A 288,358-nucleotide genomic window follows, 5' to 3' on the forward strand; every position below is an offset into this window, starting at 1 on the left:
ACTTTTCAAATAAATATTCATTTTAACAATGAAATAAATATTTAAATATACAATTTAAAATTTGAAATTATTAATTTTATTTGAACATTATTTCCTACCGGGTGTTATTCTAGAGCCCTCTCTCTACTGTTTTCATTGGAAGTGTGTTGTAGTACCTTTGAGGGGCCATGTGGGCAATTGTGGTGTTGGACTTACTCCAAGACTGGGTTGGAGTACATTTACTCCTGTTTAGGGTCCTTTTTAGGTCTCGCTCTCGAGACCTATTGTCGCCGAGATAGCTCTCAAGGGAGACAGACCGGGGCACGCGCAGCGATTGGGGTCGGGGTCTGTGGACGCGCTTCTGAGACGCGCTTACGATGACGCACACGCACACACACAGACACACGCGCGCGCACACACCCCGCCGCTGCCGACCCCCGTCACCGCATCCGCGGCTGCCTAACGCGCGCGCACACACCTCGCCACCGCCGCCGCCCCCACCTGTTAGAGACCAGTGTTTCTGTTGTAGCTCCCTGCAGCCTGTGGCGCGGAGCCACCGAGCGAAGCCATCCAGCCCAGCCACATCAGAGAGGCCCTCCGGTGCTACAGCCACAGGGCTGGCCCGCTTTCCCCATTCACGGTGCGTAATAACAGAGAGATGGAGAAAAGTTATACAACCAAAAACATTCTCGGGGTCGTCTTGGGACACTTTACATCGACTGACAGAAAAACAACATTTCGCAAAAGTGAAATTATCACCCTTGCCCTTCACTCCTCCGGTTCCCTGCCCTACGAGACGCCGAGTCCCATAACCCAGATGACCTTACACTCAGACCCAAGTATCTGTCCCCGCCACATGGGGGCTTTCCCCTGTCCCACGGGTAAAGATTAGGTCCGTCACGGGCGTCCACACCTTCCCGTTCCCTGGGAACCTGTAGACTCACCGTCCTGGTCCGTAAGAGTGCTCGTCCCGCTGCATCGCCGGCTCTACACACTGACGCTCTGAGCCTGGAGCGCGCATAGGGTAGGCGTGAGTACGTTGCTGCAGCTAGTTATTGCGAAGTGTAATTAATACACAGCATTAAAGTACAATTGAATGAATGCATTCACGTACTGTATCAATTATACAGATTGTTTTCTACTTTTTTCAACATTCGAACGCTTTATTTCACAGAACTGCAGAACGAGTTAAATTAGATTTGTGGAATGAAATATATTTTAGGCGAGAATGTGACCGTACAATTGAGTTACTTCCTGGACTCAAGCAGTGACATCTAGATTAGAGTGATGCAAAGCTGTTCACTGTAACATCGGAAGCAAGCAAGCCACTGCTTATGGTTGCAGTAACAGTCACGCTCTTCCCAATTGCGTTTACCTGTGCGTGTTCTTTAATTGAATGAATATTATTAAAGACTGAATAGAAGCTGTGCATCAGCATTAACTCTGAGCAGGCAAAATGGCCGTTTGGATTGTTAACTGATGGACTTTGAAAAGATAGGAAATTGTTTAGTGTATTCAACATGGAAGACATGATGGCTAAGGTACCAAGGTAAGTAAGGAGAGAAAAACTAGTGCCCTAGTTATGTAATGGGTTATACAGACAGACCTGATGGGACTTGTTGATTTGTTTGCCGTCCCATTAGATGTATTTGACGATTATTGCACTGTGGATTGTATTGACTGGCTTCACCTCTCCTCACCAGTACAATGGCTGCAGAATACATTCCCTCTCAGCTTATCCTGAAAGTGTGGGGTCACCTGCATTTAGGATTGCTTACCTGCATACCTGCAAAATTAGCTTACCACTCTTAATTAGAGATTAATACTGCAGAACAGACATTTAAATATAAGTAGTTTCCTATATGAGAATACAAGGAGTTTCATCCGGCTTGCTACCCTCTCAAAAAGTACCAAGTTTTTAAACTGTCCAGGCCCAGATGTATCTATATGCTGGTCACAAAAAGCATTCACTTTTACAACCAGTGGTGAATTTTGCGAACTATTCATAAGGTAGGTCACAAATGGCACCTCACGCTAGTTGTTGGCAATCTCAAGGACGGTGGCCTACAAGGGTCAGCAGCCCACTATGTATGTGATTGCTTTGAAATAAAGGTGTTTTATACAACAGCCTAATTTCCTTACAGAATAAAAGGGTTATTAAAAAAAAAGCATATTCTATAAGAGTTAACACTGGTCCTCCGGAAACCTTTTCAACAATTCACAAAGGAGAACGGGTCCAAAGGGACCTCCTTCCCTTTTACTAATATGTTACCATCCAAACTTGGAAGTTAATAAACTTTCAATGTTTTGCACCTGGAATTCTGGTGGAAAACCATTGAGACAGCTGGTTCAAATTTGGTGTTTGGAAGGTACACCCACAACACACCGCTTGTAAATACTGAATCAATATCCAGCGGCAGTCTCAATTTAGGGGTCAGTAAAGCTTTATCAACTTCTTAAATGGGATTGGTACAAGTATCTTCAACCACAAAAACAATTATGTACATCAGGCCCCATGTTCAGTAACATCCACATGTACAGATGCAAGAATTAGCAGCATCTTTGGAATTTAGGCTGAAGAGCAGCAGTTGCATGTTCCAGAAATGGCTGAAGAAATGGATTCAGTGGCCTGTTTTTAGGTCGAGCCTAGCGGCTGCGCACATGCGCTGCACGCTCTGTGTGGCATTCTGTAGTAGAGTATGCTGTGGAAACCTCACCTACTCTCCTCCCATATTTTTCATTGGCTAGTTTCATTGTCCTTGGTAAAAGCTGGCTTCCGATAGATTATGAGGCTTGTTAGTCCCTCCTTGTTACCGCCTTGTTGCTGTTTGTTACCTCCCATGAGGACTGGATCTTTTACTTGTTGTGTTACACAGTCTCTTTCATAAGTCGGTAAGCACTTTTTTCTTTAATGATCTTTCTTATTCCACCCACGACATTTCAGCAGGCCCTCTGGTTTTACTAATGTATATATTTAACTTATAGCGCATCCGCTTTAACTATAGCGGCTGCGCCTAATTATTTATTTATTTAACGTTGACCGCTTACATAATGTATTTATTAAAATTGTAGGCGTTCGCTTTAACTATAGCAGACAGTCTTAATTATTTATTTACCTAACGCTGGCCACTTTCGTAATGTATTTATTAAAATTATAGCGCGTCTGCTTTAACTATAGCGGACACACTTATTTATTTATTTTATTAATAGTGCAGGCCACTTTCGTTAGGGCGGGGCAAGGGGGGGCACAACTTTATACCATTTGCAATGTAATAGGACTCGCATTTACGCGTGTTCAAGCTATTGTCATTTTAAATGACAATGCCGTTTATTTATGTTTTTAAAACCAAAACATAAATAAAAGGCATTGTCATTTACAGTGCCAATAGCTCAAATTCGCGTAAATGCGAGACCTATTGCATTGCAAATGCTTGTTGGCTATAGTAACCTTACAAGTGTAGTTTGTGAATAAGAATGGAATTACACTTTTGTGGGTAGTAGTCTGTGACAGAGAGAGGGGGATGTTTATTTCACATAATCTGTCCCTAAAAACCCACATTGCATAACATATTTAAGTTAATTACATGCAATCATCATCATAAAGTTAAAACAAACAATACATTGATAATTCGTCCAAATACAAAATACCATCTAAAGTAATACTTGTATAAAGATTCTGAAATATGTACAATCGCTCCATTGTGTGCCATAAAAGCGTATTGTCCTATGGGTCAGAAATGTTGTTTTCATTTGCATATCTTTCCCTAAACCTCTGCTTCCTCTTCCATAACCCCAATCTAACCCCTTCGAATGCCCTACAATTTAGTAGTAAATATTTACAGTTTTTGAGCTACTCATCTGGTTTCCTTGCACATTTACTACTAAAATGTATACCTAAATGTATGTGTATGTGTATAGAAATCTCCACATATGTGGCGGAAACCTCAACATGGAAAAGATAGGACAAGAGGATTCCTCTGCATGTAGGATTATAAATAACATTTTGCAGTAAATGAGTAGTTCTAATGTTGTACTACAAAGTTCAGTTTGTGACTAGGCCCCATGGGGGGCAATGATGGTTATGTGCCCAACCCGTAATAATGGGTCTAATCCAACTGCATGGATCCATAATCTTCAGAAAGGTAATTAATAACTATCACCGACAGACATAAGTGATTGATTATCTTGCATTTGAAGCCAGATTTCAAGTAATAGGTTCGGTTTGTTATTAATATTCCTAACCTAGGTCTACGTAGCAAAGCAAACTTTTACCTACATTTGTCCTACCTTGCTCTGCATTACGGTTCCAGCAATGACCTTTTGCCCAGTTATATGTTGAATAAATGTCAATTGGGTCCCTTGAAACTAGCCTCATTTATTATGCATAGGGATTCTTAGCATCATATCTTAATCCCCTGCACATGACGTACATAACAAGATTAACATACTCTGTACAAAAGTCATTGCTATCTTCATCCTTGGTTGACAGGGTTACTTTGCATAATTACAATAATTGATGCAGGTTAATTTACATAATCACAATCATAAACATATCGATCTAGGTAGAACCCCAAGGGCTACCCTTTTGATATAAAAGAACCACACCTTCACTAGGTAGTTAGAGGAGACACTTCTACGCTGATACTGACACAGAGGTCCCTGCATGCTGAAGCTTTAAACATGCAGTAGTCTGACATCCCTTGCAGGGTGTCGAACTTGTGACCATCAAGTAATGGGGTTGGCTCTTTCCTAGGGAATCTTGGCTTCACACCCACATACATCCTAGGTACAATTAAGTACACTTAGGTAGGGTCCGCATCGTAGGAGTATGCAAAGATTACTGTTTTATATATGCCTGCATATATTCATTGCTTTAGCACCATGGTGGAAATGTATCTACTGTTACCTCTTTTGGTGCTTGTAATCTCTTATGTTTGCTTCTGTCTACTGATTGTTGCAGCACATATGTTTTATACTAGAATGGAGCTGGTTCAATAAATGCTTATTGAAAAACGTCCCCAACGTTTTTTCTGGGTATCGGTATGAGCCTAAGTGAGCATGATTGACTGAGCAAAAAGTACTGTACTGTTTCCACAATCCCTGAAGGGTTAAGGGTTGTCATGTTCGATGGTTGCCAGAAACTATTCGCTCCTTGGTGAGGTTAGGGGTCTTATGGTGGCTGTTAGAAATGGGATTTCTGGTTGGCTAAGGCTTGCGCCAAAGCCAAGCCGAAACCACCACTCTAGTCAGGGCAAGGGAGTTACACGCCAAAGATAACCACTGCTCACCCCCTTGGTAGCTTGGCACGAGCAGTCAGGCTTATCTCGGAGGCAATGTGTAAAGCGTTTGCGCACGCACACAGCAACACCACCCCAGGCACACCACAAAAGGAACTCCACACAAGGTTATATATAAAAATAGCCTTTGTATTATAATAAACACATTAGATCATACTCACATAATATACACTGTGCCAACTGGCACTAGGCAGTTTCTACAGGGGATTATATACACCTGACAGGGCCAATTGGGCCACTGTCAGAACAATCACAAATTGCCAATTGTAAATGTAGCACAAATAATAAATGTAGAGCACAACCAGTAACTACTGGTAAAAGTTAGGAACACACTATGTAATAATAACCACATTGGGCATAAAACATATTAGGCCTAAAAACCCTTAGCATAACCATATTACGCACAAACCTCATAATCATAAAACACATTTAGAGGTATTAACACAGGTGCGTAAATCATTCTACATGAATCACATTTCCTAGCACCCAAAATCACAGTAGGGCCTGGCACCCTATAAACCTAACAATCCCCCTGGCCAACTGGCCATCTCAAAAAGGGGCTCAAATGCTAAGGAGTGCGTCTCATGTCTGGATTCAACATGTCCCCTAAAATGAAAGACCTAAACGGTGCAGCTGCCCACTACTTGCTGGGCAGCTGGAAGTAGGGAAAATGCGGCCTGGGCTCTCAGTGGCCCTTTAAACAAATGTGCCAAACATTGGAGCCACCTAGGCTCTGAAAAATGGGGAGCGTTGGAGCCACCTAGGCTCTAGAAACAAATAATGCGCACATTGGAGCCCTCTAGGCTCTTGAAACCAAGTATGCAAATGTTGGAGCCAGAGAGGCTCTGGGAACAAACATGCCCCCTGTGGGAGTGTAAAGCAAATGGTGGCCCTGAAGGAAAAGGGCTGGCCCCCAACGTTGGAGCACACTGGCGCTTTAAATAAAACATGCCCACGAGGTTGGAGTGCACTGGCACTTTAAATTAAACATGCCCATGAGGTTGAAGCGGTCCACTGCCATCTGGGGCCGCTCTAAAGGCAAAACTGGCACCGTGCCTTTATCAGGCACCAACATTAGCCCTCACGGAGCCCACCAGCCCTTCTATGCCCACCGGGCTTGCTCTCTGGGGACTCCGCTCCGTCTGCGGCGGTCTCCTCGTCAGACACGGTGGGGGCAGGCACCGGCAATGTGCCTCGAGCCCCCTCCGCCTTCCGCTTAACCCGGTCCCCTCTCCTTGGGACCGGGACTTGTAGGGTGGATCTCGGGCGGCGAGCGGAACTTCCTTCCTTCAAGCGGAAGTCCCGCCCAGCTCCAGGAGTCTGGCCGCCTGATTTTCAGTTTTGCGTGAGGGCCGCGGTTTTGATTTCTCGTTGTCGGTAATATGAGGGGTAGGCTCCCTCGAAAGTAAAAATATACAGCGGGGTGGACACCCGCTTTAATTAAGGTCAAAGTCGCGGGGTGGGTACCCGCGCATAGAAATAAAACGGCAATGCATACGCAGGGTGGGCACCTGCTTAAGTCAATAACCCATTAAGCGGCAATCACACGGGGTGGGCACCCGCATTAGAAATAATTAAATAAGCGGGGTAGGCACCCGTAATAGGTCAAAATGCGGGGGAATCCCTACGCCAGGGATTCCCTCTTGATGAACTGCTCGGCGCTGCAGAGCCCACACGCTCCTTAGATAAGAGGAGCGTTCTATCTAATAAAAGTAATGCGCTCACAGGCGCTTCTCAAAAATGATAGTTAAAGCGCTCCCAGGCTCTTGGTTCAGGGGGCACAAGGATGGGCTCAGGCAGACACCCATCCTGGCTCCTGGAATTCCCCACACCATCCAGCCCCTGTCACTCACAAGCCAGACAGGCAATTCACATCACACTGTACACAGAAATGCCAACTTCTAAAAGTAAAAACCAAAGGAAATGATGGACGGAGTGTTGAACATTGCAAGCACTCACCCCCAGTCAACTGATCTGGGTTTAATCCATCACCGTTCTTTAGCCCACTCTGCCACCCCAGTTCAGACATGGCCATATGCAAATCAGTCTGACCCTGTGCCTCATGGGAACAGTCCAGCCCGAACTGCCAAGCCATGTCTTCCCTGGACCGGAAACAAGCTTCCTAGGACCGGTTTCTGGCATTTCAGCCGTCTTCAGCCAGGCTTGCTTGAATCCAGTGGTAAAGTGAGCAAGGTCTCACGTCTGAGCATACCCTGCCAACTTATGGCGAACAAAGCAAAAACCAAAGGAAATGATGGACGGAGTGTTGAACATTGCAAGCACTCACCCCCAGTCAACTGATCTGGGTTTAATCCATCCCCGTTCTTTAGCCCACTCTGCCACCCCAGTTCAGACATGGCCATATGCAAATCAGTCTGACCCTGTGCCTCTTGGGAACAGTCCAGCCCGAACTGCCAAGCCATGTCTTCCCTGGACCGGAAACAAGCTTCCTAGGACCGGTTTCAGGCATTTCAGCCGTCTTCAGCCAGGCTTGCTTGAATCCAGTGGCAAAGTGAGCAAGGGACTCACGTCTGAGCATACCCTGCCAACTTATGGCGAACAAAGCAAAAACCAAAGGAAATGATGGACGGAGTGTTGAACATTGCAAGCACTCACCCCCAGTCAACTGATCTGGGTTTATTCCATCACCGTTCTTTAGCCCACTCTGCCACCCCAGTTCAGACATGGCCATATGCAAATCAGTCTGACCCTGTGCCTCATGGGAACAGTCCAGCCCGAACTGCCAAGCCATGTCTTCCCTGGACCGGAAACAAGCTTTCCTAGGACTGGTTTCTGGCATTTCAGCCGTCTTCAGCCAGGCTTGCTTGAATCCAGTGGCAAAGTGAGCAAGGGACTCACGTGTGAGCATACCCTGCCAACTTATGGCGAACAAAGCAAAAACCAAAGGAAATGATGGACGGAGTGTTGAACATTGCAAGCACTCACCCCCAGTCAACTGATCTGGGTTTAATCCATCACCGTTCTTTAGCCCACTCTGCCACCCCAGTTCAGACATGGCCATATGCAAATCAGTCTGACCCTGTGCCTCATGGGAACAGTCCAGCCCGAACTGCCAAGCCATGTCTTCCCTGGACCGGAAACAAGCTTCCTAGGACCAGTTTCTGGCATTTCAGCCGTCTTCAGCCAGGCTTGCTTGAATCCAGTGGCAAAGTGAGCAAGGGACTCACGTCTGAGCATACCCTGCCAACTTATGGCGAACAAAGCAAAAACCAAAGGAAATGATGGACGGAGTGTTGAACATTGCAAGCACTCACCCCCAGTCAACTGATCTGGGTTTAATCCATCACCGTTCTTTAGCCCACTCTGCCACCCCAGTTCAGACATGGCCATATGCAAATCAGTCTGACCCTGTGCCTCATGGGAACAGTCCAGCCCGAACTGCCAAGTCATGTCTTCCCTGGACCGGAAACAAGCTTCCTAGGACCGGTTTCTGGCATTTCAGCTGTCTTCAGCTAGGCTTGCTTTCTTGAATCCAGTGGCAAAGTGAGCAAGGGACTCACGTCTGAGCATACCCTGTCAACTTATGGCGAACAAAGCAAAAACCAAAGGAAATGATGGACGGAGTGTTGAACATTGCAAGCACTCACCCCCAGTCAACTGATCTGGGTTTAATCCATCACTGTTCTTTAGCCCACTCTGCCACCCCAGTTCAGACATGGCCATATGCAAAGCAGTCTGACCCTGTGCCTCAAGGGAACAGTCCAGCCCAAACTGCCAAGCCATGTCTTCCCTGGACCGGAAACAAGCTTCCTAGGACCGGTTTCTGGCATTTCAGCTGTCTTCAGTTAGGCTTGCTTGAATCCAGTGGCAAAGTGAGCAAGGGACTCACGTCTGAGCATACCCTGCCAACTTATGGCGAACAAAGCAAAAACCAAAGGAAATGATGGACGGAGTGTTGAATATTGCAAGCACTCACCCCCAGTCAACTGATCTGGGTTTAATCCATCACCGTTCTTTAGCCCACTCTGCCACCCCAGTTCAGACATGGTCATATGCAAATCAGTCTGACCCTGTGCCTCATGGGAACAGTCCAGCCCGAACTGCCAAGCCATGTCTTCCCTGGACCGGAAACAAGCTTCCTAGGACCGGTTTCTTGCATTTCAGCTGTCTTCAGCCAGGCTTGCTTGAATCCAGTAGCAAAGTGAGCAAGGGACTCACGTCTGAGCAGTTCCTTGGTGCACAAAGGGAGTGCCCACTCTTGGGATTAGGTTGCTCCCCTTGCACCATACGCAGTAATGATTTGTTTGGTCATGGTTTTCCACACCCTTCCCGTGGACTCAACTGCTAATTTCAATGTCCGATCTGCCCCCGGGGGTGGAAACCATCACTATGCCACCTGGGTATATTACATGCAGCATGGGAGTGACTCCTAGTAGATTGTCTCTGCCATTACATGTTTCATAAATGGTACATGTCTGGGCCATGTTTTTCAACACCCAGATCGGTTATTTTTTTGGTCCATCTGCCCCGAGTAGAAATGTTGCTATACATTAGGGCTATTTTTATGTATATAAAAGTGGGGTGGTGCTGTTAAGAAATTGGGCCAAGTCAATCACCCCCCAAACTTCAACAATGATTTACCACCAATCTGCCATCCGCAACAGGTCAGATTGATGCCACAGCAGCTTTATATTTCCTGTTTTCAGTTTCTATTTTTGGTAAATTCTGGTAGGGTTTTTTCAGTGTTTTCAATACCTTAAAAAAACAGTGGTTATCAGTGGTTACACATTTTGGCGTCATTAAAAACAACACAAATATTATTGCTTGCTTTCTGCACTGACAGTGCATGTCTATGGACCGTGTACTTACAGGGAAAAAGTGGTACAAATAAGTTTTTATAAATCAAACTTATTATAGTACTCCACACAATACTTCTTTATTGAGTCTTTGATCATGCGTGCTCTCTCTTTCGTTCCCATGAAAACGTTATTCTGTAAAAAGGCCCTCTCAACATTGGCACTTGAGACGGGCAACGCCAACACAGCCAGTACACAATTTGCTAACTCTGGCCATTGACATAGCTTTCCATGCTAATACTGGTGCACCTGTACATTTCGTTTCTCTGGGAACAAGTTCTTCAATATATGCATTGAACTGAGTGCACATGCGCTCAGTTATTGAAGCAGTCAAAAATGAAGAAGTACTTTTCAAAATCTGGAGAAAATTCCCTTTTACGGAAGGGATCTAGAAATTGTACAGAGTACCTCAGTGAGGCTTCATTGACCTTAAATGCCATGGTTGGTGAAGGGACATTTCTATGCATCATTGCAAGCCATTTCTCATGCACTGTAAAATAAAATTTCCTGAATTGCTCCTCAACATTTTTTTGCTGATCAAGTGGCAAGAATTCTAACATGGAACATGTTGCAGTGCCAAAGTCACTGAAAGTGTCGCCCAGTCTACTCTCAAGAAGATGATTCACATTTACAACAATTACACTGAGCACTTGGTAGACAAGGGTGTTTTCAGTCTCTAGTTTTCTTTATATTATATCCACCACAGTAGTCATGTCTCCCGTAAGAATGCAGTAGAGTGTACTTTTTTCACATCACTATCAAAATGCGACCAAAGACCTTTCTTCTCTTTGGCATCATTACTAAGCAAAAATTCTGTAAATGGTCGCCACATGGATAATGTAGCATTCAAGGTCTCTAGGACTGAGAATCACCAGTTAAATGACAGAGTATGGATTACTCTTTCTTTGATGCCACACAAAGCACAAAATGAGACATATTTGCATTTTAGTTTCTGTGCATAACGAAACAGTGCACCAGAATGGACTAAAAGTCAATAGCATTCTTCATTAACTCTGAAGATTGTAAAGATGCTTTCAGCATAATATCTAGCAAGTGGCAAAAATCTCTTACAGGGAAGCACTTCCGCTCAGGTATTGGATTTTGACAGGTTATCACACACCTTATTCATATACATAGCTGAGTTACTGCAAATACAAACAATATCACTCCAATCTTTGTTAAACTTGGTAAGAACTTTTTGCAGCAGCATTCCAAGTGACACTGCGTTCCATATTTTCCAAACGTCTAGCGTCATATTTTCACCACTATCTCAGATGCTTGGTGACAGCACTCTGTTCACATATACCTGTCACTACACATTGCATTGAATGTTTAAAGCCTTAGGTGTTTGGCAGCTCACCTACTATCAATACTGACTAGCTAAAAAAGGGGGCTGATGTATCAAAGGGTTTCACCCATGCTCTTTCTGTGGGTAAGTGTGATGATACATATTGGGAACGATTCTTATGTAACCAGGCATTTTACCTATCAGTGAACGAATCAAAGGCAGGCAAAATATCAAATGTTATGGAGATATTTCCGGATTCTCTACAGTTTATAAAAAAATCAAATAAGACCTAAAACATGCTTCTAAACGCTGCATCTTTAGACTAAAGACCACAAAACTCATAAAAGGCAAAAGGAAGAAACAATATTTAAGTGACATCCCTAAACAACAAAACTCAAGCAAAATAATGTTACCCCAGTCTTTCTTGCTGCTACCTGTATAACGAAGTTACATTGTATTGGCCCCTTCAGGAAGAAATAAAAATGACTCTTTCACTCACCTTTTCCTTTCTTTGAATGGCATTTAGTTTGTAGTTACGAAGGTGTTTTTCAGTGTTTATATGTTTACACTGGAGATGTGTGTCGGATCCTCTTGGAATAGGGCCATACCCTCGCCCCTAGAAACCTTAGAAACCCAACTGTCATTCTGCCAACTGGCAGCAGAAGATGGAATTTAGCCTCAATCTACCCCTTAAGGCAGAAAAACCACTGGATACCAATGACACATTTTTATTAACAAAGAGGGATGGTGGCTCCACTTCCCTTGCATCAGGACATGTTTTCTACTCTTAAAACCCCAAGAGTATTTCTGCACCCCTCTTTCCAATAGCCTCTACATTGAAGCCATCTCTATGTTAAGCAAGAAAAAATGTGGATTCTTTTTGGCATAAGCTTGACATATGGACAGCAGAGATCGGTTTAACCTCTTCCTTTTTTTACTCCCCTGGCTGGCATAAAGACTGGTACCAGGGGCTGAGAGCTGGCATGAAGTACTACCATGAACTAGTTTTCCACCATATTCCGTTTTAAAAATGTTTCCCTGGTGGTCTTTCCCACCCTGTGAGACAGACAGATAGGTGTAAAATACTCCAAGCTCCCCACCCTGGGGATCTGAAAGACCACCAGATATCCAGAGAAATAAATGAATGTGGTAGACAACTAGACTGTCTTGGCATTAGGCCGCACCCTGGGCACCAGACAGTATTTCTGCCCAACAAGTAGTTAGAATCAGGTTTTTTCCCCTTTCGGCCTTCCCATATGTCAAAACTAGGCTCAAAGAATCTTAATATCCGCTCACTTGCTCTGGTGAATGGCTGTACTCTCTAGGCTCTGGGTCAGCGTGAAACCAGGGAACCTAACCAACCACCGGCATTTCTGAAACCTAAAGACCTCGGGAAATCCAGTTAGGTGTGATTGGCATGGATCTCAGTATGTTTTATTACCCAGAATGCCCTGTGAACGTATGCGTCAATAAATACTATTATCTCCATTTTTATGAGACGCGAGACTTAGTCAGTTGCAGACAGTTACCAACGACTTATGAACCTAACACACAGCATGCATATGGACCAAATCTGTAACCATGTGAAGACCTCATTGACACCAAATTGACTGAATGCAGTCCAACTTTGGACCTTTCCTGTTATAAGTGATAAGTCCACTCAGAAAAGTGAAGGTATGCTGAGTGGTAGGACTTTTCTCAATCACCGCACATTCTGGAATGTTCCCTCACAGAAAGGTGAGGAAAATGAGTGATTTTAGTAGAACTGATCATCAATCATGTAGCGCAATTACGTAAAAATCCCAAGATTATGTGGAATTGTGCAAGGAACAGAACCTTGCATTTAGCGCTATTGTATTATCGCAAAATGCACCCTTGTGTGCAAAATGTACCCGACAGTGCATTTTGTGCTAAGAAAATAGCGATGAATGCAACAGAACATGAACAGCAGCAGCAAACAGCCACTCAAGTTCTGTTCCTGTGCTCTTGTGGTAAGAGGTTTTGCCCCAAATTACTCTAAGTTGCGTGAGTGGTTTTTATCACAATAATCAAAATTACTCTCCAAGGTAAATAAAATGTTGCCCAGGCCTATATTTTACCTACAGTTTGATATTTGCAGTGCATTCTGTGCATGAAAACATAGCTGCATTTATGCACGTACCACCACTCGAGACTCCCCAGCTTGGCTAGTTTTCAGAAATGTCTGAGTTGGTAGGTGTCCGTGCATGGCAACTGCACCATAGCCCACATCCTGAAGCTACCTGAGTTAATTTCACAGGAAAGTTTTTGTTTCAAGGTAGCGTTTTGGGGCCTCTTCTGTCACCGATGGTAGGCCCACCTACACAGATGTGGGATACTGTTTTTTATTGGGACAAGTGTGGGAACACAAAATAGAAGAAAGTTTGTTATTTTCAGTTGAAGTTTTCCCCACTTTTGCCTGCCAAATGTAAGGCAGTGTGCACGAAACACCACCTTTTAGGAAACGCCCTGAGAATCACGTGATATTATGGGTAACCCCAAATTCAGAGTTCGACAAATAACCACTATTCCGAAAATTATTATCTCTGTCATATTCAAGAAATGCAAAGGTTTGTGTGTACCTATTTTTCATTGAATAGGTTTTACTATATGAAGTGGTTCATGGGTGATATACAGTAAAATATCATTATAAACTGCAGCTCAGTTGATGGTTCCGGGTGTCATGTATTTTTTGACAACCAATAAACATGATAAATTCCTTTCACAGAGGAATGTGACAGATGTAACTGTATATACATATTCTAGAATGGCCTTGAGGGCAAAAATGTACAGATTGAATGATTATCACATTTCTATTTTTGCTACTTATTTGAATTAGTTTTTTAAATCCAGCAATTAGTGTCTTTGGAGAGCCATGGCAGATGACCCCTTCATAATTTTGCCTACTTTTGGGAAATATAGAGTCGTCTGGGTTCACTCATTGATTTCACACCTGTTTCAAGCTGCAAGCAGGTAGAAACCACAGAAATAGGAAAAATCAACTACCACTTAGAACATTGCTAAAACACTGTGGTAAAATATTTTTGGCCATTCTGCTTGCTCCTGAAAGCTGGAAGATGATGTTCTTAATTCAGTACATCTTTTGTTGATGTCATTCTCAAAACTTACACACAAGTGGATTGATTTAATGTTTGGCAGATGGAATATTCCCTCAAAACTAGGAGGATAAATCATCAGCCTTGTTGCAAGTGTTCTAGGCTATACTGCAGTTATAAAACTGTGGATGGTACATCCGCCACATTTGTGAGAAAGCATTCCGTCTCTTCCAAACTCTAAATTAGACCCATATGTTTTTCCACAGCATAATCTTCCATTGACAAACATAAAAATGCTACATTTTGGATATGTTATCAGTTTTCTCTTACGGAATCAAACGATCCATGGGTACTTTGAGAATCTCCAACGTATGGGAAAAAGGGATACATATTAGGCCGGGATGCCTTTTTTGTGGAAGAAGAAGTCTAGAAATCTTAAACATGAACTGCCTCAATACTTTAAGATGTTATGCTCTCTTAAGGAAAAAAAGAAGAGGAACAAATATAGAATAGAAAGAAAGAAAGAAAGAAAGAAAAACTAAGAAAGAAAGAGAAAGAAAAGAAAAAAGAAAGAAAGAAAGAAAGAAAGAAAGAAAGAAAGAAAGAAAGAAAGAAAGAAAGAAAGAAAGAAAGAAAGAAAGGAAAGAAAGAAAGGAAAGAAAGAAAGAAAAAGAGAAAGATTTGAGAAAGAAATGAAGGTATGGAAGGAAAAAAGAAAAAGAGAATGTGAGGATGAAAGTAAGAAATACAGGAAAGAAGAAAAAGAGATAACAGAGAAAAGGAAAGGAAAGGAAAAGTTAAGGAAAGGAAAGGAGAGCTGAATGGAAGGGTAAGGAGGAGAAGAAAATATGGAATGTGAAGAATGAATCAGGAAAGAAGAGAGCATAGAAATAGAAACTAAATGGAAAAAATGAACAAAGAATGAAAATGAAATAGGCAAGTAAGGAGACAAAAGGAGAAGTAACAAAAACATGAAACAAAGAAAAGAAGAAAAGGAAAATAGGAGCGAAGAATAAAAGGACAAGAAAACAAAAGGAACAATGAGAAGGAAAGAAAAAAGGAGACATCAGGAGATATGGAAAGAACAGAACATATAAAGAATCCTGAAAGAGAAAAAATGAAAAGAGAGGTAATTCAGGTGACATGGTAATAAGTAAGAGAGAGAAAGAAGGTAAGAAGAAGTGTAAAAAGTGTTGTTACACTGACAACGGAGCAAGAAGAAGTAGTTTACTTAAGGTCATTGGCTGAAGATTCAAAGTGATTAGTAAAAGTGGACCTCAATGAATGGAGAAGATGGAGGCTATGACCCAGGGGCATGGATGTATTTGGGAGCATGAAGGGCGAGCCAATGCTTGCAGGTGTTTGTCAGATCATGTTGAGCTTGTGATTTTGCAGTTCCAATCTTTTGCTGAAAGGACTTTTAAGATTGAGGCCAATGTTATATTGTGGGGTACAACATTTCTCACCTAATATATAAACTTTCATCCCAATACATTAGATCTGTTGGAGAACCTTGAGTTTGACATCAGTGGTGGCTAGGTAGTTATGGTTAGCTTAGACATTATATTTTCCTTTGTGTTAAAAATGGGGGTCTCTAGTCGGCAATGGTTTGCACCTTTGTCCAAATAGGGACCCTTCCTTCTAGTCAGGCAGTGGCGTAACACAGGCCCCCGCAGATCCCGCGGTGCGGGGGGGGCCCGAGCTGCAGGAGGCCCCCTCAGCACAGTACTGAGACCTGAGAGCTCTGGATTAAACCCGGAGCGGGAGCCCCCCTGTGTACCTGGCAGGGGGGCCCCTTCAACGTTCGTTACGCCACTGTAGTCAGGATAAGGGGGATACACTACTGAAAGTAACCCTTGCTCACCCACTTGGTAGCTTGGCACGAGCAGTCAGGCTTATCTCAGAGGCAGTGTGTGAAGCATTTGAACATAACCAACAGTAATACAGTGAAAACACTACAAAAGGACACCACACCAGTTTTAGAAAAACAACCAATATTTATCTGTGCAAACAAGACCAAAACGATAAAGGACCCACATGCAGTAATCAAAAGTATGCACTTTGCAAGTATAACTTCGAAATACAGTTCCTTGAAGCCAGTAGCTCTGCCTGTGGCTACCGTGGTGCTGAAAACAACAGAATCCTACAATTCCGGCTGACTGCATTGGTACGGATCGGCGTTAGTGTCAGCAAACTCGTAAACAGTACCTTTGGTTCCGGCTGACCGCATTGGTGCGGGCGCGTGCAGTGCCCTCAAGTCGCGGCACAGGCAACGGCTCATTACGGTTGTCCAGCAGCATCGGTGAGACCAGGGCTGTGGTGCAGAGTGAGGTGGTCCTGGTTGCGGTGCTGACAGGTCAAGGTGCAAGCAGCAATGCCTGTTGATGGGAGCTATCGTCGGTCGGCCCAGACTCCAGGGTGGGACGGGGTGGTGTGTCGTGTGACATAGGAGCGCTGCCCCCAAACAACAGTGTGATCATGGGTGTTGAGGTCAGCAGGCAGCGATGCTGTAGGTGAGACCAGGGCGGCAGAGTGAAGCAAGGTGTTGCAGGGTGCGGTGCCCACAGGTCGCGGTGCAAGCAGTGGCTCAGTGGTAGCAGCAGTCGTCATCGTCGGTGAGACTATGGTTGCGGTATGAAGTGCGGCGGTGCCCTCTGCAGTGCCTTCAGGATACGGAGCCCACAGCAATGTCGGTGATGGTGTTGGCTACTTTTCCCCTCTGTGGCAACTGAAACCCACGGTTCCAGAGGCAGTACCCAGAGGTAATTGAAGTATTTGCTGTCCCTGAGACTCAGTGAACAGGAGACAAGTTTTATTTTAAGCCCTTGGAGATACTCAGCGACAAGTGAAGAAAGTTCAGTCCAGTCCTTTCCCTGCCCAAGGCCGTAGCAGCAACTGCAGGCAAACACAGCAAAGCAACAATGCAGCAAAGGGCAGTACTCCTCCTGGCAGTTCTTCCAGCTCTTCTTCTTGGCAGGTTCCTTGATGTAAGCGAGTTCTAATGTTCTGGGGTCTTGGCTCCGATATTTATACTCAGTTTCTCTTTGTTCTCTTGGGCAGAGAGTTTCTGTGCTCAGTCCAAACCAGTTTGGTCCTCTCTGGCCCAGCTTCCTGGCAGGAGGTGAAGGCAGCAAGGTCCAAGGCAGACCAGACCCATTCAGGTGCAAGGAAATCTCCTCATACTACTCTAAATGCAGCTCAGGTCTATGCAGCCCAGCCCTGACTCATCCAGAAAAGGCAGGACATACCTCGACCCCCACAGTGGCTGTCTGAAGAGAATACACAGCCCCTGTCACTCCAGAGCCAGACTGTCAATCCACAATCCAGCAAAGGGACATGGGCTGGCTAAGCAAGAAAATGTCTACTTTCTAAAAGTGGTATGTTCAAACACAGAACATAAAAATTATATTTACCAAAATTTGCATTTCTACATTCTGAGTTCAGGCATACTAAACTCAATTTTTCTATCTTGTCCCAATTGGAAAGTATACTCGTAAATTGTTACCCAGTACTCCCCATTGTATCCTATGGGACAGATAGCCTTTCAATGGTGACAAACGAAATATACTGTATTTAAATATCAGGATATGTCACATCTGTACATGTCCTACCTTTCAAATACACTGCACCCTCCCCATAGGGGTATCTTGGGCCTACCTTAGGGGTGACTCTCATGTAATAAAAGGGAAGGTTAGGGCTTGGCAAGAGGGTGCACTTGCCAAGTCACCCTCGTGTGTGTGACACAACCAGTGGTGCAGCCACACTAGCAGCCTTTGTATTACAGACCCTGGCACTCTCAGTGCACTTTACTAGGGGCTTACCAGTAAATCAAATAGGCAAATCATGTAAAAACACCAATCCAAAATCTAATATACAATAGGAGGACTTGCACTTTAACACTGAACAGCAGTGAGAAAGTGCGCAGAGACACTAAACCAGCAAAAACAGTGTGAAAACCTGGAGGTCAGAAAGCAAAAAGACAGGGGAAACACGCCAAAAGATGCCAGTTCTAACACTTTGATTAATACATTGAACAATACAAGATGATGGATGCAGCCTTTTCTAATTATAATGAATTTTCTTCCCATTGGGATCCCTTTGAAGAACGATATAGAGATGAATAAGAGGAAAGTTAGCTCCCACCAGCTACTTACATCAGAAGCTCAGTTATTATTGTCCAGTCAGGAATTTAAGTTCTAAGGATAAAGCTTTACTTAACATCTCCCATGTCCTTTTGGATAGATGTGGAGGCAAGTTTTTCTAATACCTTGCTCCTTCCTACTGTAATAATCTACCATATCATATCTGTTCTTGCACAGATCATGATAAAATTAGGAAACTTCATAAGTCTGCTCCAGTTTAACATAGCGTACAGACTTACCTGTGTTTCAAGCAAAGCAGATTCAATTTGGTGTCCACCCAATTCTCCTTTATTCATTGATTTTTTTGTGATCACTGTCTCGTTCTCCTGTTTTGAAAGTTTTCTTCACTATTCTGTTTGTTTCCCAGAGAACCATATTTTTGATTGAATGAGTTATATCTTTCCATTGCTGACATCAAGACCCTGCATTGAAGTCAGTGAGATGATTATGTCTTCCTGACTCTTTCTGCTCCCCCTTTTTTACCACTCACTCACTTTATTAAAAGATTAGCACTCTCAGTGCCCGTGTGCCCGCAATTCCCTTGCATTCTGGCCTCTGTCCCTGTGAGACCGGTTTTAAATATTTTTGAAACTTTTCCAAAATAGGAGCCCATGCATACACACGCACAGTCATGAGAGGCAACTATTGTGCAGTGGGTTTAATTATGCTGTAAGTAAAGCCGTTCCAAGGTGGCTTTAATGCAGGGTAGCCACATGGTGAAAAAAGAAGCATTGACAAACAAGTGAGACCTGTTGGTACTGCTAATGCTTGCTAGATTTACAATCCATCATACAGTGCTCATCATCTGCAAAAAGGGCTTCTGAAATGTTTGCCAGGAGGATGTTTATTTGATGTGTCCTGCCTGTGGTAGATCCCTCCTGCTTAGGTTATCGGACCTTGGTGTTTTGTAGCTATTTTTTGTTTTCTCTGGATAGCAGCATTGGAGGAAATTGGGGTTGCTGGTGTAGACTCGGATATGGGCAAGCCATTTTTGGCTTTAATTAGGATAGGATACTTGGAAGGTCTGCTGGTTAGGTCTCGGCTAGCGAAGGCTGCGCTTGCGCAGTCTCGCTCGCGAGATTTAATGACTTGGAGAAGAGGGGCTTGAACCCGCCTCTCTTCTCTCCTCTTCTCCATTGGCTGGCCTCTTAAATGCTGGTCAGCCATTGGAGAAGAGATTTGTCTCTCCAAACAAGCCCCGTCTCTTTGCGATTCGGGGACGTGTTTTTTTCGAATCTTTCTCTGGGCGTGTTTTGCCCAAGACAGCATGTCGTGCTCACGCTGCCTACACGCGCCAGTCAGCTCTCTGATTGGTTGGCAACTACCAAATAAGCACTGTGATTGGTGGACCTTGTCAACCAATCAGAGAGCCTACTGGCGCGTGCAGGCAGCATGGGGTCCCTAAGGCACTGCGACGCGCATCCCACCTGCTTCCTCCCTACCTCCATGGTCCTCTCCCATCATCCACCCCGGCCTGCACCTCGCCCCTCGTGTCCCCTCCCCCTCTTTCATCTCTCCCCCCTCCCTGGCCTGCCACTCGCCGCTCCTGTCTTTCTATTTCCTCCCATCCTGTCTCCTCCCCTGCTCTACAAACCCCCCACCTCTCCCGGCCCCTCCGGAAGTCTCTCTCCATCATGGCCGCTAAGTCAGACGGCGGCGGTGGCTCGGCGGGGGCAGTGGGGGCCCGGGTCCCGCGGGAGTACCGGCTGCGGGACTGCCTGTGGGTGCTGCTGGCGCTCCATCGCGAGCCCGGACCAGGCGTCGCCTAGCAACAGCTACCGCTGCTGGAAAAGCCATGCTCGAGGGCGGGCGGGGCTGCCTTGTTAAGCTGAGCACATGAGCCCCTCGCCCCCATGCAGCATGGAGCTTCTCTAACATCGGCACTTCTTGCGCTGCATCCCCAACGCTCGCACTCACCCCATCTCCCCCGGGGCTCTCCCGCCGGGCTCCGTGTCTCCCGCCTCTCCGCCCCCTCGCTCCGGATCTGCAGACCGGCTGCAACTTCGGGATCCATGGCCTGCTCGCCCCACCAGTCAGGGAACGGCGGGCACGGCCCTCCTTTTCCTGTGGCCGCTGGTTCCTGTGTCAAGTTGGTGATGATTTGTAAAACAGTTCAGCAGGTTAGTGCACATAAACAAAAATAATGTCATGAGCAATGCCAATAGCTCTAACTTTAACAATGCCGAGACCGTTGCATTGTAAATGCTTGTTCTGGTTGGCAGAGATAGAGCACTGGAAGCTTGGGCCCTACCATTTATATCCTCATAATCACCCATCTCACTCACAAAAGACCTTCGAACAGCCAGTTTGACCCAGAAGCATCCATAATAGAGTTACTAAAACATTAATGCAGTCCTGCTTATTTTGATGGAATTTCCAGTTTGGCCAACCTTTTAATGTAAGACGATCCCCATAACTATAACAGATAGAAAGATATGCTTTAGGCAAGACTTAATTAAGGTTCATGAAACCTTCATGGTAGAGTGGGTGTGGTGTACCTAATGGGCAATTGGCTGTTGTCAAGGCATGACTGAAAGGCTTCTGGTAATGGGAGAGCATATTATTTCTTCCAAAAAGAAAGAAAGTGTTTCCTATAAGGTTTTAACTGTTTCTTTCTGGTGAAGGTTGTATGTAAACACATAATTTCTTCGTTCATGGTTCTAATACGAGCATTATATTATTGAACCAAACATAATGAAGTGAAAAATGTCAGCTAGTAAGGTGGCGGCCATCCTGGGGTGGTGATGAAGTGTATGTGACCTAAGTTATGTCTGACATAGACGTATGACCTGGATCTGGGTTAGTCAGGCATACAAGGTGCCCCTCAAATAATACTCTACTACTACACTCAAAAGGAAAGAACTGTGAAGGTAAAACATGCAGAAATACAAGTCTTCTGTAAAACAGAAATAAAAGGAGCAGGAGTTGTGGGGAAATTAGCAGCCGATATTCCATCATCCATACCACTTGGCATATCAGAAACCCCCATAGATGTACGTCCCAAAATTATGTAAAGAAGACTGAAGCAAGCCAGGACAACAAATGTTAGGCATGTGTTTACAATGAAGACCATGCAGGAAATTGTCAAGAGGCACCTGCAGCATAACTAGCAGTTGTATTATAGGCACATTCTGCCACAAGAAACAACATATTTCACTTTGTCCGATTGGCTTGTACAAAACATCAAATTTTTTTAACAGGTGACCTTGTGTGGCCATTAGTCAATCTACATTTGTTCTCCAACACAACACACAATTTATTAGTTTAAATCATGAATGGACTGGAAGCTTATATCAGTTTTACCATAACCACTCTCTTTTTCTTAGCTTTTTCAATTGATGCTTGCCCCATCAATGCTCACTCAAGATAGAAATCAGAATCCAAAAATATATGAATTTGCAAGGATATTGCAGAAGTGAGCAAAATAGTGCCTGGTAGATCCAAAAATGATTTAATTCCAGCAGCATAGATAGAATAACATAAATAAGGTCGTCAACTGAAGCATAGGCAAAGGCAGATAGTTTGGGTAACTCCCAATCCTGTTTTACAGATGGTTTGAAGCCTCGTCTCTGTTTCTAGGGCAGTCAGTATTTACTCGGCTGGACCCATGGTGACCACAGTCACTTATCACTGATGCTCATGGACCTCAGGTACTTTTGCACTGCAATTGGATAACAATGTTAGGGCCAGATGTGCAATACATTTTACCGGTTGCAATAGGGTCGTTTACAACAAGTATAGTGCATTTCCCTATGTACCAACCCTATTTTGCGGGTCGGTAACCTATTACCTACTCGTAAAATAGGGTTTGCGAGTCACTATTAGTAATGGGCTTGTGAAGGGTGTCCCTTCCTAATATCGAGTCGCGCTGGTATGTATGACTTTTTTGCAACCGGGAATGAGGTCGCAAAACATTTGCATATTACTACAAATTTCAAATTGGCGATAAGCCATTCGCAAATGGGAAGGGGCCTCAGCGACCCCTTCACCTTTGTGAATGGGGCAGCAAAAAATTTTCAAAGCAGCTTAGGGCTTACTGAGTTACTTCCTGAGTCACTCTACTCGTGGAGCGCCTGGGAAAGGGCTCCTCTCAGCCTCTGGTGATAATCCTTTTTAAAATAAATCACTCTTCTAGTCCTCACTATTTTCCTCACATGTAAAGCGCCTGGGAAAGGGCTCTTCTGCTATTTAAAAAATTTTTATTCACATCTTTCGCCGCATTAGCAATTTTAACTGTGTGTGCTTTTAAAATTTTTGTACTCCATCCACTATTGGCGTACCTGCCGGTTGGGCTCGGCGTCCCACCCCGGTCCAGCACGGATTGTTCCGATTGTCTGGAGGGAGGTGCCACCCACCGGAAGTCAGGTTGATCAACTTCTGCCTTAAACCAACCGAGAGGTTAGCACTCCAGCTTACCTCACTATATCTGGACATACCCGGATAGACGCGCAGCGGACGCGCTTAGGGCTTACTGAGTTACTTCCTGAGTCACTCTACTCATGGAGCGCCTGGGAAAGGGCTCCTCTCAGCCTCTGGTGATAATCCTTTTAAAACTAAATCACTCTTCTAGTCCTCACTATTTTCCTCACATGTAAAGCACCTGGGAAAGGGCTCTTCTGCTATTTTAAAAATTTGTATTCACATCTTTCAGACGCACAGCGGATGCATGCAGCGGGCGGGCCACTGGCAAGCCAGTCCGCGCCTGTTCCGCGGCCAGCACCAGCCATGCTGCTGGCGGCCCCTACGAAGTCCTAATTTGTTGGTCAACCTCACAACTGTTGGCTATTAGAGAGAAATGGTGCAACTGCTCTGCCCCATCCCTGTACAACCTCGCTGATCCTTAGCCTCTGTTTCAGTGTGATAACTGTTCTACAATACTTACCTTGGACCCCTACCTCCCCCTTCCCCACAACCCCACCCTCACGCATCCCATTTCCTCAATTGAACCTACAGTCTCACTCCCATCCTCAAAAGCCTGTATCCTTAACTGTAGATCGCTTCCCCGTCACTCTGAGGACATATGGCTCTCCCTCACAACCCATGCCTGGGACATAATGTTTCTGCCTGAAACATGGGTCAGGGACTTCTCCAACCCTGATCTCAAACTGGCATTACCAACAGATTACCGCTTCACAGGAATTAACAGAACTAATAACAAACTAGGGGGTGGGATTGCAGTGATACTCAGACAAGGTTAGGAGATATCCTCTAGTACAATTCCCAATATTAGTCTTTTGGAAGCAATGTACTTCTGCATCTCCTCCACCTCCAATCTGTTGCTGGCTGGAATTCTCATCTATTGACCCCCTAACTGCCCACCACAACAGCTCGTGGATTTCTATGACATTGTGGCGACCTATCACTAAAACACGCGCACTTCACTGTTCTCGGCGATTTTAACCTTCACGTCGATGACATTGGCTGCTCTAAAGCAGGCCAACTTCTAGAAGCTATGAATAGCCTTAATCTTACACAAAGGGTGAAGGGTCCTACTCACCGAGCAGGTCACACTAGATTTACTGTTCACGAACAACTCCAAACTTCTCACCGCTACCCCCTTGCTGCTCCCCTGGTCTGACCATTCACTGATCCCCTTTAGCTTAAACTCCATCCCACCTCCAAGCCAGCCCTCCCCTTCCCGGGCACATTGCAGAAATTGGTGCAAGGTCACCTGTTCCACCCTGGCCTCTGCCCTAGGCAACTCCCTGCCATGGGTTAGCGGGGACCGCGATCATGATATCACCAGCTTCAATGACTGTCTCTCCTCTGCACTTGACAAAGTTGCCTCTATCCAACCATTAGTCTCCTCCAGACTTAAACCATCCACCCCATGGTTCACACCTGCACTACGCGCCGCAAAAATCCAGTGCAAAAAACTGGAGCGAAGTTGGAGACTCACTTATAGTATGAAGGCTAAAGCCACCTATATAGCCGCTATCAAGAACTTCCACAGACTAAAGCGCGCTGAAATGAAAGACTACTATGCTAAGAAGATTAACTCTGCCAGCAACTCATCTAAATCCCTTTTTAAAATTATAAAAGGTTTTTTTAAGCCTGACGCACTGTCCAGTAGGACTCCCCCCAATCAGGAACTCTGCGACGGCCTTTCTGAATTTTTTTACGATAAAATTGTTGACATGTACTCTACTTTCGACCCCTCCTTGCATCTCCCGGAACTTAGCACAGGAACTACCAATGCCCACTCTTTCACCTCCTTTGAACCGATCTCACACGAAGCTGCTCTTCAAAAATGGCTCTCCTGTAAATCTGGTTCGCCGATGGACCTCTGCCCGGCTTCGCTCTTTAGCTTAGTTGCTCCCCTTATTATTTATCCGCTGATTACCATTTGGAACACCTCACTACAGTCTGGAATCTTTCCCTCTGCCTGGTAACAGGCCATGCTAATACCTATTTTTAAAAAACCTGATGCCGACCATTCGGTTTTTAAAAACTACCGCCCCATCTCCCTACTACCAAAACCGGCGAAGGTTCTCGAAAAAACAGTCCAGGAGCAACTTGCCACCTAACTTGAAGCCAACCACCTCCTTCACGACTCTCAGTCTGGCTTCAGACCCAGCTTTAGCATGGAGACTGCACTCTTGGAGGTATTGTAAAATATCCGCAAATGCGTAGACATAGGCGAGGCAGCTATGCTAGTGCTCCTCGACATGTCTGCGGCATTCGATACAGTCTCCCATGACATCTTGGTAGAGAGACTACTCAGCCTTGGGATCCAGGGTCCCCCCTCTATCCTGGTTTAGATCATTCTTAACTAACCGCTCTCAACAAGTCTCCCTGCAACCTTTCGTCTCCAGTGAAAAGCCGCTAAACTGCGGTGTCCCACAGGGCTCTGTACTTAGCCCTCTACTTTTTAACGTTTACCTATCCCACCTAGCTAAATTAGTTGAAGCCTGCGGAGTCCGTGTGATCTCCTACGCTAATGACACCCAATTAGTATTCTCATTCAGGGACCACTCCGAAGCTACCTTCTCTAATTTTTGACGTTGCCTGCACAACATCTCTTCCTGGATGGCCCTCAAGCTTAATTTGGATAAAATGGAGGTGATATTCTTTAAGCGACCTAGCCCTCCCCCTCCTTCCCTTAGGTGGCCTTTAGAACTGTCCCCACCTCCTGAACCTGTGTCATCGGCTAGGAACCTAGGTGTCAGATTCAACTGCGAACTTTCATGTAAAAATCAAATTGACCAAGTATCTGCAGCCTGTTTTGGAAAACTCCACATGATCCGAAATATATTCCCCTTTCTCCCTCAGGACTCATGCCGGACCGTTATTCACGCACTTATCACCTCCCATTTAGACTACACAAATAGTCTGTACGTATGGCCTCCTGCTTACCTGATCAGACGTTTACAGACGGTTCAGAATGTGGCAGCTAGGCTGATATACAATATCCCTTACCGCCACTCGATCTCCCCCTACCTGAAGAAGCTACACTGGCTTCCAGTGGCTAAACGCATCTAATTTAAATCAATGGTCTTAGTCTTTAGAGCACTACGGAATACGGACCTGACCTATCTGAGAGCTCGACTCAGGCCTGCCCAATCTAACTGTGCTCTTAGATCCAACCACCTGTGCCTCCTCATTCCCCCGCTTTCGACGCGCTACAATGGGCGGCAGAGCCTTTGCGGTGATTGCTGCCAAAACCTGGAATAGCCAAGCCCTGGCATTGCGATTGGCTAATTCAGAATCCATCTTCCGCCGAGACCGTAAGACTTGGCTCTTCTCCAGCGGCTAAAACCACTGAGTCTACTCCTTCCTTTGCCTGTCCAAGCGCCGGGACACCCCCGTTGGGGGTAGCTGCGCGCTACATAAGCTCCTAAAATAAATAAATAAATAAAGCAGGCAGTGGTCCAATGGACTACTTCCCACCGTAAAAAAATGAAAAGAAAACTTTTCATTTTCATTTTTGAAATGCATCCCATTTTCCTTTAAGAAAACAGGCTGCATTTCAATAAAAAAACTGCTTTATTTAAAAAGTTGTCACAGACATGGTGGTCTGCTGACCCTAGCAGGCCACCATCCCTGTGAGTGGTGGACATTTCCAATGGGTCACAAATTGCGACCTGTCTCATGTATATTAATGAGGCCGGACCCTTTTGACCCATTTGGGATTCGCAAACAGTGTCTGAAACACTGTTGTACAATAGGTTTTGCGACTGGCAAATTGCTAGTCGCTAAACATCACAATGTGCAAGTCGCAAAACCTGATAGTCGTACATGTGGCCCAAAGTCCCTTTGCACACTTGACTTCCAGAATATAAGATATTCTAGAATCCAGTGCTTACTCAAAGGGAAGGATATGTTTGGAAAAAAGATAAACTATAAAACAGTAATAGCAAACATTATAAAATCAATGAACAATAACAAGTATCACTTCATTTGCACAGAAGAAATGTAAACCGTTGACCAGCATTTCCACACTCCAGATTTATAAAGCTTGTGTGAGAAACAATAGATCTCAAATAACATGCCTCTATGCACAATACAGTAATATAGAAGAAAATATTTGAGTTCGAAGTGGTTCCACTCCGGTCTAATTTCTTATAATATAGCTTTGATTACAGTCTAAATAACATATCAGGCAGAATGTCATGATGTATCAAGTTTGCTAGGACATCTACTCTGTGGTAGTTTATCAGAGATCCTGGTACAGTGAGTAACTGTTTACTCAGCTAACAGGTTGATAAAAATGTCACAAAGCATAGAGATGTTTTAAAAACCCAAACACCTATCATTCAAAAGAAAACAGGGATTCCCACCCACCGAAATTGTTGTTTTAGGGTGTGAAACAACTAGTTCAACGTAAAGGTTACAGGGCCCGATTCACAAGGCCTCCCGCAGTTTCTCATTGCGGAGGTCCCGCCCAAGGGTGGGCCGTGCAGGTAAGAGAAGTGGGGTGGGGGGCATGGTGGGGGGGAGTCGACAGACGATGAGGTAAACCTAAATCAAAAAAGACGAAACCCACTTATTTGGAATTGCCGCATCGCTGATTCGGCGATGCACGAGCGCAAGGTAAGTGTTTTTTTATTTTTTTTATTTAAGTTTACCTCGTCGTCGTCTGTCGACTCCCCCCCACAACCGCTCTTACTTGCACGGGCTGCGCCTGGACCCGCCACAAGTGAGGGCCCCGTAACATGACTGCAGGCCATGGGTGACATAAAACATATAAGTTCCACAACCTTATAAAATGCTGAGGCCATGATTACAGTTGATGTCCCACCGGTGCTCATTTATGGGGACTGCACTTTTTTATATCAACAAACATTGATTCAAAGCAAGACAGAGAAAAACAGAAATGGGGAAAATAGAGGAAGAGTGAAAAAAGACGCAGGGAGTGTCTTGTGGTACGTGGGTGAGAGAAGCATGAGATGGAATCAAGACTACACAGCTTTCTCTCGCTCCTCAGCCTTTGGTAGCACCCAGGGCCAGGACTCGGAACTGAAACGGGCCCTGGCAAACAGCTCTGCAGGCCTTGGGGGAGGAGAACGGGGGGCTTGCGGAAAGCTTTGTGTCCCTGGTAACAACCCCCCCCCAGGGGTCTAAAACCAGCCCACATCCTGGCGGCCCACAGGGGAAATGCCTGGTGCTCACTATGGCCAGTCCGGCCCTGGTAGCACCAGCCATGTACTTCTGAACAAAACTTCAGGCCCTGTACTTATTCTTCTATATACATTTTTTGCCGCCAGCATTGGATGCTCATGCGAATAATGGTAATCATAACTGTGTAAGAAGTAATGTAAGTTTGGGCTAAGTACATTGCATTTCAGTGTAGTACTATTTAATTTAAATTAAAATTAATCTGAGGACTGGTACTTTGTTTAACCAGAGTAGTTTACGCAAATAAATCTGGAAAAAAGCAGCACGGACAACAGCACAGTAACTTGAATCGGTGCCTGGTGAAAGTTAGTAGAATCTGAGTTTTGTTCCTCAAATTGGAAACGTTTATGCTGGGCGGGCGGTGAAGGTTCAATCACGCCATTCTGTTGTGAACAGCAGTATCTAACTGCCAGTTATTTTCAGCTTAGCGATTTGACTGACAGTTTAGCTCTTGTGAAAAAAGGCACACGCTGCCCCTGCCTGATGACTTTTGTGCGAACCCTCATGGGCTCCTCAGAGACAGCCGGGGGATTGTTCCGTTGCTGAAAGACAATTTGTCAGATTACGTAAGCAGCAAATCATGTTGCGAAAATGTGTTTTTGAATTCAAGCCCAAACATTTAACATGTTTGGAATTGTTCCTAAAAATGAGAGTTTACCCTCCAATGTATGTGGAAAATGTGACTGTTCACGAGAAAGCTGAAAGGCGCAGAATGACTATGAGGTTGCAGAGTGTCTCTGACCTTCATTCTCTTACGGTATTTCTCAAAAATGATTACTACTTTGATTAATAACAAACATTTACAATGCAATGGTCTCGGCAATATTATAGGTAGAGCTATTGGTATTGCTCATTATTTTTTTTATCATTTTTTTATCCCTAAATAAATGGCATTGTCATTTCTATTGGCATTAGCTTTTTTTTTGGCATATGTGATACCTATTGCATTAGCAGAGAGAGAGTGAGGTAGTGAGATAGAGAGAGAGAGTGAGGTATTGAAATAGAGAGTGAGGTAGTGAGAGAGAGTGAGGTAGATAGAGAGTGAGGTAGTGAGATAGAGAGTGAGGTAGATAGAGAGTGAGGTAGTGAGATAGAGAGAGTGAGGTAGTGAAAGAGTGAGGTAGTGAGGGAGAGGGATGTTGTGAGGTAGTGATATATAAGCATAGAGTGATGTTGTGATGTAGTGAGATAGAGAGGTAGTGAAAGAGAGAGTGAAAGTGAGTTAGTGAGATAGAAAGAGTGAGGTAGTGAGATAGAGAGTGATTGAGGTAGTAAGTGAGAGAGAGTGAAGTTGTGAGGTTGTGAGCTAGAGAGTGAGGTAGTGCAACCAAAACTGGAATCATGCCTACTTGACAGGCAAAATACACAGGAGGGAAGGGCAATGTCAAGCACAGTGCAAGGTTGTGCACGTCTTAAAGGGATCATGGATGTCTTCGAGGGATTGGTTATTAAGGGGGAAAAGGGACGCCGCGGATGAGGTCCCTGTACATTCAAGAAGTACTGCAACCATGTTTGTGGTTCAGTGCACGCACTACTATATGGGTGAGGCAATACTGCAGATTTGTGAGAAGGGACGGTGCATATTAATGGGGCTGTACATGTGAAGGGGGCACAGTGGATTGCTGTAAGGGGGGTGATAAATATTTAAGGCAATGGGGAATCCATACTGAAAACGACATGCCAAATAGAAGTAGCACAACGCAGAGACCTGCGCCTCCGCGGCCCAAACACTGAACTGGGCAGCCTGTCGCACACCCGAACCTCGTCCTGCAACATTGAGCCCGACATGGTATCCCTGTCCTTGCTCTCTGCCCTCTCTACAACGTAAATCGTGCCCCGGCCGTGCAGCCTACCTGCCCCCCAACCGCCCAGTCTTGGGGTCTAGGCTGTGCATCCCCTCTCTGCAAATCCACCGCCTGTGCACCCTCCCTCACCTCATTAATGTAAGGCGCCGAGCGGCGGCGCTGCATGGGCGGCTCCTCTGGGCCCGGCTGCTGCTCCTTCACTCCGCTCTCCGCAGCGCCGCAGACATAGAGGCGCTCGGCGGGGCCGCCATTTTCTCCCGACTCAAGCCGTCCAGGAAGAGGATGCCACGCGCCGCTACCAACTTCCGGTCCGCAGAAACCGTGCACGCGCATTCGACACCCTGTAGCGTGACTGTAGGGGGCGCTCACAGGACTGCAGCCCCCAACTTGAGGTAAACGGCGAATATTGTGGGACAACTTACCAGTGGCCGTTTAAAAAAATCATAACGCAACAATACCCGTGCCTAAATTAAAAGAAACGATTTTGAATAGTGAAACCGATCGTAGGTAAGTAAAACAATCAAATGGGTCGATGTGTTATGTGCCTAAACTCATCTAAAAATATGTTGGCGAAACACAACCGTAATAATTGTCGTTCCAAGGATTTAAATAAAATACTCGCATTTCTTCAGCCTATCTTTCGTGATCTTCGCGCACATGCGAAGTCTTTGCTAAGTTTCAAGATGGCCGTCGGTGTTGTGTGAAATGGTAAATGTTTCTTGTATCGAACCGACGACCATGTTTGGAATGAAAGTCTTCCAGCATCTTTCCATACTCCACTGCCACATTGCATCTTAGAACAAGCATTAACAAGAAACAAGACACAATCAGAGAGAGACATCTGCCTTTCTCTGAGGCGAAGCAGAAATGCCTCGGAGAAACGCAGCGGCGGTTTCCGAGTCGGGGGCGTGTTTCTTTTTATCTCCTCTTGCCATTGGCTGGAGGAGAGAAAAACACGCCTGAGAAAGGGCGTGGTTAAAAAGTGGAAAGAACAGCACGGAACACGTCCCCGAATCTGAAAAAGACGGAGCCTATTTGGAGGGACGGCTCTCTCCTCCAATGGCTGGCCTCCGTTTAGGAAGCCAGCCAATGGAGGAGAAGCAAAAAGAGAGGCGGGCTAAATAGCCACTCTAAGAAACATTAAATCTCCGGACTTCCGGTTCTGCCTTCGGCAGACCGGACGGTCCCTCGACCTAAAAATGGGACAGAAGTGCTTCAGAGCACAATTTTCATATTGTGCAAATATTCTTTGGATGCGAACCCACCCATCATTTTATTCAATAAAATGTCTCTTATTTGGGATGCATGGCTAGTATAGCTGCTTCACTTATAGGTCCAGTGTGGCCTGTAGCTTTCCTGGCTGCTTTGGCACCACCCGGGCCATGAGACAAGAGGCAATAGTGCCGGAGCACACCTGAATGAAATGCAACAGCACCCTGAGGGTTCTGAAACCTCTGGGAGAGGTGAGATGCAACAGCTGCCACGTCAGTACTCTCGAGGGGGTTGTATGATGTTACAACGCATGCTTTTACTCCGCATGCCATCACCCCGCAGTTTTACACTGCAAAAACTTTTACAACGCAATCCGTTACAACGCAGTCCCCATTCCAATGCAATTACTATTCTAACTTCACAGGGAAGTGACTTTGGGGAATGCGTTCTAACAGTTCACGGTGTAAAGCCCTGAGTTGTAAAAGTTTTTGCAGTATAAAAAATGCGGGTTAATGGTATGCTGAGTAATGCATGCATTGTAACGGTTGTTTCCCCCTCGAGGGTCATCTTGCTCACCCTCTGCAGGCCACAGAGTGAACTGCATCTCCTCACCTTCAGGTACTGACTGTGGACTACCAGTCTGGGCTGCAAATATCCATAACCACTGCCAGGGTGAGACTGGGGCAGAAAATAGGCCCAGGTACTGAAATGAAAGTGGGCAACGTTAGCGAAACAGATAGCTAAAAAAGTGGCCCACATTTGCAAATCAGGCCAGTTATGTTAAAACACACTGTATGAGTATTTTGCAAGGTATGGGAGAATGCATGCATTTGTGTTTGCTGTAGGCAATTATGTTGGTTTAAATATCAGGGAAATCAACAGAAAAAAACGGCCTAACTGGCCATAAGACAGGCCCACAAACTGCTAAAAATGCTCCCCACACACTGATCTGTGAGACCAGCCCATCAGGCGGTCGCCAACCGGAGATCAGCCCGTTTGGACTGCAAAAAAGGGTCCTGGCATGTGCAAAGGTTATTTTGCGAGTCACTGACTCGCAATATAGCGTTTGCAACTCTCGCTATTATGAAGGGGCATCCCTTTCTAATACGAGTCTCAATTCAATGTACTATTGTTTTGGGACCACTTTTGCAGCTGCAAAACACTCACAATCTGCCTTCTACTTTAAGTAGGTAGTAAACCACTGGCAAATGGGAAGGGTCACCAGGGGACTCCTTCCCCTTTGTGAGTCTGTGCGAAAATATTTTTTGAGAGCAGGCAGTGGTCCCAGGGACCACTGCCTGCCCATAAATAATGAAACTGCTAAGTTTAATTTTCCTTTTTTAAATGCATCCCGTTTTCCTTTAAGGGAAACGGGCTGCATTTAAAAAAATATAACTGCTTAATTTAATAAGCAGCAAAACTGCAACAAATGATGGACAGAATGCTGAATGATTCGAACATTCTCCCCCAGTCAAGAGATCTGGGTTAAATCCATCGTTCTTTTGCCCACTACGCCACCCCAGGTTGGACCCAGCCATATGCAAATCAGCCTTGAGCCTGTGCCTCTTGGGAACAGTCCAGACCAGACTGCCAAGCCAGGTCCTCCCTGGACCAGAAACAAGAATCCTGGGACCGGTTTGAGGGTATTTCACCCTTCTTCAGCCAGGCTAGCTTGAATACTGTGGCACAGTGAGGAAGGGACACACATCTGGGCATACCCGTCCCACTTAGGGTGAAAAGTGTAACTGCAACAAATGATGAACGGAATACTGAATGATTCAAACTTTCTCCCCAGTCAAAAGATATGGGTTAAATCCATCAATCTTTTGTCCACTACGCCACCCCAGTTTGGACCCAGCCATATGCCAATCAGTCTTGACCCTGGGACTCATGCGAACAGTCCACACCGAACTGCCAAGCCAAGTCCTCCCTGGACCAGGAACAAGCATCCTGGGACTGGTTTCAGGGTATGTCACCCTTCTTCAGCCAGGCTAGCTTGAATCCAGTGGCACAGTGAGCAAGGGACCCACGCCTGAGAGCGAAAAGTGTAACTGCAACCAATGATGGACAGAATGCTGAATGCTTCAAACATTCTTCCCCAGTCAAGAGATCTGGGTTAAATCCATCGTTCTTTTGTCCACTACGCCACCCCAGTTTGGACCCAGCCATATGCAAACCAGTCTTGACCCTGTGCCTCATGCGAACAGTCCAGACCAGACTGCCAAGCCAGCTCCTCCCTGGACCGGAAACAAGCATCCTGGGACCGGTTTCAAGGTATGTCACCCTTCTTCAGCCAGGCTAGCTTGAATCCAGTGGCACAGTGAGCAAGGGACCCACGTCTGGGCTTACCCGTCCCACTTAGGGCAAAAAGTGTAACTGCAACAAATGATGAAAGGAATGCTGAATGATTCAAACATTCTCCCCAGTCAAGAGATGTGGGTTAAATCCGTTGTTCTTTTGTCCACTACGCCACCCCAGTTTGGACCCAGCCATATGCAAATCAGTCTTGACCCTGGGCCTCATGGGAACAGTCCACACCGAACTGCCAAGCCAGGTCCTCCCTGGACCAGAAACAAGCATCCTAGGACTGGTTTCAGGGTATGTCACCCTTCTTCAGCCTGGCTAGCTTGAAGATGGGGAGAATGTTTGAATCATTCAGCATTCCGTCCATCATTTGTAGCAGCTGCAACCGGTCCCAGGATGCTTGTTTACGGTCCAGGGAGGACCTGGCCTGGCAGGTCGGTCTGGACTGTTCCCATGGGGCACAGGGTCAAGACTGATTTATATATGGCTGGGTCCAAACTGCGATGGGGTAGTGGGCAAAAGAATGATGGATTTAATCCAGATATTTTGACTGGGGGAGAATGTTTGCATTGCCAGCATTCCGTCCATCATTTGTTTGCTGTAACACTTTTCACCCTAAGTGGGATGGGTATGCCCAGACGTAGGTCCCTTGCTCACTGCGCCACTGGATTCAAGCTAGCCTGGCTGAAGAAGGGTGACATACCCTGAAACCGGTCCCAAGATGTTTGTTTCCGGTCCAGGGAGGACCTGGCCTGGCAGTTCGGTCTCGACTGTTCGCATGACGCACAGGGTCAAGACTGATTAGCATATGGCTGGGTCTAAACTGGGTGGTATGGTGAGTAAAAGAACGATGGATTTAACCCAGATCTCTTGACAGGGGGTGAATGTATGATTTATTCAGCATTCTGTCCGTCACTTGTTTGCGTAGCGCTTTTGTTTAAAAAGCAGTCACAGACATGGTGATCTGCTTACCCTAGCAGGCCACCATCCCTGGGAATGCTAGACATTCCCAATGGGGTCGCAAATTGTGCTTGCCTATTGCGAGTCGCAATTCAACGCAATTTGCGACTCGCAATAGTGAATGGTTGCACATCTGGCCCCAAATCCCTTACTACCCTCTCCTCTAATTAGTATCTCTCTTATTTTCACTGTTACTTTCTTCCTCCCCACTGTCTTCAGTTATATCTAAACCTCTATTCTCACGCAATTGTATAATGTGTCCCCTTCCCTCCTCGCCTCCAACTTTCTCCTCTTATATTTTTATCATCCTGTATCTTTCTCTACCATATTTCAATCTTCCCTTCTCTGTCCCTTGATGCCTGTCCTTCCCTCATTTTAGTTTGCTCCATCCTTTCTCTTTCCCTGTGTCTCTTTATCACACCTCACCCATCCTCGCACTGCGTCCACATCTCACCTCTCACCAGCCATCAATGTATAAGTGGGAGTGCTAGGCAGCAATTATAAATGGTCCTTTAGTGTTAAATAAATAGTGTAGCGGGGCACTGTGGCTGCACTGTTTAACCATCCATAATGGGTTGTGAAAACAGCGGCAGGGCGGATCCCAAATGCACATATGGAGAAACCGCAACTGGCTGGGTGGCCGATAGTGAACTGCAATCGCAGCATCTATCTGGAACTGGGCAAACTCCAGCCTGTGATGCTGAATCCTGGATCCTCCTGCTAGCTCTTCTCGAATGGGCATTTTCAAACAGATTCGGGTGTTGCCTTATTACCCACTGCCCTCAAATTACCCACTGTAAATATTGACTTCACCCAAGTTCTGGCTAGTCCCACAGAGTCATATTCTGTGTTAGGCCACTGCCATCTAACTACAGACTGGTAGGACCCTGTTAGGACCCATCCACACTTTGAAATATACATTTATGATCAATTGGCTCCTTTTTATGAACTGAGGGCTAGCTGCCTCTGGCACATTCTGCTTACTGCTACTGCTGATTGAGGGGCTTCTCTTACTAGCACCACAGCATCACCTTTACACATTTGGAAGTCATTTTTTCATGTAGTGCCATGGACTACTCCTGATCAGCGTCATAGGGCCACATGTATCAGGCTATTTTCTGAGACTCGGGCTGTTTGCAAATGCCAAAAAGGCTTTTTCTATGTATCAAACCCTATTTTGTGATTTGGTAATCTGTTAAAGAATGGCAAAATGGGTTAGCTCTATGCTATTTAGAAGACCGTCCCTTCCAAATACAGAATTGCAGCGGTATGTATGAATGTTTTGTGACTGTGAATGCAGTCGCAAAACATTTGCAATATACCAGCAACCTCCAGTTGGTGGTAACCCATTTGCAAATGGGAAGGGGTTAAGGACCCCTTCCCCTTTAGGGATGGTGGCGAAAATGTTTTTTAAGAGCAGGCAGTGGTACCATGGACCTGTTGTTAAAAAATGAAAAGAAAACTTTTCATTTTTCTTTTTTAAACGCAACCCATTTTGCTTTAAGGAAATGAGCTGCATAAAAAAAAACAGATTGCTTAGTTGAAAAGCAATCACGGACATGGTGGTCTGCTGACCCCAGCAGGCTACCATCCCTGTGATTTTAGCAATTCCTAGGGGGTTGCAACTTGCAACCTACCTCATTAATATTCATGAGGTAGGTCAATTTGCCACACCCTAGGAATCGCTAAATAAAACTCTTTGAGTTTAATACATTTGAAATAGCGATTACCGAATTGCGATATTCTGAAAATCACAATTAGGTAATCGCTATTCCAAATGTTGAAACATGTGGCCCATAGTGTATCACCCTTCGGCAGTTCTGGCTTCCACTGCTCTTCCCAGATTTCGATCACCATGCCTACAACACAGTGGCCCAGATTTACAAAGGTGTTGCACAATGCAGCAACCAAAGTTTCTGCGTGACAGGGACAGAGCAGGAGACCACCTTATCTACAGAGAAATGCCTCTCTCCTCTTCTTTCCCTAGCGTTGGCAGAGAATGTAGCTGATGTGTGCCAGGCACACACCTTAGCACCATAGTACTAGGGCACGTGCCTTAGTCTACCATAGGGTTTGTACTGGAAGGGTACCCTTCCACTACAAAATACTATGATTAGACGAGTTTTAAAACTTTTCCTACATTATATGTGTGATTTACAGTGCAGCACATATGTAAAGTCGCAAAATGAAAGAGAAATTAAAACGTTTCTCCTTTTAACGCCTCCTTTCCAGCAGCATGATTTTTTGGTGCAAAACACAAACCTGATCCAAATCCTCTGTAAATCTTGGCACACATTTGTAACTGCATACCTAACAGCAACTGCTATTCGCCTTAGAAACACTCATGGTTCAGCTGATCGCCATCGCATCCTTCCTTGGCAGTGCCAGTGATGCCACTCAGGAAATGGGCAGAGAAGTTAAGCAGATCCAGTCAGACATAGCTGCCTTCAACTCTAGGGTAGACCCTACTGAACACCATAAGACAGTGGTTGAAGAGCAGCTAGATCATGCTTTGGAGCAGGGCCAAGCGGTTTGGAATTTATGCTGTCAGTCAAATGGCTTGTAGGACAGAAGCAATAAAGTAAATGAAAGTCTCCATGGACTCCCAGCAAAATGGATGATGAGAACATACATAGAATACTTGCCATTTTGAGACAGAATGCTGAATAATTTTTGCTCTCAACCACTGGAGTTTTAGAGGGTTCACAGGTTACATTTGCAACACACAGGGAAAACAATAATCCTCACTTAATCATCACATACTGTTCAAAACACCAAGAGGTACAGCAAGTCCTATTAGCAGCCAAGAAACACAGCTACACATGACAGGGATAGCACTTGCATCACCACCTCCATTGACTATTGACAGGACAAGAAAGTCCACCTGAAAGCACATGTTCTACAGCCTCTATTTTTCAAATGCGATATCTATTTCAGTCTCTTACACCTAGCCACAATAGTTGCAATGATGGAATGTGAGCTTGTCAGTTTGTGGTTGGTGCATATGGATTTTTGGTAGAGATTGTTGGAGGGGTGTCCCTTATAGGTTGCTGTTGTGGCCCAGTTGACTCAGGTATGTACATTGAATTTGCAAATTGCTGAGAAATTAGAAGAACTTCAAAATGCCCACAAAATATATACTAATCTAACCTTTTCCAGGCTCATGCTTTATTCATGGGTGTGTTGCACATTTCAGCCCTTTGTGATTCTTCTCACAAGTACCACACTTCTCAACAAACTTTCCACATCCCTATCCATGCCTGGCCACCAGTAGGTTTCCCTTAGTCTCTTTTTGTTGAGAGACATTCCTAAATCAACTTCACTGGCAATATTCAAAAGTGTGGTTCTGATGTCCTAAATAACAATCCCGACTCAAAAGATAATTCAGTCTGTACTTTATTGTTCCACATAGTGATTTCCTTCCTTAGGCCAATCATTACCCATATATTCCATTAACTAGAGAAGCATCCTAAATTAGAGCTTCTTCTCAGTAACACATTTAGCTTCATTCCACATCACACTTGCCACAAACAATCTACATCCTGTTGCTCATCGAGCATGTCTGCACCCTCATAATCCATTACAGGAAGACGTGACAAACAGTCAACATTCTTCCACCTTGTATATACTCTAAGTTAAATTGATATTCCAAAAATTTGACACTGAACCTCACTAATGTAGAGTTGAACTTCTGAGGGATTAAATTTACTATTCCTACTCCAGTCTGCGCAACAGTAGGGAAAGTACTTCATTACAAGCACATAACATATTTTAATAAACCTATTAGTTGACCAGATATATACAACTCTTAATATGAAAATTATATATATAAAATTAAAAACACAATGAAACTATTTACATGCTTACTACAAATTGTAATAATTAATTTGGAATTATTTTAAATTAATTTATTATCCAATTAAGTTCCCACACTTCCACAAACATAGCAACACACTCTTAAAATCTAACTAAAATATAGAAGTATTACATAATTAACATATTTATTGATCAATTACATATTTATTAATAAATGAATAATTAATTGTTAATTATAGCCAAATAACTTTCCACCCCATGGCCCTACAAATTCAACAGGCTGCACCTAGTATATAATGTAAGAAATATGTATTTATTATACAATGTACGTAATTAATAATAAATTAAATAATGAATAATACATTACATCATTAATCAATAATCAATTATTACTTAATTAACTTCCTAACCTATACCCCTACAACCCCAACAACCCGCTCCTAAAATATGACTTAGACAATTTACATAAATAACTATCAATTAAATAATGAATACTAAATAAAAAAATCTTATTAATGCATTATACTTAATTAATTTACCACCCTTTACCCCTACAAAGCTCCCAACCGAGTATGACAGTATGAATTACTATTAACAATTAAATAAAAAATTATAAATAACTTAAAATTACAAACTATACTTAATAATATTGTCACCAATTATACAAAATATTTAGCACGTAAAAATATTTGAACTAGAACACATAGATAATTAAAAAATGATATTTTGGACAACTGTATTATTGAAAACAATATAAAAACACAGATATCCTTGAAAACGATATTAATCACCTAAACAAATCAATGATCTTGTCAACAATATTTCTACATCATGATACTTATGTGTTACAATATTCAAAACTTGATATTTGTGCAGCTTGATATTTATAATTCAATATTGTTTCCTAATACCACAGAGACTTCAGGGCAGAACCATTTTAGCTACCTTGTGTGGTTCAGCAGGAGTCCTCCCTAGGTCCCACCCTTGTTAAGGTCCCCAACCGGCTTCCACGTAGCAGATGTCCTGACTCTGCCTATGTATCTTCTTTGCCCACGCGTATGAAGAAAACCATCACTCAAACCCTAGCCACCAGCCAACTGGACTGCGACAACGCACTGTCCCCAGGAACCGCAGCCAAACTCATGAAGATACTATAAATGATACAGAACTCAGAGGCCAGATTTATCCTCAACATGCCCGAATTAACCAACCTCACCCCACACTTCAAGAACCTCCACCGTCTCCTGTTCCAGAAACAATGCCAATTCAAGATAGTGACAGATGCCTACAAAGCCCTCCATGACCTAGGACCAGCAGACAACAACTGCTGCCTGAATTTCCACTAACTGACCAGAGACCTTCTCTCTGCCACTCTCACCATTGCACAGACACCACACATCCGCCGAAGCCACAGAAAAGGCCACACATTCTCCTGCCTGGCTGCCTAGTACAGGAATGATCTCCCCCTCCATCTCTGGACATCACCCTCACTGGAGGATTTCAGGGAGAGACTCAAGACCTGCCTTTTCAACTGAGTACTGCTACCCAGTGCCTGGATGGGTGATTAGTCACGCTATACAAATATTGATTGATTGACTGAATGATCGATGTAATCTCCATGTTTCACCCCTGGAAAAACTGGTGCAGTCATTCAGCTTTCAGGTGTCTTTTCACAGGTCACAAAAATGGGGGACAACCACAACAAGGATTCATCAGTTTTTATCAACGTTTCTTAAAAAGTGGATCAAGCAATTTTTCTAATCTTTCCTGATACTAAGAGGGACACAGGGCAATTTCTGTCTCACTTTCTTTATCAGGTTTTCTATGAGATAATTGTCATGTTGACCCAGAATCAGTCAATAATGGAATATCCTCTTACCTCATCACAAAATCTTCAACACAATACTTGGTCTTGGTGAAAGCATTTTCAAGGACTCTAACACGTAACAATAGGTTATCCATGCTGTTTGTCAACTTTGAGTCCAGTTCTTTAGTGACAACATTCACCAAAGCTTTCTAAGTGTTCATGTGACAAACTTGCAAAATGGCCTGTAGTATCACATTTAGTGCAATCTTTTACCATGGCAGGACACTGTTTGAAAGAAGCAATATGAAATTTACAGTCACATCTGTAGGAAAGAGTGTTGCTATTTACAACTCTTTTCTTTTCCATGGATTTCTTTAATGAAGCTTTGGATCCTTTGACAATTAAAACACTTTCACTATTGTCATAAGTTGTTTTTTAAGTTCATTGACATATTGTCTTGAATTCTGAATGCTGTTTGAAATATCCAACGTCTCCGCCAAAGTTGGATTTTCACACATAAGCAGCCTCTTTTGAATCTTTTTACTGTAACATCTGGTGACCAATTGATCATTGAACGTTACAAACTCAAATTTAGCAGCAAGTACTCACATGGAGACCACATACATGTCGACAGTTTCCTTAGAATATTGCTCTCTTGAAAACAATTGAGCCTTCTGACAACTAGATGGAGATGTTTATAGAAATGTTTCTCCTGTCTATTACCAACTCCATTTCTTCCTGCTCTTCATAATCAGGTGTATAAGGAGGCAAATGTGCCACAATTACTTGACCCTCCATATCTAGAGCGTGTTCTAATAAACATATATTTCCTTTCTGGTTTGGATTTTAATCCCTCATTGGCCCCAAGAAACGCATTTAAAGCTCTAACCTACTCTTGCCAAGCGATAGGTGATTCTCCTGGTGATAAAAGGAAAGGTGGTGGAGGACTAATGTCCTAAATTTGTAAGGATGAAACAGGATATCAAAACTTTAAAAGTAAAATTACACTTCCAGTAAACGTCACAATACTTTAAAACCTGAAGGTAGTGTACCAATGACGCTGAATATGCACCACATACACATGTAAATTACAATGGAAATGATAGGTATTAGGTAGGAGCATTCAGAGTACACTTAAACAGCACTGTTGCCTAACCCCTACAGTGTGACAGAACTCCAAGATAGGCGCTAAACACTTAATCATGCATGTGAACACATGATGACGTCATCAGAATAGTTTGGTAGCAAAATGGAACTCCATGACGGCTAGAATTGTAGAAAGGTAATGGCGAGCTGTAGCCAAACTGAGGTAACGGACAGGTGCCCGCATAAGAAATTGTATGTGACAATAATTATGTTACCTGCTTTCCCGCTGCATAAAATGAGTGTGTACACTTCAATGAAGAAAGATGTGATGCATGCAATCTTTTTCCAGTCAGCTCATTGCAAGTGTTGAGATGGAGCATCACACTGGTTAAATTGTTAAATATTTGTTTATTCATGTAGCAATAACAGGCAGCTGTCCACGCCAGACCGACAGATAAGCTAACCATCCTTCCTCAGTTTTATCCCTCTCCTTTTGGGGGAAATGTAGGAAATAAACTATCTTAGGGCTGGGTGGAGTTTGGCGGAGCTCACGGAGTTCCACTCCGTGGAATTCCGCAAAGGCAGATTTTCTCTGGGGAATTCCGTGGAGTTCTGTAAGTGGGCATAGTATTGCTCAGACTGTCATCTCTAGAACCCAGGACTATCACGGTGAAGAGGGTGATGTCTGCAAACAGACAAGAGTCATTATGCACGGTGGAGTCTAATTCAAACCAGCACTCACAAGAGGTTAGAAAAGTGTGCATTGTGAGGAGATGCATCTGGACTGTGTTCTTTGTTAAACGTGTAATGCATGCGCTGTGCACAGCGTTACCTTGCAGTCTACGTTAAAGCAACCCGACTTCAGGATTTATAGGCACACGAACTGTGCATTTTCAACAAACAAGGGCTCGAGCCACAGCAGCAATTGAATACTCGGGTTGAATCATACAACAGTGCTGTCATTTAAAATATTAAATAATAAAAATGGTGAGGAGTTGCCCTGCCCGACCAGGGATTGCTAAATTTGAGGGACACTGTGAATATTTTCTGGCAAAGTTGCCATCCAGTCCAGGTCACTCTTCCCTTGAGGCAAAGCCATGACACTAGCCTCCTCTTCCTCTCTTGTCTGGGCTCTTCTTCAGGTGCGCATGCACTCTCACCATCTATCTACCATGCAGCCTGCTCCTCTCGCTGGCTGCACTTTCCTAATCCAGTGTTTGCTTGAGCCCTGATGGAGTTTAAATTATCTGCCACCTCCTCCCAGCCCTGAGTGACCTGCTTGAGAGTCATCATCATCACAGTTAAACTCCTATCTTTCTGAGTCCTCCATGTTGCCGTTTTGACAAGTGTACACACAAGTGCTTGCTCTACCACCTCAGAACCGTGGCGCAATTTTCCCCTACTGAACTGACCCGCCTCCAGAGCTGCAGTGACGTTACAGCTGAAGCAGCCATTGGCAGCAACAGAAGAACTTGGCTGTCGACTGTATTCGGAGATGCTAGCTGTGCTGATAGCTGAAACAAGCTTTTGCTGCCCCAGGTTTTTAATGTTCAATAATTAATACAATTTCGAAATCAGTGTCTCATATATTCTTCTGTGTCCATGACAGCACACATGCCAGTAAACTCTGCACCGTCTGAGAATGGCTGGGATTTTTTGATGAACTCTGAGCTCCAAGAGAAGTGCTAAGTTGCAAAAACTCTGCAGACTTAGTTTAGCGCACACTCCTAAAGATGAGACACAAGTCATCAGAAAGACGGAGAAAAGATCATAACACTCATCTACAAGGAGCACCAGAAAGTTCTCAAATTTCAGCTGGCTGGTCTGATATGGCAGTTTCTTTTCATTCCCTTTGATATGTCTTCAGCCACTCGAATTTCAACTCAATATCTACCTAAGTGATATTCTCTTGCATGCTCCATGCCCTGTAGGAACAGCTTCATTATATTGTAAATCTTCTTCATGAATGAGGCTTGCTTGAAGATTTTGGGATGTCAGCTTGCACTTGCTCAAACATGACATAGTTATCTGACATTTATGTGGAAACCAAGCACTGTCTGCTCAGTCTTTCCAGAAATAAACTTTGCTGACTGAAGATCGAACTTTGTATACATTAGACCAAACATTCGTATCTCGGAGGGACCATACTTGAGTAATTGGTCTTCTCTTGACATCCATTGAAGGGACTTTCCCTCACAAGGCCTTTTAGAATTTGAAAATCTATCACTTTCGGGGGGGGAGTCAGCTATGAGTATGTAATCCTTCACTACCATGACAGCTTGATGGAGTCATGATGGTTGTTGAACAATAAAGAAGACTGAACTGGCAAAACCATCTTTATTTTCCATTAAACGTATTTCCTGGATTTAAATGCTAGCACCCTAAATTTGGGCTCAATCCTTCAAATCAATTATACTTGAACAAGTTGGTAGCCTATAGATCAATGAACCTAGCATCACTGTTAAGGATCAGTGGACGTTCTGGTGAAACACCACTCTGTTCAGACAGAGTTCCTCCAAACCTCCTGCCTACTGGCACTGAAGAAATTTCAGGGACTCTAGAGAGTGGATGGTGAGGGTTCAGACTTCTATGTTTCTTAGAGAACTAATACGGGATGTTCTTCCCTACACGGCAACAGGCCAAATAATGTGTTTCTGGTTCTCCAAAGAATTTTCTTTTTTTTGTTCAAATATTTGTATTGTTATTTAAAAGAGATAACAAATAGATAATATATGGCAATTCAACATAGCAATATAGTAAGTTAAAAAACAAAGGGAGTACAGATCAAAAACAAATTTCATAGTAGCAATTAATGAGCTGGGGTAGAAAAAAGATAAACATATCTCATTAGGATGAGGGAAACCCACAATATAAATAGAGATGACAAATGTGATATGTTATTATATTGAACAGATAGTATTATAAAACCCAGGTATACGGAAATACCACCATAAAAAAGTGAAGTTCATACACCAGTCAAATTGCTGGTAAACAAGAACAGAGAATGAAAAAGAAAACAGAAAGAAAAAAGAAAAGACAGAAAAAGTAAGGGAGAGAAGAGAAAGAAGAAAGAAGAAGAAAAAAGAAAGAGGTGGGAACATCTGCTTTGAAAGTAAAAAAAAATCTAAAGAGTAGAGTCAAAAGGATATTGAGCTATTAATCCCTGAGAGGTCAAATGTATATAAGTATCCAGTGAACGCCATACATTACAAGAAATAGCAGGGGAATAATGCTTCTCTTCAACAAAAGAGTGAGCACTACGAAGATAAGATACCCATGCCCACCAAGTATGATAGTATAGAAGATGAAAAGATTTCCATTCTGTTAAGATAACTTTAACAGCAATCAATATAAGTAAGTCCAGTAGCTGCATATCCGTATGGTCAAGGGGTAAAGGGGAAGTTGAAGCCCAAGGACCCAATAAGATCAAAGGCAAAGAAAGCTCCAATGATATATTAAGGATGAGTGTTAAATGTTTCCGTATTAAATACCAATAGAAATGTAATAAAGTGCATTCAAAAAACATATGTTGATGAGTACCTGGTTGCAAATTACAGTTCCAACAAAGATCACTATCCCTTAGTTTCAATTTATGTAAACGAGCTTGGGTCCAATGAAGGAGATTTAAAGTAAAAAATGTAGATTGAATAACAGAAGGGGCAATTTTATTATGTAGGGATAGATTTCGAATGATTTGCCAGGTCTCTTGTGAGGTATGTTTAAAAACGTCAGGTTCAAAATGATGAGACCATTTATCATAAGTAATTGTGGACTGTGAGGGAAGTAGAGCTGAGAGAAATTTGTATATTCGTGAAGCAGTATTGCCTGAACGATACCACATAGAAAGAAGTGAAATAGTAGTCAAATCTATGGAAAAGGATATTTTAGAAAGAGCAACTTTCAACTTAAAAAAGGAATAAAAATCCATATTAGTGAGGTTAAATTTCGTGGCTTGAAAAGATAAAGGGAAAAGGTCATTATTGGAGTCATAAAGATCCTTGACCAAACTAATACCACGGGCAGCCCAAGAGGAAACCGTAGTAGGATCAATGTCAGTAGGAATTTTAGGATTGTACCATAAAGAAGACCATCTCGAAGTGTGGATAGGTGTAGATATTTTTTTATCCAAATATTTTAATGCATTAATTATGTCATGAATAATGCGCTGGAAGCGACCAAGAACAAATTTAGAAGCAGTAAATAAAGAAGAAGTAGAAAGAGGTGAACACAAGTCTCGTTCAATATACATCCACGGGGGTGTATGTGGAGAGTCTGGCAGGAACCAAAGAATACCCTGCGAAGCCAAGAATACAATTTGATATAACTTCCAATCCGGCAAACTACAGCCACCCAAAACAGAGGAATTCCTAAGGTGTTTATAAGCGATTCTAGCATGCTTACCACTCCACAGAAATTTGGATGTAATTAAATCAATCTCATGAAAGAAGGACGAAGACAGCTTCACAGGTAACATAGAAGATAAGAAATTTAAAATCGGTGTTATCATCCATCATCCTAAGAGTTTGAATTCTTCCCCACCAGAAGATGTACTTAGGGGACCAAAAAGACAAAAGGTCTTTAATTTTAGTTATTATATAAGATTCATTGTAAGAGATAGTATATGGAAGGTCGTTACAAAACCAAATTCCTAAACATTTGATACAAGTCGATTGCCATTTAAATCCTGAGTCACCCATATTAGAGGGGAAACAAAACGAATTAAGGGGAAACATTTCCGTTTTCTCTTTGTTCCGAGAATAACCAGAAACAAGCAAAAATTCACTTATGGTATTAGAAAAAACAGGAAGCGCCATAGCAATATCCTCCGAGAAGATAAGGACGTTGTCTGCATAAGTGGCCGTTTTAAGTGTACGTGAGCCAAATTGAAATCCTTTGATACCTTGGTTCAGGTTAAATAAACAAAGAAGTGGATCAATAGATAGTAAAAAAAGAAGCGGTGATAAAGGGCACCCTTGCCTAGTGCCTTGACAAAGATTAAAAAAGGAAGATGTAGCCCCATTAACACGAATATTGGCTTTTGGCTGCGCATAAAGAGACATTATCATATTAATAAAAGAGACCCCGAGATTATGGGATTGTAGAACTGCATGTAAAAAAGGCCATGAGACTTTGTCAAAAGCCTTTTCAGCGTCAAGAACGATCGCCACCGACGGCAATGATGAAAGTTTGTCTTGCTCTAAAATATGACAAAAAGTTTGAATATTATCTCTAGCAAGTCTCCCTTTAACAAAACAAGTTTGAGAAGCGTGGGTAAGACTAGGGATATGGCCTTCAAAATGTTTAGCTAGAATTTTGGTAAAAATCTTAGCTTCCATATTCAATAACGAAATTTGACGATAATTTTTAGGATCCGAATGGTCCTTGCCATCTTTCGGGATTACAACTATAGTAGCCTCAGCCGCAGAGCTAGAAACCTTACCTGACAGAACAAAATTGTTAAAAACAGTCTTGGGATATGGAATTATTGAGGAAGAAAAAGTTTTACAAAATGTTATAGGGCACCCATCAGGCCCTGGGGCCTTCCCTGACCGAGTAGCATTAATAGCCAGGATTATCTCATCAGTCTCAATCGATTTTCCCAAATCAATCGTATCAGAATGGGAGACAGTATTTGTCGGAATCGACTTTCGAAATTGTTGACATGCGGAAATGTTACATGGATCTTTAGGAGTATATAAGTTTTCATACAAATCACGGAAGACTTCAAGAATTTCATGAGTATGAAATTTTTTAGAGCTATTTTTATCAGTAATAGAAGAAATCTGAGTAGTTTTAATATTGTTATTCTGAACTTTTAAGGTGGCAGCTAGCAACTTACCATCTCTATTGTGTAATAACAAATGGCAAGATTTTTGAGCTTTTACACCAAGATAAGCACGTTTAGTAACTATAGAATTGAATGAGTACTTGAGGTTCTTGATATCCTGTAAAAGAGACATCATTAGAACGTCTATATATAATCTCCGTACTTTTGATCTAATCTCCAAAAGACTGCAACGATCTCCTGATATCACTATTCCGTTTAGACATTTGTTTGATAATATGACCCCAAATGGTACATTTAAATGCGTCCCACAGAACTATTGGTGAATTAACCGAAAAATAATTTTCTTGGAAGAAATTATGAATTTCTTCATTAAGCTCCTTGACTTCATCTTTGTCATCCAAAATCTCCGTATTAAGGCGCCAAGTGCGAGATCTTCGCGTACCCGTAAGATTAAAGTTAGGCAAAGAGACCGCAGCGTGATCAGAGACGACTATTGGATGGATCATAACATTAATGGTATGTTTTAAAAGAGCCGCATCAACTAGAAGATAAGAAATACGAGAAAAGCTAGAATGTGGAGATGAGAAAAAGGTGAAATCGCTACCCGTAGGATTATGCAATCTCCATGCATCAATCAGATGATGAGAAGAGCACATGTTGAGCAGTTACTTATGCGCCCTAGAGGGACGAAACTGGAAAGCAGAATGTCTATCTAAAGTAGGATCTAAGGGCAAATTAAAATCACCACCAACAATTGTTCTAGCATTATGCGGGATATCAGAAAGTTTTTATCGATAGAACGCCAAAAAGAGGGTCATCGATGTTGGGGGCATATAAATTCATGACATATAAATCATCTGAACCTTTGGACAAGCGCGTTACTAACCATCTGCAATTTGCATCATGCTCTGCAGTAACAATAGACAAACCAGAGTGTTTAGAAATCAAGGTCACAACTCCATTCTTTTTACCAGAAGCCTCAGAGCAAGAGACATCGAGCACCCAATCCTTCTGTAAAAGCAAAGCTTCCTTAAAAGCTATCTTAGTCTCCTGAAGTAGAACAACATCGCCAGACAAACTTTTACAATAATCTAGGATCTTGGTCTGTTTGACAGGATGATTCAACCCACGAATATTAAGTGAGACAATATTTAGACCTACCATAGGAAATTGTAAGACAATACAAATGGAAGCATCCAATTGGGAGAAAAGAGAGAGATAAACAAAATAAACTCAGGGATAGGAGAAAAAATAAAACAAGCAAAACTCAAGCACAAATATACCAAAGCAGATGTCCCCAGAGAAAGAGAGAAAGCTAGAAAGAAGGAAAGAAAGACCAAAAGTACTTCCAAGAAAAAAAGAGCATACAAAAAGAAAAACCCCACCAGGGAATGTCTGTAAGAGACAATTTGCATGGGGGAAATAACGTGGAAGAGCAACCACAGTGGCCAACAAGCACAATGCAGAACGCTCTACAGTCTCCTCCAAAAAAAGAAAAAAAGTGGCAGATATGTTAAAAGACATCCATTGAAGAGCAGCCAGCTTAGAATAAAACATTAACCCCTTCGCTGCTGCGGACATTCCGCTGCAGCGCTGGGGGGGGCAGGGGGGGCAGCGCGGTGGGCCTGTGCTCATGACGGAGCCGCTCCGTCATGAGCCACAGTTGAGCTGTGCTCATGACGGAACGGTTCCGTCATGACTCCGCCCATTTGCGTTGTCGCCCCGCACAGGCGGGGAAACAGCGCCGCGCAGGCGGAGCGGCCGCCAACAGGATTGTCATGACGGAACCGTTCCGTCATGAGCACACGCCAACCGTGGCTCATGACGGAACGGTTCCGTCATGAGCGGGGAAGGGGTTAAATGTAGATTGCGACTCGCCGCCATTTTAGGAATATGATAACAAAACACAAAGTGATCTCCAGAAGCGTCAGGAGCGGATAAAGAGAGGTAAAGACTAGAGCAAGACAGTACCTCAAACAACACAAGTGAAAAGAGCCTGAGGTCCAAGTAAATAGGCACTGAATTCTGTGGTCTGGTGAACAAAAATCACCAGAACAGCATCAGAAAGTGAGCGTCCGCAACAGCGGACCGACGGAGCTCACGAAAACTCGGCCATCTCGGTCGCTCGCTAAGCCACGCCCCTGGTTCTCTCAAGAAATGACAGACAATTGATTTTGATAGTTCTCCCTTGCTCTTTAGCACTGATTAGCAGTGGTAAATTGCCCAGAATCCTAAAGCCAGCAAAATGAAGTCAGGAAAACAGAAGGTCAGAAGGCAAAAAGCCAGAGGAAACCCCACCAAGTAGCCAGGTCTAATAACTAATGTTAGTAAATCTGGGAATGCGCAAAAAAACATAGGTGGATGCATTGAAACACCCACACTGCACCCATGGAACGCCTTCTAAAGGTAGGGCAACGCAAGGCAGCGACTTGTGCTTCATTGCGTTACGCCAGATTTACTATGCCACACAGAGCCACGCACGGTGCCTCTGCGTGGCATGGTAAATCTCACTTAAGGGCTTGCATTGTCCTTGTGCCACCTTGCATAGCTCAAGGGCAACACAAGCCCTTAATAAATCCGGCTCTTCATGTTTATTACTTCTTCCACTTTACAAACTGTAAATATTTTGCTGCTCTGTTCTTTGTGCAGTTGAACTTTACTATATTTTGTGACATAGCAATTCGTTCTGATGGACATATGTTCCTGTATCATTTGTAAGCAGTTATATCTTCTGTCTGTCATCATGATGGATGATGTCTCTTAGCAAATGATTTCTAATGGGTCATATTTAAGCAATTGCTACATTTAGAATACATGCATCCCTCCTTGCCTCAAAACGGTTTTACCATGCACATTATCAATTGAGGAAATCTACAAATGAATAACCAAGGCATAAATAAAGGAATGTTCTGCCTCTGAGCAGTAATTCTTCTGGGTGCTATGCCAGATATTAATATATTTCATGAGATCAGCCTCCAAAACATTCTCTAAGCTTATAGCCATTATAGGTGAAACAATATATTTAAAAAATATCTTTTAGCCAATATCTTTAAAAAATGAAACAGTTATGTTGCCTCTTATTCACCACTAGAAAAAGTAATGTGCACTTGCATAGTGACTACTGTTATGTCTCAGTTGGGCGCTGTTGTCCGAAAAGTGTTCACACATGCACTATATTATCGCACACCATGAAAAATATTTAGAGGGAGCATTGCTCCTCTTTTTTTTTCGCTATGTAGAAGTATGAGGCAGTACCACTTCTGTCAATGCTTAATTTGAGCCGGTGTTTGCAAGTGAGGCCCACTGGAACTCATGTTTTGGGGACTGGCACTTATTTTTCCTCCTCAGGTTTTGAGCCAGAGAAACAGTGAGAAAAAGGGGTAAAAGAAGGACGGAGGAGGAAGAGAAAGATGGAGAAACCATGACAAAGGGAAAAGCGGAAACATTCAAGAGTGCAATAAAGAGGCAGGAAACGTCTAGTGGTGGATTAAAGAGGCCTGAGGTGGCTGGGACGGACTGGCCTATAGGGCAATCAAACAGTGACCAATGGGCTGGTCCCATAGATCAGTGTGTGGGCCGGTTTTTTAGTAGTGTGTGGGCCTGCTTATTGTTGACTTCCCTGACATTACCACAGGTATTGCCTCCAGAAAACACAAAATGCATGCAGTCTCCAATACCTTCCAAAATACCCAAACATTGTACTTTACAGGCCCAAAACTGGTCCGATTTTCAAATATAGGCAACCTTTTTAGCTCTGCTTTGCTGATGGGGCTACTTTTATTTCTGTGCTCCGCCAGTTTTATTTGTAGTACCAGTCCGACCCTGTGAGGTAGTATCAAGACCAAGAAGCCCTGGTTTTCGGAACGACGACATTCAATCGCACTAGCCGCAGGGTTCGAAGCAAATATTTAGCTTCCAAAACGTATTATTTTACAAATTAAGCAATGACGCCTCTTAAAATATCCTTTCTTTTCATTCCCCTTCACCCAGTATTGGAATTCGACAGGCATTGTAGATATTGGGCCACTACACATACCACAAAAATAATGATGGCACAGCAACGATGCCAGCTGTTACAAAATACCTGAGTATATGTTTTCAGGCATAGGGATCATTTAAAGCGAGAGCTGGGCTGCTTTGACATTTGGGAGAAAATGTTTGTCTAATCTCATATCTCTCTAGAGTAGGAAGTCATTTGTAAACCACAGACAAAATGTAGTCAAGGTGGCATCAAATATTTTAATATCTTACAAAAATATGTCATGGCAAAGTGCTTTTGCCATATAGCTAAAAAAGCAAGCAAGACCCATCGGTTTTGCCAATGCTTGCTCTGTCTTGTTTTGTGTTTCCATATTATGACATCTTTGCTGTGATTGACTGCATTGGTTTGGTTCTAGACTTTCCCTGGGCTGCGTAGTGCAGTATAGCACAGTTGTTCTCTGTGCATGTGAGTGCAGTGCATTGCAATAAGGCTCTGCAGAGTGTGCTGTAGTGTAGGGGAGTGACGTGCTGCCCTCACATACTTTTATGGCCTGCCTCGCTCACTGGGACTGTTTGTTATGATGCAAGTACAGAATGTCTCTGTGAGGTGTGGTACATTGCAGAGCAGTATAACTGTGTGGTGCAATGGGGTGCAGTACAGTGCAGTGTTGTGCTGGCCCTTCAGGCTTTCATGGCCTGTCCTCACTGGCGAGGCCTGGATTGCTGATTAAGCTGAAGGTGGGGTGTCAGCTTTGGCAGTTCAGGGGCTCTCTGTTCATGCAAGAAGTTCATTATAAAAGAACTCTGGCTCTGGCTGCCAAGGACAAAGGGCACAAACACCAGATAAGATTCACGCCAAAATCTACATTTATTGCTACTTTCATTGGTCCTCTATGCTTAATCCGGGTTCTGATGAAAGGGTGTGTTTCTGCACTAAGACAACTTGTCAAGGGGAAATCTTTGGAAACAGGTCAATGTATCATAAGTGGAGACAGGGTATAGTCATAGGAAGAGGGAAAGGAAAGACAGCGAATGAAAGTGAAGACAGAGCAAGAGGAAAAAGGAGCAGATAAAGATGAGTTGGGAAGAGCAGTAGGGGGTGAAAGAGAGGATAGGTAAAAAGATAAAGGGCAAATGGGATGGGGAAAGAATCTGGATTAGAAGTAGAAGTGGAGCATCACAACAGAGAAAAAGTGAATAGAAAATTGGGAGATTGAGAATAGTGAAAGAGAAGACATCGGCTACTGGAGTAATATGGAAGAAATCGAGGAGATTCAAGAACGAGAGAGTTGAGCGAAAGATTGCAGAAATAAGTAGCAGTGGCCCATTCATATGGGTTCAGGGGCCATGCCTCACCCCCCCCCCCCCCACCCCCAGCTTCCCACCAAAAAGAATGTTTGCCAGGCTGAGCAAAGGTAAGCCTGATGGACACTTTTCTTGTTAAGGTGAGGAAGCAAAGAGCCAAGGCAGTTTGGCCTGGACTGTTCCCATGAGGCACAGGGTCAGACTGATTTGCATATGGCCATGTCTGAACTGGGGTGGCGGAGTGAGCTAAAGAATGATGATGGATTAAACCCAGATCAGTTGACTGGGGTGAGTACTTGCAATGTTCAACACTCCGTCCATCATCCCCTTTGGTTTTGCTTTGTTCGCCCTAAGATGGAAGGGTATGCCCAGACGTGGGTCCCTTGCTCACTTTGCCACTGGATTCAAGCTAGCCTGGCTGATGACGGCTGATTAGCCAGAAACCGGTCCCAGGATGCTTGTTTCTGGTCCAGGGCAGACATGGCTTGGCAGTTCGGGCTGGACAGTTCCCATGAGGCACAGGGTCAGACTGATTTGCATATGGCCATGTCTGAACTGGGGTGGCGGAGTGAGCTAAAGAATGATGATGGATTAAACCCAGATCAGTTGACTGGGGTTGAGTGTTTGCAATGTTCAACACTCCGTCCATCATCCCCTTTGGTTTTGTGAAGCCAAGAGCTAGACATGCATGAAATATGCATGCTCCTGGCTGACTGAACTGAACTTTGCCAGGCTGAGGATTTCACAGCTCTGTGGGCATTACCTCTTCAGCCTGGAAAAAGTGCCTTGAGGCCTTCCCCCTCATGATGAGTGGGAGCGTCACTGATTGACTTGGACCTGGCGGTTTCAACTTTAAGTCAATAATACATCAGAGGGTCCCTGTAACATCAAATGAAAGGGGAAAGAAAGGCAGGGAAACACAATCAATTAAACAACAACAAAAAATAACTGGAAGGGGTTTGTTGTTGTTTAATTGGTTTCAACTTTAAGCCCTTAAGTGCCCAGGGCCAAGTGTCATCCAGTGACACCTTGTCACAGAGTGCTGTGGTAAATAATTTAATTACCGGGACTTAATTTGATACAGAATCTTAATAAAATAGCTCAGTAAAATAAGAGGCAGAATCCGTGGTATAAGAGGTTCAGAATGGGCTTTATTCCAATGGACGATTCGAATCGTGGCCTCCAAGTTCCATCACCACGGGGGTTCAGGAAGTGAAGTACAATACTTTATTGACAAGTAATCATTTTTATAGAACAGACATTACAATGAAACAAATGCAGGAGGCGTAACAATTGATAAGGAAGATAACATTATACATGCGTAATGAAAATGGGCGTAGTTGGGCGTAACAAAGGAACGTCATTGGTTGTGATGTCACACAGGGTGGATCTATGAACTAATTTCGCAATGTCAGCAGAAATACTTGGCAGAGATGCGCGCGCAGCAGCATGACGTGTGATTGACGTGCAACTAGGGGGTGAAGGGGACTTGACATTTAGCTCTACATGTGGAGACAAGAAGTCTGGGGGGTCAAGTCAACCTAATCCCAAATCATATCTAACATCCTATGTTTAAAGAACTATGTTATCCACAAAGGAAGGACTCTTGGACAAAATCTATTCTATACTGACTGTGTGTGCGTGCACAAGCGTCTAAGTGTCTACATGAGATGCAAGGGGCAGAAACCTTCCATGGTAACGGGGCTATGAATTACTTGCATGAGGACAGAGAAGCCGGGCCCTTTGCTCAGTAGCTGAAGGAAATGTTTACTTAAACTACTAGACAGGAATGCATCGGCTGAGGAACGGAGCAGATAATCTTTGAAGGTGAAATACAGTTTTTGGCAGGCAGGCAGACCGGCCGAGGCAGGCACCGTTAGCCGCACAGGGAGTAGGACAAAGTTCATGGATACAGATGCAAGCTCAGACTGGAGCTGTCAGAGGCAGAAAGCAGGGAAAGGCTTGATGGCAGAATCAGGGCCTACTCGCCTGAACTGCAAAATGGAGTAACTGAGCCATATAAAGTCGGTGGCCTTTCGTACTTAGGAATCGAATATCCAGCCCATTCATGGCGGATCTGAAAGAGGACATGTTGACGGTGGACGCACATGTATTTGCGTCTTCATAACTGGAACTGGAGGGAACATACATGTACTTGTAACATGCACATAGAACCGTTGGGGTCCAAGATAGGGGACATAACTGATCATAAAAATCCATATTTCCACATTCCCTCCTTGTCCCCTACTTGCCCTTCAAGAGATATCAATCTTCATTAATCCATTGATCTGTTCATATAGCATCATTTGTTCTTCTTTCTTCTTTCGGGATCTTGAATGAAAATCTTGATGTGGAATACACGAAGTGGCACACAGACCACAAATCGCTGGTCCACATTGCAGGCATAAGCAGCAACTGAATAGTATAAGAAGGCCAATACCTAGGAAGGATAGAACTCTCCATCCCCAGGCTGATAACACGCTCCAAAACCACCCGGACCAAGTCCAAGTGCCTGGATTCTGGTGTATCTGGCTCACAATCTTATGAAGGCGGGTTATAGCTTTATATACAGATGGCGAATTTTCTGGTATGAATACGCAGCAGCTTGATCCGATGACCCTACAAGCTCCGCCCCTATCGGCCAGGATGACGTCAAGGACAAGACGGTTTTGAAGAACAACAATCCTCATCGCAGACTGCTCCTCTGTCAAGTTGCCTAGGGCGGAAATAGTTTCATTCACTACAGCTTCAAGAGTCCTAGTTAATCTACGTATTAGCTTACTATTGGTAACTGTACCTATATAGGGAAAGAGCCCTTTATTAAAATCTACATACTTTTCCCATGCCGTCTCAGTGTAATCGACAATTGGGAGATCTCTCCGTTCTCTATTGTGTATTAAATGAATATTTCTGTGGTAATCAGGAGGAGCTAGGAAAACAGGTGGCAAAAGGAATGCAATGTAACAGGTACCATCCCAATCTAGAGGCAGACGCATATATGCAGTCTGACCACATATAAAGTAGGAGTGGCGAGAAGCTCTAAACGAAGACTTGCCTTTATCACTGAATTCTATTACAGTAGTGCATTTACTATGGCCCATATGTATGGAACCATTCTTTCTTACACACAATTCACCCTTAGCTGGGAACACTGACATGGCAGGCAAAATTGGTGCAACTTCGGATTCGACATTCAGGATCATGAGATTAAGTGTAAAATTACCTAATCCATATACGTCATTTTCTAGATCAGTTCCTGTTCTCTTGGGACGACCCTCCTTGTCAGGGTAGCAGACTTTGAGTAAAACTAAGTTCAGATTTCCCCATACCCAATTGTCTTGATAAACTGCTGTGTTTGAATCTAAGGAATGAATTAAACTAAACCATGCTCCACAGGAGCCATTGTGTGTAAACGGATATGGAAAGAGGGGCAGAACTCCCTTATAATTCTGATAGGGAGGGAGTCGACCACATATCCAACAATTGGTAGCATTACTAGTCTGATGGGAATGATGTAACATACTAATGAAAGTGTTATTGCGCAGCGCAAATCTATAGGACAATTCATGCGGGGGTAGGTCACTAAAGGAATGTTCAGCAGTAACATTATAGACATGTTTAGAAATAGGATAATATATGTGCAACAATATACTTGCAGTGATTATTATAAGACTCGAAAAACAAAATTAATAACGTCACTATACAATGACTACGCAGTGATTTACAGTACGCATGTCGTTTCAACATTTTTCGGGTTTTTCCTCTATTCAGGTCTAAGGGATACATGTCAGAGACAAATTCAACCGCTTCACCTTGGAGAGGACTTAAACAATCAAATTGTCTGACTTATTAGACCTGAGTTTTAATTTATATTGTTCCGGGCTACTGAGTTCAACCAAAGGGAGCTTTGAGTCAATGGGCGAAGACACACGAGGTGTGGTATTTACATCCGATGGTAGTCCATGAAATTTCTTGATATGACTTGAATGTACCCAGCCTTTTCTGCCCTCGATCTTCACGGCTGTCCTTGTGGTGAGCAGGACCAATTGCGGCGACTTCCACCTAGGATCCAGCTGAGTCTTCCGATCAAAGTTCCTCACTAAAACTAGATCCCCCGGAACTACGTCATGGGGTTTCACCTCAGTGTTGTCAGGAAAGGCTGCAGCTACCTGTGAACGACAAGATTGTAGTGCAGACATCAAGGAAGCCAAGTAATCTGTCAGCATATTACAGTCAACATCAGTTATTTTACGGGGTATAGGCGTCCCCCACATATTCGGTGGTCTTCCAAAGATCACCTCATAAGGGGATAGCCCTGTTCGAGAGTGTGCTACCATTCTCATGTAAAAGAGTGCAACTGGTAAAGCTACTACCCAGTCAACACCTTTCTCTCTACATATTTTGGACAATCTGATTTTCAAAGTTTGATTATGTCGTTCCACGAGACCTGCTGCCTCGGGGTGTCGGACACAATGAAACTTCCACTGATATCCTAGCAGAAGTGAAACATGTTTCATCAGTTCGGATGAGAACGGTTGGCCGTTATCTGAATAGACAACACGTGGTAAACCGTACCGTGGGAAGAATTCTCGAACTAGCTGCTTGGCAGTGGTCGGGGCAGTGTAATCTGATACTAGATAAGCTTCGGTCCAGCGGGAAAGAGCGCAGACAACTACGAGAACATATTTGAATCCTCGACATCGTTCCATCTGGATATAATCCATCTGGAGGACTTCAAAAGGGTGATCAGGAGGCTGAAATCCACCCTGCTCTACGGGGATGCTTTTACCTGGGTTAAACTGACAACATATCATACAGGTACGGACTTTTTGCTTCGCTGCTGCTCGTAAATGTTTGTTGAACCAAATGTGTTGAATGCTGTCTAGCATAGCTTTCTCTCCTAGATGCGCTGGACTATGTATTGTATTTATGATAGCTTGGACCATAGAGTCAGGAAGAAACCATACAGATTTCTCCTTCGTCATCCATCCCTGGTCCGTTTGGATCCCTCCTAATTCCGTCCATTTCTTTATTTCGTCTGGTGTAGCATGTGTCTGTATGTCAATTACATCAAGAGCGGGATCCTTAATCGTCATACAATGTGTTGGTGTCTGGACTATTGTCTTTGTCATGTCGGATGCGCGAGTTTGCGCAGTCTGTTTAGCTGTTCTGTCAGCTAAATCATTGCCTTGAGAAATGATATCAGTGACTTTCGTATGAGCTTTGCATTTCATAATCGATATTGCAGTGGGTAAATGTATTGCATCTAACAGAGCATGAATGAGGGATCCGTGCTGAATGTGGGCACCGTGAGAAGTTAAATAACCTCTCTCTCGCCACAGCACGCCGAAGTCATGTACAACTCCGAATGCATAACGTGAGTCAGTCTATATGTTGACTTTCTTATTTGTGGCTTGGATACAGGCTTGTGTCAGAGCAATAAGCTCTGCTGCTTGAGCTGACAAGGTATTTATACAGTTTGTTTCAATGACTTCAGTATCTGTTGTGACTGCATATGCGGCCACTAAATCTCCTGTTCTCATACATGAACCATCTACATACAACGTCAGGTCTGGATCTAACAATGGAACATCTGTCAAATCTTGTCTGGGTTTCGTCGTTATTGTAATAACTTCAATACAATCATGAGCTAGTGGGTCTGTTCCGATTACAGGTAAAAGTGTGGCAGGATTTAATGTATTACAGCGTCTGATTTCTATGTGTGGCTGAAACAATGTTAATTCGTACCCTGTAAGTCTTGCTATGGTCAAGTGTTGTGTTTGCGTTCGGTTCACAAGAACCTCTACTGCATGCGGTACTTGTACTGTCAATGGATGTCCTAACACTATGGCATCGCTTTGCCTTATTGCTAAAGCTGTTGCTGCCACTGATTTCAGGCACGCAGGCAAAGCCTGGGCTACGGGATCTAATGTACTAGAGAAATAGGCACATGGTTTGTGTGATCCTGCTTGTTCCTGAGTGAGTACGGACAAGGCAGTACCTTCTCGTTCTGTAACAAAGAGTGTAAAATGTTTTCTGTAACATGGTGTTGCTAAAACAGGTGCTTGACATAGAGCTTTCTTTAAGCTTTCAAAAGCTAGTGTGTGTTCCTGCGTCCAAGGGCGGACAGTCGATGTGGCCGCCTCCTGTGTTGTCAACTGAATGAGTGGTTTTGCTAAAAATGCATATTGAGGGATCCACTGCCTACAATATGAAGTGAGGCCTTTAAAAGCCCGCACCTCCTTTTGTGTCTTGGGTATTGGCATGTTAGCAATTAACTGAATGCGGTCGGGTGTAAGCTGCCTTCCCTCCTTGGACAACGAGTGTCCTAGATAAACAACTCGCTGGACACAGAATTGCAGCTTAGAAGGGGACACCTTGTGCCCCTTTTCGGCTAGAAATTGTAAAACCATCAGAGATGCTTTTTCACATTCAGGTTCGCTTCGGGCGGTGATCAGCAGATCATCGACATATTGAAGCAGTGCAGTGTTGACTGGCATGTGGATACTGTCAAGTTCTCGTTTCAGTGCTTGGCTATAGATGCTGGGGCTTTCTGTAAATCCTTGAGGTGCGCGTGTGAATTTAAAACTTCGTCCATTTAAACTAAATCCGAACAAGTATTGGCTCTCCGGATCTATTGGGACGCTGAAAAAGGCATTCTTGAGATCAATTACAGTAAAGAATGTTGCGTTCGAATCAATGGCTGTCAGTAATGACGAGATATCGGGGACCACAGGGAATTGTGGCACAATGCATTTGTTTAATTCGCGCAGATCAATAACCAATCGATATACTGGCGGGGCCTTTGGATCGGTTCGTTTAAGAATCGGAATTATCGGGGAATTACATACATTGGAGTCGGTTTCCACAACCACTCCTTGGGCAATAAGCTCGTCAATGATTTGCAGTAAAGCCACTACAGCATCTGGTGGTAGCTTGTATTGTCGTATTCGTGGTAGTACCACTCCTGCCTTTAGTGTGACTCGATATGGTGTAATGTTCATGCAACCAACATCTGTAGGGCCTTGTGCCCATAAATGTGTGGGTAAAGTCTGCAGTCGGTGATCCATGTCTCGGGATACATAGTGACCTTTGAAATCACGCAAAAACAATCTTACTCCTTCCGGAGAACAACATATTATCGCTCCTAGAGCTTTCAACGTTTTTATACCTAACAAGTTTTCTGGACATGATTTAGTAAGCAATAAATCTGTAGTTCGTGTCAAGGGTCCAATCGTAAGTGGAAGAGGCTGTGATACTTCATTAACAATAGGTTTTCCTGAAAAACCAAGGGAAATATTCTGTGAGCCTGAGAGGGGTGCCTCCGGAACTTCACTACGTTTTATTGTTGTTCGACTTGCCCCTGTATCAAGTAAAAATTTTCTATCTTGACCCAATATTTCACTGTGCACATAAGGTCCTTCTTGATCTACAGGGACCTCGATAAGGGGTAAGTCAACTTCCCTCTCTAGGCTGGTTCATGCATATCGTTGATACTCAGGATATTCATACTGTGCGGCCTGATACATTTGTCGTGTCGTGGTTTGTGTGGCAGCAACAGGCAGCGCTGGTGCAGCTGGCACAAACTGTATAGACTGTTGCGGAGCTGGCATGGACTGTTGCGGAGCTGGCATGGACTGTGCATGCTGCATAGCTCCTTGTTCATTGTGATCCTGTCTGAGTGGCCGTGGCCTTTCCTTTGCAATACCTACGGCGATATTACGTTTCAGGACTGGACAATCGTGTACATAATGACCTGGCTGTTTACAATAATTGCATGTCCCTTTTACAGGAACTGCTGAATCTCCAGAATGTGTCACACCCTTTTTGTGACCGTCTGTTGGAACTGTCTGGGAGACTAACATTTTCATTTTTGTGTCTTTCATACGTCTTTGTTCATGTTCTTGTTCTTCTCTAATTCTATTGTGATGATACTGTAACATTTGTAACATTTGTGACGGGGTGTTACCTTGCCAGGTACTTTCGAATTTCAATACTCTATTCTTCACTTGGGGCAAGGAATTTTCAACTAATTTTGTCACAAACAGATGTGGATATGACTCACTACTTGCTTTTATGCCACTATTTATACCAAAACATTTCTCGAATCGGGCATAGAAATCACTAGTGTCTTCATCTTGTTTTTGCTTACAGGCTGAGATTGCACCCCAGTCTTCCTTTTTAGTAGTTAATAAACGTGGCAGTACCTGTACTAGTAAACCTGGTAGTGCTTTAACTTTATCCCCGAGCCCTGCTCCTGCAGTTCGGGCCTTTTCTTCTGCTTCTAATGCTGTCCAGTCTATCTTTTGGTCTCCCACTTCCCACTCTTTTTCCTTAAGTTTTTCATAAATGCCAGCAGGCATTAATACCTTTAATATTGTCATAATGTCAGGATAGGTATATTCTCCCATGAGTAACATGTCTTTAATTTCTCGGTAAAAACCCGCTGGGTCTTTGTCATGACTGGGTACTACTTTCTTCATTTCTAACAATTCTATTTTAGATATGGGCGTATATACAAATACGCGTTTAAACTCATTGTCTTCGCCTTTTATTGGGTGCACTTCTCGCAAGGGATTCTGTCTATCTATGTAATACGGCGTTCTTTCCTTGATGGGCAATGAGACATGTTCTGGGCATACAAAAAGAATGTACTGCTTTCTGGATTCTAGTATTTCTCTAATTAACTTAGTACCTGAACCTCTCCATCTATTCGTGAGTAATTCAGTTAATATATCTGGTAAAGGACCAGGATCGGAATGTTCGTTCTTGTATAATATAAGAAGTTGTTGAATCATATAAATCCCAGCTAAACGCTGTTCATCTGGGCTGAGGTTCAAAAACGTGTGTGCTACTGTTTCATCACCATATTTTCCGGGACTGTCAATCCAGTGAACGGCTGATCTGGCTAATTCTTGTTCATCCATAGAATCGAGTAGGTGATAACCCCTTCGTTCTCGGAGTACTTTGTCAGCGGCTTGGAACGAATGTTCGGGAGACCTTATATTCATCATAGGCATTGGATAAGTTCTGTTATTATCTGGACATATCGGACGTGTCGGATCAGTAAAACATCTAGTATTATTACAAGATCTTCCTCTACCTACATAGGCTATAGTTTCTGACTGTCTTGCGGGAAATTCTAATTCTCCCTCTTCGTTTTGTTCAAACTCGTCTACCTCCAATCTCTCTTCATGTATTCGTTCTATTTCTTTTCTGATCTTTCGGCACATAGCTACTATACATGTTTGCTTATCATGTTTCCCGTCTGATATATTCTGGCTCCATCTCGTAAGAATTTGCATTACTTCCGGGTTTACCCCCGGTCGGTCTTGATTTCTGATCACACAATTTATGAGGAAACGTAACAGTTCCCCCTGTATTTCCACTTTCTGGTATTCCATAGCTCTGTTAATACATTCAGAATCTCGCCCTGTTTGGACAAAATGATATATATTATCTAGATGTTTAGTCATTCCTGGTAGCTTCCCTAGGAACATCGCAGCTCGTCTGATACGTAATGATGCCAGGACCATTTCGTCCTCTTTGCCGGGCACAGGGTCATATCTACAATCTACTAGAAGTTCCTTAAGTGTGCGGGTATTTATAAGTTTGGGCGTACGTGGATGTGCTGATTCTTGAAAAGTAAGTTTATTTATTCTGGGTGGCGTAGAATACACGCTGGTAGCACCTCCGGTAGCCCCATCTGGGGTACTGGGCGCGAAAGGATTCGTTGATCGTGATACAGCAACTATAGGTGTGGACACAGCTGTAGAAACGGCCGTGGGAACAGATGTAGAAACAGATGTGCTTGCCGGAACTTGTGTCGGAATTTGTTGTTGCAAAGGTACAGACACATGGTCTTGACGTTGAACCCCCCCAGCAGACGGTCTATGTGGTGCAGGGTTAGCATACTCGGGAGCTGCGTCATCTAAATATGAGGAAAGAAAAACATCTTCTGCGGTTCTGGGATGCCCCTTTGGATGTGCTTTTATCGGAAACAATGGGGGTGGCAAGTCTTTTGGTATCTCCGGAGTAGCCTTAGGTAATCCTTCCGCCAGAAGGGGATACATACCATTCATAAGGGCATTTCTTTGTCTATCTACTTGTTCTGATTTTACTCGTGTACCTTCTTCAATTAACAGATTTTCTCGAACTTTATTTGAATTTTCCTTACTTTTCTCTTCCTGTCTACGTGCTTTTTCTGTACGTCTATACGATTCTTTACGCCATAATTCAATGGCGTCTTTCTGTGATTGTCTAACTTTCTTTTTCCATAATTCTTCCTCTACTTTCACGATGCACTCTGCATCCCAGGTCCCAGCTGCGGGCCACCTCTGACTTTCTGGTAATTCCTTGGTGTAGTCCACCCATAAATCAAGAAATAATATGGCGTCTAAGCCATGTTTGTGATACATAAAGTGCCCTGGAGTGTCCCTAGGAGGAATAGGAACAGCTTCTTCGAGTACCCCTTTTCTAGTTGTGATCTGTCTTAATTTCGAAAAGAGCGGCATACTGAGAACTGATCTGATCTGATACCTAAATTTTGAACACGTTTAATACAACGAGACACAATAATGAACAGTCATTCATACCACAATATGCAGGACGTTTTAACACATTTACATTTAACATTTAAATGAACAAAAAGTGATGAGAGTCTAAAAACTAGTCACTAAGCATGATTCTCGACAATAACTAGATGCTTCGGAATACTTGATATACTGCTAAACAGTACATATACACTGCTGAAACAGTGCAGACCGGATTTGTGTACCCAAATCCGTCTTGACCGGCACAACCTATGTGCACGTCAGAACGCCTCCCCAGCAATGGTACTCACCGGGTAGCTCGGAACGGAAGGCCTCGGAACGGAACTGAACTGAACTGGACTCGACTCGAAAACTTCGGAACTTCGGAACATCGGAAACTTCGGAACTTCGGAACTTCGGAACTTGGTGGGCCTCTGTATACCTCGGATCTTGCTCTCTCAGCTAGGCTCTGGTTGGGATACTTCGCACTTCTCACCGCCTCGTCTGGGTGTTGATCGCAGCCTCAGTCGCCCCCGCTTGACCGGAGGGAGATACAGGAAATCCTGCTGGTACGCGTTGTTGTCCGTCCAGCTGTGGCAGGAGACCGGGCCTGCAACGCACCACCGGCGCGTGAGATGAGAAAGTGTCCCTATTCGGGCGCCATTCTTGTGGTAAATAATTTAATTACCGGGACTTAATTTGATACAGAATCTTAATAAAATAGCTCAGTAAAATAAGAGGCAGAATCCGTGGTATAAGAGGTTCAGAATGGGCTTTATTCCAATGGACGATTCGAATCGTGGCCTCCAAGTTCCATCACCACGGGGGTTCAGGAAGTGAAGTACAATACTTTATTGACAAGTAATCATTTTTATAGAACAGACATTACAATGAAACAAATGCAGGAGGCGTAACAATTGATAAGGAAGATAACATTATACATGCGTAATGAAAATGGGCGTAGTTGGGCGTAACAAAGGAACGTCATTGGTTGTGATGTCACACAGGGTGGATCTATGAACTAATTTCGCAATGTCAGCAGAAATACTTGGCAGAGATGCGCGCGCAGCAGCATGACGTGTGATTGACGTGCAACTAGGGGGTGAAGGGGACTTGACATTTAGCTCTACATGTGGAGACAAGAAGTCTGGGGGGTCAAGTCAACCTAATCCCAAATCATATCTAACATCCTATGTTTAAAGAACTATGTTATCCACAAAGGAAGGACTCTTGGACAAAATCTATTCTATACTGACTGTGTGTGCGTGCACAAGCGTCTAAGTGTCTACATGAGATGCAAGGGGCAGAAACCTTCCATGGTAACGGGGCTATGAATTACTTGCATGAGGACAGAGAAGCCGGGCCCTTTGCTCAGTAGCTGAAGGAAATGTTTACTTAAACTACTAGACAGGAATGCATCGGCTGAGGAACGGAGCAGATAATCTTTGAAGGTGAAATACAGTTTTTGGCAGGCAGGCAGACCGGCCGAGGCAGGCACCGTTAGCCGCACAGGGAGTAGGACAAAGTTCATGGATACAGATGCGAGCTCAGACTGGAGCTGTCAGAGGCAGAAAGCAGGGAAAGGCTTGATGGCAGAATCAGGGCCTACTCGCCTGAACTGCAAAATGGAGTAACTGAGCCATATAAAGTCGGTGGCCTTTCGTACTTAGGAATCGAATATCCAGCCCATTCATGGCGGATCTGAAAGAGGACATGTTGACGGTGGACGCACATGTATTTGCGTCTTCATAACTGGAACTGGAGGGAACATACATGTACTTGTAACATGCACATAGAACCGTTGGGGTCCAAGATAGGGGACATAACTGATCATAAAAATCCATATTTCCACAGTGCGCTGGGGTCGGCAGTCTCACTGACCCCTTCCCACTCTGTGAGGAGGGAGAGATTGTGAACAATATCCTGCACAGGTGGCACCCCATAGTTATTGTACCTATCAAAAATGCCATTTCTCCACTAGACATGGGGGCTTCACTTTTAAGCCCTTAAGTGCCCAGGGCCAAGTTCAATCAGTGACATCTTGTCACAGACTGCGGTAGAGTCAGCAGTCTCACAGACCGCATCCCACTCTCCGACGAGGGAGAGACTGTGAACAATATCCTGCACAGGTAGCACTCCATAGTTATTGTACCTATCACAAATACTATTTCTTCACTAGGACTGAAGCATTTTTCCCAGAAATTCACGTGTTCCAATCGCAGGAAGATCATCTGCAAAAGAGACCAGCCAGTGGAGGATGTGGGTTTTCTTTTGTCTTTCAAAGAAGGGCCATAGCATAGCTGGTGTTCTGGACAATGTATCAAAATCCCTAAACACATTCCTAGCCTCACCTTTAATGTGGTAAGATGCAGCAAGGTGGAGCAACTTGAAGTGCTGGCTATTATAATGCTGAACTTTGACACTTAGGGCAACGATTTCTGGGGTGGAAGAAGGCAGCTTGGCAGCAGCTGAGAGATGAGCAGCAGAACCACCCATAGATGAAGGAACAAACCACATTATCTTCCGCACACAGGTGGGGGAAGAAAAATAGACAAAAGTGGGCCACTGATACAGACTAGTTTCCAAAAGTACTGATGGAGGAGTGCAGCTGCTGAGATTGGGACCATCAACGAGGAATACATTGGTGCAAGATTCCATACTGCAATTGACAAGCCATTATAAGTGCCTCTTGCCAACTACAAATGCACCTCCAGATTCTTTGCTGTATAACCTACAGTGTATTTCAGGAGCTAGGTTCTGCTGCCACAAGCGCCGTGCCACCCAATGCTAGAGTGAGCTGTGTAATCTATAATGTGCTTCCAAACCAAAAAAAAACATGCTGCAAGCACCAGAAGTAAAGAAGAACTACTTTTCAATCCACAACAAATTGAAGCTAGAACAAAAACAAATGCACACAATGCTCTGAGATATCACAAACATGTGGTCTGTTTAACCCCTTCTGTGCCCATGACGAGCTGGACTCGTCATGGGCCGCGGTTGCGCTGTGCCCATGACGAGTCCAGCTCGTCATAAACCCCGCCCGCTAATGCAACGGCCGGCACAGGGCGGGGAAAGGGCGTGGCACACAAGGGGTTAAGATACTCTGCATGTTGTGTGCAGTGCTGACATGAGGTATGGCTGAAAATAAAGCTGTCTATAGCCAGACCTAAAAAGGTGTTTCTGAAACTTTACATCAGAACTATGACTAGGTGTTATATAGCATTACTGAGCAGATTAAAATGTGGAGCCATTCACTGCACTCTATTGACTTTATGCAAGGTTTCAGACGGACTTCATTTGATGCAAAAATTTGGCAATGTTCACACTTTAATTATTTTACCAGCGAGGGTAATAGAATTAGGCTAACAAAACAGAAAAAACATTGTGTGATGACTGAAAGTAGGATACACTCACTTCTACAAATATAACCGTATTTTAAATTCTTTTTGGATTCTTAAGTGGTTGTGCATTATACTTGAGGGCATCTTTGTGTTCTTCGAAAACGCTAGAGGATTATATGGCATATCTTTCTCACATTTTATCTTTTCTTCTTTTTACAGTGGTCCTACCATCTCAAATAATTCACTCAGCTCTTGATGCACTGATTTATTTTTATATAAATGAGTGTAGATGCTTCTAGAAAGGTCCCAGCAGCCCCACTGGCACAATGAAATGTGACAAATATTGGATAGTCTGTGTGATAGAAAAGAGAGGTTTGAGCACCTGAGCACCACTGGATGAGTGAGAAATGAAAAGGCTGATATAGCTAAAATTCTTTTGTACAGAAAATCCTCTGATTTGTTGAGGAAGTTCTAAATCCAATGGATAATCCACTGGCATAATTTCCTCCACCCTATACCTAGTATGGTTGAATTATTTCCACTTTCAAAATATCCTCTGTAAATGCCCTTCCTTCTTTCATTGGATAACTTTAACACTCAACCTTAAATCAAGTCCAATGACTGTGGAAACAAATGGAGATTTCCTTACTCTGAGCAGAAAATTCAAGGGTTTATTAAAATGAGAGGTTGGATATTGTATGGCAATTCTACTTTAATTACAATTACCAGCAGAAGCAACAACAACAAGCCCTGATTTCACCAACACATAGGCGTGCCACTGAGGAAACACCTTTGTTAAACTAATATAATGAGTTGAGAGAGTAACCAAAGAGTGCTGACAGCCGAGGGAGTAAAACCAACAAATTGAGGTCAGGTTATATCAAATGGAGTCTAATGCCAAAGGCAAGGAAGTGAGTGACAGGTTAACAAGGAACATACACAAGAGGAAGGTGGTTCCACTATAGGCAGACCTCCTAGGTGTCATTAATTGACAGCAAGTAGCAGGATTAAGGGAGAGTGGGAAACAAGCAGAGACACTTTAAGAACATGGCTCTACAATAGGAGGATCATACAGATGAAAGGCAGTAGATTTCCTGGAACCAAGAACCAAATGATTAAGAGAACAAAGAGTAGCATTAACAAAGCCCTATGAAGCCTGAAGAAAACTTGTTAGAGCAAGAGAACAAAATGCATGACATACTAATGTAAATAGTTTGCAATAAAAAAAGACAACAACAAAGTGAAGATATACCATCTGATCAACTGAACATCAATTTCTTGTTAAAGAAGCACATGGATGCCACGGATGGAGTGGTCAGGATACAATATCCTCATCTTTGTCTTTTTTAAAATCTATATTTCTCATCAAGAAGATGCACGCTATATCACATTTTCAAAACCACAAAGAAGCAGCATGCTCTATGGGTTTGAAAGTGGAGGCATTCAACAAAGTGGTTGTTTTCAGGGTGTTGATCACACCACAATTCACATTTGAAGCTGACCAAGCCATAGCACAAAGGTCAAATCTGCTTCAATTTGTATATGTGAATGTTGGCTTTCGACATGAAATATTTGAGCCAATAAGGGACGTTAGAAGATAAGTCTCGTCGTTTTCTTAGTTTAACCATTCTGTGCATCTGTCTGTCTCTGAATACACATCTGGGTTGAGTGACAGCTGGGCTTTGTGCATTCCCTCTTGATAGTCACACAAAGGGATTTGAGGTGTGACATTTGCATATTGATGACCCGTCACCAGGCTGATAAACCTTCCTGAGGTAGATTGGGAGGGAGGAGCTGACACTTGAGGCTCTGCCTGTACCCACACAAAGAGCTGAATACCCCCGTTCTGTGTCTGGAGACAGTGCAGGAAAGCAGGGACCTTGTGATCTTCAAAGGCCTCTTTGATGTCTCCCCCACTTCAAAACCAAATTTAGGTATAAGTACTGGCCTTCTGACACCACCAAATTAGCACTCTGCTGGAAACAAGGACATTCTACCTGAAAGAAGAGCAGCTGTGTTGTAGGAATGACTGCCAAGTTGCTGACTACATTGCTGTGTTGGCCTGCTGATTACTGTGCTGTAGGAAGGACTGCCACTTTGCTACCTGCTCTACTGTGTTGGCCTGCTGCTTCTTTCCTGGGAGTGAGAGGAACTGGACCTGCTCTTTACATCCTTGAACCCAATATTCTCCAAGGGCTTGTTTGCTTGTCTCCTATTTCTGAAGTCTAGGGACACAAAAGACGTCTTGCAACTCTGTTGGTGCTGCTGGACTCTGCAATCTGTGAGCTCTACCCTTGCCTGAGGTGCCCCCTCTGAGGAAATTCGATTTTCGATCACGATCGCATTGAGCCGCCATTTTGTGCTCTGCCGCCATTTTGTGTTGCCCTCACTCAGGCAGCGCGACGAACGAAGACTTTTCTGCTTTTCCTGCAATATTGTGTCAAAATAGCCTTGTGCCTCTGTTTACGAAGCTGGTGTTAGAGACTGGCCGAGTACACTAATCCCTGTCTGGTTTTCCTAATCCCTGTCTTAACTATCTGTTGGTTCACACTATTCTCTCCTGATCTTATCTTGTCTTCAGGCCTTCGCTGTCCTCCCCTCGTATTCTCTTGTTTCACAACTGTCCTTCAAAACACACAAACGTATCTCGCCACCTGCAAACCAGTTACAGACATGTTAATACCTTAACCTGTGGGAGGGATTGCAAACACCGTTGGAGGAGAGGCTTCTTCGAGTTACTCGATATCCTTGTTTTTCAACCTTTCCTATTGGACACGTTCCGTCTTTAACCCTACCTTATTGGTCCTCTATGTATGTTTTAGGTGTGTTATTTGTTAATGTATAAGTTATCTATATACTATATAAGATTGTGCGCCACGGAGTGAAGTGGCAGTCTCCTGAGAACATACTGTGTGTACTTCTAGGACAACTGTACTAGCTGCAGCTAATAAAATCTGATCTTTTACGCCGACAGAGTGTCCCCGTGTCTCTGTTAGCTGAAGCAGGAGAACCCAGGAGATTAAGGCGTACCCTGCGCCACCAGGCCCAAAAGGTTCTGGTTCTTCACCTCTAGCCCCTAGCCTCAGAATTGAGTTCTGCAGCTGTATTCTTCAAAAATTGATGCAGTGGTCCCTATGCGCTGATCGGAACCGATGCAGTGTCCTCCGACGCAGTGCCGAATTGACAACAACACAGGTCCCAACTGCAAGGTTCGATGACCATGTAGCACTGATCATTCAATACCCCTTGTGAGGCTTGATGATGACACGGCTACAATCCTTGAACACCATCTGCGAGCCTCAACGACTGCATGGAAAAGACCGATGCAATTGTGCTCTCAAAGTCACACTTTGCTCGTTACAAGGTCCTTTTTGTCAGTTAACCCTGCATGGGTTCTGTAGCTGGCCTGCCCTTCATTGCGGTCAGCCTGAACTTTGGATTTGCACCGGTCCCTCATGAACTCAATAACCTTTTGACCATTAGTAATGTCTAAGCACTGTTTTTACATTGAATCTTTAGAAATTCCTATCTCGACTTTTACTGATTGTATTTTTGTTGTTTTGGTCTTGTTGTACTCAGATGAATATTCTCTATTTTTCTAAACTGGTGTGGAATCTTGTAGCAGTGTATTCACTGTTTTACTGTAAAATGTTGCACAACTACTTTACACATTGCCTCGTAAGATAAGCCTGACTGCCCTCTGCCAAGCTACCAGATGGTGAGAACGGGTTAATTTAAAATGTGTATCTGACTTACCCTGACTAGGATTGTGATCCCTATTTGGACAGGGTGCAAATCTCTGTCACCTACAGGTCTTAGTTCTAACACTAGTACACCTAGGAATGTGTGAAAATGGTACACCTTCCCAGGGGAGGCGTAATGCAGAGAATTGTTTCTTTCTCCGCAGGAAAACCCCTCAGAGGATTGTTGTTGTGCAGGCAGGTGTCCAATATTACACAAAAACAATCTCACTTGTAACACAGGCACACTTGCAGCATTGTGCAAGGGTGCCTGCATTGGTGCTTCGTAGCATCAAGTGTGTCAGTTCAGGGGGAGAGCTGGACTACACCATATCTTAGTCCATATGGAACGTTTTAGCCCTCTCTCTTTGGCACAGCGCAACACAGCAAGCTGCCTTGGAGCGTTGTGCTGCACCAAATATTAGTAAATCCACCCCATAAATTCTCCTGCCTTCCCTCCTTAAATTGGGATAAGTACACAAAACAGCGATGAATGGAATGCTTGAATTAATCTCAGCCATTGGTAAATACTTGGGCTCCATCCCAATCCATTGTTATTTTGCATACCATGCAACCTTAGTTTGGACCCAGCTATATGCTAATCAGTCTTGATCCTGCTCTATGAGGAACAGTCCAGCGTGAGCTGCCAAACCAGGTCCATCCTGAACCGGAACACATGCAACCCAGGACTAGTTTCGCCCTTGTATGGACTCATCAACCAGGTAGAGCTTGGTTTCAGAGACACAGTGTGCACGGGACCCACGTCTGAGCATATCAATCCCACATAGGGCAACACAATACGTCTTCAAAACAGTGATGGATCGAATGCTTTACTCACTCTCAACCATTGGTAATCACATGTGACGCATCGCAATCCATCATTATCACACACACCATGCCACCTCAGTTTATACCCATCTATATGTAAATCAGTCTTGACCCTGTTCCAATAAGAACAGTCTAGTCCGAACTGCCAAGCCAGGTCCTCGCTGAACTGGAACACAAGCAACCCAGGACTGTTTCACCCTTGTTATGGGCTCACCACCCGATACAGCTTAGTTCCAATGACACAGTGTGCACTGGACCCATGTCTGGGCATTCCCGTCCCACTTAGGGTGACACAATTAGTATACAAAACGGTGATGGATGGAATACGTGAGCTAATTTCCGCCACAGGCAGTCACTCAACCCCGCATCCCAAACAATCATTCTTTTGCAAACCATGGCTCCTCAGTTTGGACCCAGCTCTATACTCCAATAGGAACAGTCCAGACAAACTGCCAATCAAGATCCTCCATGAACCAGAACAGAAGTAACCCAGGACCGGTTTTGCAAGATTGATTTAAGTATTCCATCCATCACCTTGTTGTTTTTGCTCCTGTACTTGAGGCCATTGGTGGGTTGTGATTAGTAACTGTCCAGATGTGATCAAGGCTAAAGCCCAACTGAACATATGAGGAGGTGTAAAACTAAACTTAACTGTCTACTGTCTCCATGCATTGCAGCTTGTCTCCCCACCCTCTTTCCAGTCACCTCAAGAGCACAGACTAAGCCTCTTGTGCATTTATTAGAGGAGCCGTCTACACCCCCACCCATCAGGTGGTGTGGCCAGCCGCTAAAGAGAGCCTACTCAGCCTTAGATGCATGTGAAACCTTGCTGAGAGCTGCCTGCCAATTTACACTCTCTCAGACATACATTCATCTCACTCACTTCCTCAGACTCTCTTTCACTCATTCTAAGTCTCACTTGCTCACTTTCTGACTTGTTACTAACACATTCACATTATACATGTACCCTTGCTCTGTCACTCACTTTCTGACTCAGATCATATATCTCAGGCACTTTGAACCAGATTTTGGACTAAAACCTAGGCAAGGATTTTGCCCAGTGTGGGTTTGTTCTCTGGATTTTTATCTGGTAAAACCTTGCACTAATTATGGCAAGGAACAAGTAGTGCAAAATGTAAGTATGCACACCTCAGACAGGGCATAGCAAGTGAACTTTGATCCTAAATCTCCATTCTGAAGTCTGCAACTCAAAATGGGCGTAAATTGTGCACCTGTTAATTCCCACACACCATTCAAGTGATATTTAGTTAGTTTAGAAATTTTTCCTATTTTTGTCATCAAGCTGTAATCAGGCCCTCAGTCTCCCTCACTTCCTAACCCCTAGGGTTTTATCTGCTGTTTTGCTTAGACAATTGAAGATATACTTTCATCCAACAGCATTTTTTATCAACGGCTGTTCCGACCCATCTATGTTTTCTGGGTAAAGAGAACCCACAACAACTGATGGAATAAGTAAGTGTTTCTCTAGTTGGCAGAGGTATGTACCCAGTCCAAGTAGGGGCCACAATTATAGTCAGGGTGAGTCAGATACACAACCTAAATTAAATTGTGCTCACCCATTTGTAGCTTGGCACAGTGCAGTTTTTTGCAGCACCTAAAGTACATCACACAGTAAAGACACCACACAAAGACCCCACACCAGTTTAGAAAAACAAACAATATTTCTCTGAGTGAACCAAGACCAAAACGACAGCAATCCAATAAGTAGAACTTGAGATAATAATTTTTCAATAATAAACTGCAATAGTGCTTAAAATTCAATAGCGCTTAGGGGTTACTTGAGGTTGTGCTACACAAGGTTACAACCAAAGTTTCAGGCCAACCACGATGGAGGGCAGGTCGGCTACAGGACCCATGCAGGGACCACTGAAAAAGTACTTTGGATAGCGCAAGCGTCGGTATCATAGACTCGATGCCTTGGTTCCTATTCAAGCCGCCAGGCCGATGTATCGAAGTCAAGCCTCACAGTCGGGTCCTGCGTTGTCATCGAACCCCTTACTATGCAGGTGCTGCACCATCGCCAAGCCGCACAGGGATGTCGTCAGTTCAGCGCTCTGTTGCTGTTGAACCTCCCAGGGACGTCTTTGGGTTGGCACTGCGTCAGCGTCTTACCTCGCAGTCAGAACTCGCATTGTTAATGAGCTGCACAGGGAAGTCCTCGGATTGGCACTGTGTCAATATCAGAGGGCACTGTGCCAGTTCCAATCAGCACTAAGTGGTCACTGCCTCACTGTTTGCAGGAAAACAGCTGCAGAACCCACTTTCAAGTCCCAGGGCTGGATTGGCACCTCTTGGCAGGGAAGGACTCACAGTTGGCAGAGCCCAGCAGCTAAAGCAGTGTTAAAGGAAGTCTTTGATGGCCCTGAGACTTCAAGAACAGGGGGCAAACCAGCAAGCCCTTGGAGAAACCTGGGTTCAAGAATGCAGAGAGCAGGTCCAGTCCTTCACACTCCCAGGCAAGAGGCAGTAGGCAACAGGCCACCACAGCAAAGCAGATATCAAATTAACAGTTCCTCCTACAGCACAGCAATCAGCAGGCCGCAGGTCAGCACAGCAAGGCAGATAGCAGAGTGGCAGTACCTTCTACAGCATAGCAGGTCTTCTTCCTGGCAGAGTTGAAGCAAAGTACTAATTTGGTGGAGTTGGGGGCTCAGTACTTATACCCAGTTGTGCTTTTGAACTCGGGGAGACTTCAAAGAGTCCTTTGAAGATCACAAGGTCCCTGCCTTTCCTGCCCTGGTTCCATACACACTACAGGGGTGGTATGCTGCTCTTTGTGTGGGTATAGGCACAGTCCAATTCATATGCAAGTGTCAGCTCCTTCCTCCCAATCTACCTTAGGAAGGTTTATCAGCCTGGTGATGGGTCATCAGTAATCAAATGTCACACCTCAAATCCCTTTGTGTGACTATCAAGAGGGAATGCACAAAGCCCAGCTGTCACCCAACCCAGATTCAGAGACGGACAGAGGCACAGAATGGTTAAAGTAAGAAAATGAGGACCTTCTAAAAGTAGCATTTTCAGACTTACAATTTAAAATACAGCTCCACCATAAGTTGTGATTTTAAATTGTGAGTCCAGAGACATTACAATCCAAATTTCTATCTATTCCCAATTAGAAATTACACTCAAAATATGTTTTACAGCAATATCCCAATGTTAACCTATAAGGGAGATAGACCTAGCTGTGGTAAAAAAACAATTGTAGTAGTTTTTTACTACCAGGACATGTGAAACTCAAAAGAACATGTCCTACCTTGTAAATACACTGCACCCTGCCCATATACCTACCAACGGCCTATTTTAGGGGTGACTTATATTTAATGAAAGGGAAGGCTTGGGCCTGGCAAGTAAAGTAGGTTAACTTGCCAGGTCAGAATGGCAGTTTAAACCACACACAGGTACTGAAGTGACAGGCCTGATACATTTGTAAAGGGCTACTGGAGTGGGTGGCACAATCAGTGCTGCAGGCCCACTTGTAGCATTTAATTTACAGGCCCTGTGAACATATAGTGTACTTTACTGGGGCCTTATAAGTAAATTAAATACGCCAATTGTGGATAACCCAATGTTACCAGCTTTTGAATACCGAGCATATGTACTTTAGCACTGGTTAGCAGTGGTAAAGTGTCCAGAATCCTAAAGCCAGCAAAAATAAAGTCAGCAAAACAGGCGGTCAAAGTCAAAAGGTCAGGGCAAACCATGCCTAGGATGCCAGGTCCTTCTGTAAGAAATTTGAGCCACCCTCCAGTCAGGTGCATAGCTTAGTCAGTGAGATTTGGGTGTGTGTATCTCAAATTTCCTAACCAAAAAAAGTAGAGGGCCGCAGGGTGGAGGAGGTGAAATGATCAAGGTTTGAGATGGATTGTTCCCATAAGAATCAGGGTCAGTACTGATTTGAACTAGGTGGGCCTCTGACTAAAGTGACACAATGGGTGAAAAATGATGTGCTAGAATGCTACCCCGAATGATTGCCAGTGGTTAGACTAGTTGTAAGCATTCTTTTGTTGATGTTTTAGATGTTTCATTGCCGGTAGTATGCCTGGAAAGTTGAGACTGGTGCAGCTTTCTAAGCCCTATACTGCCAATTATTGTGAATTCCAAATATGTAATACATTTACACCCATTCAAGGAGTACTTCTATAAGTGCAGATTTACAACTTTTGAGGTGAACCACTTATATATTTAAGTTCCGGAGACAAAAAATGAACAAGTTAAAACCTCTTAGTGAAACAAGACAATGAGGACAGCCAGTACAAACATAGCATACCCAATACAAACATAGCACTCACAATTTAATGCCCCAGACCAGCTATCAAGCCAAGATTAAATTTATTTGTAGGGTGTCACACCCCCAAACACCTCATCTGAAGAAAAGCCTATGTCGCCAGTCTCACCCCTTTACCAACACTCGAAACTCATGAAATCTGACTCAGTCCCCCAACTGACGACCTATCTCCTCAAAACTGAAAGTGTCTATAATGGAAACATGTGGAAAGTGATACATTGAATTAATAAAATGAGATCAGAAGTCATACCAATTGCGAATTACGATGTGCCCATCCCTATACGCGAAGAGCGTGTAATCGGGTGGAAATAGCGCAAGCAGCTATATCTTCATGAAAACCTAATACCAAAAGAAAACAGGTGTAAATAAAAGCAAGCAGAATTGTGGACGATATTCTTCTAAGCATCATGTAATTTACATGAAATTACATGTTTTAAGTGGCTTTTTTCAACAATTGTCCTTGTGAGGCAACTTGCGCTGGAGGAAGTACCTCAGGATAAAACCTCATGCATGGCAGTTGGCTTACCTTGTAACGTACTAGCTCACCAAGTTGGTGGGGTGGCCGAAGTTGGGACACCCGTAAACTTGTGTGGGTTTTGGTTGGGTGCCTTTTTACATTAGGACTCAAATAAACCAGGGGCGCGGCTGCGGGGGCAGTCACATACCTCACCCTTAGACCACAACACATGTGTGGTATCTCGTTTATTTTATAGGCCCAAGATCGGCTGCGTTGTTGGCAAGAGGGTCAACTCTACATACCTTTGCGCTGTAGCGCAATCCTAAAAGCAGCTTTTTTAGCATGAAACACTGTACGACTCTTACTAAATATGCCACCACAAACAATTTCACCCTTCCTGCAATGCTGCTTGCTGATTTTCATGCCTGCATATTACTTCAACGTATTCTTCTGCTCACCACCACAATGAACGTCCATCACAACACAAAGGGTACACTAGATTATAACAGCATTAGGAAAGGCTTTAAATCAGGCGCTAAGTTGCTTTCTAGCTATGTCCCTGTTATAAATAGATTACAATGTTCACATACATATACATATTGAATCCTTTAATAAGTACACATCATTGGCATGACATGAGTGCATTAAACTCTGTAGATCGAAATAATTTTTAAAAAAAGAAGATATTTCCACTTTTTCATGCCATAAAAAAAACAACCTTAGTTAACTTTCATACACTCCCACATTTACAGTATGGTACCCTGTTGGGTGAGGGTTTTTACCAAGGAAAATTATTTAACTTAATGAAAGTGTCCCATTTGGAACTAACATTTCGGAACTGTTCAAATAGTGAGTTACTGTAAAACTAATATGTTGAGCCTTTTTTGTTATTAAAAATAATACAATTTTCCCACATTGCCAGCTGGCATCTATAGCAAACTATTTAGAGCGTCTCCAATGTTTGCTTGTTTAGTAAAATGCCATAACTATGAACACTGTGTATAGAATGAGCTAATTATTGGACTGGAGATATCTTTAAAAAAAACATGTTAAGCTATCACGTTGTCAAGAAGTAGGTAATTATCAAACGGGGATGTTGTAGCTTTAGGCAGAAGTGCAAAACAACCAACAACTGGACAATTGTAGTGTGTGACAGAGCTTTCCTATAATTATGGCATACAACACAGGGCTGATTGTATGTAAACATGACTGCCTTTAATAAAACTGAGAATGTGTCTAATAGGCTTAGGACTGAGAAAGGAGACTAGTGTTTGAAAGCAATGCTAACAAATGTGTGCCCCAGTGCCATTTTTTGTGTTTAGAAACTCAATTCAATTCAATTAAGCTTTATTCGGTGCAAATTAATGACCATAAAAGCACAATACACAAACATAATAAGAAAAAAAAAAATACAAGGGCAGATTATAGTAGACATAACAATACATTAAAAACAATAAATTAATTATATAATACTAATTAAAAAAATAGGGGCATTTGCACCCATGGTTAAAAACACATACTTTTTCTGGAATTGATGCATTTGTTTAAAAAGGTTGCAGTATAAAAACAAATATCCGCAGATTGCAAATTAAAAATTAGTTTCATTGCTTGCTCAACTGAACGTGTTCCATATTTAACAAACATTGGTTTGAGAAGGGCAATCCGAAAATTAGAATACAATTTGCAAAATAGCATAAAGAAACTCAAAACTTACTGATGCCTTTCATACTAACACAACAAAGGATGAAAACTTACCACTTCTTTGTCACTGCTGATACAGTAGAAGATAGGGATCGATTTTGGATGGAAGGAGGATAATGTAGCAGTAGCATCCATAGCTTCCGTACACATCTGCAAAGAGGTACAGTCTGCACATTTTATTGGAAAACAGGAGCCAAGCACGAGTGACCCCCAAGCAACTGTGGGTGCAGGAGACCCCAAAATTTTGACACCCCAAAAAGTACTTCAACAGGACGCCCACAATTCGATGAATAGAAGACAGTGTTAATCTGCATTTTGATGAGGCAATGGGTCCCTGAGAAAAGGCACCTCTCAACACATCAAAAATATCGGAAATACAGTTAATTAAGTAAAAGTGTCCACTCAATAACTGAGTTCTAGATCAATGAAACAGTTGAAGGGCTTTATTACAGGCCCTCAGCAAACATGGCATTACAGGGAAGGGCAAAATCAACATTATCCTAAGGCTGAGTGGGCAGCAAAATCAGTAGAGAAACGGACAGGACTCTAGCAGCACCTAAGCCTTCAGGAATGTATTTTAGCTCACCCCCAAAATGGAGGGTTTTCATACATTATTTCTGCATATGAAATTAGCAATACTGCAGAATCATCATGGTATGATCAAATACGTTACTTTCACAGCAAATCAGAGTATAGTCCCATTGAGCATCATAGTGGATTAACACCTAGTCACTATCCCACTACATAAATAATTATTCTACTCACTCTATACCAATGCCAACAGCGAACTATTTTGAATGAATATGGTACAGTGAGCTAATGGAAGGACCTTCAAATGTTTTTACATTTTGTGAGTGAGCCAGGGCAAATTCAGCGCAAACAGCATGAACAATGACAATGGAAATAGACTGACATGATTCTTCTTCAGTGTGTACTGCAGAAATAATAAACAGTGTGATGTGCAGGGGGAGGACAGGGGTAATATCCATTATGAACAAGATGACTGCAAGTCATAAATTGTGGGGTGAGGAAATACACTTTAAATGGTCAAAGTAAATTAGCTTAAAAACAGTCATATTAATTCAATGTGTATTCAAAACAGAAGAGGAGGTAGCCAGGATATGCAGGGCACTCACCGATTGTCGGGGGACAATTAATATGCTACTAATATAATCTGGTGGTGCTTTAGAACAAAGGTTGGCTACTGTGTAACCTCAAAACATAACCCCTGCAGAGGGGTAAATGTAATCATAAGCAGAAAGAGATCCCTGAGCACCCACAAAGACAGTCATCAAATTTCTGAAGTATATGAAATTCAAATTTTCATTATTCCATTCTCATCCCGTGGTTCATCAAATGTAGATACAAGGAAAATGCAGCCAAGAACAGATACATATGTTTCATCGTACGGAGAAAATGCCTTTGACTTCCTATAATATCAAATCAGACATAACCTTAATGAGAACCGCCAGTGTATTGTACTAAGGACACACTACCACCCACCAGAAAGGGTCAATATGTCCAAGAAAGTGGTGAAAGTTAGACAGGCATCTCATCTTTCCAATCTCTCTCAGTTTTCACTCTTCTCTCATTGTATTCCTTAACGAACTCACATTCTTCTTTACTTAAACCTGAAATATACTCCTACTTAAGCTTGTTATTATTGTTGTTAATTTGTGCAACTTAATTAAAAAAAATAACATATTTTAAAACATCTTTATCATCTCTGGATTTAGGAAGGTCTTCCAGTGAAACTTTGACGTCCAACAGATAAGGCAATAAAAACTAATGCTTATTAAAAAAACTAACAAAAACATTGCAGCCTAGACCATCGGACCTTGAAAGCTGTAGATATGTTGCTCCTTCACCTGCAGAAGAAGGGAGAAAAGTACAAAGAAAACAATCCTTGAACCCATATTATCCACATACTCACCCAACATCTTAGTATGCATGTTATCATGGAAACCACTAACTAATCCTTTGCTGTGTGTAAATGTATTAGAAACAATATCCTTAAGTACTGTAGTTAATTCAAATTCTGTGAAGACATATCCCACTGGAAAGAGGAGGCACAATAATAACCCAACTAGAATTATTAAAACAATTAAGGAGATTAAGCCAAGAAATGTGCAGCATTTGCTACATGCCATTTTTAGGTCTCGCCTGCGAATGCAGCGCAGAGCGCTGCTTTCGGCGAGATCTATTGTTGCTGACTTGCCTCGGAAGGGGGACAGGAGATGTGCACGCGCAGGCTTTTGGCGGATTTGAGTTGGTGTACGCGCCTACAGCCACGCGGCGTGCACATCTCCTGTCCCCCTTCCCTCGCAAGCCAGCATGCAGTTTCGCTTTCGTCCTCACCAGCCTCCTGTAATTCACGCACGTACAGACAGACACGCGACGTGCACATCTCGTGTTCCACTTCCAAGGCAAGTCATTAATTTTGTGCCATCATACTCACTGTTGCCACTGATCCTTTGAACATTTGCGCTGCAGATCTGGACGATGCTGTTAAAATCTCGGGACGGGGAGCGCTGCGGGCCCAAGTGCCTGTACATGGTGGCGGTAGTGCGTCTGCTTTTTCTCGCTGCTGTGAAGGCTTCCCAAGTGCTACCTCCTTCGATCCAATACGGCGATCTGACGTGCCCCGGTACTGCTCCCAAGCCCTCTCCACTGCTCCGGACTGCACCCTAGCAGTAGGTCCGCTATAGTCGGGTCTCTGAACGTGCCCCAGCTATCAGCTGCGTACCCAAACACCCATACCACGCATGCGCCACACGCTGAGCAAGGCACGCTGATGGGAAATCGCCATAGTCCCCATAATTAGATTCACTGCCTCTCTTGCCTCGGTCATCGCATTGCTCCGTGCGAGCTCTCCTACACCCATTCCCATCCTGCCAGACTTATTTGAGTTAAAACTGCACATTTCTTCATTTTTATCTCGAAAGAGACACAGAGAGCAGCTGATACAATTCCTTTGCTTTTAGCTCCATGCTCACTGCTCCAAATTTCCCTCGTTTTCAGCTCCATGTAGAATAAAGGCCGGCGAGCTGTGGGCAATGCTGCTAGTTTAGACACCAATTGCCGTGAGTCATTGGGCGAAACAGCCTAGGAGGCGGGAACAGACGGACAAGGTTGGTTTCAGGAGAGCCCTTATCCAGTTTATTTTAACAAACTTTATTGAACACTTGAGAGTAACCAGAAGACGGTCAAACTAATTCATTCAAGCGTAGTGAAAATCTGAACGTATTATTTAAAAGAATAATGAAAGAATGTTGGCTCGAAGTCTGGAAATTAGATGATCGGACTTTAGAAGTGTGCAAGGGTGCATTATAATGTTCAATGGTGCTGTGGCTGCTTGCAATAAGGAAGAGGATGTGGCGAAGCGGCCAGGTTCTAGGTTTCCAGTCTCGGTCTCGGATCAATATTCTGTGATTCTGGGCAAATTACCTAATCCCGCTGTGCCTACAAAAATGAATGCGTTCATGTGTAATGTTACCGGTGCTTTTGTAAATCCCTCAAATTCCTTCTGGTTGAGTTTGTGCTATACAAATCTGGAATAAAAAAATGGAATTTATACACAACTGTTCTGTTTCTGAAGTTCAATTATTTCCTGCTCCCCCCTCTCTTCTCCTTAGTGTGTTTCATGTCTCTCTGCAGCTGTGTGCTCTGCTGGGCAGTGTCTGGAGTCCTATCTCTGGCACGCTCAAACTCTTCACAGGTCTTTAAAGACCAAGTACTGTGGATTTTTTAAAATTTGGGTTTTCATTAAAATGTTAGCTGTGCAAGGAACACCCTCCTACCAGCTTTCAACGTTAGGCAGAGCTGTTAAAAAAATACTGTTTACATTTTCGGAACTGGTAGTCTGTTTTTTAGCTCCAGCCTGAGCTAGCCACACGTGTGCCCGCTCCTGCACCATAGTAAACGTTGTGTCCTGTCACCCATCACTCTCTGACAATCTCTCCCCTACACCACCCACATTTTAAAACAATCATTTACAATCCAATAGGTCTCGCATTTACGCTACTTTAAGCTATTGGCATTGTAAATGACAATGCCTTTTATTTGTTTTAAAAACGAAAACACAAATAAAAGGCATTGTCATTTGCAATGTCAATAGCTCAAACTTGCGTGAATGCGAGACCTATTGCATTGCAAATGCTTGTTTATCAAGAGATCAAAATCAAAAAGGAACATGAAACTCCAAAAATCAACAAAAGTTTTCTTTAGAACAGTAATGAACAGGTTAGTTAGCTTCGCTAACACCTTATCTTGTAGAGACTCTATTCAGTCACAGGTTCCTTACCGTGGAATTTTTCCAAAGCAACAGACTGAATCCAGAAATATTTTTATGAGCGGTACCCCTGTGCAGAAGTAGATGGTATTGTTCAGCTCCACACGGTGACTGCCATGCCAGAAATGATGTCAGTGTGCTTATATAGCTGCCATCCCAGCGAGATGACGTCAGTTTCTTTTTACGACTGTCCACACCAGGAGTGCAGTCACAAAGAACACTGACCACTTGTATGGAAAACTAGGGCACTGAAAGGAGAAAAATCATTTCCTTAGAAATCCGTTTGCAGAGCAGGGAGGATGAGTGGGCCGTTAAGGAATCTGCAGCCAGACAGAGTATCTACCAGATAAGGCATTACCGAAGATAAGTAAATTATTTATCTGATAGAGACTTCTTGCCACAGATTCCTTATCCTAGAATAGATACCCAAGCAATACCTCCCTGGAGGTGGGACTGTAAACCTATTTCACAATAAAAAGACCTGCAAGACGACCAAAATAACAAAGTGACTGTCTCAACAGACCTGACTGTCCAGGCAGTAATGATTAGTGAACATGTGCAGAGAAGTCCATTTTGCTCTCTTGGAGATGTCCAGGACTGGAATTCTGCATGCTAACGCAGTGGTTGCAGCCTTAGCTCTGCTGAAATGAGCACACAAACCGTCAGAGTTTGCTTCATGGCCAATGCATAGCAGATATTAATGCAGAGTACAATCCATAGGGAGATGGTTCATGTCTGCACGGCCTTCGCCTTTTCCACTACGACATACCCCATGAAGAGTTGGTCATCCACCCGGAACTCTTTTGTGAGATCAAGATAGAATTAAAACTCTCTTTTTGGGTCCTGCAGGTTTAGTTGCTCCTCTTCATTAGATGGATGTAGTGAAGCGTAAAAGGTAGGCAGGGTGATGGACTGGTCTACATGAAAGGGAGTGACAACTTTTGGCAGGAAGGAAGCCTTAGCATGAATAACCAGCTTGTCTGGGAAGATATTCTGGTATGGAGGCTTAGATGACAAATCCTGAAGCTCACTGACCCTCTGGGCAGACGTTATTACTATGAGGAAGGCCGTCTTGATGGTAAGGAGCCTGAGAGGACAGTTGTGCAGTGGCTCAAAAGGAGCGCACATCAGAAAAGTGAGCACTAGATTAATGACCCACTGAGGCATGATGAAGAGTGCAGGTGAAAACATGTGTTGCAGACCTTTAAAAAACCTATTTGCAACAGGGGATGTGAAAATGGATGGCTGATTTGGTAATCAAGATGCCCCAAGCAGAGCCGTGCTGGGCAAGAGAAAGAATAAAGAGAGGTACTTGAGAGAGGGGAGAAGAAAGTGGGTCAACATGTTTCTCTGCACACCAAGCCACAAATGTTCCCTAATGACAGTCATATACTGTTGTGGTAGAGGGATACCTGGCTGCCAAAATAACATTGTAGACTTTGATTGAAAGGTCAAATGCTGGCAACTCCTGTCCCTCAATCTCCACGCATGAAGGCATTGACAGGTTTGGGTGAAGAACCCACTCCTGCTGCTGCGACAGAAGATCCTCCTAAAGGAGCAGTCTGATTGTAGGACTGATGGCCATGCTCAACAGCTCAGGAACCAAACTCTCCGTGCCCTGTCTGGAGCCATAATGATGACTTGGGCTGGGTCATTCCTGATCCTCTTGAGAACTTTGGACAGGAGTGGTATGCGCAGAAAGGTTTACAGGAGACCTGTCCACTTGAGATGAAAAGTGTCACAATTCCAGGGCGTAGAACTGCTGGAATTGTGCATTCTCAACGGTGGTGAACAGATGTAACCAAGGCTCTGCCATCTGTTGAAAGTGGCCTTGCACCACCTCTGGATGGAGGCACCATTTGTGATCTGCTAGGCATCTTCGTCTGAGTTTGAAAACTTGCGTTAGCGTAGGAATTCCTAACGTCCAGCTTTGCATCTCTAATGAGATGCAAAGTGGGCGTTCCTGACCTGAAATGACAGGAGAAATGTCGCTAAGCGACATTTCTCCTATCATCAAGCACCACGCTATGAAGCATAACGGCAAGAAATGTAGCCAGAACCCCTGTTATCGCTACTTTCCTTACTCCTGCTTCAGGACTGACGTAGCCATGATATCCTATGGAAGGTGGATATCATGGCTAAGTTTGTGAGTCCTTATCATCAAGCTAACACCACATTGCGTGAGATTAATCTCACGTTAGGCAGTTAGCGTGAGGATTTTTATCGCTTTTGAGATAAGCACGCTCTCTCAGCGATAGAAATCCACGCTAGCCGGCGATAATTATCCTAGCTAATTATCCAGTTCTTACTCATCAATCAATAGTAAGAACTGGGTGGACATTTGATGCAAAACCATAGACTCTTCTTGGATAAATACATAAGCAAGTTTCCAGGCAGGCATAGATTCTCAATTCAAAGAAATTAAACCTCGACGGGAAGAGTACAAATATGAACATAGTTGGTGGCCCAGTTGAAGCTCCATTATCTAAATGTCAGAACAATATAAAATGATTGTGCCTGACCAAGGCAAAGCTACGCGCTTTCTTTCTTTATACACTTCTATAATGAAAAACAATCTGAATGGGGGAGGCCAGTGAGCAGTGGCAAGGGGCAGAAAAGGAGGGCGGTGGAAAGACAGTGGCAGTAGCAGCACAATGGACCAGGGAAGGAGGAAGCAGGGGTACATACATGAAGAACGAGGCCAGGGTTAGCAACGGAGGGCAGTGGAAGTACAGGGGTAGTGGCAGCACAATGGTACAGTGAGAGAGCAGTATGCACATGGAGACCGAGGGACAGCGGGGATGCAGGAAGGCAGGGCAGCAACGTAGGGCAATGGCAGAACAGCAAACCAGTGATAAAGGGAGAAGGGGAATGCACACTGAAAAGGAGGGCAGAGGGGAGAGGTGCAGAGGCAGCAACAGAGGGCAATAGCAGCACTGGGGTAGAAGCCGGGGATGGAGGAGGAGGTGGGTCACATACATGAAGAACAAGGGGTAGTGGGTAAGGCGTGGAGCAGCAACAGAGGGCAGTGGCAATGGCAGCACCACGGACCTGGGTGGGAGGGGAAGGGCACACACATGGAGTACCGCGGCATGGGCAGGGACAGGGGCAGCGTCAAACTGTAGTGGCAGCAGAGGGTCAGTAGCAGCACAACTGACCAGTGAGAGAGTGGGTACAGCACAGAGGTAGAGAATGGAAGGGCAGTAGGAGTGGGACTGGGAGTGGGGGCAGGCACAACAATGGGAGGGCAGTGGCTGCATACATAAAACAGGGTGCAGTGGGAGGGATCAGGGTAGGGCATCAATGGGAGGGCATTGGCTGCATAAAAGACCATTGAGGTTGGCAGCAGAGTTACACACATGCAGAACAGGGGCCGGGGAGAGGTCAGGGGCAGCAATGGAGTGCAGAAACAGCACAGGGTCAGGGTCAGCACAATGGAGCAGTGAGGGCAGAAGCATGCACACACAAAACAGGATGCAGTGTGAGGGATTGGGGTAGGGCAGCAATGGGAGGCAGTGGCAGCACAGGGGGAGTGACTGCACCACAGACCAGGGAGGGAGAGGGCAGTGGTACGCACAGCGAGAACAGATTCAATTGTTTTTTTGACTCTGTGTGTGCTCAGACACACACATCTATATAGTCCAATCACAGGAAAACATTTCTGCGATGAATACACATTACATGGTCTCATTGCCACCAAAGAAAACCTTAAGGGCCAGATGTACGACCATATCATTTAGCGACTCGCAAATTGCGCTCAATTGGGAGTCGCTAAATGCCATGTACAACAGTGTCTGAGACACTGTTAGCGATTCCTAATGGGGTCGCAAATTGAATGCCTCATGCATATTAATGAGGCACTCGCAATAATGCAGCCCATTTTCCTTAAAGGAAAATGGGATGCATTAAAAAAAAGAAATTAAACGTTTTTGTTTCATTTTTTACGGGCAGCTAGTGGTCCCTGGGACCACTGCCTGCCCCTAAAAAGTATTTTCCTATGCATTCTCAGAGGGGACGGGGTCCCCTGGGGACCCCTTCCCATTTGTGAGTGCTTTACCACCCTCTTGAAGAGACTTGTGAAGAGATCTTTCATAGGCCAGTGTGAAACTTTTGTTATGCTAGTGTAATCCTGTGTGATTCTCGAAATTTGTGTTACACAAAATATACTTTTTCACATAATGCAACATTTCATGTTAAAGTACCCAAAGAAGACGGATATAAAGTAGTAAGTATCTCCCAGAGAAATATTTTCTCCTCAAATGAGACATTTTCTCTTTCAATGTCTCCTCTGCTGGTATCTCGGGTGACTTTTTGAGCGAGGTTTATTCTCGAGTAGAAAAGTTACTTAAGAGACTGATGCCACGTGACAGACAAAAATTCCTAAATAATTATGTGTATTTTAAGGAAATGTTTGCACACCCTAACATTAGTTCTTCCCAGAGAGAGGTTGCTCTACACCGAGCTGAAGGTTATCTAATCCTATTCGCTCTATAATTTGGAAATACTAAGAATAGATCAGAGAGTATTTTTGCCTTTTACTACATGATAGTTGCTTCCTCGTGCTTTCAAATGAGAGCGATAGTATTGTTGCAGATATTTGAAATAAAATCTCGAATATGAAGTGCAAAATAAAGTACACCAAAACGCAGCTAGTAATTTATTGCAAAAATATATGATTACTTTAATGTAAGTTATTTTTGAAAAAATGTCTGTAGTTCTGAATATTTAGTAGCATGCAAATAGATTCCTGCATATATCTAATGAACTCTGGCAATGCAAACCATGGGCATACTAACAATAATGTCTAATCTTTGGTAATGACCATTTTCAGGGAAAATAATTTGCAAGAGTGTAAATATTAGTTTTCCATTTAATTACTTTAATCACAGTTGTAAAAATTATCCGTGACCACCCTTCTATACTATTTGCTTGCTCTGCCAGATGGCAATAGAACATGACATCTCAACTAGATTTTTTTTTTAAATAGAGTAGCTGTGTCATTTTCTTATTACATGCGACTAGTGATGTCAGAACTAGATACAATAAGAAAAGGAGAGCCATTTTGTATTCATTTACCAGTTGCATCTCCTTCCACTAAAACACCTCGTCTCTGCAGGACTCGGACACATTCCACGTGTAGAGAGAACCAAATCAGGAGTACAAGTGTTCTCTTACATCACTCTTAAAGCATCGAACGACCTCCCAATCAACATAAGTGACTCCTCTTCCTCTCTTCTTGAATTCCACAAGCAGTTGCAGACCTGGCTTTTCAATTAAACAAACCTACCATAGGCACACACACCTGCTCAGCACCAGGATACCGTTGTGGGTGATAGTGCGCTTTACAAACATACATATATGGTCGACAGTAGGTAGTTATAGTTAGGACCTAGTTTCCATACAGAGAGCATCTATTCATTTGCAAATAACTTTGGCATTGTTTGACAAATCCTTGTGAAATTTCCGAAACTAGTATGCCGCTCACTTCAGCTGCTGCCTTGAAAGTTTTGTGGTGATCCGTCAAGCGGGCCCGAGAAGAAGGGGGGGTCCCAAAACTCTTTTTCCACATGTTAATTCCCATAGAGATTTAAGACATGACAATAGCTTGAACTGCTTAACGGAATTACACCAAATTTGGCAGAAAGGTAGCTGTTGGTCCAGAAAGTGACCTTTCTGTAAATTGGCGAACATCCATTCAGTAGTTTTGGAAACATTAAGGACAATCTGAATTTGAAAATACAGGGAAGCGGATGCTGCAAGGATCCTACAGTGCCTGTGCTCAAATCTGATTGGCTGTCAACAATTCAAACCAGGATGTGTTGGCAGACATTTTGGGACTCAGTTTCAAAAAAACATTAAAAAAAAGAGAAGGGTACAGGGTAGGAAAACCCAGACCCCCCTAGGCTTTGTAGGAGTGTACCGCAGGGGCCCTGCAGGGCAAAAGAGCCTTTTTTAAACATGTTTGGTGGGAGCCACGCTGGAAAATACACCAAATTTGGCAGAGGGGTATCTTGGGCCAGAAAGAGCCTTTTTAGGTCTCGCCTGACCCAGCGCATGCGCTGGTCTGGCGAGACTTATTGAGAGGGCTCCAAAAAGTGCTACCAGGCCAGCCTAGAGCTACAGTGCATGTGCGCGGGCGCGCTTTACCACAATTACTTTCACTTTCGCTGCCGCACGGCCGCTTTGATGTTTGATCGTGATCCCGCACGGCTGCTTTGCATGGCCAATAGGTCTCGCTTTTGGGACCTTACAAGTATTTAGTTATGCAACTGTTGCCAGGCTAAACACTTATAAGGTCCCAAAGGCGAGACCTATTGGCTATGCCAATGCTTGTTGTAATTTGGTGTAAATCCATTCAGTAGTTGCAGAGTTAATAAAGGAAAACCCAAATTGTATATCTAGGGTTGTGGACCCTCGTGGATCCCCTGTGGTGGATCCGCGAAGTCACGAGCCACCAGCAATGGCATGATTGGCTTACCACAACCTAGCTGAGAATTTACAGCTTCCATTTTAAGTATCAGGGAATGGTCCCGGTTTCCTAAAATGTATCTGCAAAATGTTTAAAGGGGTCAGGGTAGAGTTACCCTGACCCCATGGGTGTGTTAGGGGAGCGCAGAGGGACATATGTTGGGTACAAAATTGAGATTCATAATTTTTTTTACTTTGAGAATCCGCAGATTCCGTGAGGCTCAGCATGGACGCCCGTGTAAATCTGCATCAGATTTGTGGATCTTGATGAACTTTCAAAACAAGACCTTTGTCTGACACCCACACAGGTACTCTCCCACCCATTTACAGTCCCATATATTCATGCACCCACTCACAGACCTACGGAGGCATTCACACACCCACTCACCGAGCCATGGAGGAACTCTCAGACCCACACACATACCCATGTAGGTACTCAAACACCCACACATAGACCCACACAACACTCACCCACCCACTTGCAGGCCTATACAGATGCTCAGATACCCACTCACAGACCAACTCAGACAATCACACACCCTCTCACAGACCTATACAGACACTCACATACACACTCACAGATCCACTCACAGACCCACACGGACACTCACATGCCCACTCACAGATTCACACAGGTACTCACACAGACACTTAAAGACTCACACAAATACTCACACACCCACTTGTAAACCCATACAGGAACTCACACATTCACTCATAGACCAACACAGACACTCACATGCCTGCTCACAGACCCACACAGACACTCACACACCCACTCACAGATCAGCGTAGGAATTGGCACACCTACTTGCTAGCACTCAAACACCCACTCACATACCCAAGTAGGTACTCACACACCCACTCACAGACCCACACAGGCACACACACACTCACAAATCTATGCTGGTACTGTCACACCCACTCAACTCAGAGTACCACACAGGCAGTCACACACCCACTCACAGACCCATGCAGCCATTCATAGACCCATTCACAGACCCATGCAGGCACTCAATCACCCATTCAGCAACCCACTTAGGCAGTCTCACACCTACTAACAGACCCACTCAGCAACTCACACATCCACTCAGACCCACACAGGCACTCTTACACCCACCTACTCACAGACCCACACAGTCATTCAAACATCCACTCACAGAACCACACAGGAAGTCTCATACCCACTCACAGACCCACACAGCCACTCACGCACCCACTCACAGAGCCATGGAGGCACTGACAGACCTATTCACAGACCAACACAGGCACTTAGAGACTCACTCACACACTCACATAGACTCTCACAAACCCGCTTACAGACACACACAACTCGCACACTCAGTCAGAGGCCCACACATGCACTCTCATACCCTCTAACAGAACCACACAGGCACTCACATACCCACTGACAGAGCAATGCAGGCACTCAAATACCCACTCAGAAATCCATGCAGGCACTGAGAGACTGACTCACACACCCACACAGGTACTCACAGACAGACTCACAGACCAATGCAGGTACTCACAGACCCCTGTATCCACTTATGGAGCCACAGAAACACTCTCATATCCTCTCACAAACCCACACAGGAACTCACATACCCACTCACGGTTCTAATGCTGACACTTCCACATCTACTCATAGTCCCACACCGGCAGTCACACACCCATTCACAGACCCACACAGGCACTCAGACACCTACTCACTGACCCACATAGATACTTATAGACATACTCATAGACCCATAGCATCACTCACACACCCACCCACAGATCCACACAGGTTACACACCCACTCACACACTCATATACCCACTTACACACTCACACAACCATTCACACAGCCACTCACACACCCACTCACAGAGCCACAAAACTATTTGCACACCCACACAGCCATTCATACACCTACTCACACACTCACACAGCCACTTAAACACCCACTCACAGACTCACCCATACAGCCACTCAAGCACTCTCTCATTCACCATTTACAGGCACTGACATACCTGCACACTCACCCATACAGCCACATATTCACCCTCTCATACACCAGTACATCCACTTACACACCCACTCACTCACCCATACAGATACTGCCACTGCCACTCACTTACTCATACACCCACTGACACACCCACTTGCTCACCCATACAAAAACTTGCATACTCACTCACTCACTCAGTTATGGAGTCTTTCATATACCCACTCACTCTTCTATACACCACTTACATACACCCTCAATCATCCATACAGGCACTCCCGCAGCCACTTACCTTAGTATATATGTTTAACATTCAGTAACATTTAGAAAAAACTCACACTCACTGGATAATGTCATCAGGGATGTCATTTGCTATGTCATCAGTTATATAATTTGAGATGTCATCAGTAATGTCACTGACCATGTCATGAGTGATGTAATATGTGAGATCATAACCAGTGCATTGTGGGGGCATATGTTATAGTTAGCTCAGCTAACTATAACTGCTGAAGTCCTATGGCTTTGTATGAGTGAAATCTGTGCCTAATTCTAATATCCCTATAACCTGTACTTTTTTCAGTGTATGTCTAAGGTTTTTTGATCCTATTATTTTATTTCCTAACTAGAACGTCTCTGTAACCTTTGATTTTGTCAGTGAAAAAAAAAAAAAGAAAGAAATATATATATATATATATATATCACCAAAACTCCTCCGAGGAAAGAGTAGAGGCCACAGCAGGGGTGAGTAGGGAGGCTTCTTTATTCACCTTTTAACAATATGGAGAATGCATTTCGGCATGAATAAAGCCTTCCTCAGCGCCAAGAGTCTTTCAGGAGATGCAGGCGTCATCGTGTTTTTAAACTTACTGCCCCAAAACAATTGGTTCTGGTCTGCTCCGCCCCCAAGATCAATGTCTTAGCATACCATCTGCAGGACACCTAGTACGTGTGCACTGCAGATCCCAGAATGCAATAGTTTATCCTGGTAGGTGCTGTGGGGGTAAATCAATATTTATGCGGATTTGTTTGGCACCCCGATGTCGTCTGTATCAATCACCTGTGTCCTGCTTGAACTCCGGTGCCCCCCAGGTCCCCAAACCGCATCAACCTCCGAGCATCAGGATTCCATCCGGCGGAGGCAAGTCTGGTAATCCATCTCGCCCATCACGGAGTCAATGACTCCGACACCGCCCCATTTCCTCCCGAATTCAGTGGTGGGCCTTGGTTGATCCAGTACCCTGGAAAAACGAAGAGGGTTGCCGCAGCAGATGCCAGCGAAACCAAGGCCAGCTTCATGATGCGGGAGCCTCTAAAGCGCGCTTCTGGCATGCGTGCCGAAACATCACCAAAACTCCTCCGAGGAAAGAGTAGAGGCCACAGCAGGGGTGAGTAGGGAGGCTTCTTTATTCAGCTTTTAACAATAATGGTGAATGCATTTCGGCATGAATAATGCCTTTCTCAGCGCCAAGAGTCTCTCAGGAGATGCAGGCGTCATCGTGTTTTTAAACTTACTGCCCCAAAACAATTGGTTCTGGTCCGCTCCGCCCCCAAGATCAGTGTCTTAGCTGGCCTTAGTTTCGCTGGCATCTGCTGTGGCAGACCTCTTCGTGTTTCCAGGGTACTGAATCAACCAAGGCCAACCACTGAATTCGGGTGGCGATGGGGCGGTGTCGGAGTCATTGACTCCGCGATGGGCGAGATGGATTACCAGATTTGCCCCCGCCGGATGGAATCCTGATGCTCGGAGGTTGATGCGGTTTGGGGACCTAGGGGGGCACCGGAGTTCAAGCAGGACACAGGTGATTGATACAGACGACATTGGGGTGCCATACAAATCCGCATAGATATTGATTTACCCCCACTGCACCTACCAGGATAAACTATTGCATTCTGGGATCTGCAGTGCACACGTACTAGGTGTCCTGCAGATGGTATGCTAAGACATTGATCTTGGGGCGGAGCGGACCAGAACCAATTGTTTTGGGGCAGTAAATTTATATATATATATATATATATATATATATATATATATATATATATATATATATATATATATTACCTACTGGCGGTCGCCAGTAGGTAGTTATAGTTAGGACCACGTTTCCATAGGAAATCCGCAACATTCTATTTTGAATAACTTTGGCGCCGGTCGACGAATCCTCGCGAATCTTTCAAAATAGGTGGGGCGCTACGCTCCGCTCCTACCCTGAAAGTCTCGGGGGGATTCGTCAAGCGGGGGCTGAGATAAAAGGGGGGTCCCAAAACGCGTTTTTCCCATGCATTTTTCCATAGGACCTTTAGACACAGCTACAGCCCGAACGGCTGAACAGAATTACTTGAAATTTGGCAGAGAGGTAGCCATAAGGTCAAGGAAGTGCCTTTTGCAGGTCTGGTGTAAATCTGTTCAGTATTTCCTGAGAAAATAGCATTTAAAAGCATATATATATGTGGGCGGAGCCTAACCACACATCTCATCCTGAGATCTGATTGGCTGTCAGCACTTCATCCAAGAAGTGTTGGCAGCCATCTTGGGACCAATATACATGATAGCACCTCATTAAAAAGCATTGCAGTTAATAGAAGGTTTTAAGACTTTAGTTACATTATAAATCATTTGTTGATGGTACCATACTCATTTTAGGAATTGTGGTATGTTCTAAGGTGATTTCACCATGTGAAAAAGCCTTCTGCTGGGATATCATGATTGAGAGAAAAATATGTTCTCATGCTTTTACCACAGAGGTTTGGAAGGTGATCTATAAACTAAACTGAGAGCTTATTTTCTGTAAATTCACATTATCTTTCTCAGTCATGTGAGAATGAAGTCTGACATTCTCAGTAAAACATGTACATCCAACAAGGGCAGAGACTGTCAGTTGATTCCTTTGTGTTCTACTGCAGCTTCCCAGAGTGTTCCAAAGAACTACTAGAGCGCTAACAGTCCTACCTATGATAAACGTATGGCACACCTGAAGCCATCTTGCTTGGAATAAAGTGGTAACTCTTAAAACATTTAATTTCAAAAGGAACAAAATGAGGGGGTTCATTTTTCCATAAAAAGTATGATTAGTGCTGCAGAAAGAAAAATTAGGGCACATTTTGAGTGACTTCTCAAATCCTCTTCTATTTCATTAAAAAATTCTGACATGCAGACTGAAACATGCACTTTCAATACCAGCAGCAGTTTTCCCTGGTGAGCAGTAGCTTTACTACAGTGATCTAATGAGCAAAAAGAGTGCTAACATTCTGAATTTATGGCAAATGTGTGACACATCTGAATGCCTTCTTGATGGAATCAAAGTAAAAAACTGAAAGTATTTCCTACTGAGGAGACTGCAGTAAATGAGGAAATTAGGAAACTTCATAACAAATAAGTCTCCCAAGATGGCCACCAGAGACAAAAGAGCCCAAATGTAGCCCAAATATCACCCAGATGTAGCCCAAGTATAGCCCAATGACAGAATGTCCCAGAATGTTCTTAAAAACAACTAGAGCGCTTACTGTCTTCATTATGACAAAAGTATGGCACACCTGAAGCCATCTTGATTGGAATAAACTGGTAACACTTAAAACATTTAATTTAAAAAGGAACACAATGAGGGGGTTCATTTTGCCATAGAAATTATCATTAATGCTGAAGAAAGAAAATGAGGGCACATTTTGAGTGACTTCTCAAATCCTCTTCTATTTCATTAAAAAATTCTGACATGCAGACTGAAACATGCACTTTTAATACCAGGAGCAGACTTCCATGGTGAACAGTAGTTTTACTACAGTGATATAATGAGCAACTAGAGTGCTAACATTCAGAATTTATGGCAAATGTGTGACATATCTGAATACCTTCATGATGGAATCAACGTAAAAAACTGAAAGCATTTCCTACTGAGGAGACTGCAGTACATGAGGAAATTAGGAAACTTCATAACAAATAAATCTCCCAAGATGGCCACCGGAGACAAAAGAGCCCAAATGTAGCCCAAAATCACCCAGATGTAGCCCAAATATAGCCCAATGACAGAAGTGTGCAAAACACTTATTATTTAGTGTTTTTGCAGTGTTATATAGTGCAGACTTGTCAGGTATTGGAGTGCTTTACATGAGCATTGGTTACATCACACAAGCACAAATTCATTTTGGTTGTAGACATGGGGAGACTAAGTGATTTGTCCAGAATCACAGAATGTCGAGCTGAAGCAGAAACTTCAACCTGGTTCCCCAGTTGCAAAGTCTGCAGTTCTGGAAGTAACACCACATCCTCTCCCCTAAGTGCAACATTTAATCAAGTGGTCAACTGGATAAAAAAAACATAAAGATAACAAATAATTTAAAAGTGCTTTGTCGCTATTTGAAAACTCAGAAAATATGTCCTTATTTTAGTCTTTTAGAGCACTAACCATAATTTTGATGCCAATAAGACCCTCTCATATATGTAATTTCTAAAGGAAATGCTCTAGGTATTACAGTTTTGATTACATCAAGATGATGTCAGGCGTTCCACACTTTTGTAATAAATATAGAATGTTAGCAATCTAGTTGTTCATTGGGATACTGTTGAGAGGCAAAGGCCAGGGGCACGGACTCTGAAAATTGAAGGCAGGTAGGAGAGTGCAAAGGCAACAATTTAACCACACTGAGCAGGCAGGAAGGGCCGTGGAAGCACGACAGACTATGGAGGGCAGTGGAAAGGGGGGCAGGGGCAACAAACCAACAATACAGGACTTGCAAGAGAGGCTGTTGGAGGGAAGATCTATTACGGGTCAAGGAAGCTAGAGGTGGTCCCCAGAGCCCCGGGAGCCACCACAGAACTGAGCAGGAGAGTGAGTCAGGGACAAAAGGGGCACCTTAATTTGAGCCGGGGTGCCTAGGAACGCTTGCTCCAAAAATGCAAAGTCTGCAGTTCTGGAAGTAACACCACATCCTCTCCCCTAAGTGCAACATTTAATCAAGTGGTCAACTGGATAAAAAAAACATAAAGATAACAAATAATTTAAAAGTGCTTTGTCGCTATTTGAAAACTCAGACAAAATGTCCTTATTTTAGTCTTTTAGAGCACTAACCATAATTTTGATGCCAATAAGACCCTCTCATATATGTAATTTCTAAAGGAAATGCTCTAGGTATTACAGTTTTGATTACATCAAGATGATGTCAGGCGTTCCACACTTTTGTAATAAATATAGAATGTTAGCAATCTAGTTGTTCATTGGGATACTGTTGAGAGGCAAAGGCCAGGGGCACGGACTCTGAAAATTGAAGGCAGGTAGGAGAGTGCAAAGGCAACAATTTAACCACACTGAGCAGGCAGGAAGGGCCGTGGAAGCACAACAGACTATGGAGGGCAGTGGAAAGGGGGGCAGGGGCAACAAACCAACAATACAGGACTTGCAAGAGAGGCTGTTGGAGGGAAGATCTATTACGGGTCAAGGAAGCTAGAGGCGGTCCCCAGAGCCCCGGGAGCCACCACAGAACTGAGCAGGAGAGTGAGTCAGGGACAAAAGGGGCACCTTAATTTGAGCCGGGGTGCCTAGGAACGCTTGCTCCAAAAATGAAGAAAACAGACATATGAGACATGGAATTGGTGGCAGAATACAATGGCAGTTTAATGAGAAGATACAACTTCAAAGAAACCGCAGAATAGAGACATAAAGTACAAAATACAGAATCCAGATAATCATACAGCTGTCATGATATTCTCTGTATCTTAATTAATGTACTGACAGAGAGAGAGAGAAAACACATCTATAAATGCATCATGAGAAACAAGTTACACCAAGGAAAATGTTACCTAGGAACACTCACGTTTACTCTTAGAGCAAGCATTCCTGCAATTACAATACAAAATCTTTTAAATGCAAAAGTAAAGAGAACAATGGTTAAACATAACATGACATTTCATATAGGTAAAATAGAATAAGATACTTCAAGCAAAGCAGAGCAAGACATTTTAAGCAAAGGAAGACAAGAGCTCCCAGCTCTTGGGGAAAACCTGCACAGCCTGTTAACCTACATACAGACGGCGAGGTAGTCCGTCGATATCTGTGGGTGCTCCCTTTTTATATCATTTTGTGGGCTCCTTTGCACGCTACATCTACCTACGTATGCTACCCAAAAGCTTCGTCTGCAGATTTTACCAGACATTTCGTCATTTACCCACTTAATGCTGACAATGGACTGGGTGAAAAGGTCAGTCTCTCAGGCCAATCGCTTATCGTAAGTTCCATAGAGCAAGCAGAAAATAATGGGTATTGTACGGGAATTCAATATATTCATGTACAAAATCTCCTCAGTTCTCCTAACTTGACGCTCTGCGGTTGCCACTTCCTTAAAAGCGGGAAACCTGCCCAGGAAGCAAGTACCAGTCCAGGATGCAGCCTACTGTATGTCGACAGCTTCAGTGGGATGTTGAACTTTGATACCGAGCACGGAGCACTCGGGTAGGGTGGGGGCTACTAGTTTGGAGCAGAAGGCCTCGCAGACCTGCCTTCAGACTGCTATACACTAAAATTGCAGAGCTATGGTCAATTTAACAAAGAGGCCTACATATTGAACAGAAGGGCCTACACAGGGGTTTTATGCTGGCTGAGTGGTAAGGATGTCTCAGGATAATTATATAGCAACACAGGACCCGCTGGTCAATTTAATACGGCCTACAAATGCGGCTGGCAGGGCAAGGACAAGGGTCTCATACTTCAGGTGTGGACAGAACGGGCCAGGGGCCCCCTGTGATACAAAATCTACCCTCCTTCAAGGCTGTGGCAATGTAATAGACCATTGTGGGCAGAAGGAAGAGGCAATGGTAGTACAACCATACATGCCAACAGACCCGATTCAGCCAGGAAACGTCCAATGTTTTTAAGCTCAAATGGGCTTCATTTGATCTGTCTCCTGTCTACAATATCCTCTTTTTCAATGTAACTCAAAGGGGAAAATCAATACCCCAGTTTTTTTTCAAAATCTCCCTCTTACCAAGTTCAAAATGTTCGCAAGTATGGTACATTGGATCATGGAAGGAAATGGGATAGGGACATGGACTTGGATAACAGAGGACAAGAGGGGCATGGAGAGGTGCACCAAACTGACCCTGCAGGGCAGGCATCAGGGTTTGCAGCAGCACAATACACCACACAGGGCATGCAGGACGGGAGTGCAGCACAACAATCCATAGAAAGCAAGAGGGAGGGGACAGGACCATGCACATGGACAACAGAGAACAGAGGGGCAAGAGGCAATGGTAGCTAGCTGACCATAATGGACAGACAGGAGAGAAAGCTGCAGCATTACAGACCATAAAGGGCAGTAGGGACGGATCAGGGGCATTACAATGGAACAGACAAGCCAGGAGGGAGGGAGTAGGGGTCTTCACATGTAAACAGAGGGCTGGGGGCAAGGGGGCAGGGCAGGAGCAGCAAGATAGCCATGGAGGTCAGGCAGGATGGGCACTAGAAGCAAGACACACCATGAAGAGCAACAGTGAGACTGTGATGGCATACACACAGACCATGGAGGGAAGGTGGGAGGGGGTCAGGGGCAGCTAACTGACCACACAGGGAAGGTGGGAGGGGCCATGGCAGCACAGAAGACCAATGGCTATGATGGGCAAGAAGGAGGGTGCAGGGGCATGCACAAAGGACGATGGAGGATAGAAGGGAGGGTCAGGACCTGTGCACAGACAAGAAAGTTCAGGGGAAGGGACCTCACAACAGACCACACGGGGCACGCAGGAGGAGCAGTTGCAGCACAACAGACCAGGGAGGGCAGAAGGGTGTGGCAGTACAATGGACCATGTAGGACAGGAGGAAGAGGATAGGGGCATGGCATGTGGACAGGCAGGGTGGAGGTGGCAGGGACAGGTTACAGTCATCTGACAATGCTAGGCAGGTGGGAGGGGAGTGGCAGCTCAACAGAACACTCAGAGTAGATAGGAGTGGCAGGTCCATGGGACATGGTGGGCAAAAAGGATGGAGCAGGGGCATGCACAAAGACATCGGAGGGCAGGGGGAAGGAGAATAGGGGCAGCAAGCTAAGCACAGAGTTTAAGCAGGAGGTCAATGATGGGGCATAGAATTGGGCAATGGAGGGCAGGAGGAGTGGACTGGTACATCATACTAAATTGAGGGCAGTGGCAGCACATCAGACCATGCATGGCAGGAGGGAGGAGGCTATTCCATGGATTCACACAACAGAGGATAGGGAGGAGGGGGATGGGGCAGCAAGCTAACTGTTCAGAGAAGGCGGGTATTAGGAACTTTATTGTTTTTAAAACATTGAGTCTGTGCGAACTACTTAAAATATGAACAAGTATGCAGCATAATCTCACTTTTATTCAGGAAGAAGAGGACGTTTGTGACTGTGACTCCGGGCTCACTTGGCAGAAACACCCCCTGACCCTCCACCCCCTATCGCAAAATGTAATGCCCGTGAAAAGGGTAGGTGAACACAGTGTTATATAGAACATAGTCCTGAGAGCACGATTGAAAATGAAAACTAGATATAGTGTATGGTATAAACTATGCACCAAAAAGTGTGATATAAGATGAACCGGGCGTGAAATATAATATGCAATACATTGTGCGCAATGACAGATTCATTGGAGAGCGCGAGATAGCACAGGCACTAGCGCGTGCTATGCGATATGCGCCTTGGAGTGTAATATGCACAGGGCAGTGTTGTGTAACCTAACTAGTCTCTAAAGTTGTAATATAAAATATGTGCTGGGGAGTGTAACGTTGCATATGCACTGTGACACAGATATGGATCGCAGATTGTAATATGTATGGCATAGCACTGTGCGTTATAACATAGGCATCGAGGAAGGCACGTTAGATGGGGCAATATAACCCGTGCGAAGACAAGTGTGGCATGACATATTCACGGGGTGGTGTTACAGTGCACATGGGCTAGAGAGTGTCATAGCATATGCACTAGCTAGTGGAATACAACACAGAGGTGTGTGGCACTCGGCAGGCAATGGTGGGTGTAACACAGCATTGGGCTCTGTCAGGAGCGCGCTGTGACTCTCAAGTGATGTTCATCCCCTTTCCAGAGAGTAAAATAAAAAGTATTACACATCCGGCAGTGGATGTGTGTTTTATTAACCGTGAGGGGGGTTCCTTGCATAGTTTTGGTCGAATTTTTGTCGAATCCCCTTTGAATGGCTTGGTGTGCATGTGTAATAAATGTGCCCGTCAATAGCTACCCATGTTTGTATAAATAAACGACAAGGGTGTCTACCGGGATTAGGCACGGTAGGGCATCAGACATGTCAGAGCTTCACTAGTAGTGTAAATACATTCCACGTGGATTCATTGCATGCATAGTCGCCTTTTAATGAATATCCCGCAAATCGTCATGGTGATAGGTACGTACGGTTTGTCCAGTATGTCCTAGGTGTGTCTATAAATAAATATTTTTTTAAAATAATAAAAACAGTGGCCGGCCCTAGGGATTGGGGTCAAAAAAATATAATTAGGAGACAGGCCCTGGGGGATGGGGTCATCAGGGCCAATAAATTAGAATAAGAAGGGGAACCACACAGCCCCCCTTCTTAAAAAATTAAAATAAATAAAAGACTGGCATCGTGCCGGAGGCCATGCCCCCTCCGTGCAGCACTCTGCAAACGCGCCCCCAACAGGCATCTCCAGTATGCGCCAGGGAGCTGCTCTGCAGACAGGTGTTCTGAGGCCAAGCCCCTTTTTACACCTCTCTGCAACGCAGCTCTGTGGCGCTTACTGGAGGTACCTAGGGGTCTAGTTTGACCCTAGGGACCCTTAGGATTCAAGGGGACTTAATCTCTCGACTTAGAACAGCCACAGGGCGCGTTTACACAGTGGTGAAGGGAGGGGACGGGGCCTGAGGTGACGTGTGCAAACACGCACTATGGCACGTTTTAAATTGGGGATATAATTTCCCTTCAATACTGAGGGCCCCTGGGGGCTAACTAGCCCACCAAGTGCTTCCAGTAAGCGCCACTGAGCTGCATTGCAAGGAGGTGGTCCAGGCCGTGCCACTTTTTACACCTCTCTGCAACACAGCTCTGTGGCATTTACTGGAGGTACCTAGTGGGCTAGTTGGACCCTAGGGACCCTCAGGATTCAAATGAACTTAATCTCCCAACTAAAAATGGACACAGGGCGTGTTTACACAGTGGTGAAGGGAGGGGACGGGGCCTGAGTTAACGTGTGCAAAAACGCCCTGTGGCCTGTTTTAAGAGGTAGTTTTAATCCCCATGCCCTATTATGTACTAGGGGCTTACAGAGGAGGTCATGCTAATCACAGGGGGACCCCAACGCATAATGTTCCCTAGTGTATGTAGGTGTTTTCACTGTATTCTAAGTGTCTTTTAACATAGCACTGGCTAGTCAGACTCAGTTACCACCAGTATCCGTCTGAAAAAGTTGAGGGTACAGGATGATTTTGCAACAAGGCTTCTTTCTGCTCTTCTTTTTGTTCTTTCTGCACGTTATCCTTCTTCCTGCACTTATCTTCGTATTTGAGGACTTCTGTTGCTTCTTTCTGCACTTCTTTTGTTTCTTTCTGTGCATTTTTTCTTCTTTCTTCACATGTCCTATCTCTGTAGGCATAGTTAGAAATTAGCATTTAAAAAACCTTGCAAATTCACTGAAAAAACCATGGGTTTCACACACGTTATAGTTAGGAATTAGCATTTAAAAAACCTTAGAAATTCAATGAAAAAACCAAAGGTTTCACACATGTTATAGTTAGCTGGACATTTCACTCGTAAAAAACCATTGAAATTCCCCCGTTATAGTTAGTTCAGCTAACTATAACTCGCGCGCCCGCAATGCACTGCTGATGACGTCACATATTACATCACTCATGACATGGTCAGTGACATCACTCATGACATCACTGATGACATCTCAAATGACATCACTGATGACATCACTGATGACATCATCCTTGTGATAGAGTGGCAGACCTCCTCTCACCCTAATATAACCTTTGATACACACATTCAAAAATAGAGACTAACATTTTCAAAACAATGGACATACCAATACCAGTTACAACAACCTCTTCAGTAATTCTAAGATCCACATACACATCCACTCATTCACCAACAGTCCTATACAGTCACTCATACATGTACTCACTCATCATATGTACTCATGCACCTATACATCCTGTTACACAATGCCACTCATCCATAGAGTTACTCACACACATAGTCACTCATGCTAATAAAGAATCAAACATACATTTACTTGCATATACAGTTATACACACACCACCACACACACTTCTACGGAAACTTACACATACTTAGTCTTTTAAACAATCACTTATAGAAACACATACTTATTCATACAGGAACTCTTTCAATCTCTCACTCTCACATATACTCACATATATACACCAATAGTCACATATACTAGTTTAAAACATATGTAGTTACTCATAAAGACACTATTGAGACAGTCATTCACTCACTAACACACCCATACACACACTCATCCACCCATACAGTCCTGCACATATGCTGTGTTCAACACATACAAACAGTGAGTCACTCATTCATGCACCTATGCACTACGTAATACCCCCCACCGAACCATGCAGACACTCAGACTGATACTCAAAAAACCAACTAATAACCTATATAGACACCCATGTAGCTACTCACCAACCCATGCAGCCACTTATACACAAAGTGAGAGACTGATACAGATATTTACATATTTAAACATTACTCACTAAGCCATGTATTCACTATGATACACTTAATCAGTCAGTTACACAATCAATTTTTCAAAAACAAATCATCCATTTAGACACTTATATACCCATTTATTCTTCCATCGACCTTGAGATATACATATATAAAACATATTTAATTTTCAGAAAAACACACATTCACTGGATGATGTCATCAGTGATGTCATCAGTGATGTCATTTGAGATGTCATCAGTGATGTCATGAGTGATGTCACTGACCATGTCATGAGTGATGTAATATGTGACGTCATCAGCAGTGCATTGCGGGCGCGCGAGTTATAGTTAGCTGAACTAACTATAACGGGGGAATTTCAATGGTTTTTTACGAGTGAAATGTCCAGCTAACTATAACATGTGTGAAACCTTTGGTTTTTTCATTGAATATATATATATATATATATATATATTCACTTAAAAAACCATAGGTTTCACACATGTTATAGTTAGCTGGACATTTCACTCGTGAAAAACCATTGAAATTCCCCCATTATAGTTAGTGCAGGCAACTATAACTCACGCGACCGCAATCCTCTGCTGATGATGTCAGATATTACATCACTGTATATAGACACTTATTTACCCATGTCTTCTTCCATTCATTTTTAGCTATACATATATTAGAAATATTTTTTTTTCAGAAAGACACATATGTCATCAGTGATGTAATATCTGACATCATCAGCAGAGGATTGCAGTGAATTTGTACGGTTTTTTAAATGCTAAGTTATGTATTTATTTTTTTTTAAAAGTTTTTTCACCGTGCGCGTACCGTACACGCACGGTGCGCGCCTATAGATATATATATGCTTTTAACTGCAATTTTCTCAGGAACTAATGAACAGATTTACACCAGACCTGCAAAAGGCACATCCCTGAACTGAGGACTACCTCTCTGCCAAATTTCAAGTAATTCTGTTCAGCCGTTCGGGCTGTAGCTTGGACTAAAGGTCTATGGAAAAATGCATGGGGAAAACGCGTTTTGGGACCCCCCCTTTTTCTCAGCCCCCGCTTGACGAATCCCCCCGAGACTTTCAGGGAAGGAGCGGAGCGGAGCACCCCACCAAATTTCGCGAGGATTCGTCAATCGGCGCCAAAGTTATTCCAAATAGAATGTTGCGGATTTCCTATGGAAACACGGTCCTAACTATAACTATCTACTGGCGACCGCCAGTAGATAATATATATATATATATATACATATATATATATATATATATATATATATATATATATATATATATATATATTACCTACTGGCGGTCGCCAGTAGGTAGTTATAGTTAGGACCCTGTTTCCATAGGAAATCCGCAACATTCTATTTTGAATAACTTTGGCGCCGGTCGACGAATCCTCGCGAATTTCTCAACATAGGTGGGGCGCTACGCTCCGCTCCTACCCTGAAAGTCTCGGGGGGATTCGTCAAGCGGGGGCTGAGATAAAAGGGGGGTCCCAAAACGCGTTTTTCCCATGCATTTTTCCATAGGACCTTTAGATAGGGCTACAGCCCGAACGGCTGAACAGAATTACTAGAAATTTGGCAGAGAGGTAGTCCTCAGGTCAAGGAAGTGCCTTTTGTAGGTTTGGTGTAAATCTGTTCAGTAGATTCTGAGAAAATAGCTTTTAAATCAATATATATATCTGAGCCAGCTTACGGTACGCTTACGGTACGCTTACCGTACGCGTACGGTGGCGTGCGCGAGCGCGATTCTGATTGGCTCTTAGATCTTAGTAAACATTCGATTCGGCCGAAACCAGGAAGCGGCGGCCGCCATTTCGTGTGTTTCACTCAGAAAAAAAGAGTGATAACAAGAAAAGGGGGCAAGGAGGAGAGTTACAGACCCCCTTACATTTATGAGGGGGTCAAAGAAGGACAGAAAAGTACAAAGAAAACATTTATTGATTTTAAAAAAAATCACGGGGTACGCGTACGGTAAGCGTACGGTAACAAAAAAAAAAATAAAAGAAATGAAATTCAGATTTAAGTGTTTAGTTATTAGGGGGCTCTAAAAAGAGCCGTTGTGTTTATAAAGTTATTTTTTAGTGGTACCTACAAGTAAGTACCGATGCAGAGTCTAAGGTTCAAGAGGAAGACTCTGTTTCCTTCATCATTGAAGTGCACACCATCTCCTCTATAAATGTCTTGCATGTCGTAACGCAAGTTGTTGTGGTAAATGGAACCCATACCATAGTCACGGAGGAAAGCAGAAACAGATTTGTTGACGTGCTTTCTTGCTTTGTCAATCTGCGGACAGAAATGATTGGACCAGTTCCATTTTTGCCTTTGGCATATGTTGGAAAACACAAAGGCAGTTTTAGGGAAAAGTGAAAACAGTTGTGCAAAGGTGTCCTTCATAAGCATTTCCAGACCTACCCCAGTCAAAGTGCCTAGATCATTGCCACCACAGTGCACTATTATGAGGTCAGGGTGTTGGATGTGCATGAAGGATTTCACCAATGGCATCAATTGGTGCCACTTTAACCCTCTCTGACCAATCCATTTAATGTCTACATTTGGCAAAGCAAGGTCTCTCACCATATCTGTTTTCTCTGCATACTTTTCACTCCAGAAGACATAGCTGTGCCCTACAATCCACACTGTGAACATCTTCAAAGGAGAACTGGATGCACTCAGGAGGTGTCTTTCAGTAGAATGGGAAAAAGAAATGAAAGACAGTTTGGAAATGGAGGCATACATATTTTTTTCAAAAAAAAAATAACTGATTGGCTGTTTCATACCATTCTAGAATAAAAACTAGGCTGTATGTGTAAATTAATAGAAGCATGTTTTGTATTGGTACAGAAAAATGTGTTACCAAAGAACAGTACTATGGATTTGCTGTAAGGTTTGAAAAGTCAAGCACTCTTGCTCTTTGGAATTGAAACATTGTTTGGCGAACTTCTGACCTGACTCCACACAGCAGTGTTCCATGAGCTGTTGCTATGGTAGCAGGCAGAAGTCAAGTTGGGGGAAGGGTACTAGGCAGAAGTCAAGTTGGGGGAAGGGTACTTTTGGAAAAGGGTTGGTTTTCAACCAATAGAAATGTGTGATTACATTTGAAAAAAAGGGGGAAGCACTGAGATTTGAAACTTACATGTATATGTGTGGAAAAATAGAGGGAAACTTTGCCATTATCTGGTTCTGCTGAGAGGAGAGAGGTGTAGAGAACAGAGATCCTGGCTCTGATAATCTGCTGTTTGAGTGCCACATTTCTTTCACAACTAACTAATTTTAAAGGTGAGGTTAGAGTTTGAGAGGAGATGTATATGGTAAATTAAGAAATGAATAATAGAAATGTAATTCTTTTTGTTGAAGTTGCGTTTATTATTTTCTGTTTTGGGAGAAATTTAAATGTGAGGAACATGTAAAATATTATGGACTATGTTTTCACGATAAATTAAGGTGTATTGGTATAAAAAAAGAATAGTTTAAGGGTTTGAGGTTGGACTCAGTAATGCAAATACATTCAGCATCACTAAGGCTGGTTGCCCTTGGTGGAATGTAGGCGGTCACCCAGGTTACACATGTTGGGAAATATAGGCAGAGATTTATTGTGTACAACTCTGGTAATTTTATATTTGCATTAGTAGGAAAAAGGGGGAGCGATTTTTTGGTGCAGAAGCAGACTCTTAGCACACACCCAGCTCCTTTCCATGTATAATCATGCACAGTATTTACAAGCGAGTGGGGTTTGAGGTTTCAGTCTGTAATGCAAATACATTCAGCATCACTAAGGCTGGTTGCCCTTGCTGGAGTGTAGGCAGTCACCCAGGATACACATGGTGGTGGTCTGAAAAAGCAGTCTGGACATGGGCTTTTAAAAAAATCTGAAAAGTGGATTCATAATGTGTCAGTCTGTAAAAGTGATTATCATTTGCCAAAAAAAAAGAACAGTAAGTGTGCATTCAAATTGGCAAACAAATTTCGTTTTGTGACTAATGTGAAAACATGACTTTGTGTGCAAATAGGAATTACAGGCAGAGATTTATTGCGTTTTGCTCTGGTGATTTCACAGTTGCATTAGTAGGAAAAAGGGGGAGCGATTTTTTGGTGCAGAAGCAGACTCTTAGCACACACCCAGCTCCTTTCCATGTATAATCATGCACAGTATTTACAAGCGAGTGGGGTTTGAGGTTTCAGTCTGTAATGCAAATACATTCAGCATCACTAAGGCTGGTTGCCCTTGCTGGAGTGTAGGCAGTCACCCAGGATACACATGGTGGTGGTCTGAAAAAGCAGTCTGGACATGGGCTTTTTAAAAAATCTGAAAAGTGGATTCATAATGTGTCAGTCTGTAAAAGTGATTATCACTTGCCAAAAAAAAAGAGCAGTAAGTGTGCATTCAAATTGGCAAAGAAATTTCGTTTTGTGACTAATGTGAAAACATGACTCTGTGTGCAAATAGGAATTACAGGCAGAGATTTATTGCGTTTTGCTCTGGTGATTTCACAGTTGCATTAGTAGGAAAAAGGAAAGCGATTTTTTGGTGCAGAAGCAGACTCTTAGCACACACCCAGCTCCTTTCCATGTATAATCATGCACAGTATTTACAAGCGAGTGGGGTTTGAGGTTTCAGTCTGTAATGCAAATACATTCAGCATCACTAAGGCTGGTTGCCCTTGCTGGAGTGTAGGCAGTCACCCAGGATACACATGGTGGTGGTCTGAAAAAGCAGTTTGGACATGTGCATTTAAAAAAATCTGAAAAGTGGATTCATAATGTGTCAGTCTGTAAAAGTGATTATCACTTGCCAAAAAAAAAGAGCAGTAAGTGTGCTTTCAAATTGGCAAAGAAATTTCGTTTTGTGACTAATGTGAAAACATGACTCTGTGTGCAAATAGGAATTACAGGCAGAGATTTATTGCGTTTTGCTCTGGTCATTTCACAGTTGCATTAGTAGGAAAAAGGGGGAGCGATTTTTTGGTGCAGAAGCAGACTCTTAGCACACACCCAGCTCCTTTCCATGTATAATCATGCACAGTATTTACAAGCGAGTGGGGTTTGAGGTTTCAGTCTGTAATGCAAATACATTAAGCATCACTAAGGCTGGTTGCCCTTGCTGGAGTGTAGGCAGTCACCCAGGATACACATGGTGGTGGTCTGAAAAAGCAGTTTGGACATGTGCATTTAAAAAAATCTGAAAAGTGGATTCATAATGTGTCAGTCTGTAAAAGTGATTATCACTTGCCAAAAAAAAAGAGCAGTAAGTGTGCTTTCAAATTGGCAAAGAAATTTCGTTTTGTGACTAATGTGAAAACATGACTCTGTGTGCAACTAGGAATTACAGGCAGAGATTTATTGCGTTTTGCTCTGGTGATTTCACAGTTGCATTAGTAGGAAAAAGGGGGAGCGATTTTTTGGTGCAGAAGCAGACTCTTAGCACACACCCAGCTCCTTTCCATGTATAATCATGCACAGTATTTACAAGCGAGTGGGGTTTGAGCTTTCAGTCTGTAATGCAAATACATTCAGCATCACTAAGGCTGGTTGCCCTTGCTGGAGTGTAGGCAGTCACCCAGGATACACATGGTGGTGGTCTGAAAAAGCAGTTTGGACATGTGCATTTAAAAAAATCTGAAAAGTGGATTCATAATGTGTCAGTCTGTAAAAGTGATTATCACTTGCCAAAAAAAAAGAGCAGTAAGTGTGCTTTCAAATTGGCAAAGAAATTTCGTTTTGTGACTAATGTGAAAACATGACTCTGTGTGCAAATAGGAATTACAGGCAGAGATTTATTGCGTTTTGCTCTGGTGATTTCACAGTTGCATTAGTAGGAAAAAGGGGGAGCGATTTTTTGGTGCAGAAGCAGACTCTTAGCACACACCCAGCTCCTTTCCATGTATAATCATGCACAGTATTTAAAAGCGAGTGGGGTTTGAGGTTTCAGTCTGTAATGCAAATACATTCAGCATCACTAAGGCTGGTTGCCCTTGCTGGAGTGTAGGCAGTCACCCAGGATGCACATGGTGGTGGTCTGAAAAAGCAGTCTGGACATGGGCATTTAAAAAAATCTGAAAAGTGGATTCATAATGTGTCAGTCTGTAAAAGTGATTATCACTTGCCAAAAAAAAAGAGCAGTAAGTGTGCTTTCAAATTGGCAAAGAAATTTCGTTTTGTGACTAATGTGAAAACATGACTCTGTGTGCAAATAGGAATTACAGGCAGAGATTTATTGCGTTTTGCTCTGGTGATTTCACAGTTGCATTAGTAGGAAAAAGGGGGAGCGATTTTTTGGTGCAGAAGCAGACTCTTAGCACACACCCAGCTCCTTTCCATGTATAATCATGCACAGTATTTACAAGCGAGTGGGGTTTGAGGTTTCAGTCTGTAATGCAAATACATTCAGCATCACTAAGGCTGGTTGCCCTTGCTGGAGTGTAGGCAGTCACCCAGGATACGCATGGTGGTGGTCTGAAAAAGCAGTCTGGACATGGGCTTTTTAAAAAATCTAAAAAGTGGATTCATAATGTGTCAGTCTGTAAAAGTGATTATCACTTGCCAAAAAAAAAGAGCAGTAAGTGTGCTTTCAAATTGGCAAAGAAATTTCGTTTTGTGACTAATGTGAAAACATGACTCTGTGTGCAAATAGGAATTACAGGCAGAGATTTATTGCGTTTTGCTCTGGTGATTTCACAGTTGCATTAGTAGGAAAAAGGGGGAGCGATTTTTTGGTGCAGAAGCAGACTCTTAGCACACACCCAGCTCCTTTCCATGTATAATCATGCACAGTATTTACAAGCGAGTGGGGTTTGAGGTTTCAGTCTGTAATGCAAATACATTCAGCATCACTAAGGCTGGTTGCCCTTGCTGGAGTGTAGGCAGTCACCCAGGATACACATGGTGGTGGTCTGAAAAAGCAGTCTGGACATGTGCTTTTAAAAAAATCTGAAAACTGGATTTATAATGTGTCAGTCTGTAAAAGTGATTATCACTTGCCAAAAAAAAGAGTAATAAGTGTGTTTTCAAATTGGCAAAGAAATTACGTTTTGTGACTATTGTGAAAAGAAATGTAGTAATATATTTCAATAAAATAAAGGAATTTTTTTTTAGTTTTTTTCAGGTATTGCTGAAGAGCAGTGAACAAAATTTAAGATGCATACAAAATCCAGAGTTCAAAAAACTCACAAAAAAAACCTATATTTGAAGACAACTGGAGGACCAAAGTTAGTAGAAGATGCTCATGTTGGGAAAAAGAAAAAATCTTCTGGTAAGCAGAAAAAACAATTTCTAAAAAATATATTCAAAAGAATGAAAAATGTACAAAATGTCTGTACTGGAAAGAATGTTTTGAAAAGAAAAGGACAGGAAAAAATTGAGAATTTAGTTAATGCAAATATACCTTCTGCAACTGAAAAGATTTACATAAATAGAAAAACAGCGTTTAAAGAGATACGTAGAAAAATGTTTCAGAGAAGAGTTATGTCCAATTTGATAAAGGATGTGAAGAAATATAAGCAAAAGACTAAGTTTTATAAAAGAAAAAAAGAAATTGAAGCCATTGCAGCAAAGGCATTAGAATTAAAAAGGAAACTATTCATTTTAATTTTGAATAGGATGCGTACATTAGACAAAATGGTTAATGTACTGAAATCACATAGCAAAAGGAAAAGAGTAGTGAACAGAACAAACTTTTGTAAAGTGTTTTTAGGAAAGTGGATGCATAGTTCAAGTAGTGAACCTTTTTTTAATGAAGAGAGCTATTTTCAAAGTAATAGTTTGCTGCATGCAGTTGACACCAGAGGTCTTGCTTACGAAGTAAAAAATGGTTGCATAATGGAGAAGGAGATAATGGTTCCAAGAGATGAGGTACAAGTGATGGCAGATGAGGCTATGGGGAGACGTCCTAAAGCCCCAGTGTACACTTGTATTGTAGTAGTATTTGCACTGTGCGTCAGGAATCTATTGACAAATTTCGTGAGTTTCTAAGAGAATATAGTAAAAAAAGTATAAAACAGAAGATTAAGGTGCTTCAAAGTCTGGATCCATGCAGAGTGAGAGAGAATACTGGTTTGCAGGGTCATTCTCTGGCTTGTCTATCTAGAAAAGTGTGTAATAGTGTTTTCCATCATTTTAGGATGCTGGCTGTTCATCATACTGAAATGAGAAAGTTTGTGAGACGGTTGTATTTTGCCAAAAGTCCAGCAATAAAGTTAAATGAATTGAATAGGGCTCTGTTCCGAGGAACGGTATCAGATGTAGAGAAGGTTGTTGATGAAATTCAGTTTTGTTACTTTGGTCCTGAACAAAACAGTGCAGAGAAGGACACAGTAAATGAGGAAGAAGTGGAAGAGAATGTAGAACCCTCTGTAAGTAACACATTTAATGATCACATAACAAAATTTGCAATAATCTCTAATGAAAGACCAAATTTTACTTGTATTTGTTGCCGCAGAACTCATTATAGAAAACAAACTAGGAATGTTGATCTCTACAGAAAGAGTGAAAATGAAGATAATTATAAGTGGAAGGATTTTGCCACATATATATTTCTTGAAAATTGTTTTGATTTGGGTGAAGATCAGCGTATTTGTAAATACTGTTACAACAAGTTAGAGGAAAATAGAATGCCGACCAGAGCTGTACATAATAATTTAGAATTGGATGCTATTCCTGCTGAACTTTCTGAATTAAATACATATGAGTCTATACTCATTCAATGTGTTCATCCGTTCCAGACCATAGTACGTATGGAGCCCAAAACTGGTAAATTACCTCCTTCAGATTTACTGAGAGGTTTAAAAGGTAGAGTGGTGTATTTGCCCTTGGATTTGAAAAAAAATATGGAAACTATTGATGCGGATACTTTGGAAACTGAACCATTAATTATTCTGGTTAATGGTGTACCTACAAAGAATAAGAAGATTTGGCAGGAGCTGGTAGATGTGCGGAAAGTACAAAGAGCAAATTTGTATTTGAAAAGGAATAACAAATGGTATGAATCAATTTATATAGAAGAAGAAGAAGAAGAAGATTTACAAGAAGACATAGAAACACCAACTGGACAAATTGAAAAAGTGGACAAGTCAAAGGAAGAAGAAATTTATGAACATTTAAGCATACATCCTCTTCATTCAAAAGAAGTTATGGGAGACAATATTGATCTCTTTCAGATGAAGAAAGCAAAAGGAACTCCCGTGAGTGTATGGGAGGAGAGCTTGGAAGCTCGATGTTTTTCCCAGCTGTTTCCTAAAGGAAAAGGAGGACGATACGATGAACGTCCGGAACAGATTCCAGCTTCTGAGTATCGGACTACAAGACTATATGCTGAAGATCCCAGATTTCGACAAAGTATTCCTTATTTGTTCCATCTTTTATTTGAAAGCGACTTGTCTGCACTGTCTTATGCAGTAAATCACATTTTAAAAAGTGGAGTACATTTACAAAATGTGTCTGCTAAGGATTTTATGGAGAAAGTGCAGCACCGAGATGATCATTTGGAAACACAACTGATCAATCTGATGGCTTGTCAGCGTGGGACAAATGAATATTGGTACCGACGCCATGGTGAATTAAAATGCATGTTACGGAATTTAGGAACACCAACATGGTTCGTTACACTAAGCTGTGCCGAGTACGCTTGGGATGATTTACTGGATTTTCTACGAGAGGCAAATTCAAACATTAAAAACATTGAATACAAGACAGCAGGAGAACTGTGCTCATTGGATCCGGTTAATGTTTGCAGATATTTCAATCATAGATTTGAGGCTATGATGTCCTTCATCTGCAATAAAAAAAATCCACCTCTTGGAGAAGTAGTAGATTTCTTTTGGAGAAAAGAGTACCAGGCAAGAGGTGCTCCTCATATTCATATGCTGTTGTGGATCAAGGATGCCCCAAAGTTTGGAACAGATACTGATGAAGCAGTGTTATCTTACATTGAAGAATATGCAACATGTGCTATACCAAAAAGCACAGAAGAGAAAAAGTTAAAGGAGCAAGTTTTACGTTTTCAAAGTCATCGGTGTGGAAAATACTGTCGACGGAAATACAAGAGCAAAGATAAATACTACACTAAATGTCGATTTGGATTTCCTAGACCTGTTCTTTCAAATGGAAGAGTAAACAGTTTTATGTCAGCTGTGAGACATACTATCACAAGAAAATCACCTAAGAATACCTACAACCTTAAAAGAAAAGAAGAATCAAAAAATATAAATGACTACAACCCAGTCATTTTATCCATGTGGAACGCTAACATGGATATACAGTATGTAGCTGACAATTCCATTGCTGTTGCTCGATATGTAACGTCTTACATTACGAAATCAGAAAAAACAGAATTGAAGGAAATGTGGGAAGAGATTTCTCACGAGAAGACTGTCAGTAAGAAGCTGTACAGTTTCAGTTTGAAGATGTTATCGCATCGAGAAATTGGATCCTACGAATGTTCAGATAGGTTATCTTCTGCAAGTCTCTACTCGAAGTCAAGAAGAATAATTTGGGCAAGTTTAGGCCTTGCAGCAATGAGAAATCGGGTACTAAAATCTGTTGGAGAAATTGAATATTTGGCCGAGAATGACCCAGAAAGTACAGATATTTTGAAATCAAACATGTTGGACACATATTATCCCAAGAGAAGTCAACATCTGGAGAACATGTGTCTCTATGAAGTGCTGCAGAACTACATTTATTCACGGAAAGCCGCAGAAGACATCAACAATGGAAAATATAAAGTCATTGGTGAGGAAGGATGTTTGGTGAAGCAAACAAAAGGAAGTTTGATAAATCACAGGAAGCTGAGTTGCGACACTACTGACAAGAAGGAATTTTACTACTTGGCTCTTTTACAGTTGTTTAAACCATGGCGTACAGAGGATGAACTACTGGGAGAATTTCAAAGCTATGAAGATTCTTTTAATGCTTGCAAAGACAGCATACAATGCAGTACATTCTCAAGTTATCTGCAAATGTTAAATGAAGAAATTGAACAGGAAACTACAATTGCAGCAGAAATAGCTAGAGACAGTTCTCAGGACAGCCAAAGTTCAGAAACACTCAGTCAAGATCCCCTAGGACAACCAATCGTTGAAAATGAAGCATCAATAGCCATGAATGAAGTGGAAACGGCTATGAATCAAGCTCAAGAAGAATTTATAGACTTACAAAATTTGGAAAGACAACTGAACGAAGAGCAGCAACAAATTTATGAAGAGATCAGAAACAAAATTGATCACGGATTTCTACATGAAAAAAAAGAGTGCTCATGCACATCATTTCATCCAATCAGGATGTTTGTAAGCGGACAAGCTGGAACTGGAAAAAGTTTCCTAATTAAAGTCATCAGAAGCTACCTACAGCAAAAAACGGATTCTACTTTGTCTTGTGTGGTTACTGCTCCAACTGGGTTAGCAGCATATAACATAAAAGGAATCACTTTACATCGTTTGCTAATGTTACCAGTGGAGCATGAGAACAAAATACAATACAACAAGCTAACTGGAGAAGCATCCTTGGAAGTTTCAAGAGTCTTGAAGAAGATGCAAGTTCTCATTATTGATGAGGTGAGCATGGTTTCAAACTTAATGCTTGCCTTTGTGCATTTAAGAATGCAGCACATTCTGAAGACAGACTATGACATGTTATTTGGTGGAAAACACGTCATAGTTTTTGGAGATCTTTTGCAACTTACTCCAGTTAAAGGACAACCAGTGTTTAATACTGTCACACATGAAGACACGAAGAAGTCATTGGGAAGCATCAGAAATACAAATATTTGGTCCTTCTTTGAGTACAAGGAACTTACTACTAATATGAGGCAAGCAAGCGATGAAGAATATGGAAGTATTCTGAAAGATATCAGAATTGGACTACTCACAGAAGTTGGCAAAAAAGCATTACAGAGTCGGCTGCTACATAATTTATTTCCAAAGGAAGAAATAGTTGCAGAGAAGATATACAAGAACATTGCAGAAAACAAAAGTATCATCTGCTTAATGCCAACTCTACGTGAATGCTCAATATTCAATGAGGAGCTTTTGAAATTGGAAAAGGAAGAGATCAGGAAATTAGAAGCAGTGGACAAAATTGAGGATGGAAGAATTACTGTCACAGTAACAGGCACACTGAAAAATAAATTGGATTCACTAGAGAAGAACATTTCCAAAACAGCTGGATTAGAAAAAAATCTATATGTTTGCATGAACTGTAGAGTATTTTTAAGGAGAAATTTGGATGTTGAAAAAGGTTTAGTTAATGGAGCTATGGGAAGAGTTGTGGGTTTTATTAATTATCAGAAAAAAGATGGAATTGAATGTTTAAAAATAAAATTTGATCAGATAGAAGAAGTTAAAGACATTTGTCGTTGTACAGTTCGTTTCATGCTTGTGAAAGACTTATATGTACGTAGGAAGCAGTTTCCGTTTTCGCTAGCATATGCTGTAACTATTCACAAGTCTCAAGGATTGACTGTAGATTGTGCATTTGTGAACATTGGTTCAACTGTGTTCAAAGAAGGTATGGCATATGTTGCTTTGTCACGAGTGAAAACATTATCAGGTTTATTCATGATAGACTTTGATGACTCAAAAGTTAGTGCTGATACAAATTGTGTAAAGGAGTATAATAGATTAAGAAGAAGCTATGCTCCTCATTTAGGTCAGTATCCTGTGTTGGAGAAACGTGTAGTTTCTCGTAAAAGGAGAAATGAGAATATCTGTGATGAAGATGTACAGAGGAGGAAAAAAAAGAGGAGTGATGTAATTGCAAGCAAAAAGAGTAAGGAAAAAGAAGAACAGGTTGTAGGATGTCATTTTGAAAATAGCTCTGGTGTCAACTGCTACGCAAATGTAGTGCTGAATGTTGCATTTTATCTGGAAAGTTTGCAAGAGCAGATAAGAGTAAATCAGGGAAAAAGATTCTGTTCAGAGCTGAGTCTCCTTTTTCAAAAGCTGAGTAATGATAAAACTCAAATAGAAAGTGCTACTGAAATTAGAAAACTTTTAGATGTATGTTCAGGACGAACACAGTTTTCTCAAAATGAACAGCAAGATGCACACGAATTTTTGATGTTTTTTCTTCAGGTACTGGAAGAAGAAGAAGTTGCAATTGATAATTTATTTGGTCTCTCTTATAAATGGGAACATAGTTGTGAAAACTGTTATAATATATGTGGCTCTAATGTTGATAATGAAAGGTTTATTTTTTTGACATTGCCAGAGACTAAAACAGTCACTTTTGCTAAATTAGTTAAAGATGCTAATCATAGCATGCAATGCGGTGAGTGTCAATCTGACATGTTTTCAACATTAATTTTAAAGGAATACGGACAGTATGTAATTTTAATGATGCAACGATGTAGAGCTGATGGTTCAAAATTGGATACTTTAATAAAGAAGTTTACAGGACAGCAATTATCAATTTCAGGAAAAACTTTTGTAACTGTTGCAATAATTTTCCATGAAGGACCTACTGTTACTTCTGGACATTACACAGTTTATCTTAAATGTGAAAAAGGCTGGACACTGTGTAATGATTCCCAATTGGTTTTTAAGCAACGTTTGCCTTTTGATTTAGCAAATTCCTATCTAATCTTCCTGAAACCTAAATTTTAGAGAGACTTGGCAAGATCTGGACAAAACAATTTTACCATTTTATTGGATTACCATTGGAATTTTCAAAAATAAAGATTTTTTAAATTATCATTTGGCCTAATGGAAAGATAACCAATTGTAATGTGTACTTTTTAAATTTTTAATGAAACTTTCGAAAACCAAAAATTTAGAGAAAATCGGTAACATCTGCACAATTTAAATTTTGGAATGTTATTGGAGTGCCATTGGAAATTTTTTCAAAAAAGATTTTTTAAATTACTATTTGGCCATGTGGAAAGGTAAACAATTCTATTGTGGACTTAATAAATTATTAATAAATATTTAGGGAACCAATATGTTACAGAGAATCGGTGAGATCTGTACAAATAAAACTTTAGAATTTTATTGGATTACCATTGGAAATTTAATCAAAAAAGAATTTTAAAATTACTATTTGGCCTAAAGGAAATGGAACCAGATGTAATGTGGAGTTATTTGAGATATAATATTGTGATTATACTTCTGAAACAAACATATCAGACGGTATTTTAAAGAAATAAGTATTGATATTAGATGATATTTTTTTAGAATATTATGCATTTCTATAATGTTAAGTTTAAGTAAAAAGAGATTCTGGGCTTTTTTAATACAATCTTTGAGATTGTTATTTTTTTTTGCCCGCTGTAAAATGATGAATGCAATTGCTTTCACAATTTATAGTGAAATGCAATATATTCTGAAAACAGCAAAAATAAGGCAAAAATATTTTTTGATAAATATGTAAATATGTGTACTGTATTATAAAATGTTTTAAAAATATTAATACTTTTTTCTTTTTTTTCAGATTGATATAGAAAATTTTCGAAAACTAGAACCATTTTTAAAGCAATTTTTAAAAAAAACAAATGAATAAATATTTTTTTGAGTGGGTATGGTAAGTCAATAATAATAATTGTAGTCTCTCAAAGACCTTGTAATGTGATAATTGATTTTTAGTGTTTTTAAAAAAAAAAAAAAAAAAAAATACGCGCACCATACGCGTACGGTAAAAAAAAAAAAGAAAAAGTTTTTAAAAACATATATAAAAAAAAGATGAAAGAGAAGGTTGGCTCTTAAAAGAGCCGTTGTGTTCATGCAGGGACAGAGGAAAGAAAGATTGGGAAAATTAGTCTCTGCGACAAGTGTGCTGATCTATTTTGAGGTTCACTAGGGAAACACTGGTCTCCCTATGACAAATTAGATCATGACAAGAGGCGCATCGAATATCAACCCTCAGAAATTGAGGGTTAATTTCCAGAGGGCCAGCAAAAGGAGATGCTCCCCCCACAGATGAAGGGCTCACCTGACCTGCAGAAGAAGGACTCAGCCCTGCAGATGATGGTCCAGGCTGAGCTGCTGTGGATGTGCTTGGTTGACTTACTGAAGGGTTACCTCCAGTAAGTCGAGCATGTGTCCTTTTGTGTACATCCTTGAGGTGCCTCATCATGGTATGATTCCCAAAGGAATACTTCCTGTCAGGATTACCTCTTGAAAGTACACGCTGACACAGCTTGCAAGTCACTAAGGGTGCATTTACCTTTTGCTGGCCTTCAGGAAAAGTAAAATAATCCCATACATAAGAGGTCTTTTGTTTCCTCGCTCTCTGCCTCAAGGTAGTGCTGCTAGTGCTAGCCTCACTCTCAGAAGGGCTCTGCTGTTCTGCCATCGTATCACAAAGACAACCCAGCTCCTTCTCCTAAGGGATCACAAGCAGAAATGAGGGGAATGGGTGTGGTGTAGGAGAGTTCCAGAACTGAAAGTAGTTTCAACCAATCAAAAGTTGTGTTTCATGATCACATGACCTACCGTACGCTTACGGTACGCTTACGGTACGCTTACGGCAAAAGTACGCATGCGCGTAAAAAAGACACGCGCTTGCGCGCATGCGTTTAACAGTCACTCCCCGACACTTCCGCGTAACGTGCGCGTGTAGCGTACACGCGTACACGTCCCGCGCAGAGTACGCGCGGCTACGCAAATTGCGTAAATATACGCAAACAGCGTAGATAAATTACGGACGTAGCGTAAACCGTACGCTTACCGTAAGCTTACGGTACGCGTACTAAAAAAAAAAGGAAAAAATGTACTGCAAATAAATTTTAGATGATTATTTTATAAAATATATTTAAAAAAACATATTAAAGAATTTTAAAAATTTAACCATAGTCTTTATAAAAGGATAGAAAATTAAAATAAAAATATGTTTAAAAAATAGAAGAAAATAAAAAAATTAGCATTTAAAAAACCTTGCAAATTCACTGAAAAAACCATGGTTTCACACACGTTATAGTTAGGAATTAGCATTTAAAAAACCTTGCAAATTCACTGAAAAAACCATGGGTTTCACACACGTTATAGTTAGGATTTAGCATTTAAAAAACCTTAGAAATTCAATGAAAAAACCAAAGGTTTCACACATGTTATAGTTAGCTGGACATTTCACTCGTAAAAAACCAATGAAATTCCCCCGTTATAGTTAGTTCAGCTAACTATAACTCGCGCGGCCGCAATGCACTGCTGATGACGTCACATATTACATCACTCATGACATGGTCAGTGACATCACTCATGACATCACTGATGACATCTCAAATGACATCACTGATGACATCACTGATGACATCATCCTTGTGATAGAGTGGCAGACCACCTCTGCCCCTAATATAACCTTTGATACACACATTCAAAAATAGAAATTAAAAATTAAAAAACAATGGACATACCAATACCAGTTACAACAACCTATTCAGTAATTCTAAGATCCACATACACATCCACTCATTCACCAACAGTCCTGTACAGTCACTCATACATGTACTCACTCATCATATGTACTCATACACGTATACATCCTGTTACACAATGCCACTCATCCATAGAGGTACTCACACACATAGTCACTCATGCTAATAAAGAATCAAACATACATTTACTTGCATATACAGTTATACACACACCGCCACACTTACTTCTACAGAAACTTACACATACTTAGTCTTTTAAACAATCACTTATAGAAACACATACTTATTCATACAGGAACTCTTCCAATCTCTCACTCTCACATATACTCGCTTATATACACCAATTGTCACATATACTAGTTTAAAACATATGTAGTTACTCATAGAGACACTATTGAGACAGTCATTCACTCACTAACACACCCATGCACACACTCATTCACCCATAGAGTCCTGCACACATGCTGTCTTCAACACATACAAAGAGTGAGTCATTCATTCATGCACCTATGCACTACGTAATACCCCCCACCGAACCATACAGACATCAGACACTGATACTCAAAAAACCAACTAATAACCTATATAGACACCCATGTAGCTACTCACCAACCCATGCAGCCACTTATACACAAAGTGAGAGACTGATACAGATATTTACATATTTAAACATTACTCACTAAGCCATGTATTCACTAAGATACACTTAATCAGTCAGTTATACAATCAATTTTTCAAAAACAATTCATCCATTTAGACACTTATATACCCATTTATTCTTCCATCGACCTTGAGATATACATATATAAAACATATGTAATTTTCTGAAAAACACACATTCTCTGAATGATGTCATCAGTGATGTCATCAGTGATGTCATTTGAGATGTCATCAGTGATGTCATGAGTGATGTCACTGACCATGTCATGAGTGATGTAATATGTGACGTCATCAGCAGTGCATTGCGGGCGCGCGAGTTATAGTTAGCTGAACTAACTATAACGGGGGAATTTCATTGGTTTTTTACGAGTGAAATGTCCAGCTAACTATAACATGTGTGAAACCTTTGGTTTTTTCATTGAATTTCTAAGGTTTTTTAAATTCTAAATCCTAACTATAACGTGTGTGAAACCCATGGTTTTTTCAGTGAATATATATATATATATATACATATATATATATATATATACGGGTACCTAGCAAATCAATTACATTAATTTATTTTTAGTTAAGAATATCAGATATAAAAGATACATTATTATCAATCCTCCCATGATGTATCGTACCTGCTCCTCACGTGCCACCCTATAGTACAGCGGCAACGTGCAGGCTTCTCCGGGGATCCCCCTACTGCATGTGGATAAAGGCAGTGTCAGCAGGAAATGGCCTCCCATAAAGGGTTGGTTGCACATGGCGATTTGGGAGCAAGCCATGACCAGAGGCTAGAGTTCTCTGTAAGCACAGTAATGAAAAAGTAATTAAAGTATTAGCAATAAGTAGAAATGGACTCCCATTTCAAAATAGAACTGTGATGGTTCCTCCTAAAGGTTGGAGGAATCTTGCCCCGCCTGCTGAGAGCGCAGCAGGTTAACACGAATTGATAAAATGGTAATTGCCATTTTATAATATGTGTGTCTCCGGCTCGTGTAAGGGCAAGGGGCGGGGCTGATTATTGCAGATTGCAGGATGACTGCTGCCCCTGCCAGTGCATAGTGCGCATGTCAGATTGGCCGGCGGTTTTGTGACAGCCAGCCTGACATGCGCACTTCAGGCATACCAATCCCAGCACTGTGAAGCAGCCAGAGGATTGCTGGCACCACACCCTAGCTTCAAACTGAGTTGTGGGTTAGCCTGCTCCAAGTAATCCTAGAGCTGCTCTCAAGCTGATAGCAGCATGCAAACAACTCCAGGATTGGTTGGCTTCACATTGGCACTTGGCTTTTCTTTCCTGCTCATCGTCACCCTCAGGATCCGGAAGGGAGAGGATGGACACCAGATGGAGGGCCAGCAGAATCTCTCTGAATTTTTCGGCATGGCGGTGCGCCCCACCTCATTTTAATATTACCAGCTGTCACTGGTTGCAGAAGTCCAGTATTTCAACCCGGAGGTCCGTTAAGGGAAACTCAAAGTTTAGAAGTCCAAACAGAAGAGAGAGGCACTCTGTCATAAGTGAGAAGAGCAGCTCCTCTTTACCATACTGCTGCAGGCTGCACAGATTCCTCCCCCAACACATCCCTCAACACCACCTATTCCCACATTCACACTTTAAGCCATCCTTGCCCCCTGCAATTCCCTTGCATGTAGCTCTACTGGCTCCACCCTGGGCCACCACAATAGCACCCTGTAGTGAGGACATGGGATTAACTGCAGACATTGCTAAGTTAGTATAAGTTAGTATATGCTTGGCTGCTATTCTGCCGCTTTTTGCACACAACACTACATGGCTCTGTTCTCGTAAATACTCTTCTTGCACTTTTTCACATGAGAACTGTCTGCCTTTCACACATCTAACTGTACAACATGCTCTTCATCTGCACAGTGTGTTCAAGGTTGAAAAACAATGTATGCTGTTGATTCACTATGGTCAGTCCCACGCCCATAGACATAACATGAAACACAGCTGCACTATTGAAACTCGGGTGCTTTTAATATGGCATTCCATGCATGAGTGGGCACTTGGAGAAAACCTTTCCAACGAAGAAGAGCTGTGTTTGTCCGGAGATGTAATTCATTGCATCTAACCTTGGAGGTATGGGGTCCCCCTGACAAAGCCAAGAGGTCTTCTATAATTATAATAAACAAGCTCTTAGCACGGGGAGGGTGGTAAGGCTCTGTAGTCCTGTTTCCACGGTCATTATAATATGATTACCCCTGTTGTGCTTTATGGAATTGTAACAATGCTGATTATATTGTTATTATGCATTTTGCTGCTAGTATTGGCTTGTGTACTGCATTTTAGAGCACTTTAGTTAAAATAAATTTTTTAAACTATACCGTGTCTCTGTTTACTCATGTTGTGAACAAGTATGAGTGTTTGAATGAAAGAGTGTTCTTGTTTTCCACTACTCCTGAGAGGAACGAAGTTGCATGTTCTAGGTTGTCTAATCATTGGTAACTTCGCTGTAGTACGGAGAACGAATGAGACACTATTGCTAGTCGGAATGGGGTTCTAGGTACTGAGGTTTTTTGGTACACCACAATACACCGAGGTCCTGGTTTCCTGCGCATAGTTCTGTGTATGTGCAGAATCCCTGCACCAGCCCCATGGCAGACCTATACAGAGTTGCTAAAACAGGCCTGCCCTTCGGTCCTGACATCACTGCACTTGCTTGGACCTTTTGGGCGAGTGAAACCTCAACTAACATATGTGCATAAGTATCTACTCCATCACCCCAATGTCCCTTTAAACAAACACAGTCTTGGCTGATTTATTGTGAGCAACCTGCTGCCCTTGGCCTTGATCTGCTTGTAGTGCTCATTCTCCTCCATGAATGGGAGGTCAATGCCCCCTACACTCCTTAATACCAGCCACCTGTGAAGTTCTCATTCTTCATATTATGTTCTCTATGCTTCTACTGCCAGTCTAACAGATTTTTTACTATTATTTGACATATATTTTGCACTATTACTCATAAAGGCACAAAACAGTCCTACTGCAGATCCTTTATTTTGTGTGATGCCTCTCTAACTTTCATCAGTTCCTCATGCTGATCCTTTCCTGATAAGTTCAGGAGAGGTTCATGGAACATTTCCACTTAAACTGCCCCAAATGCTACGCTGGTGTTATCTGCATTGTCTGGGGGCCAGAGAATATCCACTATGTGTGACCAAGACTATCTTGGCATCACAGAACCATTTATTTGCATTACAAAACAAGCAGTAAACCAATAGGTCTCCCACTGGACCATTTGATCTGCCAACGCATTTTGCATTCATACATTGTTTACTGAAAAGGTACCCAAATATTGAGAGTTACATTGCCCAAGATCACAGATTAAGCCCCACTCACAGCACTGAAATATCACACTGCAAACATGAACATGTCACATTAACAACCTGAAAACCTGGCTACTAGGAAATATGAGTGAACAATGAGTGTTTAAATCTGCTTAAGAAAGCTCACCACCTTCTCTGAATTATGAAAAGATCACACAATAAGACTCCGTAATACTGTTTCAGGGACAAACAGATGTATAGTTTATCGCTAAAGTCCTCACACAATTCCCAATAGATAGATAGATATTCTTTATTGTTTGATTGTTTGAAATCTTACAATGAGACATTATACATATAATACAATATAAAACAGTTAAAACAGTAAAAGTGCAATATATAAATTGTTTTAAGCCAGTTGCATTTGATAAAATCCGTTTCATATTATATATTTAGAACATTCGTATCATAGTATATTTCTAAAATATTTCATACAGTGCTAATAGATTTTTGATTGTGTTCTTCTAATGTGGCTCCTACTCTTAATAAAAACTTTACAAAAGCAGAATTCATAATTATATCATCAGATTGCAGACATATTATCAAAGCTTGCCTACATGTCATTACTCCTCGAGCATTGAAAAGAGTCTTGAGTATTGTTTTCCTTTCAGTTTTCAGTTTGGGGAAGAGACATAGTAGGTGAATAATGTTCTCCTCTCCTGTTTTACATAATCTATATAGTGTGTCCTCTTCTGACTTTATCCATGATGGAAGATGGCATAGTCCAGGTAATACACCAAATCGTGCTTTTGTAAAGATTTGTTTGTTTTTCAATGACCACGGTGTTTCTAAATATGCTTGTATCTTCTTTTTTAAAAACCCACTCATTATTGGCCAGGCATGTTTTCTTTTTGCTAATATATCTTTATCTCTTACAACCAATAGATGATTTGTTGTTTTATTGATGATTTTTTTAAATGATTCCCGGTTTATTGTGATTCTCCAGATCTCCATCACATCAAATTCTTCTAGCGCTGTATTTAAATATTTCCAGGCCTATAATTTTCTATTTTCATTTATTTTCTGCTATAATAGCTGAGATATTTGATTTTCATGATCATTTTTTATTCTGTTCCATAATTTAATAAATTGGCCTTTTCTTGCGTACAACTGGTTATTTACACCGAATTCCAGCCTTATTTGTGCTGGTGATGCATTATTAGGCAGGTGAAAAAGTGATTTAAAAGTTTTTGAGACCATATTATTTATTATCACAGCGGCTTTCCCACTTAGAGCCTCACTACCGTATGTTAAGGTAGGCAGGAGTTTTGTTGATATAACCTTTAAAAAGGGGCGATAAGTAAGATTACCTAATGATTTCTGTAGAATCCTAAATGCTGCTGTCAATGTTATGTTATGTTATGTTGCGGTAAATTATAGCGCGCACGGCTACTCATGAGTGTCCCGGCGCGAGAAACCAGTAAAAGAAACAGAATGGTACTGAGGGAGATTGTCATTAGGCAAACAGCAGGGTTTTTAGTCTTTTCTTGAACATGGAGGGGTCGTCGATGCTGCGTAGTTCAAGGGGGAGAGAATTCCACGCTTCAGCCGCTTTGAAAGATCGAGAGCTGCCTCCAATCCTTGTACGCCGAAAGCGAGGGATTGAAGCTACGCACTGTGAGGCAGAATGCAGATACCTTCTTGGAGTATAGGAACTAAACCGCTTCCTTAAATAGAGGGGCCCTCGGCCATAGAGGGCTGAGTGGGCCATCGTGAGGGCCTTACATTTCACTCTTTGGGCCACTAGTAGCCAATGCAGAAGTCCCAGATGATGTTTGACGCTGGACCTGACCGGAATACCCATCAGAGCTCGGGCCACAGTATTCTGGATGACCGGGAGTTTCTTAAGCTGGTATCCTGGTAGGCCAATATAAAGTGCATTGGCATAGCCAAGGTGACTGAGAAGCAGGGCGCGCATGACCATCTCCCTGGCGGGCCTGGGTAATAAAGGAAGAAACTTCCTGAGAGACTTCAACATGCCAAAACATTGACCAGCCAGTTTTTTTACATGTGTGGAGAACCAAAGGTTTTCCTCGAACCAGACACCCAGGTTCTTCACTGCCTGTCCCGAGGTGCTGGGGAGTGGATATTCTGGCGGCCAAAGTGCTTCGCTGAACTGTGGGGGAAAGGATCTGAATAAGAGGATTTCGGACTTATCTTCATTGCACTTTACCTGGGAGGCTGCGAGCCATTTGAAGACGGCTGACAGACAGTCTTTAGCTTTCATTGAGGAAATATCTGAGTCCTTCAAGTGAAGAGGAGCTGGGTGTCATCTGCATATGCAATGATTTTTGCTCCCAGCACCTCTGCCAGATAGTCAAAAGGGGTGACATATACGTTAAAAAGGAGGGGGCTCAGGGTAGAGCCCTGAGGTACTCCGGTGGTCGCATTTTGTGAGTTTGATGAAAAAGGAGGTAGCCACACTTGCTGTGATCTGTCGGCCAAGAATGATTTAATCCAGTCCCATGCAGGGCCGCTGACACCAATGTTCGCAAGGCGCGCTAATAGCAGTGGGTGTGGCACCGTGTCGAAGGCAGCAGAGAGGTCCATTAAGATCAGAGCGGCTCTCACGCCCTCATCCAAGCATTCTCTAATCGCTTCTGCTATTTCCACAAGCGCCGTTTCTGTGCCATAAGTAGCTCTGAACCCTGACTGAGCGGGATGTAATGATCCTGAGGTCTCTACGAAATTGGCTAACTGCCTAAAGACCGCCTTTTCGCATACCTTGGCAACCGCTGGAAGAAGGGAGATAGCGCGGTAGTTGGCGGGGTTGGCCAGGTCAAGCGAAGGTTTTTTAATTAGAGGGAGGAGTTTGGCCTGCTTCCATTCGGGCGGAACTGTGGCAGAATTGAGGGATAAGTTAATGAGTGTATTAACTTCTGGATTAACAACTTCTGCCACAGCCGCCAGCAGGCGAGCATGGCAAGGGTCAGTGGGCGAGCCAGACTTCGGAGATTTCAGAATAGTCAGCGAGTCTTGGTGAGCAACAACAGAAAATTCAGACAAAGAGAAGGATGTATTAAAAACATAATGACTAGGGCTGGCCATGTTCAGCAGGATAGATAGATCCTGATCAAGGTCAAAACTGGCTTGTATTGTCTGGATTTTATCAATGAAGAAGCTGGAAAGTTTCTCACACCAGGTAGCTGATGAAGGTAATGATATCTTCTCTGCCCTTGGGGTCACAAAGCTTTGCACAATAAAAAAAAATTCCTTGGCGTTATTGCGGGACTTAGCTATGCGTTCAGCATAGTGCTGAATTTTGGCCATGTTTGTAGAAGCATAGTAGCCTTTCTGGGCCTTACTGAGTGCAATCTTCGCGTGGGGGCAGTAGGCCACTCTCCAGATCCGTTCTAATTTTTTACAATATCTTTTTTTGCTCTTTAAGCTCCTTTGAAAACCAGGGTTTTGATGGAGAGATTCTAACTCGCTTTACGGCGCCAGACGGAGCTAGCTGTTCCGCTGCCTGTGAAATCCACCTCTCAAAATTTTTCACTGCTCCCTCCAAGCTGGTAGAAGGGGGAAGACGGGAATCTGTCAAGGTTGAACGATAGGCAAGGGATCAATTTTGTGAATGGGCTTCCCCTGGACCTGCTTGCTAGGGGCATGAGGTGCCTGAAAGTTCCAAGAGAAATTGATCAGACATTGATCGGACCAGGTTACTTGGAGGGGTTCAGAAATGCAAACGGGAAAATTACAGCAGATCAAATCTAAAGTATGCCCTCCCTGATGTGTAGGGGCATTAACCCATTGAGTGAGTTGAGCGATGTTCAAGGAGTCATAAAGCTCCTTGGTGTCCCTCCCCTCTGTACAATCAGTATGAATGTTAAAATGTCTGAGGAGAAGAAAATTGCAATGTTTGAGGATCAACAATTTTGTCAAAGGCTTTTAGAAAATCCTCGGGGGGCCACCGTATAATGCAGCGAGATAATAATGGAGAAGTCAAGCGCTTCGTCTTCTCCAACTGTAAAGACCTCGCCGCTCCGCAGGGCCCATGTATCTCTGAACACAATGGCAACACCCCACCACTTCCTGTTTTACGGTCAGCCATGGAAATCTTATATCCCCTTGGGACCGTGAATTCAATGGTAGGGTTAGAGAACTCATTGAACCAAGTTTCAGTAATAAAAAATAGATCCAATTGTTCATCTGAGAGCAGTTCAAATATTTCCTGGGCGTGTTTCACCACAGAACGAGCATTGATTAATGCAGCCTGAATGGTGTGCTCTCTAGTAGAGTTAGATGTTCGAGGACCCTGAAATTTGGGATCTATTAGTATGTAGGTGGAAATTACAGTTATCGCAGGTCAAATACAAATCATCTTTAATAACCCATCCACCAGCACACTTACCGCCGCTATAGCGCAGCGCATGCAGCTCCTTGTGGCTGTAGGTAAGACCGGGCACCTCTGCAAGCAAAGCGGCAGCATGGCTGGCGCTGGTCGCTGCCGGGATGCGGAAGGGCGCAGACGGGCTTGCCTTAGACGCGCCTTTGGCGTGCCAGTGGCGCGTTCACACAGCTCGCCTATTTGTGGCATTCCCCGGTAGTAACTAGAGCGCTGCCTGCCTAAGATGGTGGCCTCTATTGTCAATCTTAAACCCACCCGGAAGAGTAGTAGGAGACTGCTCCTCTAAAGTGACTTGTGCGTGAATAGAGTAGATTTCAGATGTCTGCTAAATCTAAAATTGTTTTCGTTTCCCACTTTCTGAATTTAGGCAAGGTTTCCCGCTTTCTGAATTTGCTTTCCTTTGAATATCCAATTTTTGCTGGCGAAAGTTTACATTATCATTGAAAAGTACTCCCAAGTATCTGTATGTTTCTACTTTTTCTAATTGGACTTTCTCCAGAAACCATTTAAATGTATGTTTTAATCTTAAGTTTTTAGTAATCACCATAACTTTAGTCTTTGTTTCGTTTATCACCATCTCATTTTCTTTTGAATACGAAGATATTCGATCTATTAGGCATTGCAACTCCACTTTTGTTTGGCTTAAGAGGATGACAGCGTCTGTGTATAGTAGATTAGATATTTGTTTGCCAGCTAATTTGGGCGAATGTGCATTTGTTTCATTCAGAGCATCCGTTAGATCTGCTAAAACAGATTAAAAGGTAAAGGGGCCAGTATGCACCCCTGCTTTAGACCTGCTGTTGTTAGTATTTCCTTTGTTCTGGCAGTCCCCCATCCGCACTCTAACCCAGGTGTCGGTATACAAAAGTTGAATTAGTTTTAACAGTTGCACTGGAATATCTTTCTCCTGCAGTTTTCTCCAGAGAAGATGTCTGTGCACGTAATCGAAAGCCGATCTAAAATCAACAAAGCACAAATACAAGGGTTGATTCGTTAAATTAGTTTTGTCCAGTAATACTGATAAGGCTAATATATTTATATTAGGTCCAAGTCCTTTAATAAATCCTGTTTGATTCAGTGGGAGTATCTTATTATCCATTTCCCATTCAGCCAGATTGGAAAGTAAAATCCCTGCAAACAACTTGGCATCTGTATCTTGAAGAGTTATTAGTCAGTAATATTCAGGATGGGCTCAATTTCCTTTTTTATAAATAGTGGATATTAACAACCGTCTCCAGGATTCGGATATTTTCCCCGTCCGTACTACTTCTTTAAAAACTTCCGTGAGGTGCTCTGACCATAAATCCGTTTTTTCCTTATAAAGGACTAATGGAATACTGTTGGGTCCTGGTGCCCCATCTTTTTGCTTAGTTATTAGTTTAGAGACTAGAGATTTTGTTATGTCAATTTCACATCCAATGTCATAAATCAATGTATCCTTCCTGCTCTGATTGCCTTCCTGATTCATTATTTCCGATCAGAGTTTAGGTGATTTACCAGAAAGTTAACCCATTCTTTTTCAGATAGTACAGATGAAACCACAGATTTATTAGGTCTTACTAGACCATTTATCATTTTCCAAAATTCCCTTGAATTCGTTTGGTTGCTAGTATAAAAGAATTTTGACCACAGGTCTTGCTTAGCTTGATTTCTTTTGTTCCAAATTAGTTTCCTCAAGTTCTGATTTATAGTTTTTAATATGATTGGTAATTCCTCATTATATGGAAATTTAGTAAACTGTCTCCTTAAATTATTAAGAGTCCTTCACAGTTTCCTAATTATATACGATAAATTGATATCAGTTTTCCTTTTCTCTCCTTGTATCACTTGTTTTTCTTAACTTTAGGTACAGAGTCATAGGGTTTGACTAGTTTACGAGTGAAGTTTACCCATTGTTCAATTGGGGATTTCAAGGTTTTATCTTCAAAACAATCTTGCGCCAGTTCATTGGTGTCTTTGTTATGTGGCATCCAGATAAGTCTGCTATAGTTAATAATTCCCGTCTGGCCTTGTGTGGTTTGGTACGATTGATGTTTTTTACTAGTCAAATTTGTAGTGGTTATTTGCTGACAATAATTACTAACAGGGACCTTCCTCAAATGATACGAGGTAATATTGTTGAAGATATTAAGTGATACAATTGTATAGTCAATGCGTGACTTTGAATTGTGTGAGTAAAAAGTCCATGCAGGTGGTGAGTCTAACTTGAACCTCCCATTCAATATTTGTAGACCCATTGCTTCTATGTCCTCCACAAAATTCCTTCCTACTTTGCTTTGTATGGGCTTTATTTCTGTTTCTAATACCTGGTGAGGAATTGCCCATTGATGATCTTGTGACTGTGTAATATCATCTCTGATAAAAGGTACTAAAAGATTTAAATTAAAATCCTCTGTGAGTATAAAATCTGCAAATGGATCATCCATCGTTTGTTCCAACAAAAAACTGCTAAGGGTAGCACACGTATTAGACCTTGAAGTCTGTGTCGTGTGTATATATACATTGATCAATATTAAGGTTTTTAATTTAACTTGATTGCTTATTTTGTATCGTAGATTTACCGTTAGGATATTAGAATTATTTGTATCCAGTTGCTCATGTTCTACTTTAAGGTTGATGGATATGAATATTGCTAAACCCCCACTCGGGCGACCATATTTATGTTGCTTGATTGCAGGCTCAAAATAACCTTTATATCCCGTAGCATAATAGGGTTGATTTCCCATGTTTCTTGTAGTAAAATGATCTGATGTGAATTAGACATGGAGTTTATGTGGGCGTTTTATACCTTGTTACCTACCCCATTTATATTCCACGAGCACATCATAAAAATGTCACTGTCCTTATTTGCTTTTTTTGTTGTGCAGATTGCTGTGTTATGTCATGGATCATTATTACTGTGTAAAGCCGAAGATATCCATTTTTCATTTATTCCTGTTATATTTTCTACTTTGCTTTGGGTCAGTGTCCTTTCAACATCTCGCTCTGATCTTCCACGGGTATTTTTTAGTAAAGAGAAAACCAGCTTGTTGTTTTTTCCTTTTTTCTGTATCGAACTCTCTTCATTAATGAGAGGAGATGGATATACTTTTGGAACTGGCTTGCTAATTATTATCCCCCAGCTATGGAAAATTTCCTTTTCATTTATAATTTGTTCTGTTTAGGACACAGAATTTACAGTTATCAAGGTTAGTGTCTGGCAGCCTTCAGTATTTGGTAAAAATCCGATACATTCAATATCTTTACTTGTCACATTTGCTAGTGACGGGATCGACTTGAAGAGGCGAAGAATGTTTCCTCTATTCAGTGTGTCTTGATTATCTCTGGAGTCATATACCGGTTTAAAAATGAGTTGTACTGTCCCATTAATTGGCAAATCTTTTCTCCTCTCCTCTTCCAAATCTTGTGGGACTTTATATGTGACATGTTTGTCCTCACCATGTCTTACGATAACCAGATGATCCCAATTTGATAAGTATGGGTATCTTCAGATTGTTCTATCATATCGCTTTGTTTCATAATCATATGGTTTGGTTTCTATATCTGCTGGTCTGGATTTAGCAAATTTTGCTGGTTCTGTTTTTGAGTTATTTTCGAACTTAAACTTTGGACTATGTTATGGTCCCAAACTTGAGGCCTCTGTACTACCGGGCCAATATATATTTGTTTTTCTCTTCTTCTTTTACCAAATCTTTAGATTTGAGAGAAATTGATGCACTCTTTGCTTGAACCATCTCTTCAGGTGATATACTTTTTATATCCTCAGGTGTCTGATCTATAACACCCCCGTTTCCCTGTAACCTAAGTTTCTTTTCCTTTGATCTCGTTCTTTCTTCCCCCATCTCTGTTTCGTTCAGGGTTCATCTAATTTTGTCTGATGTACAGGCTATATCTGGATGAGTACGTTTGATCGATTGATTGTTTTCCTGTTTCAGTGAATATAGCGAAATACTTATTATTCTTTATTATTAAAGACTGCTCTCCATACAATACATTTTCTTGTTTCCCCGTTATTCCCTTGCATAGATCTTTTCCTTCACTGCCTATTTCTGCTGATACTTTCTCTTCGGGTTGTGTTGCTACTATAACTTTATGCTTAGCTTTATTCCTCGCTTTGCTTAGTTTCTAGACTTAGTCCCCCCACCCCCCTCCCCGAGTCCATCAGCATTTTCAATGAGTTTTACAAGCACTGGGAGTCTACAAAATAATAGGGAATCAATTTAACAATATTTAAGCACTGAATCCTATAAAGGAAAAAAAAGAAAAATGGAATGAAGAAGAGAGGAGAAAAAGCATAGCAGCAGGAGTCTTTAGGGGAGGGCAAGGAAGAGAGGGAGAAGGAAAGGGGAGAGGGGAAGCGGGCAGAAGAGCAGCAAATAGAGAGGCGAGAAGAGAGGCAAAGAAAGAAAGGGAGACATACACATTACTATAATTTCTGTACAATCACTGTATTAAGCCACCTAGTTAGGAGGTCCCATATCTCTAGTCCTTTTTTTTAGCAAGTCTACCTTTTTTGGCATATATAGCCTTCTCCAGTTTGTATGTAGCCAGCAGTCGAGCCTGCCATTGGGCAAACGAAGGAGGGTTCAGATCTTTCCAGTATGAGGCAATACAAATCCTGAGAGAGGTCATTGCCACGAACAGTAGAGCTCCCCCCGTCTTCATATCAATCGTTTCATACAACCCCAGCAGGATAGTGGTTGGTGTGCGATGAACATCAAGGAATAAAACTCCACCCAAGAATTGCAGCACTTTATCCAGTAGAGGTACTAACTTTGGGCACATGGCAAACATATGCACCGAGTCTGCGCAGAACTCGGCGCATCTCGGGCACGTTGTTCCGCTACCTATTCCCCATTTAGCGATTCTGCTAGGAGTTATGTATAGGAAGTAGCCTGTTTTATGAAATTGTGCTTGCAATTTAGCTGACAGCAGATGGGTTTGTGTAAGACTTAGGGCATGACAGAAAGTGTTGGGGGATATTCAATTTAAGCTGCCATTTTTAATCTATGTTACATAAATCATCAGGCATTCGTTTGCTTAACATTGTATAAATATTTTCAATCTGTGGTAGGCTTGATCCCTGTAGTTTATCTATAAGGTCGATCTTTGCAAAGTCAGCTAGTCCACCAGACTTATGTGTCAAATAACCTATAATAGCGTGATACTGAAATATCTGGTTGTTGTTCAAATTATAGCGAGTTTTAAGATCACAGAAAGACCGGATGCCTTCGGAAGTCATCACATCACCCAGTTTAAAAATACCAGCTCGATAGCACTGTTGAAGGTATGCTTTTTCAAAAATAAGTGGTAGATTCTTGTTATTTCTGATTGGGGCATAATGATTTAATTTACCAAGTCCGAACAGTTTACGTATATTGGAGAAGACCCTATAAGCGTTCGTCAGAGTCTTGAATCTAACCTGCTTATAGTAGCAAAACTCCAGCTGCCGCCAGAAGCAAACCCTGACGTCTTCCCCTAGTAATATTATGTAGGCGGATGGCAGTCCTGAGGGGTTCTCAACGAAATGATCGTGCATTAATTCGGAGCTATATTGCAGGGCAGCAGCCCAACAATACAGTTTTAAATTAGGAAGAGCCCACCCTCCTCTATCTTTAGGTAATGAAAGTAATTTAAAAGCCTTTCTCGGCTGTGAGTAGGCCCAGATAAATTGGGAGAAGATTTGTTCAAATATATGTAGCATGTTATTGTTGAACTCTAACAGGATTGTCCTAAAAAAATTATGTAACTTGGGGAAAAAGTTCATTTTTAAAACATTACATCTCCCTACTATTGTCAGATGTAAATTGTTAATCTTTTTAAGGGATTTCTTCATATCAGCTGCTAACGGGATCAGATTTTCCTTTACTAATGAATCTAAGTCTGCAACTATATCAACCCCTAGATATTTGGCCTTCTGGTTTACCCTATCGTCAGCTCAGTTTATTTTCTCATTTAAGATGATCTGCGTTTTTGTTTTATTAAGGGCATATCCAGATAACGTTCTGAATTATTGGGCTTCTTGCTCTAGAGCCTTGATGGCAGACTTAGCTTCCGGGATTATTATGGCAAGGTCGTCAGCATAGGCCATGATCTTCGTGTCCATGCCAAACCTGCTCACCGCCTGATTTCAGGATTAAGTTCGATTATTTTAATCAGAGGATCGATGTACAGGGCGAAAAGCAACGGGGAGCATGGGCAGCCCTGTCTCGTCCCTCGTGATATCCCTATTTGGTCCGTCAATTGTCCATTGATTGATATTCTGGCTGTAGGGTTCTGGTATAATGCTTGTAATGCCTGCACTAGCCCAAGGCCAAAACCGATCCGCCTCATGACAACCCATAAAAATTGCTAAGAGACACGATCAAACGCTTTTTCATCATCTAATAGGATTAATGAGATTGGGTCTCCTGTCACTTTGGCAGCATCAAATAAGGTGATGGTCCAACAGATATGCTCAGTGGTGCCCTTCTTCAGAATGAACCCGTGCTGCCAGTTGGAGACCAGAGGCTCGATATTTGAGGATAATCTAGATGCAATGATTTTAGAGAATATTTTAGAATCTTTATTAATAAGGGTTATGGATCTCCAGTGGAGGATTGTCTTTTTTAGGGAATATTGTGATCTTTGCGGTAGACCAAGAATGCGGTGGAGAAGACCCGTTAAAGATAGAGACTACCACTTCTAAAAAAAGATATTTTATTTGCTGGGAAAAGATTTTGTAGAATTCCACAGGTATGCAATCCAAGCCAGCAGCTTTGCCATCTGGAAGACTTGCGAGTGCGGTTGAAATTTCTTCCCAAGTTGGGGAAATTTCCATTTGCTCGCGCTTCTCAATGTTAAGTTCGGCTACCGGTATTGCTTCCAGATAATTAATTCTCTCTGTTTCTCTAAACCATGTGGGCCTCATATTCTCTTCAGTGTATAGTTCCTTATTAAATTCCCTAAACGCCTCCTGTATTTATAAGAGATCGTTGGTTATCCCATCTGATTTTGTTTGAATTGAGGAGATTGCATTAGTAGTCACTTGTTGCCTAGTGGAGATGGCCAGTTGGTGGCCAATAAGCTTTCTGCATTCATAAAGCTTTTCTCGGGACGAGGCCTATTTTGCTGCCATTCTCTCTACGAGTATAGTCCCCATCTCAGCTTTGGCAACGGCTACCATCGTTTGTGCTGCCTCAATTCCTATGACTGAACAGCCTGTATTAGTTTCTTTTCAGCTGTTATCATTTGGTCTTGTAAGGAATTAATCTGCGCTTTCTCTTTTCTGTTCCTCCTGATGGAAAATTGGAGCGTTTCCCCCCTTATTCCTGCCTTTAATGTGTTCCACACGACCATTATTGGTGCTGACCCGGTATTTATTTCCAAAAACTCTCAGATCCACCCCTGCATATATTCCAGATAGTTACTGTCATGTAGAAGTGCTTTTTCAAAGGCCCAGTTCGAATTTGGTCCTCTATCTCCCCATCCCTCTAGGTTTAAAATGAGTGGGCTATGATCTGACAGGAGTCGGGTGCTGTGTAAATGAGGCAGTCTTGGGCCAAAGAAGAAGAAACTAAGAAGTAATCAAGCCTTGCCAGTGACAGATGAGGGGCTGAGAAGAAAGTAAAGCTGTCTTGTTCGGGTTTCAAATGGGCCCAAACGTCCTTTAAGCCGTGAGTGCTTATCAAGTTAAGCACTGCATGAAAAACCTTAGGTTTCCTACCTCTGTACTTCCAAGATGCATCAGATTTCCAAATACTAGGCAGGTTTAAGTTTAGATCACCACATAAGATTACAGGAAGTGGCCAGTGTGCTAGTTCCTCATTTATTCCATTAATTATCCCCGGGTCGTCTAGGTTGCTTCCATAAACAAAGCAAATTGTGAAAATAAACGGGCAGATTTACAACTTCTGGCGCATCTCTGCTAATCAGCAGGGATGCGCCAGAAGAGTTGCGACGCATCTGCCCACCCGTGCGCCACCACTGATGCGCTTCATTTACAATGCAAAAACAACAGTTGATGGACAGAATGCAGAACAATGTCATACATTCACCCCAGTACAGAGATCTGGGCCTTAATCCATCGTTTTTTTTGCTCACCATGTCATTCCAGTTTGGACCCAGTCATATGCAAATCTGTCTTGACCCTGTGCCTCAGGGGAACAGTCCAGCCCGAACTGCCAAGCCAGGTCCTCCTTGGACTGGAAACAAGCATCCTAGGACCGGTTTTGGGGTTTCACCCCTCTTCAGCCAGGATAGCTTGATTCCAGTGGCCTGGAGAGCACGGGACCCACGTCTGGGCATACCCGTCCCACTCGGGGTGACAAATGCAAAAACAACAGTTGATGGACAGAATGCAGAACAATGTAACACATTCATCCCAGTACAGAGATCTGGGCCTAAATCCATTGTTTTTTGCTCACTATGCCATTCCAGTTTGGACCCAGCCATATGCAAATCAGTCTTGACCCTCTGCCTCATGGGAACAGTCCAGCCGAACTGCCAAGCCAGGTCCTCCCTGGACTGGAAACAAGCATCCTAGGACCAGTTTCGGGGTTTCACCCCTCTTCAACCAGGATAACTTGATTCCAGTGGCGTGGAGAGCAAGGAACCCACGTCTGGGGATACCCGTCCCACTCGGGTGACAAATGCAAAAACAACAGTTGATGGACAGAATTCAGGACGATGTCATACATTCACCCCAGTACAGAGATCAGGGCCTAAATCCATCGTTTTTTTGCTCACCATGCCATTCCAGTTTGGACCCAGCCATATGCAAATCAGTCTTGACCCTGTGCCTCAGGGGAACAGTCCAGCCCGAACTGCCAAGCCAGGTCCTCCTTGGACTGGAAACAAGCATCCTAGGACCGGTTTTGGGGGTTCACCCCTCTTCAGCCAGGATAGCTTGATTCCAGTGGCATGGAGAGCACGGGACTCACGTCTGGGCATACCCGTCCCGCTCGGGGTGACAAATGCAAAAACAACAGTTGATGGACAGAATGCAGAACAATGTAACACATTCACACCAGTACAGAGATCTAGGCCTAAATCCATCGTTTTTTTGCTCACTATGCCATTCCAGTTTGGACCCAGCCATATGCAAATCAGTCTTGACCCTGTGCCTCATGGGAACAGTCCAGTCGAACTGCCAAGCCAGGTCCTCCCTGGACTGGAAACAAGCATCCTAGGACCGGTTTCGGGGTTTCACCCCTCTTCAGCTAGGATAACTTGATTCCAGTGGCGTGGAGAGCAAGGGACCCACGTCTTGGCATACCCGTCTCACTCGGGGTGACAAATGCAAAAACAACAGTTGATGGACAGAATGCAGAACAATGTCATACATTCACCCCAGTACAGAGATCAGGGCCTGAATCCATTGTTTTTTTGCTCACCATGCCATTCCAGTTTGGACCCAGCCATATGCAAATCAGTCTTGACCCTGTGCCTCATGGGAACAGTCCAGCCCGAACTGCCAAGCCAGGTCCTCCCTGGACTACAAACAAGCATCCTAGGACCGGTTTCGGGGTTTCACCCCTCTTTAGCCAGGATAGCTTGATTTCAGTGGCATGGAGAGCACGGGACCCACGTCTGGGCATACCCATCCCACTCGGGGTGACAAATGCAAAAACAACAGTTGATGGACAGAATGCAGAACAATGTCATACATTCACCCCAGTACAGAGATCTGGGCCTAAATCCATCGTTTTTTTGCTCACCATGTCATTCCAGTTTGGACCCAGCCATATGCAAATCAGTCTTCACCCTGTGCCTCATGGGAACAGTCCAGCCCGAACTGCCAAGCCAGGTCCTCCCTGGACTGGAAACAAGCATCCTAGGACCGGTTTCGGGGTTTCACCTCTCTCCGGCCAGGATAGCTTGATTCCAGTGACATGGAGAGCACGGGACCCACATCTGGGCATACCCGTCCCACTCGGGTGACAAATGCAAAAACAAAAGTTGATGGACAGAATGCAGAACAATGTCATACATTCACCCCAGTACAGAGATCTGGGCCTAAATCCATCGTTTTGTTGCTCCTCATGCCATTCCAGTTTGGACCCAGCCATATACAAATCAGTCTTGACCCTGTGCCTCATGGGAACAGCCCAGCCCGAACTGCCAAGCCAGTTCCTCCCTGGACTGGAAACAAGCATCCTAGGACCGGTTTCGGGGTTTCACCCCTCTTCAGCCAGGATAGCTTGATTCCAGTGGCATGGAGAGCACGGGACCCACGTCTGGGCATACCCGTCCCGCTCGGGGTGACAAATGCAAAAACAACAGTTGATGGACAGAATGCAGAACAATGTAACACATTCATCCCAGTACAGAGATCTGGGCCTAAATCCATCGTTTTTTGCTCACTATGCCATTCCAGTTTGGACCAAGCCATATGCAAATCAGTCTTGACCCTCTGCCTCATGGGAACAGTCCAGCCGAACTGCCAAGCCAGGTCCTCCCTGGACTGGAAACAAGCATCCTAGGACCGGTTTCGGGGTTTCACCCCTCTTCAACCAGGATAACTTGATTCCAGTGGCCTGGAGAGCACGGGACCCACGTCTGGGCATACCCGTCCCACTCGGGGTGACAAATGCAAAAACAACAGTTGATGGACAGAATGCAGAACAATGTAACACATTCATCCCAGTACAGAGATCTGGGCCTAAATCCATCGTTTTTTGCTCACTATGCCATTCCAGTTTGGACCCAGCCATATGCAAATCAGTCTTGACCCTCTGCCTCATGGGAACAGTCCAGCCGAACTGCCAAGCCAGGTCCTCCCTGGACTGGAAACAAGCATCCTAGGACTGGTTTGGGGGTTTCACCCCTCTTCAACCAGGATAACTTGATTCCAGTGGCGTGGAGAGCAAGGAACCCACGTCTGGGGATACCCGTCCCACTCGGGTGACAAATGCAAAAACAACAGTTGATGGACAGAATTCAGGACGATGTCATACATTCACCCCAGTACAGAGATCAGGGCCTAAATCCATCGTTTTTTTGCTCACCATGCCATTCCAGTTTGGATTGGATTGGATTGGATTGGATGTGCATTTGTAGAGCGCGAATTGCTGCCCGGAGGCGTCCAAGCGCTAAGAATACCGTAAGACCAGCCATATGCAAATCAGTCTTGACCCTGTGCCTCAGGGGAACAGTCCAGCCCGAACTGCCAAGCCAGGTCCTCCTTGGACTGGAAACAAGCATCCTAGGACCGGTTTCGGGGTTTCACCCCTCTTCAGCCAGGATAGCTTGATTCCAGTGGCATGGAGAGCACGGGACCCACGTCTGGGCATACCCGTCCCGCTCGGGGTGACAAATGCAAAAACAACAGTTGATGGACAGAATGCAGAACAATGTAACACATTCACACCAGTACAGAGATCTAGGCCTAAATCCATCGTTTTTTTGCTCACTATGCCATTCCAGTTTGGACCCAGCCATATGCAAATCAGTCTTGACCCTGTGCCTCATGGGAACAGTCCAGTCGAACTGCCAAGCCAGGTCCTCCCTGGACTGGAAACAAGCATCCTAGGACCGGTTTCGGGGTTTCACCCCTCTTCAGCTAGGATAACTTGATTCCAGTGGCGTAGAGAGCAAGGGACCCACGTCTGGGCATACCCGTCCCACTCGGGGTGACAAATGCAAAAACAACAGTTGATGGACAGAATGCAGAACAATGTCATACATTCACCCCAGTACAGAGATCAGGGCCTGAATCCATTGTTTTTTTGCTCACCATGCCATTCCAGTTTGGACCCAGCCATATGCAAATCAGTCTTGACCCTGTGCCTCATGGGAACAGTCCAGCCCGAACTGCCAAGCCAGGTCCTCCCTGGACTACAAACAAGCATCCTAGGACCGGTTTCGGGGTTTCACCTCTCTCCGGCCAGGATAGCTTGATTCCAGTGGCATGGAGAGCACGGGACCCACATCTGGCCATACCCGTCCCACTCGGGTGACAAATGCAAAAACAAAAGTTGATGGACAGAATGCAGAACAATGTCATACATTCACCCCAGTACAGAGATCTGGGCCTAAATCCATCGTTTTGTTGCTCCTCATGCCATTCCAGTTTGGACCCAGCCATATACAAATCAGTCTTGACCCTGTGCCTCATGGGAACAGCCCAGCCCGAACTGCCAAGCCAGTTCCTCCCTGGACTGGAAACAAGCATCCTAGGACAGGTTTCAGGGTTTCCCCTCTCTTCAGCCAGGATAGATTGATTCCAGTGGCATGGAGAGCACGGGACACACCTCTGGGCATACCCGTCCCACTCGGGGTGAGAAATGCAAAAACAACAGTTGATGGACAGAATGCAGAACAATGTCATACATTCACCCCAGTACAGAGATCTGGGCCTAAATCCATCGTTTTTTGCTCACCATGCCATTCTAGTTTGGACCCAGCCATATGCAAATCAGTCTTGACCCTGTGCCTCATGGGAACAGTCCAGCCCGAACTGCCAAGCCAGGTCCTCCCTGGACTGGAAACAAGCATCCTAGGACCGGTTTCGGGGTTTCACCCCTCTACAGCCAGGATAGCTTGATTCCAGTGGCATGGAGAGCACGGGACCCACGTCTGGGCATACCCGTCCCACTCGGGGTGACAAATGCAAAAACAACAGTTGATGGACAGAATGCAGGACAATGTCATACATTCACCCCAGTATAGAGATCTGGGCCTAAATCCATCGTTTTTTTGCTCACCATGCCATTCCAGTTTGGGCCCAGCCATATTCAAATCAGTCTTGACCCTGTGCCTCATGGTAACAGTCCAGCCCGAACTGCCAAGCCAGGTCCTCCCTGGACTGGAAACAAGCATCCCAGGACCAGTTTCGGGGTTTCACCCCTCTTCAGCCAGGATAGCTTGATTCCAGTGGCATGGAGAGCAAGGGACCCACGTCTGGGCATACCCGTGCCACTCAGGGTTACAAATGCAAAAACAACAGTTGATGGACAGAATGCAGAACAATGTTATACATTCACCCCAGTACAGAGATCTGGGCCTAAATCCATTGTTTTTTGCTCACCATGCCATTCCAGTTTGGACCCAAACATATGCAAATCAGTCTTGACCCTGTGCCTCATGGGAACAGTCCAGCCCGAACTGCCAAGCCAGGTCCTCCAGTGGTGCACGGATGGGCAGATGCGTGTTGCATCCCCCGGCAGAAAGGCGGCGCATTGCTGGAGTCGTGTAGCAAGTGCGATGCAGCTCCAGCAAGGCTCGGGGTGCCCCTATTCCTAACATGCCGCGTCAATCCTTAGGCCTACTTCAAGCAGGCGCAGGGTTTTGACGCAGCATGGCCGTAAAAGTGAAATGCTGTAGATTTGACTCAGCCACTTTTCGGAGGCGTTCCTGCGCCGGAACGCCCCCCCCCCCCTGTTCCGGAACGCCCACATGTGGCGCAGGGCATTACAAGGTGACACATCTCCCTAGATGCGTCACGTTGTAAATACCCCGCAGCATGGCGCTGGCTTTGCGCCGCCGCTGCTTCACAAAAGTGACACAACGGTGGCGCAAATGTGGCGTACGGGGCTTGTAAATCTGCCCCAAAGTTTTGGGGAAGAGAACATCCTGCAATCATCCGTGTCCCTAGAGAGTCGGTTTTTACCTGATTGATTTTTGAAGGTAGCTTCTTCATGACTAGAATCCCAACTCCCTTCACTCTGGCCCCTTGCGTAGTTGCCCCAATAACTTTATATCCAAGAGAGTTCAACCGGTATTTCTGAGCCTCCTCGATATAAGTCTCTTGGAGGCAGACGATGTCGGCTCTCAGGGTACGCAGACCCTGTGCAACTTTTTGCCTTTTCACAGAATCATTTAGGCCACAGATATGTACCGAGACGATTCTGAGTTTATTTAGCATGCCCAATTTTCTACATTTCCTGCTTTTGGATAGTTTGACCCTCTGTAGTTATCCAAGACCCCCCACTTTTTTTTTAAATGGCAACGTTTTTATTCAGAATAAGGATCGTGCTTCTGAGCAATTCATAGTTCTTCCCTTTCTTCCCGCCACACCCTGCCTCCACAACAACCCCCTCACGCCCACACCCCCGGTATCTCCCCAGCTCCACATCCCCGCCCTAATTTTTCTCTCGCTTTTTCTACTTGTTTTCATCGTGTTTGCTGAATTTCCTGTGTACCTTCCCAAGATGACCACCCAGAAATTTGAAGAAAGACGTCACATTTTCCCGCACTGCAAACATTACAAGTCCCTCTTCACTCCCTCCCCCCCAAAAACAAGCAGTCAGGGAAACCCTGAGTGATGGTGAGCATGTGTGAGTTCCAGTCGCCAAACCACAAGACAATTATCTGTTAGTCACCATGTCTCTACTGGCCTAACCTGCCAGTGGGCAAATCAAAAGCTGTTAGAACCCCTTCAGGATATATTCCGCTGAACCAAGTAAATGTCATTGTATTAATTCTGCCTTTTCCTCCCCACAATGTCCTTTAGATAGTCTCCAGCCTTAATTTCTGACAGAAAGACCCGAGTAGTACCATCGAATATACCTTTCAGCCTGGCTGGGTTCATTAGGTATATTTGGGTTCCTTGCTGCTGAAAAGGGGTTATCAATTGGCGTAGTCGCCATCTGCGCTCAACTATTGCGTTGCAAAAGTCAGGTTTGGAAAATAACTTTATTCCATCTGCTTCTTTTTGGGAATTCGGCCTAGCCTGATCATACACCATCTGTTTTAAGAGGAAGTTCCCAAAAAACCAAAAAAAATCCAGGGTTTCTCGCTGCCAGAGCTACTGCCTACTTGCCGCTTCTTCAAATTGAATGGAAAGCGATGTGCCCTCTGAATCTCTTGGTCCCAGTTCCAACTGGTTTGCGATGGGAAAGCAGCTCGAAGTAGCTTAACAATGAACCCTCTCGGATCTTCACCCTTAATGCCTTCGGGGATCCCCAATAACCTCAGATTATTCCTCCGAAGTCTGTTTTCCTGCTCCTCTAACTTAGTCATTAGATCAGTTAAGGAGGCCACATGAGATGTTCCTTGGTCCCTTACATGGTCATTTTGGCTTCCAAAGTCTCTGTCCGTGCTGCGACCATTGAGACCCTGTCGCCGATATCTGTACAAATCTCGTTTAATTTCATGATGCCACCTTGAAGTTTTTTAGAAGCTCCCTTGGCAGCGAGACTATCAGATCGTACTTCCTCTTGGATCTGCTTGATAGAGTCCAATATAGAGGCCAGTGAGGGCTCGGACAGATGACTGGTGGTTAACTGTGGGCTCTCCTCAAGCTGGAGATTAGAGGGCCCCCACAGAGGAAATGAGTCAGAATAGTCCCACTTCAGCTGACTACGCCTTTAGTTTCTGGATTTTTTTTTTTGCTGAATAGTTGTAGGGTCGGATTTGTTGTCTTCAAGTTTGCTGCTTTCAGTTGAGCTAATGGTCTCATTTTCCGTGCCTGACAAGGACCCGTCAGAGACAGAAAAATAGATTTCACCAACTAGGTCCGGGATCTGCGGGTCTGTGGGACCGAAGATTGCCATTTACTTCGGCATGGCTGTTAGTCACCTCATCTCTGCTGATCAGGGGGTACTTTTCTGAACCTTCACTAGCGGTGGCAACATCTAAGGTGCAGGTTAAAGACTCCGGGACTGATACAGACACATTGTCACCAGTCCCCTTAATTCCGGTGTTGCCCAAAACTAACTGTGAGGTCAAGGCATTTTGCTGTATGACCCCCTGGTCTGGGACCCCCTGATTAGCCCCTCTCAGGTTGTTAGAGTCATTTTCAGAGGGTGTGCTTAAGTCTGTAACCGTCGAGGATCCCTTAACGACAGAGAAGTGTTTGGCAATAGAAGGTGATAAGCCTATTCCTCCCATAATGTTTTCTTTTAGCAAGTTAGCTCCTCTGGACCTCCCCACATTTTTCTTACTGTTCCCAACATCCCATTTACCTTTGGGAGGGGGGTCCGTTCTCACTGCCTTATCTTTTTCCGCTTCCCCTTGGTTCGAGACTGCTTTCATTTTCAGGGTCTTCGGCCCCCGGGTGGTCATGCTCCGCTCGCTCCAACTCAGTGTTGCCAAAGCTGCTTCCACTGCTCGCCCCAGCCCCGACAGACAGCCTGAGACACGCTCGGACCAAGTCAGCCACCACCGTTCATCCCTTAGCTGAGGCGCTCACCAAGCAGGTCAGACGGAGCGTGTAAGTGACTCGGTTTCTCAAACTTCTGCTTCTGTTGCTCGGAACCCGTGAAAAAACACCGGGCTTCTCCGTCTCAGACGGTGACACGGACATCTGTTTGTGAGGATCAAAGTGCCGGTCAGTTACAGGTCGGCTAGTCAATCGCGAAGCGTGTGCTGCATGGCGTGACGACTGGACTCACACTAGGGCCAACTCTGCCTCACACCCCATCTCTCCGCATAGTTTTTTCCTATGTCTTTTTGTCATGCTAAACAATGGAGAAACTGGTTCTTTGACTTCCTGGTCCTCGATTGTCTTTTCTACTTGAGGGACCAAAAGTTTTGTGCCCATTGACTTTTTACGTTCTTGATGCACAAACAGTGATTTTTTTTGGAGTTATTTTGATCCGGGCCCTCTAGGTCTTTTATGGGACTAAGTTGTTCCGTATCTCTAACTACCGTCATGTTATTATTGCTTTTTTGTATTTCACAACTATCCTCTTTACAGTGATATTTTTTCCTTTGAAGGCTCATTTTGACATCTTCTATTATGGTATTCATGACATCCGGTATTGTTGCCAATTTATTTATTATTGGAGCACTTGTACAATCAGAATATGTTGTGGCAGTTTCGGTTTGAGCTCTAGTTATCAAACTATTTAGCTGAGTGAGTTTATGATCTATTCCAGCTACTGCATTTGCCATCACTCTGAGTAGTTCAATTTGAATGTCCATTTTATTCGACTGATTTGTCAGTGCTTCTAACTTTAGTGATGATGTTTGGTAAAAAATATCCCTTTTCCTCATTTCTTATTTTTGTATTTGTTCCTCCATTGGTTCTTAATGCCGTGGTTACCTCTGAGGTGAATCTAGTATTACTATCAATTGTACATTGATTATCCTGGATGACGTCTACTATGCTCTCGTTGGGGTCTTGATTGGTTACTTGCCTATATGATATGAAGTCACCGGATGTCTCTATTTTTTTCCATATTTCTACTTTCACCTCTATGAGTAGCACGGTTGTTGGTACCAAATGTTTCTGGTTTAACTCTCCCTGGTGGATCTCATCCCGAGGCGTTCCTGGTATATCCATTTCTTTTTGTTCTATGCAAGTAGGTGATATTATATTTAGCATCTCAAGGTTGGTAATTTGGCATTCTTTGACCTCAGTATAGTAGTTGTTATCTTGTGATTGCAGGTCCTCCTCTTGACCAGTAGTTTGTGTACTTCCTCCCAAGTTACTAATTGGCTTAATCGGGGTTTGTAGTTTATTAGTTTCTGACTCTATTTACATTGTCATTAGGGCTCCAGATGGATCTTTCATAAAATCAAATTTGTGTGAAACGTTTGTGACTTTTTCAAACATCCATGCTATCGGTGAGATTAAGGATTGATATTTTCCTTTCCAGTCTTGTGGGGGGGCCTGTTGCCCTCTCTTTTCCTGAACGCATGCCGGCTTTCTTTTTTTTTTTAAAGAAGATATTATCAGTTCAAATATGTAATATCCTATCACTTAATTGTAATATCACCACTGTTTTGCTGCGTCGTTAAAAGGTTTTTCCTTTTGGTTCTCCTGTTGGCCCTCCTGCACCTCCTGCTGAAACTGCTGAAACTGGATGGTGGGTGCTGCTGAAAATGGGCTGGGCGCAGTGGGGGGAGCAGCGGGGGGCAGATTTAGCAGTGGGGGTGGATTGGGGTGATGGAATGGCAGGCGGCGCGAGAGCAGGGCACGCTGGGTGCCACAAGCCACACCCAACCTAGTTGGGCCGCCTCTGCGGGGCTTCTGGGCACTACAGTCCGCGGCCAACTCTAATGGTGGCCGTGCTCTCACGCTCTTTTTGACCCCCTACCTAGCCTCTCCTCCACTCCGCCACTCCTGCGCAGGCTCCTGTGAAGCCCCCACACAACAGTGCGAGCCAAACACCAACACACCACACGCCATGTGCCACACTCCACACCGGCCCCCCCTCAGCGCTCCTGGTACCTTGTGCCTTGTACCTTACTTCCGGACAGCCGCAGTTCTCTATGTCCCCTGCTATGTTCCCTGCTGGCTTCTTTGCAGGCTCCTCGTTGCTCTGCCCGCGGCTCCGTGTCTCACGGGCTCGCAGCCTCGTGGTCGGGGTCGGAGTCGGTTGGGGATTGGGCAGGGTTGAGCACTGAACCTTGGGCACTGAAAGTCGAACGCTAAAAGCTGGGCACGGAAATCCGGCAGCTGGCAACCTCTCGCCTCTCTTCCATGGATTCCGTGGATTCTGCTTCCGGTTGCTACTCATTCCGGTTCCCAATAAAGATACAAACAAGTTACCCACAGAGGATGCTTTGTCACAAAACAACTTTATGAAGATGACATCGTAGCCTGACATAAATGTGTTTGAGATTTTACGCTTTGCAGAAATTACGTAAAAATGCATTTGTGGGACAAGACATCCCAGTCATAACGGATGCCCCATGAAACACTAAAGAAGCGTGACTAGATGTCAAAAAATACATTTGGTGGATTGGTGTGATCTTAGGATGCAGCAAGGACTATAGCCAGAGAGGAGCATGCCAGCAGTGGGGTCAGGAATGCACGTTTTCTATTGAACGTACACCATGTGGCAGCACGCATGATTTTAACATGTTTCTACAATGCGCTGTTAACTCAGCTTTACAGAGATAGTGTACCCAATATGATGATGATATAAGTTGGTGCCGGTTACAGCTATTTTTGAATTCCACTGTTCTAGTGTATTAACTTTCTCTAGAAAGAAAGGATCAGGGTGAAACAAAATGGGGAATGCACATCCTTACGCTAGTATTAGACAACACATGGACAACTTAATTCCCCTGCCCTGATTCAATGGCCAAATGATGCATCTGCTCGTTATTCCTCTGATTCACGCCAGCAGAATGACGCTGCTGGGGATTTGGCCCTTTCTGCAGGGTCATCCCTACATTTTTGGCCTTCCTCCTCTTATTTCTGCTGAAGCCGTTTTTGTTTGCCAAACCAGTGCTAAAGTGCTTTTGCGCTTTCCTTGAACCATGATAACATTGGTTTATACCCAATTGGCATATTGAGTTTGCTTAGAAGTCCCTAGTTAAGTGAAACAATATAAGTGCCCAGAACCTGTAAATTACATGCTTCTAATGGGTCTGCAGCAATGATTGTGCCACCCATTTAAGTAGCCCATTAAACATGTCTCAGGCCTGCCATAGGAGCCTATGTGTTCATTTTGTAAACTGCCATTTCGACCTGGCAAAATAAACCTTTTCATAGTCTCAAACCTCCTTTTTTAATTCATGAAAGTCACCCCTAAGGCAGTCCCTGGACAGCCGCAAGGGCTGGGTGCAGTGTATTTAAAACCTTTGACATGCACTTTTAAGTATTACATGGCTTGGTAGTGAATACTCTTATATTTGTTTTCACTACTGCAAGACGTACCTCTCTCATCGGATAACATTGAAATTACCTTATCACGTTTTATAAGTGTCATTTCCAAGTGGGAATAGCTAACCAGTTCGTATTTGGTATTTCTGGAGTCACAATTTAAAATCTTAACTTATGGTGAAGTTGTATTTTCCAGTTCAATTCTGAAGATGCCATTTTAGAATGTTGCCATTTTCTTGACTTAGCCATCCAGCGGCAGGAAGGCAGCGCATCTGTGTACTTCAAAGGCATGCCTCTAGAAGCTTCTCTCTACCTCAAAGGCACCACTGTGTATGAATACTGGATATCAGACTCCAACTATTCTGTACACTTCTGGACCTGTGGACAGCCACGGTCCATGCAGTTAACAGCGGTGGGGCGGTGGGGCCGTGTAAGGTGGGATTCGGAGGGACGATGCTGAGTGAAAATTAACAGAATCATTATTTCTCCCTCTGCATCATCCCTCTGAATCCCCCCTTACCTGACCCCACCACGGTTACCTGCTAGGACCGCAGCTGCCTGTGGATACTCTGCCAGGATAAAGGACTGCTGTGCTGCTTGAAAAACTGTCACTCTGCTGGATTGCTGCTCTAAAGGAACTGCTGCCCTGCTCTGCTGACCTGCGGCCTATTGCTCACTTGCCTAGGTAAGGAGAACTGGACTTGCAAATTCATCTATAACCCAGGACCCCATATTGACTCCAAGGGCTAGTCTGCTGGCCTCCTGATCTGAGCCTCAGGGACAGAAAAGACTCCCAAACATCCTGTGCTAGCCCCTAGGCCCAGCAGCAGCTAGTTCCTAACCCCCAAGTGTTGCCTCACAGGTCCTGATCCATTAGTGTGGCTCATCGGTGCTGAAATCTAACTTTTGGGCTCTTCATGACTGCAAACGGGCCCACATGCACCAAGACCTAGTTGCTCGCAACCCAAATCAGTGTGAAGCTCAGTCAGCCCAACTCTTTACACGGAAGCATCGACTACTTGTGGGGACCGCCAACACGTAGCTCCAGCATTGCCCGCAATGCCGGCTGACTCCTCATTCTTTGCTGGCAGCCTCTCGCCTTGCCACCCTCTTCAATGCGAACAGGACTCTTGGCACAAACTTGAGAAGGTCTCTGATCTGGGGACTGTATCCAACCTGTGCTCCTTCTCCATCAGACTGAACATTTGACTTTATCTGAGTCCATTGCAACCAGAATGTCATGGGTGATGATTTTTGCTTTTAGGCTCAATTGTACACTTTATTCTTTAAAAATTCATGACTCTAGGTTTACTCATTGGATTTTTGTCATTTTGGTCTTGTTTTATTTATTATATTTTGCTCTATCTTTCTTGGTGATCCTTTTTGTGTGGTGTTTTTACTGTTTTACTGTTTGAAGTGTTGCCTAAATACTTTACACATTGCTTCTAAGTTAAGCCAGGCTACCAGGGAGATGAGCACAGGTTAATGTGGGGTGTGCTTGTGCCTTACCCTGACATGGATTGTGGTTGCTGGTTGGCCAGAGCTCACACGCCAGTCAATCAACAACCCAATTTCTCACAGACGCACACTCCAGTTTTTGTATGTACTGATCAGAGGTAGCTTAGTAAATAAAACAAAATATGAAATTTAAGTAGTGCGAAAGTACGTTTTTTTAACGAGGAGGGGCAGGCCGCAAGTTGTTGTCTGGCCCTTCAAAAACGCATAATGACAAAATGGCCAAGCTTGGAAGCAGTGGGGGGGGAGCAGCTGGGAGAAATCTGTGATGGGAAGCATTGTGGGGTGGATTGTCAGAGAAGCAACACAAGAGAGTGAACATGGTAGAAAAGGTAGAAACACACGGGTACACAAGAGCAATGTGGAGCACAGGGGAGCACACAGTTGAGAGAGTGACACATCTGTGGTTTGGGTGAGATCAGCACTTTGGCAAGACAGAGCAAAGTGGGGGAAGCACAGAAGGGAGAAAGCTGGAAAAAACACACATTCTTACGGAGTGCTGAAATAAAAAGAAAAATGCAGTTCCCTAAAAGAGAAGAGCGGAAGCATAGAAGCCACACACTTCGAGAGGTAATAAAGAGGCTTTTCTTCATGCGAGGTAACATTTTAAAACTGAAAGAGCAATGACAGGAGAGGGTGATGCAGAAAGTGAAAATGGAAAGGGAAATTGACTTGGCAAAGATGGGGATGGGCAATGTTTTTAAGCCCATTGGCAAACTTTAATGGGAACAGTGAATGCACAATATAACTATTAGACCTGGCATCTTTTGGCGTGTTTCCCCAGTCTTTTTGCTTTCTGACCTCCCGGTTTTGTTTTTGTTTTTGCTGGTTTAGTGTCTCTGAGCACTTTCTCACTGCTGTTCAGTGTTAAAGTGCAAGTGCTCCTATTGTATATTGGATTATGTATTGGTGTTTCCATGAATGGCATATTTGATTTATTGGTAAGTCCCTAGTAAAGTGCACTGAGAGTGCCAGGGCCTGTGAATCAAATGCTGCTAGTAGGCCTGCAGCACTGATTGTGCCACCCACATGAGCAGTCTTTCAAAGGATTCTCCAACCTGCCACTGCAGTGTCTACAATCAGTTTTTACTGCCATGTGAACCCACTTGCCAAGCCCTAATCTTCTTTTTTCTTACATGCAATTCACCCCTAAGGTAGGACCAAGGTACCCCTGTGGGCAGGGTGCCATGTATACTAAAGGTAGGAAATGTACTGGTGTGTGTGGCATGTTCTGGTAGTAAATTGAAGTATATTTCGTTTTTCACTATGGAAAGGCTTTCTGTCCCATAGGGTAGGATGGGAGTTTACTTATAAAATCTTTTAAGCATATCTTCCCATTGGGACAAGATAGAGAAATGGGGTTTAGTATGCCTGAACTCGGAATATAGAAATGCATCTCTAAGTAAAGATTATTTTTATGTTCTGTGATTGAAAATACCACTTTTAGATAGTAGGAATATTCTTGCTTAGCCATTCTGTGTGCCTCTGCTGGGTTTGTGAATTGACTGTCTGGCTTTAGAGTGACAGGGACTGGGATATGCATTCTCTTCAGACAGCCACTGAGTAGGTCGAGGTGTGTCCTGCCTTTCCTGGATGAGTCAGGGCATGGCTGAATAGACTGCGTTTAGAGTAGTGCGAGAAGATTTCCTTGCACATGAATGGGCCTCGTCTGCCGTGGACAATGCTGTATCCACATCCTGCCAGGAAGCCGGGCCAGGGAGGACAGAACTGGTTTGGGCCGGGCACAGAGACTCTCTGCCCACAAGAACAAAAAGAAACTGACCCACAAACTTTAGAACTCCCTGGAATCAAGGAACCTGCAAAGAAGAAGAGCTGGAAGAACTGCTAGGAGGAGTACTGCCCCACTGATGTGTTGTTGCTTTGCTGGGTTGGCCTGCAGTTGCTGCTTCCGCCTTGAGCAGTGAAAGGACTGGACTGAACTTTCTTCACTAGTGCTGAGTATCTCCTAGGGCTTGAAATAGAGCTTGCCTCCTGGTCTCGAAGTCTTACGGAAAGCAAAGACTTCACCAAACTCTGGGTACCGCCTCTGGAACTGCGGTTACAGTAGCCACAGAGGGGGATAGCAGCCAACACGGACACCGCTGCTGACTCCATGCCCTGAAGACACCGCAGAGGACACCGCAGAGGGCACCACCGCACTTTGCACTGCAACCCTGGTCTCACCGACGAGGATGGCCGCCAATGACACTTAGCTGCTGCTTGCCCTGCGACCTATGGCAGCGCACTCTGCATAGCCTCTCTTCACTCTGTCCCCTTGGTCTCACCAATGGCATTGCTGCCCGCTGACCGCGACACCCATGACCGCACAGTGGTTTGGGGGCACTGCTCGTAAGTCACACGACACACAGCCCCATCCCACACTACCATCTGGGCCGACTGCCACCAGCTCCCATTAACTGGCACTGTTGCCTGCACCGTGACATGTCAGTACCGCAACGAGCACCGCCTCACTTTGCACCACAGACCTGGTCTCAGCAACGCCACTGGACGATCGTCACCGAGCTGCCGCCTGTACTGCACCTTAAGGTCACCGCACACTGCACCGCTATGCTTCACACTGCACCCGCAATATTGCCACGACTGGCTCGCACCAACGTGATCGACCCCAACGAAAAGATATTGTTTACGAGTCTGCCGACAACACGACCGCCGTGGTCGGACGGAACTGTTGGATTCTGTTGTTTTCAGCACCGCAGTAGCACCAGATGGAGCTACTGACTTCAAGGAACTGTATTTTTAAGGTTATTCTTTCAAAATGCATATTTTTAAGTACTGTATATTGGATTCCTATCGTTTTGGCCTTGTTTGAATATATAAAATATTGGCTATTTTTCGCAACTGATGTAGTGTCCTTTTCTAGTGTTTTCACTGTATTACTGTTGGTTGTGTGCAAATGCTTTACACACTGCCTCTGAGATAAACCTGACCTCTCATGCCAAACTACCAAGGGGGTGAGCAGGGGTTATTTTAGGAGTGTATCCCCCTTATCCTGACCAGAAGGAAGGGCTCCTATTTGGACAAAGGTGCACACCATTGCAAACTGGAGACCCCCATTCCTAACAATACCTTCTACAAAAGGCCTTGGGCTTGATGAGCAGCTCACCGAACCAATAGCAAACCTAGGAAAGTATCTGATATCTAGTTTTTAGTTTGAGCTAGTGGTTGCCTTTGGGCACCACAGCACTTCCAATCCAATCCAAGCACAGCACTTATTTGTGAGCACTTATTTGCCAGTGCTCAGTTCCAGCAGCAAAGTCAGGTATTTATTAATTAGATAATGGGTGGAAGCTACTGGATGCAAGTGTTCCATTGAATTATATGCACAGATCAGCAAGGAAAATAAACAGAGAAAGCACCAGTTTATTTTTTCCTGGCCTGCACCGTCCCACTTAGGCTTCATGTTGAGCTACAGAGCAGTTTGGGGGTCGGCGCAGGTGCGCAGGCAATGAAGGTTATTGACAGCTTTATTATTCAGGGATTCCCGCTGGCAGTGGTAACCTGATGCTAAAAGTGCTGAAGTGCTTCCCGGCTGCCGTCTCCAGTGCTTAGGGCCGCACTGGCCTTAGCGAGCACCGGGCAATCCCCCGGTGCGCCGCACGGGTGTGGGCCGGTTTTGGGCCCCTCGGGGCCGTTTTTGTTACAGGGCCGGTTTTGCAGCATAGCTGCAAAATCGACCCTGTAACAAAATCGGCCGAAAACCGGCCCTGGCAAAGAGCTCGCAGCACCCCCAAGCCCCGGCCGAGCACTTTGCCAGGGCCGGTTTTGGTTCCCAGTCCGGCCCTGCCAGTGTTGTTCACGTGCACCGTCCATCACGACAAAGAGAGGGAGCTGGAGGAGAGTCACGGACTGAAATTCTGGAGTGCAGCTCAGAGGGCCACTGTATTGCTTCACATTCTCCCTTCAAATAAGCGGGGTTCAGATTCTCCCTTTAAATAAGCGGGGGTCGTCGCTGCAGCCTGAAAGGTCAAAGAATGCCACCAGCTGGTTGGTGTTATTAATAACACGCTTTTTTTTGTTTTGCAGTGTTGTATAGCGCAAACTGGACCCGAAGGTATTGGAGCGCTTTACATGAGCCCCAGTTATGTCACGCAAGGAGACATTCATTTTTTTTGGAAGGCACGAGAAGATTAAGGGGCATATTAGCAAGGGCTGGCGATATAATTATCGCCGCTTTAGCGTCCGTTTTTGGGCGAAAAGCGGCGATAATTATATCGCAATATCATCAAGGACACGCTAGCACGTGTTTCCTTGATGTAGAGCCCGTTTTTTCACAGCCTCGCCTCGCATCGCTAATGAGATGCAAAAGATGCGTGGCTGTGAAAACAACACATGTTAATATCGTGAAGGCAGCTTCGCGATATTAACAAGGAGGTGCAGCGATAAAAAAAAATCGCGCTACCTCAGCCTTAACTCAGGAATTTAACACCTGTTAAATTCCTGACTAAGGCATACTTTTAATGGGATATGGATTATGCTGATAGGACCACAGGGTCCTATCAGCAATGTTATCGCTGTTTTCAATGGAACATCGCTGGAAAACCAGCGATGTTCCATTGAAAACACCCCCATCGCTGAAATATTATCGCCATAGCGCTATGCGTTGTAAATATAGCGTTATCATGGCGATAATATTCAGCGATAGCTGGCGATAATTTTTCTATCGCTATGAACGGCCAGCGATAATTATCGCTGGCCGTTGATAATATGCCCCTAAGTGATTTGGCCAGATCCACAGGAAGTTTAGCCAAATCTGAGGATCGAACCTGGCTCCCCAGCTCCTAAGTCTGCAGCTCTGGCCCTTAGGCCACATCCTCTTTGCCAGCAGTTTCTGACTATGTTGAGGTAATATTGGGTCGGTTCCACTCCACTCAGGCCAGGGATTTCAGGCAGTCCACTCAACAGCTTGGACAATATGATGTAAGGAATCTTGTTTATTTTACTGCTCTTAGTGCGTTTTAATGGCATGCATTAAGAAAAGACACAAACAAATAAACGCATTGAAAAAACCTAAAATTCACTTAAAATAGATTTTTTTTTTGGCCAACTGCATGGGCCTGTAATGTAAAAACTGATTAAAGTCTGAGAAACTAGAGTGCTTTCATGTTACCTAGTTTGACATCAGCCTTAAAGAAGATCAGGCAAGTTTATAATCTCACAATTTCCCCCATAGCTGCCCCATATCATGCCGACACTTTTAGCTGGTCCTGGCATTTAAGCCAACAGCTCTTTATATGGTGAGCACCGGGAGCCCAAATTACAATACAAATAGTGAACCTACTGGCTAAAGGTTTCACACATGTCATGGGGCAACATGGCACAAGTGGGTTTTCAAGTTGAAAGGATGATAATTTTGTCATTTTTTTTTACCTAACTCCCATTTCCCCCCCCCAGCCACCAGTGTACCCATGGAAAGCACCAAAGTCCTGTGTAATCAGCTCAACATTTCTCACCTTGACATAAGCGACCCCACATCCACTAGCACACCATCGATGCTAAATGGGGTGCAGCTTTGCAGTTCAGTGGCAAAGGACGTAGAAATCTTGTAACTTTTTGAAAGAAATTGAAAATCCTCCTATAATATTTCTACTACAGCTCTTTCAGCTAAAATACACATAAAACGTATTTGATCTGTTATGTATTGCTGTGCAAGTGTCCTACCTTATAGGAGCCTGCATTCAAAAGACCAAAAAATTGGGCAGCCATTTTATCAGAATGCAGGTGTAGAAATGTACTTGAAAGGCTCATTGTGGACAGAGATGCATTCAGGACTTCCTTATGCAGAGCTGCCCATCTCCATGGCAACTCGTTACTAGAGAATGTCTTTGTGCCAGTCCTCCTCTTCACATTGACCTTCCATGCACACAGTTACCTTGGCATATTTTCTACCCATGTCTTCGGCTAAACGTGCATAATGCTGGCCACTGCGTGGGACAGCCTACGTAAATTGTGTGACAGTGAGCATTACTGATAATGAGCATTTCTTGCCATTGGAACGTTTTTGTACTTTCCTAGCAATGCACATTGTATGCCCATCAGTGGGGCTGACTATGCATATGGAAATTGGACAGATCTAAACTTACATTTAAAGAGATAGGATAGAGCTAGACTGGGACTGAGTGAGAACGGACTGTGAAGAGTGATCATTGAGCAAGAGCTTGGTTCAGGGAATCAATCAATCAGGGAAATTTTAAGCACGCTACTCACCCTTGAGGGTCTCAATGCGCTGGGGGGGGGACCGGCTCCGGTCAGTCGAACAGCCATGTGTAGAGGGTTTTCCTGAAGATGTGCAGGGTGGGGGCGCATCTGATGTTGATTGGCAGCTCATTCCAGATCTTGGCAGTGCTGTAGTAGAAGGTTCTTCCACCTGTTCTTGCTCTACGGATGCGCAGGAGGTTCGGTGAGGGCAAGGTGGGCGGATCGGAGGTTGCTCTTGGGTACGTGGAAGGAGATTCTGTCATTGAGGTATTGGGGTCTGGTGTTGTGGAGGCATTTTTAGGCGTGGGTGAGTATCTTGAAAGTTACTCTTTTCTTGACGGCGAGCCACTGGAGGTTACGCAGGTGCTGGGTAATGTGTTTGTGTCGAGGGATGCCGAGGACAAGTCTGGCTGCGGTGTTCTGTATGGTCTGGAGTTTGCGGAGTAGAGACTTGTTGATCCCGGTGTAGAGGGCATTTCCGTAGTCCAGTCTGCTTGTTATGAGTTTGTGGGTGATGATCTTCTTTGATTCGGGGGCATCCATGTGAAGGTCTTTCGGAGGATGCGGAGGGTGATGAAGCAGGTGGAGGTGACGGCGTTGACTTGTCGGGTCATGGAGAGGGAGGAGTCAAGTACGATGCCAAGGTTTCGGGCATGGTCCGTGGGGGGGGGGCTGCCAAGGGCAGTGGGCCACCAGAAGTTGTCCCATGCAGAGGGGTAGGGACAGAGGATGAGGACCTCCGTCTTCTCTGAGTTGAGCTTCAGGCAGCTGCTGCTCATCCAGGATACAACATCTTTAATTTATTTCTGGAAGGTGAGTCTGGTGGTGATGGGTGTCCTTGGTGAGGGAGAGGATGACCTGGGTGTCATCGGCGTAGTATACTATGCAGACTCGGTGCTGTCTGATGATGGTGGCGAGGAGGGCCATGTAGATGTTGAAGAGCATGGGGCTGATCGATGATTCTTGGGGTACTCCGCATTTGATTTTTGTGGGTTCTGAGAGGAAGGTTGGAAGTCTGCTTCTTTGGGTTCTGCCATCAAGGAAGGAGCGGAGCCAGTCAAGAGCGGTTTCCTGTATGCCGGCTTCGTGGAGTCTGGCGGTGAGTGTGTGATGGGAGACGGTGTCAAAGGCTCCAAAGATGTCGAGTAGGATCAGGGCTGCGGTGTGTCCTTGGTCGAGGAGGGTGCGGATGTCGTTTGTGGTGGCGAGTAGAGCGGTCTCAGTGCTGTGGTTGCTGCAGAATCCGGATTGGGAGGGGTCAAGGATAGAGTTTTCCTCGATGAATATCGTTAGTTGGATGTTGACGGTCGTTTTGGTGACTTTGGCAGCAAAGGGGAGAAGGGGGAACGGTCGGCAGTTCTTGAGGCCCGTGGGATCTGCTGAGGGCTTCTTGAGTAGGGGTCTAAATTCTGCGCGTTTCCAGTTGTCTGGAAAGATGCCGGTTTCAAAGGTGGCGCTGATGGTGTGTCGAAGTTCTAGAGCGATGGCGGAGGCGGCTCTGTGGAAAATGTGCAGGGGCAGGGGTTCATTGGGGCTCCTGAGTGGATGCCTTTCGTGGTCGATGCAGTGTCTTTGGTGGTGACAGGGGTCCAGGAGGAGATGGTGGGCTGGCTGGCGTTGCTGGAGGATGGAGTAGTTTCAAAATGAGGTTTCTGGTCGTTGAAGTAGTCGTAGAGGCCCTTGATATAAATACACTTTATTTAATGTTAGAAAGAGTCTAAAAATAATACACAATCATTCATTTATTTTAAAATATGTTGTCAATCTTTATAAATTGGACCATTTTTGTGATATTACTACTTTTAATAAAAATTACATTTTTGTTAAATAATTTTATAGATTGCTGTTAACAATTTTCACAACATAATAAAACATATATTTCTTACCTCCTAATTAAAATTCAGAAAACTATTAGTTAAATCAAATATACATTCAAAATAATTGCATTTTTAGTTTTAAATCTAGTTGTTAATGCAGTACCATTTTATTATATCATTCTATATTTAAAATAAAGGCATAGAATAAATAGACATAAGTATTTAACTTTAAAACTTTTTATCTACTTTATAAAACTTTTTAAACTTTTAAACTTTCCCTTAAGATAAAAAACTTTTCAAGCTTATAAACTTTCCCTAAATTTTAACATACAGAGATATCTTCCCCGATTGCTGTGGTCTCCACAGGCATATGTAAATCCAGTAGGCTTATTAAGTTCCTTCTAGTTGCAACATTATGTTCCCTTGTGATACATTTAGTGACTCCAGCCCCTATGTCAGTAGGGAGGGAGATGTACGTCCAGACCACTCAGACCACTGCATTCAATAAAATGGGTCTTTTCTGCTTAATCAAAAAATGTGTTGGTTAAATCCAGATACACTACAGCTGGCAACATGACTTACAAGAGAAGAATGATGAATGCTACAGAGGAAAGACTGCTGACAGGAAGGCCAACTATTATCTAATATGACAAGCCTATTTATTTGTACCACAAAGTCACACACACATACCTACAATGGCCAAAACACACATACCGAAAGGCACGCTCACACACACACACACACCCACGCCATCGCACACACTTGCGCGCACACAAACACACACACTCTCTGATTAAGACAACCTGCATGTATTTAACAGGGAGGGTTAGTAAAATGCCTCCCCACTAGAACTACTGGAAAGCAAACATTATTATTTCTTCTACAGCTGAAGCAATAGGTGGTCCTTGTCTAATTCTATGGAATTACCACACAGGGGTGGATTTACCAAAAAGGAGTTTTGGTCATTGAATTGAACATCCAATGTGAGAAGTTGGCCTGGTATATGCTGTCAACTAATTATAGTGGGCACCCTGTACCAGTCCAAAGAACCCCTTATTGGTTATAGGTTAAAGACAACCTTTATTGAAAGCTATCCTAGTGGTAGCTATGGAGAGCAGCCTTCAGGCTAAGTCTTGAAGGAATGTAAAGCAGCTTGTTTTAATTGTCTATAATCTCTTGAGTGGCTAAATGAAAGACAACCACACCAGGTAGATATATAAAATATATGTATTTATTTCTAAACACACCCTCCTAGTCTCTTTATGAGGCTAGAGGTCAAAACACATAAGTTACACTTCAAATATGACAGTAAAATAGCACAAATGCATGTCAGGCCCTAGGGGCGAGCCAAACCATGTACTAAAATAGTGGTATAAGAACCACAACTTAACTAGACCACAAGGCCTAGAGCCTGTAGAATCGCTGGGACCCCAAGGAACCACCCAAGATAGTGACACAGGGGACCCACGGGGGCCGTGTGCAGTGTGAGAACACAGCCGCGAGCTCCCGATAGCTTCTATGGGGAAAGTCGCGGTTGAATTTTTAAAGATTAGGGACACTTAGAAATGAGTCAGGACCAAACCCTTTGGGACTTAGGAAGTTCTAGGGTCAGCACCCACGGGAGCACCAGAGGACTCGTGTTACCTAACCCGGGGAAGCCGGGTGCATAGGTGTCAAACGGTGTCAGGTCGCGTCGTTGATTTCAATGGGAGCTGGCAAAGAAATGCTGCTGCCGGGAAGATGCGAAGTGTCCAAAGAGGTCCAAGCCTGGATCGAAGTCGAGAAGAACCTGAAATCAAAGGGGACAGAGTCTGGGTCACTTGCCAGTGACCAGGAGGACGATAGGCGGATGCCCACCAATGTCAGGTGATTTCAGGTGACGGAGGTGAAGCTTGACTCTTCAGCCACGATGACCAGGAGGTGTCGAGAATGACCAGGAGCTGGATTCGAGCTGTCCCACAAAGGATGTCGAGTGCTGCAGCGTCAGTGCCCGGATTGGACACAGCAAGCCTTGGCAACAGCAACCCACGCAGAAAGGAGAAAGATGCTTCGGTGCAGACCAGCATGGTCTGAGGGACTCACCACTTGGTTGGCAGTCAGGGCACGTCTGGAGCAACCAGAGAAGCCCAAGGAAATTCAAAATTACCCCCTCAGGGACACACCAGTTGATGGAACAGGGATCGCGAAGGGACCTCGAGAAGAAACACAAAAATTCAGCCCACGGGTCACTCGGGGTGTCTAGGCCGACAATCTCCGGTGGATTCTGTGCTCGAGGTAGGGGCTACAAGTAACCCCAAGCATGACTTCAAGAGACGTCGAGGAGTCAATGCACTTGCAAAAGTGCACGGTGACCAGGAGTTCCGGTTCCACGCTACTCATGAGGGCTGCGGGTCTCAGCCTTGCTGGGGCTCGGGTCGGCCTCTGAGATGTCTGGAAATCCTCTTCCTGGGCTGCAATTACTTCGGAGTCCGGCGGGAGCTTCGGAGATGCAGACCGGCAAAATGCTTTGTTGGTGCCTGCCAGGCAGGGGAGCCACTCCTTGACCCCAAGGGAGATTTCTTCAGTCCTCTAGTCTTAAGTAGAGCGTCGAAGTTCCAGTATTCAGCGTCAGAGTTTCATCCAGGGATTTCTAAAGTTCTGGTTACAGAGGTTCCTTACTTATACCTAAGGAAGGGGTTGGACTAGCTCTAGGGACCCACCTATGGGAGGGTTTGGAAAGAGGGATGGCTACACCCATTTCCTTTGTCCAGTTTCGCGCCAGAGCAGGGGCTGGAAGCCCCTGAAGCGGTTTGAGCTGGACTATGCACAGGGACACCAAATGTGCCCCCAGTGTAGGACTTTAAAGCACTCAGAGAGTGCTCCCACCCAGCCCCAATACACATAAGCCTGTCTGGGAGGTGGTTACACCTCCCTGTGACAGGAAACCTATTTTACAGACCTCCCCTGCCAGAGTTTCGGTCAGCAGCAGGAGGCCAGACCCGTGTCTGTGGCTGCAGCATCCATTTTGTGATGCCAAGACTCTATTGGATTTCTACCGGGTACACCAGTACTGCCATGTCTCTCGCTCTAGAATGGTGGGATCATATCCTCCCATCAAGTACTGATGTGGGGTATGATTCCAAGGTGTTTGACACCAAACACAACATGTTTCTGTGCATTCAGTCCAAAGTTAGCATTAACCGTTTTAGATATAATGCACTTAAGAGTATATGGTCAGGCTGCACTACTGACAACCCCGGGGAAGAGATTCCGAAGGCTGCAGAGGGGCTCAGTTCATGCTTGGGCACCCTCTTACATTTAACCAAGCACCCTGCCTTCAGGATTGATAAGGCCTGCCATAGGGGTGACTGATCGGTTTCTATGTGCAGCATTAAGTGAGATATAGTGAACCTATATCTCAGTAAGGGGTGCATGCACCACCTTACCCAGGCTGCAGTAGCAGACCTGTGGTGTAATTTTGGATGGCTTTCCAGGGGTGGCACAATACATGCTTCATCCCCTGGTAGGCCTCTGGGTACCTATGCCCTGGGTACATAGTATATCATATACTAGGCACTCACAAGGGTACCTCAGGATCCAATCTGTGGTGTACCTAAAGTACATGCAATCCATTTAGAGAGGAAACAGCTAGGCTGGGGCCCTGAATAGCAGGGTCCCAGCCAGACTAAAGTAGAAAAACAGTGAAACACCAGCAAAAAGTGGTGGTAAACATGTGAAGCAGATCCTACTCTCCTACACAGCCCACAACAAAAATCCTAGAATCACCTAGTACTTTTTTCTAACATATGTTCTTGTTGCTGAATATGGAACACTGATGCAAATTCATCCACATAAAGTTACAAGGCAATCTGCTCCATTTGAAATGTGTTAAGGTATGACAAAGTGGAGAACAACGGTTTCTGCCAAAAGTCAACTTCCAGCTGTTGAATTTCGAAGAAAGTGACGGATCTTACATTAAAACAAATCAAAAGTAATGACGATTTCATGACTTTGTATTGCAAGCCATTCAATTCTGAGAAGAATTTGTTGGGTGGAACTTCCCCTTTAAGGAAACTCTCTGGTGCAAACGTCATGTCAGTTCATGCCTAAAGCTCTCCTCATTCCTCTAGGGTTGCAGAAGGCTAAATTCTTACACGCTGATGTTATCTGGTGCTGCAACAGCCTCCCGCCCTGGCATGATAAATCGACTAATATATCGATGTACTGGAGTTAAAGTTTTCTGGAAGATTTCAAAATCCAGAACTTCTTTTCGGTTTTGAACCTTTCTCATAAAGTCAAAAGACGCCCATAACTTCCCCTTTTTTCAACTAAACTTATCAAGTGGGATAAGCCCCGCCTTTTCTCCTTCGTGGTATGAGGCTATATTGCATGCAAGAAAGGAGGGTATTTCAACTGCTCTCCTTGGAGGCCCAAAGATATGTGATGTAACTTTTATTGCCCACATACACACTTACTTCAGTTATAAACGTCTTACAGACTCTGTGATTTAACTTAGAAAATATGTCATGCTACTATGCAGCATATGGTCTTAATCACAGTTATGTTTCATTTTGACTTCTCGGACTTGGGCGCCACCCTCCCTCCCTTTCCCTAGTCCTGAGTGTATCATCATCTCACAACAGCTATAATTACAAACAGACCGTTCTTATCTTTCCTTGGCGCTAACATTTTTATATTTGTATGCCACATGGGAGAATTAGCAGTTGATGTAATGTTTTAGATTTTTCGTTCAAAAATATCATTTGTGGTCAAGACCATTGACTGCTGTACAAGTATTATTTTTCCATGTTCTTCCAAGATTCATTTTCTTGAGTCTCCTACAAAGATGATGTTTGCTCTATGCAAAGTTGTAAAAGTGGATTACTATAGGACATACGGCATACTTTTTTGTGTGAAAAACGTGAATTTGTTCGAAAAAGAGATTAAAGGGCGAAAATGCACCGAATCCAATGATGGACATATTATGAATGCATTAGTGAATATATCATATAATAGTCAATTTTTCACTGGCATTTGCACTAGACAATGGATACAAAATCTCATTTTAAACTGGTCATTGGTAAAAATGTTTTTGCATTCGGCAGACTTTGTGAATTTTAATGTAAAATTACACCAACACCTCTGCAAAATATGTGACATGGCCCAAGATACTGACATACTGATTTGCCCTTACCAGCCCAAAGCCATAGTGAGAGGGTTAGTTGCAAACAGTTAAATCAGGAAGTTGGGGTTTACATGCAAGTATAGATTGGTTGCCTGTTTGCTAAGTGCATTCTATGTGCCAAGTTTGTTATTGAATTTTTAGGTCGAGCCTGGGCAGCGCATGCTCTGCGGCATTCTGTACTAGAGTATGGAATAGAAGCCCCGAACACTCTCCGCCCATTTTTTGTTATTGGCTTGTGTCATTGCCCTTCGTAAATGCTGGCTTCTAATTCTTTAATAGGCTTGTTAGTCCCTCCTTAGTGACACCTTGTCTTCATTTGTAATCGCTCATGAGGACTGGCCCTTTTACTTGGGTTGTTACACAGTACAGGGCATATTATCAAGCCCAATATCGCCGCTTTAGCGGCCGTTTTCGGCAGAATAGCGGCGATTTAAATATCGCTCTATTATTAAGGACACGCTAACGCGTGTTTCCTTGAGGTAGAGGCCGTCTTTTCTCCACTTTGCATGTCAGCGATATTTATTGCTAATGACATGCAAAGTGGGCGTTCCACACTAAAATCACATGAATACTGTTGCTAACCACACTTCCCCCTATTATTAATCTGGCCCCGGACTGGCGTAGCGATAACAAAAGTCGAGCTAAGCGCAATTATCGCTGGTTTCTAATGCCTGTTGAAAACGTGACTTACCCACCTTGTCAATGGGAGGTGGATTTTCAGGCTGAGTCTGCACTTGCCTATTAGCAAGCATTGCAATAGCGCAGTGGAACTAGCGCTTGTTTTCTGGTGCTATTGCTGGTTCTCGCCGCTATCGCTGGATTTTGCATCGCCTCTGAGATAAGCATTGTTAAGAACGTGCTATCTCGGCGATGAAATCCAGCGATGGCCGGCGATAGAAAAAACGCGCTAAGCGCGCTCTGCGATGTTCATCGCATTTTGTCGATAATATGCCCCTACGTCTTTTTAAGTCTGTAAGCACTCTTTTCTTTAATGAGTTTCTCCTACTGCAGGCACGACTTGCTGTCCCCGCAACATTCAGCACGCCATGCGTGCTTTCACTGTCAGAGCAGTCCGGGACAATGGCAGCCGCTTCTTTGAAATGCAATAGATGTCGCATTTACAAGAGTATGAGCTATTGGCATTGGAAATGACAATGCCTTTTATTTATGTGATAATTAGCAAAACAGATAAATAAAAGGCATTACCATTTACAATACCAATAGCTTAAACTCTCGCAAATGTGAGACCTATTGCATTGCAAATGCTTGTTAAATATTATTACAGGACATTAGAGTGGACATTTGAGAGCCTGTATTCTGTGAGTAACTGCAATACTGGTGAAATCTTTGCCATGGCACTGCAGTTCACAGGTCCCACAATTGTATCAATTCAGTAGCCTTCACTCTGCTGTATACCCACTGTATAATCGTGGAATAGACAATACACATAAAACCCCTCAATAAGCTTTTGGCTGTAAAGTAACATTGAATATGTGTGAGTGGTAGCAGCACTTATGTGGAACTGTGACCGTTTCTACATCTTACCCATTAAATGATGTTGACTGGAATGAAGCCCATCCTGATGCAAATCAGTCTGCCAATCTTTTCTACAAGGACAGGGCTAAATTACCATTCCAGGGAGTCCATTTGATCTCTACAGGAAGTGATATCACTGCAGTTCCACACACTCATCTCTACAGAAAGTGACATGGCAACGTTTCATGGCTTTTATTTTTACAGGAAGTGATGTCACTAGTTTCCTTCCAGCACCAACTTTATAAGAAGTTAGAGAAGCAGACCTTATTCCACAGCATTCATATCTGCAGGAAGGTACATGACTGTAGTTTCCATTATTTATGTTTCAGGAAGTGACAATACTGGTTTCCTGCCAAATCCATCTTTGAAACAAGATGTCAGGAAAGCGAACCTCATTTCACTACCCAGCAGCTATATCTACAGGAAGTGAAATCACTGGTGTCTCACAAAACTATTATTTAAAGAAAACAACAGTTGAGTGAACATCATTCACCAGCACTTATCCCTACAGGTAGTGACATCACTGCAGTTCCCTGCATCCACATCTGCAGGAAGTAACATCACTGTTTCCCACCTGAAAACGTTGATCTCCACCTCTGCTTCAGTCTACTCCTGTGTGATTCACCGCTCAGACATCCCCAGCAAGGGGCAGACACAGAGAAGGGCATTACCTGTTTCAGCATATCAGTGCAAGAAAGCTAGACCCCTGCTTCCCAGAAACTGAGTAAGCACCTACAAGGTAAGATCTCATCAGAAGCCTAGCCCAGACACCCCTTAGTATCCATTTAAACAATAACACCCATAGCTAGATCACAGAAACACTTATGTGACATCCTAACAACACATAGGCCTAACCTCAAAAATATCCAACTAACCACCACACACACCAAATCTACAAAAGAAACACTCCAATTCATTCTTATTAATGCACGTTCAACAGTACACCATTCTCCAGACATTACAAACCTCATTACCTATCACAAGCTTGATGCATACTTCATCACATAAATGTGGCTCACATTCACATAATCGCACATTCTAGATGTCCTTGTGCACAGTTTCCAGCATTCGGTGGGCAGTCCACACACATAAGAAATGAGGACACCTTGCAGTGTTCCATGCGTGCCCCTGGTCTTGAACCCTATGCAAGCAAGCAGCTCTCAACTACCTGGAGCTCCCCACATTGCCTCCTTCAAAGCTCAATCTGCTACCTTCCACCTCATCTATAGGATCTCTGGGCAGAAAAAGGACTTTATATACAAATTGTAGGACCTCCTCATAGCCTCTTCAATCCGGTAAGCACACGCCACCGCCCTCATTGACTTCAGACTCCTAGACATTTGGGGGGATATGTATAAGGAAGTGGCGGAGAGAGGCATTAGCCGTCCTGGCTTAACGCCTCTCTCCGCCACTTCTGAAACGAAAGGCTGCACCCTATTTAAAAGAATGTGGTGCAGCCTTGCGTTTCCCCCTGCGATGGCGCTAAGTTTAGCAACTTAACACCAACGCAGGCACCCTTGCACCATAGTGCAAGGGTGTCTGCATGCAGAGGAGGATTGTTTATTTATTTATTTGTTTATTTATTTATGTGTAGGAAGGTGTCCCTTCCTGCACATAAACATTCCTAAAATGCCATTCTGTCACTCTCATGGTTGCTGCTTTGTGCAGCACACATGAAAGTCACAAAATGGCATTTTTTTAAAGGATTGTTTATGTACAGGAAGGGACACCTTCCTGCAATAAACAATCCATGGCATTTTGCGTTTTCCATGTGTGCTGCACTAGGCCGAACACATGGTAAAAGCAAAAACGAGGAGAAATGAAGCATTTCTCCTTGTTTCGCCAACTTAAGACCAGGTTTTCCCTGGTCTAATTTTGGCGCTGCCTCCTATGTACGCTGCCCTTGTACATAGGGGGCAGTGTCAAAATCAATGGGTATTGCGGTGGAACAGCCACTGCAACACCCACTGCCCACCCCTTTCACGCTAACCATATCATGAAAGTGGGCCTTATTGACAAGGCAGCGTTAAGCCATGTTAAGTGTACGGGTATCACACAATTAATCACTCTGTGAATTGAATTTCACCTTCTTTTTTGGGAAAGAGTAACCCACATACACTTTTAACAACACATTGAAAACGTTAATAAGAAAATTAGTTGAACTGACAATTAAATATAAACATGAACAGTGTAGATTTAAATATGTCTGGCTTTTTAAAATACTTAAATAAACTAGGAAGCATATGTTCAAGCCCCTTACGCCACGGGAACGTCACTGTTTCCAACGTTATTGTGGTGATAGGGGCTTCACCTTATTTACATGGCAGCGTTAAGCCACCTAACATGGCTTAACAGTGCCTTGTGAATAAGGCCTCCTTTCACGCAATGCTTGGCGTGAAAGGGGTGGGCAGTGGGTGTTGCGGTGGGCGTTCCACCGCAACACTCATTGATGTTGACGCTGGCCCTATTTACCAGGGTGCCATAATTAGGAGGCGATACCAAAGGGGATGATGGACGGAGCGTTTGAGCAAATCAAACACTCACCCCCAGTCAACTGATCTGGGTTTATTCCATCATCATTCCTTAGCTCACTTCACCACCCCAGTTCAGACATGGCCATATGCAAATCAGTCTGACCCTGTGCCTCATGGGACCAGTCCAGCCCGAACTGCCAAACCATGTCTTCCCTGGACCGGAAACAAGCATCCTGGGACCGGTTTCGGGTTCATAACCCTCGTCAGCCAGGCTATCTTGAATCCAGTGGCAAAGTGAGCAAGGGACCCACGTCTGGGCATACCCTGCCAACTTAGGGCGAACAAAGCGATACCAAAGGGGATGATGGGCGGAGCGTTTGAGCAAATCAAACACTCACCCCCAGTCAACTGATCTGGGTTTAATCCATCATCATTCTTTAGCTCACTTCACCACCCCAGTTCAGACATGGCCATATGCAAATCAGTTAGACCCTGTGCCTCATGGGAACAGTCCAGCCCGAACTGCCAAGCCATGTCTTCCCTGGACCGGAAACAAGCATCCTGGGAACGGTTTCGGGTTCATAACCCTCGTCAGCCAGGCTATCTTGAATCCAGTGGCAAAGTGAGCAAGGGACCCACGTCTGGGCATACCCTGCCAACTTAGGGCGAACAAAGCGATACCAAAGGGGATGATGTCCATCACCACCCCCTTTTCTACCACATAATTAGGAGGCAGCGCCAAAATTAAGACCAGGGAAAACCTGTTTAATGCAGCACACATGGAAAAAGCAAAACGCCTTGGATTGTTTATGTGTAGGAAGATGTCCCTTCCTGCACATAAACAATCTTTAAAAAAAATACATTTTGTAACTTCCATTTGTGCTGCATTAAGCAGCATACATTGAAGTGACAAAATAGCATTTAAAGATTGTTTATGTGCGGGGAGGCACACCTTCCTACAGATAAAACAATCTTCCCCTGCATGCAGACACCCGTTCACTATGGTGCAAGGGTGACTGCATTGGCACTACACTGCTAAGTGTCTCGCCATCGCTGGGGGGAGAGGATGTGGTCCGTCAGCTTAAACTGCCGACTTTGGTGCTGGAAACCAGAGTTCGAGCCTCGAGGTCGCGTCCACATCCTGTGATTCTGGGCAAATCACTTTATCTCCCCGTGCCTGAATGTGTAATGTAAATAAGGTGCTCATGTAAAGCGCTCCAATACCTTCGGGTCGAGTTCGCGCTATATAAATATGCAACAAAAAAAAAGTCTGCACCATATCCTTGTAAATATGGTGCAGCCCTGCGTTTCTGAAGTGGTTGAGTGAGGCGTTAAGCCATGATGCTTAATACCTCACCCTGACACTTCTTTATTCATCTGGCCCTGGGTATTTCACCCACATTTTCATTAAAGCTCTGGTTTAAGACTGTCTGAAGCACTGAATATGTATTTGTAGCTCTTGCCTCATGTTCTTAAATGTGACTTGGGGGGAACACAAACCAGAGACCACTCGGGCTGTACACCCCAGGCCCACATTTGACGTTGTCTGTCCTTCTTTCCTTGTCTGTCGCTCTAAAGCACTCCGAAGTGGACAAAGGCAGAGTGCTGGGCTTTACAAAAAGCGCAAAGAAAAATAATATTATTAATAATAATAGACCACAATGACTCTCTGAGCTCTGAGAAACAGGGCATAAATACGCCTGCCAATGTCTTCGAAGGATAACCACACGGAGGCGTTTAGCATTTTACATTCTGTATTATTCTGTATTTTAATTATATGAACCAGAAAACTAGTCATTGCACTTTTGATTGACATTTTACAAGCTGTGTGATGACATTTAGAATTCCACAGGGATAGCAGAAATGCATGTTTTATGATCTCCTCCTATAAAGTACCGTTGAACCAAGGAGGAGGCAGCCACAAAAGATTTCCCTCAAGAGGAAAAATAAACCAAATAACATTTACAGTGAACGATATTGTGAAGCGTTTAGTAAGGGATTCCCCGCGAGCAGACGTCAGACGCACGTCAAAACCTCATGATCTGTAGTAAAGACTGAGAGGTCGATTCAGAGAGGGCCTGAGAAGGCAAGCTGCAAACAATGGGCCCTTTGTTTCTTGTAAACACATTGGTTCTTTCAGAGCCTCGTCTTCCTACAAACCTATCAACCCCACAATATGTTGGATTGAAATGCGACTGCTACTCTTGGTGCAGAGCTGCAGACTGATCACATTTCAACCGTGAGCACCATCTTATTTTCATACCTATTTCCAGACTCTAGGCGAAATATTTTTTTCGCAAGCGTAGTCTCTGATAATTCCAGTTATTGCTTTTGTCCATTTTGCTTCCGGTGAATTTGGTGCCTGCGGGAAACTGGTTCCAGCAGGAAATATACATTGGGAACTGTGAAACTGCTGGTGTGTCTTTTTTTGTTTTTTTTGTTGCATATTTATATAACGCGAACTCGACCCGAAGATATTGGAGCGCTTTACATGAGCACCGTATTAACATTACACATTTAGACACGGGGAGAAGATTAAGGGATTTGCCCAGAATCACAGGATGTGGACGCGACCCATAGGCTCGAACCCTGGGGGCAGATTTATGAGCCCCTTGCGCCACTTTTGCGTCACATTTCCCATGTTAAAAGTGACGCAAAAGTGGCGCAAGGGGCTCATAAATCTGCCCCTGGTTTCCAGCGACCTCGAGGATCGAACTCTGGTTTCCAGCACCAAAGTGGGCAGTTTAGCCGACGTACCACTACCACAAGGTCTTAGTCAATTTGAGCTGTGCAACCCACATTGAGCAATTAACATGCGTGACTTTTCAGTATGAAGGCATACCTCACATAACATTTTCATACAGAGCGTCGTCAAAGCATATTTGCAGAATAGGTAAAAAATGTCCCAAAATTATGATTTTTTTTTTGCATGGAAAAAAATTACCCGAACCTATATGGTGACTGGGGGCTCATTTGAAAAACAATTCATGCCTTAAGTTTTCATATTCACTTGAAGGTGCTCCCTGTTCACGTCCACGCTAAACATGTTTAAAAAAACATGAGACAACTGCAGTGGAAGCTTTACTGACCTAAACTAGTCAGGGCGTCTCACCCTGAACCACTATCTTCCTTAATATAAGGCACTTCGCATACGGTTAGTTCTGCTTATTAATGTGTGAGTAATCATTTCATCTTCTAATGTACATCAGAGTGACCAAAATAGCACACAAATGTAAAAAACAAAGTAAGACCCAAGGAAAGAAAGGCAGGCCTTTCAGAAAAACCACAGAGCACAAGTGTTCAAACCATCTGTTAAGCAGGCGGAATGAGAGCACGAAATCAATTAGAGCCATATGCATGCAGCAAAGTGTGACTTTGGAGCCTAGAATGTTGCAAAGCTCACTAAATGTATTCATTAGAACTGAGCACGAGTTTGAAGGGATTGGCTGCCCTGCCTGACAGAAGTCTTTTTGAACATCCAGAGCAGCAATGTCGTCAAAACTTTTAAATGTTGTCCGTGAACAATGGAGCCCACAGACATCTTCGGCCTTGTTTACTCACGCGCTGGAAGCCAAACATCACTTGGGGGATTTCGGCAGGAAATGAGCAAAGAAGGAAAAAACACGTTTTTTTTCCAGTTTCCCTTTCCTTCTCTCTTCCATTGTAAAAACAAACAAACTTCTGGACTGAGTCTGTTAGAAAAAATATAGGGTTGATTCAATGCCTTTAGGGCATCTATTCCAAGTCAGCATACAGTTGCGCTTTGAATTTTTTGGGGGAAACACGATTGATACTTATTTATAAACACAGGGGCTGACTTTGAGTTTTGCAGATACAGCTTCCGTCTGCCAGTTTCAATTTAGGTCTGCCAGCCCCACAGTGCTGCCAGTTCTGTTGCATTTAGAGTTCACGCCCATGGCGGTGGAGGTTTATCGACCAAAGTGTAACTTTTTGAAGGAATGTGTTGTCTTATTTTCCAGTGTCATCCTAATGTGGACACTGACAATGTATCCCCATATATAGGTGTGGGTACTTTCCGAGTACCCTCATTTCTTGCTTTCCTATAATTTTTGGGCACTTTCCTAACCTGTTTAATACAATATTATTATTATAAGATCTTGTATAGCGCATAGATAGCCGAAAATGGTTTTCCCAGTGCTTTGTCAAAGAGGTAGGAGCTTGTGAAGAGGGAGGTGATCAGAACAGCCAAGTTTTCAAAATCTTACGGAAGGTGGTCAGTGAGAGACAGCTTCTCAGGGACTCAGGCAGGTTATTCCACAGCTTAGGGCTGAAGTATGAGAAACAGCGATCGGCCGTGCTAGCCAATTTGACCCAGGGAACTCCAATGAAGAGAGTGAGTTGGTTGTTATGGTACTACCAGTTCTTGTCGGTAAAGTGGGCCAGTACTCGACCTAGCTTTATGCATATAGCATAAATATTTGACCTATGTGTCAGCCAGTGAAGATCGCGAAGGAGACACAACGCAGAGGCATGTTTAGGAAGATGATACAGAAGCCTGGCAGTAGAGTTCTGGATGACTTGTAGACATCTAACAGAGGTCTTGCCTGTTCCTAAATAGAGGATGTTCCCATAATCCAGTCTTCATTAAATCAAGGCCTTAATGACCGTCCTTCGGGCAGAAAAAAGGAGCACCCAGATGATTTTTTTTAGCCATTTCACGATTGCGAGGCAGGTATAAACTACCATGGCAATCTGAGATTTAATTGACAGATAAGCATCTAGCTAAAAACCAAGGTTCTTTACTTTGGAGACCGGTCCTGGAAGAATGCCTAAGGTCTCAGGAAAATGCGGGAGACCCCATAGCAGGAGGTTTGTACCCATCATCATGTAATCAGGAAGGGGGGACACGAGAGCTGGTTATTTAAAGAGGTCCTGTTCTAATGCTCCCAGGGGTCTACGTAGGAAAAGACAGGTAAGAGCAGTTCCTCTAAATGGCCAATTTGGAAAAAATAGTAGTGATTACTCTGATCTGAGAAGGGAAAGTTCAAATTCAGATCTTGTTGCCCTCACACACCTGTTAGGGTGTCATGCTTCATCATTGGGCGTGCTCCTCGTCGGACCGGCGCTGCAATGTCCGACGGGCCTGGTGGCATCTTTATCGGAGATCTTTTGATCTGAGTACGCCGTTTTGTGTGAAGACCATGTGAATGATTGTGGAGGGTAATAGCTCCTAAGAATGTGGGGATTCAAAAAAGATTAAAATAGGCCCTGGCCCCTCGGTAGTTTTAATAAGGTTAGGTAGGGCTGGGACTAGGTAAAACCAGGGAGGCTACTTAGGTGATTCAAGGTATCAGGGTAGCCTATAGTTGACAGGGGTCAACATGTTTCGTGTCACAGATGCTCAAGTTCGAGCGACACTTCTTCAGGACCGTGGGACCAATAATAAGTACGTATACCTCAGTTTCTTATAACGGGGTATTGGAGGTCAACCACATAAAAGCTGGACCTACGTATGGTACAGAATAAATGGCTCCGCCTAAACAGAGGGAGACAAAAAATATATAGAGGACAAGCATAAGCCACCCATTCGTAGCTTAATCAAAAGTAAAGGGTCCAAACGTCATATTGAGGTTTCAATTATCTCCTTCAAAGGACCATCATTTCTACTCAAAATAACGAACTCGTTAGAGAGAGGACAATAAAAGAAGTTATAACTAGTACATATAAAACACAACTAAGTGATCTCAAGCAGTGATACAAAACTCAATTCTCCTTAAAATTACCAATAGAATGGAACAACCAATATTCGGAATACAAATCTTACCTCAGAATGAGGGGTTCAGAGCTTCATAGGTAAAGGAGTAGCAACCGGACCACTGGAACGGTCCCACTGTGGCAAAGATATAAGCATCGCAAAATATCATGCTATACAACATGTGAGTGAAATACTCTATCTCTATCAAGAGCGTGAGATGTGTTTGCTCAAGGTGGTTGATAAGCTACTTTGTGCCAATCGGCTCACTCCTCATAAAGGGCTGTCATGTGAAGTGCTGTGGGCTAAGTAGTCTAGTACACTGTGATAGCGGTTGGTGTCCAGAAATGGCGGTGATAAGCATGGAAATCCATGGCTGTGAAATAACACGATATGACAAGGACTGCCGCGGTGGAATGGCAAATACTCGTACAGGTTTTTTAAAAAATATATATACTCCAGATCGTGACTAAATCTGATCTCTATCGAATAATCCTAACACGATGTGCGAGGTTGATAGGAGGTGTGTTTAATGTTGTGGTGGGCCTCCGTCTATACGTGCATAATAATATACTAATTCGTGAGTAGTTGCTCCTTAAGGGTAGCGTGTTGCGGCCAAACCGACCCCTAAGTCGAGTTCGTGGTGCTCGTATCACCCACGGCTAGAGTTCCGGTAAGGACTCGGTGGCCAAACCGACTTATACGTCGAGTGCATGGTGCTCGTATCACCTACAGCTAGAGTTCCGGTAGGAACTCAGTGGCGAACATATTGCAAGCAGTTAGCGTAGTCAAACACTTACCCAAACGCTGGCGGGGGGCAGGCCAAAACAGGACGTGTCTGCTCCTCACCTGAATATTACCGGTGTTGGATTCACTTCCTGTATTTAACCTAAAGTCGATGGCGTGATCTCGCGAGATTGCGGAGGGCGCCATTTTGTCACAGAAGGGTTGCCTGACCTTGGATATCGAACCCTGTAACGAGCTAGTTGATGTGGTACACGGGAGATACATACGTTGAAAGGCAACGTTATGTCTTGGTAGACTATTAAGAAGGAAACGATCGATGCACACGGATCTGGATATTGAGACTGGTATATTTTAAACCTAATAGGAATATGGGTTACTGGATGTTATTGGTAACTGTATAGTCAACAGTAAACCCGCATAGAACCCAGATGGTGCTATCCCTTACAGAGGTTGCAGGGTGTATAATCAGGAAATGTTACATAACTGTCCAGGGCGGGAATGTAAATCAGTGTAAAACATAATTTATGTGTAAATAACACAAGGTGTAATTTTGTGATGACAATCAGGGCGTATGAACATGTTGGTGTATATGTTAGTTCTATGTACATATAGAGACATGGGTAGTGTGGTACCATTGGAGTCCATGCACCACAGTCTTGTTAGTGGAGGTGTGGTGCTGACAGAACCCTGTATAGTAGAAGTATTATCACATAAGGTCTGTCCATGGAATTTCGTCGTTAAGACCCCTTTCCTGTGTCGATAAGCGAAAAATCCATCTCTGTTCAGTTTCAAAAAGTTTTTCCTGAGACCATGAGGGGTTACTTTCAATCACGGTCCAGTGTAGATCATTGTGTCCGTGCGGATGAGTGAGGTAGTGTGTACTCAATTCTGTCGTGGATCTTCCACACCGTATGTTGCTGCGGTGTTCCATAATTCTTGTCTTTACTGGGCGTGTTGTCATGCCGACGTATCTTAGTTTACAGGGGCAAGTAATTAGATAGACGCAATTATGGGAGTTGCAGTTAGTATGATTTTTCTGAGTCCAGACTTTGCCTGTTTCAAGAGTGAGTTCTTTTGTTGTCTTGGTAAGATCACACACTCCACATTGTCCGCAGGGATAATGTCCACGTACGGGATCCATATCCCATAGGGTCCTTTGTTTAGTTTGTCTTCCAATCTTAGGACGAGTGTGCACTATGATGTCACGTAGGTTGCTAGTGCGTTTGTTCGCAAATCTTGGAGGGGTTATAGCCACTTTTCCCGTAGTCAGGATCTTCCAGTTCTTTTTTATGATCTTCTGGATCGTATTAGATTCTGGTGTGAACGTAGTCACGCATATCAGTGACTCGTCGGTGGATTTAATTCTAGGTTCCAGCAGAGATTCTCGGTTGTTGTTTAGTGCTCGCTTGTTTGATCTTTTTACAATAGATGTGGGGTAATCGCGAGTCTTAAGTTGGTGACTGAGAATAGCTGCTTCCTTTTTGTAATCGCTGGTTTTTTCGCAGTTTCTGCGGAGACGGAGGAACTGTCCAAAGGGAAGGTTATCCCTTAAGGCTTTTGGATGATAGCTTCCATACAATAGTAAGCTATTCCGATCTGTAGGTTTTTTAAAAGTCTTGGTGATAACCCACCATCTTGTAAGGTTATGGTCAGGTCTAGGAAGTGGATCTCTGTGGATGAAACAGAACGAGTGAACTTTAAGTATGGGTCCAGAGAATTCACCCATATAAAGAATCTGTCACACGTCTCACTATCGCCTTTCCATAGGATCAGGATGTCGTCTATGTAGCGTCTCCACAATACAATGTTGTGCATGGACTCCAATGGTACCACACTACCCATGTCTCTATATGTACATAGAACTAACATATACACCAACATGTTCATACGCCCTGATTGTCATCACAAAATTACACCTTGTGTTATTTACACATAAATTATGTTTTACACTGATTTACATTCCCGCCCTGGACAGTTATGTAACATTTCCTGATTATACACCCTGCAACCTCTGTAAGGGATAGCACCATCTGGGTTCTATGCGGGTTTACTGTTGACTATACAGTTACCAATAACATCCAGTAACCCATATTCCTATTAGGTTTAAAATATACCAGTCTCAATATCCAGATCCGTGTGCATCGATCGTTTCCTTCTTAATAGTCTACCAAGACATAACGTTGCCTTTCAACGTATGTATCTCCCGTGTACCACATCAACTAGCTCGTTACAGGGTTCGATATCCAAGGTCAGGCAACCCTCCTGTGACAAAATGGCGCCCTCCGCAATCTCGCGAGATCACGCCATCGACTTTAGGTTAAATACAGGAAGTGAATCCAACACCGGTAATATTCAGGTGAGGAGCAGACACGTCCTGTTTTGGCCTGCCCCCCGCCAGCGTTTGGGTAAGTGTTTGACTACGCTAACTGCTTGCAATATGTTCGCCACTGAGTTCCTACCGGAACTCTAGCTGTAGGTGATACGAGCACCATGCACTCGACGTATAAGTCGGTTTGGCCACCGAGTCCTTACCGGAACTCTAGCCGTGGGTGATACGAGCACCACGAACTCGACTTAGGGGTCGGTTTGGCCGCAACACGCTACCCTTAAGGAGCAACTACTCACGAATTAGTATATTATTATGCACGTATAGACGGAGGCCCACCACAACATTAAACACACCTCCTATCAACCTCGCACATCGTGTTAGGATTATTCGATAGAGATCAGATTTAGTCACGATCTGGAGTATATATATTTTTTAAAAAACCTGTACGAGTATTTGCCATTCCACCGCGGCAGTCCTTGTCATATCGTGTTATTTCACAGCCATGGATTTCCATGCTTATCACCGCCATTTCTGGACACCAACCGCTATCACAGTGTACTAGACTACTTAGCCCACAGCACTTCACATGACAGCCCTTTATGAGGAGTGAGCCGATTGGCACAAAGTAGCTTATCAACCACCTTGAGCAAACACATCTCACGCTCTTGATAGAGATAGAGTATTTCACTCACATGTTGTATAGCATGATATTTTGCGATGCTTATATCTTTGCCACAGTGGGACCGTTCCAGTGGTCCGGTTGCTACTCCTTTACCTATGAAGCTCTGAACCCCTCATTCTGAGGTAAGATTTGTATTCCGAATATTGGTTGTTCCATTCTATTGGTAATTTTAAGGAGAATTGAGTTTTGTATCACTGCTTGAGATCACTTAGTTGTGTTTTATATGTACTAGTTATAACTTCTTTTATTGTCCTCTCTCTAACGAGTTCGTTATTTTGAGTAGAAATGATGGTCCTTTGAAGGAGATAATTGAAACCTCAATATGACGTTTGGACCCTTTACTTTTGATTAAGCTACGAATGGGTGGCTTATGCTTGTCCTCTATATATTTCTCCCTCTGTTTAGGCGGAGCCATTTATTCTGTACCATACGTAGGTCCAGCTTTTATGTGGTTGACCTCCAATACCCTGTTATAAGAAACTGAGGTATACGTACTTATTATTGGTCCCACGGTCCTGAAGAAGTGTCGCTCGAACTTGAGCATCTGTGACACGAAACATGTTGACCCCTGTCAACTATAGGCTACCCTGATACCTTGAATCACCTAAGTAGCCTCCCTGGTTTTACCTAGTCCCAGCCCTACCTAACCTTATTAAAACTACCGAGGGGCCAGGGCCTATTTTAATCTTTTTTGAATCCCCACATTCTTAGGAGCTATTACCCTCCACAATCATTCACATGGTCTTCACACAAAACGGCGTACTCAGATCAAAAGATCTCCGATAAAGATGCCACCAGGCCCGTCGGACATTGCAGCGCCGGTCCGACGAGGAGCACGCCCAATGATGAAGCATGACACCCTAACAGGTGTGTGAGGGCAACAAGATCTGAATTTGAACTTTCCCTTCTCAGATCAGAGTAATCACTACTATTTTTTCCAAATTGGCCATTTAGAGGAACTGCTCTTACCTGTCTTTTCCTCCGGTTTGTACCCATCACCATCACCGTGGTCTTATCGCTGTTAAGCTTTAGTGAGTTGGTGTTCATCCAGGTGGAGATCCTACCCAGGCAAGAATTCTGGGCATCGGATTTATGGCCCTGAGCAGATGACAGAGACAAACAGTGGCATCACCTCACTGCCTGGCTCAGAGCCAGTAAACGTAAAATAAAACGATGTTCTTGCCTCATTTTGTTTTACATTTGCCGGCTCTTAGCATAGGAGGGGCAGGAGGAGTGCTAAAACACTCCATTCGCTAAGTGCTCATGTGTGTTTGGCCGGCCGTCTCAGGCTGACCAAAACACACATGTGAACTTAGGTTTTCTCCTGCCCAGCCGCATTAAGCAGCCGGGCTGGAGTAACCACCACAGACTCTCTGGCACAAGCTGGGCGTCTTTCCTGTCCACTCAAACCAATCACCATGCTGCTCTGCAGCATGGGGATTGGACAGGGAGTCTGTCCCAGGAGCTGCTGGGACCAAACAGGAAGAGGTGAGGCGGCGCGACAAGACGCAACTCTGGAGGCGGCCAGCAGCGAAAAGGTACGCTTTTTAAAAAGTATTGTATTTCTACCCTCCCACCCCTCGTGATGTCTCACCCCCACGACCCCACCCGCCCACCACCCTTTGTTTATGGCGGCCGCCTCTGGAGACAAGATGATTTGAGTGTAATCTGCTTAGGGAAACAGGCTTAGGCCACAGCTTTCGACAATATCTGCAAGGGGGCGAACACAGATATTGAATAGCATTGAACATAAGGCTGATCCTTTGGGCACTCCAGAAGTAAGAGCATGGGACTTAGACATAAAGCTGGAAGAGAACGCTTGGATTGTACGATCTTCCAAGATAGAGGTCATCCAGGATAGAGCTATCCCTGGAAAGCCCAGGTTTGCCAGTCTTTCTAATAGAGTGGTATTTGAAAGAGTATCGAAGCCTGTGCTAAGGTTGAGTAGAATCAGCACCGCCATTCTGCCATTATCCAGAAGCTGTGTCAGGTGTTCAGCGACTACCAGAAGGGCAGATTCGGTACTCTGTCCTAATTTAAAGTTAGATTGAGAGGGAAGGAGAAAGTTTTGGAATCCACGAAGGCAGTAAATTGTGCATTAACATGTTTCTCCAAGATTGTGGGTAAAATGTGGAGCATCAAGATCAGTCTAAAGTCAAACCAATTGGAGGGATCCAGATTGGGCTTTATTAAGAGGGACAGGACCATGGCGTGCTTCCCTGCCAAAAGGAATGCGTCCCTCTTCTAAGGAGGAATTGAGGAGAATTGTCAATAGTTGTATTGAGTCTGGTCCCAGTGTACTATGTTTGGCTGTAGGAAGAAGGTCTCTAGAAGAGTCGGACTTTAGTGGAGTTATTCCCGCACCTTCCTAATGATGAAGGTCTCTCCCCCCAATAGAACAATCCACATTGTACAGAACTCTAAATTGTGCAGCTTAACCTCCAGATATGCAGACAAAGAAGGTACAATTTTTGGGAGGGGAAAATTTACTGGATGATAGTATAGGTGTGCGCCCCTCCCAATGTGACCCTAGTTGTGCACTATTGGAAATGATCTTTTGCTGAACCTGTTTTTATTTGCAATAAACCTCTGCACTTTACTCCAGCTAACCAGCTGTAAAGTGCTTGTATTATCCCTTCTTAAACATGGTAAAATTGGCATATACCTAATTGGCACATTTATTTTACCTAGAAGTCCATAGTATATGGCACTACATGTACCTAGGGTCTGTAAATTAAATGCAGCTGGTGAGCTGCAGCACTCCGTCTGCCAAATACTAAAGGTGCACTGTAAAACATGCCCCCAGGCCTGCCATTGCAGCCTGGGTTTTCAGTTTTAAAACTGCCATTTCAACCTGGCAAAACAAACCTTTTGTTGGGCCTAAACCTTCTTTTTTTATAATTATGCTACCCCTAAGGTAGGTCCAAATGACAATAGGACAGGGTGCATTGCAGTTCAAATTTACAACATATATAATTTATGTTTTGTGTGTCCTGGCAGTGGAAAACCTACAAAGTAATATTTTAATGTGGCAAGGCTGGCTCTCCCATAGGTTAACACTCGTTTCACTATTAATTTTAAGCAAGCGCTACATTGTTACGAGCCACTCACCTGCATATCAGGCGGTTCCGATAGGGTAACAGTAGATACCTGAGGTCCTCCTAGGGTGTACCCTTAGTGACAGGGAATGACACTGCAAAAGGAAAGGGAAAGGGGGTTGGAATTGAGAAAAACAAACAAGTTTCTGTGTTGCTCCTCTGTGGCAGCTACAGTGGGGTCTCAAAAGGCCTGTCACCCACCTTGTGTGAATTTCCAGTCAGAGGAGTATTTGTGGATTACAAGAACAGTGATTTAACTCACAATGTCTTTGTCAAACAATATAATCAAAACTTATGTGCATGCTATTTGTTTATATCCAAACCAGACATCTAGTAGTGCTCTGGCTTTCTGATCAAAAGGCTTATGTCACTCTTGAGTTGGAGTATGGATTCTTAATGAATCGCTCAATGGATGTTGTGACAATTATCCTGTAGTGTCCAAAATATAGTTCTTGTATCAAGCCAATATCTACCTAACTTGTACTCCTAGAACACACAGAATGATCTAGGTTTCTTTTTGGCAATGTACTGCCAGTGCAAAATTCTATTGTGCGCTTTAAAAATCAAATGATTGCTACTGACCTCGAGCACAAAAACCAAGAACAGTATTTAGCAAGAATACCTGATGTCAGTTGTCTTTCTTTTATTGGCTTTTTCTTCCTCTAGGGAATCTTATGCTGGAGCTGGAAAGCTGGAAACAGTGTCGAGACATGAACTGGAACTGAAGAGGGGGCTTGGCGAAGGAAATCAGGTGAGTGCAGGACAAAGAGTCCAAACAGAATACCGGGGTGGGAGCAGTCTTAAAATAGAAGCTGGACGCATGTTTCTAGATAACAACACCTGTAGATTTTTTGGCAGTTACTCCATGTGAGTTTGTTTGGCAAGTGCACCTGATGCTGCCGCCAGGGTTATGGAAATTTCAGCTTGAGCAAAGTAATTAGTCTTGGAGTGCACCTGCGTCTGCCCCCAGGATCATGGAACGTTTAATTTGAGCAGAGTAATTAGTCTTGGAGTGCACCTGCTGCTGTCCCCAGGGTCATGGAATGTTCAGAATGGACATAGCAATTAGTCTTGACAGTTTTCTTCTCATGAATTTTCTTAATAGGTGAACCTGGCACTGTTACCAAGTGTTCTTATGAATTTTTGACAAGCAGACTATTGAGTTTAGTCAACTGTCTGTTAAGGCCAATAGTTCTCACCATGCCACCAGGGAAGGAACACCCAGAAACCTACACCACAATGTGAACATGCAATTTGGTGAAGGAGGAGAGAACAAGCGGAAATGTCTACCTAAATCATAGGGGCATAGAGGGTCGTGCAGTTGCTGGTGCCATGACAGTCTCTCCCCCCAAGTGCCCCCCTACTGGATGTGGTTTAGTGGGGTTGAGGGCATGAAAGCGTCGTACGAGACAGGGAGCATGAACAAAAGAGGCGGGTTCCCAAGAATGCTCTGAAGGAGCGTAACCTTTCCAGTCAATCAATTAGTATAACCTGCCTTGAGAGCATTTGGAATCAAGGATACGGCAAACTTCATATTCATGGCGACCCTTTTCCAGGACTGGTAGTGGTAGTGTGTCTTTTTGAATGTCAGGGTGATAAAGTTTGATGAGGGAGGCATGAAATGCCAAGTCGATAGCATATTTGGGGGGTAGGCGCACTTTCACGGTGACAGGATTTATTACCTCAGTTATATCGTAAGGGCCTATGAACCGTGGTTGCAGTTGTCGAGGACCGTCTAATTGAAGATGTCGTGTTGATAACCATACTAAATCTCCTTTCTTGTATATGGTGCTTTGGTCCTACGGTTGTCTGCATATGTCGTCATGGTTAGCTTAGCCTTCGCCAGGCTATTTCTGTCATGTTCCCGAATTTCACATAGTCGTTCTAAGTGTTTTGTAACTTAGGGTACTGGGCTATCAGTGTTTGAGACCTCTATGAAAAGAGCTCTGGGATGCCACCCAGTTGTAAAGAAGAAAGGTGTACACCCTATGGCCAAGTGTGTGCTATTGTTGCATGCAAATCCTGCCAGAAGTAGAGCCTGATCCAATTGCCCAATGAAAGTGGACAGTAAACATCGAAGTGTCATTTATAAAGACTGGTTGACTCATTTGGTCTGACCGTCTGTTTGTGGGTGGAAGGTGGAGGACAGGGCTACTTCAATACCTAGTTTAGCACGGAGCGCCTTCCAAAATCTGGAAGTAAATTGGGATCTGCAGTTTTAGATAATTTTGGATGGGAGACCACGTAACCTCACTATGTGGTTGATGAAAACCTGACTCAATTCCGGAGCTGTGGGTAATTTCTTAAGAGATATCAAATGTGCGATCTTGGGTAGAATATCAACTATTAATAGGATGGTGGTAAAAGTGTTGCTGGCTTGAAGATCTGTGATAAAATCCACACTTATAGTGTGCCAGGGGGCAGGCGGTATGGGTAGAGGTAGAAGGAGACCTGTTGCATTGCTTGTGTGGGACTATTGAGTGCACAAACTAGACAGGTGACTACATATTTTTTAGGAGTCAGGCTTCCTGTACTGTGCTTCAGACTACATCTCCCAGAATGCCCTGCGAGTGATGGGAGTTGTGTGCTGTCCAATACTGCCTTAGCACTGGCCATGAGGAACTTCGTTTTTTGATCGCGATCGAATCGACCCACCATTTTGTGGCCCGCCGCCATTTTGTGTTGCCATCACTCAGGCAGCACGGCGAACAAAGTCTATTCTGCTTTTTCTGTAGCCTGGTGTCGAAATACGCCTTCTGCCTCTATTTGCAAAGCTGGTGTTAGAACTAGCCGAGTACACTAATCCCTGTCTGGCTTTCCTAATCCCCGTCTCAACTATCTGTTGATTCACACTATTCTTTCCTGACCTTATCTTATCAACTGGCCTTCACTGACTCATGCTTGCATTCTCTCGTTTCACAACTGTCCTCCAACACACACAAACGTATCTCGCCACCTGCAAGTTAGTTATGAATCTGTTAATAAATTAGTTTGAGGGTGGGGTGACAAACATATTTGGAGGAGAGGTCTCTTCGAGTCATCTGACACTTCTGTTTTCAAACCTTTCTTATTGGTTCCACCTTGTTTTCCAACTTTCCTTATTGGCTCTTTCTTGTATGCTCTGGGAGTGTATTTTATTAATGATTGTGTTATTGTATGGTATTTAACCTGATGCGCCACAGAGTGAAGTGGCAGTCTCCTGAGAAACTACTCTGTGTACTTCTAGGATAACTGTACTAGCTGCAGCTAAATAAATCTGATCTTCTAACGCCGACAGAGTGTCCCGTGTCTCTGTGTAGCGAAGCAGGTGAACTCCGGAGACTTTGGGCGTACCCTGCGCCACAAGGCCCAAAAGGTTCTGGTTCTTCAACTGGCACCCACGTGGGGCGGCTTCAGTGGTACCGGTTCTGCTCGAAGGTCGTGAGGAACCCCGCAAGAAAATTCCGGAGGGTTCGCGAGCCACACTAAGCGACCCCTGTATGTCGAAAGTGGTCCGAAGGTCTTTTGCAGCGCGGTTACTCCTTCCTGGCGGCTACTGACGACCGCTGCCCTGACTGCCGCCCTGCTTTGGCCCTTCCTTTGATGATGTATGGTACGGCGAGACGATAGACGGGCCTCTGTTGGTGGAAGAAGACGTCCTTAGTTAAGTATTTTCGTGGGTCGCGCCCACAAATTTGATTCTTTGATTCATTTCTTTGGGTACTTAGATTTATCTCTTGCAATAGATAAAGCCGAGGGTAAGTGCATTTGTGCTGCGTAAACTGAGTTTTACTCCCTTGAAGTTTGTGGACAGACAGGAAAAATCTTGAGATGCCTGGTCTGACTAAGTTTGGAAGAATTTGTTGTCTTGGTTGTAATAGGGATTCCCGACTTGAGGACTCTTGTCCGATTCCTTCGGTTGGAACTCCCACATATGAGCTCTATTCAAAACATGGTATCGGCCCCATTGCCTTTAACGAGACATGGACCCGATACACGAAGAAAGATGGTGTTCTCAAATGGCCAGAAAGTGGTAGTTTTGATCCTGATGTGCTAGATAATTTGGAAGCAGTTTTATTTAAAAGAAAAGCCCGGCCGGCAATGTTTGACTCTTTCCGCCTTTGGCGTAAGGAAGCCAAACATAAAGAAATTAAACAAGCAAAACGAGATAGGAAAGCACAGGGTATGACAATTATACAGGCTGCCCAACAGTTCAAAGACGATGAAATTGATAATGCGACTGAAATTTCAGAAAGAAAACATCGTATGGCAATAGATAAATGCTATCCGATGTTGCCTGTTTCTTCTTCTGATAATAAGAAAGATATAGAAGAAGATCCCCTAATGTCCCATTTATTAAGGTTGCCTCCGCCCTATGCGCAAAGTGGCAATGTACTTCAGCCGTTACAGCCTGTTCAGCTACCAGTGGTACTTCCGCCTGTTCTGGCTCTTCCGCATTTGCCTCCTCCAGTATTACCGCCCTTGCCGGTTTTACCGTTAGCCTCGACTTCTTTGCCCTCATCTCCTGATCTTAGATCTCCTTTGCCTTCTGCTCCTCCTGCAGTTATCCATTCTTCTCCTGTCAGTTCCCCTAATACTCTGTCTCCAATTCTTATGTCCAATTCACCGACTGTGCGTAAGTGTCTCACAGACTCTGTCACTAGTATTCTATCTCCCTTCTTTGAAGCTTTAAATGTGTCTCCGGCTTTTGTTCGAAGACAATCTCGTAGTCAGTTCCCAGATATTGAAGAACGAGAGAGGTTAGACTCTCTTGCACGAAAATGGATCAAGAAGGGTCCACAATACAGTGTGCTTGATATTATGCCTACCTTTTTGCAATGGAATGGGCCTACGCAAAGATACGTTTTCAATGTACTGTGCGACACTCTCATCAAAGAATGGGAAGATGTGAGTTCAAGTCTGATCCCACAAGATCTGTTAAATGTTCAGACTGATTTTGAAAACGGACTTATTGTGGGTTCTAAGGTTGAGGAAGCTGTAAGGACGCTTATCTCTTATAGATCCTTATTGTTTTCTCAGATTTTTCTTGATTCCGATCCGTCGGTTAGACTGACGTCGAAAAATTATCCTATGAGAGAGGTTCCTCCAGTATGGAAGGAAGAGGTTGCAGGAGTAGGTGGTAATGCACCTATCCCTGCTCATTTCCAACGTATATGGGTACATGTCCCTTGAAAGAGATCTTAAGTTTTGGCCTTTAAGCAGACTCTACCAGATCCTCGTAAGAACCCTGCAGGTTATTATAAAGAATTATCGCAGACAGTTGACGCCTGCATTATGAATCTAGCAAATATTGACATGCTAATGGGAAATGTAGTCCCACAGACAATATGGGCTAAGATTCGTAGAGAGGATCACGCGCAGGAACTAGGTGCTACTTGGGATGTTATAACTAATACAGATAGAGATCAAGTGGGTGGCGCAAAGCCTGACGCTCTGATCTCGGAACTTCCTGGTAGAATCATTACGTTAATGAAAACTATGATGCCTGCATTGAGAGTTAACTGGGATAAACTAGCAGCATGCAAACAAAAGAAAGATGAAAGTGTCTCTGACTTCTTTACTCGTTTCAAGGAGTCATTTATCGACCACAGTGGTCAAGATATGGCTACAGAGGGTGGACAGCGATTATTCGTGGACAAATTTGTATTCAATTTGCTTCCCGAGCTGTCACACAAATTAAAAGATTCAGAAAGTTCATGGGCTGTTTCTTCTTCTGCTCAGATATTGGCTACTGCGCAATATTATGAGAACAGAGATAAGGAAGAAAAAGAAAAGCAAGAAAAAAGACAAAAGAATTAAAGACGAAGGTTCTCTTGCAACAAGCCTATCCACCACGTTATGCTCAGCCTCAAATTCAGCAGCCCCCGCAGTTTCAGAGGTTGTATCAAAAACCTGAGCCATACAATCCGCGACCTTTGTTAGGTCCTAATCAATGTGCCTATTGTAGAGAGGAAGGTCATTTTAAGAATAGTTGTCCGGTTTTATTGCAGCGCAATGGAGCGTTACCTGCTCCACGAGGTCGTGCTGGCCTCCAGTCAGCAAACAGAGGTAGGGCTCGGGGTGTGTTGACTCAAGAACAGCGTGCCCTACCTTCTCCCAATTCCATGAACTATTTTGATCAGCAGAATGTGAGGTCTGCACAATATTACAATGAAGACCATTATGTTGAAGGCGAGAATGAAAGTCCTCATGCTAACTAGGACAGCCATGGACAAAGTAAGGGAGTTGTGCCAATCCCAGTAGATCAAAATGGACCTAATGTTAACGTCACTACAATGGGTGTATCAGAGCCATTTCTTTTGGATACTGGAGCAATGAGAAGTTCTATCATTCATTCTAAACTCCCTGGGGCACCTTTGTCTGGCTTAACGAATGTTTCCGTAGGATTTTCTGGCGCCCCTGTTCGCAATCCAGTTTCTTGCCCTTTGCCCATTTCAGTTGGTCCTTATGATTTGGAAGCTCCACTTCTGTTGACGAATGGTTGCGGTGAGAATCTGTTGGGTCTAGACCTATTGAAAAGAATGCATGCTACAATATATTGTTCTCCTTCTGGCGTACATCTTACTTTAGGACAGAAATTGGTCTCCCCAATGTATTTGTCCAAAGGTCAGTTTCCACTTGAATTACTTTCTCTTCCAACAGCACTTTGGGCCACGGGTCCGAACGATGTGGGTTGTCTTGAGATTCCGCCTTATGTTGTCACTCTCAAGCCCACTGTTGAATTACCGTGCATCCCACAATATAGAATTTCTGCAGAAGGTGAGAAAGCGCTTTTGGAAATCATTCATGACTTAATTCAGAAGGGTGTGGTTGAAGAAACAAGAGGTAATTCATGTAATAGTCCCATTCTTCCTGTTCTTAAACGCACTGATCCTTCTCAGCCTCCTGTGTACCGTTTTGTAATTGATCTGCGAGAAGTAAACAAAATTGTGATTCCACAATTTCCTGTTGTTCCAGATATCACTGCTTTGTTGACCATGATACCTTCCACAGCGACTTGGTTTTCTGTTATCGATCTAAAGAATGCCTTCCTCAGTATTCCCATTGCAGAAGAGAGTAGGGACATTTTTGGTTTTTCTCTTGGAGGCCGAAGCTTCCGGTTTAAGCGCGCACCCCAATGCTATTGTGAAAGTCCCTCTATTTACAGCCAAGCTTTAAAATGTCATTTTGATACTTTTCATTTGCCGTATGGTGCTGCTCCTATCCAATATATGGGTGACTTATTAGTCGCCGCTGATTCAGAAGATATCTGCAAAGATGTCACTGTTGCATTGTTACGCCACTTGTTTAAACTGAATCACAAGGTTTCACCTTCCAAACTACAATATGTTTGTCGAGAGGTTACCTATTTGGGTCATCTCCTATCAAAGGAGGGACGACGATTGACACCAGAACGAATTCAGGCGATTGCGCGAATGTCTGTACCATCGACACAAAGGGAAGTACGTGCCTTTCTGGGTATTACTTCTTATTGTAGACAGTGGATCCCTAACTTCTCTCTAATCGCCAAACCTTTGTTGGCACTCACTTTAAAAGATACGCCTCAGCCCCTTCCATGGACTGATGAGTGCCAAAACAGTTTCACTGACTTACGTACCGCTCTGTGTTCTGCTCCTGTACTAGGCACTCCAGATTACACTAAGCCTTTTACGCTCTATGTTCATGAGAGAGAAGGTTGTGCATTGTCAGTTTTAGCATAGCAATTTGGAGACAAACAGCGGCCATGTGCCTATTTTTCGGCTACGTTAGATCCCGTAGCTAAAGCATTGCCCAGTTGTCTCAAAGCAACAGCAGCAGCAGCAATTTCTATTCGACAGTCTGCTGGAGTGGTGTTGGATAACACTCTCATTGTCATGGTGCCACATGCAGTGGATACTTTACTAAACAGAACGAAAACACAGCATCTCACGAGTGCTCGTTTAACTGGTTACGAGCTGACGCTTTTGGCTAGTCACATACACATCAAACGATGTAATACCCTAAATCCAGCTACTCTGTTGCCCTTTCCAAATGAGGAAAATGTTGTGGACCAGCATGATTGTTTCTTCCGTACTGAGGAAGAGACAAAAGGAAGAATTGACCTGAGAGACACACCGCTAGAGAATCCGGATGGAACTCTATGGGTAGACGGTTCTTGTTTTAAAATGCCTAATGGAGATACAGTTTCAGCCTATGCTGTAACTACTTTACATACAGTTGTGGAAATTGCACGCATTAGACATAATTCAGCGCAAGCAGCAGAATTGACAGCTTTAACAAGAGCTTGTGTATTATCGAAAGGGAAAAGAGTGAACGTATACACTGACAGCCAATACGCTTTTGGTGTAGCGTTCAATTTTGGGCGTCTCTGGAAGGAAAGGGGTTTCCTCATTTCACATGGCACCAAAATACAACATGGTCAGTTAGTGACTGATCTCCTCGAATCACTTGCCTTACCCACCCAAATAGTGATAGTGAAGTGTAGTGCACACAAAAAGATTACGGATGATGTTGGTCGGGGAAATGCGTTTGCAGACGAAATAGCAAAGAAGACAGCAAGAGATTCAACAAGTCGAATGTATGTGGCAGGTCCTGCGAATTGGGTCAGAGAGAGGAATGTATGAGAATACAGTGGAAAGTGTAAAAGCGATTCAGAAAGAGGTTTCAGAGAGGGAGATGAGCAAGTGGAAAGAAAGTACGGGAATGTTAGATGAGATGGGTTGTTGGGTGGAATTATCTGAACCTCAACGTTGGCTGTTACCAGATGCCTATGTTCTCCCAGTGGTTACTATGGCGCATGGTCCAGCCCACTTAAGTGCAAAAGGAATTTGTAAACTTCTGGCTCCAGTGTGGCAGAATGAAAATATCACAAAATGTGCAGACAATGTAGTGTAGCGCTGTATTGTTTGTTTAATGTACAACCCAGGAAAGGGAACCCAAACTCCAGCAGGTCACTTTGCTCCTCCGACATATCCATTTGAGGTGTTGCAAATCGATTACATTCATATGGAGCGATGCAACAACCTCAAATACATTCTGGTGGTAGTATGCGCCTTTTCAAGATGGATAGAAGCATACCCTCTAAAAGATAACACAGCCCTATCCACAGCTAAAATCCTTCTAAAAGAATTATTCCCCAGGTTTGGTTTGCCACGCATTGTCTGGAGTGACAATGGGAGCGAATTTGTTGGCCAAGTCATGCAGAAAGTTTGTGCAAGTCTTGGTATCAAGCAAAAGTTCCACGCGGCAAATCATCCACAGTCAGCGGGTTTAGTAGAATGTTACTACGGAACCTAGAAATTAAAATTAGCAAAGGTTCAAGCAAGTACAGGACTCAATTGGCCGTTAGCTCTGCTATCCACCAGAACTGCAGTACACTCTCGTTTAGGACTTAGCCCATACGAAGTGGTGTTTGGCCGTCCGGCCAATGTATGCGGAATCCCTCGCCCTAAGAAATACTCAGACTTGCCATATCCAATGTTGATTGATTATCTGCATGACCTTACGACTAAATTGCGTGTTCTTCATCAACAGGTTCAGAGTGCTCTGCCAGAGGCTTCCACAGACCCAGGTCACTCCATCCGACCAGGTGACTGGGTATGCATAAAGAATTTTCAGAGGTCCAGCAATTTGCAACCCAGATGGCGGGAGCCTCGAATGGTCTTGTTGACTACAAGGACAGCAGTTAAAGTCGAAGGAAAGAAAAGTTGGATTCACGGTGTGCATTGTAAGAAAGTGCCTTTGCCTTTGCCATACGATCAGTGGATTCGCAGAGGTGTTGGTGACTGTGAAAGTGAAAGAGTTCCACGATTTGTACCCTTCAGCGATGCACACCTGAATGGGACACTGTCTGAGAAAGAGGACGACGGCATTTTACAGGAAGCAATTCCATCACATCGTCGCTTGGATACGACTAAACCACAAACACTGTTCCAAGACCAGAATGTTCCGGGGAAAGAACAATATAATTTAAGACCAAGACCAAAGAACATTTAAGACTCTTCTCCCTTGTGTAGTATTCTGTCCCGGTTGCAGGGTCACGGTAGGAGTCTAATTCACGACCTGAGTAGTGGCAATAGGCCTGCAGGATCTTCAGTGTCATAGGACGGTGGAACATCGTGAGTTAGTGCTTGAGGAAGATTGCTGTGAGCATCCATTAGAAAGATGGCAACTACACCAAGTAATAAAGAAAGAAGAGATGAAATGAAGAAAGCATCCTGTAAAATAATGTACAGTCGTTTTAGTATAACTTTATGTATTATTATATCATTGTGTATTGTTTTGGCGTTTATTAGTTGGATGATTTATGCTTTGCAGCCAAAAGATGCCTCCCTTTCTTCTTCTTTGCCTTCTTCTACTATCTCTCCACACCTCTTTCATACTCTTCCTTCACATGAACTTGTCAGAAGAACCGAATATTATAACAATTCCTTTATCCAGCTATTACATCAGCACCAATTAGTGGTTAATACAACTGATTGTTGGGTGTGTGGTCTTCTGCCACATACCACAGAGAAAGGAATGCCCTATCTAGTTCTCCCTTTTTCTTATGAGGGTTCTGCTTGGGCTTACTTCGTCATCTTCTCCAATGCTTATCAAAGTAAATTCAGACGATCTGTTAGTTCACATATTAATTATCCGGATTTTAGTCATAGTTCTTTGATTAAGGGTATGGTAGTTATGGCTAAAATCATGGAAAATAGTAAAATCTCCATTGACGAAAGAAAAGCGTACACTAATTGGAACGTCACCCAATAGATGTCTAGTCTTGATAGTAAAGTTGGAAAAGGAAAATCCTCACTGATTTGGACTATACCACATCAGGGTAACTTCTGCCTACAGATAAATGATCGCTCTTCTGACATTACACAAAGGAATAACTGCTCCTACACGTACATTTATTCCTCTCAGAACTCGCCTCCTCTAGTGCCTTCTCAAGGCACCTATTTCATCTGCTATAATAGAGCTTATACTTGGTTACCAACGGGTTTCTCTGGTACTTGTTATATAGCCTTTCTTCTTCCCCCTACTTACACTGCTTCCGCTACTCATCACCGAACCCGATACGGCAGAGGGATTATTGATTCAAAAGACACAGCAGGACAAGAGGGAGGAGATTTCCTTAAAGGTTTTCTTCCCTTCTGGGGTCCCATGGCTAACAGCAGAAATATAAGGCAATTGGTCCGTGTCGTAGAGACTACAATAGACATCACTGTAGGAGCCTTAAGTAACATCACGGCAGAACTACAGGCAGATCGTCTTATGACCTTACAAAATCGAGTTGCCTTAGACTTTGTTCTTGCCGATCGTGGTGGAGTATGCAAATTGATTGGGTCAAGTTGCTGTATTTTCATACCTCATGACGCTCCGACAGTATACCAAGCTATCTCCAAGTTGCACATAATCTCTGAGTCTATCCATCAGGACGAAGGAGATTGGTCTTTAACGGAATGGTTTTGGGGACTACTGTCTAAATGGGGTTGGAAAGCATTGACATTTCTTGGTATAATCTTGACCATTATTTTCTCCTTTTGCCTTTGTATGCACTGTGGTCCCGCTATCTGTGATCTTTGTGCTACTATGTGCATCTCAAAACCCAAACCACAAGTAACAGAAAACATAAGTATGATGTTACAGCAACAACTCGATGACCTCATGGCTATTGACGTGGACTCAGATTAGCATGAGTCTATCTTGCCTGAGTTCTGGCAAAAGGAGGGTCTGTGGAACTTCGTTTTTTGATCGCGATCGAATCGACCCGCCATTTTGTGGCCCGCCGCCATTTTGTGTTGCCATCACTCAGGCAGCACGGCGAACAAAGTCTATTCTGCTTTTTCTGTAGCCTGGTGTCGAAATACGCCTTCTGCCTCTATTTGCAAAGCTGGTGTTAGAACTAGCCGAGTACACTAATCCCTGTCTGGCTTTCCTAATCCCCGTCTCAACTATCTGTTGATTCACACTATTCTTTTCTGACCTTATCTTATCAACTGGCCTTCACTGTCTCCTGCTAGCATTCTCTCATTTCACAACTGTCCTCCAACACACACAAATGTATCTCGCCACCTGCAAGTTAGTTATGAATCTGTCAATAAATTAGTTTGAGGGTGGGGTGACAAACATAGTTGGAGGAGAGGTCTCTTCGAGTCATCTGACACTTCTGTTTTCAAACCTTTCTTATTGGTTCCACCTTGTTTTCCAACTTTCCTTATTGGCTCTTTCTTGTATGCTCTGGGAGTGTATTTTATTAATGATTGTGTTATTGTATGGTATTTAACCTGATGCACCACAGAGTGAAGTGGCAGTCTCCTGAGAACCTACTCTGTGTACTTCTAGGATAACTGTACTAGCTGCAGCTAAATAAATCTGATCTTCTAACGCCGACAGAGTGTCCCGTGTCTCTGTGTAGCAAAGCAGGTGAACTCCGGAGACTTTGGGCGTACCCTGCGCCGCCAGGCCCAAAAGGTTCTGGTTCTTCAGCCAGCTGACTGGGAGATTCTAGAGTCTCCAGCTACGGTGCCTCAGTGCTTGGCTTTGATCGTGTGAACCCTGCCCTGTTCCTTGTTTGGATCACCTTTGTTGAATTCCTGTCCCCGGATTTGGGCTATCGTGTCTGTTGCAGCCTTTAGCCTCTGGAACTCCTGAATTCTTTTTTGCCGCGAGCGCGAGGACGCACGTTGATTTATAGCTGAGCTTCTACCTTCCTGCTTACTCCCCTTGCATTCGTACTGATTCGGTAGCGCGAGGACGCGCTGCAATCCTAAATTAAGTATTGTTTCTTGTGGCCTTGGACTACTTAAGTTTCCTTATTATTTCATTGCGAGGACGCGTTGACTTCCTCCCCGCTGCCGTCCCTTTTACAGGACGCTCAGTCATTCCTTTTTGCTCGAACTCGAGGACGCGTTGATTTCATGCCCACTGCCACCTCCATTTGCATAACACGCAGCTGTTCGTTGTTGTGCAACGCACGGGCGCTTTGATTTTTTACTCTTTGCCGTATTCCGTGTGGGGAGCGCTACCATCCACAGAAGCTCGATAAGAGCGGATTTCAACTTCTTTAGTTTTGGCATTATTCTACTGGCAATATGTACTGTTTAAGTCACCTGAACACTCCATATTTCTCAGGCCGGATACAAGTGCTGCAACTTCCAGGATCTGTTGGAGTTTAATGTCCCTTTACACTAGCTGCACTTTGGATAACGAGCAGGATCATGCTCTAGTATTTTCTTTTTGTGTGCTGGATTAAGGAATAGCTACCCCACCATCCTTTCTAGTTTTTTATTTATAAAGAGACCTTCTTCTGGGACAATTGTGACTCATCTAAGGAGACAACCCCAAATCCTGAACCAAGTAAGTGTGGGATAGTACACAACCAATGTTTATTAGTTTAAATCTTGATTGTGCTGTATATTTCCTAGACTTAGGTTTCTTAAGTAATTGTGTTTATTTTCTTGTGTTTTCAATATATAGAAATCCTGCGTCTAGGTGGAGTGGACCTTCTCCCTGTTGGTTGCATTGAGACCTTTCTGATTGTCCTCCTTGGTCTCTTCATTTTCTGAAGATACTTGCATTTCTCTAGTGTGTTCTGTTTTGGCACTGTGGAGGCTGTATCTTTGGGAAAGGGAGGGGCTCCCTCTTCGCTCTTGGGGAACGGGTACTTCTGCCTGGGACATCTGTCTCCGCCCGACAATATTCTTCTATGTCTTTTCACGTTACCCCACCAGAAATGTTTTCTACAGTGCTATGGTGTTTTATTAATGCCTGGGTGTACAGCTAATGCAAAGTCATGGTTCCATTCTATCACCTTGTGTTGCAATTCTGTGGTGGGAATTTAGGGTTTTTAGTCATAAAGGTAAAGATTATCTTTGATGGTATGTTTTGGAGTCTTCAGCCAATCTAGAGAACCTCGTTTTTGGTGTTCCCTTTGTATATCTGCAATGAAAGTATCTAGTTCCATGACAGAGACTAATTTTTCTGATGGAATAATTCTGGGTAGCTCAGGTGAAGGAGCATTGGCATGAACTAGCCTGAAAAGGATGTCTGACTGGAGCTGTTTAGCCCCAGGGCGATAGGTGATGATGATGTCAAAGCCAATGAAGAAGTGAAGCCATTGCATTAGGTGTGGAGTGAGATCTTTTACGGAGCTAAAGAATTGCAGATTCTTATGGTCAGAGATGATCGTAACTGTGTGTTTAGTCCCCTTCAAATAATGTCGCCATTCTGTAAATACCAATTTGATAGCTAAAAGCTCTCTTTCCGCAACAGTATAATTTTACCCTGTGGGAAGGAGTTTTCTGGAATAAAAGGCTACAGGATGCAAATGGCCAGTGTTTTTTTTGTGATAACACTCCTCTTACAGCTACCCCAGAGGCGTCAGCTTTCAAATAAAAGGATCGATCCAGATTGGGATGTTGGAGAATGGGTACCATAGGGAATATTTCTTTTAGTGTGGTCAACGCACAATCAGATGTCTGGGACCAGCTAAAAGGTTGACCTTTTTTCAACAGTCGTGTTGTTATAGTTGCCACTATTTCTGAAAAATGTGAAATGAATCGACGGTAAAAGTTGACAAAGCCAAGTACTTGCTGGATTTCTTTGATAGTGGTAGGGGCTGGCCAAGTCATGCTTGCCTCCACCTTCTTGGGATTCATTGTGATTCAAGAGGGTGACAAGTGGTAGCCTAGGAATTCTACTGATGGTACATGGAAGGAACACTTTTCCAGTTTAACAAATAGGGCATTTTCCCTGAGGCACAGTAAAATAGCAGGCACGTGTTTAATGTGCTCTTGTTTGGAGATGGAATATAACAAGATATCGTCTATATTGACAATGGCACACACATCCAGGAACTCTCAAAGGGCCACATTAAGGAAATATTGAAAGTTGCCGGGGCATTGCATAACTTGAAGGGAATTACTGTATATTCGTACAGCCCAAATTTTGTCCTAAAAGCATTCTTCCACTCATTACCCTCTCTTATTCGGATTAGTTGAGAGGGTCTGTGTAGGTCTAATTTAGTATAGATGGTGGACTTCCTTACTTGATCGAGCAGGACTGGAATTAAAGGAAGAGGTTACTGTTTTTTAATGGTGGCCTTGTTTACTGCTCTGTAGTCCACACAAGCCTGTAACTCACTATTCTTCTTGGGCATGAAGAAAAGTGAAGAGGATACGGGGGAGGTTGAGTGGCGCATAAATCCTATCTCCAATAAGTCATTTATATGTTTCCTTAAATATTGATGGTCTAGCTCAGTTAGGGCATAGACCTTACTACAGGGAAGAGTGGCCCCAGGAAGGAGGTCTATGCGACAATCGTATGATCTGTGTGGAGGCAATTGAGTGGCTCTTACAGGATCAAAAAGTCCTGAAAACCATAATAGTTCTTCGGCAATTGTGGTGCTTCTGTTCCCTGGACAAGAGCACAATGTAACAGTGATCTAAATTCCTGAGCCTCTTGATAGCAAATAGTAGTGCAATAGGGTGAATCTAGAGTAACTGTGTGGCGTATCCAATCTATCTTGGGATTGTGATGTTCCAGCCAAGGCACCCTGAGAATCACAGTAAATGTGGGGGTATCGATTAAGTCAAAGATTAGTTCTTCGGTATGCCCATTATCGCAAACAATGGCCAGAGGCTCAGTTTGGAAATGGATTAGGCGTGAGGATAATTCAGAACCATTTACTGATCGCACCGGTTTGCGTTCCTGTTTTGGGATTTGGTGAGACTAAGTTTAGCAGCCAAGGACAGGTTAAATAAGATCCCAGTAGCCCCAGAGTCAATGAGCATAGGAAGAATATGTCTTTGTTGTGCTGTTAGAATTACTGTTACTCAGGTGGTCAAGTGACAAGAAATTCTCGTCTCTACATTAGTCAAGTATTGAGAGATCTGCATTGCCTTTCTCGATGAGACAATATATTTCTCGAAAAGAGCCCTAGGTTCCCTTGTCCCTGATCCGTAACTTCCATACTGGTCACAGTTTTGCTCTTTTGGGTTTGCTTGTGCTTTTTCAGGCAAAGGCTCTGCCTTTGCCACAGTATAGGCATAGATTCAACCTACAGCCGTGTTCTTTTTCTTCATTAGAAAGGGTGCCTTTTATAACACCGATCTGCATAGCCTCTATGTCTGGAGTTTTACTATCTAGTTCTTTCTTTTCTGTTTTAAGGACGACTACCCTTGCATCATTACGAAACCTGTCTCCCTTTCGCTCTCCTAATCGATGATCTAGTTTGACCACTAGGTCAATAAATTCTGAGCAATCATCAGGCAGTTCTACAATATGCGAGAGTAAATCCTTTAGATCGTCCCTTATTCCTCAATAAAATAAGGACGCTCTCTTCTCCTCTGGCCAGAGGGCCTCTGCTACCAGTCAGTTGAAAGTGGTCACATAAGTCAATAGATCTTTATAAGCCCGCTGTAGACTTAGCAGTTAGTTGTCACTGGATTAAATGAACACATGCCTTTTAAATAACCTAAAATGCTAAAGAAACAATTGATGGACAGAATGCTGAACAATGCAAATATTCACCCCAGTCCCAAGGATCTGGGCTTTTTGCATTTGTCACCCCGAGTGGGATGGGTATGCCCAAACTGGATTCCAGCTAGCCTGGTTGATGAGGGTTGATGCCCCCAAATTGGTCCAAGGATGCTTATTTCCAGTCCAGGGAGGACCTGGCCTGGCAGTTCGGGCTTTGAACAGGGTCAAGACTGATTTACATATGGCTGGGTCTGAGCTGGGATGGCATGGAGAGCAACATAATGATATATTTAGGCCCAGATCTCTGCACTGGGGTGAATATTTGACATTGTGCAGCATTCTGTCCACCAATTGTTCTTTTTCAATAGTAAATAACCTAGTCATTACCATCTTAAAGGCGGGGAATTTATACAAAATAGGGTCATTTTTTTCTACCAAGGGAATAGACCAATTATCTGCTACTCCCCCTAGATAAGAGATTACAAAGGCTACTTTAGTTGAATCATTAGTAAAAATATGGGGTTTACATAGTAAGTGAAACTTTCACTGACTCATGAAGGTCACAAATTTAGCATTGTCACCATGAAAGCTTTCTGGGGGGCTAAAGGCACCGGGCTTGGTGTAGTGACTGATATGTGTAGGTTCAGATCTGTGGAAGGGGAGGTAGTCTTGTGAAAGGGATAACCAAATGTATGGGGGCTTAGGACGGGGCATTTTTCTTTAAATCTAGCATCCCTCCATTGTGTAAACTGAACTTTATGCCTTTGTAACTCATCTTTAAGCACTGCATTTTCTGTTTTCAACCTATTAATTTCTAATTGTAGGTGTTGAATCATCACTACCACATTGTCAATATTAGTAATATCTCCTGCTAGGCCATGAGCCAGGTCATCTGTGAAGATCTGATCTTGGTCAGTCATTTCTTCACCTGAAGGAAATACTAAATGTTGTGGTTTGGCCTTCTCTGTTACGAGCCACTCACCGGAATGCCAGGCTATTCCGATTGGGTGATGATAGATTCCCAAGCTCCTCCTAGGGCCTACCCCCGGTGACCGGAGAATGACACTGTATAAGTGGCAGGCCTCAAGGAGAAAGGGGGGTGGAATTGAGAAAGACAAACGAGATGCTCTGGTTCTCCTCCGTGGTAGCTGTAGTAGGGTCCCAAAAGACCTGTCACCCACCTTCTGTGAACGCCCAGTAGATGAGTACCTATGAATTACAAGAATAGTGATTTAACTCACAATGTAGCTAACAAACAGTGTCATCAAAACCTATCTGAATGCTATTTGTTCATACCACAAACAACATCTAGTTGTACTCTGTCTTTCTGATCAGAAGGATTGTGTCACTTTTGAGTTGGAATATGGATTCTCAATGAATCGCTTCACAGATGTTGTGACAATTAGCCTGCAGTGTCCCAAATGCAGTCCTTGTATCAAGCTGGTATCTACCCGACTTGTACTCCTAGAGAGCACAGAAGGTTCTAGGAAGGTTTATTTTTGGCAAAGCCCTGCCAGTGCAAAAGTCTATTGTGCGCTTTAAAAATCAAAGGATTGCTACTGACCTCAGAGCAAAAAAAGCAAGAACAGTATTTAGAAAAAATACCTGATGTCAGTTTTCTTTCTTTTGTTGGCTTTTTCTTTCTCTAGGGAATCCGATGCTGAAGCGATCACCAGGCTCGGACCAGGTCAGGAAGTAGCTGCAGCCTGAAGCAGAGACCTGAGGAAAGCCAGAACAGTGTTGAGACATGAACTGGAAGTGAAGAGGGGGCTCGGCGAATGGAATCAGGTGAGTGCAGGACAAAGAGGCAAAGCAGAAAACCAGTGTGGGAGCAGTCTTTAAATAGAAGCTAGCCACATGTTTATAGAAAACAAGACCTGTTGATTTTTGGCAGTTACTCTACTTGAGTTTGATTAGCAAGTGCATTTGCAGCTGCCGCAATGGTCATGGAAAGTTCAACTTGAGCAAAGTAATTAGTCTTGGAGTGCACCTGCTGCTGCCCCCAGGGTCATTGAGCGTTCAACTTGTGCAAAGCAATTCGTCTTGGAGTGTCCCCAAGGTCCTGAAACCTTGGCTGGTGTTAAAGTGTACTCCTCCTGTCCCCCAAACTGCAAGTGGGATTTAGAAACTTGTGCCAACTCTCTGCCTGGAGAATCAACGGAGACCGGAATCAACATCCACTTCCTAGTCTTCTCCACAGAAGGAGATCTGACTTCCAGAAAGGCTTCTAAGATGTAACATAGAAGACTTCACTGAGATTTTCCCACAGCGGAAGCTGATTGAATGGCAAGGCCTTCCTGGGCACGTACTCCAGACTTTTCCTGGTCTGAGATTTTACTGTATTTATTGATGACCAAACTCGGACCCTGTACTTCAGTAACCCGCCGTCATTGAGTCTCACTTCAGATATAGCTTGCCTCGCCGCCAACAGGAGGACATCCACTTTTTCTCCATAATTGTTTATGTCAGAAGGTATACTCTCCACTAGAATGAAGCTGGTCCATGTGTCCTACACATGCTTCGTCATGGTCAGCCTTAACTTTTGTCAGTGACCCGGGCTTGCATGACCAGAATATCCATGGTTGGCACTTTGGGCATTTTGGCTGTATTCTAAATTCAACTGTAAAAACAGTTCATTGGTTCTACCTATTGTATTTCAGACATTTTGGTGTAATTTTCTTCATTAAAATATACTCGATTTCTACAAATTACGTTGGGAATTTTCTTGCGCTGTGTTTTCACTTTATTAATATTTGTGTGCATCATAGATATTTTACATATTACCTCTAACTTTGGTGAGTCAACCTTATAAGGTTTTTTTTATCATTTGAAGTGGGTTTTCATCCCTTTCAACTAATATAATACTCCAATTTCTAACATAGAATATCTGGTATCCTGACATTTCAGACTAAAAACAAACAATAATCCTGTGTTAGATGTGAGGCCTAAACTTTGCAACTAGTCATGAATCCTAGGGCCTGGCTCTGAGGAGTTCAGGGGCACACCAAGCACACTCTCTTGTCAAAGTGGGAAAAATGCATTAAGTGGTGCATGGAGCATGCAATTTTTCTGATTGATAATACTGAACATACCATTTTCTCTGTTTAGGTATGAGTGTATTGTTTCAAGACCTTACTCGAATAACGATCCACTTGAATGCAATTCCCAAACCATCCCCATTTGCATGTCATGTGTGCTGCTCCAGGTGGCTGAAGACTATTCAGGTGCAGAGTCTTCATACAACGGGTGCCTACGGGATGGTTGCTCCAGTTTGGAGATAACATTATTACTACCTGCTGTGAAACCCATCCCCTTCACCAAAGACTGGGGGGCCTATTTATGTAGGGGATGTGTCACTTTTGCACCACGTAACGCGGTGCAAAAGTGACATAACACTAAAATGCAATTTATCAAGCCCTGCAAGGGCACTTTGCTTGGCCCTGAGTGGCTTGATAAATCAGGAGTAACACAACACAGCGTACATCAGTTTATTGAATTACTCCACCCTGGGAAGGCATTCTATGGGCGCCATGCAAGTCCCATGGATTTTGACGCATTTCCAGATTTGCCATTACTGGTAGACCTAGGAATGCGCCAATATGCTACACCTTACCTTGTGAGGAGCAACAGGGAGAAATATCTGTGTTTCTCTCTGTTACTTCCTCTTTCTATGTGTGCTGCATTTTGTAGCACACATAACAAGAGAAAATGCCTCAGAGGATTGTTTTTGTGCAGGAAGGTGCCCCTACCTGCACAAAAACAATCCTGCATCCTATGCAGGCACCCTTGCATAATGGTGCAAGGGTGACTGTGTTGGCACTAGGCAGTCCATTGTGTGCCAGCACTGGGAAAAGGCAGGAATACACCGTATTGTGATAAATACACTGCATTCATGCCCTTTCTGTGTAATGCAGGGCAGTGCAGCAAGGTGACTTGCTGCACTGCTCTGTATTACTTAAAAAAAATGAAAATATAGCCCTGTGCCTGTTCTGCAGAAGGAAAAGGTAGTTTTGAAAGCAAACTGCTTCAAATTGGGTTCAGAACACCAACAGGCCCTGCTGTAATATCATAGTGTCCTGGGGTGCTCAAAGTGGGAGCACATTCCCATTGTGTCCTCTGGGCACTATGCATAATACAGCTCCAGGTCTAGTAACACAGCAGTGTACAGGGCCCTGGGGCAAGCAAACACTGGCCCGGTGCTCTACTGCAAGTGCTGGGCTAAGGACGAGAACTCCAGCGGACAAGTGCATTTCAAAAGTACAGGTGGGAACCCTAAGGACTACATCGAGAGATGCAAGTAGATGGGGTAGTAGTTGGGTCTGGGACTGCTTCAGTAGATTTGCATTGGAAGCTGAGCTTTTCCCTGGACTCATTCTCACAGCACATAAGACCCCAAGAAGACTGTCTCAGTTTTCATGAAAGATTAAAATGGTAAAGGCTCTTGGCTGTGGCCCTGCTTAAAATCCCATAACAGGCAGCATTTTTTGGGACATTTAAGTGGTGAGGGTGCTTTAGGAGCCCTATGTCTGCCAAATGATCACACAGACAACTAAAATGGGTGTTATACATGCTGGTGAATAAATTAGGATGGATGGTTTCTCCCCTGTTGATCAGTGCTTACCAATTTATACACAACACATTGAGACCTCCTGATAGAGATATCTCAGGTAGAGATATCTGTGAATTTTGTTCTAAATATTCAGTAAATCCTGAAGGGCCAAGAAAGAGCCCTAATATTGAGAAAATGTATTATACTTACGCAATTTGTAACGCGCACAGCTACTCGAAGAGTGTCCCGACGCGAACCTGGTGGGGAAGGTGGAAATGACTACTAGATAAAGAAATGTCTTTAGTCTCTTCCTGAAGAGCTTTGGGTCCTGAGTGCTGCGGAGGTCCAAGGGAAGCAAATTCCATGCTGAGGCTGCCCTAAAAGCAAGAAAGCTCCCTCCAACTCTCTTAAGGTGAAATCGTGGGACGTGGGCAAGAAGCTGCGTTGCTGAACGCAGCTGGCTGGAAGGAACATAAAACCTGAAGCGCTTTCCCAGATAGACAGGACCATGTCCATACAGAGCTGAGTGTGCCAGGACAAGGGATTTAAACTTAACTCTTTCTGTCACCGGCAGCCATTGGAGATCACGCAAGGGTTGCCACACGCTGGTCTTTATAGGGGTGTTAAGAAGAGTACTGGCAGCAGCATTCTGGACTACCTGCAATCTGTTCAAGAGATAACCCGGCAGGCCCACATACAGGGTATTAGCATAATCAATGCGTGATGATATCAAAGCACTGGTAACCATTTCCCTTGCTGCCCAAGGGAGGAAGGGTAGAAACTTTCTAATGGATTTAAGTGTACCGAAGCACTGACCGGAAAGCTTCTTGATCTGAGTAAAGAAGTTCAACTTCTCATCAAACCATATCCCTAGGTTTTTGGTGGGTTGGCCCTCAGAAGTAGGTATGGGATATTCATCTGGCCAGAGCAATTTCTGGAACTAAGAGTGGAAGCTCCCATAAAGAAGGATCTCAGTTTTCTCCTCGTTGCACTTTAACTGTGCCGAGGAGAGCCACTGCAATACGGCTGTCAAGCAGGTTTTAGCTTGAGAGGTAGAGGAATCATTTTTCTTCCATGTGAAGAGGAGCTGGGTTTTATCCGCATACGTGATGGTCTTGGCTCCAAACTCCTCAGCCATCTGTATCAGGGGAGTGATATATATATATATATTAAAAAGAAGGGGGCTCAGAGTAGACCCCTGAGGCACTACCGTGGTCACAGTCTGGGGGAGGAAGAAAAAGGAGGGCACCAGACTTGTAGCATTCTGCCCTCCAGAAAGGACTAAAACCATTTCCAGGCATACCCCGAGATTCCAATTTCCAGAAGACAGTCCAAAAGCAAGGAATGTGGCACAGTGTCGAATACCACTGAGAGGTCCAACGGAATCAGGGCCGCCCTACCGCCCAAGTCAAGAGTTTCCCGAATGGCTTCCGTAACTTCAACAAGAGCCGTCTTAGTGCTGTACGTGGCTCTGAAGCCCGATTGAGCTGGGTTGAGCAGGCCGTGAAGTTTGACATATTTGGACAATTGTTTGTTAACCACTTTTTTGCAAACTTTCGCCACACCAGGAAGGAGAGAAATAGGGTGATAGCTGGAAAGGATAGAAGGATCCAGTGTGGTTTTTTGAATAGTGGCACAGGCTATAGACACCGTGGCTTCCGAAAGGGACAGATTGATTAGTCTATTTACCATGGGGTGCATTTTTGTAGTGATCCCCTTCGGATGACTCGAGCACGCATGAACAAAGATGGCGTCTCTAGTTGTCCACACGGGGAGGGAAACGAAAGGGAAAAGGCAGCCGACTGGGCTCACACTCTACCCTGTGTGCAAATGAGCAATTTCAAATTCAAATACATTCAGGGACATAAATACGGGTGAAAAGCGATACCAGTGACAAAGCAGTAAAGTAAAGCAATTAGGAGCAGGGAAATAAAATCTGTTAAAAATACGAGCGCTAAAAGGACAGCAATCTGGAGAAATTACAGAGCACAAACCCCAAACCCCACACCAGGTTTAATGCAATGACTTGCTTATAGGTGCAACCATGAATATTCTAGATACGGTGTGTTAGACTCGGCATCCTTGGCTTCATTTCCCCAGTCTTTTTGCCTTCTGACCTCCTGTTTTTTCCTGTTGTGCTGACTTTTTTTTGCTGGCTTAAGGAATCTGTGTACTTTACGCTGCTAACCAGTCCTAAAGTGCGTGTGACTTTGCTTAAACCATAGTAACATTGGCTTATCCACAATTGGCATATTTATTTTACTTATAAGCCCCTAATAAGGTGAACTACACGTGCCCAGACCTCTAAATTAAATGCTACTAATGGGCCTGCATTTATCAAGACAGAGCAACCCAGTGTATCCCTAAGGAAATTGGTACTGTAATCTACAAGAAAAATGTGTTCCTGGAAGATTTATTTCTACTCAACTTAATCTTTATGCTGGCCAAACAAATGATCCAATAACATCTTTGCAGAGTTCATGTATAAAGAATCCAGTGACATAATCGTGTAGACAGAAATATATACTTTTTATATGAATTGTATCAATAGAAGAACATCATACCCAATATACATGATTACAGTCCAAATAACATTTTCCGATTCAGCAATACATAAACAAACCCACACTGACACCACCTTATGAACCTTATATACACATTCAATACAAATTCAGGATCTAAGAAAGCGCAAGGATCCTCCTACCTATATAAGTCCAAGATACACCAGACCATGAGATATACTTAATCACATTTCAATTTTGAATGAAGGACTTCAAAGCACCATGCAGTGTGAATGTAGAATTAAGTACTCCAAAGCACCATGCATTGTTATTAATGCTGTTAGAGAGGACAAATTGTCAATGTTTCAGTCTCACATGGCACATCAGGTCCACAAGCCCATCCTTAGGACCCAGTGTTGAGAAGGAATGAAGCCTATTGGGACTTGGTGCCAAAACAACAAAACAGGTCCACCTATGAATGAATGGTTCCAACAGATGCCCTATGCATCACAGCATTTCATACATGGTTTACATGACTCAGGTTCGTAGTACGGGATCAGCTGTGTTTGACCCTTTAAGTCTGTGATACTAATTAGAGTTCCTGATTTATGTAAAGCATGTATGGTTGAAACATTGTGAATCATAGAACATCTGTTGCGAAATGTTCAATGTAACAAAGGCTTCACCGGGAAGGTATAGCTGCAAAAGGCGCTGAGGGACTGAGTAGGAGAAATTTTACCTGTGACCCCCAGAGGAGGAGGATGAGGAACTGGATGATGAGGAGGAGGAGCTGGACCAGGATTCACTGGAGAATCTGGGACTGCCTCTGGGGCTGTGAGCCAAGATCCTGCCAGTAGCAGTGGTTCCCACCAGGGCAAGGAGCAGTATGTCATCCAAAGGCATGTCCCCAGAGGAACTGGAGTACAGGAGAGGAGAGGAAATTAAAATTGGTTAAGCTCAAAATGAAGGAGACGATTACTGTGTAGCATTTGGCTCCTGAAAGGAGTCTGAGAGAGCAGAACATAAAGGCCAGGAGGGCTGTGGCCAGCCAAGAAGGCATTTAATCAGTGTCCTATGATTAGAAAGTGCACATACCCAAGGGTCCGGTGCCTGATTATGAAGTAGGTATGACAGAGGAACAACAAGGAGAGAGCGAGGAAGCATTGAAAAAAAGGGGTACGTCCTTTTCCCCTAGATTCTGTAGATAAAGAAAAACGTGGATGGACCCAATAAGGTATCCACATACAGGGATGACTCAATGTCACACACTGGAATAAAGAAAAATACCAATCCATATTAGCTACTTAATCTATGTAGCTGGTATTTTAACCAGACGGTGGGAACTGTAAGTGCGGCTACACCACTGCATGCACAGCACACCTTAGCGAGTGTGCTGAAAAATTCTTGTGGCCACATACTTTTTTGCCACACTTCACCTCTCTTTGGTCCTGAAGAAAGCCTGATAACCTTAATCAAGGCTGAAACATGTTGACCATTTATTGGGGATAACGAAGACCAATTTCATCTTGACAATATCCCCGCTTTGTTTTTAAACGTGTCCTAGGACCTCAGGAATAAAAACGACCATTGGAGGATCCCAAAGATATTTTTAAATCACACTTTTGAGCACCCCACTCACACACCAAAAACCAACCTGCTCCGCTGTAACTCAGGCGTTATTGCACAGCTGGGTTGCATTCGGCAGCCACAGCTGGGAACCCGATGATGAAGCATGCCACCAACTAGGTTGGTGGGTGAGGGTCCTTCTTAAAAACCCATTGATGTTTTTCTTCATTCCAGTGTGTGACATTGAGCCATCTCTGTATGTGGATTCCTTATTGGGTCCATCCACGTTGTTCTTTATCGTAGGTATGACATAGACAGATGGTTTGAAGCATATGAGATTGCTTTACAGATGCACAAGATCCCTGAAGGGGAATGGGGCTAGTCTGTGGAATAATATCCGTACTGAGGGAAGGGACACACTACAGGCCCTGGAGGGGAGTGAAAGGATGAGGTATCCCTTCATGAAGGAAGCCGTAATCAGGAAATATGGTTTGACCCCAGAGAAGTACAGGCAGTGGTTCACCATTAATGTCACTCTGAGAGACACAGGAGTAAGCATGACTACCATCCGGTGTCATCTGGCGTCTTCAGAGTAGGTAGCCTCTAATGTGTTCCAACAAGTTGTTGATGCTGACAACCATGAGAGTCACTACCCAGTTGCTCCGATTCCCTTTGAGTGGGGAAGGGTCTTAGGTTCCTTGAAGGTAGCTGTGAGTCCATCCATGCCTATGGATCCTCTGCTTGGCAACTACCAGGAGCATACTGCCTGGAAGGAGGTGGAGCTCAGGTCACACTTGGAGATGTTGGGATTGCCTAAGTGGGTGTGCCTGACCACACAGTCCATGGCAGCCTGTAAGGGTGATCAAGAGGACCTGGAGTCTGGAAGAATGGCACAGATGCCTGCCAAAAAGAGGAAGAGCAAGGGGGTGTGGGAAACCCACTCTTGAAACTCCCACAGTCTGGCAGGAGGCTCACCCTGAAGGGGGCACACCAGGACCTACAGGGGAGGATGTGGCCGAACTGGGGAACCTGCCTGAGCTGTCTGACTGGCAGCAGGGAGGAGGTTCCACCAGGGAGGAGTTCTGCAAGGTGCAGAAGGATTGCCCTACTCTTGTGGGTCTTTTGCAGCAGGCTGAGACCTTGGCAACTGGTGACACCTCTGGCAAACACCTGATTTACTGGGAGAATGGTCTCCTGTATAGTGAGCCTAAGGCTCCTGAGCCTGATGCAGCACATGTATTGGTGGTACCCCAGTGCTTTAGGCCCTTCCCACTGGGTCTGGCTCATGATGTGCCACTGGCAGTTCATTAGGGGCAAGACAAGACTATTGACAGGCTTGTCACCCACTTTTATTGGCCTCAAATGAAGATGGCCTCAGATGCATTCTGTAGGTCTTGTCCTACATGCCAGGTGAGTGGCAAGTCAGGGGAGAAGTGCAGGGACCCCTGCAACCTTTTCCTGTTATTAGCACCCCTTTTGAGTGGGTTATCATCGGCATTGTGGGGCCTCTGGATCCCAAGACAGCCATGGGCAACAGATTTGTTCTGGTCTTGGTGGACCATGTCACCTGGTACCCAGAAGCTATCCCTCTAAGGACTGTGCCTATGCTCGCCGTGACCAAGGCACTGATGGGTATCTTTACCCACATGGGTTTCCCCAAGGAGGTGGTATCTGACCAGGGTAACAACTTCATGTCTGGGCACATGGAGGCCATGTGGAAGGAGTGTGGGGTAACCTACAAGTTCTCCACTCCTTACCACCCCCAAATCAATGGGTTGGTTAAAAGATTCAAGCGTACCCTTAAAGGCATGATTATGGATCTACTCGAACCTATGAGGTGTAAGTGGGACATCCTCCTGCCACGCCTTTTGGTCACCTACAGGAAGGTACCACAGAAGTGGTTGGCTTCAGTCGCTTTGAACTTCTTTAAGGGCACCCTGTGAGAGGACCTCTCAGTTTGGTTAAGGAAGGCTGTTAGCCCGCTCCCAAAAGACCCCCAGGATGTAGTTAGCTACATGCTTGTGTTGTGCAGCCAGACAGCCCGCTTCCAGAAATTCGCACAGTAGAATCTGGAAGCTAGTCATGGGGACATGAAAAGATGGTATGACCAGAATACCACTCTGGTTGAGTTTCAGCCAGGTCAATAATTGTGGGCAATGGAGCCCATGAAGCCCAGGTTCTGCACAACCGTTGGTCTGGGCCTTATGAGGTGAAGGAGCTCAAGAGTGATGTCATCTAATTTGTGGACCTAAAAACTCACAGGAAACCTTTAAGAATCCTTCATGTCAATTGCCTCAAGCCCCACTTCGAGAGGTCTGAGCTTACCATACACTTTGACACTGATGATGGAACGGAAGAGGACAGTGGACCTCTAGCCAAACCTCCTTTCTTCCAAGGAGCAGGATGGGTCAGTGGAGGGTGTGAGCCTCTCCCCTGCCTTGACTCTAGATCAACAGAGAGACTGCCACCAGTAACTGGAACAGTTTGTATCTCTGTTATCACTTACCTCATGAGTCGCTACATGGGGCACCCATGATATTGACACTGGGGACAGCATGCCTGTGAACAAACAAAATTTACAGGTCATCTGACAAAGTGAGAGCTAGAATCTAAGATGAGTTCTTTATGATGCTGGTATTATGGTTTATTGCACCCTTAAACAGCCCTTGGTGTAGCCCAGTGGTGTTGGTCCCCAAAGGCTGCCCTGCCAGGTGTCACACCTGAATTCGAGTTCTGTGTGGATAACCATGGGCTCAATGCAGTCACCAAGACTGATGCACATCCCATCCCTACAGCTGATGAGCTCATTGATCAGCTTGGAGCTGCCACGTTCCTCATTACATTTGACTTAACGTCTAGGTACTGGCAGATTGACTTGGCCGAGGGGGCCAGAGAGTGGTCAGGGCTCTCAATACCAGAAGGGCAATTCCAGTTCAGGGGCATGCCTTTTGGGTTGAAGAACTCCCCTATCACCTTCCAGATATTGGTCAACCAGGTCCAGGCTGGGTTGGAGAGCTTGAGTGTCACCTACCTAGACGACATTGAAGTCTTTAGCTCTAGTTGTGAGGACCACTTGCACCACCTCCAGGAAATGCCTTGGGCTCTGCAGAGTGCAGGCCTGACTATCAAGGCCAGTAAGTGCCAGATAGGGCAGGGTTCTGTGGTCTTGCGGCAAGGTGCATCTCCTTCAGCCAAAGATTGAAACCATTCTGGCTACACACAAAGGAAGGGTAGGTATAAATGAGTAGTCATGGGCAGGAAAGGCAGGGTATTGTGCTTTTCAAAGTATCTCTTTAATTCTCTCTACCTCAAAGGCACAACTAAGTATACATACTGGTCCTCTCACACCACCAAATCAGAACACTTCTGGAACTGAGGACATTCTGCCAGGAAGATTGACTACTGTGCAGCCAGGAAGGACGGCCACTTTGCTGAACTGCTTTTCTGTGTTGGCCTGCTGGCTGCTGCGTCTTGACGGGGAGTTAGAAGGACTGGACTTGCATCTCTACATCCCAGTAGCAAAGATTATCCAAGGGCATGTTGGCTTGCCACCTGTTTCTGAAGTCTCAGGGATATCAAAGACTTAACCATGCAACTTGCAGCAAGCTCCTGGACTCTGTCTGCTGTGAGTCCTGCTCTGCCTAGTGGTGCCAGTCCACTCCTGAGCCCTTGGAAGTGAGTTTTCAGTGGTGCAACCCATAAAAAACCATGCATAGACGATGTTGCCTCAATCCGAAACAGCAGATTTCCTTTGACACCAAAGCATCACTGCTGCTGCCCAAACCACAGACACTGCATTGCCGATTGCACAACGCATCGTCGCCTGTTTCAGATGCATCTCTGACTTTGTGCAGTTCTGCGCCAACACATCACTTGTGGCTGCATACATCACCCAAAACCCAGTGGTTCGATGATGATGCATCACCCTGATGTTCATTGCATTTTAACTCTCAATGCATCCTCGACTTTGCGCAGCTCGGAATCGACATATAACCCCATCTGTGAGATCGACAGTGAGACATCACCTCCCTTGCACCATGCATCTTTCCCAGCATCGATGCATCTACAGTACTGCTTAGCAGGCCAGGGCTGCTCCCTGTATCTGGCCTGTGCTCCATCACTGTTGGCCTGAACTTTTGGATTTTGCCCCAGTCATGCGCAACCCGATAGCCCTAGTTGATGCTATTTGTTTCTAAGCACTACATAACCGTTTATTTGTTAAAAGTTCATATCTTGACTACTGCTTATTGGATTTTTGGCATTTTGGTTGCATTTTACTCATAATAACACTCTCTATTTTTCTGAACTGGTGTTGAGTCCTTTTGTGGTGTTCTCAAAGTTTTACTGTGTGTTGTGTGCACAATACTTTAGAAAATGCCTCTTAGTTAAGCCTGACTGCTCTGTGCCAAGCTACCAGAGGGAAAGCACAGGTTCATTTAGAGTGTGTTACTGACTTACCCTGACTAGGATTGTGGTTCCTGCTTGGACAGGGTGCATACTCCTGCCAACCAGAAACTCAACTTCTAACAGGTTGCAGTTACTACAGAAGCATGCGGCCAGTTTAATGTTTCATGTTTCCTTTATGCACTTTTATACCCAGCTCAGAGAAGGCTACATTGGCACCTAATTTTGAACAAGCTGAGATATAGGCCAATGATTGCAGTTGTAAGAACATTAGAGAAAGACTGTCCAGAGCACTGGAGAAACAAGTTCCTAGATCGTTCGCCAGACAAATATTTACCATCTCTTAAAAGTGGTCTCTTCTGGTTTCTTGCTTCAATTAGAGTACCTTTGTGGGTAAGTGTTTTAGGCAGAAGATTATGACTGTGGAACAGTCTGTTGGAAAGGCCTGAAAGTATAAAAAAGCCACCTGTTTTAAGAAAGATGTACAACCTAACTTCTTAAGTATTGGACTGGATTTGGAGTGACAGAACTAGATATTTCCCTTATCAGCCTCTGTAATGTCAGACAATGCATTGCATGTCGAGGACAGAGTACGAATAAACAGGTCCTCTTATTGACTTCTAGAACTCTGCTGGTCCTGATATTCTACTTGGACTACCCAGTCTCAATACCCCTCACTTACTGACTCATAAAAGTGCCTTGAAGTTGCTGAAAAGCAGCATACAAATGATTTAAAAAAAAAAAAAACAACATAACCAGATTAAACTCTGAATAATAAGGATAAAACTAAACTCTGTCTGCTATGCCGGGATCAAAGGTCCCCCGAAATCAAGCAGGGCTATTATCAGATCTTATAACAATGGTCTGTCTGAATGATGTTTGCAATGGGTCCAAGTGCAGCACCATGAGCTTTAGCAAAAAGAACACCAGTTAAGGTCATATGTTGAAAGTGTGATACCAGGTGAATTCAGGAAAAGGTGATGTGCTCTCCTAAAAAGTCAAACAGTGTTCTTCTATCCTCTTCCATCCATACAGCCCTCTCTATGTATACTAATTCTATATGAATGTGCCCTGTATATATATGATGTTATTCTAAATGTAGATGCTCTAAGGCCAATTCATAGAGGTGTGTAAGGTTATGTAAAAGTGTACTACAAGAGTACTAGTTGACATACTGCACAATACCTTTGTGAATAGAATCCAGAGTCTTTACCAAGCTTTGCAAAATTTGCAGACTTTAAGTTAAGAAAAATAGTTTCTAGCTCTTTTCTAGGTTCAACAGTGAGCAAAACAGTGCCTATGGTATGGAGTGCAGTGCATGGCAAGTTGCTGTCATAAACTGGTGCCCTTACATATTTTGATTGCCATATCCTGGAAGAGGGGTTAAAAAATGTATACTTTTCATCTAGATTGTGTTAATATCCCCCTAGTCGAACCGGGGAAAGTTTGCTTGACTACAGCAGTTAAAAATTCAATGTTTTGGAGGGCAATTGTAAGTTATTCATTGTCATGAAAATGCACTTCACTTTTGAGGCCAGATTGCAGTACTTCCCAGGGTTCTTAAACAGCAGATATTCAAGTAGGCATTGATAGTCCAGAACAATTTGTATTTCTTGTACCAGTTTAATGTTTTGAATATTAATGTCCCTACTTGTGAGACTCTTACACAATAAACATGCAATACACAATTCTGTTCTGCATTGCTCCTTTTTGTAGGAAATGGTAGCTTTGATAAGACACGTGGATGTGAAATAGAGTGAATTGGCGCTTTTAGTGGGTTCTGCTTCCGCTTTTTACCTTTTTCTGTGTGTAAATGTTTGCCTTTGGGATGATAGTGCATTACATGAAACTTAGAGAGAGAGGCATAAACTTGAGCATATTCCAAATTTGAATGGAATTTACTTATATTGGTGCACTGTAATCTGCTCTTTTCTACATCATATTTGTAAAAACAAATGTTGGCCCCCAGTAAAACAACTCTATAAACACTTTGTGGCATATGTACAAGCCCCTATCGCCATGGGAACGTCACTTTTTGTGACGTTCCCGTGGCGATAGGGGCCTTGCCTTATGTGCAAGGCAGCGTTAAGCCACTTAACGTGGCTTAATGCTGCCTTGTACATAAGGCACCCTTTCATGCTATGTTTAGAATGAAAGGGGCGTGCAGTGGGTGTTGTGGTGGGCGTTCCACTGCAACACCCATTGTATTTGACGCTGCCCCCTATGTACAAGGGTGGCATACATAGGAGGCAGTGTCAAAATTAAGACCAGGAAAACGCTGGCCTTAAGTTGGCGAAACGAGGAGAAATGCATTGTTTCTCCTCGTTTTTGCTTTTTCCATGTGTGCTGCCTTGTTCAGCACACATGGAAAAAGTAAAATGCCATGGAATGTTTATGTACAGGAAGGTGTCCCTTCCTGTACATAAACAAACCTTTGTAAAAAAACGTTTTTTGTAACTTTCATATGTGCTGCATGAAGCAGCACACATGAAAGTTACAAAATGGCATTTTAGGATTGGTTATGTGCAGGAAGAGACACCTTCCTACACATAACCTATCCCCCCCTGCACACAGACACCCTTGCACTCTGGTGCAAGGGTGTCTGCCTTGGCGCTAAGTTGTTAAACTTAGCGCAATCACAGGGGGAAACACAAGGCTGCACCGGATTGTTGTAAATATGGTGCAGCCTTGCATTTCCGAAGTGGCGGAGCGTGTCGTTAAGCCCAGGAGGGCTACGCCACTTCTATTGTACATATCCCCCTTTGAGTACTGCAAAAAGTGTACATTTAGTGAAGAGTTTAGTGCATCTTTTATGTGGTACTTTAATATAACCATGATTCTTATCCGTTAAAGGCCAACTCGCAGGCGAGCAAACTTCTCTCATGGGGCTTAAGAGTTTGAAACAGAAATCCAAAATGTATGACTAAATGATCAAAATGCAGGATTTCAGTTTAAACCTTCAAAGAATCTTAATAATAAAAGTGATTCTTTTCTGTGTGCAGTCACGAGTTGAAACAACAGCGGCAGTAGCACAGGGTAATCATAATCTCTGATTAGTTCATTTCCTTTCTCCCACCACCTTTCTGTACTGAACAGAGTTAAACTGTGCCATGAAAGGGATCACTGAAGCCATGCCTAGCATGGTCTGACACTGCATGGCACAAATGGGCTTAAAAGATCCCTACAAAGAGTAGCACTTCAATTTTAATTGTATATTGTTAAATGCAACCTAGACTAGTGATATCATGATTATGATGCAAGAAAATGTTCGATTTGTTTGCTTGTTATCTTCAGAACGGAAAATGCAGAATTAAGGGGCTTATGCTCTAAACCCTTTAGTGATTTGGAAAAGGTTTTCTGAATCTTTAAATGGGTTAAGCAAATAATTAGTGATCGGCAGCAACCACAGACATACATGGTGGCCTGCTGACCCTACCAGCTCCACATACCTGTGTTTGTAGCCAATCATATTGGTTCCCAATGTGCAACCTACTTCATGCACCCACTATGATTCAGTATTTTGTGACCACAGAGCTATTAGTGCATACTTTAATACATCCAGTAGAAGCTGGCGTGCAAATTACAACCAGTTTTACCTAACCCATTTTAGTACATTCCAAATAAGAAATGCAACTCATTAGTAGTCGCAATGTCAGTTCTCCTTTTTGGGATTTTTTTTTTATGAGGCCCTAAATCTTTAATGCAGGATTGTATCCTACTAGTCATTGCACCTACACCACATATGGGGATCATGGGCAAACAATCCATTCGTTTTATACAGAATTGTTTTTTATTTTGTGATACAACCTATGTACTAATAAGTCAGATGAGAAAATACAGAATAATAGGGGATCACCTTCAAAGGGATGAATTTAAAAAAATGAAAGTTACACAAGCCTTTGTTAGGCATAGGCAGTAGTTCAATGGCCCACTATGTACTCCTTAAAACATTTTCGTCAACATTCAGGAAGGGGAACTTGTCCTCTGGGAACCACTACCCTTTTGAGAATGGGTTATCACCTCCTTTGAGCTGGTGATATAAGTTTATTGAGACCGGATTTTGATAAAAAAAAAAATACTAAAAACTAATACATACTATAAGGAATCAGTATTTGGAAGGGACGGCCTAAACACGCCTCTTCCAAATAAAGATCCTTTATTGTTTTCCTAAACCCATTTAACGATTTGGAAATCCTTTTCTCAATCATTAATTTAGTTTACTACATTTCAAAAAGTGTTTTAGCAGTCGCAAGTGCACAGCATTACTGAGTGTTTGCGACTGTTAAAGACTTGGGGGCATATTAACAATGCGGCGATAAGCGGCGATAATTTTATCGCCTTATCAGCAAAGACACGCTATCGCGTGTTTTGCTGATTTTGCTCCCGTAAAACCTAACTTCGCATCGCTAATGAGATGCAAAGTAGGCATGTCTGTGGAAACAACATGGGTAAATATCGCGAAGGCAGCTTCGTGATATTTACAATGCGGGGAAGCGATTATTTTAATCGCGCTAAGTATGCCTTAATGCAGGAATTTAACGTCTGTTAAATTCCTGACTAAGGCATACCTAACATGGGAGGTGGATTCATGTGATACGACCACAGGGTCGTATCGTCAAACATATTGCCGCTTTACATGGAACATCGCTGGAAAACCAGCGATGTTTCATGAAAAAGGGCGCTTTCGCTGGAATATACATCGCCATGGCGCTAAGCGTTGTTAATACAACGCTAGACTGCCGAAATATTCCATCGTTAGAAAAAAATGCGGTATACAAGGTCAGCGATAATTATCGCTGCCTGTTGCAAATATGCCCCGATGTGCATGAGGCCCATAATTCTTCCTTAATGGGACTCTGCGTAATACATAAAAACACAAAGTGCACTGCAAAATAAACAATTTTGCATGTCTTATCTCAATGTGCCCACTAAGGTATACCACATATTGTGACTGAACCAAATGGACTGTATTTTCCCACTACTCTAAAAATATTATAATAGGACTGGGCTTCCGTTGCTATAATTCAAAAAGGGGCGAAATGAACCTAGGCTTGTGATGTCAGTGTTGTGAAGCTATAAATGGACACAAAAAATATAACCATCAGTTGGCAAAGATAGACATTTGTGCTGTTTAGTGGAAAAACGTTGTTTTTCTTACCAAGAAATCCAAGTAGATAGAAATGATTGGCAGAGGTATGGAACCAGGTTTGCCAAAATGTGTTCAGCACTGTTCCAAACTATGCAGTGTTGTATTGGGAGAATGGTATCAATTGTACAGTGCCATATTTATAAATAATTGCATGCCTTTGATTGTATCCACTGAACTCACTAAATATTCAGGGTTCAACGACACTTTATTCAAATAACGTCGTATCCATAAAAGCACAAAGACACAACAAATAAAAAATGTGCCAATTAAAAAGTAATATTAAAACCATGGCAGCATACGTATACAATAATCTTTAGCTTCATAAAAATTCTTTAGAAGTGATGTAAAAGCTCAAGGATTAGACATCATTTGACGTGCTCGAACTGCAATTCTCATGAAAGTGCCTGTGCGAAAGACCAACTCTTCATCGTCCACGTTCAGTAGTCTTAAATAAGCGTTTTCCAAGCTGATGGGCATGTGCTTTTTAAAATACGGAGTTAAAAGCACTTAATATACTTTAGATAATATTTGCAGAAAAACAAAAAGTGCAAAATAGATTGGCCACTCTGGCCGTCGCACGGGCAAGAAATACAATCAAGGTCGGAGTGGTATCCAAGGGGAGAGGAGTTGGCCTAACGGCTACGGTGCTCGACCTCGGACCTGGGGAACTGGGTTTGAGTCTCGTTATGACGCTGAACATCCTGTGACTCTGGGAAAATTGCTTCATCTCCCCGTGCCTAACAAAGAATGAATGTGTGTCCTAATGTAACGTAACTGGTGCTATGTAAGGCGCTCTGATACCTGATTGGATTCGGGTCAAGTTTGCGCTATATAAAACTCTGCAAAAAAAAAAGGGGAAAACATAATACAAATTCAATAGTGCCTGCCCGTAGACAAAACAGAAGGCTTCTCTCCCAGTGGCTCATTGGTAGGGTAATATAAATAGCCAGCTGGTGTGCAGAATTTTCAATGGCCATGTAGCTGAGAACAAGGGATTTTTTGAGTTCCTTTTCAGACCTTTCTGCTCTATATAACGATTTAGAGCGCACTCCTGAGCTCACTTTTGTTCACGGCCAATGTGCTAGGATCCGAATAAATTCTTCCCCTATTAATGCTACAAAGACTCCGGTGCTACACCCCTGACAGCCATGGTATATCTTTCCCCTTCGCACATCCTATACAGTTACTAATGATCTCTCTTGCTAGAGATTCAGCCAGGTTTTTCCAGACCGATAACCAGAAAAGGGCAGGGCGGACCCTAATAAAATCTTCAATAAAATGTAAATTAAGTTCCTTATGGCAGGTATATTGGGGTGTGGCGATTGGGATGCCTAATAACTTCCTGGAGAATCTATTCTCTTCCTGTTGGATGGAGGTGCTATTGGCGAAACCCCAAACCTCAGCGCCATACGTGGCGGTTGGCACATATTGCTAAAATGGCCCGTTTCTCTTTGGGCGTAGGAGGCTTAAAATTGAATTGGAGGTCTTTGAGAACTTGCTTCTGGGGTGAGTCATATGATCTCTCCAGGAGCCGTTCGCAGCAAAGACCACCCCAATATAAGGGAAAGTGCTGGTGCTCATCAGCTTCTGGTTGCCCATGGTTATGGAACTAAGTGGGCATGTCTTTGGACCGCACAACATTATGAAAGACTTTTTAAAATTAGTGCGTAGGTCCAAGCTGTCCATAGAGTTGACAAAACCCTGCACTAGCGTACTTATGGAATTCGGAGTGCGGACCATAAGGACCGCATCATCCACGTAAAGTAGTACGGGGAGTGGTTTCCAATTGATTTTTGGGACATCGCGGGTTAGTGATTTTAAGGCTTTATTCAGTCCATTAATGTAAATGATGAAGAGGACGGGGGCCAGAACACAACCCTGTCTGACCCCCCACCCACATCGATGGCTTCAGTGCTTTAGTAACCTCACCCCCACGGCCAATCCTCACCCGGGCTTTAAGGTCTTTGTGCAGGTGTGCCAAGAAATACACCAGGGGCTCAGCCAATCCATAGGTCAGAAGGATAGACCAGGGATTTGACCTGTTAACAAGGTCAAAAGCTGAGGTCAAATCCATAAAGACCAGATAGACTGGATAAGACTGCGCAATGGTGTATTTACCCATAATTAGATTAAGATTAAGGCATTGTTCGCTGGTGCCCACCTTATTTCGGAAGCCCAGTTGACAAGGATCTAAAATTCAGTTTTCCTCAGTCCACTCTAAAATCTTATTATATAGGACTCTACCTAACATTTTTAAAGTATTGTCAATTAGGGAGCTAGGCCTGTAACAGTTGGGCTGAGAACGATCCCCTTTTTTTAAAATCGGGACGGTAATACTTGTGGACCAGGAGCTGGGTAGCGGAGCGTGCATTAGTTTGTTAAAAACATTTAAAAGTAGGGGCGCCCAAAAATCTGTCTTATATTTAATATGATTGATGAGTAGACCATCTGGTCCAGAGGCTTTGTTCCCCATGTTCTTATGGATCGCTTCTTCCACCCACCTCAGATAGGGTCATCTGTATTCTGGTTAGAGGCCCCAGCTCAAAATGATCGGCCTCAAGTGCGGGTGCAGCATACATTTCTGTAAAGTGCTTTTCCCATGACTCGCTCAAAATGGTGCAGCTAATAGGGGTAAGAAGCTGCCCCATAGAGCGCAAATCCCTCACAGCTGACCAAAATGTATTCCTTTTTTAGTGTTTGCCGCCATCACTAATAACTCCCAGCGATTTTCTCAAATTTCCCCTTTCTGATTTGAAATCGCAATTTTGTATCTCTGCCTGGACGATTTCACATCAGAAATACATCTTGGGTCAGATGATAAGGCTCTGGGCAGTTGTTTGTTGGCTTGAGAGCACTCGTGGTCGAACCATCTGGGGTCATGCTTCACACAGGAAGTGGGTTTTGATAAAATAATTTTTATTGCTGAACAAAGTTTTTTAAAGTCATGAACAGCTTCAGGGAGTGGGTCTTGGGCCAGTAGACATGAACTTATAAGATGCACATTTTCCTTTACCACTGTCTGAAACAGAACATTGTTATCTACGCCACTCCATATTAATCTCAACATAATGTTGTGATGTAATATCAATATATACAAACCAGGGCTGCCCTTTAGTCAAGGCCACTATGTTTATGCATCAGAGAAGGATCGAAATTTGCAGCAGGGTTGACTAAATTATTGAGCATGAAAAGGCATATTATGCAGCATAATGTGGAGCATATTTTGATAAGATTACAGCCTTATTTTGTCTTTTTTATACATGTTAACACTGTCCGGGCAACGGTTCCCCCTCAAAAGTTTAGCACTCAAATGCACCAATAGGCAAATGAAGGTGACCAGCTAACTTTTGCGAAGGGCCTTTCCCTGCACTACAACCCTTCACCACTGAATTTATAGTAAGTTGTGAGCTATTTAAGATAGACCCAACACACATTTTCTATGGTAAAATCTGCAAATTATGCTATAGATGTTGGATTATATGAAATTGCAGTAAATCTATGCAGAAAACTTCTAGGCTGCAAAATCGCATAATTCCAGTGGCTCTGACTATAGACCTGCAGGAACAAAATTTCCCTGCAGTATTATTCGAACACAATTAACCAATTATAATAAAAGTTGTAGAATAATTTACAACAAAGGCAACACCATTTTTCAAAGAAACCACACAGTAGCTGATCCCATCAAATAAATCATTGCACATTTAATTTAGACAATTGAGAGTGCTCAGTGCCTTAGTGTGCACATCATGGGACTGATTCACAAATGTAAACTTACACTTTTGCGTAAGTTTACAATTGTTTGTTATTCACAAAGGTAGTTTACGAGTAGTATCTTTATGACTGCGGAGTCTCCACACATAAAATTCTAGGACTCCCCTATCGTTTTATGTGCGAAGCCTCCACAGTCATAAACATACTACTCATGAAATACGTTTGTGAATTGCAAACCATCGTAAACATACAGAAACGCGTAAGTTTACTGTGGTTTTCTGTAACCAAGTGATGATGTGGTATTCTGTAACCACTGTATCAGTTCTGGAATGGTGGGGATGTTGCTAAGGACATATGATTCCATGGCCTGAAGAACTCAAGCTGATCTGGCAGTTAGATGCTGTTGTGGATTAGGTCTCTATTGCTACTTACTTAATAAAGGACCTTTTAAGCTAAACTTATGAAGACATGTGAACCTTCTTTTGGAACTTAACATTGCCGATGAGCTACATTCAAACAACGACATACAAAGAAGGCAACACTGAAAGAAAAGAAACCACAAACTGGGACTCCAACACAGTTGATCTTTTAAATTCAGAGTCAATCAGCGATCTCAAAATAAGGACAGAGGTACTCTTACCTTTCCCATGTTGTTAAATCTGTTTTTTTGTTTTGCAATTCTTTATTGAGAAAGTCAAAACATATCATTACAAAAGAAGGGGGGAGCATGGAACAAAAAAGACCAGTAATATAGTAATAATATGGTACCAACGATTACAGTCCAAAGATATACAAAACCATGCCCAAACCACTGACAATAAACCCCCAAAACAAAGACTCTCAAGGATCGAGGGGGCCGTTAGAATGGAGGGCACACAGGACCTCATTTGCGTAGAACATTACTAAGAAGAATGACATAACAAGGTGTGGCATGGAACCAAAGGAGGGGATTCTGAAAACATGGCAGTGAAGAATAGAGGGAGAAAAGGAGGCAAGTTTGGCGGTTGCTGCGCGCTCACACGATGTAATGCGGCCCACATATGCAAATGGGCATCCAGCGTGCTCTTGCAAATGACTACATGAAATGGTGCTCGTGTTCCACTGACTTGGGTCATGACCCAAAGGCTATTATTTACTACAGTCCCTACGTCATGATCTCAACTATTTCGACAGTACTGGAAAGGACCAATCCAAAACACCTCTCTATGGGTTGAAATGGTGGTTGAACACACATAAACATCACATTCCTCCTTTATCCACAAATGAAAAAAAACTATAGAAAAACATCCTCGGCAGTAGTGATCACCAGAGAGAAAAAGAGAGAGAGAGAGAGAAAGCAGAACCAACAGCCATAATTCAGTGCAGTTCTTCAAATGAGATGATCTTGCTGGATGGGGTCGAAGATGATATCTCTCCGCTCCCTGTCGACTGGCTTTTCCCCCCTGCTCATTTTGCACAGCAGCAGTTGGTAATGGGAAGAGGTCCTCCGTCATAGTTGGCAGACCACCTCCCTCAGCTCTGGACAGCGAGGGTACCTCCTCAGATGATTCATGTTAAACAGTCAGCTCACCAGGAACCGGCTCTTCATCCACGGGTATTTCCACACCGTTCGAGATATCTACATCTACTCCAGATACACTTGCAGGGGCCCGAAATCATTTGAAGAATCAGACATTTCTTGTTACACTCTCACCAGCTCTCTGAGTAGTAATCATTATGCCTGTTACTGTTCGCAACCTCCAGGGGTGAGGTTCAAACTGTGGCATGAACTTTCCTTGGGAATGTCTATGTATGACCAGTACCAGCTTACCCGCTCAAATTGAACAGAACAGAAGGAAGGACATCACCCACTGACCGATTCATACATATAGAACTTGGACTGACGTGAGTCATCGAACTAGGAGTTAGACAATACTCTCATAGAAAGGCATAGAGGGTAGAGTCCATATTCTGTCCACTGGCCATCGCAATCCTGAGCACCTTATTGAGGTGCACATGAAGCGCTCTGCCTCTCCATTTGCTTGAGACCACTTGGGTGTTATTTTCTGGTGGAGAATGCCCCTAGATTGCACATATTCAGAAAACACATGACTGGAGAAAGGAAGGCCATGTTAAGTACGCAGTTCCTTAACCATGCAAGGGGTGGCCATGATCTTCTCAAGACGAGGTATGGATTAACAGGCGGTAGTGAATTCCATGACCTCAACTTCAGGGTACTTTGAGAGATCATCGATGACCACTAATATGTGTCGACCATCAATTAGACTACCAAAGTCAGCACTGGCTCATTACCAGGGAAACGGCGGGCTGTCTTTCCTGATGATAGGTGTGGGTGAGTCCACAGGACCGGCAGTCTGGGACAGGGAGCAATAACACACAGTCTGCTCCATGAGGGCATCCAGATTGGGAAAGCAAATCTTGCATAGCAGCCACGATTTTGTCTTTACGACCCCTCGATGGGCCAAAGGTACAAGGGCCATCACTCACTGTTGCAGGGTCCCAGGGATCCCCAGGCAGGGACCCCTCATGAGACAGCCTTCTGGGGACACCACCAGCTCCGTGCGAACATTTTGCAACAAGGTTAATGTCACCCTTGTATCATGCATGCAATATGGGGTCTTGTCCAGTAAGGTGCACCACCTTCCAGACCGCACAGCAGAGATGCCCAGCTGGATACACTCATCAGTCAAAGTAGCTTTGATGATCTCCTCCAGTAAGATGCGGAGTGGACAGGAGTGTTCAATGACAAAACGCACATATTCTTCCACATCTTCTGCGTCATGTTCTCCGCTTTCCGTCGCAGGCATGCCGGGATAGGTATTCCGCAGGGTTTTGAAAACCTAGGCAAAAAAGCACTGTGAAATGATAGTCTTGCAATTGTAAAATACATTTTTTTTTAAATCAGAGGTGGGGGTTTGGATGATGATCCAATAAACAAAGGGAGGAGGGGTTTGTGGTCAGTGTGCACCACGAAAGGCTAGCCATACGGAGAAAGATGACACAGACGGCATCCTCAATGCACAGCAATGGCTTTTTTCTCTATGTGACAATAGCGTTGTTCAGTCTCCGTCAGCGCTCGGCTGGCATAGGCCACCAGAGCCCATTCCTCTTAGATCTATTTGTGGGATAGGACTGTTCCGAGACCTGTAGGACTGGCATTGACAAATAGCTCAGAGTCGTTGGCGGGGTCAAAGTAGACTAAGAGCGTATCAGCCGACAAAGCTTGTTTCGTGGCCTTGAATGGTTCCTCTGTTAGTCCCCCAATTCCAGACTGTGTTGGATTTTGTCAGCTCTTGCAAGGGGGCGGTAAGGTATGTGAGATTATGGATGAATTGGCCACAGTACGTGACCATACCGAGAAAACTTCTCACTCCGGTCACAGTAGTGGGAGCTGGGGCAACCTGTATGTCCTGGACTTTGACAGGATCTGGTAATACCCCCTTCTTGGGAGAAACAATAACCAAAAAAATATATTTCTTTTTGGAGAAAAGCACACTTTTCTCAAAGAAGGGTTAGACCATTCTCGTTGAAGAGTTGGAAGGTGGCTCTCAACCGATCAAAGTGTAGTTCACGTGTCAGAGCATGGACCAGAATATCATCACTAACGTTGAAGACTTAATCTAGGCAAGCCAGTACACTTTAAATGGTGTCCTGAAAAACTTAGTAACTGCACTAGAGAGTCTGTTGTGCAGTTACTACTAATTCGAAGGATCTGCACATTGTTTGGACAAAATAAACTAATGGCTTGGTGAATGAATGAAAAGCTTTATTCGGTAAGGAAATTGCATACCATAAAAGCACATACAAATATACATATAAAATAATTGATCACAATTCCTTACAAATTTTTAAAACATTAAAAATGTAAAAATGTACAGACGGTGCTCGAAAAACAGAACCCCCCTGTTGCAGGTTTAGGGTGCAAGGGGGGCTAATCCCAGTTCATCGTAGGGTATAATTAAGTGACTCGAGGGGCCGTCTGGATGAAGTTTCATTTAGAGATTTGCTCTGTGTCGCACGCAAAATTTTAGGAACTTCGCCATGTTAGTTGCCAACATTTCTGTTTCTAGCATTTGAAGAGTCATGAAGGCTGGTCTACATTGGGTTAAGCCCAGATGCTTCAAAACAGGAATCAGGTATAGCTTTCTTGCCTCGGTATAAAATCTACAAAACATAATTGTGTGCAGGGTCGACTGAACAGAGGAGTCGTCACAAGGGCATAGAGCCAATTGGGCTGACCAATCATTTGTCACAGGGAATGTAATTAAGCGGTGGAATATGTTCAAGCGCAATCTGGTCAATAAGAACTTCTCGTAGTTGGTTAAAACGGAGTTCAGATAAGGCTCTATTTGATCTGTTGTCTGGATGTGAAGAAACGGTTGCACAGTAGTTTTGTTTGATTCAAATGCCAGACGTAGGTCTGTTAGGTGGGTTGAGCATATGTCACGTATTTTCTTTCTGGAGATTTGTTTAGTATTTAGGGGATTGGTAAAAAAGTGTTCGAGTCCTAAGTCAGTAAGAGAGTTTTTGACATAGGTGAGCCAAGTAATGCGTGATCCGTATTCCAATTTCATACAATCTAAAATAAGTGACTGTGTAAATTTTAGTTCCGGTGTGGACCAGATGCGATGCCATAAGAGAATTGGCTGCATTCGTATTACGTCTGTGATAAATGGGAGGCCCAGTTCACTGTGAATGTTAAAAGTCGAAGTGGATCGCGGGGCTGCCAGCAAAAATTTCAGGAAGGAGTTCTCTGTTTTTTGAATTGAAGAGACTCGTGCGCTGCCCCAAATCCCTGCCCCGTAGATCGCCACACTAAGACATTTTGAGTTGTAAATGTCAAGCATTTCTTTGGATGCTCTTTTTCCCAGTCTCCAAGCAAACATTTTCAGTGCCGTTGTTGTTTTTAAGAATTGTAGATTTCTATTCTCTACGGCACTATTCCAGGTGGATTTGTTATCTATTATGACTCCCAGGTAGGGATAGGTAGTAGTGTGTTCTATTTTAGAGTCATTTGAGTAGATGTTTTTCCTTTTACGCAGTTGTTTACCTGAAGTCATTGTAAAGGTTTTCTTGGCGTTGATGTTTAAACCCAATGAGTGCATAAAATTTGTGTATCTGTCCAAGGTCCTTTGAAGTTCCAGAGGGGTGCGGGCTATTATAACTGCGTCGTCCGCATAAAGAAGGGCGGGGATTGGGCGCAGTTGAATATGTGGGTGGTCCTGGCTACCTTTTAGCAATGCTGCTTCTAAACCATTGGTGTAAATGTTAAAAAGAAAAGGCGCCAGGACACAGCCCTGCCTGACTCCCCGTTCAATGCCGAAAGATGAAGTAAGCTGGCCCCCTGTGCCAAATCTAACTCTTGTTGTGGTATTCGAGTATATTTCTCTGATGTAATTGACTAGGTTTATATCAGTTCCCAAATTAGTCATTATGGCCCAGAGCTTGTTATGGTCTACGCAGTCGAAGGCTGCCGATAGGTCAACGTATGCCATGTAAAGGCTGCCACCCTTTGCATGGACATACTTCCCTCTCAGGAGAGTGAGGTTAAGAACCTGTTCTGTGGTGCCTCTTCCTGCTCTGAAACCAAACTGGATGTCGGATAAAATATTATTTGTCTCTGCCCAAGTTTGTAGTCGTACTAGAAGAATTCTACCTACTGCTTTACCAAAGGAGTCCAGTAGGGATATAGGTCTGTAGCACGTAGGGCAGTTCCTGTTTCCTTTTTTGAAAATAGGGACTAGAATCGAGTCTGACCAGGATGTTGGCAGTCCTACCTGTCCCAGAGCCACTAGAACGTTTAGTAGCAGGGGGGCCCATAAGTCGATGTTTGATTTGTAGAGGTCCATAGGAACCGAGTCTGGTCCTGGGGCCTTTCCTGATCTACTACCATTCAGTGCTTGCTCTACCTCGGCAAGATTGAAATTCATCGCTACAAGGTTAGTTTTGGCCGGTGGTAAAATTGACGTCTGTGGGGATTGATCTGTTGGGGCTGAAAATATTTTTGAGAAGTGGGTGACCCATTCTTGTTCGGAGATGGTCGACTCAAGCGTTCCACTGCCTTTTGGGCCCGTCAGGAAGGGAGAATTTACAATCTCCCAGAAAGTAACCGAGTCTTTGCTTAGGCAGCTATTATGCAAAGCAGTCCAGTGTTCCTCTTTTAATTCCTTTTTTCTGGATGCTATTGTTTTATTGTAAGTTTGCCTGGCCATTTTGACCTCGAGCGTGTTTCTGGGGATTTTTTTTAAAGATCTTTTAAGATGTTTATAAGCTTTGGAACATGCTGGGTTAAACCATCTGAACTTAGGTTTGTCCTTTGTCAGTTTTTGTCCCCTGGGGTGCACTATCAGGGCGTTTCTTACCGCTGAGATTATTTCTTCGTAGTTGGTCACTATCTCAGCGGGAGAAGAAGTTTCTGTTAGGCAGACTTCAAAAGCTGGGCGAGCTGTGGTGATGACAGTTTTTAAAATGTCTGCGGGGTCGATGTTTGACCATTTAAGTGCATAACCGTTTAAGCGGGACATGGAAATGAAATCATCATGAAGTATTGTTTGAGCATTTGCTCGCAATGTGGTAATTTGAATGGCAACAGATAGTGGGAAATGGTCACTAAAAACACAATCGTGTGTAGTGACATCAAGGATCTGCTTTGGGCGAATGTTTCCCACTAAGATGTAGTCAATGCAGGAAGATAGGCCTCTGCCATTGAAAGTTGGAGCAAAGGGAGTTAGAGGTACGGTATGTTCGTTTGCAAATGCTAATTGCAAAAGAATCATAGTCTCGTTCAGGATTGACCCCTTGTGGGAATGCACGAAGTGGGGGATATGATTTTGTTGATGGTCCGTATAGCCACAGTTTCCGTTTAAGGTACTTTTACATTGTGTCAAGTTAAAATCCCCCCCCCAGATTATTATAGGGTCATTTCCTTTCCTTTCGGTGAGTTGTTTTTGTAAGAATTCACGAATTTCTTTAATAACCTCCATAAAGCTAGAGTCAGTGAGGTTATTATAGATGTTAACTATTAAAATTGGTGGCATTCTGTTTATGGTAACTCGTAGGATCTGATACTGTGATTCGTTTTTAAGGGGGTAAGCTTCCAGAGTGGGTGTTAAATTTGAGACGTAGATGGTTAGTCCTCCTTTTGCTCTACCGGATGTTGAGGGGAGTGCTGGACTAAAGAAAGTCTTGAAACCATTTATGTGGATAGGAGTGGTTACCCATGTCTCCTGAAGAGCAATTATTTCGGTTGTTTTCATAAATTTGATCCAATCTTCGTTCTGGATCTTTGAGAGAAGGCCCGAAATGTTCCAAAATGTTATGGTTAATACGGAGCTTTCTCCGTTACTTCTGTTAGGGGTCCTGGATGTAATTTGTTTGCCCACGAGAGTGTACTCTGTGGGAGTGGTGACGTCCACCCTGCAGGATCTAACTGTTTGGAACGAGATGTTTTCAGGGACACTGGTATGATCGGGGTTTAAAAGGGTCCCTAGTTGAACTGTTAGTAGTGGGTAATTAAGGCAAGATATGATCGAGGTCTTATTTGTGTCAGGATGTAAACTAGGATGCTCGTTTGATGTGGGAGGGGACAAAATGGAAATTGAAGGAGTAGGGATATCCGATGGTATTAGTTGTCATTCCACCTCCTCTAACATGGAGAGTTGTTCGTACCTGTTTTGAGTGAGGATGCACCCGTTCCCTCTGGGGGGTTTCGTTTGCTCGATTCGATAGAAAAAATCGAGTGGCACCAGATTAATGTTAGTGGTTTCATGTATTATTCCCCTATTGATCCTAAGAAGGGAGCGAACTAGACCTGGAGACCTGAAATTTATGACTATGCAGTCTCCAGGGTTTTGTTTATTAAGGTCCCCAATCCAGCCCACTCTTCTCACCATCAGGATCTGATTTATGTGCCTGGGGTGGAAATAGGTGTTGTTAGTGAGCCAGTTGGCAACCTTGTTCCTTAGTGAAACCCACGTTTCTTTAGAATCTTTTTGTAGGGGCGGGACGTTTGTTAGGACCAAAACATATGGTCGTGCGGCTGGCGGTAGATGTAAACTTTCTTTGTTTGGGATTGTGATGGTGGTCAAGTCTGCCCTGCTCTCATGGTTTAAAATTGTGCAAGGTGTCACAGATTGTTCCATTACTGTGTGTGGTGTAGAAACTCCCTGTGTGCTCTGTTTGCTCGGTGGTCTTGCTGTTGAGACAGTGGTGGAAGTCATTGAAGTGGGATTAATTTGGTGTTCTGTTGGTAGAGATGGATTTTGTGCTTGCTGGGGATTGGATTGACTTAATGCTGACGCGGTGTTTGAGAAGTGTGATTGTGTTCTGCCATCGAGTAAGGTTTTTGTAAGTTGGACAAATTTATCCTCAAAAACCGAGGAGAGTAAAGATATCATTTCACTCAGTTTTTCTTCTATATCATGGCTAACAACTGTTTGAATTTCCTTCATACTATTTTGTGCTGTCATTTTAATCATTTCTTCGAGGGTATCTAATCGAGCATGGGTGAGTGGAATTGGTTCATCTGTTTGAATACCTATGTCGTGAGTAATTAAATGAGTTGGTGTCCTCCCAGGTTTAACAGATTGGCCCTTTCTGTGCGCCCCCCTCCCGATACTTAGTTTAATGTTAGCTTTCCCCCGAGTTAAGGGCCCTTTTGGTAGTGGAGAGGTGACTTTCTGCTGTATTCCTTTTGAGCCCGGTGACGCAGAGGGGAGATGGACTAGGGGGTCCGTAGTGGCCATTGACCTGATGGGGGATCTAGTCGGTGAGGGTGGGCTGGAAGCGTTAGAGAGTCTGATTGATCTTAATGATGGTTCTATTGAAAGTCTTTTTTCGGTGGATTGTATTTCCTGAATGAGTAGGGATTCAGCTCTCAGTAGATACGCATCTAAAGTGCCCACTGTACTTTTACGTGGTTCCATATTAATGGGCTATGAAGAAAAGTTAAAGTGCACGATACCGTCTGATGTCTTCAGCTGGTCCAAGTAGGGCAGTCCGACAGTGAATAGTTTCCAATGACCAGTCAGGATGATTTTAGCAGTACATCAGGGGGATGACACAAGGGGAGTGGCCCGACCCGGCCTCCTCTGGCCCCTGACGGCCACAGACGGCCCGCCCTCTGCCCGGGCTCAGCCCGGCGCCGCCCGCGCGCGTCCCGCGACGCGGAGGCAACGGCGCTCTTTTGAACGCCTCGTGGCGCGAACACAGCGTCAGCGGGTCCGGTGGCGCACAGGATGCTGGGGAGTGTAGTCCGCCCCTGTCCCCACACTGCGGCCGCTGATGGAGATGGCGGCGGCGGGGGACTGCAGCACAACAAGGTAGGCGGCGCTGGCGTGGGCAGCAAGATGGTCCTTCAGGGAATGGCCAGCTGGACACAGGAACCCGCTCCGTCGAGGCAACGGCGCTCTTTTGAACGCCTCGTGGCGCGAACACAGCGTCAGCGGGTCCGGTGGCGCACAGGATGCTGGGGAGTGTAGTCCGCCCCTGTCCCCACACTGCGGCCGCTGATGGAGATGGCGGCGGCGGGGGACTGCAGCACAACAAGGTAGGCGGCGCTGGCGTGGGCAGCAAGATGGTCCTTCAGGGAATGGCCAGCTGGACACAGGAACCCGCTCCGTCGAGGCAACGGCGCTCTTTTGAACGCCTCGTGGCGCGAACACAGCGTCAGCGGGTCCGGTGGCGCACAGGATGCTGGGGAGTGTAGTCCGCCCCTGTCCCCACACTGCGGCCGCTGATGGAGATGGCGGCGGCGGGGGACTGCAGCACAACAAGGTAGGCGGCGCTGGCGTGGGCAGCAAGATGGTCCTTCAGGGAATGGCCAGCTGGACACAGGAATGGCTTGGTGTCAAGACAGATTCCGGACACCCCTGGAGGATATGTTGGCCTAAAGACCAGCTAGCTCACAATGCCACTGTAATCTCCCCTCACCTATCAGGGAACGAACAGTTTCTAGCAACCAATGAACACGACAACCCTGATCGCTCAGGGATGGTAGAAACAGTACAGAATTTTTTGCTAAGTCACTCGTGCTTATTTTCTCTCAGACAAGTATATAGAATACACAGTGGGACGTTTTCAATATATTGATTGAACCAACGTTATCCTTGCATAAAATATGCGTGCTGCAATGATTAGGAGACAGAAGCAAATAAAGGAGATTACAAGCACCAAAAAAGTGAACAATAGATACATTTCTACCATGGTGCCAGCCGCGGTCGGTAGTAGGAGTTCCTGCAGGGCGGTGACGTCGGGAGGGGAAGGGGCAGGGTGGGGGGTAGTAAACTATGGATTACGGAGGTTTACAGGTAAGTAAACATATAAATTAATAAAACCAATTTCGTTGCGTGCACTGCATCCCCAAATGCGATGCAGTGCACGCAACGAAATATAGGCATATATGCAATAAGGTAATCTAATGTAGTCCTATGATGTGAACCCTGCTCCTAGTGTACCTAGAGTATGTGTAGGTGTAGAGCCAAGAATGCCTCCTAGGGACGATCCGCCACCATTACCTGATGGGAGAGAGTGAAGGACACCGTCTTGGCGTCGAGTTGGACATCCCGCATGGAATGTCAGAACTTTGGTGTCAGCAGATGTGCCTCCTCTACCAATCAATCAGGTTGCCTATTATTTATAATAAAAAGCAGCCTCCGCGATGTGCATGCTAGATAAGTGATGTTATGGATGAGTAGCTAGTGCTCTCACCCCGTCAATAAAGATAGGATTACTTTGGTACCCAGTGCATAGAGAGGCCTAGTACATGATGTTCAAGGCATCGTGATAATGTTATGTGAAGCTAGATGTGTAAATAAAGTAGTTTCAGAGAAATTAATCCAACATGGTTGTGCATGCAAATGTGTGCAAAAGGTCACTGCTGAAAGGTTATTTTCTAGGAAAATGTGATGAATAAGCTGCCTCGCTACATGGGCCTAACTCAGGAATATAACAATTCCAAAACTGAGACGTTTTTACCTTCTCAATACCACATGAGTGGAGAGTGTGGGGATCACTCGAGATTCTGTGTCCAACATCAGCTGGTGATAGCCAACCCTTAAGTCCATCTTTGAGAACCATTTTGTTCCACTGACTTCAGACACAATAGCATCGATGATGGATGTCAAGTGTCGCTTCCGTTTGATGGCAAGATTATGTAGGCGCATATCCCCACATATTCTGACTTCTCCTGGCTATTTGAGTTTCCGAGCTATGACAATTGGGGACACCTATGGCTTCGGGCTTCAATCTTCTCAATGATATCTGCATGTTCCAACTTGATAAATTCTTCCTCCACCTTTGGCCTGGGATGAAAGGCAACCATCCGATGTTTCAAGGCCACTGGCTGGATCGAATCATCGATGTGTAGGTGTATCAAACAGTTTGTCAGGCATCCAATTTCATCTTAGGTCCTCAAACATTGATGAAAATTGAGTCACCAGATGCTCTACGCTTTCCTGATGTATGCTGAAAGCAAAAACGGCAAGTTGAAGGCACTCTGCTGTTCGGTAACTCAGTAGTATCCTGGTGCCTCCTTTTGTGACAAATACTTTGGCACCAGTCGAGCGAGATTCCTGAGCAATTTTGGCTATGAATACCACCGCAAGAGGAAGAGGAGAAGTGGATGGGTAGGCCAACAACTTTGTAGTAGTTGGTCTTAGATTGGGTTGTACCGGAAGAGTGTGCATCAGGGACTGGGCCATGAAGTTAATGCAAGCCCCAGTATCAACCAGCACATGTACTTGATGACAACCCAGGGAAAACACAGCATATTGGAATGTGTTTTTGGGGGCATCCAACAGGTTGCATGGCATGTATCACATGAATGACACATCGTTCAACATCATCATCGTCTATATCCTCTTCATCCTCTGGGGCATCTGGTGTGTGTAGGGCATAACCAGTTTGGGATTCTGACCTTTTGGGGGTGCAGATTAATGACAGACCTTGGAGAAATGGTTCAGTTTGTTGCATGCTGAGCATCTCTTCCCTTGTGCCAAACAGGCTCCTTGGTGTGGGTAGGGGCATCCACATCCACAGCAAGTATTAGACACCGTATTCGTCTTGGTATGGGACTTCCTCTTGTCAGGATTTGTAACAGCAACTGCATTGACCGGTTCTGTTTTGACCTAGTGTTGTAATGCCACCTCCAAATGAGCTGCTCGCATCTTGCATAAATCTGTCGACCTGCCCAGGGTTAACATGTCTGCCATGGATATTCATGGGACTTGGAGGATATTTTCTCTGAGCTTCGTTGATTAACAACCCGGAATGAATTGATCTTGGATTTCAGAATTTTTATCTGGGAGGGTGCAGGTGCTAGCTCGCTCCCTCAGGCGGGCATAGAAGCTCTCAACAGATTCATTTGGTAATTGCCTGGCTTGACATAGTAGGAAACGTTTATAGTCAGGATTAGCCAGGGGTTCGAAATAGGCAGTCAACGCTCATTTGAGGATGGCGTTACGTTTAAGTTGGTTCCACTTCAGCAACTGACTTTCCCAGTTTATGTATGACAGGCCCACCCAGATGTACACTCATGGGGAGTCGCCTGTCCGCATTCAGGTAAATAGCCTCAAAGTAGGTCTCCAAGCTTTCTACCCAGTCTTTACATCTTACAGCATGGGCGGACGGGGGACTATCAATCAGAAACGGCTCTAAAGGTGGTATAGCTGTCATGGTGGCTGTTCAGGACAGTGAATGTAAGTGCTCTAGATGTGACACACCTCCCTCACTCTTTTTCCAGCACCAACAAAGGCAACCGTGTAATGTCAGTGAAGCATGCCTGGATAGCGGGTGGTGGGCCTTGAGTGTGTGAACAGCAGCAATGCAGGTTGGGCAACAGAGCAGCAATTAAACTACGATAATGTTCCTTTTATTTTATTCTTATGTCAAAAATGTCGCGTTTTTTTATTTTTTATTGTTGCTTGTATTTGTGTATTACTTTGTTTTCCACAGTGAGCTGCAAACAGTGCTCACCTGTAGAATGACCAGAGGGCTGCAGGGCAGGTGCAGGAAGCAGAAAGGCCCACAAGGGGAGCCCAAGAAGGGCAGGCGGTCATCAGACCCACATTGGGCTGTCTCCAGCCAGGCACAGGAGGAGAACTGAAGATACCACACCTCCCGCGTGGGTCGTGGTATGCAGGCAAAATCCCCCAGACTCCTCAGCCGGCTGGATGTGCAGGATGCACCCCTGACGGCAGCAGGGCGGTGACAGACCACAAGCAGCGAGGTCTCAACTATTCCCAACGGACCGGAAGGGACAAATATAAAAACACCCCTCTAAAGGTTAACATGGTGGTTGAACCCACCAGCATCATAAACATAATAGCGGTCATACTCACAAGAGAGAAGAGGTGCAGGGCAAGAGGGGTGGGCAGAAAACAAGGAAAGAAGAGGAAAGGGAGAGAAAAAACAAAGAACCAAAAACAGGAAAATGGGGAGAGGGAGGATGGCAGTCAAGGCCCTGGCCCTAGAAGGACCATTTAAGTTGTTTTAGAGGAGGGGCAATCGGCTGTCAAGCTCCTTCACCGATGTGGGAGGCTTGAGCAAGAGGAATTCTCTGAGCACAGCAATGTAACAACCGTTGCATAGCAATGTTGTTGCAAAACTAACCGTGACAGAGAGTGGAGCGAGTCTTCAAAGCTGTGATTGTGGGGAGCAAATTTAAGCATTGCAAATTAACGCTGCATCACTGCACTGTTGACAGACACCCTGTTTATGTCTGCATTTCAATGCAAATGTATAGTAAATCAGGGTCCTGGTGAAAACTAATTGAATAATGTTACTACAGATCAAAATAGGACCCAGGTGAGGGAATATATTAATGTATGAAACTTTGGGAAATACAACAAACATTAATGACTTTTAAGGGCCGAATTCACAAAAGACCTTTTGTAACATGTAAAATATTAATCCAGTAGTACTACTTCAAGTACTACAGAAAACAATTCACAAACCTATGGCCAGAGAGCTCCACCTCTCCTATCTTTCTGTGTGGAGATCTCACCCCTATTTTGGAGATCCTTGCATGCATAGGTATGCTTTTTAAGTATGAAGGGCCCCATTAGGATGGTGCTGAGACCGGCCGCCAGGGGTGCGGCGGTCCCGCACCGCCAATTAGGATGCAACCACCACCCTGGCGGCCACATCCCACATCTTTGAGATTGCGGCAGGCGGTGCTGTCAGCAGCACCCGCCGCAATGCCAAAGAGGCATGCCATGCACAATGTGACAGGCACCACGCGGTGCCTGCCACCTTGTGCATGAATAGTGCAGCCCCCCCACCACCCCCGGGGGCCCGCAACGGTCCCTCACAGCAATTCCCACCTGCCATTCCATGGGGGCATCGCTGCCATGGAAAGGCATGTACCGCCAAGCATTATAATATGGATGGCGGTGCCTTCCAGGCACCGCCACCATATTGTTATGTTATGTTAATTTATTTCTTCTATAGCGCTCGGCTACTCCTTTTTTTTTTTTTTTTTTTTAATTTTTTTATTTGAGTACAGGCTGAAGGATATAGCATACATTAATACATGTATTTATTTTAACAATCAATCAATAAATTATTTTGATAAATGGGCGGGAAATAAAAAAAAAGAAAAAACAAACAAGAAAAAAGGAGAAGAGAGAATAAAAGACAATCCAGAACAGAGGGAAAAGATCACACTATTCCATAAACGTACCCCAATTCTTTTTATATTTCATCAGAGAGCGTGTCCCCCTAAGATTAGCTAATGCTAACTCCATCGAGTGAATCTCGGTTACCAGCACCCACCAATCCCACACAGTTGGTGGGTCAGGCCGAATCCAGGCTCTGGCCAGAGTTAATTTAGCACAGGACATAAGAATTGAGGCCAGAGCAGGCTGTGGGAGAGAAATAGGATATATATATAATAGGACCGATGCAGCAGAAAATGGAGGCAGCTGAATATGTTTAATTTCAAGAACCTTCTCAATATCCCTCCAGTAATCTACCAAAGTGGGGCAAGAAAACAACATATGATCCAAGTCTACTGCATGAGCGGAGCATTTAGGGCATTTTGTACGATCATTTAAAGAATTATTAGAGGACCACCTGGAAATAAGTTTTGGAGTGTAATATAACATACAACTCGTTCTGAGTTGTTGTAACCTTAAACTTGAGGATCGTACATTTTCATTAATATTTGAAAAAGATCGTTCTATGTCCTTTAGTGTAATATTAGAGCCTAGTAGCCTGCTCCATTTGTCAGCTAGTTTGGAGCAGTCGTTTGATTTAAAACTAACTAAAAGGCTGTAGGTGTTACTTATTACGGATTTAGTTTCTGTGGAATATAAGTGGTTCCATATATCGCTATCAGAGTTTTCCACGAGATGTTTTTTATTGATCAGATAGTCATGTATCTGTCGATGTTTATATCGCATAGTTTCAGGGAGATCATAAAGCCGTTTTAAGTCATTAAAATCTAGAAACCCTTGCGTGCCATATAGGTCCCCTAATACTCTGATGCCCAGCCTTGCCCAGCCGTTGTCAATTTGTTCGTAGAAAATTGCGGGAAGCCCGGGGTTACCCCATAGAGGTAACTTTGAGTGAAATAAACTGGTTTTACAATAGGTTAGTATATTGTCCCAAATTTTTTTTGAGTCTCTTGCGGTCTTAAATTTGACTCTTTTAAAGTAGTTGGGGTCATTAGCTCGTAGTAGAAACATATTTGAGTCTTGTTTTAGCATAAAGGAATGAAAAAAAAGAGCGCCTCCTCTGTTTAGTAGAGAACGTATGCGTAAAACAAATGTGGACCAAAAATATAGCTTGAAATCAGGAAAGTTAAGTCCACCGGTGTTCGTGCTATTTTTTAAAAGATTCAACGACCTTCTAGGTTTTTTGTAGCCCCAGATGAAACTGCTGAGTACCCCATCAAGTCTTTTAAAGAAGCCGTTGTTTAAGATTAGTGGAATAGAACGAAATAAGTATACAAATTTAGGCAGAACCTTCATTTTAATTAAATTAATTCTTCCGATTATATTCAGAGGAAGCCTATGCCATTTTTTAAGTGTAAGTGTAGTAGATTTAATTAGTTCATTATAGTTTATATTATTAATTTCTTGGAGTTTGGCCGTTAATTTGACTCCTAAGTAAGTTACATTTTTACATATCTCAGGGACCGCGACAGCTGGGGTGTAGTTAGTTATGATTTGAGTCTTTTGGATATTGAGCTTGTATCCGGAGACTGTCCCAAATTTCCCGGCCTCAAAAGCAATGCCTCGCAGTGCCTCCACTATGTCTTGTGAATAGACCGCGATGTCGTCGGCATATGCTGTTATTTTTAGCTCTTGTGTACCTGATCTAAAGGGACGGATTTGAGTTTGAAGTTGAAGGGCGGACAGAAATGGTTCAAGCGTGAGAGCAAAAAGGAGGGGAGAGAGGGGGCATCCCTGACGGGTTCCACGTGAGATTGAAAAGTCTGTAGAGGTTAGACCCCCGTAACAGGTACAAGCCGTAGGGTTATCATACAGAGCCTGTATTCCTCGTAAGAATTGCCCCCCAAACCCCATTTTGGAGAGGACGCACCAAAGATAATTCCATCCCACACGGTCAAAGGCCTTCTCGGCATCCAATAAGATCATTCCGAGTGGGGTGGATTCTGTTTCTGCTACATCGAAAGCTGTAATAGCAGTGTTCACGTGTGTGGTTGTGTCCCTCCCGATTATAAACCCGTGTTGTTGGGGATTAATTATTTGGGGCAGAATAGGTGATATTCTTAAAGCCAAAATTTTTGCGAATATTTTGGCGTCGGTATTAATTAGAGATATAGGTCGGTATGACCCTCTCTCCTCCTTTGGTTTGTCTTTTTTTAGAAAGAAAATTATTTTTGCTTTATTCCATGATTTTGGGGCTTTGCCATTATGCCCGACATATTGCATTACCTTCAACAGAAGGGGGGCCAGTTCATCCAAACATGCCTTGTACAGTTCCAGAGGTATTGTATCTTCCCCCGCCGATTTCCCTGTCGGTAGTAGGTCTATTGCTTGACATAATTCTGCCCTGGTGATAACATCCGAGAGTGATTCCATTCTTAAATCATTCGGCAAATTTATTGAATATTTGTCCAGATAGTCCCGTATTATTTCTAAATTTGGTGTACTTTCTGGAGTATATAGAGTTCTATAGTAGTCTGCGAATTGTTCCACTATATCCGTCGGTTGACTGTACATTTTGTTGCCATTGCCCCGAATGTTGGTAATCAGTGTTCGAGCTCTATCCTCCGCAGCTTTATAGGCCAGGATTTTGCCGATTTTATCCCCACCTTCGTATTGTGTTATTTTAAATTTATGGATATTTGCGCTGCTCTTTTGAATAAATTTAGCTTTGACTTTGTTTTTGAGTGAGGTAAGTTTGAGACCTATTTCTGTAAATGTTGGTGACTTTGATCGTAGTGCAGAAACCAACAATTCTTCTTGAGTCCTTATTTCGGAAACTATCTGGACGCTGTTTTTTTTGCGTTCGGAGTTTTGTCTAATCAGATATGCTTGGGTGAATCCCCTCATACTAGCCTTGCAAGTGTCCCAAACCATGATACATATAGCTGTGTTGGTATTGATTTCCAAGAATTCCGTCAGATGTAATTTAAGCTGAGTCAGATATTGCACGTCTGTGACTAAATATCTAGGGAAGGAGAACGGTCTAGGCGGGGGCCTCCTATGTGATATAGAAATGGCCAGGATTATAGCATTATGGTCTGATGAGATTCGGGGGCATATCTCCATAGTGCTATGTTTTAATAGGTTATCGCTGGCCAATGCCATGTCCAATCTTGAACAAGATTTGTGAGGTGCGGAATAGTATGTGTATCCTGGTAGGTTTGGATTTAAATACCGCCAAGCATCTTTGATTTTATGGATGCGGCATATTTCGAGAATAGAGGACCTAGTTTTATGCATCCTTTTAGAGCTACCGAAGCTGGTTGTGTCTATTTTATAATTCATGATGCAGTTAAAATCACCCATAATAATGAGTTCTCCCTCCCAATCCAAAAGTTTGGTGCTCAGCTGATCAAAAATTATCGGTTCATCTGTGTTGGAACCATAAACAACACATAGTACAAATTTATAGTTCTCATAGCTAAACTGAGCGGCTGCCCATCTGCCATTTTTGCAAGAGAAGGTCTGCAGTATATCGATTTTAAATCGTTTATCCTTTAGAATCGCAACCCCTCTTATGGGATGGTCAAATGTGGAACACACCACAGTGTCATAGCCAAGTTGGTTAAGTATTTTTTTGTCCTTCCCAACAATGTGTGTTTCTGAAAGAAGGACGATATGGGGATTGTGCAGTTTTAGTTCTGCTGAAATCAGTAACCTTTTATTTCTGCTATTAAGCCCGGCTACATTCCAGGCCAAGAGCTTTATCTCATGCATTTGTAAGTAGTTGAGAACTTAACCGTATTACCGAATGACTTACACTTTCCCATTTGCTTCTAAATATGGATTGAAAATTTGAAACTAATATGTGTACAATGAAATTTATTCGATCAGCCTGTAAACATTTTTTAATGATTTTAACCCTCCCCAAAACCCCCCCACCCTCCCCCATCCACCCAGATTCCGCCCCCGGACCGGGGAAGAACCACCCTTGAGTTAAAGCTGCCGCTGAAATGGGCAGCGCATGTAGCGGGTCTTCCAGAGGGGCCCCCCAGCTCCACCCTCCCGTGAGTGATAAGTCGGCATCTATAAGTTATATGTCAAAGCTAAGTCTTATCTGTGCCTGTGCTGAAGCTAGAGATATATGCTTCCGCTTCCTTGATATCATTGAAGTAATGAGTGCGGCCGTTCTTAATAACCTTAAGGCAGGCCGGCTCCTGCAAGTATACCTGGCCACCGCTAGATTTGATGGGATCAATCAATTTGCGAAACTGCCATCGTTTATTCATTGTTTCTTTGCTAAGATCAGATCGAACAAAGAAAGAAAGCTCGTCTAAAGTTATTGGGGCGTTAGGTCTTGCTCTCTGCCATACTGCTTGGCGAAGTAAAAAATTTCCAAAACAGATTATGAAAGGACGTGGGTACTGATTATCCCTCTTTCTCATAATCAGAGGGAGACGGTGCGCCCGTTGAATTTGAGAGTCCCAGTCCCAGTCTGCAAGGTCCGGAAAAGCTTTCTGCAGTAATCCAACAAGATAGGCCCTCGGGTCGGCTCCCTCACGACCCTCTGGTATCCCAAAGAGTCTCAAATTGGAGCGTCTCTGCCGATTCTCCAAATCTTCTATCTTTGAGCACAATATCTGCAGTTGAGTATCATGCTTCTCGACAGTAGTGGTTATATTTTTATTTGATTCTTCGATCACTACAACTCGTTCTTGGAGTCCAACAATATCTTGAGATATCCCCCCCAGTTTAGCTGCAAGTTCTTCCAGCGAGTTTCGCATTTTGTTGTTGTCTTGCCTCAGTTGGATATAATGTTCTTTAGCTTCGGCTCTTTGATCGTTCAATAGCCGGAGGATAGTATCTACTGAGGAAGAGTCAGACAGCGCCTGGCCTTGTCTCTTTTTGGGGATATATACGGGGTCCATTTGAGATAGATAAAGAGTACTTGCAACTGAGATAGGATCCTTGATAGGAGGGGGGAGAATATGACTTATTGGTGTAGGGATTGTAGTAACAATAGGCTGCAGGATTGTATCTGTACCCGTTGAGGGATTGGCCACATATACTTGAGACAATGGCGGTTCTTGTGAGATGGAGCCATCTAATGAAAAATTAAGCGAGACGTCATTTTCTGCTATTGATGTAGCAGGATTATCTGGGGAGGACAGAATTTTTGTTGTGAAAATAGGTTCGATCGTGCTTGCCCCTGACAGTCTTTGCGTCATGTTTTTTACTATGCTTTTGGCTTCCATCCATTTTCTTAGTGGACTTTTGTCCCCGCGTGTCTTCTTTAAGTTCTGAGTATTGTTTGTAAGTGGCTGATTTGATATAGTGGTTTTAGATCCTTTTTTAGCCCGAAGCTTACTTTTGAATTTTCGGCCTCTTACTACTCGAGGTTTTGTCTTAAGATCCGTATCCGTATCCGTATAATTGCCGTCCATTAGATTCTTGCCAACCTCGTCTTCTGATTTGGTCTCATCTTCTACTCCGAACACAGTATCCAGGCTCGCAGGAGTGCCCAACGCCGTGTCGTCAGTGGGTTCAATGACAAGTGCTTCTGCCCCGGATGTCCCTGTGTCTAGCGGGCTATCAATGAGCTCTGTAGTGAGTGGTACGTCCGAGTGGACGGGAAAAACCCCCAGAGAGAACGGTGTCGGGGCTAAGTTTGGGTCAGCGTCGGGGGAGGAAATTTCTAGACCACCTGTTATGGCAGCCTCTGTGTGCTCCCTTGTAGAATCAGTAGAGATCGTTTGAGGTCCTGAGGGGGTAATACATGTAAAGTCTTCTATCTTTTCTTGTTGTTTGGCCCCGTGTGGGTTGCTAGTTTTAACCCCCTCCCCTCTATTCGTAGTTGTAGTAGCGACATTCTGAGTTGTAATCTCTAAATTTTGTGGAGAGCTGCTTGTCTTGCCTCCTGACTGTGCTCCCCCGGCCCCGACCCCTCTTACCGGAAATTTCATTATTTTTGTAATGGCTAAGCTTCCATCCGGCCCTTTTCGGAATGATTCAGCTAGCAGGGTCGGCGGTCTCAGTATTTGTTTACTTGCACTCCCTTTCGCCTGTAAGGACTCCGTTTCAGCCTTTCTTGTCTCCATAGGGGGGCGTCTGTTACTCTTTGACGCAAGTTCCTCGGTGCTGATTGAGCCGTTAGAGAGCTCAGCTGTTGATGTTCCGCTCGTTCCGTTCGCTCGTACATTTGCTGCCATGGGTCTTGTCGGCTGTTTGTTGTGCCGCGTCGCTCTCTGTGAGTTCTTCTTCGGGGACATCCTCAGCTGCCAGGTAAGAGAAATGGTTATAGAGGCAGTATAAGTGCAGTTACTTGGCCGATCGCCTCCCGGGTACTTTGACAGTTCTTTTGAAGTTTGTTGAAAGAGCCGAGTAACCCTCGGGGAGTTTTGCATTAGCGGGAGTTATCGCCGGCTTCTTTCCGCCTCAACCACCAGCGCTGTGTCTTGCGTTAATGTATCCCACTGCGAGTCTGGTTAGATTCTTTTCTTCGAAGAGTCTCGTAATCTGATCCTTTGAGCCTTTAAGGTTCGTTAAGCCCACGAAGAGACGCCGACTATTAATATCATCGTTATGCCATTTTCGCCGGAGAGGGTAGAGTGGGGGGAGAATCCTCCGGACGAGCCGCTCAGCTCAGAGCCTCACTCCGCCATCTTGCCCCCTTGGAAGCTCCGTACCGTGCATTTAGGATGCAACCACCACCCTGGCGGCCACATCCCACATCTTTGAGATTGCGGCAGGCGGTGCTGTCAGCAGCACCCGCCGCAATGCCAAAGAGGCATGCCATGCACAATGTGACAGGCACCACGCGGTGCCTGCCACCTTGTGCATGGAAAGTGCAGCCCCCCCACCCCCCACCCCCCCGGGGGCCCGCAACGGTCCCTCACAGCAATTCCCACCTGCCATTCCATGGGGGCATCGCTGCCATGGAAAGGCATGTACCGCCAAGCATTATAATATGGATGGCGGTGCCTTCCAGGCACCGCCACCATATTGTTATGTTATGTTAATTTATTTCTTCTATAGCGCTCGGCTACTCCAAGGAGCATCCCGGCGCTTTGATGAAGAATATCGGCAGACAAAACAAGACATAACAACTAAAAGAGCAGACAGAAGAGAAGGATCAAGTTTATTTAGTAAAAAATGTATTTAGTAAAAAGCCAAGTTTTAAGCTCTTTTCTAAAAGCAAGGAGACTGGGAGACTGTCTAAGAGAAAGTGGTAGTTCATTCCACTCCTTCGGGGCTAGGTAGCGGAACGATCGACCTCCCATCCTTGCACGCCTGATTACCGGGACTGTCATTTTGGATAGACAAGATGATCTCAAAGACCTGCTGGGTACATATCGGGAGAGACGTTTCCTTATGTACTTAGGGCCAGATCCTTGTAAAGCTTTGAAGGCAAAAGTCAGGCACTTAAAAAGAATTATTTTAGCGATCGGTAGCCAGTGTAAAGAATTCAGTAAAGCCGTGGCACCTGCTCTTCTCGGGAGCCCGTAAATAGCACGGGCTGCCGAGTTCTGGACCACTTGCAAACGGGTCAAAAGATATTTTGGTAGACCCAAGAAAAGGGCGTTTGCGTAGTCCAGTCGAGATCCGATCAAGGCCTGAACAATAATCTTCCTATGCTGGAAAGACACTAGAGGAAGAAACTTCCTCAGCATCCGTAAAATGCCAAAGCATTTACCTGAGAGGCACGAAACATGTGGCCCAAAGGACAATTCACTGTCCACAATCACTCCCAAATTTTTAGCCTTGAGAGACACGTTGTCAGGTGGAAACAGATCTTGTGGCCACCAAGCTTTCCAATCTGGTTCACAGGTGCAACCAAAAAAGAGCAGCTCCGACTTATCGGAATTGCACTTTAATCCATTACACCTGAACCACTCAAAAACCGCACCAAGGCAGTCCCTGATCTGTACGCCGTCGAATGACCCGCCCCTATCACAAGTGAACAGGAGCTGGGTGTCATCGGCGTAAGATACGATCTGGGCGCCAAAAGACTCCGCGACTACCGCCAGAGGGGCCATAAAGATGTTAAATAGCATGGGGCTAAGAATGGAACCCTGCGGTACCCCTACCTCTAGTGGAGCCATATCAGCGGAGAAAGGGGGCGCCCAGATCGTTTGCCGGCGGCCGGCCAGAAAAGATTTAAGCCAATTCCAGACCGTTCCCCGAATGCCGCTCTCCCAGAGTCTTACAAGGAGGCGATCATGAGGGACGGTGTCGAAGGCCGCCGACAGATCTAACATTACCAACATGGCCCTTCCTCCGGAGTCGAGTACTTCCCTGATGGCATCCGTGACCTCGAGAAGAGCCGACTCCGTGCTAAAGTTTGCACGGAACCCAGATAGCGTATCATGCAACAGGTCGTTTCCTTCGATGAAATTGGAAATCGTCCGATGTGCAAATTTCTCGCCCACTTTCGCCAGGGCAGGGAGAAGGGAGATAGGCCTATAGTTGGCATGGATGAGGGGGTCCAAGGTAGGCTTCTTGATCAATGGCAGGATCAGAGCATGTTTCCATGCCTGCGGCACCACTCCTGTTGACAGCGAAGAATTCAGAAGGGGGTTTAGCAAGGCATTTAAAGCGGGTGCCACCTTCCCCAGATGTTTAGCCGGGCACGGATCAAGTGGAGAACCTGATTTCAAGCTTGACAAAAGCTCGAGAGAAGTATCAAGGCATAGATGTGGAAATTGTAAAAGAGAAGGGCCTAGACCCTCCCTACATGAAGGGGGGGATGAGGGACCCACGACCGACTGAGAGCTAGGGTGGAAAAGAGAGGCTTGAATGGTTGTGATTTTACTGGTGAAGAAAGTTGAAAGCTGTTTTATCCATACTTCTGAATGAGTATGAGATGGTGTACAGATAGCTGGAGAGGTGAAATCCAGAACAACTTTAAAAATTTCTTTACAGCCATTTTCAGCCTCATCAATTCGACGCTCAAAATAGGCCTTTTTTTCCTTCCAGATTGACTGGTGGTAGGCTTTAGTTATTGCTCGAAGCTTCAATTTCTCAGTCATATCATAGGTCCGTCTCCAAACTCTCTCGGCCCTTTTACAACCCTGCCGCTGCTCCCTTAGCTGGGGAGTGAACCATGGGGCCGACGCTCTACGTTCGCCTGATTTAAGCTTTTTTTCGGGGATTAAGGTCTGAAATCTGGCTGTCAGCCAATTCCGAAAGAGACTGAGATTCTCTTCCAAATTGCCCAAAAGAGGACATGGAACGGTGGTAAGGGCCTCAGATAACATATCCACCGAAAGCAGATGGAAAGGGCGCGAAGTTCGCGTGGTCTCTATTGATATTCTCACCCGAGTAAGAGCAGTGGCAGGCACAAAAAAGGAGATCAAAAAATGATCAGACCATAATACTCGCTGTATAGACGTTATCGTAATAGATTTTGTTGAAAAAATCTGGTCAAGAGTATGGCCTTTGTTGTGCGTCGGTTTCTGCAGAAACGGAGACAATCCTAATGGAACTGTGATGTCACTAAGTTTCATTGCATCGAGGCCCACTGTATTATCCATGTGAACATTGAGATCCCCAAGAAGAATACAATGCTCAGATCTGAGACAAGGGACTGAGAGAGCTACTTGTAGTTCATCAAAGAACGGCCCTGCAGCTCCCGGGGCTCTATACAGGAGAATCCCGGTACAAGCCTGGAGGGGGGAGAGCTGAAGGGTGAAACCCAAGGCTTCACATCCCTGAAAATTCTCTACCGGGAAGGTTGAGCAGGGAATGTTTTTATTTACCACAAGAGCTACTCCTCCCCCTCTGCCAGAAATTCTATCTCTCCTAAAGATATTGTATTCCGGAGGGATGGCGTTGGCTACATCAGGTGCAGAGCAGTCACTCAGCCAAGTCTCAGTAAGAAATAGGCATGATATATTGGAATTCTGTAATAAATTCCAGATATCAAGGGAGTGACAGGTCAAGGATCTAGTATTAAGAAGAAGACATTGATAAGGGGCCGGGATATTGTCCAGCGCAGTTCTGATAGACGTTGGAAGACGCCAACCGCAAGTTGGACAATCTTTTCTTAAGGCCCGGCTGCCAGGAAATAAAGAATGACATTGGCCACTAGGGGGGCGTAAGGCAAGTAAGTCTGCCGAAATATAGCAAAACATATCTGTGAGATCTACTCTTAGCATATAGGTGTTTAGGGCTGATACAACTGATCAGGATGTTCATGTAAACAACTAGTGACATTGTTCTGCATTGTCCATCAATAGTTCTTTTTGCAACTATTCACATAAGTGCATAACTCTATCGTCTTTGGTTCAAATCCGAGTGAATATTTGTTCAGCATGATAGCCTCCTAACTTGTGCCTGAGTTCTGCCCGGTTGGCAATTGTGACGATTGCCGACTTGGGGAAAAGCAGCGGACGGACTTTCCGTCTGCTGCGGTACCCCCCGCCATGGTAATATGGCAGGGGGTAAATGTGGTAGTGATGGCGGGCGGAACGCCACCGCCGTCGGCGGCCGGGCTGTGGCGATCCGCCCACCATCATAAAGGGACCCTAAATGTGGGAGGGACAAGGAGAAGTTGTGGGGATATTGGGAGTGATTACAATTACATGGGAAGGGTTTATGGAAATTTAATAAGGGGTTTAAGGAGGTATTTGGCAATCAAAAACACACCAACATAATAATAAGGCAGGTGAAATTTACAAAATACACCTCTAATTTATATTGAAGCCCTAACAGGCTTAAATGGACTCTGACTCAACCTTAGAGTGAGTCAGGCACCTCAGATGGTGATCCACTTGTATAAAAACACACTTCTTTGTCCAAAAAACGACATGTTTTATAAATTACATCAGGGAAAATGTCAATTGAAACAAAACATTTGAAACTAAAAAAAACACTGAACTTTACCAGTTATAGTTTACTGAGCTAATCAGAACTTGGGCTACCGGCATGTCCAGTATTGCCATCAATGATATCATTTGAGTGATATCATCAATGAAGTCATTGAACATGTCATGACCAATGCAAACTATGAGGTCATAAGCAGAGCATGGTGGGGGCACAAGCTCTAGTCAGCAGGGTAAACTAAAACTGATGAATTTCACTGGTTGTTTGAGTTTAAAATATAACATTTCAACTGACTGACATTTTCATATAGCTATAATGTCACGTTAGTCTTTGTTTTTGTTCAGTGAATTTCTAATTATTTTCTTTAATGTAAAGTAAGATATTATTAACATACCTAACTATAATGCCACGTTACTCTTTCTTTTGGAAGTGAATTTCTAGGTTTTCTGTTAATGTAAATAGAGATCTTATTAACATGCTCACCCCCTGCGGACAGCCAACCATCAGCTGCGCACAGCCTTAGACTATGCAGCTAGGCCTTGCGCCCATCATCCATAGGCGGCCAATCTCCCACTGCACATGGCCTCTGGAAATTCTGTGAATTTCTAGTTTTTTTTAAATGTAAAGAAATATCTTATTAACATACCTAACCGCAGCTGCTGGCCAAAATCCTGCCATGCAAACCTTCTGCTATGTGTGGTTTGGGGTTGAGCCCAGGGTATGGCCTGTGGCCAGGCCTTGCCCCTAAACTACCATGGGTGGCCACCCCCACAAGGAGAACCCCATACATTTTTTGGTAATTCTTTTTCGCATTCCCAAGGGGTTCACAGGACTCTCAAGGGACTGCGGAGACCCCCAAAAACATGCTTTTAATTTTGAATCTCTCACAAGGGCCAGAGGTTTGTGGTACCCCTGCCATGCCACCTTACATGGCATTTTCTGGACACTTTCAGGACACGAGGACCAGGTCCCCCTGTCCTATAATAGTAGCAGCAACATTTGATGATGCAGCCCGTCAATCAGAGAGCTCGGTCTCGTGGAAATAAAATTAACAAAGGCAGAAATAGCCTGCTCTGCCAATAAAAATGCATTATGTTTTAATTTCCAAGTCCACCGGGACTCCCAAGAGACTCCAGAGGCACTCCTGGGTGACCAACTGTCAATATATTTCTATTTTTGAACCTTTATTACTCCAAACCTAATGGATGAATTTACCCCAAATCACAAAAAGCATGCTTTCTGGGTAAAGATCTAGCTTTCGTTGCAAAAATTTGGTATAATTATGTTCTGTCATTGTTAAAGTATCATTGTCTAATTTACTCTCTGGAAATTGAATGAGGATATTGTGTATGGTGACTCCCTTTTTCTTAACCCCCTCTTGACAGTTCATTCAGAAAGGTTCCAGGCATTAGCTGAAGTAGATGAACTTTTTTTCAGGGAGTTTTGTTAAAGTTTGTTAAACGGCATCACAATTATTAGCAAAACAAAAAATGCTGTTGCTATGTAAAACCTGATGTAACTATAACTACACAGCAGTGACTGCCACTGGGTAATATGTATATATTACCCAGTGGTGCTCACAACTGAGTAGTTATAGTTCGGTCTGTGTTTCCATAGAAAATGCCTTTATTAGTTTGCTAGTAACTTTTGCGTTGTTTGATGAATCTTCACGAAACTTTCCCCCAAAATTACTATTGTTTGGACTAATTTCATCCTGGAAAGTTTTTGGGTGATCTGTCAAGTGGGGGCCAAGAAAAAGGGGGGAGGTCCTGAAATGCAAAAACCCTATTTGTTTTGCCCAGACTTTTTTAGGAACCACTACCGCAAATACTGCTGAAAGCAATTATACCAAATTCAGCAGGAAGCCAGATCTTGGTCCAGAAATCCCTCCGTATTTTCTGAGAAATTAAGGATCATAATTATTTGTAAATCTGCACAGTTGGTTTTGAGGGGCTCTTGCTAGAGTCCCTCAAACCCAACTTTAAAAAATACAGTATTCTGATTAGCCTTGTGGACCTTTTTTCTTTTGGTCTCCTTGCTCCAGCCGAAGTGCACTCCTGCAGGAGTGAGCGCTGCCAGCAACATGACAAAAAGTTTCCTGGCTACCATTACAGGGTTCGGAGTCTTAGAGGTCCATTAGGATGGCGGGCAGAAAAACACCCGACAGACATGGAAGCGGAAAACAATCGCCCGCCGGCCCCGTGGGAAAACCGGTGCCCAAATTAGCATTAACCGCCAAAAGAATCCGACCGCAGTGGTACGAGGCCAAGAATAACCACCCGTAGCGGGCGGAGATGGCCAAAATCCGTCCACGGCGGTCGATCGTGGTGGAAAAACAACAACCCGCCGCAAGTATAGCGGAGACACCGCCCCGGAAATTAGTATATCCCCGACGGTCCCGCGGTACGTACCGCCGTCTCTTACCGCCACAGCCGCACAATGGGATGAATGGAAGAGCCAGTGGAAGAGCAAAAACCAAAGGAAATGATGGACGGAGTGTTGAACATTGCAAGCACTCACCCCCAGTCAACTGATCTGGGTTTAATCCATCACCGTTCTTTAGCCCACTCTGCCACCCCAGTTCAGACATGGCCATATGCAAATCAGTCTGACCCTGTGCCTCATGGGAACAGTCCAGCCCGAACTGCCAAGCCATGTCTTCTCTGGACCGGAAACAAGCTTCCTAGGACTGGTTTCTGGCATTTCAGCCGTCTTCAGCCAGGCTTGCTTGAATCCAGTGGCAAAGTGAGCAAGGGACTCACGCCTGAGGATACCCTGCCAACTTATGGCGAACAAAGCAAAAACCAAAGGAAATGATGGACGGAGTGTTGAACATTGCAAGCACTCACCCCCAGTCAACTGATCTGGGTTTAATCCATCACCGTTCTTTAGCCCACTCTGCCACCCCAGTTCAGACATGGCCATATGCAAATCAGTCTGACCCTGTGCCTCATGGGAACAGTCCAGCCCGAACTGCCAAGCCATGTCTTCTCTGGACCGGAAACAAGCTTCCTAAAACCGGTTTCTGGCATTTCAGCCGTCTTCAGCCAGGCTTGCTTGAATCCAGTGGCAAAGTGAGCAAGGGACTCACGTCTGAGAATACCCTGCCAACTTATGGCGAACAAAGCAAAAACCAAAGGAAATGATGGACGGAGTGTTGAACATTGCAAGCACTCACCCCCAGTCAACTGATCTGGGTTTAATCCATCACCGTTCTTTAGCCCACTCTGCCACCCCAGTTCAGACATGGCCATATGCAAATCAGTCTGACCCTGTGCCTCATGGGAACAGTCCAGCCCAAACTGCCAAGCCATGTCTTCTCTGGACCGGAAACAAGCTTCCTAGGACCGGTTTCTGGCATTTCAGCCGTCTTCAGCCAGGCTTGCTTGAATCCAGTGGCAAAGTGAGCAAGGGGCTCACGTCTGAGCATACCCTGCCAACTTATGGCGAACAAAGCAAAAACCAAAGGAAATGATGGACGGAGTGTTGAACATTGCAAGCACTCACCCCCAGTCAACTGATCTGGGTTTAATCCATCACCGTTCTTTAGCCCACTCTGCCAGAAGAAGAGCTGAAGCACAGCCACCGCGGCGGACAAACTGTCAAAAATATGGCAGACGAAGCCAAAACCCCACAAGAAGGGCAAAAAGTGCACAGACATGCCTCCCAAATACACAAAACACACCCCAATGACACAACCACATGGCAAAATGAAAAAAAACAAATCCCATGACATCACACCTGTCAGCAACACCCCAATGGGACACACCCACATAGCTGAGTATAAAACCAGCCTCTTCCCTGACCACAATCCCTTGCAAAACTCCAGGCGAGAAGGGACACATACCACAGCTGATAGGAGAGGCAAAGGGCACAGCATCACCAGCCACACCACACACAGCACCACCACCACCTCCATGCCAGCACAACTAACCCCCTGCACAACACACACCATACACAGCACAACCACAACCACCACTCACACTCCTGCACCCACAATCACTTTGCACACCACACACCATGGCCACACAGAAAATGGCCAAATTCACTTTGACAGATAGTCAGAGTGGGACCACAGCTTTTTGGTACCCTGGTCCAACAGACACCATTAGAAACAAGGACACAAATGTGGGCTAGGATAGTGCAAAGGGTCAATGCAGTAGGGACCACCCCAAGATCAAAAAGGAAATCATGAAGCATTGGCATGATCTGAAGAGGGTGGTCAAGGAGAAGAGGAGCAAGAACCGTTAGCTGGCTCAGAGGACTGGCGGTGGCCCTCCCATTCCACCAAAACCATTCACACAATGGGAGGAGAAGGTGCTTGCCTTACTGCATCCAGAGAGTCTCACAGGAGTAGCCGGAGGAGTGGAGGCTGGTAAGTACAAACAAATGACTGCCACCACTCTGCAATGTACTGCCTTGCACAACTACAAAGCTACACCACCTAGGACACATACCATCCATCTGCACCACACAGTCACAAAAACATGGCTCACAGACCCAACATTCACCCACTCCCATTCACCTCACACATAGCTAACAACTTAACCATGGGGGCATGTGTACAGGCAGACAGCACTACAACAACCCCCAGGCCCCCTGGCCCACACCTGAGCCGGATGGACCCCTCCCCCACCCCACCCAGGAGCATGTGTCAGCCATTACACAACCCTCATCAAAGTTACAGATAGGTAGCCATCTTCCCTGGGATGGTGTTTGTGTCTGGGAGGGCTGCACTACTACTCCCACCATGCCCCCTGTCCCACACCTCAGCAGGATGGAGCCCTCCCTACCCCACCCAGGAGCAGTTGAAAGCCATTGCAGGACACCAAACAAACTTACAGGTACGTAGCCATCTTCACAATGAGGGTGTCGGGGGGGCTGCACCACTACTCGCACCATGCCCCCTGTTCTACACCTCAGCAGGATGGACCCCTCCACCACCCCACCCAGGAGCATGTGTCAGCCATTGCACAACCCTCATCAAACCTACAGGTAGGTAGCCATCTTCCCTGGGATGGTTTTTGTGTCTGGGAGGGCTGCATTACTACTCCCAACATTCCCTCTGTCCCACAACTCAGCAGGATGTAGCCCTCCCCCACCCCACCCAGGAGCAGTTGGAAGCCATTGCAGTACACCAAACAAACTTACAGGTAGGTAGCCATCTTCACAATGAGGGTGTCTGGGGGTGGGGGGCCTGTACCACCACTCCCACCATGCTCCCCCTCCCACACTGGAGCAGAATTGAGCAGGCCAAAAGTACACTCCACCACACGACGTGTCCTCCCATGGGCCTCATTGTAGTGGACTTCAGCCAGGGACCTGCGATTCCGCAGTGGGCTCAGCAACCAGGGACGGTTGGGATATGCAGAGTCACCGAGGTATGACAAACATAAATAGACATTGCAACGTCGCAGAGGCTCAGTGCAACAGATCACACACACAGCATGCCACATAACTAGGCATACTCACCCACAATCCATGCACGCTCTGGAAGAAGATTAGCCATCAGCTGGGGCACTATGCTGTTCCGCAGGATGTAGGAGTCGTGGGCCGAGCCTGGGAATTTAGCACACACCTGCGAGATGGTCATATCTGCCAGGCACACCACCTGCACATTGATGGCATGGTAATGCCTGCAATTGCGGTAAATGTGCTCACTTGCCTGTGGTGGTTCAAGAGTGACATGGGTGTAATCAATGGCCCCAACAACATTGGGGATGTGTCAAAGGGGATAGAAGTCTCCCTTCACAGCTCGCAATTCAGCACCCCTGGGGAAATGTATGTATCTGTCCTTGTATAGCATCATGGCAGACAGTACATCACGCAGCACCATGCTGAACATCGGTTGTGACCTCCCACCGGCACTGGCCACAGTCTCCTGGAACGATCCCATGGCAAAAAAATGCAGGGCTGCAATCACCTTGTAAGTAGGGGTGAAAGCTGTTGGATATGTCCTGCGTGGCTGCAGGTGGGGCTCCAACAAATCACAAAGGGTTTTCAGGGTGGCTCTGTCCAGGCGGCATTTGCGTATGATCGCAAAATCCTCCATGTCCTCCAGCACCGTCAAGTGACGAGTCAAATTTGGCCTCCTCCTATTGGAGATGATAGTGAACATATGTCAATGCAATACACCATGAGTTGTGCACAGCATATCACGTTCTGGATGACACAACACCAACAATGACTGACATCTATGGTGACTAACAGACCAGAGTACATGGAGGGACACCTTCAGCTACACAAAGGGCACACGTGTCAACTTACACAAGACAAGAACCTCAAACACCACCTTTGGCAATGTGAATGCACATAGGGATATGGCCACAGTACATATGTGCATGGCTGGGAGTCTAGCATCCAGCATATGTGTGACTAATCAAAACCACTATCTCATACCTAGCTGCTGTACCGGTCACACCTTAATGCGTCATTACAACCTGGCACACATCCACCACACAATGACCACAGTCGGCGCTGGAATGATGAATGTGTGCATGAGCAGACATAAGAGGCAATGCTAGATAGATCAACATTCATTGAGACGAGCATTGCTGTGATTGTCACTGGACCTCAACACATTGACATGTGTACACATTGTACAGTCCAGGACTACACTGTCCTGCCTACACCAACATCAAATCCTTAAGTGACATGTGAGTGGGTACAGGCAAATCTATGTTACACACACACAAACATGGCACGTGTACCCATCAGTGGAGTACATTGAACATTGCATCATGCGCACAAAGATGTGCCATTGAACAGGTTGGCACTGTGCACTATTGTTGTTTGACAGATGGCCATCGCCATTGTATGGCACCCATATCGTGGTAGCTACCACCTGCCCATGGCGGTGTGTCACCAGCACCCCTATTCACACAAGTGTGGTAGTCATAGGCATGGAGACATGTGGAAATGGCGGTTGGCATGCCCCGCCACCAGAATGGGGGTGCCTCATGTCAATGCATGGTACCCATATTGCGGTAGCTACCGCCTGGCACCGGAGGTGTGTCACCAGCACCCCCATTCACACAAGTGCGGTAGTCATAGGCATGGAGACATGTGGAAATGGTGGTTGGCATGCTCCGCCGCCAGAATGGCGGTGCCTCGTGTCAATGCATGGCACCCATATCACGGTAGCTACCGCCTGGCACCGGCGGTGTGTCACCAGCACCCCCATTCACACAAGTGCGGTAGTCATAGGCATGGAGACATGTGGAAATGGCGGTTGGCATGCTCCGCCACCAGAATGGCGGTGCCTCGTGTCAATGCATGGCACCCATATCGTGGTAGCTACCGCCTGGCACCGACGGTGTGTCACCAGCACCGCCATTCACACAACTGCGGTAGTCATATGCATGGAGACATGTGGAAATGGCTGTTGGCATGCCCCGCCAGTAAAATCGCGGTAGCGCACACCGGGCCCCTGCGGTGTTACACCACCATGGAGCTTGTCCTAGAGCCAATGCGAGGCTCGATAGCAGTCATTGGATGCATTTGAAAGATGCACCATCACGGTAGCGCACCCCGTGCCCCAGCGTTATATCACCGCCATGGAGCATGCCCTTACAGCCAATGGGAGCCATGATTGTGGTGACATAATGCAATTTTGAAGTTCGCGGTAGGCGTGCTCTGCCACCGCGGAGGCGGTCATTGGATGCATTTGAAAGATGCACGATCGCGGTAGCGCACCCCGGGCCCCAGCATTGTATCACCGCCATGGAGCATGCCCTTACAGTCAATGGGAGCCATTATTGTGGTGACATAATGCAATTTTGAAGATCGCGGTAGGCGTGCTGAGCCACCGCGTAGGCGGTCATTGGATGCATTTGAAAGAGGCAGACCTGGACCACCAATTGCTGCAGCTTGGCACCTTTGAAACGACCCCAGGGGGCTATATATGTAGGAGTGAGCCTCACATTGCCACTGCTCACAGAGCCTGCTGCCTGAGACCCCTCACCTGCTGCTGCCTCCAGGGACTGCTGCCTGAGACCCCTCACCTGCTGCTGCCTCCAGGGACTGCTGCCTGGGAACCCTCGCCACCAAAATCCCCTGCTGTTGTCTCACGTCCACAGTGATGGCAAGGACAGAGAAGATCTGTGCCAGTCCCTTCACAAGCGAGGAGCTGGAGGTCCTGGTGGACAGTACCCAAGGCTATATGGTGTCCCAAATGTCGTGGTAAGTCTTCAACAGTGGTGTGGTAGGGCAGGGGGGCCACACATGTAGTGGACTGATGCAGTATGAGCCTGGGAGTGTGGGGTAGTGTCATGCACTGCCTGATATGCTGTCTCCAGTGGGAGGGTGTGTGTACACAATGCCACAGCTATCCCTCCCTGCACATGTATGTATGAGTGACCTGTGTTGTGTTGTCAGCCATACAGTGACACAGAAGGTTGTTCATGCTGTAGTCAGGACAGTGATTGCTTGGCTGGATGGCTGTGTGTGCCCCTGTAGTCCATCTCAGTGTGAGCCCAGCTGGCCTGCACGGTCCCCGCCTACAAAGACAAGGACAACTCACTCAACTTACAGAGCATGACATCAGTCTTGTCACATATCACTCCAGCTATGGTCCATCTCAGCACTGTTGTTTGCACACAGCTGCCCTTGTGATTGACATATTGGATTTGGGATCTCATGTCCATCCATGTGAACACCATGACACATTCAAATATTCACAAGACAGGGACATTGATGGCTGCGCAGTCTTGGACACAGTGAGTCCACCCACAAACACAGGTTGACATGTGATGTATGTGTTGCTCAAGCAAACAATGGACTGGAGATGTGGGCAGGCTATATGGGTGTTTCAGTGCTGGCATCCTGCATGTGTGTGAGATGTGCAGGGACTGTGTTCCCCCTCACACCTGCATACTTTAACATCAGCTTTTCTCATGCAGGGGTCCCATGTGGGCTGTACTATAGTCTCTGATTGACCTATCGTTGGATATGTGATGATGTTGCATCTTGCTGCCATACTGATAGATGTTGGTACATGGCACTGTGTCACTGATCAATTCTCCCTCTTGTCTCCCATGCCTGCAGCTCAAGGTACACCAGCGTAAGGCCGTGTGGAGGGCCATTGCAGTTAAGGTCCAAGCCCTGGGGTCTCAAACCGACGGCGCACCCACTGCCACAAGAGATGGGACGACATCAGCCGGCTAGCAAAGAATGTTGCGGAGATGACCCTGGGGCTGCTTCCTAGCACTGGGCATATGGCACGGCGCAGCATGACACCACTAATGTGGCGCATCTTGGCGGTGACACAGCCTGAGCTGGATGCACATTTGAAGGAGCATCAGCAGCAAGCCAGGGGTGAGCATTTGGGGAGTCTGACTTTGGATGGGAGTGCCACATGTGTACAGAGCCAGTGCCAGCGCTGGCCTCTGTGATGTTGATAGTGTGATGCTGTGGCATGTGAGTGGCTGCTGGCCTGGGTGCCTGTGGCATGCATTTGCCCTACCTGTGCTTGCAAAGTAGATTTGGATGCTGTGCCTTCACATTACATTCTGAGTTGTGCTCTTCAGGTTTCTTCTGCATTGGTGTAGTCTTGGGAATCCCATGGGAGGGAACAGCAGTGTGCCCAATCTGACTGTGCATACATCAATGCGTCCATTGCATGCACCCATATTGGGGAGGGCTAGACATCTTACAGCAATGTGCAGCATTCTATTGTCCCCAAGGTACGACATGGTGGGTGGCATGGGTTAATGTCCATTGTGGACTGTCATGTTGTAGTCTGGGTCTGTGTTGTTCCCTCCTGTTCAATCCAGTGCTGTCATTGGCAACAAGTACTGTGCCCCCATCATGTCCCTAGATGTGCTCAGAACTAGTTGTGTGTCTGTTTGAACAGAGCCACAAGCAGGGTGTTGTGCTGTGTGGTCATTACATGGCTCACTCATGCCTGAGTTTTCAGTTTCCACGCACTGGTTGAGTCTATGTAGTGAGTTGGCATGATGTGATTGCACAGGGTGGTGTGCAACATGTAGATTTGCGCAACGTTTGTCATGCATTGCTTGCATATGTTTTTTCTGTTTTTGCGACTGACCTGACCCTACATCTCTCTCTCTCCCATGCAGCATCACCTGTGGTTACGGAGGGACAGGAGACGGACACCAGTGGGGGTGAAACTAGCACCACAGCTGCCCAGGAGCCTAGTGACATAGATGTCACCCGCGTATCAGAGGGGGACAGGAGTCTGCTGGAGGAGTCCCAGCCTGAGACCCAAAGCACCACATCATCCGATGCCAGCGGGGATGCGTCCATGTTGGAGGGCACAGGGATCAGGGACTCTGCATCGACTTCCACCACACAGCGGCCATTGCCCACTCTCCCAGCCACTTCCTCTGGTGCTGCCCGTGTCCGCCTCAGTAAGAGGGGAAGAGTGTCCTTCACCCCTGGCACCGCTGCCCCTGCCCCCCCCTGCTGCCATCAGTGCTGAGTCTGTGGACCTTTTGCACCAGCTGTGTGTAGGCCAGATAGCTCTCCTCAATGCCTTCATTGACCACAACAAGAAATTGGCCCAGGTGGTTGCTTTCATGGAGGGCATACATGCCGACGTGGGTGGGCTGCGCCGGACAGTCCAGGATTTTTCATCAACAGTGACGTCTGCCCTGCAACAGGCACATTCTCACAGTCCAGCTCCAGTCCGTTTGTCCACCACAGGCAGTGGCCATGTCTGACGATAGAGACCACTGTCCACATACATCAAAGTCACGATACAGTACACAGAGCACACAGCAGCAGCAACCCAAGCGGTCCCGTGCGCAGACACCATCCCCACGGAAGACCAAAGGCATCCCAGAGCGTAGTGAGAAAAGCTCGTCAGGCGACACCAGTGGACAATTAGCAAAGCAGCAGACCTCGGGCACACATGCCTAAGTGGCATCCCCATCCAAGGACTCTCCTGCCCCTAAAGCATCACGCAAAGATAATCGTACAGTGTCTGTGCCCACCTAGGAGGTTGTGCATGCCAAGGGTACACCTAGGAGGGGCTCAAAGGCAGTATCACCAACCACCTTGACTCCCATTCCAAGCCCAGTGAAGCAGGGGCCGGAGGGCACTGTAGGGGTAACACCTAGTAAACAGGGAAGGGGGGCAGAGGCGAAGCAAGGCAAGGTGTTCTGCTGGGTCCAGCACATCACCAGAGGGGCTGCCAGCACTTGCACCTGCTGCAGCAGTGGTGGTGTGTGTGCCTGTTGTGCCCACACCAATTCCCATTGATCCCAAGTCAGGCAAGCCATTTAGGATCCCCAAGAAGTGGAAGGGCACCCCTCCACAATCTCCCAGCCACACCCTGACTCCCGTCTGCATGACTCCACCTCCACGTGCCACTACACCACTTGGTCCAAACAGCTCTCCAGCTTGCCAAGCCACTGATAGCTCTACCTCAGCTAGTCCGCTCTCTCCCCGGTCAAGTGCCCCGACAGTCCCCGAGACACAGCCTGCTCCCAGTCTGCCTGACAGCCAAGTCTGAGTGGTAGTCACCCTCACACATCTGTGTCTCACACAGGTGGGCCTGTACTGCACATTGTTGCCCCCTGACTGTGTTGCTGAACATGGAACGGTACAGTCGCACACATTCCCTGTGCAGCTTCTCATAGTCTGTTCTTTGTCATGCCCACTGGCCTTGCCGTTCACTGCTGTTTTGCCCTTGCCTGTGCAGCTTCTCATGGACATGCTCTGCACTCTGCCCTGGCCACTGGACTTGCCGTTCACTGCTGTTTTGCCCTTGCCTGTGCAGCTTCTCATGGACATGCTCTGCACTCTGCCCTGGCCACTGGACTTGCCGTTCACTGCTGTTTTGCCCCCTTGCCTGTGCAGCTTCTCATGGACATGCTCTGCACTCTGCCCTGGCCACTGGCCTTGTTGTTCACTGTTGTTTGCCCCCTTGCCTTTGCAGCTTCTCATGGGCATGCTCTGCACTTTGCCATGGCCACTGGCCTTGTTGCTCACCACTGTTTTGCCTCCTTGTCCGTGCAGCTTCTCATGGACATGCTCTGCACTCTGCCCTGGCCACTGGCCTTGCCGTTCACTACTGTTTTGCCCTTGCCTGTGCAGCTTCTCATGGACATGCTCTGCACTCTGCCCTGGCCACTGGCCTTGTTGTTCACTGCTGTTTTCCCCCTTTCCTGTGCAGCTTCTCATGGACATGCTCTGCACTCTGCCCTGGCCACTGGCCTTGTTGTTCACTGCTGTTTTGCCCCCTTGCCTGTGCAGCTTCTCATGGACATGCTCTGCACTCTTCCCTGGCCACTGGCCTTGTTGTTTACTGTTGTTTCGCCCCCTTGCCTGTGCAGCTTCTCATGGACATGCTCTGCACTCTGCCCTGGCCACTAGCCTTGCCGTTCACTGCTGTTTTGCCCTTGCCTGTGCAGCTTCTCATGGACATGCTCTGCATTTTGTGCCTTACTCTTCTCTTCTCATGGTGCTTATCTGTTTATTTTCAAATAAAGACAGTTGCTCCAGTTGTCTATTTTGTCAGTGTCCTTACAGAATAAAGTTATTTTGCTGTGTGTAAATGGTTTACTGTGCCACATGGTCTGTGTGGCACTTCACCATGGTCTATGTTTGGGCTCACTTGCTCTCTTTTCTTCAGGGGTGACAGGGTCTTCAGTTCTTCTTGGCACAGATGCTTGTGGTGGCAAGGGTGTCAATTTCAAATGGTTTGCAGTTGTCATTTACTTGATTAGTTCATGTTGGCTCTATTGTACACATGGGTTGGGGGGCACTGTCAGCACAGGGTGGGTTTCTGCACACAGTATTGCAGGCAGGCTGTCCAGGGTCATCATGTGTGTGTTCTTCCTATATGTGTGCCCAGTGGTGTATGTGTGTGGTCATCTTGTGATGGCCAGTCACCCTAGTCCCATGGCTTACTTTCCATGTGTGCTCTTGGAAGGCCAGGTAGTGTGCAGTGTGAAGGGGGTGAGTGTGTGGGGAGTGTTGATGTGTCCATGACTATGCAATGTCAACTACACACATGTGTCGCCCAGGTGTTGTGTGCCTGTTGTTTTGATTGTTCATCCCTGTGGATGTGGTTATATGCCGTTGTGTGAGTTGTATGTTGTGCACTGTGCAGTGTGTTGGTGTGTCTTTGCAGTTACTGGCAATTCAGTGTTGTGTTTTGTTGCACATCCTTGTGTCTGGTGGCTGTTTATGGGGTCTGTGCAGACCTGCTGCTCCACACTGCCATTGTGGTTGTGTTTTCTCATGCCTTACTGTCCCATGGTGCCTTCTTGCCTCCAGTGTGGAATCTTGTGTGTGTTGTCATGTCAACCCCTATCTGTGCTTCAGCTGCCTACAAATTGTGGGTCTGCACTCCCTCTCTTTGTGTATGGTATACTCCTGCCATGTCCCCTACTGACATGCAGTACACTTCACTGTGATGTGAGCTGTCCCCTTGATTTGTATGTGTGTGTGCCTCCCCATGACTTCATTTGTGCCTTTGTGCTTTGTGGTGCAGTTCTTTGTCCAGGGTCAATGTGTTACTCAGTGCATTTCCCCACTGGGTCATGTGTGATGTTCTTGTGCTGTTGTCAGTCTTGATTGCTGCTCTGCAGTTCAACTGTGTGTGCTGGCCAGTCCTGTGGTCAAGTTGTTTCCACCTTTGTGTCCCAGACTTGTGCATTTATTGGGTGTTGTGTTGGATGTATGTGTGTTGTTTGTGTTATTGCTTCACTTCCTGGGTGTGCTGTGTGTTTGTGCTGTGCTGTATGGTATTGTGTGGGTTGCTGTTCTATCACTGATGTCTGTGTGTGTCTGGTATGCTTGGTGTGCACACACAGCTTGTTGTGCATGCAGTGCTGTGTGTGTATGTTGCCTTGTGATTGCCTGGTGTGCATCCCCTGATGTCGTGCTATGTTTGCTATGTGATTGTTCTGCCAGTGCATCTGTTGTTTGTTTGCTGTGGCTGTGTTGTTCTGTGATGGTGCACGTCTTGTGTCTGTTGTGGTATGTTGTCTGTGCATTGTTCCTGAGTGATGAGGTTGTGCACTCCTGTTGTGTCTGTGCTCCCATTGCCTTTCCCCAGTTTAGCTGCATAAGACATGTCTGTTGTTGTTGTTGTGGCTCTGTGTGTGTTTCAGTTGAGTTATGTGTTTGTCTGTTGCATTTGTTTCCACAATTGTGGTGGCATCCCTGTGTGTGTGTGATGTTTGTGGCTGAGCCCAGGGTGTATGGTTGTTTGTGTGTGTATTGCCTGTCAAGTATTGCCAGCCTTCAGTGTGTTTGACACTGGTGTTGTGTGCTGCTGGTGTGAGGGGGCTATGTGTTTAGTTTCTTACTGGTGTTTTTCAGTCCTTTGGTGTGTAGCTGCTCCCTGTGTGTAGCGCTGCTGGTGTACTTCTGTGAAGTAGTTGTATGGATGTGTGGCTATTCCCAGTTTGACTTCAGGGCCTTCCTTTCATCCTTTCATCGTTTGCCTATACATGGGTTGCCTTGCTGTCTCCCTGTGTTGTTGCACTGAGCTGTCTGTGGTTTGATTTCACTGACAATCCCAGCCATGTGTGCTTTGATGGTGTGAGGGTGTTGTGATCTGTTCCTTGTGTTGATGTGGTGTACACATGCTTGTTGTGTGTCTCCATGGCTTCCATTAGTGTGCAGCCCACTTTGGTTTCCCTATTTGTTGTGCTCCGTTGCTGTTGGCATGTGGGGTGTGTATGTGTGTGTGTCAGTCTGTGGTATGTATGTGTGACTGTGCAGGCTGTGTGTCCATTTGGATGTTAATTCCTCGTGTGTGTTCATTTGTTGCTTGTCCTCATCTATGTTTCCCTGAGTGTGGTGTAGTGTGTGTTTCCCTGGCCCTGTGCTACTGTGCTATGTGTTGTGTGTTCCTGTGCAGCCACTCCTACATTGTGTGTCTCCATGATTGTTTGTTGTGTGGTGCAGGGTATGTATTGCCCTGGCTTGTTGTTGTGCATGGTGTGCACAGGGGGGGCACATGTCATGTGCCTTCATGGGGTGTGCTAGTGTGTGGTGGGAGTGGGTGTGTCCCTGTGGTCTTTGTGCCCTGCCCATGCCTGGCACTGGCCCTGCCTTCTGCATTGTGCGCATGTATTTGCTTGTGTTCGCCGCTGCGGTGACGTGACCGGGACATTGATGCATGGTGGCGGTAGCTGTGTGTCCAGGATGCAGCGGGCTGACTTTGTGGCAGGTGGGTTATGTGTGGGTGCCCTTTTGGATGTCTCCCTGTCCATCCTAGGGTGTCTGATGTGGATATGGACCCTGGGTCAGGCCGTGGGTTGTGTGTTGTGTGTTGTGTTATTGCGTACCTGCGGCGGCGTCTGCGGCAATCCATAAGTTCCTGGTGATGTAGCAGGTACAGCACCGGAAAGATGTGTAGGGCTGGGTCCATTGCGGTCGTGTCCGGGTGGAGTGGACCGGGACTCTGGTTTCGCTCTCCACTGTTGAGTGTCCGCCGTCTCTGGTTGGGCAGTGTCTCCGCTGTGCTGCGTCTGCTTGCTTGAGTCATCCTAATTTGTGGAGCGGGGCGGACGACATTCCGCACGGTGGAGGGTCTCCATTGGCTCCCACTGCCGCGGTGGCGGGCGCACTTTGATGGCGATGCGCATCGCACCGCGGCGGTTGGAAATTGGCCTATGTTTGACCATACTAATATGGTGGCCGTGATGTCCGCTGCTAGAGGGCGGAAAAAGGCATTTTTCTGCACCGCCAGCACAGCGGTAGTCCCACCGCGGTACATCCTACTGGACCCCTAAGTACCCTGTCCTGTAGTTTAAAAAAAATAACATAAGTAGCCAGGGTAGGGATACCATGCCCCCTATGCCCTGTGTGTGTGACCTAAAGGGACTCCCCCTTGGACCTAAAATACATGCTGGAGTCCTGTGGGAGCGTGGCAAAAATAATAATAATCGCAGTATATTTCTTAATATAAATATAGGATGTGAGTAGAATGCCCCTCCCCAAGCCCATTTTTGACCTGGGAACTCCATCCCCTGGGCCCAATGCATTCATTAAGAGGAAGGGCATGTGCGGCTCCCCTCCCTGTGGCTAAGGAGGCCCTGGAGACCCCATCTCTTGGGTCGTTACGTATTTACAGGGAGTGGGCCATTATGTCTCTCCCTCAGCCTATAATAGCCCCGGAAACCCCATCCCCCGGGACAGCTCAGTTACGAGGTCCCAGGGTGCCCACCCATGGTACATAGTAGTTCCCCTACCTGAACTTACAGTGGCAGGCAAACTTGAGCTTTCTGCTGTCCGGTGGGAGCATTTCTAAATCTCCTGCTAAGCGGGAGCAAACACTAATACGCAGATTTATGAGATTTTGTCACAGGGCAGTGCAGCACAGCAATTCACCTTGCTGTGCTGCCCTGCTCCAAAGGAAAATGGCAGGAATACACCATATCTATGGCATACGGTGCACTCCTGTCTCTCCGCCTGAGCTAGCGCCGCTTCAGCAGCCTAGCGCCAATGCAGGTACCCTTTCACCATGGTGCTAGGGGGTCTACATTGCATGCTGGATTGTTTTTGTGCAGTAAGGGGCACCTTTCTGCACAAAAAGAATCCTGGGAGACTTTTTCCTCTTTCTATGTGTACTGCAGAATGCAGCACACAGAAAGAGGGAAAAATTAGGAGAAATAGTGATATTTCTCCTCATTAGGCCTCCCCTGGTGTAAGGCATAAGGTTTTCGCACATCCCCAGGTTTACAAGGCCTCTAAATCTGGGGATTTTCCAATTAAAAGTGCTTTACATTAAAAAGAATTAAATAAATACAAGTTCAAAAAATACATTAATAAACTACTGCTCACAAACATTATTTAAAATATGTGTATATATGTGTTGGTGCACAGATTATCGAGTTTAAAATGTCGACAAACACAAATATCGAGTTTTAAATATTGTGATACAGAACTATCGACAGCAAGAATATCGTGGTCATTAATATCGACTTGCAGGTTAGAAATATTGTTTTTGAAATATCAAAGTTGCTAATATCGTTTGCAAAAATAAAGGGGCAGATGTAGGTGGCCAAATAGCGATCTGTAACGCTGAAATTAGCAGAATTTCAACATTTGCGGTCGCTATTTGGCTGCAAGCAATGTAGGTGAGTTTAAACCTACTGGCAAAATAAGGAATCGCAAAATTGCGATTCCTTATTTTGCTCTTGCATTTAAAGGAATCGGAAATTGCGATTCCTTAAATGCAATGCAAGTACCACAAAAAAGAGTGCACTTTAGCCTTAAGAAATCGCTAATTACCACCAACTTCAAGTTGGTGGTAATTAGCGATTCCCTTTAAAAATCCACTTTTCTGCTTTTTTTAAAGTGCCATGTGGCATACATTCATGCCCTTAGGGCATTTATGTGTGCCACATGTGCACACATGCACATTTCAGGGGTGCAACAGGGTGTCCTTTTGACACCCTGGCACCCTTGAAATAGCGCCCGCTATTTGCCAATCTTTAATAGCGAATCGCAAATAGTGAATATCTTCCATTCATTCCTATGGGCCTCCTAGCCCATAGGAATGAATGGGTAGTTACTCCCTATTAGCTAATCTCAATTTGCGATTCGTTTTTAAGGCATATTAAGGAATCGCTAAAATTTTAGCGATTCCTACCTACATTCAATTTTGCGAGTCCTTAATAGCGAATCGGTAAAATTTGCTATTAAGGAATCGCAAATTTGATTTTACCTACATCTGGCACATAGGGGCCGATTCCGATCCGGGTCGGAAGGGCACCGAACGCGATCCGGACGGAAAAACAACAAGCCGTGCGCGTTTTTTCCGGCCGACTTGTACAGCTGTACGAGCAAGCAAGTACGATGCGAGCTACATGAAATTCACCGACCGAGTTGTTTCTGCTACGTACGTCTCGGTCGTAAGCTAACCGTGGCGTGCAATGGATGCGATTCACGACTGAGTCAGTACGATGCATGCGTCGGACAGCCCGTGCGAGCCGGAGTGTCCGGCTCGCAAATTGTCCGGGTGGTTGTCTTTGGGGGTCCGCGTCGGACCCCCTGTCACCCGCATCTCTACGACTCGGACACAGGGGGAGACCCATGGGTCTCCACAACACAGGCATGTACGGTGCGGATGGCACCGACGTGTACCCACTGTAGGGGGCGCACTTGTCCGCGACGTACCCATTCAGTCAATGTGAGCCCATGTACGCGTCGTACGACTGGCTCCCATTGACTTCTATGGGAGTCCAACCAAACCGAGTCCGGCAGCATACGGCCGCATCGTACTCGCTCGGTCGGACTGCAGGACTCCGGCTCGGTCGGCAAACACTCCGGATACGGCTCGGTCGGAGTGCTTTTCGACCCGTGTCGGAATCGGCCCCCGAGCTGTTTAAAATATCGATGTTTTAATTAGTGTTATGTATTTTAGTAAGTATTTTAAAAGTATGTGATCTATATAAGAATTTGTTTTGTTTTTTAATACGTGTTACATTTTTTGAAGTTATTAATTTTATCTCAATAAAATTTTGCCTTTTTAAGTTCTGTAGCGGGTTGTGGGTTTATAGGGGAATACGGTGGGAAGTAATTTAATTATAATAAATTAATGATTCATTTTTCTGTATTAGTATTTATTTAACTTAGATTTTAAAGTGTTAATTGTGGGAATTAATTTATTATTAACTATTTATTAATTGGTTGTTAATTATTTTTAATTAATTAATTGTCAATTATGTTAATTGTGTCATTTTTTAGGAGCGCGTTGTGGGTTTATAGGGAATAGGGTGGGAAGTAATTTAATTATAATAAATAAATTATACATTTGTATTTATTAGTATTTATTTAATTTAGATTTTATAGTGTTAATTGTGTGAATTAATTAATTATTAATTAATTGGCTGATAATTATAATTAATTCATTAATTGGCAATTATGTTAAATGTGTAATTTTTTAGGAGTTGGTTGTGGGTTTTTAGGGGAATATGGTGAGAAGTAATTTAATTATAAAAAATGTATTAATATTTTTTATTTGTTAATATTTATTTATTTATATTTTACAGTGTTAATTGTGGGAGGTATTTTATTATTAAATATGTATTATTTGGTTGTTAATTATTATTAATTAATTTGTAATTAATTATGTTAATTGTGTAATTTTTTTAGGAACGGGTTGTGGGTTTTATTTGGGAATAGGGAGGGAAGTAATTTAATTATAATAAATCTATTAAAATGTATTTATTTAAATTGTATTTTATAGTGTTAATTGTGGGAGTTATTTTATTATTAAAAATTTATTAATTGGTTGTTAATTATTATTATTAATTCATTAATTTGTAATTAATTATGTTAATCGTGTCATTTTTTAGGAGTGGGTGGTGGGGTTTATTGGAGAATAGGGTGGGAAGTTATTTATTTATAATTAATTAATATTTTGTTCAAATAAATAAATCGATATTTTGTACATCTATTTTTTTTACATCGATATTTTTGTACTTACAATTTTAAATATAGGATGTCGATATTTTTGACCGATATTTTTGCATCGATATTTGTGTATGGGGATATTTTGGGCATCAATATTCTATCAGTGAACCATTTCATGGCAAATTCACAACAAATTTGCAATGAATAAAATAATTAGGAAAAAAATCTACAGTTATTAACACACTGACACACATGGCAAGGAGAGACATAGAGAAATACCTAAATGGGGGGTCCATGATGCAGCAGAAATGTACAATATGCAGTAGACATTTACAAATTGATAAAATAGTAACTAATTTGCCAGTGAAAAATAATGCAGTTGGGTAGACATTTTTTGCAAAACTGTGGACTCTTCTCAGATTCTGTTAATGTCATCATGCTCATTTCAGAGAAATTAAACTTCAATCGAAAGCACTTATAAATATAAACATAGCAGGTACCCCAGGTAAAGGTCCACTTGATTAAAGTGGAAATTATCCTAATTTCTTGGGCTTGGCGAATGCAAAGCAAAAACATTTCCTCTAATATTCTGATGTACCATAAAAATAAACTAAAGGACTATACCTACCAATAGTCCCAGTACCATTACTAAATAATCAGTCAGTTGGCATTGAAGAAGGTTCAATCGTTTATTAAACAAATACTCTATAGAGGAGCCTCTCCGAACCTCACCCATCAGGTGCTCCGAGAAGACTGTTGACTCGTATTCAAGCATGAGGTTATACACTTTTCAGTTCAACACATACAATCACTGTAAAAGGAAAAATACCAGTTGGCCCTCGAGCTCCAGGAAAGGACCATATATGGCACACATCAGACCAGTACAAAGGCTTGACGATCTATTACTGATGAGGTCAGGAGGGGTGACTTCCTTTCGTCTTGGTGCCTGGGAGTGTAGACACGGCGCCTCCCGGAATGCGCTTATCGCCCCCAAAGCCAGATGCGACCTTGAGTCTTAGAACAGACGAGTAAAACAGCCTACCTTCAGCTGCTACCAGTAACTCAGATGAACTGGGGCCTGACAACTGCACGTGATCAACACGTGATCACGGCCCGTGCTCGAGCATATGTTCAGAAGATGGCGTCTGTATGGCCTACTCTTTTAGTAATAGATATACAGAGAGGAAATAAACAAGTTTCCTCCAAGCAAAAGCATATATATCAAACAGGGAGTATACGTATAGATACATCATGCTAACATAATATAGGTCCGATACTCCTTACATACGGGAAATCTACTTTTTTATCCCTCAATTCTATATTGAAAAATGATCTGAAATCCTTAACAGAAGTGAATGCCTCGCAAATATATTGGAGCTCAATCTGAACTTGGGGGATTCTGACGAATGAATTCTTTAATGACGTTTCCTTGTAAGAGCAGAGCGCATGGTTCTCCCCTTTAAATACCCTAAGAATGCAAATCCATAGCAACACTCACACACCCACTCGCTGACCCATACACCCACTAACATACCCACCCACAGCCCCACAGTACCACTCACACTTCCTTTTTTAATGTTTTTTATTGATTTTGCACCATAATATAATAATAATAATAATAAAAAGAATAATAATAATAATAATAACCTCCCCTCCCATCAACCCCCAAGCAGACAATTTCCCTAGCTATTAACAATTTAATCAAATAGGTTACAAGGTTACAAAACTAGGTTTTGGTAGACAGCAAAATAAAATGCATCAGGTACATACATATATATTCAGCTTCAACCATCTTAGAAAAAAGATAACAATAGAAATAAAGAAAAAGAAAAGAAAACCACACAAGGGAGAAGCATGGAAACAACAGAAAAAAGAGAGCCAGACCAAACGTCTCAGCTCCACATCATTAGGTGGGAGTTCAACTGCTACCTCAAATCATAAAATAGTTTCCAAGTTACAAAGAGGAAGCCGTACTCTTGACATTTGTTCCCTTGTCTTCTTACTTTTCCAATAATAGATTGCCCTTTCCAGATGATAAATTGACAGTAAGCGAGCAAACCACTGCTGAAACACTGGAGGAGAGGGGTCAAGCTAGGCTGTTGTAAAGCAGATCCGATAGATGACCATAGCAACAAACGTAAAACGTTGGACATTAGCTGAGACTGTCTCATCATTAACCCGTAGCAAAATCCATTGAGAGGTTAAAACAATATTGATCTCCAGTTTTTCTACCAAAAATGCATTAATCTCAGATTTCAGGCTATCTAACATAAGCAAGTAGCCAACATATGAGCAAGGTCTGCTACAAAATCTTTACACCTGGGGCAGCTTGTCCCATTGACTCCTTCCCACTTGGCAATATTTCCCGGAGTTATCTAAAGATTGAAACAGGTTTTAAAATGTTGAGCCTGTAAATTGGCTGAAATTCTGAACCTATGAGCATCTTCCAAAGGCCTTAATAGGTCCTCAGGTGGAGCATTAATCTTATCCTCCCATCCCTTTGAATGCTTAACTAAATCATCTTGCATTGTATTATTTAGGGTTTTAACAATGGCCCCATCCTGATGTCATCTGCTATAAACTCCATAGCCTCTATCTTTTTGAATCCCCTCATCCCACCACCTTTCTTCATTAAAAAATCCCTGATTTGTAGGTATTTATAGAAATCCTTATGGTCATGGTTACATTTTTTTTTAATAATATCAAAAGTTTTAAATGAATCTTGTAGAAAAAAATATCCTAATGTTCGAACTCCATGTGTAATCCATTTACACGGATAGGAATCTTCGAAAATCTCTGGTAGCCATGGATTATCCTGTATCTGGGTATAATAATTAAATCTCCCAAGGCCTATTCTTTTACGCACTTCCCCCCATATACGATAAGTCGCTACTACAACCTTAAATCGTACTCTTTTATAGTATCCAAATTCGATTTTTTGCAGAAGACATCCCCTGCTTGTTTCCCCCAGTATTAGCTTGTATATAGACGGGGTCACTCCACACTGTCCTATGTTGTCCCCTTTCTTACACAAAAGGTTAGCCAGTTGTTGTAATGCAGCGGCCAAAAAATACAATTTAAAACTGGGCACCGCCAGCCCTCCCCTTTCTTTTGGGAGAGTAATAAATCCTAACACTCTCCTGGGATTGGCATATGCACACAGAAATCATGTCACTATCTGATCAATTAACTTAAAGCAATTATTACCTATATCCAGCGGAATAGCCCGGAAGAGATATAAGACCTTAGGTAAAAATATCATTTTGATCAGATTGGTCTGCCTGATCACTGACAATCTCAGGTTATTCTATCTCCAAAAATCTTGTTTCGCTTTGAAAACTACGGGCGTCAGGTTAGCTTCCACAATTTTTCCTACCTCTGCTTTAATAACAACCCTAAGGTATACTGCTTCCTTGGTAACCCACCCATCAACCAGGAGTTCATCTTTATTAATAATAACCTGAGTTTTTTCCCTATTTAAAAGGTAGCCTGAGAACTGGCCACATCTTTAGGCTTCTTTTTCAATCACTAATAACGCGCTGCTGGGTTCAGGAGTAACGATTGTAAGATCACCGGCGTGCTCCAACATTTTAGTTTACCCCCCAGGTGACTTAATCAGCTGGATCGCCCGGTTGTATTGAATTTGTCTGATCAGGGGTTCAATATAGAGGGCAAATAAAAGTGGAAAACAGGGGCATCCTTGCCTAGTGCTTTGTTCTCTCATTACTTCTTCGGATAGGCCTCCCATTAAAGAGATTCTAGCCCTGGGATTATAATAAAGGGCTTTCACTGATCTAATAAATCCCAGTCAGATCCCCTTATAAGTCATCACCTCTCAAAGATACGGCCAGGAGACCCGATCAAATGCCTTTTCGGTGTCTTAAAAAATTAGAGACATAGGATCTTTGGTAACCCCAGGGCATCAAAGAGGGTGATGACTCGCCGGATATGATCTGTTGCACCCTTGCCAGGGATAAAGCCATGTTGTATGGGAGATGTAATGAGGCTGATAACCATGGCTAGACGCGTAGCTAAGATTTTTTCATGAATCTTGGAGGCACTATTAATAAGTGTAATAGGACCATATGAGACTAGCTCTTTAGATGGTTTATTCTTTTTTAGAACAACTGCAATCCTAGCCATAGCCCAACTATCCGGGTGGTATTCCCTTTCTGTACTTCCTGCATTAATTTATCTAGATGTCCTTTAAGTGCCCGGCAAATATTTTAAAGAATTCTTCAGGGATAGAATCCATGCCGGTTGCTTTCCTGGATTTTAAATTCTTGATAGCTACTTCTGTCTCTTCTGATGATATGGGCTGATCTATTCTCTACCTGTCACATTCTTCAAGAATCTCCTTACATGAGGCGGAAAGATATCCCCCCTTGATATTAGCAGCTTTGCTTGCCTTGGAGTAAAATTCTTGGTAGAACCGCTGAAACGCAGCCCTAATCTCAAAAAATCCAATTGCCCGCACTCTGCTCGTCCTACCAGCATATTACCCCAAGGAACTGTGGTCCATGTAGTGGCGACGGCGATTACGCCTGTGCCAAAAGTATTCGAAGAAAGTAAGTGTCGCATTAGCCATCCCTGGACACGTGTTTCGAGGTAGTTGCCTCTCGTCAGCAGGGAGTAGGTGAGTGTGTGGGGTTGCCGCGTAGACTGCCAAAAAAGTATTATCAGGTAAAGTACCACTCATGGCGCGCAGGTGCTGGTCCGGGGCTCGTCAGCCCAATGGCTCAAGGGAGCCTGAATACAAAAAATCCAATTGGCCGCACTCTGCTCGTCCTAACAGCATATTACCCCAAGGAACTGTGGTCCATGTAGTGTCGACGGCGATTACACCTGTGCCAAAAGTATTCGGGCATTAGCCATCCCTGCAGCCCTAATCTCAGTTGGATCAGATTTATCCCAAAGCACCGGATGTCTTATTTCACTTATTTGTCCGCCCACATTTATAAATCTTGCTCTAAAAGCGAGATTTTGGCTTACCTTTTCATTGTACTCGTATACTTTCTCCCGCCTTACCAAATACTTATCCGCAGCCTTTTTTACAGATATATCTACTATCCTAGCTTTAGTGTTTGCCAGTTCCAGAAGGCCCATATCAGACTCATCTCCAGAAGAGATTTTATCAACCAGTTTTAATTCGGCATTAGTTAGGTCTGAATAAAGTTCCTCAATTGGCCTTTTTTCCAGTTTTTGTCGTTCAGCGCGATACCACAATGTCTTCCCCCTAAGGAAGGCCTTAAACGTATCCCATACAACACTAATCCGAGCACAGCCCTGATTGTCTAAAAAACACAGGGAAAACCACTCATACTTCCACTCACAGACACACACAGACCTTGACACTACCTGTCACAGACCCACACAGGCACTCACACTGCCATTCACAGACCTACACAGACATGGATACACCCACTGGACCCACACAGGTGCTCACACATGCATTGTGAAATGTTACAGGTTACAGTTATGAAAAACAATTTATAAAAACCTTAGAAATTCACTGAAAAAACAAAGGTTACAGTGATGTTATAGTTAGAAAATAGAATATAAAAAACTAGAAATTCACTGAATAAACAAAGTTACAGAGACGTGGGTGCCGATTACGATCCTGTAAAAAATTTCCCCGTACGAGTCGTATCCGGTCTTTTTACCGTACGAATCATACAAGTGCCGTACAAACTGGCAAGTACGATTCGCATGGGAAAAAGTCCATACGAATCGCATTGGGAAAATTTCCCCACACGTCCTCGGGTCGGAAAATATGCCCGACACGTCCCCGGACGAATTACCGTACAAATGTGAAAAGTGAAGTCCGACCGCGGAAGTACGATCCATCCCGTGCGTCCGATGTCACAACCGGATGGAAAAAGCACCGTCCGCACCGAACTCCCATAGCAACCATGGAGACATGTGCCCGCATACGCGCCCAACACTCCCCCCAGCCCCCGTATGTACGCACCCAACCACCCCCCCAGCCCTCCTATGTACGAGTCGAACCCCCACCCGTGTATGTACACCCCCGTACGTACGGCCCGTACCCCCACCCGCGTATGTATGGAGGGTACCCCCACCCCAACCGTGTATGTACTGCCCGTACCCCCACCCGCGTATGCATGGAGCGTACCCCCACCCCAACAGTGTACGTACGGACCGTAACACCACCCCATATGTATGGAGCGTACCCCCCACCCCAACAGTGTATGTATGGACCGTACCCCCACCCGCGTATGCATGGAGCGTACCCCCACCCCAACAGTGTATGTACGGACTGTACCCACACCCGCGTATGTATGGAGCGTACCCCCACCCCAACAGTTTACGTACGGACCATACCCCCACCCGTGTATGCATGGAGCGTACCCCCACCCCAACTGTGTATGTACGTACCGTACCCCCACCCGCGTATGCATGGAGCGTGCCCCCACCCCAACAGAGTACGTACGGACCATACCCACACCCGCATATGTATGGAGCGTACCCCAACAGTGTACGTACGGACCGTACCCCCACCCGCGTATGCATGGAGCGTACCCCCGCCCCAACAGTGTACGTACGGACCGTAACTAGGGGTGGGCGGAATTTGCGGAATTAACCTTCACAAATTATCGCGAGAATGTTTAAAATTATCGCAAACAAGCAGAAATATCGCAAAGATGCGGAAGTTTTTTTCCGGCATGTTCGCGAGATTTTCTGCATGGTTGCGGGTCGCCAACTTACCCATGTGGTTGCTTGCGGGCGCGGCCATCTTGTTTTGAGTTGTTCTCGCGGTGCATGATCGCGAGAAGAAAGACGTGATCGCGCGACGCATGACGTCACTGCGGGCGCGAACTGTCGCGAGACAGCGCAAATGGCTAAAAACAATACAACATCTCATGGAGAACGCGACCGGATCAAGAAAACTTGTCGGCGAACGCAGGGATTCAGGTAAGGCGATCGCGCGCGCGCGAGAATGTATCATTTTACAGCGCGAGCAAGAAACAAATTATCGCCAAGCTGCGGAAACCGGAATTTTTGACATTTTCGCGCTCTCCGCGGAACGCAAAAATGTCAAATTATCGCAATTTCCGCGAACGGAACGAAATTTTTGCCCAGGCCTAACCGTAACACCAGCCCCGTATGTATGGAGCGTACCCCCCACCCCAACAGTGTACGTACGGACCGTAGCCCCACCCGCGTATGCATGGAGCGTACCCCCACCCGCGTATGCATGGAGCGTACCCCCACCCCAACAGTGTATGTACGGCCCGTACCCTCACCCGCATATGTATGGAGCGTACCCCCACCCCAACCGTGTATGTACGGCTCGTACCCCCACCCGTGTATGTACGGCCCGTACCCCCACCCGCGTATGTATTGAGCATACCCCGACCCCAACAGTCTAAGTACGGAGCGCACCCCAGGCCCCAACACCAGCACCTTCACCCAAGATCGCGCATGTACGAGTCGTACCAAGCCAGAGACAAGGACAGCACTGTACAACAAAATGGCCGATGTACACACCATACACACGCTAAAAACACACGTACACAACCAGGACAAAGCAAAACAACACAAGAATACTCTATTCGAATCGCACAAAGCCACAAAACATGTCCAACAAGCACAAATACAACACATTCACTGACCTGCAACTGCCAAACTCCCAAACAGAGGCCAAAAACACAACCACTCCTTATAACACACCCACCCAAAGTTCAAACACAGCCACACCCACCAATGGACCAATAAAAAGGGCCCACAGACACAAACCATGAGCCTTTGCAACAGACTCACTGCTGCCAGACCCCACAGACAACCCACAGCACCATACTTGAACCTTTACTACACCTTACACTTGCACACCTCCACACAACCACCTTCACAAACACCCCCTCATCACATTCACACACACACTTGCACAACCACACCCACACACCCACAACCATCCACACCCACACCCCCCACAACCATCCACACCCACACCCCTCACCATGCCCACTAACAAGAATCCAAAGTTCACTAGCCAAGAGTTGGAGGTCCTTGTCGACGAAATCCTCAGAGTCGAGCCACACCTCTTTGGAACATTGGTCAGACAGACCAGCATTTCCGAAAAAACAGCCATGTGGCAGACGATTGTCGATGCTGTGAATGCTGTTGCGTCTACCAGAAGGACCAGGCATGAATGCCAAGCCAGGTGGTACAATCTGCGGAGGAGGGTTGGAGCCAAAATGACCGACGACCACAACCAGGCCAACATCACTGGAGGAGGGCCGCCCCGCAGACGCGTACAATACCATCCCTGGGAGGAGAGGGTGATGGCCATACTGCCGGTGGTGGCAGTGGACGGAGTAGAAGGACTCCAAGAGCCTGGTGAGTACACAAACAACTCACCTCACATGGGGGGAACGTCATCCACAACCAAACTCACAATCATGCACGCAACCACCCCAAGCCATCGCATGACTCAACCACACTCCATAAACACGCACATGCCACTAGCGCCACCATGCCCCATGCACCCAGCTGGACAATCCCAAGTCACAGGCCACAGAAAACACCAACACAAGACACGGTAACCCGGATGGCGGGAGTGTGGGCCTCAAAAATCACATAGTTCAACTCAGAAGCAGACAACAATGCCCTCTGCCCATATGGCCTAGGTCACAGCCAGACAAACAGTGTGTCCCCACACAGGAAAGACTTGCCGGCAAATGGCAGATGCCTTGCATTAAGACATGGGGGTGAAGGCACTTTTGCACACGACAGCAGCTAATGAACAGACAACACTGTGAAAGAGTGGCAGCACACACCACCACAGCAGCAGCGCAGACACAGACACTACACCCAATGGGTGCCTGGAGATCAGAAACAAACTCACATGAACAAGCCAAGGGCCATTCAAAGATCTGCAAAAAGTGTGTGCCTAGGAAGCTGGCCTGATGTGACAGAGGGTGACACACAGAGGGAGGGAGAGGGGGAGAGAGAGGGAGGGAGACACAGGGAGACGGACAGAGGGAGGAGGCTGACACAGGGAGGGAGGGAGAGGGGGACAGAGAGGGAGTGAGAAAGGGAGACACAGGGAGACCAATTCAGCCTTGGGTGGTGTGGGAATGTCTGCTCGTCAGCAGGTGGACTGCATGCATGTAGACAAGGGTGGCCAGTGCCTGAATCCCCCCCTCTTCTCCATGGCAAAACACTGGGCCATGTCTCAATCTGTGCACGAGCACAACGACAGCTACCTGCATTATATAAGTGTGTGGAACAACTCCATGTGCCCATGTACAGTGCAACACGGAAGGCGCCAATGCATGGCTCGCCACACCTGCTCACTCCAATGCTGACTGCAGTCACAATTGACGCAACAAGTAAGACTGTGTCACACATAGGTAAAGTCTCAAAAGCTGTGGCCAAGGGACATACCCATGCACAAGTGCACTGTGAGTGGAATGCAAGACATATCCAAATACCCAGAGGAAATGTGCCAACTTTGAAACGAATGAAACATGGATGTTGCATGGAACAAAAATAACATTGTCTCTCTCACACACAGGTCAACGTCGTGGATCACCCCCCAACACGGGGGGGAAGACTCACAGGACCCGGCTCTGCGGGATGACGATCCCACCGGCAGCGACGACTCTCACCACTCTGTGGACGACCCCGACCAACCTGGCCCCTCTGGTGTCCAACCACCTGCAGCACCTGCGTCAGGTACAACTGGGCCAACCACCACCCCCACTCCTGCCACATCCCAGGAGACACCCAGGATCCCTGCCCCACCAACACAACGCAGCCAGGCTGACCAGGAGGGACACGGTGTACCGGGCACCCAGGAGGAGGCAGGCGACAATGCTAATGCCACCCCTCAGGGGTCCCGGAGACCCGATGTGCCCACAAGGGCAGGCCAGGTGCAAGTGGGCAGGGGTGGTGAGAGTGGAGGACGGCGGAGGCTCGAGCCTGACCAGTTGGCTGCGGAACCGGTATATTCCCATGTGAGAAACATCCTGGACACATACCGGCAGGACACCACCGGCATGAGCCAGGTTGTGTCCACCCTCAACGAGATGAAGGGGACCCTCGAGGAGATCAAGACCCAGCAGGCCCAGCAACATGCGGAGCAACATGCCTGTCTACTGCGACACCAAGGGCGGATGGAGGACAGACAGGCTGAGCTCGTGACGGTGTTCACGGGAATTCACCGTACACTCCGTCGGATGGCCGACAACATGGGCAACCCTCCCTGTGCCACCAGGCCAAGAACATCACCACCCACAGGGAGGGATCAGGAGGAGGAGGAGACATCCGACGGAGCATCCCAAACATCGTCACGGCCTGCTTCTGAGGGTCCCCGCAGGAGGGCGGGTCGTCCACGGAAAAGACCGTGAGGGTCGGCGCAACAGCACCATCTCCCAGGACACCTGGCCTGGCACCTGGCCCACTGGACCAACAGCAGCACATCAGCAAAAGACATTCTCTGCCACATGGACTTGCTGGTCACTGTCTGACCAATGTTGACAAAGACTGTGGCATGGACTCTGATGATTTCCAATGGCAAGGACACCAACTCCCCCAGTGAACTTTGGATTCCACACACCCGGAAAGCCCCTCTTGTCATACCCCCCCCAACATGTACCCCAACACAAATAAAAAGTTACACGATCAAGAGATGATGGCTACATTTTGCATTATTACCGTACATGTGTCTTGTAAAGTCCAACCATGCCTGAGTTCTCATATGACTTCAACCATCCATACCCTGGGGCCTGAGTCTGGCACAGGACACACATGGGTCACAATGTATTAGGCAAGACAGACATGGAGCACCATACACACCCGTGATGGGCCCAACCAGCTGAGGGGGTGGCCGCACAACCGTGCCGACAGACAGATTGAATACAGCAACAGTCATGCGCAGAGGTCAGGGATCATGTGGAGTGTCCTGGGGGGCACCCAGGTATGTGTAGACAGGTGGCAGAACCATGTCCTGCAAGCTTGAGTCAGGTGGATGCAGAGAATGGTGACCTGGCCAACGTTGGATGCATGGGGATGGCACATGTCACAATACCCACACAGTCATGGACATCATGCACAATACAGAGTCTAATCTCACACAAACAGCTTGCTTCTTGCTACTCTACACATAGACACATAGCCACTATCACGGAAAACCATGCCAGACAGGCCGTATGCACCGTGGCAACACACCAGCATTGACTGAGAAGAGGCACCTTGGAGGCATAGGGACACCTTTCTTAGTCATGTATTCCGGAATGCAGAGGCAACTCGGAGTACACATACACAGGTCATGTGGAGTAACATGTGGGTCCAACACTGGAACCCCCCTTCTGCAGCACAAATGCGTGATAACCATGGAACTGGCACACAAGTGTCGGGTAACAGCTAAACACCCCCTGCTGCTCACGGAGAGGCTGCCATACACCATTGATCCTCTGATGTGGAAGTCCCACACCATGTCAAGCCAATGCAAACCGTATGTGTCCGAGGGCAGTGTTACACACATTGATGCCATCATCACAATCCACTATCCCATCACAGATGACTGTCAACAAGTCTGACCATCTATTCAGGTGTATCCAGCTACATGTAATGTGTCCCGTGGTGATGCGACATGTCTGCAGAGGAACCAAACATCGACAGGGGCAGTGTGCACACATCGTAAACAACTGCCACACCCAATACACCCCTGATGCATCCCTTACCCTAAGGAGACTTCCAAACTTGTCCGTGCGTGTAACGCTGAGTCAGCACACGATGACGTGTCCATGAGGAATAGCAGTGCCACACCAATGCAACCAGCAGACGGCATGCGCAAGTACCTGGGGATGAGAGACACACAAGAAGTCAGCCACAAAAAGCACAGCCACTTGCATGTGCATGTACTCGACACATGTAAGGGTGACAACATGCTAGGTCACAATTATGACTGTGGAAATACACTCATCACTGGCACCATCACTCGAGTGACACATCCACACACACCTCTGACTCACGTGGCATACATGCAGATGGACACACACATCGCAACACATGCCACACGGGGACCAATGTGTGCACACTCAGACACTGGTACTCACCACTAAGCAAAGAAGTCGCGTATGAGCCGACTCCGGATGTCCTCTTGCGGAACCACATCCTCCACATCACTAGCCCCATTGCCAAGCCCTTCATCCTCCACGGGTGGATGGTCCTGATCATCTTGATCCAGGATGAGTGGCACAGCTTTCTCAACTGCCATGTTGTGCAGCATGCAGCAGACCATGAAGATTTTGCAGACCTTCGCCGGGGCATATGGGAGGGCGCCGGTCTTGTGGAGGCACCTGAATCGGCTCTTCAGGAGGCCAAATGTCCTCTCTATCACTCGCCTTGTCCGGCCATGGGCGGTGTTGTAGCGGAGCTGGGCCGGCGTGCTGGGGTTGCGGAGAGGTGTGATCAGCCATGGCATGTTGGGATAGCCAGCGTCCCCTACATGGAAACCACATGGACATAAGTAGGACAGGAGAAGCAGTTGGGCTGGAAGTCTACGCAAAATACAGGACAGACAGAGTGTACCCACCAACAACACATGCTCGTTCGTTGCGCAGCTGTTTCAGGCACCCTGCTACGCCTCATGATGTAGGCATCGTGTGCTGATCCTGGAAAACGAGCACAGACATGTGAAATCCCCATGTTGGACAGACACACCACAAGGGCATTGATGGAGTGGTAGTGTTTGCGATTCCTGTACGCTACCTCCTGTGCCTGTGGTGGTACCAAAGCCACATGTGTCCCATCTATGGACCCAATGACATGGGGCATCCCTCCCAGGGCATAGAATCCACGCTTGACAACAGTCAACTGTTCAGGAGTTGGGAAATGGATGAACTCATCCAGGTGAAGCAACATGGCCTCTAAAAAATCATGCAGCACACGGCTGAACATGCTCTGGGACATGCCACCAACATGAGCTATGGTATATTGAAAGGTACCCGTGGCAAGAAAATGTAGGGCTGCCATTACCTTCAGCTTGGGTGTCAGTGCCGTAGGATACCTGTGCAGCGGTTGCAGGTGTGGTGCCAGCCTTGCCGTCAACTCCTCAATCAAGGGTTGGGGGAAGCGGTAGCAGCGTATACAGTCATTCTCCCGCATGTCAGCCAAGTCCGGAATTGCTCGGGGAAGAGGCGGCGCTCTGCAGTAATTTGGAAGTGACAAGGAAGAGTGAGTGCACTACAACAACAATTTATATGTACTGAGCACATGTTAATCAGTCAATACACATATGCTACATACGGAGTCAGGTATGTGCTACATGCCCTGGACACGTATGGCTGACAGGTGACACTCCTACCAAGACCCAGCTACACACGGATATTGTGAACCTCCACATCCCATGGCATGGGACTAGCTGTGTCCCAGTGTAAGTGAACAGCCAGACGCAATACAGGAGTGACATACATCAACATATCAGCAGAAGTAGGATGTTGATTGCAGAGACAGGTAGCGGAACACGAGAGCCACAGGTCACATGACATTTCACTAGGACAACCCACACACCTTGCCATGAAGATGTACATGTCATGACTGACCACACATACATTGAGAGGATGCAGACAGGTCCTTGTTACGCTACTCCGTGTCCCATGCATACATACACACCTTACATCCGATACCACATGTGGCCTGGTGTGCGTAACAGTGTGCCATGGCCATCTACACACAGACACATGTTGGTTGCAGCAACTGCAGATGCATTTGAGGGAACACCAACGTCAAGCTAATGGGAACACACCACACATACATCACATAGTCACATCCTGCAACGTGGGTAGTCACATGTCAGGTTTTGTAACCCCTGTAGCGGCCATCAGGGGACACTTGCGTGTGTTGTTGACTGTGCCATGCCAGTGACGCTCATCTCAAGTGTTCTGTACGACATGCACACATGTCAAAGGAGTGAAGGGCATGTCTGGCACATAGTGCACCGTCACACATAACATCTGTACACATCTCATCATACATCTATAGCCTTCACAACTCGGGAGTAATGTGCCACATCACAGACTTTCACACCTGTGCCCCGCACATGTAGTACTGCACAGACAATGCCTTGATGTCCATCCATGGACAAGTATGTCAGCTCTATTCCCTTCTGTGTGCTGCCTGTCACCACTGTTATGTGTGAAAGGTACCGTACATTCGCTCAGAGGGCGTGTGTACGTTCCCTATCACTATGGGAGTGCTGCCGTAGGCCTACCCATAGTGATAGTGAGCGTACACGTGTATGTACGGTCCGTATCACTATGGGAACGCATACGCGAGCACACCCATAGTGATAGTGAGCGTACACGCGTATGTACGGTCCGTATCACTATGGGTACGCATACGCGAGCACAGCCATAGTGATAGTGAGCGTACACGCGTATGTACGGTCCGTATCACTATGGGTACGCATACGCGAGCACACCCATAGTGATAGTGAGCGTACACGCGTATGTACGGTCCGTATCACTATGGGTTTGCTCGCGTATGCGTACCCATAGTGATACGGACCGTACACATGCCTGTACGACCCGTTACAATGCATTTGGGGTGCCCAAGGGCCCCGGAACGCACCATACCGGTGTGTGAATCTACAAATTACATAGGGGACACATGAGGGACAAGTAAAAAGGCCTACATGCATGCTGGTTGTCATGGAGACCAAGTTTTAAGTTTGAATTTTTTTCATCAGGTGTCCAGCAAAAGTCGGTTTGGAAGAATCTACATTGTTGCAAGGTTGTTGTTGACATTACATCATGCTGAATTCAAATAAAATTCTAAGCCCCTCACAGGGGTAGGTTTAAATGGATTGGAGGAAACATAGGATGCAAATGTGAGTGACCAATCACTCTGCACTCCTGTGCATGAAACAGGCCAGCAAGGCAGATATAAGGCAGCCAGGTCCCATGAGAGAGCATTTGCCTGCACATCTATTGAGTCCACTACACTGCTGCTGCTCGTGATTCCCTGGCACCATGTCAAGGTCTGTGGAGAGGGCCCAGCCTTTCACCCTGGAGGAGAACCTGGCATTGCTGGATGTGATCCTCCCACAGTACCCCCTGCTGTATGGGCGACCAGGGTATCAGGTGAGTGCAGAGTCCACTAGCACAGACTGTGTCCCTTATTTGTGACTGTGACTTCTGGCATTGTGTCCAGGTGTGACACACATGCAATGTACTGTAGGGGGGGTCCCAGGGGGGAAATGCCTGATGTCGCCCAGCCAGAGCATGCTGTGGTGCATGTCTGCCGTCCTCACTTGCATTGTGTTTACTGAGACAATCACTGCATGGTGCATGCCACATTCTGCCTGTCTTATCCTCCTGGGAATGTTGCCTCTACAGTCCTCATGTGATTATGTGGTCAGCCCAGTGTGACAGGTGACTGTACCCACAGATGTGTGTTAGTTCTGTGTACCTGTGCTGAGAGTGTCCACATGATGTGTTCGTACCCTGGACATCGGTGTGTGTGTGTAAGTCCCCTGTCATATGGGTGGGTGCATATGTGGAGCGTAGCACCCAAGCTGCATGAGGGATGGATCTACCCTGCCCATCTGATGTGAGCAGGGAGCAGTGCTGTGTGTCTGACGTGCAGAGCCAGCCCCACACCTGTGAGCCCCCCCCATCTAGTGTGACATGTGTAGAGTGAGGTTTGTAGCTGCATTTGGCAATGGCAGGTGAATGTCCTGTGCCTGTGTGTGTCTGTGTACTCTGCTGAGGTAGCGTCAGTGGCCTGTGGCATGTGACTGCTTTGAGGTGCTGCACATAATCCTGGTGTAGCTTGTGATGCACAGTGTGAGCCTGGATCATTGATTGTGTCGTTGCCCTCATTCCACCTGTGTACTTTCAATGGCACGTACTGGTTTTGTCCTCCCCAGAGGATAATGTCCCTATGACAAAGGTGCCATGCGTTGGATGCATACTATGCCTTGTTGTAACCAGCAAATTTGTTCTAATATGTGTCTCTGTGACATGTGCCAGGTGTATTGATGTAGTGTCACTTGTTCATCCTCACAGGTAGGCGCCTCTGCCAAGAAGCAGATCTGGATGAACGCCGTCAGTGCCGTGAGGAGGACGGAGGGTCGCAAGCGGCGCCTGGCCCAGGTGAGAAAACGCTGGCAGGATATCCGGTGCTGGACGCGGAGGATCGCACGGGTCCTGCTGGGGGACTCACCTGAGACCCATAAGAACCGTGGGCGACGCCGTCTGACCCACATCCACAAGCGTGTGCTGGCGGTGGTCTTTCCAGACTTGGACAGGCGCTTACAGGAGAAGCAGCAGCAGGAAGGGGGTAGGTACATGTGTGTTTGTTGTGTGTCACCAGCATTTGTAAGTGCGCAGTTGCATGGATACACTGCCAGGGTTTAAAGGTGCTGTGCAGATCCTGTTACCCACAGTATAGCTGTGCTCTCCTGCCTCCCTTCCCCTCCTTGCAATGTGTTCCCTGGTCTGTGTGTAGTCACTCCTTCACAAGGTTATCTAGGCTGGCAGTTTATCCACGTGAACAATGCCTTTAGCATCATGTGTGGGGGTGGTGTGTAACAGGTTTTGGGACCTTGCCTGTGCCCTGTCCAGTTCAGTACTTGTGGGTTCCATGTCAGTTGGCACTGATGCTGAGTCCAGACATGGGAGTTAGTCTCTCAAGTGTCATGCCTTACAGCACGCATGTCCTATTTTGTGGCCTGTTACATGATGTGCATGTGTGTGCGATACGCATAGTGCAGGGATGGTGGCGTGTGTTGCAGTCATTCCCATTCAGGACCATAGAGTTGTGTGGCCACTACTGTCCCCTGGGGCATATTTTCCTAGGTGTCATGTGTGTCATCACAAAATGTGGACACTCTCAGTGTCTACAGCATAGGTTGTGCTCTGTGCCATTGTCCCCTGGCACCATGTATAATGACGTAAAATGTAGTACAAGTGTCCACTTTACAGCCTGACCTGATTTTCCTTGTTCATACTCACGGTGGCCAGTGCCTGTGTGTCTTGTTACAATCATCTGATGATGCCCATTTGTATATGATTATTTGGACAGGCGCACCTTGGGTATTTTGTGTCCAATCTTGCATTTTTCCAGCCCATGTGTATTTCACCCAGACTAAGAGATGTAAGTGCTTCCTGTGTCTCAACAAATTGTCTCATGTAGGGGGTGGTTGGTGCGGGCAAAGCCTACATGTCAAACCTGAAATCTCCTTGCTAGGTCTGGCCAGTGTGTGATGTTTGTCTGGACGTACACTCAAGGTGCAGTGAGCCAGTCATGGTGGGCATGTTTTCAGTATTACCTAGGCAGCATGTGCCTAAAGTTCATGGATATGGTCCCTGCTCATCCCTATTTTCGGCAACGCTGTGTGGTGCAGATGCAGTGCTGGATTGTCCCCAGAGCCTGGCTCCTCTGTCAAAATCCATTTCATGTCATTTGCTATTATGTCATGCTCTCCATAGTTTTTCAGTGGCATGGTGGGTCAACCAACTGTGTGTTGCAGGGCCTACATATGTACCTTGTTTTGTAGATATTACTCATCTTTCTTTTCAGGCTATGCACTGTAACCTATGTAGATTGGACTCATGTGACATATGTATACAGTTGTATGATTAATTCCTGTCTCTTCACCTTGCCCACAGCATCGTCGGGGGACACGGATGGAGACATCAGCACAGACCGAGCGGAGGGACCGAGCACCAGTGCCAGCGGTAACATCTTGGCTGGCACATCGAGTGGAACTGAGGCGGAGGAGAGTGAGGCGGAGGACCTGTCCACTGCCACCACAGAATATGAAGCTGACGGGTCCGAGGCTGAGCTCTCCGAGTGGGCGGAGGCTGCACCACCAGCTGACAGCGGTGCTACATCTCTCCCCGCCCCCTCCATTGCCATCAGCCGCCTCCCACTTGCTTGTGTCCCTTCCCAGCGTGCCCGGTCACCACATGTCTCCTTCCTGCTAGGCACCGCACCCCCTGCCCCTGTCTCCACTGCTGCCGCCAATGCTGAGTCTGTGGACATCCAGCGCCAGTTGCAGGTTCGTCAGGCTGTGATGCTTAATGTCCTCCATGGCCACAGCCAAGTGCTGACCAACATGGAGGCATACTTGGAGGGCATTTTCTCATCGCAGGCTGACCAACGCAACTTGCTGAGGTCCATTGACTCGACACTGACTGCAGCAGTGGGTCTCCTGCAGCGCTTCGTCCAACCCCCTACCCCTGACCCATCCACACTTCCCACTCCCATGCCTGTCCCACGTACACCCAGACGTCAGCATGCACCCACCACAACAGACACAGGCACCACACCAGCAGGGAAGGTCAAACGCACACCTCCTGGCACGCACACACAGGGTGACGTAGGCACACCCACTGGGTCGGGGGGCAAACCTAAGACACGCAGCCAGAGTGGGAGTCCACATTCCACGAAATCCACTCCCTCCAAATCCCCTCCCCTCAGCTCTCCTGGCCAAAAGTCGGATACAGGGTCAGTCCTGCCCATTCTGTCCATCAGCCCCAGTGTGGCACCACCCCGCAAGCGGTGGAGGCAGGACACCGGCAGGGGAGTTGAGTCCCCCCCCTGTCCACACCCTCCCCCAGTGGCGCTGCGACCCATCCCTCCGACCCCCCCCCTCCTCGGAGCCTGTGGTTCCTTCGGGTGCAGGGGAGTCACTGGAGGACCTTGCTAAGGTGTGCAGCGCCATCCTGACCTCCGCCTTTGGCGCGGCCCCACCCCCTGTGGTGGAGTCCTCCGTCCCTGCACCCACGACGCCTACCCTTCGCCCTCATGTCCCTGCGGTGCCTGGTCCTTCCCCCCCACATGATGCCCCCCCCCTGTGGAAGACAAAGGAGTCTGACTGTGCAGGCAAGCTAGGGGACACGCGTCCCACTGTGTCCCCCACCTGGATTTGAACTTTGGATTGCCCTATGGGCATTGTACATTTTGAACTTTCAAGGGACAAACAGATTTTTGGATGCTGAATAAAGCAATTTCTTTTTCCTTAGTACACTACTGTCTATCTGGTATTGCTGTTGGTGGACCTGCTCCATTATTTTGGGTGGTGATAATGTGTTGGGTGTGTGGGAATTGTCGTCTTGTGCTGGTCATAGGGTGGACCCTGGTATCTGTGTGCCATCACAAGCTGTTGGCTACATACCTTTGTTCATGTAAGCAGTTACTGCATGGTGACATCGTCCCAAGGTGTGTTCCTTCCTCTGTGTAACCTGACATCTTCCCTGCAGGGTCATTCCAATATGTGGTGCTTAGCTGTGTCTACATTGGCTGGGTGTGTGACGGACTCGTTAGACTTTGGCCATGCATGCTGAGCGATGTCTCCACCTGCATCATTCGTGGCGTCCTTGGTGGTCACTGTACTTGTGTATGTAGACTGTTGACATGACTTCATGTGGACATGTTTTCTTTTCGGCACTATGCATGTGTATACTCCCAGACTCGCACACATGTGGTACATGTACTGCAGGATCTTTGTGCACCTGACTGACATTTGTGGGCATTGGATCTGTGGGTACTCCACCCTTTTCTTTGCAGGGGCACTGCTGTGAGTGTTAGGCACCCACCCCTCCTGTGTCTGGGCACTGCTGGGAGGACTCTGCACACACCCCTCTTATGTCTGGGCACTGCTGGGAGGACTCTGCACACACCCCTCTCATGTCTGGGCATTGCTGGGAGTGTTAGGCACCCACCCCTCCTGTGTCTGGGCACTGCTGGGAGGACTCTGCACACACCCCTCTTATGTCTGGGCACTGCTGGGAGGACTCTGCACACACCCCTCTTATGTCTGGGCACTGCTGGGAGGACTCTGCACACACCCCTCTTATGTCTGGGCACTGCTGGGAGGACTCTGCACACATCCCTCTTATGTCTGGGCACTGCTGGGAGGACTCAGCACACACCCCTCTTATGTCTGGGCACTGCTGGGAGGACTCTGCACACACCCCTCTTATGTCTGGCCACTGCTGGGAGGACTCTGCACACACCCCTCTTATGTCTGGGCACTGCTGGGAGGACTCTGCACCCACCCCTCTTATGTCTGGACACTGCTGGGAGTGTTAGGCACCCACCCCTCCTGTGTCTGGGCACTGCTGGGAGGCCTCTGCACACACCCCTCTTATGTCTGGGCTCTGCTGGAAGGACTCTGCACCCACCCCTCTTATGTCTGGGCACTGCTGGGAGTGTTAGGCACCCACCCCTCCTGTGTCTGGGCACTGCTGGGAGGCCTCTGCACACACCCCTCTTATGTCTGGGCACTGCTAGGAGGACTTTGCACACACCCCTCTTATGTCTGGGCACTGCTGGGAGTGTTAGGCACCCACCCCTCCTGTGTCTGGGCACTGCTGGGAGGACTCTCCACCCAACCTTCCTATATCAGGATATGTACGCTTAGAACATACACAGGTGTGGGTTCGCTCCATGCATACGGGGGTGGGGGTACGGTCTGTACGTACACTGTTGGGGTGGGGGGTACGCTCCATGCATACGGGGGTGGGGGTACGGTCCGTACGTACACTGTTGGGGTGGGGGGTACGCTCCATGCATACGGGGGTGGGGGTACGGTCCGTACGTACACTGTTGGGGTGGGGGTACGCTCCATGCATACGGGGTGGGGGTATGGTCCGTACGTACACTGTTGGGGTGGGGGTATGCTCCATGCATATGGGGGTAGGGGTACGGTCCGTACGTACACTGTTGGGGTGGGGGTACGCTCCATGCATACGGGGGTGGGGGTACGGTCCGTTCGTACACTGTTGGGGTGGGGGTACGCTCCATGCATACGGGGGTGGGGGTATGGTCCGTACGTACACTGTTGGGGTGGGGGGTACGCTCCATGCATATGGCGGTGGTGTTACGGTCTGTACGTACACTGTTGGGGTGGGGGGTACGCTCCATGCATACGGGGGTGGGGGTACAGTCCGTACGTACACTGTTGGGGTGGGGGGTAAGCTCCATGCATACGGGGGTGGGGTTACGGTCCGTACGTACACTGTTGGGGTGGGGGTACGCTCCATGCATACGGGGGTGGGGGTATGGTCCGTACGTACACTGTTGGGGTGGGGGTACGCTCCATGCATACGGGGGTGGGGGTACGGCCCGTACGTACACTGTTGGGGTGGGGGTACGCTCCATGCATACGGGGGTGGGGGTACGGTCCGTACGTACACTGTTGGGGTGGGGGTACGCTCCATGCATACGGGGGTGGGGGTACAGTCCGTACGTACACTGTTGGGGTGGGGGTACGCTCCATGCATACGGGGGTGGGGGTACGGTCCGTACGTACACTGTTGGGATGGGGGGTATGCTCCATGCATACGCGGGTGGGGGTACGGTCCGTACATATCCGTACCCACACTGTGGAATGCTTGTGCGGCCCGTACCCAGGCCTTTGCCACGTGGGTACGAGCCGTCCCGCCATTGTTGGGGTGACGTAGGTGTGGGCGTGGTACGACTCGTACCCTTGCTCTTAAGGCGTGGGTACGGGACGTACCTGTATTGTTGTGTTACCGGTTCGCGTCGTTGACCACTTCTGTTGTGGCGGACGCTGGCTTTGCTGGACACGCCCCCACCCCCTCGCAGTGACCAGGGCCTGGGGGTCAGGTATGTCCAGGGCATGTGTGCTGTGTGACTTGGGTGGGGGTTTTGTGGCCTGCCCCTGCTCCTGCCCCCCCTTTCCCCCCTCCCTTTGTTGTTCTGACCTTCTGCGGCGTCTGCGTCGGAACCTGTAGAGGAGGTCGGCTGCTATGAGGGCCGGGATGACACGTAAGTTCGGGTCCATGTCTGTCCGTCGCGTGCAGGTACTCCTTGTTCGCGTCGTCCTGATTTCCCGGCAGTTTTTGGCTGCCGGAAAATATTCTCCGTGCGGGATGACGTCGGTGCGAATCGTACTTCCTGGTTCGTGAAAGGCAGGCTGCGTGCGTCCCGACGTCACGTCGGCGCTTTCCCGGATCACATTTGTATGTATATTTTCGTCGGTCGGTGTTTTGTACGAATCGTACGGAAATAGTATTTCCGTGCGAATCGTAATTCCATGTTTGTATATTGTTCCGACCGGGTACGCGTCGGACGGAGAATATGCTCCGTCGGACGGTTCGTACCCGGTTTTTACAGGATCGTAATCGGCACCATTATAGTTAAGCTCAGATTTCACTCGTACAAAACTGTAGAAATTTAGCAGTTATAGTTGCCTGAGCTAACTATAACTTCAATCACCAATACAGCTACTTGCACATCCACACATATAGACATATAGACACTAACACACCCACTTATACTCCCAAAAAGTCAATCACATATTGAGCCCCTCACCCATAGAGCTACTCACGCACCTACTTACTCACCCATACACTCACTCATACAGCCAAACACTCCCCATACAGTTACTCACACATCCACTTACTCATACAGATACTAACGCAAGTTCTCACTCACCTATACAGTCACTGACACAAGCACATACTCACATTCAGTCACTCACCCATACATTCATTCACACACACATACTCAATCACCCATACACCACTTATGCACTAACTCACCCATACAGCCACTCACACACATACTCACTCACCCTTACAGCTACTCATACAACCAGTCGCTAACCCATACTGCGACTCAGATAGCCACACACTCACCCATACAGCTGCTTACACACCCACTTCTTAAAACATACAGCCACTCACATAGCCAGTCACTCACCCATACAGCCTCTAAACACAGCCCTTCTCTCATCCATACAACTACTCACACACCCACACAACCACTTACATATCCATTCACACATCCATATAAACACTTACACACTTGCTTACTTACCCATACAGCTACACACACAGACACTCGGTCTCCAAAACAGCCCCTCACAAACCAACTCACTTAACCAAACACCAACTCATAAAGCCACTCATTCAATGATACAGCCACTCATTCACTGATACTGCCACTCACACACACACACCCCCACCCATGCAGCTACTCACTTACCCATACAGCCTCTCACACACCCACTTACACACATATACAGCCATTTAGACAGCCACTCGCACATGGATTCACCCACTCACACATCCACTGAGATGATATATGTTAGGAATAGTATCACTCACTAGTACAGAACCAATGGTGATTTAACTTATGCAGTAGCTTAGTGTATATCTTTAAGTCTCAGAAACATTTTCAAAATTCTTACTTTCAGTGGATTATGTCATCAATGATATCATTAGTGATTTCACTGATCATGTCATGTTAGCTCAGGTAACTATAACTGCTGCATTGCTATGATTTTGTACGAGTGAAATCCGAGCCTAGCTATAACGTTCCAGTAACCTTTGTTTTTTTCCAGTGATTTATATATTGATTGAAAAAAAAGGTTAAAGTCATGTTGCGATTATGTGAGAATTTCAGTGACTACGTAATGTTTTAAATGCACAAAACCACTGAAATTCACCAGTTATAGTTAGCTCTAGTAACTATAGCTCATGCCCTAAGGTAAGTATAGCTCACACCCTCACAAAAAACAGTTTTCTCATCAATAATTTCATTGCAAATGTTGCAGTGATATTATTAATGGTGTCATAGAAGATCTCAGAAATTATGTAATTTATGGGGTAATCAGCAGTGCATGACGACCCAATACCTTTGGCTTTGCATGACAAGAGGTTAGCAGCAGGGCTTGGCTGCAAACCACCTCATCCAGAGGCAGGCAATACCACATTGCGCTCGACCTCTGGCCTTGTGGTCAACCCCCCCCCACAGACAGCCAACACCATGCTGCACATGGCATTGGGCAGCAGGAGGATTGGCCACAGGGCCAGGCCCTGTGACCAACCCACTCAAAGGCAACCCCCCCCGTAGGATGACAACCCCAAAGGCTATGCATGGCATAGGGGTTGGCTTTTGGCCTCCGGAACCTCATCCCCTGAGGCCAAAACATCTATATTAACGGGAGAGGGGCATGCAGTCCCATCCCTGAAGCTTATTTGGCCCCAGGGACACCATCGCCAGGGCCAAATTTCAGTAAAATGGGAAGGCGCCACCTGGTCCCACTCCTGAGCCTATTCTGGCCTTGGGGACACCGTCCCCCAGGCTTTGTAAACTATAGGTGGGAGACCCAGTGCACATACAGGGCCCCCATTAAGCACTAAATACTAAGGGGAGGGGTGGGTGGCCTCCTCACTGAGTCTTATTAGGCCCAGGAACCCCATCCCCTGGGGCTAAATTGAACTCCAAAGGGAAGGGTGGCTGTATGTTATATAAAAGTGGAGGGGGATGTCATTCTTCCAGGCCAGAGGTAGGTGCCCTGGTGCCCACCCGGGGAACCCACCAACCTCACTTTGGGGTTCACAGGGTCCACTGCAGCCCCAGCTGGCTACCAGCATGCTGCCACATGCCCCCTCCCCTTTATAAAGATTTTGGTCCCGGGTCATGAGATCCCTGGGGCCTTTTTAGGCTCCAGGAGTGGAGCTTCATGGCCTCTCCTCCCCTAGAATAAAATATCAACCCCGGGGGATGGAGTCCCCTGGGCCACCTAGAGGCTTGGGGAGGGGAAGGTTACTATTATTTATTGAATCACAACTACGAGTTTAATTCTACTAATTGTAATTTTATGAATTGTGGAGACTCAGCAGTGAAGGTGAACTCCTCACATAAAAAGACAGGCCTATCTTTTATGTGGACAATCTCTGCATTCATAAAATTGCCATTAGTAAAATTAAATTAGAAATTTGCGAATACCAGTAAACAGTAAATATACACAAAAGTGTAAGTGAACCTTTGTGAATCAGGACAGGTCTATTTAAATACAAACCACGTCAAAAAGCTTACAGGTACAACTGGCATCAGTATTAACGACATCAGAACTTACAATTACACTGGATCCATTCATATCACACCTTGCCGGTTTTGCTAGGTGTTTCTGTCTTCTTTTTCTGTACAAATCCTCCCCACTTCACTACATATTTCCATTTTGTGGGCTGAGCTGGTGCATATATTTGGTACGTTTCATTATAAAGTGACATAATCTGAAGTAGATCTTGGTAGAAGCTGATTGTTGTATACAAGTGCTTTGATGCACTATCTTTCAATTACTCTCATGGGTTGTGTTTTCAATAGAGAATGACAATAAAGATGTCAGCTGTCCTCGCATTGATGAAGGCTTTAGAGAAAAACCTTCCTTGACACAACAATCTCTCACTATCTGTTTACTGCCTTCAACTCTTCTATTACAGACCTCCACCACCCCCCGCCCATGTTAGCGTTGTATGTCAGAATATCGAGGACAGAACTATGGGGCATATCAACAAGGGCTTTATCTCTGCTTTTTTAGCTTTAAAAGCCAAAAAAGCAGAGATAAAACTAGCACCCTATCAACAACAGGGTGCTAACATGCAAATTTGCATGTTAGCACCCTTTTACTCTACGCATCCCCTTGCATCTCTAATGAGATGCAAAGGGGGTGTTCCAGAGTAAAATAATAGGAGAAATGTTGCTAAGCGACATTTCTCCTATTATTAAGAATATCGCTAACCCTGTTAGAGACAAAAAAAGCAGCGCTAACCGCGGTTAACGCTGCTTTTTTACGTCTGGTATTTTTTTGACTTAGCCATGATATCCTATGGAAGGAGGATATCATGGCTAAGTTTGTCTGTCCCTATCAACAAGCTAACGTGAGATTATCGCTGGGTTTCCAGCGATAATCTCACGTTAGCCTGAGGATTTTTATCGCTATTGAGATAAGCGTTGCTAATAGCACGCTATCTCAGCGATAAAAATCAACGCTAGCCGGCGATAATTATCCTAGCGCTAAGTGCGCTTAGCGATAATTATCGCAGGTTGTTGTTGATATGCCCCTATCATCCTACAATGTCACTTTAATATCAAGAATCGAAATATTGTGAAGGTAAATGTATATAGGTAAGTATAGATGTATTATTCGTAGCTCCACATCTATGTACTTTTGCAGTTATTCACTGAGTGGAGACTAGTACATGTCCCAGTACTACAGCAGAAATGGAATCAATCTAACCACCTTTACCATGTCTACTTAGCCCTTCCTCTATGTCCCCAGCCAATGACACCAGTTGTCATGCGAGAGCATCAGTACAACATGCCTACACCAATATGCACTTCAACACGATGCAGTGCTATTGAATGTACACTTTTAATGAGACAGAAAAAGTTACTTCCTCACCCATGCATCTTTCACAGAATCCTGTGACAAAGGTTTGCAGGGGATTGCATGAAAACTAGAAATGCAGCATGTTACATGTTAAAGAGTCTGTGGAGCAAACAAATAGCGTGTTGCAGTGCTGTATATCACCATGCTTGTTGCAGCAAGAGTTTCAGGTACTTCTGAACACTAAAGCCTGCATCATTTATTAAACTATTTAATTTCCATCCGCTGTGACATAAATGATAAACCTTCAGAATATGCTTTAATAGGTGGATGATTGTTGTTTGCACACATATACCAGAGGATTCATCTTTGAAATGATGCACTATATATCATGTATTGTTTTTTCTTTATTTCGCATACTTGTATACTCGGAATATTGTACATGGAATGGCTGTGAAATGGGGACCTGTAGTCATGAAATAGCAAGTAGTGCCTGTGGCATCCTAGCCCAATAAGGGAGGGCATAACTCGAAGACATGGGAATAGGGTAACATTTCAAGGCAACAATATTGAGTTCTAACCAATCCATGCTTTAAACCTAGGGCAGTATTGTGCCAGTATTATAATGGATACCATTAGCATAGAGGACCCTAATACAATGTTGGTTTTATCCCTACCACGTCAGACAAGATGCTCAAAGTGACACAATTCAAATCCTAGGCCAAGAAAAGGTTTGCATCTGACTATGTGTCAACATCTGAGACTTCAGAGATGGTTGCCTCAGCTGCAAAAATACCAGAAGAGGAAGATGATCTAGCTTGCACCCTTGACTGAAAGCTAGCTTCTTTAAAGTGAATAATTTGCCCCGCCAATGTTATTATATAGTATATTTTAAATAGTCTGTCCACTGACTATGCTGTATAGCGTAACCATTCCTTGTTCCAGCCATTCCCTAAAGTGCCAAATGATGAATTCTGATTATGCTGGGCATTTCACCTACATTCCAGAGGAGCATGGGCATGCGAAAACAGGGGAAAACAGTGCACTTGTCCATAATTTTGCATCGCTTACTGTGGATTGAAAAACAATAGTTTCGCCCACTTTTAGCTGTCCCCAATGTGTGTATTTAAATTGCTATCCCAAAATGTGATACATATATTTTACTTAATTTTGAAGTGTTATGGAAAAATGCCCTGCAAATATATAACAGAGGCACTGTTTTGCTGTTCTGTGACACACTGCCATACATTTCATGGCCGGCTTCTTTGAAACTGGCATTACCAAAAATTACAGCATATCAACAATCTAAATTAGGTGGCCAATCCACCACCAAGTTCAGAGGCCAATCTGTTGCTGATATGTCATTCTTGACAGCAAGAGCTGGTTGTGTCTCTGCAATCAGCAGGGTAGACTTCTTTTGCCCTCTGAATGGGGCAGGGAAAGCAAATGTGCATGGATTCTGATTGAGGAATTAAGCCACACTACTGCCTACCTCTAAGCTGCTAAACCAAGATATACGAAAGCCTAAAACATATACAGCCTCATGCATCAAGCCAAAATCCAGTCGGTAAAATACCGATTCGCTAATAGCTCCCGGTATTGAGTTAAAAATACCCAATCCCAATGCATCAACCCAAAAGTAAAAATCGCTATTTAAGGAATCCTTAAATAGCGATTCCTTAAATAGCGATAGCATTTAAGGAATCCCAAATTGAGATTCCTTAATTTAAGGAATCTCAATTTGGGATTCCTTTAATGCAATGCATGAAAGTTAAAAAAATTAGCGAATTCGCTAATAGGGGGAGCAAATTACCATGAAGATGAACTGCATGGTAATTTGCAAAAACTTTGAAAAATGCACTTTTGTGCATTTTTCAAAGTTTCATGTTACGCACACACATGCCCTTAGAGCATGTGTGTGTGCAACATATGTGCACATATCAATTTCAGGGGTGCAATAGGGTGTCATTTTGACACCCTTGCACCCTTGAAATTGCATGAGCAATTTGCGAGAACCTACT

General features: G+C 44.6%; 1 long non-coding RNA gene across 1 annotated transcript; it reads right to left on the bottom strand.

Annotated features, from left to right (window-relative positions):
- Nucleotides 1-75,278: 75,278 nt before the first annotated feature.
- Nucleotides 75,279-195,266, bottom strand: LOC146785600 (uncharacterized). Its single transcript, XR_014970452.1, has 4 exons — nt 195,155-195,266; nt 177,114-177,195; nt 77,242-77,337; nt 75,279-75,368 (listed from the first exon to the last, which is right to left on the bottom strand). It is a non-coding gene; the product is annotated as an uncharacterized LOC146785600 (long non-coding RNA).
- Nucleotides 195,267-288,358: the final 93,092 nt, after the last annotated feature.

Source organism: Triturus cristatus, chromosome 11, assembly GCF_964204655.1.
Source record: "Triturus cristatus chromosome 11, aTriCri1.1, whole genome shotgun sequence".
Classification (NCBI taxonomy): Eukaryota; Metazoa; Chordata; class Amphibia; order Caudata; family Salamandridae; genus Triturus; species Triturus cristatus.